The sequence below is a fragment of the Amblyraja radiata genome, chromosome 2, assembly GCF_010909765.2.
Source record: "Amblyraja radiata isolate CabotCenter1 chromosome 2, sAmbRad1.1.pri, whole genome shotgun sequence".
Classification (NCBI taxonomy): Eukaryota; Metazoa; Chordata; class Chondrichthyes; order Rajiformes; family Rajidae; genus Amblyraja; species Amblyraja radiata.
In genome coordinates, this window is record NC_045957.1 from 86727322 (window position 1) to 86967163 (window position 239842).

Consider the following 239842-nt stretch of genomic DNA (forward strand, 5'->3'; position numbering starts at 1 on the left):
TATGTCTTGTCCTTTTTTGCAGTCTATATTCTTTTTACTGGCTTATGGAATTTTACGTGTAATTTATGTAACATTTATGTTTTTGTGTATTTGGCTGAGTCTGTGCTGGTGTTGCTGCTATGGGCAATATTTGTATTGCTTCTGTATCACACCACACTATTGCATAGGGCAATTTGACTTGACGAATTGACTTGATTCTGTCTGGCAATTCTGATAATTTCATTTAAAACGAGTAAGTACTGGACTACTTCCTTTATGTACGTCACAAGAAGTAGGGCAGTGCTTGTCAAGGGCATCTAAAGCTAACAATTTCCCCGTGGTTTGGGCCCAGGTCTGGGCTGGTGGAGAGAGGAAGAGGAGACGAGGAGGGCTATGCAGTGCCCTTCCTGTCTGCATGCAAAAGACTCGTATGGATTGATCCAATAACACCAATGGCCACAAATTTAATAACCCATGTGTCCTCTCATGGTCTCTGAGCCATTCCACAATGTGCCACTCTGCGCATCCAGAACAGCTCATACTGTGAATGAAAGTGGCTGCAGAAAGTCTACATATATTGCTTCTTGAAACTTGTTTCTCATCAAAGGGTACTTACCCTGATTAATGCCTGCAGACCGATTCATTTGATAAGTTTCAGATAACCCAAAACAGGTTCAACTGCCTGTTCTTAATACCGCGTAACCCAATTAAACATGTTTGCAACCCTTATCCAAGTACCACACATACATTTTTGAAGAACTACTCTATGTTCCTGTCTGCCTATTTATGTCACATTATCTGGTGGATTTCGCAAATGAGTCTATATATCACAGGTAGACAAAAATGCTGGAGAAGCTCAGCGGGTGAGGCAGCATCTATGGAGTGAAGAAAATAGGCAACGTTTTGAATCGAAATCATTCTTCAGTCTATTTATCACTTTCCCCAAGGTGTTTCATTTCTGTTACTTGTTATTTTACATAATCTATAGTTCTCCACGCCAGACTCATAACTTGCAGAGTTTGCTAATCTGCCAGTTTCTAAATGATTCTGAGCAAAAAGCTAAGTGATGCAAATTCAGTTAATTGTATTGAGTGTGTTCAGAAGACTTTGCTTTAAGACGAGGTCGGTGTTGTGTGATCATGAATCTGCTCTGCCAAAGACAATAATCAAAATTACCTCCATTACTATGTTCTCAAAGCTTTGTTACCATAAATTAATTGATGATGCTCTACTATTGAAATTAGCCAAATTGTTCAGACTTGATCAGCCCCAAAAAGAAACACTGTTGGCTCTGCACCATGCATTTATAGAGTTATAGAGTCTTACAGTGTGGAAACTGGCTTCTCCGCCCAACTTGCCCACTCCAGCCAACATGTCCCATCGACACTAGTCCCACCTTCCTGCATTTGGCCCGTTGCATCTAAACCTGTCCTATCCATGTATTTGTCTAAATGTTTCTTGAACGTTGTGATAGTACCTGCCTCAAAAACCTCCTCCAGCAGCTTGTACCATACACCCACCACCCTTTGTGTGAAAACGTTACCCTATGTCACTATTAAATCTTCCCCCCCTCCCCCTCCCTCACCTTAAACCTATGTTCTCTGGTTCTCGATTCCCTTACTCTGGGCAAGAGATTATGTGCATCTAACCGATGTATTCCTCTCATGATTATTAACACATCTATAAGATCACCCCTCATCCTCCTGCACTTCAAGGAATAGAGTCCCAGCCTGCTCAACCTCTCCCTATAGCTCAGGCCCTAGAGTCATGGCAACATCCTTGTAAATCTTCTCTGCACCCTTTCTAGCTTGACAACATCTTTCCTATAAAACAAAACTGTGCCCAAAACGGAACACAATAACTCTAAATGCGGCCTCATCAACATCTCATACAAATGCAACATGTATGTCCCAATATCGACTGTATACTCAACAGATGGACACAAAAAGCTGGAGTAACTCAGCGGGCCAAGCAGCATCTCTGAAGAGAAGGAATTGGTGATGTTTCGGGTCGAGACCCTTCTCTATACTCAATACCCTGACAGATGAAGGCCAAGGTGCCAAAATACTTTTTGACCACCTTATCTGCCTGTGATGTCACTTTCAATAAACTATGTCCATGTACTCCTCGATCCCTCTGCTCTACAACACTCCCCAGAGTCCATCTGTTCACTGTATAGTTCCTGCCCATGTTAGACTTCCCAAAATGCAACACCTCACTTCTTTAATGGTAATCCATTTATATTTATAATGTTAATATTTACGTGTGTAAGAAAGAACTGCAGATGCTGGTTTAACCAAAGATAGACACAAAAATATGATGTTTATTATTATTAATATTTACATCAGTCAGACATCAAATAATGATGAGACTGAGTACAGGAAAGAGATTGAGAATCTCGTAAGTTGCTGCCAAAACAACAATCTCTCCCTCAATGTCAGCAAGACAAAGGAGATTGTGAACGACTTCAGGAAGCGAAACGGTTCACACACCGAAGAGTGCCGAAGTAGATATGGTTGAAAGCTTCAAGTTCTTAGGAATAAATATCGCCCGCAATTTGTCCTAGACTAGCCACTGATGTGGAATGGCCAAGAAAGCACACTAATGCCTCTACTTCCTTAGAAGGCCCAGGAAGTTCGGCATGTCCCCAACAATCCTCACCGACTTCAACAGGTGCGCTGTAGAAAGCATTTTATTGGGATGCATCCAGTAAATCTTGCTACAAATAAGTACATCAGATATTGCAAAAGAGAAAACAAACAGAGTGCAAAATACAGTGTTACAGTTACGGACCAAGAGTCTGATAACAGCCGGGAAGAATCGGGTGAATGTGCTCCCAAGCATTTGTATCTTCTGCTCGATGGGCAGAAGATATAAACGCTTGGGATAGGGCAGGGGACAAAACATTCTACATGATGATTCTCAGCCCCACAAGGCTCAGCCTCTCGCTACAATCCTGATACATTCTGCTCTAAATACTGTTCTAACACCATTTACAAATTTTCAGGCTACATCACAATAGTGAATTCCAAATCAAACAATGATGGGACGGAGTACAGGAACGAGATAGAGAGCTTAGTAGCATAATATCAATGCTAGCAAAGGAGCTGGTTATGAACTTCAGGAAACAGGGTGGAGAACACACCCCTGACCACATTAATGGCGTAGAAGTGGAGATGGTTGAGAGTATCAACTTCTGAGGTATAAATATCATCAACAATTTATCTGGATCCAATCATATTCATGCTGAGGCCAAGAAAGCACATCAGTGCCCCCACTTCTTCGGAAGGCAGAGGACATTTTTTGACTCCAATGATTCTTACCAATATCTACATATACACCATAGAAGATAATTTCCAGATGCATTGTATGGCAACTGCTCTGCCCAATACTGCAAGACAATTCAGAAAGTTGTGAACAGAACCCAGTCCATCACACTAACCAGCATTCCTCCATTGACTCCATCCACTTTTCATGCTGCTTCGGAAAACCAGCCAACATATTAAGGACCACCCTCTTCCATCGAGCAGATATACAAATGCTTGAGAGCACATACACCAGATTCAATAACAGCTTCTTCCCTGCTGTTATCGGGCTCTTGCTCTGTAGTAATAACACTACATTTTGTGCTCTGTTTTTTTTTTAACTCTTTTGCAGTGTCTGATGTACTTGTGTATGGTACGATTTAATGGATAGCATGCAAAGCAGGATTTCACTGTTTCTTGGTAGATGTTACAATAATAAACCAATAAACCAGTGCTATCCAATGGAATATCCATACATATATCCCGTAGACTATAGTCAGTAAGGATAAGTGACTAAACATCCTCCATGATAATTCGCAACACCGGGGCTTCATAAGGATGGGCACTCTGCTCCTTACTGTACTCCTTATTCACTCTTGACAGTGTGGCCAAAAATGCCCTAACTCCATTTAGAAGTTAGCAGATGACATCATCATAGTGCTCCAGAAGTTGAATAATGATGAGACGGAGTACAGGAAAGAGATAGACAGCTTAGTGACCTAGCGTCAAGGCTACAAGCTTTCCCTCAATATCAGCAAGATGAAGGACTTGATCACTGACTTCAGGAAACGGGGTGGTGTACAAGCCCTAGTCTGCATCTACGGTGCTGAAGTGGAGATGATCAAGAGCTTTAAGTTCCTGGGCGTAAATATAGCCAATAATTTGTCCTGGTCCAACAACTGATGCTACAGCCAAGAAAGCACACCAACACCTCTATTTCCTCAGAAGATTAAGGACATTTGGCAAGTCTCCAATTATTCTCAACAATGTTTCAGATGCACAACAAAAAACTTCCTATTGAAACGCATCAACGTTGGTTTGCCAACTGCTCTGCCCTTGACTGCAAGAAATTTCAGACTTGTGGATGCAGCCTAGTACATCACAAAATCCAGTCTCCCCCCCCCCCCCCCTCCGCTGACTCCATCTCCACTTCAAGATGTCCTCTGGAAAGCAGCCAACATAATTAAGGATATTTACACCTTGGTCATTCCCTTTTCTTCCCTCACCTCTCAGGCAGCAGATACAAAAGCTTCAGTAGATGCATCACCGCATTGGCATTAGTAATGCTAATTTCTCAACCTACCTCATTGCGGCCTCTGTACTCTCTCTGTAGTGGAAAACATGTAATGCTGTAACAATACATTGTGCATTCTGGTTATTTTTCGCTTTGCGCTACGTGTTGTACTTCTGTATGATTTGATTGTAATCTAGCCTAGTTTGATTTGACTGCTATTTTTTTCCACTATATCTCAATACAAGTAACAATCATAAACCAATATCAATACCAATCCATTATTTTAGGATCCAATTATTTCCACCTCACTACATTTCTCCAAAAGCACTATAGTATTCTCCATAGCCCCCTTGTCCTCATGCCTTATTCTATTTCCCAATCTTTCCTCTACCACCCTTAAATATTCCCTTTCATTTCCCGTATCCAGACCCCATTTCATTGCTTTCTTTCATGAAATTGCAGCACAAGGACAGATGCCTGTGTCCAAACATTCCCACTCCCCCTCCAATAGTCCTGCCGCAAACCAAGTAATCCTTTCCCCAAATCTCAAAGTCTATATCCTCTACTCTCCATTCTAATATACACTTCCACAATCCCAGGATTTTGATAATCTAGTTCAATGGTGCCAGAACAACAATCTTGTTCTCAACATTAGCAAATCATTGAGTGTTGACTTCAGGAAGGGAAAAGCCGAGGGCCCATGAACCTTTCGTCATTGGTCAGAGAGTGGTGGAGTGAGTCAAGTTTTCAGGTTTGTAGGTGTGCACACTCTGATGATCTGTCCTGGGCCCAGCACATTTTATATAATCCCAAAAAAAGCTCACCAACACATCTGCTTCCTCTGAAATTTGAGGAGATTCGGCATGACACTGAATATTCTATTGAAATTCCATGGAGAGAATAATGACTGATTGCATCAGAGCCTGGTTTGGTAATTCAAAGTCCCAATAATAAAGGAGGCTGCAGAAATTGGTGGACATTGGTGGACCAGGCGGTCCATAATTGGTATTAACCCCACCATCAAAAGGATCTGCATGAAGCATCGACTCCAAAAGGCAACTGATATCAAAAATCCACACCACCCTGATCACATTCTCATCTCACTGTTACCATCAGAAAGAAGGTGCAGGAACCTAAGAACCATTACCTTTATGACCAATTTCTTCCCATCAATGGCCAGGCTCTTGAAGAACATTGCACCACCCTTATCACAATTCTATCTCAGCATTGAACTACAGTGGATTTTGTATAAAGGGTGCACGACATAGTTCAATTTGCATTGTTAAGGTCTGGCTACCTGGTATAACTGATCGTCTTGTATTTTTGTTTATTATATATTTATCAGTTATGTTGTTGCATTAATGTGCCTGTAAAAACTACAGCAAGTAAGAATATAATTCTTCCATTCCTGGCGCTTATGGCAATTAAACTCTTGCTGTTCACCAACACTCATTATTCTGCGTGTCTCCCCTCTGTGCCTCCTTGTCAGTTCAGCCACTGATCTTCTTTATGAAAGTAAAACTAAATTTTAATTTTCAAAATTATATGGCTCATAAAGCACAGAAACCAGTGGAGTGGGAAAGCTAGTACTATTCATAATCCAACAGTTCCAACTGTCACTCTTCTGCAGCCTACATGTCACATGTGTCAATGTGGTTTGGAATTCTTCTTTCATGTGGCGTGCACAGCCTAAAGCTGTTGGACAACTTGTTCTATTTGATCTTCCGTTTGTGCACGTCGAGTTGATTGCATTAGTTGAAACAGGTTGAAACACGTGAAGGTTGCAATCTTCCACCCCTGGTTTGGAATAAAGTCAAGATTTAATCAATTGTGAATTCATGAACTGTGGATTGGCTTCATTATCCCATCTGCCATTGTAGCCCATACTATTGGTTAACCAATAGTCTGTCAAGGGGCTGTCCCACTGCGAGTTCTGATGAGTTTGCCCTCGACTCATACTCGCAGCATGGTCGATACGAGTTCCTAGGAGGTCTTTGTAACTCTACTTCATGCTCGAGAGTAGTCCCCGCGTACTCGTGGCCTCATCTAGGTCGAGGCGTATTTTTCAACATGCTGAAAAATGCCTGCGAGTAAAAAAAGGTCACCATGGAAAAAATGGATACTTTTTAAGGCAGGTACAGGATACTGAGTTGGATGAACAGCCATGATCATATTGAATGGCGGTGCAGGCTCGAAGGGCTGAATGGCCTACTCCTGCACCTATTTTTCTATGTTTCTATGTTTTACTCGTAGGTTTAGTCGAAGTAGGTTGCAGTAGGTCGGCATGTTATTCGTAGGTAATCGAGGGTAGTCGAAGGTAATCGAAGGTAGTCGTAGATAGTCTTCAACATAGTTGAAGGGAAGTCGAGGGAAGGTCGAAGGAGATCGAAGGAGGTCGTCTTCGCTCTCCACTATTAGGTGTCCAATTTTCCCGAAGCTAATCGAAGCTAGTCTTCAACATAGTCGAAGGAGGTCGAAGGAGGTCTTCAACATAGTCGAAGGAGGTCTTCAACATGACATTTTTTCAAACTCTCCTAAACTCTTCTAAACTTGCCAATTAGGTCGCCGCAGTGGGACAGCCCCTTTAGTAAACTCAACAATCTTCTCCTATTTGAAACTGCACACCAACTGAGTTTGAATGTTGGATAAATGTAGTTACATTGACCTTTTGTAGTTAGTTGCATAGCTTCTAGATGCTGCAGTAATGCATCTTGACTTTTTAATAAATCATTAACCTGTTTTGAATCTTCCTCCATACCAAACAATAAAATAATTATCTATCTATTTTCCTGTGACATTACCAGAACAATGATGCAATGAGAAAGTGGATATAACTATCATGGTGCATGACCAACCCACACCACTGCACCTTTATGCAGGAATTATTGTAAAATAGCAGCCATGACCAATGTAGCATATTATACTATATCTTTTATTGAGCAAGTTCTTATGTTTGTGCTGCCTGCTATTTTAATCACTTCTGCATGATGCCTCCAATACTTTATTGTAGGACTAACATTGCAAGTGCTTTGTACTTTCCTTTAAAGGAAGATATACTGTAGTAAGATGAACACTTACATATTTCCAAAACGGATTCAATGTTGAGATAACTTCAACGGGGATTCAACATGCAAGTGGGTATCAATCAGGCATTTCAGTGGTGCAGAAAGAGAAAAAAAAAAAAAAAAAACTACCTTCAGAGAGGTAATGAGAGGAATGATGGGAGTGCTACATGAATTCAATGTCAGAAGTCTAATGACATCCCACTGCTGGACAAAGTGAGTGACAATTTTCAAATAGCATGTTCTGCTAACTGCATCAATAGCTTCAATCTCAATTCACAGGTTCCATCACCCACCTGTAAAGAATCAAAACTAACATTCAGGCGTTTTACCTCAACCCCAACAGTTATAACTACTCTAGGATTTAAGTCCCACAATTTTCATCTCAGGGGCATGTTGAACCAGTAATGCTACATTACTAAAATATATTGAACATGATATGTGCACATGCTTCCCTCTTTGCTGCAGCAGACTGCAAAAAGGATTTGGGCAAGGACAAGCATGTCTGAGGGGTGGGAGATTGCAATCTTCACACGGTCCGCCCTGTTTCGACGAATGCAATCAACCTGGCATGCACAATCAAATAAGATCAAATAGAACAAGTTGTCCTACAACTTTAGGCTGTGCACGCCATACGCAAGAAGAAGCATGTCTGAGGGTGCCTTCTTAAGTTCATCCAATTTGCATGGGTTTAGCTCATATCCCTCTAAACCTTTCCTATCTGTGTACCTGTCCAAATGTCTTCCAAGCATTGTCTCTACCACTTCATCTGGTAATTTGTTTCATATACTGAGCAGTTTCTGTATAAAAAGCTTTCCCTCAGGACCACTTTAATCTTCCCCTCCACACCTCAATCCTATGCCCTCTAGTTTTGGACTCTCCTACTCTTGAAAAAAGACCATACATCGTATCTATCTATGCCCTTTCGATTTTATAAATCTATTTGAGTTCATTCCTCAGCCTCTTTTGCTGAGTGGAAACAGTCCCAGTCTATCCAACCTTTCCTTAAAACTCAAGATCTCCAGTCCTGGCAACAACCTGGTAAATCGTTTCTGTACACCCTCTCTAGCTTAAACTAATTTTCTGGCAAGCTGGCCAGAACTGCACACAATTCTCCAAGTGTAGTCTCACCAAAGTCGTTCAGCTGAAACATGACAGCCCAATTTTCTGTACTCATTGTCCTGACCGATTAAAGCTTCTTAGCCACCCTGTGCTACTAGTTTCAGGGACCTTTGTAGTTGTATCTCTAGGTTTCTCTGTGCTACAACACTCTCTGCCAGTTGATGTGTAAGACTGCTCCTGGTTTAACTTTCCAAACGAGGATGAAGACACTAAATATGAAAATACACAGTACATATCTGAGAAGAATGGATTTATGATATGTCCGCTATTACATTATAATTAACATAAAGTTAAACTGAAATCAACATTTTAACACAGGACATCAGAAAACATCAATCTGTCCAAATCTGCTGGTGAGTCCAGGGTGCTTTTTTTTAATCCCCTTTGGAGCCTGCCACAGTTTGCATGTTACAAGCAACCTTCTCAACACTACTTTAGTGCATCATTCTGTTCTGTCCATTGACAAGTATGCCTTCAATGGCACGGCCTTAATTTAAAACAAGTGGGTTGTGATGCCATGTGCATTGCCAATGTTCCCCATTTCTCTGAATGTAGCCTCTCCACATCCCAATCATTAATTTTGTTGAATAGAGCAGTCCTGGAATTGAAAGGCTAGGTCCACATGGTGAAAGGGTTCTAAATGATGCAATTGGATGATGCTAGGGGTGGGGAGGAGCTTGCAACCTCTTTAGCAGCCCGGAAGTAAGTTCTGTGAGGCTGATGCTCACTTTTCATGATTCAAAGAGATAAACCCATGCTTTCTGCAAAATGCTTCAGTCGGGGACTAGGTATTCAGTTGTAGCACAGAAGTCAAGGTGAAAGAGGTAGTAGTTCCCATTATTTGCTGGTCCCGAATTTGAGTATTTGTGCAATGTGCAGTATTCACTACTCCAGTAAATAAGGCTGCCCCATTATCTGATTCTAGAGTCCTCAGCCAGAAAAAACTTCCTCCTTTTATTCATCACATCAAGTCCTGAAATAATTTTGTATGTTTCAGTGAGATGGCCTCTGATTCTGCAGAATTATCGATATTTCAGACATAGCCCCAGTCTATTCAATTTCACCTCCGACAGAAAATCATACCTGGCAGCAGTCTGGTGAATCTTTGTTGTACTTCCCCTATGGCAAATATATCCTACTTTAGAAAAGGAGGCCAATATTGTACACAAAACTCATCAAGGCCTATACAATTGCAATAAGATATCTTTACAGCTATATTTAAATCTTCTTACAGTAAAAACAAATACACAATCAGCTTTCTCTTCTTGTAGCTTCACATGAGCATTCAGTTACTAAAGTACAATGTTAACTACTTCCCATTAAATATCAACAAATCCCATTTGGCTTTCTGGACTTCCTCTGAGAACTTTATTAATAGGCTCCTCAGATTCTAAATGCACCACATCCACATCCATAGTTCCCCCCTTTTCTATTTTATAAATCACATCCCTAAAGATTTCTAAAAGATTAGGCAAACACGATTTCATAAATCCACAATGAGTTTGGTCAATCCCATAATGCTTTTCTGAGTTCTATTGAGGCACACTTCATCATATATTATTATTAATGTTAGACAGACAGGTTGATTTTTTTTTTTTTCCCCTCTCCTCCTTCATAAATAGAAGGTCACATTTGCCACCCTCAAATCCACAGGAACGCTGTAACAACTTGAAAGGTGATAACTCATTTATTCAATAACTCTTTAACCACATCCTTCAAAACTCTGAGAAATACATCATGTTCAATTCATTATTCTATTTGTGTTTTTCAGTGTAAATTTAACTCAAAGGAATATGCATCTTGCCAAACATTTTGGAACTCCTCTATTCCCTTAATATCCAAAAATCTATTGATCTCTGTCTTGAATATATTCAGCCACTGAGTAGACAATCACAAAAGGTTACTATCCTCTGGATGAAGAAATGTCTTCCAATCTCAAATTTGAATAATCAGATCTTCATTTTGAGATTGTAACTGTGCAGCGGGGAAGGAGAAATATCAAGCTGCTTTGTCACTTGTCAAGCCACGTAAGAATTGTGTACATTTCCATGAGATTAGCTCCCATTAGCTTCTGGGCATGACACTTTCTTTGCCTTACCAGAAGCAAACACAACCACAAGTTTAAAAAGCATAAAACAAGCAGCTGTGCGATTTGTTTCACATAATGTAGGGATGGCTCAGATTTTAAATAAAAACAGAATATGCAGAAACCGTTCAACTTCTGTGGAAAGCAAAACAACCTCATAATTTCAGATCAGTACTATTGGAGACCAGATCTTAGTACGATACTCAGGTACAGTCTCAATAGGGCCTTGTATAATTGCTGTAAGACATTTTTATTCTTGTACTAAAATCCTCTTACAATAAAAACCTATGTACCATATGTCTTCCTAATTCCTTACTGTACCAGCATGATAATTTCCATTGAATTGTATATTGATAATTTTCCATTGATTTGTATACAAGGGTGTTCAGGTCCCTTTCAATACTAACCTCTTTCAATTTCTATTCATTTAAAAAACACTGCATTTTCTTTTATTTATTTCTGTGTGAATGATCTAAATTTTTCCATATTGTATTCCATATCCTCAAATATTCCACCAGACTTTCTATAACCCTAGAAGCCTTTCTAGATCCTCCTTACACCCTCATGCTACCCTGATTTGTATAATTAATAAATTAACCTCCATACATTTCTTCATTGCCGAGGTGTATTCCAGCACATATACCATTGCTGCCAATTCAGTACATACTACACTCAGAGACATTGTTCGCACTGTGTTGGAGAAAGAAAAGTAAACAATTTAGATCAGCTGGTTTGATTCACATTCTGGGAAATCTGAAATGATAATAAAAATGTTGGAAACATTCAACTGATCTTTGGAAAAAGAAATAGACTTAACATTCTCAGGTGTGAAGCCCTTCATCAGAACTGGAAAGAAGAGATAAAAAGGGTCATTTTAAGTTGCAGATGAAGTCGTAGGAGGGATGGAGAGGATAAAAGGAATATCAGTGAAAGGGTGAGAGGGGTCAAATGGGATGAACAGCAGCTTGATGGTGATTATAATAGTCGCCCGGATAGTAGGGTTTAAGTTGCAGCAGGAGTTAAAACTGGCATGTAACAAAGGTAATATCACTGTGGTGATGAGGGATTTCAATATGCAGGTAGACTGGGAAAATCAGGTTGGTTCAGGACCCCAAGAAAGAGAGTTTGTAGAATGCCTCCGAGATGGATTCTTAGAGCAGCTTGTAATGGAGCCGACCAGAGAAAAGGCAATTCTGGATTTAGTATTTTCCAATGAACCAGATTTGATAAGAGAACTCGAGGTAAAGGAACCACGTGGAGGTAGTGATCATAATGTGATTAGTTTTAATCTGCAATTTTTTTTTTTTTTAATATTCTATTTTATTAGAAGTAAGTACAATCATATGGCACCAAGTGCCTAATATATATTTTCATTATACATTTTATGTACTGCTTCTTATTTTGAAAAAAAAAGTAAGGAGATCATTGTTTATAATCTTGACCATCCCTCGTCCAGTCCTGAAACAGTTAGCTTTTACAATTGTGTTGCACCATATGATTCCAAAAAGACGACAAATGGTGACCAACTCGTTATGAATTGGTCTAATTTATCCATTAGGAGGAATCGCATTTCCTCAAGATGTGCGGTGTCCAACATGCTTGCAATCCACATTTTAAGTGTTGGTATTGATGTATTTTTCCAAAATTTAAGTATTAATTTTTTTGCTATTATTAAACCATAATTAAAAAATATATTTTGAGATGTGTTCAATTTAGTAGAGTATCTTCCATTACTCCAAATATAATCATTTCAGTATTAGGTTCCATTCTTATCTTGAATAGTTTTGTAAATATTTCAAAAATATCACTCCAAAATCTATAAAGTTTTATGCAGGAAACAAAGGAGTGTGTTATAGTTGCATTTTGGGATAAACATTTATCACAAATGGAGGATATATTTGGATAAAATTTGTTCAATCATGTTTTTGAATAATATAATCTATGTAAAATTTTTAATTAAATTAGATTATGTCTTACATTAATCGAACATTTGTGAATATATATCAAGTACTTTTTTCATGTAACCTTCGTAATTTTTATCATTAGTTCCCATTCCCACTCTTCTCTAAGTACCTCTGTCGATGGTAGGTCTATATTTAAAATACTATTATATAAATATGATATTAATTTTTGTGAGTCAGCTTTAATATTCATTGCTTCTTCCAATAATTCAGGAGTTATTTTTTTATATCCTTGTATATATTTTTTCATGAAATCGCAAATCTGAAGATATTTAAAATATTGGTTGTTTTTCAGTTTAAATTTAATTGTAATTGTTGGAATGATTTGGTTTCCCATTTTGTACATATCCCCGACCCTTCTAATTCTGAGACTTTCCCATTGGTTATATGTTTTATCAATAAGAGACGGTTTAAATAAAGGGTTATTCGCTATTGGCATTAACAATGATAAATTTCTTAATTTTAAAGATAATTTTATTTCCAAATTCTTATTGTATCATATATAATTGGGTTCTTCTTATATATTGTGGTGTTCAGTTTTTTCGGGGAGAAGAGGATCGTTCCTATATTACAAGGACGACAATCCTCTTTCTCCATTTTTATCCCTTCTGTCTGTTGGGTAGAACTATCCAGCCAATAAATTATATTCTTAATATGCACTGCCCAGTAATAATACATAAAATTTGGGAGTGTAAGTCCCCCGACCTCTTTTGGTTTACATAAGTGTTTTTTTGTAATTCTATGTGATCTATAGTCCCAAATAAAATTAGTAATATTAGAGTCTAATTTTTTTTTAAAGTATTTTGGTATATATACCGGTATAGACCGAAATAGGTATAGTAATTGTGGTAGGAAGATCATTTTTATTGCATTTATTCTACCTAATAATGATAAAGGAAGTGTTTTCCAAAATTTAATCAGCGTATTAAGTTTATTTAATAAAGGTATAAAATTAACGTTGAATAATGCTTTATATTTTCTAGTAACCCAAGTATTTAAATTTTTCTGTTGCTATTTTAAAGGGGAACTTCAGTAAGTGTGTAGGTTCTTGAGGTTTTAATGTCATGATTTCACTTTTATTCCAGTTTATTCTATATCCAGAAAAAGACCCGAATTCCTCTATTAAATTTAATAAATTTGGTATGCTCGTTTGTGACTTTGTAATATATAAAAGTATATCGTCTGCATATAATGACATTTTATTCTTTGAGTCCCTAGTATTATAGCCCTGAATATTCGGATGAATTCTTATACTTTCAGCCAGAGGTTCTATCATAAGGGCAAATAGCAGGGGTGATAACGCACATCCCTGCCTATTACCCCTTGATAATTGAAATTTTTGAGATAACATGTTGTTAGTTAAAATTCTTGCCATCGGTTTATCATACAATAATTTTACCCATGTTATAAAATTCTCTCCCATATTAAATTTTTGCAGTACTTTATATAAGTATTGCCACTCTACCTGATCAAATGCTTTCTCTGCGTCCAAAGAAATAATTGATATATCTTCTTCCTCTACTTTATGTGAGTACATTATATAGGTATGTTGCAAAGCCTACCTGAAGCGTCGCTGAAAATCTGTCGCTGCGGGTGTGCGCGATTTTGTCGCCGTTTAGGGAGGGGCGGGTTTAAAACGCGATTTTCTCTAGGCTGTTCAAATCGAAGATGTTCAGCCTAGTTAATTATTAACGAAAAATCGCTGAAAGACCCCATCGCAAAAGCTATTATTAGTTTTAAAGGCCTCGTATAATAGTTATAGTAGTTTAAAAATCAATCTCTAAACCCGCGACCACCAGCAACCGCAGGGTCTCATAAAGCAAACCACAGAAGGTAAGTTGTATATTTTTACATTAAAAAGGGCTTCTAAAGATCCCTTTATACCAAGTTTAATATTGCGAGTAGCTCATTTTGGCCCCATTATATCCCGCAGTATTTTTCTCGGCATTTGGGGCACAAATCTATCGCAATGTGAACGTTCTAAACCAGCGCCCACAGGGACCCACTGGAAAGCTGATTTAAATGGGCATTTATTTACAGCAATTGAACACTAAATTCCTTCCATTTGGCCTATAAATTAATGTAAATGAGATTTAAAAATCATGTTTTATTGTGAATTATTTGTGAATATTATTTGGACATTTAGGCTATTGAAAAATGTTAATCATTTATTAAGAAATGGATAGATGTTTAGATCTAGTAATTGAAGTCTGAAATTAGCTACAATTAGGTAACTAACTAATTATATGCTTTAATTTCAGGTCATCCAAGTAAGATTATTTTATATTTGTTTCAGAATGCTTCAATCTATGATAACTGAAAATTTCATTCAGTTCTCTTAATTTTTAAGAAAGTTATGGGCTTTTGACTGTTCACGATCACAGCTTTTTTGTTATGTCCATAGAAAATCAATAGGGAACAAGATGCTCATTTCCCAGTATGAAAATGGCTATAACTTTTTAAATACTTGAGATATGAAAGTGAATTAGGTGTCAAATTAAACTTATTTTTATGCTTTATCTGATGGGATAAATTGCAGACTTGATTTTTAAAATCTCAAAATTTTGTAACATTGCTACATTATATTAAACAGGCGTCTCAAATTATTAAATGAGTATCTTTTGGGTATAAACCCCGTTTGATCAGGGTTTATCAATTTACTAATATATTTGTTTAATCTTCTTGCTAAAGTCTTTGCTAAGATTTTCTGGTCTGTATTTAAAAGTGATATAGTTCTGTATGAGCCCGGATCTTCTAAATCTTTATCTTTTTTTTGGAATAAGCGTAATAGTTGATTCTGCTAGTGTTTCAGGTAGTTAGTTTTCTTTAAAAGCGTGGGAGTATAAATTAAATAAATAAGGGGTCGTTATCTCATGGAAATTTTTATAAAATTCATTACTAAAACCATCTGGTCCCGGTGTCTTACCATTTTTCAATGATTTTATTGTTTCACCTATTTCTTTGATTGTAATTTGAGCTTCAAGTTCCTCTTGTTCCATAAAGTCCAGTTTTGGAAGATTGCAGTTATCTAAAAAAAAATTAATTTTACTATCTTCTATTTTAGTTTTAGATGTGTATAAATTTTGGTAAAATTGAGCAAATCTATTATTAATATCTATAGGTAGTATTAGTAATTCACCTTTCTCTGATTTAATTTTAGTTATAGCATTTTCCTTTTCTTGTTTTATCAATTGGCGAACTAAAGGCTTCTGTGGTTTGTCACCAAACTCAAAATGTTCCTGTTTTGTAATTTGGAACAATCTTATTAATCTTGCCGATAAAATTCGATTAAGTTTAAATTTCAGTAAGATAGATAGATATATAGATATAGATATGCCATTTATTGTCACTATACATGTACAATGAGATTAAAAGCATCTCGTACTCAGTGCATACATATAATTTAGTACAAAAAACAAGAAACAGAAAACAAAACAAGGGGGGGGGGGGGATAGGTGCACAATTCTGCGGCGCTATATACATATCTATAAAGGCAAAATGGTGAAGGATGAATAGGTAGTATTCTTAGGCAGATTTTTAAAGTTATATTAAAATATTAAAAAATTATTTTAAAAATATTAAAAATTACAATTACAATACATATTACAGTTCCAAATTTCAGTACGTGGATGGAGTAGATGGAAGTCCGGGTATTGGGCCGTGAAGTCAGTGCATGTGTGAGTTAAGAGTAGTTATGACTTTCGGAAAACAACTGTTCCTGAGTCTATTTGTCCTAGTTTTGATGCACCTATAGCGCCTTCCAGAGGGCAGCAGGTCGAACAGTCCAAACGCAGGATGGGAGCTGTCCTTGATGATATTCTTTGCCCTGCTAAGGCAACGGGATGTATAAATATCCATCAGGGAGGGGAGAGGACAACCAATGATCTTCTGTGCTGTCCTAGTTACCCTCTGAAGCCTCTCCCTGTCTGCCATGGTGCAGCTGCCGTACCATGCTGTAATGCAGTATGTCAGCAGGCTCTCGATGGATGAGCGGTAGAAGGTCAGCAGCAGGTTAGAGTCCAGGTTGTGCTTCCTGAGGACCCTCAGCAAGTGCAGCCGCTGCTGAGCCTTCTTGATGACCGCTGTCGTGTTGTCTGTCCAGGAGATGTCAGCAGAGATAAGGACGCCGAGAAACCGGAAGGTGTAGACCCTCTCCATACACTCGCCGTTGATATGTAGGGGGACTAAGTCGGTGCTGTGCCTCCTGAAGTCGACAATGAGCTCTTTTGTTTTCCTGGTGTTCAGAGCCAGATTGTTTTCTGAGCACCAGGTTGTCAACTTCAGGACTTCCTCTCTGTAGGCTGCCTCGTCTCCCTTTGAAATAAGTCCGACTACTGTAGTGTCGTCAGCAAATTTGACGATGCGGTTGCTGTTGTGGGCCGGACTACAGTCGTAGGTGTAGAGACAGTATAGGAGGGGGCTCAGCACACAGCCCTGTGAGGAGCCGGTACTCAACCTGCGATTGGAGGAGAGGTGGGGGCCGAGTCTCACAGTCTGGGGCCGGTTGGTGAGGAAATCTTTTATCCAGGCACATGTGAGAGTGGGTTCGGAGCATAAATATTTATCATAGTTAGTGGGGTTGCGTAAATTTCTCCCAAAACTATAATATACCTTCCCTCTTTATCTGATATAGTATTCTTTAATTTAAAAGGTATACATTTTCGAATAAGAATAGCCGTACCTCTAGATTTAGAAATGAGGAGTAGTATGTTTGACCTATCCACTTCGCCTTTAATCTCATTTGTGTTTGTTGTTTCATGTGAGTTTCCTGCAAAAACATTATGTCGCTTTTCAAAAATTTTAGGTGAGCAAAAATGTTACCCATCTTAATTGGTTCATTGGCACCCCTTATATTCCAACTACAAAATGTAATTCCTCCATTCTTTATTTGTCTATCGTCTTGCATTGTAAATCAAGATAGTATTCCTGAATCATATGGTGCAACCAAATACCTCAGAATTCTGGGAGTTGGGTGGTCATCCCAAGTTTTTAGATTTATATTGCATCTCCTTCTTATATAGTGCCTTAAAAAAAGAAATTTGAGAAGGAGAAGGTTAAATCGGAAGTGTCAGTGATGCAGTTGAACAAGGAGGACTATGAAGGTATGAGAGAGGAGCTGGCCAAGGTAGACTGGAAAGGCATCGTAGCACGAATGATGGTGGAACAGCAATGGCAGGAATTTCTGGGCATAATCCAGGAGACGCAGGATCATTTCATTCCAAAAAGGAAGAAAGATTCTAAGGGGAGTAGGAGGCAACCGTGGCTGACAAGAGAAGTTAGGGATAGAATAAAACTAATAGAAAAGATGAATAACACAGCAAAGAGTAGCCAGAAGCCAGAGGATTGGGAAACTTTCATACAACAACAGAAGGGAACAAAACGGGCAATATGGGCTGAAAAGATGAAGTATGAGGGGAAGCTGGCCAGGAATGTAAAGAAGGACAGTAAAAGCTTCTTTAGATATGTTAAGGGAAAAATAATAGCAAAGTCAAATGTGGGTCCCTTGAAGGCAGACACGGGTGAAATTATTATGGGGAGCAAGAAAATGGCAGAAGAGTTGAATAGGTACTTCGGATCTGTCTTCACTAAGGTAGACACAAACAATCTCCCAGAAGTAATGGAGGACAGAGGATCTAAGGGGGTAAAGGAACTGAAAGACATTTTCATTAGGCGTGAAATAGTATTGGGTAGGCTAATGGGACTGAAGGATGATAAATCCCCTGGGCCTGATGGTCTGCATCCCAGGGGCCTCAGGGAGGTGGCTCTAGAAATAGTGGACGCATTGGTGATCATTTTCCAATGTTCAATAGATTCAGGATCAGTTCCTGTGGATTGGAGGATAGCTAATGTTATCCCACTTTTCAAGAAAGGAGCGAGAGAGAAAACGGGTAATTACAGACCAGTTAGCCTGACTTTGATGGTGGGAAAGATGCTGGAGTCAATTATTAAAGAGGAAATAATGGGGCATTTGGATAGAAGTAAAATGATTAGTTCAAGTCAACATGGATTTATGAAAGGAAAATCATGCTTGACTAATCTTCTGGAATTTTTTGAGGATGTGACAAGTAAAATGGATGAAGGGGAGCCAGAGGATGTAGTGTATCTAGACCTTCAAAAAGCCTTTGATAAGGTCCCGCACGGGAGACTGGTGACTAAAATTAGATCACATGGTATTGGGGGTAGGGTGTTGACATGGATAGAAAATTGGTTAGCAGACAGGAGGCAAAGAGTAGGAGTAAACGGATCCTTTTCAGAATGGCAGGCAGTGGCGAGTGGAGTGCCGCAAGGCTCGGTGTTGGGGCCGCAACTGTTTACTATATATATTAATGATTTGGAAGAGGGAATTAGGAGCAACACTAGCTGGGTGGCAGTGTGAACTGTGAAGAGGATGTCAGGAGGTTGCATGGTGACCTGGACAGGTTGAGTGAGTGGGCAGATGCGTGGCAGAGGCAGTACAATATAGATAAATGTGAGGTTATCCACTTTGGTGGTAAAGGCAAGGGGGCAGAGTATTATCTCAATGTGGTTAGGTTAGGTAAGGGGGAGGTACAGCGAGACCTGGGTGTCCTTGTACACCGGTCACTGAAAGTTGGCATGCAGGTACAGCAGGCAGTGAAGAAAGCTAATGGAATGTTGGCCTTCTTAACAAGAGGATTTCAGTATAGGAGTAGAGAGGTTCTTCTGCAGTTGTATAGGGCTCTGGTGAGACCACATCTGGAGTATTGTGTACAGTTTTGGTCTCCTAATTTGAGGAAGGATATCCTTGTGATTGAGGCAGTGCAGCATAGGTTCACGAGATTGATCCCTTGATGGCGGGACTGTCATATGAGGAAAGATTGAAAAGACTAGGCTTGTATTCACTGGAGTTTAGAAGGATGAGGGGGTATCTTATAAAAACATATAAAAGGACTGGACAAGCTAGATGCAGGAAAAATGTTCCCAATGTTGGGCGAGTCCAGAACCAGGGGCCACAGTCGTATAATAAAGGGGAAGCAATTTAAGACTGAGGTGAAAAAAAACGTTTTCACCCAGAGAGTTGTGAATTTGTGGAATTCCCTGCCACAGAGGGCAGTGGATGCCAAATCACTGGATGGATTTAAGAGAGAGATAGATAGAGCTCTAGGGGCTAGTGGAATCAAGGGATATGGGGAGAAGGCAGGCACGGATTATTGATTGGGGACGATCAGCCATGATCACAACGAATTGCGGTGCTGGCTCGAAGGGCCGAATGGCCTCCTCCTGCACCTATTTTCTATATTTCTATATTATGTTTGTATCATGTGTTCCTCATTACAGGACTGTTGGACATGCCCTGGCTGCCAGTCAATATTAATGGAGAAGGAAAAACGATGTATTATCACAGATGGATGATCTGCAGCAGAAATGGCTGATTCAAATATTTTTTCCATTCTCCATTAATCTAGACTGCGTATTAAAATTACCTTTTTTTAATCTCGCTTTCCCAGTTCTGACGAATGGTTTCTGATCTAAAATTATAAAGTTGTTTTGCTTTCCACAGAAGTGAACCGTTTCAGCATATTCTGTTTTTAGTTTAAATCTGAGCCCTCGCTATATTATTTGAAACAAATAGCCCAGCTGCTTGTTTTATGCTGTTTAAACTTGTGGGTTTTTTTGTTTCTGGTAGGACAAAGAAAGTGTCATGCCCTGCTTCCTATTTTTCCGTTCCTTATGCTACTGGAATGGGAAGCTACAAGTTTGCCGATAGCCATGCTCGGCAACATTTTGTCTTGACACTATACCTCAAACTTATTTTTCCTTTCAGTACTTTACTTCAGGACCTATGTGTAGCAGTTTTTTCCATATAGTTTAACACATCTCCAGACCTCACTACATTCTCTGAAGAGCTGTTATATACTGTGGATCACAAAACGGTTTACAGTGGTATGTGAGCAGTTACAGATGATAACCACAAGATGTTCCTTCATGTGACACAATTTAACGCATTCTCATCACTGAATAATAAGTACACTGCTATTAAAGATAAGATTTTCTGGGCCAACCAAACTCCATAAAAGATGACTCAGCACTCTACAATATGCTAAATATTGTGTGGCGGCATTGCATCATACATTTCCAAGAAGATTACATATCAGAAGTAAAAAAAAAACGTTTTCTGGATGATACAGCTCCAGAAAAAATAATTGCTGTTTTTTGTTGACTTAAATTAGGAACGATTTAGATTCAGGTTCAAAATAATATGGCATGCAACGAGCAATTTTTTGACAATATGATTTAACAATGGACATTCTTTATATTACAAAAGAAAGGAAATATTTAAATAAGATCACTTTCTAAATATTAATTATTTTCATGAAACAATCATAGAAACATAGAAACATAGAAAATAGGTGCAGGAGTAGGCCATTCGGCCCTTCGAGCCTGCACTGCCATTCAATATGATCTGCTGATCATCCAACTCAGTATCCCGTACCTGCCTTCTCTCCATACTCCCTGGTCTCTTTAGCCACAAGGGCCACATCTAACTCCCTCTTAAATATAGCCAATGAACTGGCCTCAACTACCTTCTGTGGCAGAGAATTCCAGAGATTCACCACTCTCTGTGTGAAAAATGTTTTTCTCATCTCGGTCCTAAACGATTTCCCCTTATCTTTAAACTGTGACCCCTTGTTCTGGACTTCCCCAACATCGGGAACAATCTTCCTGCATCTAGCCTGCCTAAGATCCCCCCTCAATCAAAATAATTGTGGCTTATTACATTTATAACATTTAAGGAACGCATGTAAATTAATAATTTTCAGGACATCATCAAATTCTCTTTTGATATAAATAAATTGTACTGGTAGTTTTATTTTAGTTTGAAATAAACTAGGTAATGAGATGACCAGACTGGCTTGGAAAATTGTTTGTAAAATGAAGGCTGAGATGGATAGTGTCAAGTCAAGAGTGTTTCATTGTCATATGTCCCAGATAGGACAATGAAATTCTTACTTGTGGCAGCCCAACAGAATATGTAAACATCGTACACTGTAAACAATACAATAAACGAGAAAAAAAGTTCAGTGTATGTATATATACACGCACACAAATAATCACATATACACAGATCATATATATATATATATATACAGTATATATATATATATACTAGACCAAGTGCAGACCCGTTGGGTCTGTTCCCCCAACGTGCGGTTGTGGGGGGGGGGAGGCGGCATGCAGCGTCATACACTAACTATCCCCCCCCCCCCCGCACTCACGCTTGATATTATATTTATATTATTAATTTGCTCCTTTTACCCTATAACCACCCTATCTACTGACGCATAGCCCCCAACTTGCAGTCACATCTAGAGGGGGGGAGGGGGAGGGGGGTTAGAGAGTGAGGGCAGAGAGAGAAGGGGTAGAGATAGAGAGAGACACAGAGACACAGAGAGAGGGGCAAGAGGGATAGGGGGTGGAGAGGAGGAGACGAGGGAGGGTGGGTGAGGGGGGGAAAGGTGGGGGAGGAGAGGGTGAGAGTGAGGGGGAGAGAGAGGGGGTGCTGAGAGGGGGGTGAGGTGGGGAGCAGGGAGGGGTGGAGGGAAGAGGGTAGGGGGTGTGGAGGGGAGGAGGAGAGAGAGGGGGGGGAGGGGGGGGCGGGGGGGGGGATAGGGGGGCAGAGGGGGGAGAGGGGGGAGAGGGGGGAGAGGGGGGAGAGAAGGTGTGCTGAGAGGGGGGTGAGGTGAGGGGAGGGGGAGAGGTGGGGAGCAGGGAGGGGGAGGGAGGGTGGAGGGAAGGGGGTAGGGGTGTGTGGAGGGCAGCGGGGTTTAGGGGAGGGACGGTGGGGGAGGGGATGGAGGGGAGGAGAGGGATAAAAAGAGGGGAGAGAGAGGAGAGAGAGAGAGAGCATGGGAGAGGAGGAGAGGAGAGGGGGGGAGAGGGGGGGAGGAGAGGGGGGGAGGAGAGGGGGGGGAGGAGAGGGGAGGAGAGGGGGGGAGGAGAGGGGGGAGAGGAGGGGGGGAGGAGGGAGAGGGGGGGAGGGAGAGGGGGGGGAGAGGGGGTGGAGAGGGGGGGGGAGAGAGAGAAAGGGAGAGAGACAGGGGGAGAGAGAGAGAGAAAGGGAGACAGGGGGGGGCGGAGAGAGGGGGATAGGGAGAAAGAGAGAGGGACAGGGAGAGGGAGAGAGAGAGAGGTGGGGAGAGAGAGGTTGCCATTTTACCCAAACCCCCCAAACAACCATTTGCAGGCAGTGCTTTTTTCCCCCTCAAACTAACCATATTTTCATTTTCAAACCACATTATGGATACTCACAGCTGTGGAGACATTTGTTCAGTGTTATTCAGAGCTCTGATTGAGGCACACCACTTGCAGACACTGATTGAGGCACACCACTTGCAGAGACTGATTGAGGCACACCACTTCCTGGTTTTATAGGCACTCCCCCTCTCTCCAGCAGGGGCAGCAGAGAGAATGGGGAATTTTGTAAAACCATTAATATCTCTGTCATATTTCATCGACGGGAAAAATCCTCAGCACACATGCGGCGGAGGTGGGCTCTGAGCGAGGTGGCCAAAAATGATGGCCGTAGGTGGCGGCGTTCTCTCGGAAATTGCAGCACAGATCGCCAAAACCGGTCAAGAACAGAGTTTTAGTAATATAGGTATAAAGTAAGTAAGTAAGTATGTACACTGGGGAGACTTTAAACTAGTATGGTTGGGGGGAGGGACTCAAATTGGGAAAGCTAGCAGTCAGTTTGTGAGGCAGGAGGCAGAGAATGATAGCACTCTGGCCCAAAATGTATGGGAGAGAGAAGAAAAAGACAATAAACAGAGAATAAGAGAGGGTGGGTTTCTTAAATGTGTATATTTTAATGCTAGGAGCATTGTAAGAAAGGTGGATGAACTTAGAGCCTGGATTGACACCTGGAAGTATGATGTTGTGGTGATCAGTGAAACATGGTTGCAGGAGGGCTGTGATAGGAAACTAAATATTCCAGGATTTCGTTGCTTCAGGTGTGATAGAATTGGAGGGGCAAGAGGTGGAGGTGTTGCATTGCTTATCAGGGAAGATATTACAGCAGTACTTTGGCAGGATAGATTAGAGGGCTCGTCTAGGGAGGCTATTTGGGTGGAACTGAGAAATGGGAAAGGTGTAGCAACACTTATAGGGGTGTATTATAGACCGCCAAATGGGGAGCGAGAATTGGAAGAGCAAATATGTAAGGAGATTGCAGATATTAGTGGTAAGCACAAGGTTGTGGTTGTGGGAGATTTCAATTTTCCACACATAGACTGGGAAACACATTCTGTAAATGGGCTGGATGGGTTGGAGTTTGTAAAATGTGTGCAGGATAGTTTTTAGCAGCAATACATAGAAGTACCTACTAGAGAAGGGGTGGTGCTGGACCTCCTGTTAGGAAATGAGACGGGTCAGGTGGCAGAGGTATGCGTTGGGGAACAGTTCGGGACCAGTGATCACAATACCATTAGTTTCAATATAATTATGGGGAGGGTCAGAACTGGACCTAGGGTTGAGATTTTTGATTGGAGAAAGGCTAACTTTGAGGAGATGCGAAAGGATTTAAAAGGAGTAAATTGGGACAGTTTGTTTTATGGGAAAGAGGTGGAAGAGAAATGGAGGACATTTAAAGGTGGAATTTTAAGAGTACAGAATCTTTATGTCCCTGTTCGGTTGAAAGGAAATAGTATAAATTGGAAAGAGCCATGGTTTTCAAGGGAAATTGGACACGGTTCGGAAAAAGAGAGAGATCTACAATAATTATAGGCAGCATGGAGTAAATGAGGTGCTTGAGGAGTATAAAGAATGTAAAAAGAATCTTAAGAAAGAAATTAGAAAAGCTAAAAGAAGATATGAGGTTGCTTTGGCAAGTAAGGTGAAAGTAAATCCAAAGGGTTTCTACAGCTATATTAATAGCAAAAGGATAACGAGGGATAAAATTGGTCCATTAGAGAGTCAGAGTAGACAGCTAGCTGCAGAGCCAAAAGAGATGGGGGAGATATTGAACAATTTCTTTTCTTCGGTATTCACCAAGGAGAAGGATATTGAATTATGTGAGGTAAGGGAAACAAGTAGAGTAGCTATGGAAACTATGAGATTCAAAGAAGAGGAAGTACTGACACTTTTGAGAAATATAAAAGTGGATAAGTCTCCAGGTCTGGACAGGATATTCCCTAGGACATTGAGGGAAGTTAGTGTAGAAATAGCTGGGGCTAGGACAGAAATATTTCAAATGTCATTAGAAACGGGAATAGTGCCGGAGGATTGGCGTACTGCGCATGTTGTTCCATTGTTTAAAGAGGGGTCTAAGAGTAAACCTAGCAATTATAGACCTGTTAGTTTGACGTCAGTGGTGGGAAAATTAATGGAAAGGATACTTAGAGATAATATATATAAGCATCTGGATAAACAGGGTCTGATTAGGAACAGTCAACATGGATTTGTGCCTGGAAGGTCATGTTTGACTAATCTTCTTGAATTTTTTGAAGAGGTTACTCGGGAAATTGATGAGGGTAAAGCAGTGGATGTTGTATATATGGACTTCAGTAAGGCCTTTGACAAGGTTCCTCACGGAAGGTTGGTTAAGAAGGTTCAATTGTTGGGTATTAATGGTGGAGTAGCAAGATGGATTCAACAGTGGCTGAATGGGAGATGCCAAAGAGTAATGGTGGATGGTTGTTTGTCAGGTTGGAGGCCAGTGACTAGTGGGGTGCCACAGGGATCTGTGTTGGGTCCACTGTTGTTTGTCATGTACATCAATGATCTGGATGAGGGTGTGGTAAATTGGATTAGTAAGTATGCAGATGATACTAAGGTAGGTGGGGTTGTGGATAATGAAGTAAATTTTCAAAGTCTACAGAGAGATTTATGCCAGTTGGAAGAGTGGGCTGAAAGATGGCAGATGGAGTTTAATGCTGATAAGTGGGAGGTGCTACATCTTGGCAGGACAAATCAAAATAGGACGTACATGGAAAATGGTAGGGAATTGAAGAATGCAGGTGATCAGAGGGATCTGGGAATAACTGTGCACAGTTCCCTGAAAGTGGAATCTCATGTAGATAGGGTGGTAAAGAAAGCTTTTGGTGTGCTGGCCTTTATAAATCAGAGCATTGAGTATAGAAGTTGGGATGTAATGTTAAAATTGTACAAGGCAGAACCATATAGATACAAATGGGAAAATGAAATAGGTCATCCTATCACGAAAGATATGTGGGACGAAAGTTTACAACAAATACATCAATGTTCATTAAATGCCAGACATACTTTAATACAATTCAAGGTCTTACATAGACTACACTTCTCTAAAATAAAACTAAATAGAATCTTCCCACAAATCTCTCCTATTTGTGATAAATGTCTACATTTAGAGGCTAATTTAACACATACGTTTGCAAACTGTATAAAACTTAAACATTTCTGGACTGATATTTTTGAAATAACTTCAGAAGTTATTAATACAAAACTGGACCCAGACACAAAATTAATAATACTTGGAATATCAGAACAAAGCTTAACACTCACAACAAACCAAAGAAACTTCCTCAATTACAGTATAATAACCGGAAAAAAATTAATATTAAAATTTTGGAAAGGCCCTACAACCCCCACAATTAAAATGTGGATTACGGAAATGTCGGAGACCCTATACTTAGAAAGAATTAGACTTGTCTTAATGGACAAACAAGATCTTTTCCATAAAATTTGGGCTCCATTCATTAACTATCTGAAGGGATAGATTGGCACAGCACGAGGACCCAGCTGAAACTTGAACTCAGGAATAGATGAAAAACTATACTTTATAACCTACGAACCTATCTCCATTGATGTATTACAGGTAACCCATTCCACCTCCCTTGTTTTTCTGTTGTGTTTTTTTTTTTGCTTTCTTTTTTATTTGTAACTTTCTACCCTCTCTTTTTCTCTCTTTCTATAAAAAATAAAAACACTAGAAGCAGAAGTAATTGATAATGGAAAATTTTAATAATATATGACTTTTTTTTACTATAATATGTAACTACATTTTATAATATGTCTACTTCTAATAAATAAATAAAAAATTTAAAAAAAATTTAAAATTGTACAAGGCATTGGTGAGGCCAATTCTGGAATATGGTGTACAATTTTGGTCGCCTAATTATAGGAAGGATGTCAACAAAATAGAGAGAGTACAGAGGAGATTTACTAGAATGTTGCCTGGGTTTCAGCAACTAAGTTACAGAGAAAGGTTGAACAAGTTGGGGATTTATTCTTTGGAGCGCAGAAGGTTAAGGGGAGACTTGATAGAGGTCTTTAAAATGATGAGAGGGATAGACAGAGTTGACGTGGATAAGCTTTTCCCACTGAGAGTAGGGAAGATTCAAACAAGGGGACATGACTTGAGAATTAAGGGCCAGAAGTTTAGGGGTAACATGAGGGGGAACTTCTTTACTCAGAGAGTGGTGGCTGTGTGGAATGAGCTTCCAGTGAAGGTGGTGGAGGCAGGTTAGTTTTTATCATTTAAAAATAAATTGGATAGTTATATGGACGGGAAAGGAATGGAGGGTTATGGTCTGAGCGCAGGTATATGGGACTAGGGGAGAATACGTGTTCGGCACGGACTAGAAGGGTCGAGATGGCCTGTTTCCGTGCAGTAATTGTTATATGGTTATATGGTTAAGTAAGTTTATTGGCCAAGTATTCACATACAAGGAATTTGCCTTGGTGCTCCACCCACAAGTAACAACATGACATACAATGACAGTTACGAATGACTCAGAAAACACTAAACATTAATAATAATAAAACATTAATGACAAAACACCATTGATCAAACATGTGAACCAACAAAATACCAGATCAAAGGGAGGCTACAGATTTTTGGCTGTTAAGTAGATAAAAACTGTTTTTATGTCTGGCTGTGGCAGCTTTGACAGTCCGGAGTCACCTTCCAGAGGGATGTGATTCAAAGAGATTGTAGCCACGGTGAGAGGAGTCAGAGATGATCTTGCCTGCTCGCTTCCTGGCCCTTGCAGTGTACAGTTCATCATTGGAGGGAAGGTTGCAGCCAATAACCTTCTCAGCTGATCGGACGATTTGCTGCAGCCTCCAGGTGTCGTGCTTGGTGGCTGAGCCAAACCAGACAATGATGGAGAAGGTGAGAACAGACTCTCACCTAGAATTGGACCATCATTGTCTGTGGCAGATTGTGCTTCCTCAGTTGCCGTAGGAAGTACATCCTCTGTTGTGCCTTTTTTACTGTGGAGTCGATGGTAGCCCCCCACTTAAGGTCCTTGGAGATGATGGTTCCCAGGAACTTAAAAGTTTCCACAGATGTGACTGTGGTGTTGTTGATGGCGAGTGGGGTGAGGGGAGGGGGAGCTCTCCTAAAGTCTACAATCATTTCAACTGTCTTAAGAGCATTGAGCTCTAGGTTGTTGCGATGGCACTAGGACGCCAGCTATTACTAAAACTCTCATTTTGACCACTTCCGTTTTTTTTTTTTTTAATTTGCGCAAAAATGGTACCCTTTATCGATAGGATTTTTTCACCACCTTACTCACCATTCTCCTCTACTCCAACCCACCGATCGGTGGAATTATACAAAAGTTCTGAAGGTTTAAAAAATTGTGAGATCAGCAGATTGGTCTTCTCGCCTGTCATTCACCATGAAGGTAACGCACCTTCCGGCACCCGCTGGAGAATAACTTCCCAGAGGCGGGGCTCAGTAAACAAGTGCTGATTGAGTCCGCAAGAGTGGAGTCGGGAAAGTTGATGTGTGGTGTCAGGAAATTTGCTGTGTGGTGTGGGGAAAGTCGCTGTGTGGTGTGGGGAAAGTCGCTGTGCAGTCCCTCCCCCCCCCAGAAACCCCCCCACAAAACCCCCCACACCCCTCATCCCCCCTCCCCCCTTCTCCCCTTCCCCCTCCCCCTCCTCCCCACACACCCCCTCTCCAAACATATCCACAACCCCCTTTTACCCCTCCATCGTTCCACCCCCTCAATGCCACCCCACCTGCCCTACGTCACCCCAACCCCCCAATGCCCACTTATCTACACATACATACACACAGACACACTCATACATACACATAAAAAACAATCAAACAATAATATTGCAATAGTAGTCAATGTAGTTCAGAGCTTATTTGAGGTTGTAGTGTTTAATAGTAAGATTAAACGAGAACTTACCAGTTTGAAGTTTGATCTGTATTTTATGAGGAGTTACGATGAGGGATTACGTGAAGAACCCCGCCATGATGCATGCGTGTCATTCTTCAAAGCAGCGGTGTGAAATCACAGATAACTGTAATGACTAAACATAGTAAGATTAGAGAAGAGATACCAGTTAAGTATATGATCAAGGGTGGGAGCGGAGGGCACGTAATCCCTCATCGTAACTCCTCATAAAATACAGATCAAACTTCAAACTGGTAAGTTCTCGTTTAATCTTACTATTTTACTTCGGAGTCACGTGAGTGACTACGTGAAGATTTTAAAGCTCTGTGATTTCATGCCGTGGAAACGAGTCCATGCATCACGTCTGCCTTGATGACTGTAGGAGGAATTGTGTTAACATAATTTGGACATGAATTCGACATTGAAATCATAAAATTTATTAACACAAATTTATAACCCCTTTTTATGGGCTTAAATTAATTTACAGAACTTAAATTTGTTTCTGCAAACGTTCCAGGTTTCATTACTGGTTTATTGTAAAATAATTGGAATGTTTTTTCCCCCAGACCATCCTGCTGCCTTGAGGATTTGGTCCATTGGTACATCCAACTGTATCGCTGCCGATGTAGCTGCAGCCCTGGTGGAATGAGATTTAAAAATATTAGTATCCACCCCAGCCTGTGTTAGCACCTGTTTCAGCCATCTTGAGATGGTCTGGGCCGTCACTCTTTTGTGTGGTTGCTAGTGGCTGACCAAAAAGTGCCTTCTCATTGCCTCTTAGGAATTTTGTTTTCTCCATGTATAACGACAGATGTCTTATTATACACAGACGGTCATCTGTTTGGGTATGACCTAAATAGTATATTGAGGCCTGCTGATCACTGTCTGTTCTGCTTACTAACTCATAGATATGAAAAGTAATATTTTCTGTTGAGGAAGTCATGTTGTCCAGTCTTAGTTTATGCAGTGACTGTACCCTCTGTGCCGTGACCAATGCCATTAGCATGACTGTTTTTAATGTCAGTCTGTGTAGGGACAGAGCTGTTGCTGGAGACCAATTCCTGAGCATCTTCAGGATAATACTTACATCCCATATTTGGGAGTACCTGGTTCTTGGGGGATTAGTATTAAAAATTCCCCTCATAAGTTTTGTTACCAGTGGGTGAGTCCCAACAGAGTAACGCTCTGTCCCCTGCCATAGGTAAGTCGATAGGGCACTTCTGGCGCAGTTGATGGCACTGTAACTGAGCCCCTCATCATAGTGGAGGCCTGCCAGATATTCCAGAACAGACGGGATGTTCATGTCTCTGTAGGTGATGTTGTTTTTATGGCAGTGCATCGCCCACTTCCTGATATAGACCAGATACTGTTTTTTGTTTGACTGTCTTGGGGCCGCCGAGATCATGTTCACTGTTCGATCCGTCAGTCCCAGTTGTAGTAGAGGTGTTTTTAAAACTCTACAAATTAATAAGTTCAAATGTTTATGGCATGGGTGGCTATCCCTTATTACGGGATGTAGCAATAAATCGGGTCCATGTGGGATGGTGATACATGGTTCTAATACCATGTTTAGTACCACTGAGAACCATGGTTGAGTCGGCCAATCGGGTACTACTAATACCAGACGCAGAGTCTTGTTGTATTTTCCTTAATACTCGACTGATGGGGCAGGAAGGAGGGAATGCATAAATAAACAATTTCACCCCCAATGCAGCGAAAATGCATCTGTCGCCGCTGCCCCGGGGTCTGGTTCCCATGAAACATAATTTGATAACTGGTGGTTAAGTCTGGATGCGAATAGATCGATATCTGGTGTTCCATATTTTGCTGTAATATCAGCAAATACTTTTTTATTCAACATCCATTCGGTGTTTTCATTAAATTTGCGTGACCTGGTGTCTGCCACTAAATTTAGTCTTCCTGGTAGGTAAGTGGCTGATATCCAAATATCTCTCTGGATACACCATTGCCAAATTGTATTAGCCAGATTGTCACATGATGTCGATTTGTTTCCACCCATGTGGTTAATGTATGCTACCACGGTGGTATTGTCTATCTGTAGTCTAACATGCTGGTGATATGACCCAGTACAATATGACTTTAGGCCATGGAATGCACCCAACATTTCCAGGTAGTTAATGCCCAGTGTGAGTAATAATGATGCCTCCTGAGCAGTCCATCTACCTCCACAGCTGGTGATGGTATTGGTGGCTCCCCACCCAAGGGCACTGGCTTCAGTTTGTAGTACCATGGAAAGGTTACTGACAATGATTGGAACAAAGCCAGATGTTATCTATCCACCATTTTATTCCATTTTAGCTTGATTGGTAGTTTCATAGGTCTGTCAAAGTGACCTGCATTAATTTAGAATGCTTGTATTTTTGCTCTCTGTAAGTTTTGGTAATGTAGAGGTCCAAATTGTGTGGCTGGAAAGGCAGCCACCATTTGCCAATTACTTTTGCTACCAATCTGATGGATGGTTTGCTGATGTCAATGAGGTTATGCAAGCCTCTATTAAATCTCTAGCCTTTCCCTTAGGCAGAGTCACCGACATGTGAACTGAGTCAATGGTGAAACCCCCAAATAGTCCATAGTAGTGGAAGGCGTTAGTTTAGATTTAACTGGATGGATAATAAATCCCAGTCACCTCGTATAGGCACTGAATAGTAAGCATCTTTTAAATCGATGCTGGCCATGAAGTAACCTTTGGAAATTAATTGTTTAGCAGTAACAAAGGTATCCATTTTGTCAGATCTATGGTGATGCCACAACCACCATCTTTTTTGTTTTTGATAAATATATTGGACACGAATTCTAATGGTTCGTGTTGAGTTTTCTCAATTACACCTTTTATGTAAAGCCGCTCCAGTTCAGCTTGCGCTTTTGATTTTTCTTTATCAGAAGGCACGAACATTCGGTTCGGTATATGTTGAATTGGAGGGCTGTACTTGTGTATAAACTCTATTGTATATCCCTGGATACTGCTTAAGATGTAAGTATCGGTTGTTAACATGCTCCATGCATTCAGAAAAGAGTGTAGTCTCCCCCCAACCTCCATGCTCCCTGTATTTTGTAGGGAACCAGACCCACCTACCTCCATAGTTACCAGTGGCAGGTTTACTTCTTTTTGTAGGTTCTTCGCTGCTGTTGTTGCGCTGGTGTCTGGATTTTCGGTTTGGTTGGCGTTGGAGGTCCCCGCATCTTACAAGAAGGCCGGCCTGGGCCATGGCCTAAAAAGACTCATGTTTTTAATACCGGGCCTTCGAGCTTTCACCAGTTCTGCTGGTGGGTGCGTAGGGGTGCTGTCTTTGGCTGTAGTGTTTGTTGGAGTCCATTTTATTAGTCCAGTCGGTTCTCTTGTTCCTGCACCCCTTGCACACTTGTCTATCCTTCTGCGGACCCCTCTTCCAGGTCAGCCCAGAACTGACCCGCAGTGCTCCCCTCTGATGAGGTAGAAGCACTGTGCAGCCCTTCAAGAGGTACTGCTGTGGGTTTATCATAGGGCCCACAGTGACCCGACTCCATCTCTCGGAGTCTGTCACATTGGAGCAAATGCTCCACACACCGCTCCATCCGGCTCCAGCGCTCTCGGTCGCTGGCCGCCCGCGGTTGTTCAAGGTCGGACTCCTCTGAGTCCACGACCTTGTTTGTTTTTGTGTCTAGCCTTTCCGCCCGGCTGCGTTGATCTGGCCGGTGTGGAGGCGACATCGGGCACAGCTGATCCCACTATCGGTGATCCGAGTGCCGCTGGCTGCTGCTGGCTGCCCGCTGCTCCGCGGTCCTCCCTCACCAGCTTTGTCCTTACTGCCGTGGTGTTGATCTGGCCGGTGTGGAGGCGACATCGGGCACAGCTGATCCCATCTAGCCCACCAGCTTTGTCGCAGCCCGTGGGTTTCTCCACCTGTAATTAGCATGGTAAATACACAAAAAGACCGCAGCTCTTCCCTGCAGGTCCAAGTTAAAATTGTCGCTACGGGGGAACGTCATTCCACCCCGTCTCCTGCCGTTTTCGACTTGTGCAAAAAGTCGACGGCCCCATTTGAATAGTCTCCCGCCCGGCCATGGTGTTCTGGCCGGCGCGGGACCAAAAGTCGGCACAGCTGATCCCTTACGGGGCTTGTGCCTTCAGCTGCTGCTGGCTCCCGCAACTTCGTGGTCCTCCCCAGCCAGCTTCACTCGCAGCACTTGTGGACACTATTTTGTCCAGCTTCCCCCCCTGTGTAAAAACAGCGCGGGGACAAAAACTACCGCAGAGTAAATCACTTACCTGCCCTTCAAAGTTACCGCTGCGGGGGACACTCCACCCCGGCTGACGTTTCGCAAGCGTGAAGCGATATGACACGCATGCGTCATGGCGGGGTTCTTCACGTAGTCACTCACGTGACTCTGAAGTAAAATAGCCTAATGGCTATAGGGAAGAAGCTGTTCCTGAACCTGAAAGTTACAGTTTTCACGGTTCCTGTACCTTCTTCCCGATGGCAGGGGTGAAATGAGTGTGTGGCCATGGTGGTGTGGGTCACCGATGATGCTGGCTCTTTTTTTGCGCTTGGGACTCCGGTAAATCCCTTTGATGGTGGGGAGGTCAGAACCCGTGATGGACTGGGCAGTGTTCACAACTTTTTGCAGTCTTCTTCGCTCCTGGGCATTCAAGTTGCCGAACCATACTGTGATAGTGTGAAGATTGACATAATGTGGAGGACAGCAGGTTCAAAAGCTTTTGGATGTTGTACTGGAGGGAGTGGAGATGTTCTGTATTCATGGAAGGTGAGGAGGCCAAAAGGCAAAAAAAAAAGAGGAAAAACTCTGTAACAGACAACAACAGGATTAAACCTGGAAGCAATGCTGCTAAAGGTTCACAGCGTTTACCGAGCAATTTAAAAAAAACTTAAGTATGTACCATTCAAAATAAGCAGGTCAAATTTGACCAAGTACCTCCTAATCAGTCTCTTCGCAATCTTCAGCTAAGCCATGGAAGATGTTATAGCAAAATGCTGTCAAGCAATAGGATCAGTAAATGCATCTTATCTCACCAGCGCACCAAATAGGGAGCAGCATCAGGCACAGCTAAGCTGAGGTGCCAACCTAGTGAAGTTGCAACGCAGTTGTAACATTCGTGCTAAGGACCAAATACTCCATGAAATAGACAGAGCTAATTGATCACATCAAATCCCTTGTAATCATACCACATCTGGTCATGAATACAGGTGCAATTATAAACATCTAAAGAGAGGAAAAGACTCCAAGAATATGTCTACCTTCAGAGATGGCGGGCTCCAGGTCATAACAAAGCTGAAGCATTTGGGACCAAGTGCCAAATGGATGATATGGCTCAACTTCCTCCTAAGATCCCCACCATCACAGAAACCAGTTGTCAGCTAATCAGTTCATTCCATAAAAATCCAGATGACTGCTGAGAGCACATGATAATATAAAGCAGGGTAATATTTCAACTGTAGTCCTGAATAAATGTGATCCAGAACCATGTACTTTTAGGCAAGTTACTCCAGAACATTAGCATCTACTCAGCAATATGGAAAAATATTCTGTCCACAGAAGCAGGACACATTCAATTTGAATATTTACAATACAATCATCAGCAAGGTAATTGAAGGTGTCTTTGAAAATATTCAGTGGCATTTAAGGGCCTGTCCCACTTGGGCGTCATTTACGCGTCATTTACGCAACAGGTCGGTAGTGACTGACGCGCGACAGTCGCGTGACTTTCGCGCAAAAATCGGCCAGCAGTACGACAGTCGTGCGCCAAGTGCTCTTGAGGACCCTGCTTCTTTTGAGAGCCATTTGCGATGTCGTTCGTACTTAGTCCGATCTCCGTGTCAAGGATTTTCCTGCTCAAATGACGCGCAAATGGCGCGCCGACGGCGTAAGGGCGGTGCATGGTTATGGACGTTGACACACGGTGACGCATAATAAATTAGCATAGGCAATGATCATGCATCACCGTGCGTAACCATGCGTCACCACGCGCTACACGTACACCGTCAGTACGTCAGCGTACGCCAACAGTACCAGTGTGCGCAAGGGATACGTCACGCAGGTGGCGCGTGAGGATTTTGAGCATTACAGAATCCTAGAGCATCGCGCATTACCGCGCGTCACTGCATATACGTCACCACGGCTCACGACGCGTCAACCAATTTTTAGGATGTCGCATAAATGACACGCAAATTACGCCAAAGTGGAACAGGCCCTTTAGTTTCCAATAACCTGCTCACCATGACCTTTGCCAGGATCATATAATTCTGGGTCTCATCATAGCCTCTGCACAAACAAGGACACAAACGGTAAAGTGAATGCCACTGACATCACGTGACTCAAGGATCACTGTTAAAAATATAGTCAATGAGCATTAATCAGAAAACAAGTTGCATTTACACTTCACACAACGGGAAACGGTTATCATTATTGGAAATCAATCACCAGCCTTGCATCGTCACTACAGGAGTTACTAGGGGTAGTGTCCTCAGTCCAATCATCTTTAACTGCTTCACCATTGACCTTAAGTACATATTTAGCAGCAATGATTTCCTCCACATTATGCTGAGATTGTGCAGGATGATCAAAAATCCTGACATTTGCTCTTGTGAGTAATGCAGGACCTTTCCAGAAGGATCCTGTAATCATGGTTCACTCTCTGTAGGGGATGAAAATGAAACATGATTAATTTTCTTAGTGACCTCCCTTATATCACAAAGGAAGGCCACTTTGACAAGCTGTGAGAAATTGTAGCTTCAGCCTGGAACAAGCTAGAAGCATCAGATTTTACTGTCAAGTTTAACTGAATACCAACTGATAGTGCAGACCTTGTTATGCTTCACGTCTGTTTTTGTGGTTGCAGCAGGAACATTTTATGAGGGCATCTTTGCTGAAACCTAGATGTCTCAAACACTTTTCCTTCCTGAATATCAGTCGTAGAATTGCTCACTGATCAAACCTGTGGATATGGCCTTTGCTTCTCGTCCATTTATTCTTCTCCCCTTTTAGTATCCTACCCTGCGTACATATTCTTCCATACATGTTGTATGCCATTGAAAGTAATTATTTATACAATTGTGACTGAGAGAAACTGGTGCAGAAGATTCAAAGTCAACAAAAAAAAGTCTTCATCACCTCCCACACCACTTCCTGTAGAATGTTGCAACTGAAACAATGATTAAAAAAACCCAACTAACTCCTTGCAGAATCATAGCAACAGCTAAAAGAAATCAACAAGTAACTAACCTTTGATAAACCTTTTAAGGAGAACTGGTATAGGCCCCTTTCTTCTGCTGAAAGCAGGTTCGGCAGGCAAGGAGAACAGAGAGTATTAGATGGATCAATGAGTTCATAAACACCAGACGTTGGCGCAGTTTGTAATACCAGTGGAGATCTGAATCTGCAAACTTCCTAAGTACATTCATGGTCTCAATGTTAACACCCTTCATGTACGGTGTGAGGCAATTTTTTCCAAGTATACATGAGTACCATAAAAAACTGTCTTTGAATTCAAAGAGCTGGTAAACAAGCTCTAATGATCTAGTTTCTCACCTCATCGTTCTCTCAGAGTAAAGACATTCAGAAAAGCACTAGTTCTTAATGTATGGGTGCTAAATATATATTTTTAATAATAAATGATTACCTAAATAAATAGCCATAAGTAAGAGTCACTAATTTAAGAACAACTTGTGTCTTGTTGGAAAGATAAATCAATGAGTATTTTTGAATTTCAAATAAGCAAGTGACAATATTTCGATGCTATCAGTCGTGGTTTACACACACTACAGAAAGAGAACAGTTTGAGAATGAGCATTGTCAACTATTAAAAATCAAACCGTAAAAAATGATCAATAAACAACATTGATAGTTATAAATTGCCATATGCTGAAAGAAGAAAAGGGCAACATACATTCTCTGTTAAAAATCAAAAGATATTATTTTCTACCAGTATCTCGGTCTTTACCTGTGACCGAGTGTTTGACTTCTTGAAGATTTTAATTTGTTGTGCCTAGAAATGGAGCAAAATACATTGTTGGAAAGATCATTAAAGACCCCTCCCACCCCAACCATGGACTGTTTGCCCTCCTCCCATCAGGGAGGCGGTACCGGAGCCTCAGGTCCCGTACCAGTAGGATGAGGAACAGCTTCTACAATTATACCATCACATTGCTGAACTCGGAGTCCCGCCGATAGATTTCTCCGGTCCCTCCGTCCCCATTGTTTAATTATTCTGTATTTTTGATTATTCTGTATCTTCTTTTGTTTTTAATTTCTATATGCACTACTACTACGGACTGACGCAAAACTGCATTTCGTTGTACCCATACTCAGTATTTGTGCAATGACATTAAAGTTGAATTGAATTGAATTGAATTGAATTGAATTGAGTTGCTGGAAATCATCATCACAATGCAGTTTTAGTTTGTCACAAATAACAAAGTAAATAATTACTAATCACAGTATGTATTAGGCATTCATAAGTGTTGTACTCACTCAACTTGAAATGTAATAGATATGAAGACTTGAATAATTAAAATATGTGTGCTCAATGTGATCCCTTCAAGACCTCAAAAATGTTTAAATAGAATTGTGGAAGAGATATCTTATCAATAGCTCTGAAGAACAGGGAAATATTTTTTTTAATTACTTAAATAATTTTGATCTACTGAAAGGAATGGAGAAATTAATACTGCTTAACTTTTCTATGCGCAATGGTAAAACATGATACTTTCTGAATAAATCTTTAATCATTTTGGAGAGATCATTCTTTTGGGAAGGCTTGAACCTATAACAAGAGTCTAACACTTACATTAAGGGCTTTCACAAATGTCAAACAACAGAGGTATCAAATCATAAAAATCTGCTTATTCTGAGGCAAGCCTTTATCAATGAGGAAAGTGAGGCTAGATCACGAGATGAGAAGATGAAATACTTCTCCAAGACAAATTGCAAGTTGTATATCAACTAGCTTAGGTTCAGAATCATGGAGAGGGGACGGCAACACAATTTAAATCAAATCTATACATACGTTTTACACGTTTACAATCATGCTACATTTTAACAGTTATAAAATGGTGAGACAAATAGGATTTAAGTTAAATTTATATTGTATTTGGAACAGACTGCATTGCACAGAAATCAGTTACCTTCTCATTATGGAGGAGGTATAGGCACTGCAGAAGATGCAAAAAACATTACAAGGATGATACCAGATTTGAAAGGACCAATTAAAAAGAGCTAAGAATTGATCTGTTAGAGGTCTTCGGAAATACGAAGGGGTCTAACAGGGAAAATGTAGAGAAGATATTTCTAATTGAGAAGGAATCCAAACCTGATGGCCATAGATCTAAAATGTCACCCATAAATCCAATATGAAGTTAGAGAGAAACGTCTTTATTCAGACTGATGAAAATGTGAAAGCTGTATCACATGAGGAACCTGAGTTGACAAGTATTGATGAATTAAAGATAGTTTATATGAATGAAGGAGGGTGAAGGGATTAGCAAGATTTGTTGATTGGTTGAAATTTAATGGAGGGTGGAGCTTCATGTGCTGCACAAAGACCAGCATAGATCAACTACTGATTTGCCTGACACATATTTTTCATTAAACTAGCATAAGCAAAAGGAGGACATATGATTCTTCATTCGATCAGAAACCTGGCACTTTATCCAATCATTGTTGTCCAGGGTCTCTCCAATGCCCATATCTTTGCTCTTCACCGCAAGTCTCGGTGCGGGCACCGCAGCTATTTACAATATACAGTAATGATTTAGATGAAAGGATTAAAAGTAACATTAACAAATTTGCAGATGACACTAAGCTGGATGGAAGTGTGAACTGTGAGGATGATGTAATGAGGATGCAGGGCGACTTGGACAGGTTGGATGAGTGGGCAAATGCATGGCAGATGCAGTTTAATGTGGATCAATATGAGGTCATCCACTTTGGTGGCAAAATAGGAAGGCAGATTATTATCTGAATGGTGTCAAGTTGGGAAAAGAGGAAGTACAACGTGACCTGGGGGTCCTTGTTCATCAGTGAATGAAAGTAAGCGTGCAGATACAGCAGGCAGTGAAGAAAGCTAATGGCATGTTGGCCTTCATAACAAGAGGAGTTGAGTATAGGAGCAAGGAGGTCCTTCTGCAGTTGTACAGGGCCCTAGTGAGACCACACTGGAGTATTGTGTGCTGTTTGGAAAGTTTGGAGTGTAGTAGCTCTGGCACAATGGTGTTGAATGCAGAGCTAAAATCAACAAACAGGATCCTCACATCTTATTGAAACATATAAGATTATTAAGGGATTGGACATGCTAGAGGCAGGAAACATGTTCCCAATGTTGGGGAAGTCCAGAACCAGAGGCCACAGTTTGTGAATAATGGGTAGGCCATTTAATGGTAATAATAATGCATTTTATTTATAGGCACCTTTCAGAACACTCAAGGACACCTTACAGGTTAAAACAAGCAAATTACAAATATATAAATAAAATGAAACAAAAACAACATATAGAGAGAGCAGCGGCAGCTAATCGCGCTAGCGTTCACTCGCACTTCTGGCAGCCATCTTAAAAGTAACAGATCACTCAAAAAAACATTTTAACGTGAACATCCACCACAGTGACCTACACATTCCTCACTGTGATGGAAGGCGAAATAAAGTTCAAGTCCATCCTTTTGTTCTTCCTCGGTCGTGGCCCACGAGCCCCCGTAGCCGGCGGCGTTCGGGCCATCCACGTCGAGGCGTTCAGCTCATGCATCGGGAATGTCAGCTCACCCACGCCGGTCGATCGAACCTCACGTCGGGGCTGGTCGAACCTTCCGCGGCGTTGGAGCTCCCGACTCGGCCTCTCCCGAGACTGTGAGCCCTTGATGGTAAGTCCACGGTGGTCACAGTGGAAGCGATCCCAGGCAAGGGATCCGCTCCGATGTTAAGTCTGCGCCCCGCAGTGGGGCTCATGACGGTCCAAGGAGGCCTCCAGCTCCAGCGATGGTAGGCCGCAGAGTCCAGAGAATGTGATCAGAAACTTGATCACATCTCCGGGAAGGTAAGAACTTGAAAAAAAAGTTTCCACAGATCCCCTCCCTCCTCCCCCACATAAAACAATCCGAAGAACATTAAAACCAACTTTTAACAAACTAAAAATAACAAAAAAGAAGGAAAAAACGAACAGACTGACGGAAAGGCTGCCATACTGAAAGAGTATGGAGAAGAGTATTTAGAACGGAGATGAGGAAAAACCTTTTATCTGCCTTCCTGTTTTTGCCACCAAAGTGGATAACCTTACATTTATCCACATTAAACTGCATTTGCCATGCATTCGCCCACTCACCCAACCTGTCCAAGTCACCCTGCATCCTCATAGCATCCTCCTCACAGTTCACAATGCCACCCAGCTTTGTGTCATCTGCAAATTTGCTAATGTTACTTTGAATCCCTTCATCTAAATCATTGCTGTATATTGTAAATAGCTGCGGCCCCAGCACCAAGCCTTGCAGTACCCTACAAATCACTGCCTGCCATTCTGAAAGGGACCCGTTAATCCCTACTCTTTCTTTCCTGTATGCCAACCAATTTTTTATCAATGTCAGTACCCTACCCCCAATACCACGTGCTCTAATCTTTCCCACTAATCTCCTATGTGGGGCCTTATCAAATGCTTTCTGAGACTCCAGGTACACTACATCCACTGGCTCTACCTTGTCCATTTTCTTGGTTGCATCCTCAGAAAATTCCATAAGATTAGACGAGCATAATTTTCCCTTCGTAAATTCATGCTGACTCGGACCGATGCTGTTACTGCTATCCAAATGTGCCATTATTTCATCTATTATAATTGCCTCCAGCATCTTCCCCACCATCGATGTCAGGCTAACTGGTCTATAATTCCCCGTTTTCTTTCTCCCGCCTTTCTTAAAAAGTGTTATAACATTAGCTACCCTCCAATCCACAGGAACTGATCCTGAATCAAGAGAACAGTGAAAAATGATCACCAATGCATCCACGATTTCTAGAGCCACTTCCTTAAGTACCCTGGGATGCAGACCATCAGGCCCTGGGGATTTATCAGCCTTCAGTCCCATCAGTCTACTCAACACCATTTCCTGCCTAATTTGAATTTCCTTCAGTTCCTCCGTCATCCTGTATCCTCTGGCCACTAGTACATCAGGAAGATTGTTTGTGTCTTCCTTAGTGAAGACGGATCCAAAGTATCTGTTCAACTCATCTGCCATTTCCTTGTTCCCCATAATAAATTCACCTGTTTCGTCTTCAAGGATCCAACTTTGGTCTTAACTAATTTTTTCCTCTTCACATACCGCAGGAAGCTTTTACTATCCTCCTTTATATTCTTGGATAGCTTACCTTCATACCCCATCTTTTCTCCCATTGCCTTTTTAGTTATCTTCTGCTGCTCTTTAAAAGTCTCCCAATCCTCTGGCTTCCCACTCATTTTTGCTACATTATACTTTATTTTTATACTGTCCTTGATTTCCTTTGTCAGCCACGGTCGCCCCTTACTCCCCCTGGAATTTTTCTTCCTCTTTGGAATGAACCGATCCTGCACCTTCTGTATTATTCCCAGAAATACCTGTCATTGTTATTCCACTGTCCTCCCTGCTAGGGTATCTTTCCAGTCAATTTTAGCCAGCTCCTCCCGCATGGCTCCATAGTCCCCTTTATTCAACTGTAATACTGACACTTTCGATTTTCCATTCTCGCTCTCAAATTGTAGATTAAAACATCATATTATGATCACTACCTCCTAATGGCCACTTTACCTCGAGTTACCTTATCAAATCTGGTCCATGACATAACACTAAATCCAGAATTGCCTTCTCCCAGGTAGGCTCCAGTACAAGCTGCTCTAAGAATCTGGCACTCCACAAACTCCCTTTCTTATGGTCCAGCACCAACCTGATTTTCCCAGTCTACCTGCATGTTGAAATTTTCCATGACAAACATTACCTTTGCGATATGCCAATTTTAACTCTTGATTCAACTTGCACCCTAAGGGTCTTTTTACCCTTACCATTCCTCATCTCTACTCATCTCTACTCATACTGACTCTATATCTCCTGATTCTACACCACTTGATCACGTTTAAACTAACAGGGCAGAGGGATAGGAACCAATGCAAGGAGACAGAGGGCCATAAAAGGACAGAAGCAGAAGATAGAAAGGAGATAAGAAAAAAACCCAGGAAGCTTTGTGCCTGAATGCGAGGAGCATTTATCCACATTGAACTACATTTGCCATGCATCTGCCCACTCACCCAACCTGACCAAGTCACCCTGCATCCTCATAGCAACCTCACAGTTCACACTGCCATTCAGACAGAAAGGAAGAGGAGGTGGAGTGGCATTGCTAGTTAAAGGGGAGATTAATGCACAGCAAGGAGAGACATTAGCTTGGATGCTGTAGAATCAGTATGGATAGAACTGTGAAATAGCCAAGGGCAGAAAACGCTTGTTGGAGTTGTATAGAGACCACCAAACAGCAGTAGGGAGGGTGGGATAGCATCAAGATGGAAATTAAGGATGTGTATAGCAAAGGTACTGCAGTTATCATGGGTGACTTTCATCTACATATATTGTAGATTGGGTCAATCAACTTGGTAGCAGCGCTGAGGAGGAGGATTTCCTGGTATGTATACGGGATTGTTTTTTCAACCAATATGTAGAAGAACCGACTAGAAGGTAGGTCATCCTAGAACGGGTATTGAGGAAGGATCAGTTAGCGATCTTGTTGTGCAGAGCCCCTTGGGCAACAGTGACCATAATATGGTTGAATTCTGCATTAGGTTGGAGAGTGACATGGTTAATTCAGAGGCTGGGGTACTGAACTTAAAGAAAGAAGACTCTGAAGGTATGAGACAGGAAATGGCTAGGATAGACGGGCAAATTATACTTAAAGGGTTGATCGTGGCAAAGATTTAAAGACCGCATGGATGAATTCCAAAAATTGGTCATCCCTGTCTGGCGAAAAAATAAAACGAAGAAGGCGGCTCAACCATGGCTAAGGAGGGAAATGAAGGATAATGTTAAATCCAAGGAAGAGGTATATAAATTGGCCAGAGGAAACAGCAAACCAGAGGACTGGGAGAAATTTAGAACTCAACAGAGGAGGACAAAGGGGTTAATTAAGAAGGGGAAAAGAGAGCATGAAAGCAAACTTGTGGGGAATATAAAAACTGTCTGCTTCTTCTGATGTATAAAAAGGAAACGATTAGTGAAGACAAATGTAGGTCCCTTACAATCAGATGAATTTATAATGGGAAACAAGGAAATGGCAGAACAGTTAAACAAGTACTTTGGTTCTGTTTTCACGAAGGAAGAAACAAACAATCTCCCAGAAATACAATGGGATCGAGGATCTAGTGGGAGGGAGGAACTGAAGGGAATCCACATTAGTCAGGAAATGGTGTTAGGTAAACTGTTGGGACTGGGCAGATAAATCCCCAGGACCTGATGGTCTGCATCCCATAGTACTCAAGGATGTGCCCCTAGAAATTGTGGATGCATTGGTGATCTTTTTCCAATGTTCTCTTGACTGGATCGGTTCCTGTGGACTGGAAGGTAACCAATGTAACTTCACTTTTTAAGAATGGAGGGAGAGAGTAAACGGGGAATTATAGACCAGTTAGCCTTACATAGAAACATAGAAACATAGAAAATAGGTGCAGGAGTAGGCTATTCGGCCCTTCGAGCCTGCACCGGCATTCAATATGATCATGGCTGATCATCCAACTCAGTATCCCGTACCTGCCTTCGCTCCATACCCCCTGATCCCTCTAGCCACCAGGGCCACATCTAACTCCTTCGTAAATATAGCCAATGAACTGGCCTCAACTACCTTCTGTGGCAGAGAGTTCCAGAGATTCACCACTCTCTGCATGAAAAATGTTTTTCTCATCTCGGTTCTAAAGGATTTCCCCTCTATCCTTAAGCTGTGACCCCTTGTACTGGACTTCCCCAACATCGGGAACAATCTTCCTGCATCTAGCCTGTCCAATCCCTTACATCGGTATTGAGGAAGATGCTGCAGTCGATTATTAAACATGTTATAGCAGCGCATTTGGAAAGCAGTGGCAGGATCGGTCAAAGTCAGCATGGATTTATGAAGGGGAAATCATGCTTGACTAATCAAGATTAGGATGTAACAAGTAGAATGGATACGGGAGAGCCAAAAGTGCAGGCTCCCAATTAACATGATTCTGGCCACTGTTTCAATTCCTAAATGGTAAATCCATGGTTTTAGATCTAGGGGGCCCGTGATCAAGTAGTCTTGAATTATCTACAATCCATATAACTGCACATTAGTAATCTTTCCTTGTTCTGTGTCTCCTTCACTGTTCAAACATGTGTCATCTAACAGAAATCTGCAAAGGTCCTATAATTTCACACAAATTATGTTCATTGAGTGCTATTTTATGGTGTTTTGTAATGCTGTTATGGTGTCCAAATATTTTCAGGATTGACAAAGAATACAGAAAGGTACAGCACAGGAACAGTTCCTTCGGCCCATAATGTCTGTGCCAAACATGATGTCCAGATAAACTAATCTCATCTGCCTGTTCATGAACCATAACATTAAATGCATATCTATGTGCCGATCTAAAATACCTTATATAATATTATTGAAAAGTTAATATTAAATCTGCTTCCACCATCATTGTCAAGTCATGTTGTCATTATCATTAATGAGTAGAGGAATTTCTCGGACTATAACTTTACTCAAAGACAAACAGTGACACAGAAAACAAAGTGGTAGGAAAGAGACATTGGGAAATATAGTTACAATGAAATGTAAATGACAACACTGGGGATTTCCTTTGGGGTTCTTCTGATTGCCCATCAAGTTTTATGGAAACCCCATTTAAACTCCTATCAGTTGCTTCCCAGTATGCCATGTAAGTCATGGTGCATGATAGGCAGAACCCCAGGGGAAACTTTGGGAAATGTTGTTTTTGATTCATTTACCATACCTGTCAATGATATGATTGATTTTCACTTCCAATATCAGTAAAAATGTTAGCCTAGTCTACTTCCTCAGAAGACTGAATGAGTTTGGCATGTTTCCAAGGACTCTTACCAACTTCTACAGATGCACCATAGAAAACACAATGCCTCACAGCTTAGCTTGGCAACAGCTCTGCCCAAGACTGCAGCAATTTCAGAGAGCTGTGGATGTAGTCCAGTCCCTCGCACAAACCAGCCTCCCCTGCATCGACTCCACCTACATTTCATGATACAAAAGCTTGAAAGCATGAACCACCAGATTCAGGACCAGCTTCTTCCCCACAGGTAGCAAACTACTGGATGGCCCTCCCATAACCTAGGATGTAGTTCCAATTTCAATTATCCAACCAACCTCTTAATGGACCTTGCACTTATTTTTGTCTGTACTTTCTTGGTAATTGTAATACTATAATGCTATAGCATTATATTCTGCACTCTGGTGTTTAGTATTTTAGCATGGATTCATTGTACACATGTATAGTATGATTTGACTGATGGTATGCAAAGAAAAGCTTTTCACTCAGTCTCAGTTCACAAGCGAATAATAAACCAATACCAATACTGAGTAGATATGGCATCATCATGAACATATACATATCTTTTCTGCATTTCACAACAATACAATTGGGCACAAATGTCTAGTAGAAGCATACTAACAGCAAAAATTGAACATCATAATCCTGATCAAATTCCCCAACCCACTGCACAGGGAGAAGATAGCGTCTTTGAAATGAGTACGTGGGACTTCAAAAGCAAGAGTTTATATTTCCATGTGAGATATTGCAATCATAAGATCATAAGATCTTAAGTGACAGGAGCGGAATTAGGCCATTCAGCCCATTCATACCCTGCCATTCAATCATGGCGGATTTATCTCTTCCAACTAACCCCATTCTCCTGCCTTATCCCCATAACATCTGACACCTGAACTAATCAAGAATCTATCTATCTCTGCCTTAAATATTACCACTGACTTTGCCTCCACAGCCCTTTGTGGCTATTAATTCCACAGATTCACCACCCTCTGACTAAAGAAATTCCTCCTCATCTCCTTCCTAAAAGAACGTCCTTTAATTCTGAGGCTATAACCTCTAGCCCTAGACTCTCCCACTAGTGGAAATGTCCTCTCCACATCCACTCTATCCAAGCCTTGAACTATACTGTATGTTCAAATGAGGTCCCCCCTCATTCTTCTAAACTCCAGCGAGCACAGGCCCAAAGTTATCAAACGCTCATCATATGTTAACCTATTAATTCCTGGGCTCATTCTTGTAAACCTCCTCCGGACCCTCTCCAGAGCCAGCACATCATTCCTTGGATTAGTAGGCCCCCCTTGCTCATGACTGACCATGGGTGATCCATCCTAGTTTGCAGGTGGTGTGTGGTTGGATGCAAGCCTGGGCAATGTCATATGGAGGACAATCTGTTGCCCATGCAGCACGTCCCCCCCTCTCCACATCGCTGATCGATCCAAAGGAACAGCAAGGCAGTTACAGTTTGGCACCAGCGCTACCGCAGGAGCTGCCAGAACGAGGTTGTAGACAACGAGTCCGACTCCGGATTTTTTTGATGTTTATGCCAGGAGCCTTTACCATGATTGGATATGGCCACAAAGCAGTGAAGATTTTAAGTCAGAGTTTTCCCTCTCCTAGCTGTCCCAGGCTGATGAGTCCCATCTGCCCGAGATATGGTGCCCCAGATTGCTCACAATATTCCAATTGCGGCCTGACCAGCCCCTTATAGACCATCAGCATTACATCCCTGTTTGTGTATACAAGCCCTCTCGAAATAAATGCTAGCTAGCATTGTGTTTGCTTTCTTTACTACCGATTCGACTTGCAGATGAACTTTTTGGGAATCCTGCACCAGCACTCACAAATCCCTTTGCATCTCCGATTTCTGGATTATCTCCGCATTTAGCAAATAATCTAACACTTTATTCCAATGGGTGTAATGCCTGTGCATTGTCACCAGTATACAGGAAGAATACAGGAATCTTTGAATCTCCTAGTTTAGCAACAAATGTTCTTTTTCATTGCATCATAAAGAACCCGTGGAGGATTCATAAGGCATATGAATCGACAAGTCCTACAGTAAGATTGTTACACCGAAGGTACTGGAAGAGAGAAGGTGGGTGACGGTGAGAAAGGGAGGGAAACATGGAATGCAAACGTCCCCGGGTGTTGTACCTCTTGTGAACAGGTTCACCAACTTAGAAGCTGTCGGGACAGAAGACGTTATCACACTGAGCGGCGGACTGGCTTGCGAAGCAAAAAGGGCTGTTGAGCCAACATCAGGCAACGCCATTGTAGTTGGAGACTCCATTGTGAGAGGTACGGACAGGGGTTTCTGCGGCAACAGACGGGATTCGAGGATGGTGTGCTGCCTTCCTGGTGCCAGGATCCAGGATATCACGGACAGAGTGCAGAAAATCCTCAAGGGCGAAGGTGAACAGCCGGAAGTGGTAGTGCATGTCGGCACAAACGATGTCGGAAAGAAGGGGATGAATATTCTGCAGCGTGACTTTAGAGAGCTCGGAAAAATGCTGAAAAGCAGGACCTCCAGGGTTGTTATCTCCGGTTTGCTTCCAGTTCCTTGTGCTGGCGAGAGCAGGAACAGGGAGATGTGGGACCTGAATGTGTGGCTGAGGAACTGGTGCAGGGGGCAGGGATTTAGATTCCTAGATCACTGGGATCTGTTTTGGAGTAAGGGGGAACTGTACAAAAGGGACGGATTGCATCTTAACAGGTGGGGGACCAGCAGTCTGGCAGGCAGGTTTGCCACTGCTACACGGGTGGTTTTAAACTGAATAAGGGGGGTGGGGTGTCAAATGGGATAGTCGAGGACGGAATTAAAGGCAAAGAGAGTAAAGAGATAGTTAATGACCCCAGAATTAACGGGAAAGGAAGCTCACAAAGGGATAGGAGAGTATGGCCAAGTGTAATAGGGATCGATGTGAAAGGTGAGATGCGTAAGGAATTAAAAGTATTGTATATGAATGCGCGAAGTATAAGAAGTAAAGTAGGTGAGCTTGAGGCTCAGTTAGAGGTTGGTAGATATGACATTGTGGGGATTACTGAGACGTGGCTGCAGGAGTATCGGGCATGGGAACTTAATATTCAGGGTTATACATCCTATAGAAAGGACAGGCAGGTGGGCAGAGGAGGGGGGGAAGCTCTGCTGGTGAGGGAGGGAATTCAGACCCTTGCGAGGGAAGACATAGGGACTGACGAGGTGGAGTCACTGTGATTGAGTTGAGGAATTGTAAAGGCAAGAAGACACTAATTGGTGTTCTCTACAGACCCCCAAATAGTAGCCCGGAGGTAGGGTGTAAGTTGCAGCAGGAGTTAAAACTGGCATGTAACAAAGGTAATGTCACTATGGTGATGGGGGATTTCAATATGCAGGTAGACTGGAAAATCAGGTTGGTTCAGGACCCCAAGAAAGAGAGTTTGTAGAGTGCCTCCGAGATGGATTCTTAGAGCAGCTTGTAATGGAGCCGACCAGAGAAAAGGCAATTCTGGATTTAGTGTTGTCCAATGAACCAGATATGATAAGAGAACTCGAGGTAAAGGAACCGCATGGAGGTAGTGATCATAATATCATTAGTTTTAATCTGTAATTTGAGAAGGAGAAGGTTAAATCGGAAGTGTCAGTGATGCAGTTGAACAAAGGGGACTATGAAGGCATGAGAGGGGAGCTGGCCAAGGTAGACTGAAAAGGGAGTGGACAGATGCGTGGCAGATGCAGTATAATAAAGATAAATGTGAGGTTATCCACTTTGGCGGCAAAAACAAGGGGGCAGATTATTATCTCAATGAGGTCAGGTTAGGTAAGGGGGAGGTGCAGCGAGACCTGGGCGTCCTTGTACACCGGTCACTGAAAGTTGGCTTACAGGTACAGCAGGCAGTGAAGAAAGCTAATGGAATGTTGACCTTCATAACAAGAGGATTTCAGTATAGGAGTAAAGAGGTTCTTCTGCAGTTGTATAGGGCTCTGGTGAGACCACATCTGGAGTATTGTGTACAGTTTTGGTCTCCTAATTTGAGGAAGGACATCCTTGTGATTGAGGCAGTGCAGCGTAGGTTCACGAGATTGATCCCTGGTATGGCGGGACTGTCATATGAGGAAAGATTGAAAAGACAAGGCTTGTATTCACTGGAGTTTAGAAGGATGAGGGGGTATCTTATAGAAACATATAAAATTATAAAAGGACTGGACAAGCTAGATGCAGGAAAAATGTTCCCAATGTGGGGCGAGTCCAGAACCAGGGGTCACAGTCTTAGAATAAAGGGGAGGTCATTTAAGACTGAGGTGAGCAAAAACGTTTTCACCCAGAGAGTTGTGAATTTATGGAATTCCGTGCCACAGAGGGCAGTGGAGGCCAAGTCACTGGATGGATTTAAGAGAGAGTTAGATAGAGCTCTAGGGGCTAGTGGAGTTAAGGGATATGGGTAGAAGGCAGGCACGGGTTATTGATAGGGGACGATCAGCCATGATCACATTGAATGGCGGTGCTGGCTCGAAGGGCCGAATGGCCTCCTCCTGCACCTATTTTCTATGTTTCTATGTTTCTATATAAAAACGAACTAAAAATGTATTTAAATATATGAAGGGAAAGAGGTTTAGTGCAAACAAATCCCTCTCCAGTCAGGAACAGGGGAAATTATAACTGGGAACAAAGGGCAATGGAAAACAATTAAACATACTGTGATTTTTGTCTTCACAAAAGAGGTCATAGTTACTTCCCAGAAACAGGGAGGCTATTTGTGTCCTCTTTTATGTGAGAGGGTGGGACTAAAGGAAATCACTATTAAGTGAAGAAATAGTGCTCAGAAAATTAATGGTGCTTAAAGGGCCTGTCCCACTTGGGAGACCTCCACCGCGGGTTCTGGCGTCCTTAACCGACTAAAAAATAATCAAGGTTGCGGTGACCTAGGACCTCCTACGACCTTCCTCCACTATGTGTACGACCTCCTACTACTATGTTGAAGACCTCCCTCGACTATGAAGAATACCTCCTTTGACCTCCTTCGACTATGTTGATGACTGGCTTCGACCATGTACGTTTTACTCGAGGATGGTCTCTGGCAAATTGGCCCGCGAATGAGCACGACCCCCTTCGACCTCAGAGGACCACACCGAAAACCAACAACGACCAGTGACGAGTGTCTACAGCTCAAATACAGATCACCTGATAAAATGATGTCATGTCTGCAAAATGCCTCCCAGGGTTTTTTAAAAAATCATTCTGAACCATGCAAGCAAGGAAGGAACTAGTTTGGAGGATGTTAGTAAAAATACAACTACTGCTGTTTGCAGTAGCCCTTTTGCTTCAGCAGCCTTTTAAGAAAGGCAGAAGGGGAAGAGCAAGGGTGAAGAAGAAGCACAAGAAGAGGTCTCAATGGGTGAATGGAGATGATGTGATGGACTGTCCCAGTACAGCAGATGAATGGAAGAGAGTGGCGCTGGGCTTTGACAAAAGATGGAACTTTAAGCACACATGTGGGGCAGTGGATGGCAAGCATGCCATTCTTATCCCTGTCCCTGTACCCCTCATTTTCCTTATCGTACAGGATGGCATTCTGCTGGAACCATTCCTCAAGGTCCCCCTCCTGCTGCCTGGTGAAGGTGCAGGGCATAACCTTCCTCCAGCCCTCCCTCACCACCAATGGGGCATCTGCCTCTGATGCTGTGTCAGACACAGGAGAAAGGGCTGCTTTGCTGCCTTCAAATGAGGCAGTGAAGGATGGGGTGGTGGTGGGGACATATACTACCACCCTGGTCTCCTCCTCCAGGGGTCCCTCATGCATGGCTACCTCCTCCTGCACTATCACCTCCTGTGGCATCACCTCATGCCACTCCTCCTCCTGGGTGGGCAACACCTACATGGCAGTTTTTTTTAGGGTTGTGCCTTCCCCCTGCGCTGCTGCCTTTTTGATGCCATCTCTAAAACACAAGTCTCCTCTCCAAAAAACTCTGCAGCTATGAATGAACAATGCCCTGGAGTGACAGAGGTCACGTGCTGCTTTTTAAATTACCTTTTTTTTCTACTGACCTTTTTTTCACCCCGGAGCTATTACCTTCGACTACCTTCGACCACCTTCATGTACCTACGACTAGCATCACGACCTACTATGTCCGACTTCGACTAGACCTATGACTAAAAAAGTATCGATTTTTCTCATGGCGACCTATTTTTAGTCGTGGCCAATTTTTAACATCTTGAAAAATACGCCGCAACCTAGCTGAAGCTTCGACTACGTGGAGACCACTCTCGACCATGAAGGAGAGTGACGAAGACCTCCTACGACCTCGTGGCGACCTTCCCGTGACTATGGGTCGCGGGCAAGGTCGCCAGAACTCGCGGTGGAGGTCGCCCAAGTGGGACAGGGGCTTAAGAGTGACTAAACTCTGAGGCCTGATAATCTACATTCCAGAGTACTGGAGGCAGTGGCAATTGTGAATGCACTGGTGGTCATCTTCCAAAATTCTTTAGACTCTAGAGGAGTTCCTACAGATTGGAGATCGGCAAACGTAACTCCACTTATTAAAGGAGGAAGAGTAAAAATAGGAAATTACAGACCAGTAAGCTGTCATCAGTAATGGAAAATGCTAGAACTTATTATAAAAGATCCATAGCATAGCCTCTGAAAAGAAATGGACAAAATCAGCATGGATTTAAAAATTAGAACTCATGCTTAACAAATCTTTTGGGGGGTTTTTGAGGATGTACCAACCAGAAAAGATAAGGGAGAACTAATGAATGTGGTATATTTGGATTTCCAAAAGGTTTTTAGTAAGGTCCCACATTAGAAGTTAATGTTCAAAATGAAAGCATGTGGAATTGTAATTCATATACTAGGATGGATTGAGAAATGTTTTTTAGTCTTGGAGCATACAGTACAATAAATGGGATATTCTGCTGATATCAAGAAGGAGGAGGTGTTAGGTCTCCTCAAGAACATTAAGATGGTTATTCCCACGGGCCTAATGGAATCTATTCCATGTTGTTGAGAAAGGCAAGAGAGAAGATTGCTGGGATCTTTGTATCGCCAATAGGCAAAGTCCCATGTTGTTCCTTTGCATAAGGGAAATAGGGACAAAACAGAAAGTTATAGACTGTTATCTCAGACAGGGAAATTATTAGAGAAGATTCTCTGGGATTGGATCTACTCACATCTGGAAAAGCATAGACTTATTATGGATATTCACCTTTGCTTTGTGCTGCGGAGGTCATATCTTACAAACATGACTGAGTTTTTGAGGAGGTGACAAATATGATTGATGATTTGGATGTTAGGATAGTGGATATTGTGCAAAATGGACTTTAATGCCCCTGTCCCACTTAGTAAATCTGAACGGAAACCTCAGGAGACTTTGCACCCCACCCAAGGTTTCTGTGCGGTTCCCGGAGGTTCCCAGAGGTTTTTGTCAGTCTCCCTACCTGCTTCCACTACCTGCAACCTCCGGGAACCGCACGGAAACCTTGGGTGGGGCGCAAAGTCTCCAGAGGTTTACGTTCAGGTTTCCTAAGTGGGACAGGGGCATAATAAAGCTTTTGGCAAGGTTCCTCATGGTAGGCTGATCCAGAAGATTAAAGCACATAGGATCCATGGGGACTTGGTAGAAAGGATTCAAAAGTGGCTTGGTCATACGAATATCAAGGGTAGTATTGGAGGGGTGTTATTCTGACTGGAATTCCGTGATTAGTAGTGTTCTGCAATGAGCAGTACAGGGATTTCTGATGTTAGTAGACACAAAATGCTGGAGTAACTCAGCGGGACAGGCAGCATCTCTGGAGAGAAGGAATGGGTGACGTTTCGGGTCGAGACCCTTCTTCAGATTTCTGATGTTGGTGATACACTTACATTATTTGAATGAAAATGTATGTGGCTGATGTAAGTTTACAGATAACACAAAAATTAGCAGAGTCATGGATAGTGAGGAAAGTTGTCAAAGGATTCAGTAGGTTATAGACCAGTTAGACATTTGGGCAGATAGGTGGCAGAGTTTAATCTAGACAAGTATGAAGCGGTCCACTTTGGGAGGTCAAATGTAAGAGGAAAGTGCACTGTGAATGATAGGACCTCAGGAGCATTGATGCACAATGATCTTGGGAAGCAAGTCCATAGTTCCCTGAAAGTGGAAACACACATGGGTAGAGTGGTAAAGAAGGCATATGGCACACTTGGCTTCGTCAATTGGGGCATTGATTATAACACATTATTGGAGACACAAGAATCTGCAGATGCTAAAATCATGAGCAACCAAAATTGCTGGAAGAACTCAACAGGTCAGGCAGTATCTGTGGAGAAAATTGACAATTTGATGAAGAGTCCCAATGCAAAACATCATCTGATCATTATCTGCACAGATGCTACCTGACCCATTGAGTTCCTCCAGCATTTCACTTTTTGTGTTGATTATAAAAGTTGGGAAGTCACGTTGCAGCTGTATGTACAGTAACTTTGCTTAGGTGGCATTTGGAATATTGTGTGCAATTCTGGTGGCCACATTAGAGGAAGGATGTGGAAGCTCGGGACAGGGTGCAGACGAGGTTTATCAAGATGTTGAGCAAAAAACAAACTGCTGGGGGAACTGGCATGTTGAAGGAATGGATAGGCAATATTTTGGGTTGGGACTCGGCTTCAGGGTGATGGAGTAAGGTGGAAAAGAAAAGTGTGGGTGAGTCAAGGCCAGCCAGTGATAGTAGAATACAGATGAAAAAGTGACAAAAGGGTGTCAGATAAGGAAAGGTGTGAATTGTAAAGCTAGAGCGAAGGATATGCGTAGAAAGGGACAGGGAAGGGGAAGGAAGTGGATTAAAAAAAAATTGGAGACTCAAGGATGGGAGTTGCTAACAAATTTAAATTCCCCTCCCCATTCCCACAACAAACGTTTTTGTCCTTGCATTCCTCTATTACCAGTGAGGCAATATGTAAACTAGAACAGCACCTCATATTCCACTTAGGTAGCCTAAAACCCAACGGTATGAACATTGAATTCTCCAATTTCAAGTTGCACTCTGTACATCCCCTCTCTTTCCCATGCAACACCATCCCTCCCCCTCCCCTAGTCCCGGTGTGCAGACAATTCTCCCACCAACTCCCAAGTCACTCTGTTCTTCTCCCTTCCTCCATATGGTCACCTCCCATCCCCAAGTCACATATTTTCTCTTCATCCTAACCCTTTCCCCTCACCCCACCCTCATTCTTCCTATAAACCTATTTTTCTCTGGAGCATTTGAAGCTAAGTTGGAACCCAATAGAAGTATGTAAAGTTATGAGATGATTGAAAGTGTAGGTAGTTAGTCTTTTCCCCCAGAAGGGAAATGTCAAATACTACTAGGGGGATGGAGATGCTATCTCCCCTGGCAGCATGTTCCAGGCACTTCCTATTCTTTGCAACATTTAAGAGGCATTTAGACAGACGCAAGAACAGGCAAGTAATAATGTGATATAGATCAAGAGCAGACAGGTGACCAGTTTAAATTAGTATCCTAGTCAGCACAGACTAGAACACCAATTCTGGCTGAAGGACCTGTTCCTGTGCTGAACTGTTCTGTGTCTTATATCTGTGGCACAATGTTTAAGTAACCAAATTATTAACTTAGAGGCTTGAGTTTAAATCCCACCATGGTAGCTATGGGATTTAAATTTAGTTATAATGTGGAACTGTAAGGTGAAGAGGTTTTAATAAATTTTATCATTTATAATGAGGATCTAAAAATTAATGTTGTAATAATCCTTCTAGTTCACTCATCTTTTAGAAGAAAATAAATGTAATCTTTAGCCTGTCTGGCCCATATATAACAACAAAACCACCAAAGCAGTTGACTCATAACTACTCTCTCAAATGCCCACAAAATTATTACTTTACTACTGTTGAAATCATCATGACAACGACTGCAGTAGTTCAAGAAAATAGCTCACACCATCTTCTCAAGCGCATTAATGGTCAGGCAATAATGCTAACTTTGAAAGCAATGCTGAGATCCTGAAAAATTAAGACTCTCATTTAAAAAAAAATCTGTATCCAAATTTGATATAATTGTGTGCACTGGAACTATCAGATACTATTTATGTGTGTACAATCACACAATCTTACATGACAAGAAACCATTCAGCTGGTTGCCAGACTGCTGGAACAACTCATATTGTCACATTATCCATAATGCAAATAGAAATCCTTCTCAAATATTTCATCACTTCCCTTTAAAAACTGTAATGGATTTAGTTGACAATATTCTTCCTGGCAGAATATTTCATGTCCCAATAACCCACTTCATTAAAAAAAATTAAAACTCTCCACTATTTAAACACCTCTTTATACTATTCCCTTCAACTTGTTTTTCCTGAATTTCTACCTCTGAATTTCTCTTAATATTAAGCATTTTTATCAAATTCCCTCTAGACATTTTTGTTCTAATAAAAAAGAAGCACTTTACTGCCTGATCAAAAGAGAACCACTGATCTCTGGTGACATATAGAACCAATGAATCTGTAAAATCCTTCTGTGCAATCTACAAAACTTTGACTGCATCAAAACAATACTCAATTTATTGGCTGGGGCCAATAATTACTCAGGTCAAGTCTTATCTTTTTGCTTTGACACCCTATATCTCTACGTATGGTCTACATAAACAGAATTTTATATCTTTATCAACTTCTCCTTACTCCTTTACCACTTCCTGTTCCTGTATTTCTAAAAACAATATTTTCCTTTATATGTATCTTCTCTTATAGTTCGTCTGAAATCATTTTTCATTAGACCACAGTAATATTTTTTTGGAAGTCTACAAAAATTGCAAAACAATTCAAAGGGTAGGGACTGGAAAAAAAATGTCATAGGTGTCATCGCTACTGAACATGGCTGAGCAAGAACATGGAAATGGAGCAATGTGTGAAGAAATGTGAAGTTGTCAACTCACTTGAATAGCGCCAGTAAAGGACCAAGGTATTGCACAATATTGAACCATGTACCGAGATATAGCTAAACACTTTTGGTTTACGTACAATCCAGGCAGATCATGTCATACATGAGTATGTTAGGTAGTGCAAAATAGAAAATAAACTGAGCATAGAATAATTATAGAGTTATACAGCATGGAAAGTTCCTTATCTATGCATCTCCCTCTCCCTTGACTTCAATCTGAAGAAGGATTGCGACCTGAAACGTCACGCACTCCTTCTCTCCAGAGATGCTGCCTTTCCTGCTGTTACTCCAGCATTTTGTTTCTATCTTTGGTTTAAACCAGCTTCTGCAGTTCCTTCCTACACTGAATATAATGTAACAGTTACAGAGAAACAGCAGGTTAAAAAAGTGCAAGGGCCACAATGAGCTAGATTGGAAGATTCATAATACATCTAGTCATAGAATTATACAGCATGGAAACAATCACTTTGGCCAACTTGCCCACACTGTCCAACACGTCCCGTCTAAACTAATCCTACCTAGCTGTGTTTTACCCATACCCCTCTAAAGCTATCATATCCATGTACCTGTCTATATGTTTCTTAAACATTGCGATAGTACATGCCTCAACTACCTCCTCCAGCAGCTCATTCCATACACCCACACCCTTTGTGTAGAAAAGTTACCCCTAGCTTCCTATGTAATCTTTTCCCCCTCACCTTAAACCTTTGTCCTCTGGTTCTCTATTCCCCTACTCTGGGCAAGAGACTTTGTGCATTTACCCAATCTATTCCGCTCATGATCTATAAGATCATGCCTCAGCCTTCTGCACTCCAAGGAATAGAGTCCTAGCCTGCTCAACCTTTACCACAGCTCAGGCCCTCGAGTCCTGGCAACATCCTCGTAAATCTTCTCTGCACCCTTTCCAGCTTGACAACATCTTTCCTATAACATGCTGCCCAAAACTGGACACAATATTAAATGTGGCCTCACCAACGTCTTATATAATTGCAACATGACCTCCCAATTTCTATACTCAATACTCTAACTGATGAAGGCCAATGTGCCAAAAGCCTTTTTGCCTACCCCATCTACCTGTGCGCCACCTACCTGGACTCCTAAATCTATCTGCTCTGAAATACTCCTCATAACCCTATCATTCACTGTGTGGGTCCTGCCAATGTTAGATTTTCCAAAATGCAACACCTCACATTTCTCTGTATCAATCTTCCATCAATTATTCCTCAGCCCACCTGCCCAACAGATCAAGGTCCTGCAGCGCGAAACCCTGAGGCACACCACTAGTCACAGAACTCCAGTCCGAGAAGCAACCTTCCATCATCACCCTCTGCTTCCTTCTATGAAGCCAATTTTTTGTCCATTCTGTTATCTCTCCAAGGATCCCATGCAATCTAACGTTCCAGAGCAGCCTACCATGTGGAACCTTGTTGAATGCCTTGCTGAAATCCATGTATACAACATCTATAGCTATGCCCTCATCAGCCTTTTTGGTGACATCCTCAAAAAACTAATTCTGATTTGTGAGACACAACCTGCGACGTACAAAACACTGCTGACTACCCCTAATCAGCCCTTGTCCATTTAAATGGCTTGCAACCTGTGGAATGGGAGCCAGAAAATTAGAAGTTGTTCATGGAGAGCATGCACGATGTCCAGGATGTAGGTAGGAAAGAGTTAGACAGGAAGGGACATGGTAATGAGGAGATATGAGGAAATAAGAAGGCAGAAATAACGGCCCTACTAAGGCAGTCCTGCCTATGAATCCTGGGTAGGAGATAGAAATGAGCAGTACATAGATACATAGACAATGGGGAACAGGAGTATTCCATTCGGCCCTTCTCCCCATATCCCTTGATTCCGCTCACCCTAAGAGTTTGATCTAACTCTCTTTTGAATACATCCAGTGAATCGGCCTCCACTGCCTTCTGAGACAGAGAATTCCGCAAATTCACAACTCTCTGTGTGAAAAGTTTTTCCTCATCTCAGTTCTAAATGGCCTACCCCTTATTCTTAAACTGTGGCCGCTGGTTCTGGACTCCCCCAACATTGAGAACATGTTTCCTGCATCTAGTGTGTCCAAACCCTTAATAATTTTATGTTTCTATAAGGTGTCCTCTCATCCTTCTAAATTCCAGTGAATACAATATGATGTTCATTCTTTCATCATATGACAGTCCTGCCATCCCAGCAATTAACCTCGTGAACCTACACTACACTCCCTCAATAGCAAGAATGTCCTTCCTCAAATTAGGAGACCAAAACTGCACACAATACTCCAGGTGTAGTCTCACCAGGCCCTGTACAACTGCCGAAGAACCTCTTTGCTCCTATACTCAACTTCTCTCATTATGAAGGCCAATTTGCCATTAGCTTTCTTCACTGCCTGCTGTACCTGCATGCTTACTTTCAGTGACTGATGTACAAGGACACCCAGGTCTCGTCGCACTTCTCCTTTTCCTAATCTGACACCATTCAGACAATGCTCTGCCTTCCTGTTCTTGCCACCAAAGTGGATAACCTCACATTTATCCATAATTTCAGATAAGTTGAGGAACCATCAGGTTGGAGGCTATAGAGGAGAAATCTCTTGAAGAGATGAGATGTGTTATGGTATGGAAGACTGTATCTTAATGATCGTTGATGTGAGTTATGGTCCAGGGGTAGGTATAAGGAAGTGTTCTAGAGCTGTTGCCCAACCTCGGCAAGGAAGAGGTCAGTCCACAACTGCCCTTGTCTGAGGTTGATGATGAGGTTGGGATTGGTGTAGAGTGAGCAGAGAGATGTGCATTCAGAGGGCTTGGGTGAAGAGAGTGGACAAATCAAGACAGTTGATGTTGTATCGACAGTTGGAAATGAAAAGATCACGGGTGGGTAAAAGGCCTGAAGTGGGTGTCTAATAGGAAGGGGAGTGTTGGAAACATTGACCCTTTCTCTCATCCCCAGCACTCTCAAGGAATCCTTGCCAAAGAAATAGGTGTGGGAATTGAGGTGAATGAAGAAGGGCTCAACATTATGATAGGCCTGGAACACATTGAGGTGCAGTCGCAAGGATACAAAGGTGGTAGATTTTGTAAACAGCAGTTCATTGAAAATGCATTGTGTAGGACACAAAAGATTGGCATTAGAGATCTAAATACTAGTTAATCTCACTGCAGAATATAAAATTCCTGAAGCACCAAATAATTTCTTGGAACAAATGTGTGATGATATGGATGACAGTAGCCTAATATTCATTGATATGTGTTACAGTCCAGAGGTAGGTATGAGGAAGTGTCCTAAACAATAAAAATACATGAAGCTATGCACTCCCTTTAATTATAAATCAGATCAAACCTTCACTGTTTTAACATTATTGCTGGTGGACTATTAAACAGCAAACAGGAACGAGATGCAATAATTATGTCTGCCTCTTCTATATAACCCTTCAGAACTGACCTCCAAAGATGTGTTACTTCTGGCTTAAATTCCATCTGCCACTTCCCCGCTCAACTTTTTAACTGCTACATTCTTAAACAACTTACTTTGTTATCTACAAGCTCACAAATTTAGCATAATTTGCAAACTTACCAATCACTCCCCCAACATTTTCATCCAAGTTATTTATATATATTACAAACAACAAATATCCCAGCACTGGTCACTGTGGTGCACCACCTGAAAACCTCATTTCCATTCTGAAACACTCGTTCATCAACCGGCCAATTTTGGATCCAGATTGTCATCCAACCTCAGATCCCTTATGCCTTGACTTTCTGGTCCAACCGAGGTGGGACCTTTGCAAAAGCCATATGAAAGTATATGTGAATCACATCTACTGTTTGCCCTCTTCAATTTTCCTAGTCACCTCCTCAAAAAATTCGATCACATTTCCACAAAATCATGCTAACTCCTAACTGGACTTTGTCTTTGCAAGTCAGAATAAATTCTGTTCCTCAGCATCTTTCCCAACAATTTCCCTACCACTGATGTAAGCTTGTATTTTCCAGGTTTATCCCTACTACCCTTTCTGAACAAGGAGACAACTATCTACAGGTACCTCACTAAGTACTAAGTGGTACTCACTAGCTACTCACAACTTATGAAGATGCAAAAATCTCTGTCAAAGCCCAGCAGCCTGCTCCTTGCTTCTATCAGCATTCCAGGATAGATCCTGTTAAACCCTGGCAATTTATCCACACTCATGTATGCCAATATATCTAGCACCTCCTCCTTCAAGAAACTGGATCTCCCTTTTGGAAATTATTTTAACCATATGCAAACTGGAGGACAAGTAACTAATTCTGTTTGGGTAGCATACAACCCAATGGTATAAACAATTAATTCTCCAATTTTAGGGAATCTCTAACTAATCCCTTCTAACCCTCCCTCCCTACCACTCTTCCTCTCCCCTTCCCTCCTCTGTGCCCCAATTGGATGCATAACGTTTTCTCCCCTCCAAACCACTCCCTCCTGCTACTTTCTTCCCACTGGCCTCACAATCCACAACTCTTCAAACCTGTCTCGCACCATCTGTTCTTATCTCTGTTCCAACCATCTGCCTATCATAAAACCCTCCTTCCCTTTGTCGACCTATTATCCGCCATGCTTTGTCCTGACTCTCCCCTTTTCCAGCTTTCTTCTCCCCCTTTACTGTGTCTGAAGAAGGGTCTCAACCTGAAATGTCACCTATCCACGTTCTCTAGGGATGCTGCCTGACCTGCTAAGCTACCCTGGCACTTTGTGACTTTTTGTGTTTTTTATCCAATTTACTTCTCTGACTCCAATGGGGATGAGAACCATTCACAGGAATTGACTGAAGAGCCAGAATTGATTTGTCATGTACTTTTTGGCCAGGGAGTCACATGAAGATTTACTGGGTTTTTTATATAGATGTTCCTAGTTTTGCAGCTGTATTAAAATAGCTTGGCGAGAATAATGACTGATTAGGATTCCATGACTTTAAGCTACTTCTTCACATGTTGGTATAATTGACATTCCTTTTTCCAGAGCCATTCCTTTTTACTGAGTTATTTTTCACTGCCTGATTCTTGCAGAGGACTGTATTTCCTTCTCATCAAAGTTGACATTTTCCGTCAAGTGCAAAGCAATTTGGTGAAGGCACAAATAAATTCCACATTTGTGCCATTTGCCATTTCTGGCAATGAACTAATTTCTCACTGTGTTTCACCTCAGACACGTGGTATTGATTTGCTGTCCTGAAGTTTAATAAAAGTCCTGCAGTTGGAATAAAAATGGTGATTTAACCAGAACTGGGCCATCCCTCAAGAACTCTTAAGAAATACATTAGAAGGACATCTTCAACAGAAAAATTAAATTAGAAAATACTCATTGGCTATCCAGTTTGCCCACAATATATATATAAAACAGGCATTTTTAAGAAGATGAATAGCCAAAAAAGCAACAATATCACATACACATCATATATTACAGTTGTTTTACTTCTTCTTCTTTTCATGTCCATCTTTACAAATGTTGACCTCGCTGTCATTGTCCATCCAGAAAAGGATGCAAGCTTCCGGCGACAATCAGTGGAAGCCACCACATGTCGCAATAGATGATGATGACAGCAGAATTAGCTCAGGATACTTCCAGTTTCCAGCCCCACACATGGATGCTTCTGCGATGGGGTCATTGTTTTACTACAACAGAGTAACAAATTTAAGTAAACCTTGATACGATCTATGCTTCACGCTCTGAGATTTTTTTTGAACTTCTTTCACAAAAGTATTACTTATTCAAGCAACAAGGTTACTTTCTTAATCCAAATTTCCCAATAACTATTTCTTAAAACTTGGCATCCAATTCCTTCAAAAAGCAAATATTTTTCCTCAATTAGGTTTATCCATTTATTTCTTTAATGTATATAAATTCCATCTTTAAAATTGCTGAGTAATAGATCATGCCTCAATACATTCTGTAATTATTTTTTTTCATCTCTGTACTATAGCATAGAGAAAATCTCACATTAATCTGATCAAGAAAAAACCATTAAAAGTTACATGTTATGAATAAGTGCACTTCCAAATCTAATTGTATATCAGCTGTTTAGGTGTGGCGATCAGTGGCCTCTCCTAAACCACCTAGTGTTCATTTAAATAATCCCCTCAAACATTCATAATCCAATCAGTTGCTTCACACTCCTTACAATTATGTACAAATGGCTGAGAAATGCCATTGGATCTAATGTCTCTGAAGTTACAGCTCACCCACCCACCAAAGCAGTGAAGAAAACAAATGGCATGTTGGCCTTCATAACAGTCCACACCTGGAGTATTATGTGCAGTTTTGGTCTCAAAATTTGAGGAAGGTCATTCTTGCTATTGATGGAGTGCAGCGTAGGTTCACAAGGTTAATTCCCGGGATGGCGGGACTGTCATATACTGAGCGAATGGAGCAGCTGGACTTAGTATACAGACTTGTATACTCTGGAATTTAGAAGGATGAGAGGATATCTTATTGAAACATATAAGATTAGTAAGGGTTTGGATATGATAGAGGCAGGAAACATGGTTCCCGATGTTGGGGGAGTCTAGAATCAGGGGCCACAGTTTAAGAATAAGGGGTAAGCCATTTAGAACGGAGATGAGGAAACACTTTTTCCCACAGAGAGTTGTGAGTCTGTGGAATTCTCTGCCTCAGAGGCCGGCGGTGGCCGGTTCTTTGGATACTTTCAAGAGAGAGCTAGATAGGACTCTTGAAGATAGCGGAGTCAGGGGATATGGGGAGAATGCAGGGACGGGGTACTGATTGTGGATGATCAGCCATGATCACATTGAATGGCGGTGCTGGCTTGAAGGGCCAAATGGCCTACTCATGCACCTATTGTCTATTGTCATCCTATCCCACCCAATTACTTCCAACCTCTTAGCCACTTGCAGATCTTGACATGGTAGAATGAAAATCATTGCCATGAACACGCAGATGTCTTACTGGATTGAATAGTCAGATCTGTTAATGTCACCACAATAAATGATATCACCTAGAGCCATCAACACTGAGTGCAGAATGGCTGGAAACTGCCGAGAAATCTCAGTGGGTTGGGCAGAGAAGCAAGCAGCTGTGCAGTATTAGGCAGGGGGGAGTCTGAAGAAGGGTTTCGGCCCGAAACGTCGCCTATTTCCTTCGCTCCATAGATGCTGCTGCACCCGCTGAGTTTCCCCAGCAATTGTGTGTACCTGTGCAGTATTAGGTCTTGCCTCCAAAGAAAGAAATGCTACTTCCAAATCTAATTGTATATCAGCTGTTTAGGTGTGGCGATCAGTGGCCTCTCCTAAACCACCTAGTGTTCATTTAAATAATCCCCTCAAACATTCATAATCCAATCAGTTGCTTCACACTCCTTACAATTATGTACAAATGGCTGAGAAATGCCATTGGATCTAATGTCTCTGAAGTTACAGCTCACCCACCCACCAAAGCAGTGAAGAAAACAAATGGCATGTTGGCCTTCATAACAGTCCACACCTGGAGTATTATGTGCAGTTTTGGTCTCAAAATTTGAGGAAGGTCATTCTTGCTATTAATGGAGTGCAGCGTAGGTTCACAAGGTTAATTCCCGGGATGGCGGGACTGTCATATACTGAGCGAATGGAGCAGCTGGACTTAGTATACAGACTTGTATACTCTGGAATTTAGAAGGATGAGAGGATATCTTATTGAAACATATAAGATTAGTAAGGGTTTGGATACGATAGAGGCAGGAAACATGGTTCCCGATGTTGGGGGAGTCTAGAATCAGGGGCCACAGTTTAAGAATAAGGGGTAAGCCATTTAGAACGGAGATGAGGAAACACTTTTTCCCACAGAGAGTTGTGAGTCTGTGGAATTCTCTGCCTCAGAGGCCGGCGGTGGCCGGTTCTTTGGATACTTTCAAGAGAGAGCTAGATAGGACTCTTGAAGATAGCGGAGTCGGGGGATATGGGGAGAAGGCAGGGACGGGGTACTGATTGTGGATGATCAGCCATGATCACATTGAATGGCGGTGCTGGCTTGAAGGGCCAAATGGCCTACTCATGCACCTATTGTCTATTGTCATCCTATCCCACCCAATTACTTCCAACCTCTTAGCCACTTGCAGATCTTGACATGGTAGAATGAAAATCATTGCCATGAACACGCAGATGTCTTACTGGATTGAATAGTCAGATCTGTTAATGTCACCACAATAAATGATATCACCTAGAGCCATCAACACTGAGTGCAGAATGGCTGGAAACTGCCGAGAAATCTCAGTGGGTTGGGCAGAGAAGCAAGCAGCTGTGCAGTATTAGGCAGGGGGGAGTCTGAAGAAGGGTTTCGGCCCGAAACGTCGCCTATTTCCTTCGCTCCATAGATGCTGCTGCACCCGCTGAGTTACCCCAGCAATTGTGTGTACCTGTGCAGTATTAGGTCTTGCCTCCAAAGAAAGAAATGCTACCAAACAGCGGATGCCATGATGGAGCAGGCTGAGGTTTTAGTCTTGACCACTTATCGCGCATCCCAAAAAACATATGGATTGAAGTTCCTGAACCCAACCTGACTCTTATCCCCCACCCCACCCTACTCCCCTCACTTGAATCAGCCTATTACGAGAGATGCTGAGTTTTTCTAGAACTTTGTATCTACTTTGACTTCGAACAAACTCTGCTTCTGCTCGAGGATCATCAGCTGGGCCAAGAGACAGAAGTTGCTAAATGGACACTTCAAGCATTTTTGTGCCAGCTGTCTAGGCCATTGTGATCAAATGGAGGGAATACCCCTACTTCTGTATGAAGTTTACAGCCTGGTAGACTGGATGCAATATTTGCCATCACTTGGCAAATGCCAATGACAACAACCTCTGGTAAGAAGTTGCTGCTTCTGTAGGGTGAAGTAGTCTGAGCATTCAACATGGTATGGAGCACTGCCTAAAATTGATCAAATTTGATGGGGAAATAATGTGTTATTCAACCCAGTGAAAAATGAAGGAACATTAATATTAGAGGAAAACAAACTCTACTTTAATTTGGGAAGGGATGAGGCCAAGAAAATATACTATAAAATCGTGGCTATTGCAGTTGATTGGTCTTATGTTTTGGTTCACGAGTGGGGAAAAAGTTGGCCACTTTTAATAAAGATGGAGATGCCTTAAGTAATTCGAAACTGAATATTTGCACATCCATAAGATTACATGGCTGACAGTTTAAGCTTCGACTTCTCTGATGTTCCTCATCCTTGGAATAACAGCGTGTGCTCCACACTTCCCCATTGCCCCTGGCAGGAGGTGAACGACTATGGCCGTGCTTGCACACTGCTGCGGCTCCGTTACCGCGATGAGCGATCAGCGCCCGGTGCCTCGTCCCAGCGCACGGCTGCAAGGACATCTGCCGCGACCGAGCCCTGGGCTCTTCCACCAATCCCAGCACGAGGGTGTGCGCGCGTGGCCGGCGCATTGGAAGGAGGAAGTCGAGCGGGGAGCGATGTACAGCTGCAGGGACTCCAAGTGCAGCCTGCACATGGAGCAGGAACTGCCGGGCTGTGTCTGCCGCCAGCAACCAGGGATCCAGGTAAGGGAAGAACAGCCACACAACTCGTCTAACTTTACCCGAAAGTTCGCCTCACACCGCGTAAAACTGGCACATACACACACACACGCAGGGAGCAAAATGCTGTGGGATTGTCAATAGCAACAAAAAACAATGCTGAAAGTCTGGTGGTGTTTTGCCAGTTTGTTGAGGCACCTGTTAGTGTTAGCCTGTTAAGCATTGCTGTCATCGCTGCCTCGAATCGCATGTGACCGAAATGATTTCGGAGGCCCATCATTCGCAATTTGAATATAGCTATCTTTCTATATATCTATACATGTAACTTTTGTTGGGATTGTTTTTCATAAAACTTTGCAGCGCATTACTGCGTATGTCAAAGCTGTATCGATGGAATAGTTTCCATTGAAGTTTATTGTCAGAGTTTGAATGCTGAATTATATGCATCTATTGGAATCATTTTTGCAGTGAGAAACTATTATGCGATGTTATCGTTTATTAATTCATAAGCTGACACACAGGGCAGTTCATGTTCCGACGCTGGTCGAGGAATTTGCATACCACAGTGGTACGCTTCTCTCTCCCCGGGATGTTTCACTTCTGAAAGTTTCGAATAAATGTAATTCTGGAGATTAATTGAAGACTTGTTTTCTCCCCCATTAGAATCGCTAACATGCACGGTCTAGAGAATGAGGAAGGTTAGTTGAACTATCTTGAGGAAGTTGGATAAAACAACTTCTGTTTTTCAGATGTGGTATAGAGAACTTTATTCGATCGCTAATTTCAACAAATTTGCGATTATATTTATTTGCGGCCACGTGTAATTGTTCCAGATTGTCAAATAAGTTGGGCGAACCTTCCCATACGAAAGAGGAGGCTCAATTTGCTCCATTCCTACGGAGAATTTGAAAAATAGTAATGTTGTGTAAATGTCACAACGTCGCCTATTTCCTTCGCTCCATAGATGCTGCCTCACCCGCTGAGTTTCTCCAGCATTTTTGTCTACCTTTGATTTTCCAGCATCTGCAGTTCCTTCTTAAACATGTTATGTAAATTAGTCATTTCAGAATTATATAGTATTGGGGTGTGCAGCAGGAGGAACTCATTTATTTTGAAGGCTTGCTATTAGCCAAATTAGTATTCAGGTATTTGCATAAACCTTTATTTATCTGGGGGGGTTGGGGGGGAGGTTGGTGAACATTAAAATGAACATTGGGCTTTGGAGGGACATTATATAATTTGGACATGTTGCATATAAGATTGTGAATTTTGGAGTTCAAATTTGTTATTTGATAATCCTGACAATGATTTGCATTACTGGTTTTGCAAGATTTCCTTTTGTAACTGTTGAATATGACATATCTGGGTGTCAATCATGGGAAATTGCAATCCTGAAAAAGAACTAAATTATTTCCACCCCACTGAACATCACCACCCTCCCCCCCCCCAGCCCGTTCGCCGTTGCTCAAAACCAGTGTTCATAAAGTGCCATTACAGAGGGTAACAGCTTCCCATCATTTGTTCCAAATCTGCGGAGCCATCTGTCAGTAAAACAGGAAGGCACGGGTTCCCTTTCTCTCCTTGGTTTGTTTCGCTATTTTAGGGAGATTCACTTCTCCCTATGCAGGAGCTAACTGACAAAATTGGTCACCGAGCCTTCCTGAAGTGAGGACAGTCTAAAGCTGCGTTTCTGCCCATCTGCCGCTGTATGAGGTGTATTCATTATTAATCAAGGCAGAACGGTGCTACTCAAATATGCAGTCCTGCTTGGGTAAATGAGACATTCTTCTGTAAATTGCTTCATTTTTGATTGCTGATTGTACAAGTGTCACAAAGCTGACTCAAGGTTCATCGATGCATGCTCAGTAAATTAGAGAGAACATAACTATAGATCAACCAGAGAATGAATTCTGTGCTTCTCTTCACATGCAATGACCTAGGGCCATTTAATTTTCTGCTTAATTTTGTTGCAGTCAGTTTGCATTTTTGGGTTATTATGGAGTGGGAAATTAACAATAAATAACAAATTTTGTCAACCTCTGCCTATAATGAAATTTCTATAAATCTTTATAATCTGCGAAAGAACAGGATCTCCTTGTCAGATAGTAATGTACAAATTTTTTTCAAGATTATTTGAAACTGAAGGGAGAAGGGAATATCTTTCCATATCCATTAGAGAGTTAGAATAGTAAGCATTTTCATTATCATCTATCCAGTAACGCGCCACATCATTCCTTTCCTCACCACAGAGTGCCAGCAGAATATGGAAACTGAAGAGGCACAGGACATTTCCCAGCTGTCAGGTGAGACAGGTAAATGGCACTTATGTATTTGCTCCAAACTCTTATACCGTTATCTCTCAGACATTAACACGTGTTTGCTCCAGAAATTCTCAATGTTTTGTGCTGTATTATGGGAAGTTAACTGCACAAGTTTTATGCTATAGCACACAAGACAGTTGAACTTTCATGAACTGTTGCAGTCAGGGTGGAGAAAACACACCCGCAGACAACTTCTTCGATAAGGCCGATATTGGGCTTGCAAAATTTAATAATCCATATTCAGAGTACGTATCTATGATTAAGGTATATTATAAAAAAGGGAATTGTATCAGTAGCATAAACAGAAACAGTACACAATGGATAGAGGAACTTAAAGGAATGACTCTTGGGATTGATTGCACAATATAGAACAAAACACAATTATTTCTTTGTTTGAATGTAATTCTTGTGTTATTTGTATTTTATAATCCAGCCATGTTGTGTTTTTCCTAATAATATATAAACAAAGGAAGCATTTTGAAAAATAGTTATGTTGAGAGCAAGAAATCGCCTTAATTTAATTTTCATATTTCCCTTGATAGCTATGTAGCTTAAAATATATTTTCCTCTTTAACTTTATACATATTGAATGAATAAAGTTTATTCAGTTATTTGCTTTTTAAATATTACCTGTTTAGTTCTTTCTGGTTGAGGCTTGCTTCTCAGCACCCGGAGTAGACTTTTCCCACATATGTGGTACAAATATGAAACATTAAATGCAATGACTCGTGTCACACATCCACCCCCACAACTAGACCACATTATCTGCAATAACGTTCCACATTAGCCTGTGATGTTCTTGAGTACCAAATCCTCACATTCACAAACGTGAAACATGCCTGTCCTCAACGATATCAGACATTCCATTTGCTGAACTGTTACTATTTCATTTTTTTCGTGACAAATATAGAAAAATGAAATAAAATTACTAAATAACATATTTTTGGGGGAAAAAACGAATTGATTATCTTTAAAGAGAGGCCACTTAACCTGAATGGAAGTGTATGATGTGTGTTGCTGTAATTGCAATTCAGGACATTTCCAATGTGGCAGTTATTCCCCTCAGTCCAGGTTCCTCCCAACAGCTGCTTATCATCTCATCCTGTACTTAATGACAGCTGTTCAGCTTTCTGTCCAAGTTTTTAAAAACAGCCACTTATTTCCTGGTTCAGGTCTTTTTTAGGACCAGCATCTACTCCAAAGATCTATAGCTTGCAGGTAGATCCCTCTGCAATCTACTTCCACAGTTGTAAATTGTGATAAAACGCCCCTCGGTAGGTTTTTAATATGATTCTGGTTTGTTTACATCCTGGGATGGATGTCTGTCAGGGATACAAAAATTATAACATTTAAAATTATAATTTAGTCAAATATTGGAACAAGCAGAACACCTGTCTATACTCATGGAGCACCAACATGTTAAATATAACAGGTAACATTGGAGGTCAGGCTGCTCTTGTGGAAAATCTTCAGAAACTTGATTTCTTTCTCCACAGGTGGTGCTTGACTTGCTGAGTATATCACTATTTTCTGTTTTATTTTTGAGTTCCATGAACTAGAGTCATTTGCATTTAGTTAGTTATCCAAAGGGGAAAATAACCCGAGTATTTTTCCCAAACACATATTAGCACATATCTTTGCACAAATATATTCTCCATTGCCTTTACCTATAATCACTTTTATTCCCTTCTGGCCTACAAAAGACCATCTTTCATGACCTCAGGATTGATTTATTTGTCATTTATTATCTTTTAAAATTAATGTTCTCTATTGAAAAATGAAAGAAAACAAATGGTATCAGAAAAGACACAGGGTTATATTTCACTTGAGCAGCAAATAAGCATATTGTTAGATTTCCATGAGGATGAGAATTTTCATTGGTTTGTCTTTTGCAAACCTGTGCCCTCTGCAGCCAACCAGACTGATGAAAAATAAGCAAGGCAGATTCTGAACTAGGAAGTGTTAATTAGAATAATGAATTCAATGTCAAATCAGGTGCAGGAAGTAAAATAAAAAAGACATTATTAACTGAGAGAGAAGGGGAAAACAAGCATGAATGGTGCCTTAAAGATCTTTAAACAAAACCTCAGAAGCTGAAGGAAGTAGACATCATATTTTTAACGGATACGAGACCAAGTGCGGACCCGTTGGACCCTCTTCCCCAATGCTATATTCCACCAAACTGCGCATGCGCGGCTGCCACGTTCAAAGTTGTGCCGTTATCGACTGAAATGAAGTAAAAGTAAATAAAATGAATAGTGGACCCTTGGAGGGGTTTGTAAAGTAGAAGGAAACTTACCCATGGAGCTTTGGGTCCCGTTGTGAGGCCAGGCAATGACACACGGGGGGGGGAAATGGCAATTAAAAAAAAAAAGAAATTTGGGATCCCATTGTGAAGTAATTGTGACATCAAATGCAGCTGACGGGCAGGGCAAGTGGAAAAGTGATTTTTGTAAAGTTTAAAATGTGTATAACTTGTAAAATATACCATCAATCTGAACAAAACATTTCATTTACATCACAGGACAATGGTGAGTAAGGTGGGCCAAAAATTGTAGCGCTATCGTGTACCGTTTTGGCAGGGTTTTGGGAAGGCACGCACGCGCACACACACACACACACACACACACACACACACACACACACACATATTATATACAAACAAACAAACAAACAAGATGAGAGTTTTAGTAATATATAGATATTTCAATTCCTGAGAAACAATTAAAACAATACTTCATTAAAAGAGTACCCTGACAGGAATGCTGGTAAAAATTAGTATAAGATGCCACTTTTAATAATTCATTCAACACCAGAGACCAAGGTGTTATTTTTGCACTGTTAATAAAGAAACAAAATATCTCCGATGGCTTATGTTAACAGTAATATTTTTGAATAAAGGAACTAGCTCTAGAAGGTGGAATTAGGTTAGGGACATTTGTTTGGCCTTCACAGGCGCAATGAACCAAATAGTTTCAATCCATGCCATAGATTTTATATGTTTTTATTATTGCTATGATTGCAGACAGTGTGAAAGTCTCCATTGGACAATATTCCATCTTTTCTTTCAACAATCTTTCAGTAAGGCTGCAGCATTTCCAATTCAATACAGCTAAAGTAAATATGCCAACCATGTCTATATATTTGTCAGAATTTGCTGTCTGATTTGCACATAAATATCAAAGTGTTGTGATCAACATAACTTCCATCATAGCAAATTCCAGACTATGCTTACTTTAACTGCATTGCATTGGAAATACTGTTCGCCTCACTAAAAAAATGTTGTAAGGAAAGATGGAATACCTTCCAATGCAGATTTTCATACTGACTGCAATCATTGCACTAAAAACATATAAACAACATATTTGAATTGTTTATTATCCACCACATTAACCCTTCACTAATTCCAGCATCAGCAGACCATGAACGGTTATGTCGCCTCAACAATCCAATCTACGAACTTGCCTTGGTTTCCTTAACAAAGCCTCCCAAGTTGGCAATTCCCACCACTGAGGGTAATAGCAATAGGCACACAGCTGCAACTCCATTTCCAAGTAATATACAATTCTATATTGGTTCCATTTCTACCATTCTTCATTGGCCGCAGGTCAAAATCTTGGAATTATTTTCCTTCCTGCACCCTGGTATAACCTCACCATGTAGAGTGCAACATTTGTGAAGGCAACTCATCACCAGTTTCTCATGGGTAATCTTCTCAAGCAATGTCTAAATTTCATGAATAAATAACATTTCAAATACATTGTTGAAAGAATAATTATATATACAGTGTCTATAAATTATATAGTGAGTAATTTAATGTGACCAAGCATAATTTGCAACAAATTCCAAACCGTGCACAATAGCAACTAATTTGATGTTTCTCACATAGTTAATATTTCACAAATGAAATAATAAAATGTTGAATGTGGAACAGGTATCAACATTTGTGCAGGTACAGGATTAAATTTGTTGAAGGAATTCTGTGTTTTCTGAACTGCACTAACAGAAACATTCTATTTTGTCTTTTGCGGCAAGTTTTCCTGTTATGTGGTGTGAAATTATGTACATTACATAGACGTGTGAAGGACAACTTTTGTCGTCTCATTAAATGAAACTTTCTACAATTATTTTCAAAGTCTTACCTAAATTTATTTCACAAATACTTACACAGAGAAGCAAAAGCATTGGAAGACTTGAAGATGCAGTGTACACTTTTTCACTTGTAGTAAAGCAATGGGAAAAGGCCGTTTTGAAATGCTATACTTGTTTATATCAACAGTTACTATTGCTTCATGTTTAGATTTTTTAGATTTAGTAAAGTAAATGGGAAAAAATTAGTTGAAGGTAAACCAGTGTCAGAGCTGGCAATTATACTTCCTTGAGTGAGATCTACTATTCAGTGAGACCATGGCTAATCCAATTAAAACCTCAAATCTACATTCCCACCTACACCTTGTAACCTTTCACCCATGGCTACTTGCCACTGCCTTAAAACATATTCAAAGTCATCACAGTGGTGTAATTAATAGTTTGTGGATCAATCCTAATCTCCGGAGTTCTTTATGTGGAGTTTGCACGTCCTCTCTGTGGCTGAATGGGTTTTCTTCAGGGTGCTGTGGTTACCATCACAATACCAAAGATGTGAGGGTTGGTAGATTTATAGACCACTATTAATTGCTCCTGGTTTATAGTTAAGTTAATATAGGGAGAATAAAACAGGATTAGTGTAGGACTAGTAAATGGGTAATTGATGATTGGCATGGACAAGGGCCATAAAGCCTTTATGTCTAAATGGCTATAACTGCTTGAGCAAAAGCATTTGAGGACTGAATTTCCAAATATTGACTACCTTCTGATAGAACAAATTTCTCTCCTGTGTGCTTAAATATATATATTTTTAGTTTAAACATTGACCTGGATTCTCCAACAGAAGGAAACATCCTCTCCACATTGAGCTCTCAGGACACACTTGGATTGGGTATGTTTCTGGGAGAAAAGATAGACATTCAGGAGGAGATATAAGGGTTCACACACAATAAAGGAAAGTAAAACACAAAATCTAGACCTCAGTGGATGTCATGGAACACATGGTGCAAGATAGGGTAAAAAAAGACAGGAAGATTGTTACAAACCTGAGAGTTTAACACTGCAGCATAACTAAAGGACGCAGTGTTGAAACTATAAAGGAAGTTCAGAGTACAAAGAGTGTGCATGCGGAAATATTTGCAGGTAAATTCATGGAAAAGCAAAGGGAAAGACTAACCCAAGAGTAGTTACTAGCAGAGACCAAAGCAGTTAGTTAGGGGCACAGGGTTTAGTTTAGTTTAGAGATACAGCTTGGAAACAGGCCCTTCGACCCAGCAAGTCCACAGCGACCAGCGATCCCCGAAAACTAACAATATCCAGCACACTAGGGACAATTTACATTTTTTGCCGAAGCCAATTAACCTACAAACCTGTACGTCTTTGAAGTGTGGGAGGAAACCAGAGCACCTGGCGAAAACCCACACAGGTCATGGCATGAACGTACAAACTCTGTACAGACAGCACCCGTACTCAGGATCGATCCCAGGTACAAATGCTTTTAAATTACTATGTTGCCTCTGGCTTCAAGGCAAAGGTGGATGATTATGGGCGTTGACGTTAATAAAAAGAATGCAAAGTAGCATAAGTATCAGACCCTTTACTCAGTGCTTTGTTGAGGCACCTTTGGCAGCAATTACAGCCTCAAGTCTTCTTGGGTATGACACTACAAGCTTGGCACACCTGTATTTGGGTCATTTCTCCCAATCTTCTCTGCAGATTTTCTCAAGCTCTGTCAGATTGGATGGGGAGCGCCAATGCACAGCTATTTTCAGGTCCCTCCAGAGATGTTCGATCGGGTTCAAGTCCGGGCTCTGGCTGGGCCACTCAAGGACATTCACAGACTTGTCACGAAGCCACTCCTGCGTTGTCTTGGCTGTGTGCTTAGGGTCGTTGTCCTGTTGGACGGTGAACCTCCGTCCCAGTCTGAGGTCCAGAATGCTCTGGAGCAGGTTTTCAGCAAGGATCTCTCTGTACTTTGCTCCGTTCATCTTTCCCTCGATCCTGATTAGTCCCCTAGTTCCTGCCGCTATAAAAACATCCCCACAGCATGATGCTGCCACCACCATGCTTCACCGTAGGTATGGTATTGGCCAGGTGATGAGCGGTGCCTGGTTTCCTCCAGACCTGACGCTTGGCATTCATGCCAAAGAGTTTAATTCCAAAGCGTTCATGGTCTGGGAGTCCTTTAGGTGCCTTTTGGAAAACTCCAAGCGGGCTGTCATGTGCCTTTTACTGAGGAGTGGCATCCGTCTGGCCACTCTACCATAAAGGCCTGATTGGTGGAGTGCTGCAGATATAGTTGTCCTTCTGGAAGGTTCTCCCATCTCCACAGAAGAACTCTGAACTCTGAATTCTGTCAGAGAACCATCGGGTCCTTGGTCACCTCCCTGACCGAGGCCCTTTTCCCCCGATTGCTCAGTTTGGCCGGGCAACCAGCTCTCTGAAAGGTCCTGGTGGTTCCAAAGTTCTTCCATTTAAGAATGACGGAGGCCACTGTACTCTTCGGGACCTGCAATGCTGCAGACATTGTTTTATACCCTTCCCCAGATCTGTGTCTCGACACAATCCTGGCTCGGAGGTCTATGGGCAATTCCATCGCCTTCATGGCTTGGATTTTGCTCTGACATGCACTGTCAACTGTGGGACCTTATCTAGACAGGTGTGTGCCTTTCCGAATCATGGCCAATCGATTTAATTCACCACTGGTGGACCAATCAAGTTGTCGAAACAATGGAAACAGGATGAACCTAAGCTCAATTTTGAGTGTCATAGCAAAGTGTCTGAATACTTATGTAAATGTGATATTTTAGTTATTTCTTTTTAATTTGCAAACATTTCTAAACACCTGTTTTCACTTTTTTTAATTATGGGGTAATGTGTGTAGATTAATGATTTAAAAAAAAAAGAATTTAATACATTTTAGAATAAGGCGCTAATGTAACAAAATGTGGAAAAAGTGAAGGGGTCTGAATGCACTGTAGATAGAAAGGACATTCAAGGGTTTTAATGCCTAAAAATGTTTCCAGGCCCATATAAAATATATGTCAGTTTCCAAAAGAAAGCCACTGAAGGAATAACAAAGGCACCAATGATAATTTTCCAGTTCTGGCTAACTGCAGCCATCATGCAGAGAACCCAAAGACTGATAAGATGGAGCCATTATTTAAAAGGAAAGAAATTCAGAGGATCAAATAGACGAAGAAATTCAAAGGATCAGCCTAGATCAGCATTGAGACAGCCAGGGTTAAATCAAGACAGTCAGCATGATTTAATTAAGAGGGCGTCATGTGTGACCAACTTAGTTGAATTTTAGAGGTGGTAATAATGAGAGTTACATACTACATGCTGGAAAGACGTACTCCACCATATGTGCAATTATTACCCAAGTTGAAAAAGTTCATGTTTCAATTTCAATGTTAGATCAAGCATCGAGCAGAATAATATGAGATTAGCTTTATTAACATTCGGCGAATTCATTTCCAGGTTTAGTATTAACCAGGTATAGACTTGTTTTTCGCCTGTATCATTCTCTTCTCAACCTATATTCCAATATATCATGGAGTTTGGCTTACCCAAGATGATTGATGTTATCTCAAATCTGGCATGAGCATGGGTTCTCTTGTTTTTACATCTTTGCTCTTCTACTTTGAAAAATGTGGTCTTAATGGATGAAGGGGAGCCAGTGGATGTAGTGTATCTAGACTTTCAGAAAGCCTTTGATAAGGTCCCGCACAGGAGACTGGTGACTAAATTTAGAGCGCATGGTATTGGGGGTAGGGTGTTGACGTGGATAGAAAATTGGTTGGCAGACAGGAAGTAAAGAGTAGGAGTGAACGGGTCCTTTTCAGAATGACAGGCAGTGGCAAGTGGAGTGCCGCAAGGCTCGGTGTTGGGGCTGCAACTGTTTACTATATATATTAATGATTTGGAAGAGGGAATTAGGAGCAACACTAGCAAGTTTGCGGATGACACAAAACTGGGAGGCAGTGTGAACTGTGAAGAGGATGTTAGGAGGTTGCAGAGTGACCTGGACAGGTTGAGTGAGTGGGCAGATGCAGTATAAAATAAATAAATGTGAGGCTATCCACTTTGGTGGCAAAAACAAGGCGGCAGATTATTATCTCAATGGGGTTAGGTTAGGTAAGGGGGAGGTACAGCGAGACCTGGGTGTCCTTGTACACCAGTCACTGAAAGTTGGCGTGCAGGTACAGCAGGCAGTGAAGAAAGCTAATGGAATGTTGGCCTTCATAACAAGAGGATTTCAGTATAGGAGTATAGAGGTTCTTCTGCAGTTGTATAGGGCTCTGGTAAGACCACATCTGGAGTATTGCGTACAGTTTTGGTCTCTTAATTTGAGGAAGGGCATCCTTGTGATTGAGGCAGTGCAGCGTAGGTTCACGAGATTGATCCCTGGGATGGCATATGTTCACGAGATTGATCCCTGGGATGGCGGGACTGTCTTATGAGGAAAGATTGAAAAGACTAGGCTTGTATTCACTGAAGTTTAGAAGGATGAGGGGTTATCTTATAGAAACTTATAAAAGGACAGGACAAGCTAGATGCAGGAAAAATGTTCCCAATGTTGGGCGAGTCCAGAACCAGGGGCCACAGTCTTAGAATAAAGGGGAGGCCATTTAAGACTGAGGTGAGAAATATACTTTTTCACCCAGAGAGTTGTGAATTTGTGGAATTCCCTGCCACAGCGGGCAGTGGAGGCCAAATCACTGGATGGATTTAAGAGAGAGTTAGATAGAGCTATAGGGGCTAATGGAATCAAGGGATATGGGGAGAAGGCAGGCACGGGTTATTGATTGGGGACGATCAGCCATGATCGCAATGAATGGCGGTGATGGCTCAAAGGGCCGAATGGCCTCCTCCTGCACCTATTTTCTATGTTTCTATGTAACATGTACTCATTAAATTAGAGTTGCTCAAGTCAAACATATATTGAGAGACAATAAAAAAAATCAAACTCATAGCTTTATATGGCAGAAAAGAGGGTATAAACTTTTTTATCAGATTCAAAGAAATCACAAAATAAATGTATTTCCTTATATAACATTAATTTTAAGTATGGAAAAAACAAATGATGGATTGGATGATTTAGGAAATCATTATATTCAGACCAAAAGATCAAACCTGCTTCATGCAGAAACAAGGAAATGCAGGTAATGGTTTACATAAAAGGACGCAAAGTGCTGGAGTAACTCAGCGGGTCCGGCAGCATCTCTGGAGAACATGGATAGGTAACATTTTGGTCAGGACCTTCTTCAGCCGAAACGTAATCTATCATGTCCTCCAGAAATACTGCCTGACCTTCTGAGATACTCCAGCACTTTGTGTCCTGCTTCATGCAGGATGGTTTTAGCTTTTTACAATCCACTGCTGATTTTGACATCAGAGGCCAGATTGTACCATCCTCCATTGTTCAGTGTGTCTATGATTTCCCTGTCTGCCCACTGCAACAAGAAGCACAGGACATGGTCAAAGTTAAAAGTTGGATATTATTTATCCAACCTCGCTCTTTGAGTCTTTGAGGAGTGGTGTTCAATCACACAAGGTTAAAGGAGCAGATACATTTTGTATCTGGTCTCTAAACGTTATGCTGGTTTACCTGATACAGTCCCACTCATTTAAGAGGGTTCACCAACCAGGACAATTAAGGTAGGTGACACAAAGTGCTGGAGTAACTCAGGAGGTCAGGCAGCATTCACCAAAGATGTTGCCTGACCTGCTGAGTTATTGCAGCACTTTGTGTTTTTGTTTTGTAAACTAGCATCTACAATTCCTTGTTCCTACATTTTTACTTTATTAAATGAATATTAATGTATATATATATATTTTTGTAAATCAACTATGTTTTATAGAAACACATGTTCTATGTTTTAAATACATTCATTGTTAATAATATTATTTTTAAACATTGTAATTTTTGAATGTTTATAAATCTATTTCAACAGTTGTATGGATGTTTGACATGGGTGTAGTTAGGATGGGTTTTGAGGTTCCACTCGCTCTACATGGAATGCTTCATTTCAAGGAAGAGCTGCACAAGTTAAACCACTCGCTTAATCAGATATGTGGGACCAGGAGAGGTTAATTAAGCTGGTGGAATAATGTCTGAATTGTAGGGTGGGGCGGGGGGTTCATGCCTACAATAGCAATCTGTTTTCCATATATGTATTCCAGGGAGAGCTAGATAAAGCTTTGGGCTAATGGAATATGGGGAGAAAGCAGGAACGGGGTACTGATTCTGGATGATCAGCTATGATTATATTGAATGGCGGTGCTGGCTCGAAGGGCCGAATGGCCTACTCCTGCACCTATTTTCTATGTTTCTATATTTACCTTAATGCATTATCATTTTATGTTAAGGTAGACACAGTTTGCTGAAGGGACGGTTTCCATACTGTATGAATTTGACTCGGTCACCTTTATTCCTTTTCTATCCCTTTCTAGTCCATCCTTTTTATACTTTCTACTTTTGTATAATTTTACTTATCTCCTTTTACACTATAATTAAAACCCAAGTATGATTTGAATAACAGAATAATTTTAGGTTGGATTTGAATGATTGCACGATACCTTTGCATCATCTCAAGTATATACCCTGTTAATCAGTTTAAACATTTTGATGGCTGGAACACTTTGCTCATGAATAGGCTATAATTTAAATTAATTCTTGAAATGTGTGTAAAAAAAGTCATTGTTTTTCTTTCATTTAAACAGATTAGATGGGAAATTATTGAAATTATTTGTATATAAATAAGTTAAAAAAATAATTTTGTATATAATATTTAACTTAGAACTCGAGGAGTTGGACAATTATATTGATATAGGCTAAAAAGGAATAGAAAGAGAAATGAAACTGACTGACTCAAAGTCATACAGCATGGAAACAGTCCCTTCAGCCAATTGTGTTTACATTAATTGAAAATAATAATGCATAAATGTACTGAAAATATATGGAAAACAGATTGCTATTGTAAGCATTGATGGTAGAGGATTAGTAAAAAGACAGAAAATAGAGTATTGGAATAAATAAGCCGTTTGCAACCTGGTCAGCCTCTACATACTGAGAGGCCACAAGGCTCAGTAGGAGGTCCTCAGCTATTTACATGGGGCTGTGCATGCCTCCCAGAATTAGCCCACTCCTCTATCGCTATCAAAACATGGGCAGGACCGGGGGGGGATACAATTTCTTGGCGGACGCGCGCGCATGCGCACACTCACACACACACACACGAGGCTTCGGAGGCTTCAGCCATGGGCCCTGTGGACGGTAATTAGTGACGGGTGCCGGCAATCGCCGAAAAAATCGCGTAAGTGGGACAGGCCCTTTAATTTCCCATTGAGTTTTCAACTCCCACTAGTCGAGATGCAGGTGCTTTGTGATAAAAGCATTGAAGATTTTTCCTAAGGTGGATTTCCTTCTGAAATGTAACAAACTGTATTGACCGTAATTGATGGCAAGTATTATAAATGGCACATATAAAAGAAAGCTAACAAACCAATGAAGGAACCATCATTGTTGGTATAATTTTCAGTAGCACTCATAACCTGTTTGTCCTCTGGTTTAGTTGTGAACAGGTGTGTTGTCTTGTGGATCGCTGAAAGAAATGACCTGTTAAATTGAATTTGATTACTAACAATCAAGAACAGCTTTTATAAAGCATGAATTGCTACATTATTATCTGCATACCATTCAGTTTCTGCAAAGTTAGTTTGCCACCAGTGTCGTGGAATCATATGGAGAAAAATCATGGTTGACGTTTCTTTTCGGGACCCTTCTTCAGGCTTCAACCACAAGAGCTGCTGCCTCAAAGCGCCAGAGACCCGGGTTCAATCCTGACTTCGAGTGCCATCTGTGTGGAGTTTGCCCATTCTCCCTCTGACCGTGTAGGTTTCCTCCTGTTCGAACAAGGGTCCCGACCTGAAACGTCACCCATCCTTTAACTCCAGAGAAGCTGCCTGACCATCTGAGTTACTGCAGCACTTTGTGTCAATCTTAATATTTGGAGTTTTAAATAATCCTAACGTCAGACGGGAGCGGTGCCCCCAGGCCCACAGCCAGCGCAGAGAAGCAGCGTTAAATCCAGCTCAACTCTGCCTGTTAACCTACCAGCCCTGCCTGGACTTACGGGAACGATGGCCCAGGTTTACAGCCAGCGCGGAGAAGCAGCGCTAAATCCAGCTCAACTCTGCCTGACTCGCCGGGTTAACCTACAGCCCTGCCTGTACTGATGGGACACCAGTCCGGAACCGTGGAGCTAGCGCTGCTTCTCTTCCCAGGTGTACATCCCCGACCATCGGGGATGGTCCAGTGGTGGTTCGGCAGCGATAGCAGCGCCGGAGACCTGGGATCGATCCTGGCTGTGGATGAGGCACAGGTCTGTGTCCAGGGCTGCCGAGAGTGTTTTTCTCTTGTGACCCTATGACCTGGGCATGCAATTCAAGCTCTTCTTTGCTCCAACAGGACGTCTCTCTCTTCCAATCACCTCGCTCTATCCTGTCCCACCGCCCCTACTGCCTCTGACTGACACCTCCCTCCTCCAATCATCGCTGAATCATCATGTCCCGCCCCCATTGCCTGATGACTGACGTCTCTCTCGTCCAATCAGCGCCCTCGATCAGCAGTCCCACCCCCCACTCTCACGGAAAGCGGAAATTTCACCGAGTTTTAAAATCCGGATTACAAAAAATGGGGGGAATCGTCCCGCACCTCTCAAAACGGGGGGGGGGGGAGATGTGTCTCCCCTGCCCTCCCGGGATTTCCCCCCTGCCTCAAGGTCCTCATACGTCTGCACTTAACTCACTTGCTCTGTACATCTTCAAGCTCGATACTGTGATCTGAATGCTCAATAGACATCTGCAGGCAGGAGGGTGCACGGTTCCTTCCTCTGGAGCACCCCTGAAAACTGACAGGACACGAAGCTGGAGATGGACCGCTGCTTTCTGTTAATGCTGTCATTTTAACCACTCATTAATCTCCCCAACATTCAGAAATTTAACAATTAAATTACTATTTACATTTAGAACAATGAAGTTGTGAAAAAAAGATGTGCCTTCTTACTTGTCTTTAAATCTGCAGGGTTAGAATTGGGAGGGGGGGGGGGGGGAGGGTCAGAGTCCATGCCAGGCATGATGGGAGCAGGATTGGAGAGGCAATTTCCCTGTGCATTACTGAGAAATCCCTGGCATGGGGATTAAGAGGTGTCCAGAAATAAAGCAGTGTGACATTTTCAGACTCTTAAATCTGTCACTCGGTCCTGGAATTAAATCTGTGTACTCAAGTCTGGGATTGAAGTTGTGTTGACTCATATCCTGTGGTCCCCTTAAGAATTGTGAGTAACAGATAATAGTTGGCAATAGACAACAATTGGCCTAAGGTGTCTTAATAACAAAGGAAAATAGACTAATGTATCAACATTTGCTGATAAAACTAAATAAAGTGAAAGGTGATATTTTGGAAACAGAATGCAAAGAGCCACGAATGGACTGGTTAATTAATTGGCAGATTATAATGTGAGAAAAACTTGAGGATATCCACTTTAGTAAAAGCATAGAAATTGCCTGGAAATTGCATTGCATTATATTGAAAACTGGTTTAAGATGGGCAGAGAAATGGCAGCTGAAATTTATCCAGATAAGTATGAGATGATGCATTTTAGGAGGACTAATAAAACTAGGGTATACACAATGAAAGGTACAGTATGTAGGAGCGGAAAGATCTTAGTGCATATGGCCCAGGATTTCTGAAGAAGGCAGCTCAGGTGGGTAAGGCATAAGGAAGGCATACAACATACCTACCTGGGACAGGGGTGCTTATTACCAAGGCATAGAATATAAGGGCAGGATGGTTATAGGATAACTGTATATTGGTTACACATCTGCCGGAGCACTGTATATGGTTCTGCTTGACACTGGATAGGAAGGATGTGATTCCACTGGAATGGATATAGAAGATATTGCCTGGGATGGAGAGTTTGCAGTAATGTGGAGAGGCATGAGTGGCTGGGTTTGTTTTCCATGGAGTGGTGATGGTTGACGGAAAACTTGATTAAGGTACTATAATTGATCAGGTAGATAGTGAAAATATTTCCTCATGGCCGAGATGCCTATAACCATATGGCATAAATTTAACAAATCCCAATATGCCGGAATAACTCAGTGGATAAAGCAGCATCTGTGGACGGGATAAGGCATAGGTTTAAGATTGATTAATTTATTATTGTCACGTGTACCAAGATATCATGGAACATTTTGTTGTGAGTATTATCCACGCAAATCATGCAATATATATGAAAAAATTGCAGAATATAACAATATATCAACAGAATAAAAGGAATATAGCAACAGAGAACGTGCAGCGGTTCGCCATTTCAGTGTGAGATAAGGAAATGTTTCTTTTCGTTCTCAGAGAGTGCCAGATACTTAGTCATTGACATATTATCAAGATAGACATGAATATAATTTTTATATTGGGAATAAAATAAAAGAGGGTTGGATGGGAACAGACTTAAGGCACAGAATCAGTCATGCTCTCTTGAATGGAAGGACAGTCTTTACTGTCTGTATGTACTTCTTATGCTATATTCCAAGAATTCATAGACTGATAATTAAAGAAAAGTTCCAGTTAATACATAGGCAGATAAAAATGCTGGAGAAACTCAGGAGGTGAGGCAGCATCTATGGAGCGAAGGAATATGTGACATTTCGGGTCGAGACCTTCCTTCAGACTCAGGACCCTTCTTAATACATGGGTACACTTTCCCTCCAAAAGTACACATATTTGACATTATTCTGATATAGATGCTGCCTGACCTGCTATGTATTTTTGTTTCAGATTTGCATTTTTTATGATGATTGTTTTTTTATTTATATATTGCAACCAATTTATTTTTATTAAGGGAGTAAAGAAGCTCTTTCCATAATTGACCAACCAGAACAACTTGAGCAGATGCCCGTCCCCGAAGATTTATCAACCAGTGCTGGGGGCAAAATCAACCTGCAGGGTGACAAGGTCATTGGTAAGTGTGAAATGTTTGGAATACTTACTTAGACTGTAAAGCACATTAAAAAAAAAAAAAAAGATTTCTCTCCTAGAGTTAATGCTCCACAAGGACCTCTTAGCTAATTCTGCAATCCTCAACTTCTTCTAATTCTTTCTCTCTCATGTATTTATTTAGCTTCCCCTTAAATATATTTTAATTTAGATATACATAATGTGCTATCAAAATGTGTTGCTCGGAATTCATCCCTTGTCAGTATCGTTAAACATCCGATATGGAGGTGGTGGCATAAGTTATTCTGCAAAAATCGATTTTGGAGGCCAATTACTTTGAACTATCATTACTGTACATTGCGTTTAGAATTAGCAGCTGGGACTAAATTAATGTGCATGTGGCTTTTCAAAATAACATAAAGTCAATTTGACTATCTCCAATATATTTGCTCTGACTAGAAAATAAATTTGGATTCCGTAAGTCTACTAAATAACACAGGCTTTATTGTGTATAAATTCATATTAAAATTTGCCATACAAAATAGCAAATTAGTTTCAGTTTAGTTTATTGTCACGTGTACCAAGGTACAGTGAAAAGCTTTTGTTGCATGTTAACCAGTCGGCAGAAAGACAATACAGGATTACAATCGATCCATTTATAGTGTATAGATTCATGATAAGGGAATGACATTTAGTGCAAGGTAAAGCCAGCAAAGTCCGATAAAGGATAGTCCGAGGGTCTCCAAAGAGGTAAATCATAATACAGGACTGCTCTCTGGTTGTGGTAGGATGATTCAGTTAAAATCATTTTTTAAATGTTAAAAAATGCTCCAGATATTTCCAGTCTGGCCTTGCATGATAGATTGGGCCAGGAATATTTCCATTACCTCATGAGGAAATAATTTAGAAAGAATCCTGACTAGCCTGATGAATTATTTATGATCCAACAATGTACCTATAATAACCTACCATCATAAGACAAGTTGATTTTAAAGAATGAAATAAAAGCTGAAGAACATGAGCAACAGGTTTTCTCATGTCTAATCCTTGGCCTGTCTTGGAATAAGCAGATCTCGTACGTAGAGACCAAGTGTGACAAGATAGTTTTGAATGTGGTTTGTGGCGCGCCTATTAATTTAAACTTAGGTTGTGTTTGGGCCAGAAAGGGAAGGTCAAGCAGGTTTTCTGAGAAGTGGTAATTCCTCCTTCAGAGAATGTGAGTAAGTATGAATAGGCTTGCGATTTTTTAAGTTGAAAAGCCTGCTTGCACTTGTTCATTTCGCTTCTTTAGAACCCATTGCTCCAATGGGTTCTAAAGTTGATAAATGACAACCCACCCAAACCCAAACAGGTAACATTGGCTGAACTTCTATTTCAGGTCTCCATCATGGATGACTGGAAAACCATATGATCCTGTCATCAGAATATGTAGCCCTACAAAATTGGTCCTTTATCTTCTTGCTTCTTCATAACTATCCTATCAAGTATCTATTATTTTGAGCACCTCAATCTGATCATACCGGAAAATGAAAGAGAACACAGGTCAAGTCAGTGCAAATGCTTTAACGTTTGGAAATATTTTGAAGGACTGGGAGAAAAGAGCAGGAGAGTCGCTTTTGTTGGATAATTCTTATAATGGTGGAAATAAAGTATGAAAGGCCAAATGGCCTTCATACTATTTCATTCTCTGATAAACCTCGGCACATTGTCAATGTTCTCCGTATTTTTTCTAAAAAGGCCCAGGGGTATGAACGCCTAACATGTGGACACTCCTATGTACAAATACCCTCCCACAATATTATTAAATTCTGACATATACATATGTGCATTCCTAACTTAAACTTTGTTTCTTTTCTTCTCCACTTTTCATAGTTGTTTTTACTTAGTTCGCAAAAACATATTTTTCTCTGGGAAAGAAACTGCTGGCTAAGTAAATATGTCCATTCTGCTTTGGAACTTCTTACCCCGATCTATTTTGATGTCATCTGTAAATTTGTATTTACAGTTTACAACCCAGCATCTAAGTTGTAATTAAATAAGAGTTTAAATTGTAATTACATTTCTTAGGGAATGCCATTTTTTACATTCTGCCATTCAATTTCCCGCAATTATTATTTGTAGATATGTAATGTGTCCCTGTTCAGTAGCAAATTGCAATTACCTATCGCCAAAACATTGTCGTCCAATACTGTGCTTTACCTTAGAAAGGATTGGACTGTGAGAGGCTAACTATTCAAAACAAATTAAAAGACATATATTTATGAAGCAGTACCAAAACATTGTGCAAGCATCTGTTGTTTCTATTACTGTTTAACACTACAACCAAAAATGAGCATGCTTTCAAATACTCAGAGAAACAATATTATTCATTTGCTAAATATCACCTTATTTTATTTACATTTGTTTATGGGATATATACATTGGTATTACTATTGATTTTTTATTGTCTTGTGTACCAAATACAGTAGAAAACTGTGTTTGCATGCTATCCAGTAAAACAAACCGGTAGTACAAAGAGAAAAATACCAGAGTATAGAATATAGAGTTACAACATTATAGAATTACAGTTCATAAGAACATATGATAGGAGGGGAATTAGGCTATTCAGCCCATCAAGTCTACCCCGCTATTCAATCATGGCTGATCTATCTCTCCCTCCTAACCCCATTCTCCTGCCTTCTCCCCATAACCTCTGACACCCATAGTAATCAAGAATCTATCTGTCTCTGCCTTAAATATATCCACTGACTTGGCCTCCACAGCCTTCTGTGGCAAAGAATTCCACAGATTCACCACCCTTGGTGGTTACCCTTGGTACAGAGAAATTGGATATAAAAAATATGTCAGGTCAACAATGAGATATCTTTGAGATCGGGACTTCACCCTAGATTATGAGGACTATTCAGTAGTCCTATAACATCTTTAATAATGTTGTAGGTAGACAAAAAAGCTGGAGAAACTCAGCGGGTGAGGCAGCATCTTATGGATCGAAGGAATAGGCAATGTTTCAGGTCGAGACCCTTCTTCAGAATGTTGTGTTTCATTATTTTCTACCCGACAGTAAAGGGGAGAATACGGAACAACCAAGGTGAAATGGTGCTTGATTATTTTCATTATTTTCCGAAGGAAACATGAAGTATAGATGGAGTTGATGGGGGTTAGTTTGTGGTGGTTTGTGTGATGAACTGGGCTTCACAACTCTCTGCAAATTGTTGTGGTCTCGGGCAGAGCTTTTGCCAAACCAAGCTGTGATGCATCCCAATAAGATGCATATTTCAGATTTCTACCTTCTCAGTTATTTATGTTTTAAAAGGAATCCCCGCAGTGAACTTCTGCAAAATATTTTGAAAACCCATTATTTCTCCGCTGCACCTTCACCCATCCCTAGACCCAACTTCATACAGAAATTAACCTCTCAGTAATATAGTCCAGACCATCACACAGACCAAGCTCCCCGCCATCGACTCCTTTACACCACGTTGCCTCAGGGAAGCAGCCAACATAATAATTGATCTTTTGCAGCTCAGTCATTCCCTCTTCTTCCTTAATTGGGAAAGGCAAGTAACTGAAGTGTGAGTGAGCAAGCCTTTTGGGATCACAATTCTATTAGCTTCAAAGTATTTATGATTAAAGACAGGGTAGGCCCATAAGTTAAGATTCTAAATTGGCCAACTTTGATGGTATTAGACCTGAACCTACTAAAGTTGATTGGAGTAGTTTATTTGTGACCAATGGGACGTCTGGAAAATGGGATGCTTTTAAAAGACGAGAGTTCAGGGCATTAGTGAAGGACAAGGCAGGTGGAGTAATGAAGATTTGATAATGAGAGAAATTAAGGCTCTAATCAGGGAAAAGAAAGAGGCATGGGCCAAGTATAGGCAGCTGGGATCAATTGTATTCCTAGAGCAGATTTGGGGACTAGGAGCATGCATAAGAAGGAAATGAGGGTAAAAGGGGGCAGGAGATAGCTCTGTGACATAATATTAAGGAGAATCCAATGTATGTACATTAAGAGAAAGAGGGTAACTAGAGAAAGAAAAGGGTCCTTCAGAAACCAAAGCAGTCATTTCTGTGTGGAGCCGCAGGAGTTGGACTGAGGGAAAAGATAGATGCATTTGGATAGATAAAGGCGGAATAGAGATAGTCAGCATGGTTACATATGTGGGAGCTTGTGTCTTATGAATTTGATTACATTTTTTGAAGAAGTAACCAAAAAGGTTAATGAGGATAAAGTCATAGACCTTCTCTATATGGACTTCGGCAAGGCCTTTGATAATGTTCCGCTTAGTAGGTTGCTCTATAAGTTTAAATTGCATGAGATCCAGGGAGAGCTAGCCAACTGGATAAAGAATTTACTACATGGAAGGAAGCGGAAGTTGATGGTAGAAGGTTATTTATGAACTGGAGGCCTGTGACAATTATCGCAGCCCCAGACCCTACTACACGAGCTCCTCAGGGCAGGGTCATATTTTCTTCTGCTTCATCAATGATCTTCCTTCCATAATAGGGTCAGAAGTCGAGATGTTTGCTAATAATTACACAATATTCAACCGATTCACAGCTCTTCAGCAAACGTGGCAAGGAATATTTGTGCCACAAAAGTGCCAGCAAGGACAATTTCCAACAAGAGAGAATGTATGACACTTGCTCTTGTTCAGATATTATCATCACTGACAGCCCATCATCGATGTCCAGGGGATTAACAATGACCAGACACTCAACGACCAGTCATGTTTCTAATATAAACGTAATTATTTAAACATAATACGACAATTCCGATGCAATAATCTGGAGCAAAATCTAAAGGCTGGAAGAACTCAGTGGGTTAAGCAGCAACAGTAGAGGCAAACTATCGAGTCTCTGGGTCAGGTCTAAGAGTGTAAAGTGAAGACAGACAATATATGGAAGTGAGAGGGATGGATGAGACAAGAGGTTGATAACCGATAGGGAAAATCAGGTATGTGGTAGAAATGGTGGGCAGATGTAGCCTGGTGGGGAAGGTGAGCGGTGGGTAGAGACAGAGGCTGGTAGGTGATAGGTGGAACCAGATAAGAGAGAGATGATAAGCAAGTGAAACAAGGTGGGGGATAGGAAAGGTGAACCAAGGAAGAAGACAGCCAGATGAGGAAGTATGTGGGAGATAGGCAGATGATGCCAGGTAAGGAGCGTAATGAGTATTGGTATTGAGGGGAGGAGAAAACCTGGCTGGACTGTTGGGAGTAGGAAAGGAACCATAGGGATGTGATTAACTTGAAATTGGAAAATGCAGTGTTTATACCAGTGGGTTGTGGGAGAGTTGTGTTTGTGTGAGTTATTTTCCATTCCAATCAGTAAAGGAAAAACATTTTGCATTAATAATACAATAATATTACAAAACTGTAATTCTGTCTTACCAATAATTACTGAATGTTGTCAATTCAAGTCTCATGCTCTCTATGGTTTTTTAATCTGAAATAACTACATAGAAAAATCTGGACATATCACCAAATTGCTGTTTTGGTATTGGCAGAAGTTTCCTGCTGGGAATGCAATTTCACAACATTTCTTAAATTATTTTTATTAATTCATAACATTTTTAGGTTTTGAGCTTTTGTTAGCTGATACCAGATATTTAATGTATAAATTGTTCCCAATATACCCTTGTAATATACGTGGCAAGCTTCAGTAGACAGGAACGTGGCTCACAAAAAATTCAGGTGCCAGATAAGTAAAGCGTGCAAAAATAGCAAATAGCCAAACAGGCAGAACAAGTTCCACAATGGAGCCCTGCCCTCAATAGACACCAAACATTTTTAAACCTGTCCTACAACAGCTTGCATCGACATTGTATAGTGATTTTGAACAGAAAATCATGTAGTCCTTCTGATGCACATTTTGGTATTTGAAATCAAGCACATATGAAATCAAGCACTGAAGTCAACAAGCTATGTTATTTTCTATCCATTAAAGTAGGGGCACATATATCCTCACCCATTCCTGTGTGCATTAAATTGTAGTCCTTATACAATGGATATCTTCAAAGTACTTTGAAACCATTGCTATCTGGTGTACTTGTATAGCAAGGAGGTGAGTTTTTGTATGGGTTATCCCAATGCTCTGTGTTACTAATGCTGAATTAGAGCCACCAGGAAATTCTGCCTTTTAATTATTTGCAGCTTTATTTCTATGATGAATGAATGAATGAATATGTTTATTGGCCAAGTATATTCACATACAAGGAATTTGTCTTGGTGCTCCACCCGCAAGTGACAACATGACATACAGTGACAGTTAGGAATGACACATAAAACATTAAACATTAATAATATAACATTATCCATTAAATATGTGAATTAAATAAAATACTAGCGCAAACGGAGGCTACAGATTTTTGGTTATTGAGTAGAGCTACTACTCTTGGAAAATAGCTGTTTTTGTGATTGGAAACTAAATATTCCAGGATTTCGTTGCTTCAGGTGTGATAGAATTGGAGGGGCAAGAGGTGGAGGTGTTGCATTGCTAGTCAAGGAAGATATTACAGCAGTGCTTTGGCAGGATAGATTGGAGGGCTCATCTAGGGAGGCTATTTGGGTGGAACTGAGAAGTGGGAAAGGTGTAGCAACACTTATAGGGGTGTATTATAGACCGCCAAATGGGGAACGAGAATTGGAAGAGCAAATATGTAAGGAGATAGCAGATATTAGTAGCAAGCACAAGGTAGTGATTGTGGGCGATTTCAACTTTCCACACATAGACAGGGAAACACATTCTGTAAATGGGCTGGATGGTTTGGAGTTTGTAAAATGTGTGCAGGATAGTTTTTTGCAGCAATACATAGAGGTACCTACTAGAGGAGGGGCAGTGCTGGACCTCCTGTTAGGAAATGAGACGGGACAGGTGGTGGAGGTATGCGTTGGGGAGCACTTCGGGTCCAGTGATCACAATACCATTAGTTTCAATATAATTATGGAGAAGGTCAGAACTGGACCTAGGGTTGAGATTTTTGATTGGAGAAAGGCTAACTTTGATGAGATGCGAGATGATTTAAAAGGAGTGGACTGGGACATTTTGTTTTATGGGAAAGATGTAGAAGAGAAATGGTGGACATTTAAAGGGAAATTTTAAGAGTACAGAATCTTTATGTTCCTGTTCGGTTGAAAGGAAACAGTAAAAATTGGAAAGAGCCCTGGTTTTCAAGGGAAATTGGACATCTTGTTCGGAAAAAGAGGGAGATCTACAATCATTATAGGCAGCATGAAGTAAATGAGGTGCTTGTGGAGTATAAGGAATGTAAAAAGAATCTTAAGAAAGAAATTAGAAAAGCTAAAAGAAGATATGAGGTTGCTTTGGCAAGTAAGGTGAAAGTAAATCCAAAGGGTTTCTACAGCTATATTAATAGCAAAAGGATAACGAGGGATAAAATTGGTCCATTGGAGAAACAGAGTGGGCAGCTATCTGCAGAGCCAAAAGAGATGGGGGAGATATTGAACAATTTCTTTTCTTCGGTATTCACCAAGGAGAAGGATATTGAATTATGTGAGGTAAGGGAAACGAGTAGAGTAGTTATGGATACTATGAGTTTCAAAGTAAAAGAAGTACTGACACTTTTGAAAAATATAAAAGTGGATAAGTCTCCAGGTCCTGACAGGATATTCCCTAGGACATTGAGGGAAGTTAGTGTAGAAATAGCCGGGGCTATGACAGAAATATTTCAAATGTCATTAGAAACGGGAATAGTCCCCGAGGATTGGCGTACTGCGCATGTTGTTCCATTGTTTAAAAAGGGTTCTAAGAGTAAACCTAGCAATTATAGATCTGTTAGTTTGACTTCAGTGGTGGGCAAATTAATGGAAAAGATACTTAGAGATAATATATATAAGCATCTGGATAAACAGGATCTGATTAGGAACAGTCAACATGGATTTGTGCCTGGAAGGTCATGTTTGACTAATCTTCTTGAATTTTTTGAAGAGGTTACTAGGGAAATTGACGAGGGTAACGCAGTGGATGTTGTCTATATGGACTTTAGTAAGGCCTTTGACAAGGTTCCTCATGGAAGGTTGGTTAAGAAGGTTAAACTGTTGGGTATAAATGCAGGAATAGCAAGATGGATTCAGCAGTGGCTGAATGGGAGAAGCCAGAGGGTAATGGTGGATGGCTGTTTGTCGGGTTGGAGGCAGGTGACTAGTGGGGTGCCTCAGGGATCTGTGTTGGGTCCTTTGTTGTTTGTCATGTACATCAGCGATCTGGATGAAGGGGTGGTAAATTGGATTAGTAAGTATGCAGATGATACCAAGATAGGGGGTGTTGTGGATAATGAAGAGGATTTCCAAAGTCTACAGAGTGATTTAGGCCATTTGGAAAAATGGGCTGAAAGATGGCAGATGGAGTTTAATGCTGATAAATGTGAGGTGTTACACCTTGGCAGGACAAATCAAAATAGGATGTACATGATAAATGGTAGGGAATTGAAGAATACAGTTGAGCAGAGGGATCTGGGAATAACCGTGCATAGTTCCTTGAAGGTGGAATCTCATATAGATAGGGTGGTAAAGAAAGCTTTTGGTATGCTAGCCTTTATAAATCAGAGCATTGAGTATAGAAGCTGGGATGTAATGTTAAAATTGTACAAGGCATTGGTGAGACCAAATCTGGAGTATGGTGTACAATTTTGGTCGCCCAATTATAGGAAGGATGTCAACAAAATAGAGAGAGTACAGAGGAGATTTACTAGAATGTTGCCTGGGTTTCAACAACTAGGTTACAGAGATAGGTTGAATAAGTTAGGTCTTTATTCTCTGGAGCGCAGAAGGTTAAGGGGGGACTTGATAGAGATCTTTAAAATGATGAGAGGGATAGACAGAGTTGATGTGATCAAGCTTTTCCCTTTGAGAATAGGGAAGATTCAAACAAGAGGACATGACTTCAGAATTAAGGGACAGAAGTTTAGGGGTAACATGAGGGGGAACTTCTTTACTCAGAGAGTGGTAGCGGTGTGGAATGAGCTTCCAGTGGAAGTGGTGGCGGCAGGTTCGTTGGTATCATTTAAAAATAAATTGGATAGGCATATGGATGAGAAGGGAATGGAGGGTTATGGTATGAGTGCAGGCAGGTGGGACTAAGGGGAAAAAGTTGTTCGGCACGGGCTTGTAGGGCCGAGATGGCCTGTTTCCGTGCTGTAATTGTTATATGGTTATGTCTGGCTGTGGCAGCTTTGACAGTCTGGAGTCGCCCTCCAGAGGGAAGTGATTCAAAGAGTTTGTGGCCAGGGTCAGAGATGATCTTACCCGCTCGCTTCCTGGCCCCCGCAGTGTACAGTTCGTCAATGGAGTGAAGGTTGCAGCCAATAACTTTCCCAGCTGATCGGACGATTCGCTGCAGCCTCCGGATGTCGTGCTTGGTGGCTGAGCCAAACCAGACCATGATGGAGAAGGTGAGGACAGACTCTACGATGGCCGTATAGAATTGGACCATCATTGCCTGTGGCAGATTGTGCTTCCTCAGATGCCACAGGAAGTACATCCTCTGTTGTGCCTTTTTGACTGTGGAGTCGATGGTGGCCCCCCATTTAATGTCCTTGGAGATAATGGTTCCCATATGTGACTGTGATGTTGTTGATGGTAAGTGGGGTAAGGGGAGCGGGAGCTCTCCTAAAGTCTACAATCAATTCCACTGTCTTAAAAGCATTGAGCTCCAGGTTGTTGCGATGGCATCAGGACGCCAGCTGTGTCACTTCCTGTCTGTAGGCAGATTCCTCCCCATCCTGGAACAGTCCAATCAAGGTTGTGTCGTCTACTAACTTGAGAAGCTTGACAAAGGAGTCAGTGGAGGTTCAGTCATTGGTGTAGAGAGAGTAGAGGAGAGGGGAGAGTGTGCAGCCTTGCGGTGCTCCAATGCTGAGGGTTAGCAAATCCGAGATGTGCTTTTCCAGCCTCACATGCTGCTTCCTGTCCGTCAGGAAGCTGGTGATCCACCGGCAGAGGGGTTCAGGCACAGCCAACTCGGAGAGTGCTGCGGAATATTGACAATAATAATACAGCGGGTTCTGCTTGTAATTAAAATCTATCATCTCTGTAAAGAAAAGTAATTGATGTACAATTTTATGATACAGAGAGAATCTGATAAAATTGTACCTTTTCCCTGCTTGATGACCATGCAGTAAAGATGGCAAGTTGCACCATAGAGTCAACATTTTCACTGCACAAATAAATAATTTTAAATAGTTTCATTATCTTAACATAATGCCGTAATGTGTAACCCATGCATTTATTTTTGTAATTGTAATCAATATTACAGAATATACAGCAGAATGTTTGGCCCATCATGGCTTCAATAATAAGGAGATAAACAAAGTTAACATTGCAGGTTCTTGACCTTTTATAGGAACATTCTGAAGAAACATTATCAACTGAAATATGATTTTTTTTTGTTTCTCCATAGATGCTACCTGACCTGCTGTGTAGTATTCTCATTTGATATAATTTCATTTTTCCACCATGTACATATTTTTTGTTTTTCAATGCATTTATGTCAGTTCCACATTAGTTTACTCCACTTCTACCCTATTTCATTTTTCAACTTATTCCAAAAGAAGGTGAGAATAAATAGAAAAACTATTTGCCTGCTCACAAGATATTCAGGAAAGAAAGAGAAGGGAAAATGAAATAAATGTTTTGTGTAGTATTGATTGACAAAGATCTTTTAGCAACAGAAATGATTCATGCAGTTGAGAGTAATTAAATACAGAATTAATTTGGTTGATATTAAGGTAGTTTGTGGGCTGTATATTGTAGGCCATTAAATAGGAACAGGAGATTAAGGGAAAAAAAATGCAAATAAATTGCAAGAACCTGCAGAAAGCTTCAAGTATATTACCATTATCCAAATCTACACCTATTTAGGGGTAGTACATAGCACAGATCAGGGACGGGATTATTGAAATCTTTACAAGAGATTTTTTGATCATTTATTTTCTAATTCAAAAATTTAAGAAAGCATTGCCGGATTGAGTTAAACATCTTTAAATCAGATAACTAGCATGTTTCATTGGGATTGCATTTTTTGAGTAGTGATCCTAATGTTAGGAATTTTTAAATATAAAAGGACAAGAATGACCAAGCTTAAAAACTATACCTAGAAACATAGAAAATAGGTGCAGGAGGAGGCCATTTGGCCCTTCGAGCCAGCATCGCCATTCATTGTGATCATGGCTGATCATCCACAATCCGTAACCCGTGCCCGCCTTCTCCCCATATCCCTTGATTCCGCTAGCCCCTAGAGCTCTATCTAAATTTTTTTAATTCATCTAGTGAATTGGCCTCTACTGCCTTATGTGGCAGAGAATTCCACAAATTCACGACTCTCTGGGTGAAAAGGTTTTTTTCTCACCTCAGTTTAAAATGTCCTCCCCTTTATTCTTAGACTGTGGCCCCTGGTTCTGGACTCCCCAAACATTGGGAACATTTTTCCTGCATCTAGCTTGTCCAGTCCTTTTATAATTTAACACGTTTCTATAAGATTACCTCTCATCCTTCTAAATTCCAGTGAATGCAAGCCCAGTCTTTCCAATCATTCCTCATATGACTGTCCCGCCATCCCGGGGATTAACCTCGTGAACCTACGCTGCACTGCCTCAATGGCAAGGATGTCCTTCCTCAAATTATGAAACCAAAACGGCACACAATACTCCAGATGTGGTCTCACCAGGGACCTATACAACTGCAGAAGGACCTCTTTACTCCTATACTCAAATCCTCTCGTTATGAAGGCCAACATGCCATTAGCTTTCTTCACTGCCCGCTGTGCCTGCATGTTTACTTTCAGTGACTGGTGTACAAGGACACCCAGGTCTTGTTGCACTTCCCTTTTTCCTAATCTGACACCATTGAGAAAATAATCTGCCTCCTTGTTCTTGTCCTCTTCACAGTTCACACTGCCACCCAGCTTTGTGTCATCTGCAAATTTGCTAGTGTTACTTTTAATTCCATCATATAAATCATTAATATATATTGTAAATAGTTGTGGCCCAGCACCTAGCCTTGCCGCAGTCCACTCGCCACTGCCTGCCATTCTGACAGAGACCCCCGTTTATTCCTACTCTTTGTTTCCTCTCTGCCAACCAATTCTCTATCCATGTCAATACCCTACCTCCAATACCATGTGCTCTAATTTTGTACACTATTATCCTGTGTGGGACCTTATCAAAGGCTTTCTGATAGTCCAGATACACTACATTCACTGGCTCTCCTTCATCCATTTTACTTGTCACATCCTCAAAAAATTCGAGAAGATTAGTCAAGCATGATTTCCCCTTCATAAATCCATGCTGACTAGGACCAATCCTTTTACTGCTATCCAAATGCGTCGTTATTACTTCTTTCATAATTGACTCCATGGATGAGTTGTACTTTTAGCAAGTTAAATAATGATCTAGAAATTCTTAGCAGTTCAGCCAGTTTAAAAAATCAGAGATAACATTTCATGGAAATGATATTTCAGATGTGGTACAAGTTATTCATGTTATGCATTGTGGTGCAGAAAGTGAACATTTAAAGTGATATTATGCAAAACAATCAAATGAGCTGCGTCGGCCCTGTTTTTTTAGATGCTTGCTTTTAAAGCACCAGTAATAGTTCATGGAGGTAGTGGATTTTTGTTCTTGGTAATTTTAATTGATAGGCAAATCTATGGTATTAACTTTGTACTTATCAACCTAAATCACTGTAATAACATGAAATATGTAAGCAGGGTGTCCAGCCCTAAATATCTGGTCCACCATTCAATAATATCAAGGCTGATCTTTTACCCAAGCACCACTTTCTCCTTATTTTGCGACTTTGATTCAAAGAGAAATGTCTGCATACGCCACATTGCCCTAAAATACCTTGTACATTTCTGTAAAAAGATCACAAATTATATTTGTTATTATATACTTCCAAATAGTGACTGAATTGGTGCACAAGTTAAAATCAATAGATATAAACTACTTTTTCCAGCAGCTTAAATAACAATTTAACAACGCTTTGATACATGGAAGAACAGTTCTCATGTACATAATTGTTTACAAATCATCATTATTTTTGCTAAATCTGACGTAATGGAGATTCCCAGATTTCCCCCAAAAATTATTCCCTCTCACCTAGTTCCCATTTTTGAATCCTTTTATACATCCAAGTGAGGTTGTAAGATTGTGGTGATGCCTCTGTAATTTCCATCCTTACTTTCGTCAGCAACCTCAAAATCTTGCCAACCAATCAAGTAAACCAAATAAAGAAAGGATTACCAAAAGGTTGACAGGATTCTGAGATTACAGAGGAACGTATTGGTAGAAACTGCAGAGGCATTATCACAATCTTCCAAATCCCTTGGATAATTGAGGACCTAGAAGACGAACTAGAGATGGAGCAATATTTGGTGAAAATCTAGTCATATCCATGATGCAAGAGTTAGAAGGAAGGTGAGTTTTATGCATTTCATACATATTTGTTATATGTGTCAAATGGGGGGGGGGGGGGGGTGTCAAATGGGATAGTCAAGGACAGAATTAAGGGGAAAGGGAGTAAAGGGATAGTTATGACCTCAGAATGAATGGGAAAGAAAGCTCACAAAGGGATAGGAGAGTATGGCCAAGTGTAATAGGGATCGATGTGAAAGGTGAGATGCGTAAGAAATTAAAAATATTGTATATGAATGCGCGAAGTATCAGAAGTAAAGTAGATGAGCTTGAAGCTCAGTTAGAGGTTGGTAGATATGACATTGTGGGGATTACTGAGACGTGGCTGCAGGAGGATCGGGCATGGGAACTTAATATTCAGGGTTATACATCCTATAGAAAGGACAGGCAGGTGGGCAGAGGAGGGGGGGAAGCTCTGTTGGTGAGGAATGGAATTCAGACCCTTGCGAGGGAAGACAGAGGGACTGACGAGCTAGAGTCACTGTGGATTGAGTTGAGGAATTGCAAAGGCAAGAAGACACTGATTGGTGTTATCTACAGACCCCCAAATAGTAGCCCGGATGTAGGGTGTAAGTTGCAGCAGGAGTTAAAACTGGCATGTAACAAAGGTAATGCCACTGTAGTTATGGGGGATATCAATATGCAGGTAGACTGAGAAAATCAGGTTGGTTCAGGACCCCAAGAAAGAGAGTTTGCAGAGTGCCTCCAAGATGGATTCTTAGAGCAGCTTGTAATGGAGCCGACCAGAGAAAAGGCAATTCTGGATTTAGTGTTGTCCAATGAACCAGATTTGATAAGAGAACTAGAGGTAAAGGAACCGCTTGGAGATAGTGATCATAATATGATTAGTTTTAATCTGCAATTTGAGAAGGAGAAGGTTAAATCGGAAGTGGCAGTGATGCAGTTGAACAAAGGGGGCTATAAAAGCCTGAGGGAGGAGCTGGCCAAGGTAGACTGGAAAGGGATTTTGGCAGGAATGACAGTGGAACAGCAATGGCAGAAATTTCTGGGTATAATCCGGAAGACGCAGGATCATTTCATTCCAAAAAGGAAGAAAGATTCTAAGGGGAGTAGATGGCAACTGTGGCTGACAAGAGAAGTTAGGGATAAAAAAAATCTAAAAGAAAAGATATATAACACAGCAAAGAGTAGCCGGAAGCCAGAGGATTGGGAAACTTTCATAGGACAACAGAAGGAAACAAAACGAGCAAGACGGGCTGAAAAGATGAAGTACGAGGGGAAGCTGGCCAGGAATATAAAGAAGGACAGTAAAAGCTTCTTTAGATATGTTAAGGGAAAAAGAATAGCAAAGTCAAATGTGGGTCCCTTGAAGGCAGACACGGGTGAAATTATTATGGGGAACATGGAAATGGCAGAAGAGTTGAACAGGTACTTCGGATCTGTCTTCACTAAGGAAGACACAAACAATCTCCCAGAAGTACTGGAGGACAGAGGATCTAAGGGGGTAGAGGAACTGAAAGACATTTTCATTAGACGAGAAATAGTATTGGGTAAGCTAATGGGACTGAAGGATGATAAATCCCCGGGGTCTGATGGACTGCATCCTAGGGTCCTCAGGGAGGTTGCTCTAGAAATAGTGGACGTATTGGTGATCATTTTCCAATGTTCAATAGATTCAGGATCAGCTCCTGTGGATTAGAGGATAGCTAATGTTATCCCACTTTTCAAGAAAGGAGCGAGAGAGAAAATGTGGAATTACAGACCAATTAGCCTGACCGGTGGAGGGAAAGATGCTGGAGTCAATTATTAAAGAGGTAATAATGGGGTATTTGGATAGCAGTAAAAAAATTAGTCCAAGTCAGCATGGATTTATGAAAGGAAAATCATGCTTGATTAATCTTTTGGAATTTTTTGAGGATGTGACAAGTAAAATGGTTGAAGGGGTGCCAGAGGATGTAGTGTATCTAGACCTTCAGAAAGCCTTTGATAAGGTCCCGCACGAGAGACTGGTGACTAAAATTAGAGCACATGGTATTGGGGGTAGGGTGTTGACGTGGATAGAATTTCTTTTGGCAGACAGGAAGCAAAGAATAGGAGTGAACGGGTCCTTTTCAGAATGTATCTTACAGAAACATATGCAATTATAAAAGGACTGGACAAGCTAGATGCAGGAAAAATGTTCCCAATGTTGGACGAGTCCAGAACCAGGGGCCACAGTCTTAGAATAAAGGGGAGGCCATTTAAGACTGAGGTGAGAAAGCACTTGTGCCCCTGGTTCTGGACTCGCCCCACATTGGGAACATTTTTCCTGCATCTAGCTTGTCCAGTCCTTTTATAATTTTATATGTTTCTATAAGATATCCCCTCATCCTTCTAAACTCCAGTGAATACAAGCCAAGTCTTTTCAATCTTTCCTCATATGACAGTCCCGCCATCCCAGGGATCAATCTCATGAACCTACGCTGCACTGCCTCAATCACAAGGATGTCCTTCCTCAAATTAGGAGACCAAAACTGTACACAATACTCCAGATGTGGTCTCACCAGAGCCCTATACAACTGCAGAAGAACCTCTTTACTCCTATACTGAAATCCTCTTGTTATGAAGGCCAACATTCCATTAGCTTTCTTCACTGCCTGCTGTACCTGCACGCCAACTTTCAGTGACCGGTGTACCTCACCCTTACCTAACCTAACCCCATTGAGACAATAATCTGCCCCCTTGTTTTTGTCACCAAAGTGAATAACCTCACATTTATCTATATTATACTGCATCTGGCACGCATCTGCCCCCTCACTCAACCTGTCCAGGTCACCCTGCAACCTCCTAACATCCTCTTCACAGTTCACACTGCCACCCAGCTTTGTGTCATCCGCAAACTTGCTAGTGTTGCTCCTAATTCCCTCTTCCAAATCATTAATATATATGGTAAACAGTTGCGACCCCAACACCGAGCCTTACGGCACTCCACTCGCCACTGCCTGCCATTCTGAAAGGGACCCGTTCACTCCTACTCTTTGCTTCCTGTCTGCCAACCAATTTTCTATCCATGTCAACACCCTACCCCCAATACCATGTGCTCTAATTTTAGTCACCAGTCTCCCGTGCGGGACTTTATCAAAGGCTTTCTGAAAGTCTAGATACACTACATCCACTGGCACCCCTTCATCCATTTTACTTGTCACATCCTTAAAAAATTCCAAAAGATTAGTCAAGCATGATTTTCCTTTCATAAATCCATGCCGACTTGGACTAATCTTTTTACTGCTATCCAAATACCCCATTATTACCTCTTTAATAATTGACTCCAGCATCTTTCCCTCCACCGAAGTCAGGCTAATTGGTCTGTAATTCCACGTTTTCTCTCTCGCTCCTTTCTTGAAAAGTGGGATAACATTAGCTATCCTCCAATCCACAGGAACTGATCCTGAATCTATTGAACATTGGAAAATGATCACCAATGCGTCCACTATTTCTAGAGCCACCTCCCTGAGGACCCTGTGATGCAGGCCATCAGGCCCAGGGGATTTATCATCCTTCAGTCCCATTAGCCTACCCAATACTATTCCAACAGGACAACGACCCTCAGCACACAGCCAAGACAATGCGGGAGTGACTTTGTTACAAGTCTGTGAATGTCCTTGAGTGGCCCAGCCAGAGCCCGGACTTGAACCCAATTGAACCTCAGGAGGGACCTGAAAATAGCTGTGCGTTGCCATTCTCCATCCAATCTGACAGAGCTTGAGGATCTGGAGAGAAGAAATTACCCAAATACAGGTGTGCCAAGCTTGTAGTGTCATACCCAAGAAGACTTCAGGCTGTAATCGCTGCCAAAGGTGCCTCAACAAAGTACTGAGTAAAGGATCTGAATACTTATGTAAATGTGATATTTCAGTTATTTCTTTTCAATTACTTTGAAAAAATTTCAGAACACTTGTTTTCACTTTTTTATTATGGGGTATTTCGTGTAGATACTTTTTTCTTAATGAATTATTAACAATTTTAAGGAGTTTAGGTTGGAACCTTAACGACTGAGAACAACTTTAAAAAAATGTTCTACATGTTAGTGTCTAGAAATCAAATTGAGCAACACCATATTTTTGTGCACTATGTTACTGAAGATAAAACACAATTGAAAGTTTGTGAATTGTACATGGCCTGTGATTTTCATTCCAGAGCACCCGTGCATCTGATGTGCTAATGCACAGATGCAGCTGACAATCATAGTAATGTCCATTGGCATGCAATGCACACCTGAAAATCAATTCCATATTTTTATTTTGCATGATCATTGTTTGCATGTGCCACAGGCCTCTGATACAGAAAAGGATTTTAACAGTCTCTGTCACCAATGTGTACCAAGTTGAACCTCCTTCTGTTCCCACCTGACCACTGACCCATCCTATGACCTCCAATTGCACACCCACAGTTACTGATCCCTCCCCATTACTATCAACTTAACTACCAATCCTGCCCCATTACTGTCAACATCAATGTTCAATTAACAATCCTATCCCACAACTCCAGCCACAGTCATAATTACACAGACAATTATGAACAACACTCTTTTGATTACCAGTTTAGATTAGAGATACATGGACAGAGGCCGTTTGGCCCACTAAATCCACGCCGACCATCAATTAACCGTTCACACTAGTTTCATGTCATCCTGCGTTCTCATCAACTCCCTACACACTAAGGAAAGTTTACAGAGGCCAATTAACTTACAAACCTGCACATCTTTGGGGTGTGGGAGATAACCAGAGCACCCAGAGGAAAACCATGCAGTTAAAGGGAAAAAGTGCAAACTCCACACTGACAGCACCCAAAGTCAGGATTGAACAAAGGGCTCTGACACTGTGAGGCAGCAGTTGTAACAGCCGCGCCACTGTTTTACATAATTTTATCTCACAATAACTAATTTTACCCAGAGTGATTCTATTCTCTCTATCCCACGTACCCCCGGCCACTCTAACCATTGTGAGCTTCCAGCCACACTTCCAAATATCATATTCTCCCCATTTCAGACCTTTCTCCCAGGCATACTCCTCTGGACCCAGCCAAGATTTAGACTCATCTAATTATTTTTTCCATGCCCTGCAATGCCTGTGCAAGGTAAAGATCTAGAATGTTTCAAGGTCTAATCAGTTGTACATAACACTAAATAGATCTTGTATTTTACTGAATTTCTGAGTCACTTAATTGCATTACACACTTTTGCAAGCTCAATTTCTAGGCATAACTATTTAGGTGGTTATTGAAATGTATTCTGATTTTTTACAAATAGAACTAGCAACATTGATTGGTGCAGTTGTGAATTAGAGAAAGGTAGAAATTGGAAGAACTTACTTACATAGAAACATAGAAACATAGAAATTAGGTGCAGGAGTAGGCCATTCGGCCCTTCGAGCCTGCACCGCCATTCAATATGATCATGGCTGATCATCCAACTCAGTATCCCGTATTACGTTGATACACAGAACTCTTGAAATAAGTCACAAAGTTGCAATCTTGATAAATTTTGAAAACTGCATTTCTGTTCTATGCTGCATAAGATCCTGAAGATTTAAATGAGATTAGTATTACCTTAATATAAATATGAAGCAGAAACCTAATTTAGTTGATTGGTGTTATGTGACATGCCAAGTCTGACAATGTTCTTTTTTTCAGAGCAGTACTATTTACAGAACTAATGTTGTTTTAATGAGTATACATTGGTTACTGAAGCGTTACCAATAGCAGTGCAGGTGTCAGCTGTTAAATGTCAGTGGTGAGCAGAAAAGGTACAGGCTTGTGTTATTTATGACAGAATGATTAAGGCCACAAGAGCTGATAAACTCAGTCTGCCTGAGAGAAGAAGCTCTTTGCTGTGTGGCTTCAGCTCAGACACTGTGCTTTGTGATCTAATCTGCAGCAAGAGGAAGTTGTTTTTATCGGAGAAAAATATATCTTTTCAGATCAACCTCATCTCTCTGGAGAGCTAAATTATCTTGCAGAATCTAACGGTGACTGCAACAGAGCTCAGGCATGCAATGAACAGGGGATAATCTTTAAGTGTGCAAGAAAGAACCTGCGGCAGCAGGTTGCTAACCTCCGGGGGTTTTTTTTTTAACTTAAAACCGTGATATGTTAACAACAGGAAAATGTTTTAAGTTTTCTGTATTCATTCTTTCTGGTGTAGAGATGCTCGGTTTCAACAAAGGATTTCATTCTACAATTTTGCAGTATCTTCATGGTTCAATTTGCGCAGGTTACATTAGGCTATATTATAGAGTCAGGATGAGAAACATATAATTTCAGTAATAAAACAGGTGTGTTAGGAGTTACAAAAGACGATTAAACATTGAAGAAAAAATATAATATTTTATCTCTAAGATTGACTGATCTCCCAAAAAGTTTTGTAATTGACAGGTTTAAGTTTTTGTTGGTGATAAAATAAATTCAAAATAATCCTTGAAATATATATTAATGTCAAATTACTGCAATATTAAATTCTTTTAATTCAGAGATTAGGAATCGTCTTATGTGATTATCATGTTCCAAGTCAGTTTTAAAAACATTTTTATAATTTCATTTCTCCATTGAAGTAGAAAAACAAAGGAACTTAGTATGAGCATTCTGAACATTTTGTGCTGCTCTTCAAATCTAGCATTTTTAGAGGGAGCCATACGTAAATGTTTGTGGTAATTTACATTTGCTTAAAATTTGTATTGCACCTTTTTTGATTACGCAAAGTATATTGGAAAGCATTTGACATTAAAACCAATCAGGCCCTGCATCAAAAATCATTACATTAGCCAAAGTTCAATGAGGAACATCTTCAGGGTTGTTTCCACACTGAAAGAAAATGGGACCCACGCCATTCAATTCAGCGCAACTCCCAACACTCAACTGCGCAACAATCAGCGATGGGCATCAGTTCTCAAAACAACACTCGTATGACAAACACACTTTTTGGCTGCCATGGAGAAGATAGAGACTGCTGGGAAGTGGGAAGGAATTCTCACGTTCCTTTGCAAGGACTTGCATGACCGGATTAGCAAGCTATATACTAGGATACAGATCCTCTGCGCCACTGGGGCAAGAAAATTTACATTGTCACAAAATATGTCAAGGTGATCTGAACACCACTGTTTACGTTTGCAGAGTAGAGATCCTCACTCAGAAGTGTACTTTATGTAACTGGAGCAGGATTTTGTTCATTCATTCATGTGTTATAATTAGTGCAGGTGGACCTGCAGAGCTGGTTGTTCAGGATTTTTATGTGTCATCTGGGTTTCCCCACCCTAACACTCTACGACTCTATCCAATTGTCAGTGGATTCTGTTCATGGATAACAATTGGAATGTGGAGGGGTCATTTGGTTTGATTTGGGGACTATAAGTTTACAAGTTTCTACCAGGGTGTGTCTCTCTCTCAGGGCATCCATTAGACCCATGCAGAGAATTCAACCTTTCTGCAATCACTTGGGAAATTGAATGCTGAGCAGGGAATCCTCCTGGCACCTGCCTTCCTCCTCCTGCTCCTCTGTGTCTGCTGCTCTGCAGGCTTGGTCTCATGGTCTCAGGTTCCAAGTCTCCCTCCTCTTTGTTTGGCACTAGGTGTTACCTTTGGATTGCAAGATTATACGATATTCTTAGCACACACTGCAGTGCACCCCAGATGAATAAGGACAATAAAATCTCATCCTGAGAAAAATAAGAATACGATTGTGGTACTTATGAGGCACTTGTTGATTCTGTGTTCAGCTGTTTTCTTTTGAGAATATGCTTGCATGAGCAACTATGGATGGCTCTGTCCTCTATGATCCATTCCTCTGGGTACACGCCACTGAAAATGTCCATCAGTGTGGACACTCTCAAGATGAAGGAGTTGTGTGTATTTCCCAGAAACATAATTTCATTAAGGGAATGTTTTTGTAATCTACATCAAGTTGCATGTAGAGGGAATGGGAACTTTCCCAGCTGATGAAAGGATCTGGGACTTTCGTTGATACATGGCTGCCTGCACTTGTGGGAAGCCAGAAATGCTGGCAAATTTTAGTCACATTGCACCAGCTATTGCTTCCCCAAGTCTAAGAAACCATTTCTTTACAAATGCTGTGACCACAATGCTGTGCAACAGTGAGCAGCAATTTGTGAGACACGGCAGAGAGGTGAAGATATGCTGTGGCCACATGGAATGATTCAGTGGTGAGGATGTTGCCCATGATCTCCAAATAGAGTGTGGTTTGGACACTCCTGCACCTATTGTCTATATAGGCCTGGCTGAAGTTCTTTCTATAGAATGCTGCTTTGGAAAACTGAGCTTGTGAAAGCTGTCTTCATTAGAGAGCTTCAAGTGGGTAATGGTGGCAAATAAGAATTTCATTGTCCTATCTGGGACACATGACAATAAAGTCTCTTGACTTGACTCTCTTGACTTGACTTGATTTGGAGGAACTTTCTGGTCTAATGTCCCAGACCCATCCTGTCATAAAATGTCACAATTTTGTGGCCATCTATGTTACACACCCTTACAATAACGGAGTGCAACCTGCAGTGGCCCTATTGACTAACCCAGGGAATGTATATCTGCAGCTAAAACCTAGAGAATGTTACTCCCTATTAGTCTTTGCCCATTCTATACACTTTAAAATGTGTCTAAACAATCTGCATATACTTCTGATACCAAGCATTCAGATATCCCAGTGTCAGAGGCTTGTCCCTTTAAAAGTTATAAATTAGCAGAGTGTGCTTCCTCATTCTTGTAATACTGCTCCACAATGGCTGAAGTGTGGAGATTTACACTCCTTTTTATGTTGTTGTAGTTGGGAAGAAGTGGTGTGTGACTCAACATCATCTGGAAAATGTTGGAAATGATCCAATTTTGCGATTGGCTCAATTTCAACTGGAGATAGTAACATAGAAATTACGAGGAGGCCAAAAAAGGAGGAGGCCATTCGGCCCTTCGAGCCAGCACCACCATTCATTGTGGGCATGGCTGATCATCCACAATGACTGATCATCTTATAGATCCCCCTCATGGCTGATCATCCACAATCAGTAACCCGTGCCTGCTTTCTCCCCATATCCCTTGATTCTGCTAGCACCAAGAGCTCTATCTAACTCTCTTTTAAATTGATCCAGTGAATTGGCCTCCACTGCCTTCTGTGGGAGAGAATTCCACAAATTCACTAATCCCAGTTTTAAATGGCCTCCCCTTTATTCTTAGATTATGGCCCCTGGCTCTGGACTCCCCCAACATTGGGAACATTTTTCCTGCATCTAGCTTGTCCAGTCCTTTTATAATTTTATATGTTTCTATGATTCCCTGTCATCCTTCCAAATTCCAGTGAATACAAGTCCAGTCTTTCCAATCTTTCCACATATGACAGTCTCGCCATCCCAGGGATTAACCTCGTGAACCTACGCTGCACTCCCTCAATAGTAAGGATGTCCTTCCTCAAATTGGGAGGCCAAAACTGCATACAGTACTCCAGTCTGAAGAAGGGTTTCGGCCCGAAACGTCGCCTATTTCCTTCGCTCCATAGATGCTGCTGCACCCGCTGAGTTTCCCCAGCAATTTTGTGTACCTACAGTACTCCAGTTGTGGTCTCACCAGGGCCCTGTACAACTGCAGAAGGACCTCTTTACTCCTATACTCAAATCCTCTTGTTATGAAGGCCAACATGCCATTAGCTTTCTTCACTGCCTACTGTACCTGCATGTTTACTTTCAGTGACTGGTGTGCAAGGACACCCAGCTTTTGTTGCACTTCCCTTTTTCCTAATCTAACACCATTGAGATAATGTCCAAGTCACCCTGCAACTTCCTAGCATCCTCTTCGCAGTTCACACTGCCACCCAGCTTTGCGTTATCTGCAAGATGATGGAATTACACTGAATAAAATTTAAATTTTGGGATTTGTATCTAAAAATGAGGGCTATGCAGTTGAATTACCAGACAGTATTGCCATAAATATGGAGAAGCTAAGATTTATCTATAGCCATGCAACAGTTCAGTTGGGCACCAAAGTGACTATGTACAATATGGATTGTTCTTTGGCATACCTCAGCTCGACCAATAGTAAAATTCTAAAATGCTATCTTTGAACCATTTCAACATTTTTTAAATGATTCCAAGGTTTCTGTATGAATAACCACCCCAAATATATTATCAGATACTTGTGAGCTTGGTGTGGCCTGTCACGTCAAATTATTTGGTGTGAACTAAGCTACATAAGTTCTAAACAAGCCTTCTGACGTGTCTCCATGTCTTACTTTATTTATTGACTTTGAAGATCTGTCTTTCATTAATGTTTACTAAAGTATTTTCAATTCTTATCTTTTCTTCGTTCCCTTTAATTAACATTTGAGTGGTCTGTACCTTAAATGGTACTGGTTGCAATTTGTACTGTTTACAAAAACCAACTGAAGGTATATTTTCCCCCAAACTTGGAACTCTGAGCCTTCTTTCTAAAAAGAATACATACAAACAAGTGCTTTTATACAGTCAGTAATGTATTATTTCCAACACAATTGTGACATTTTTGGACATTCCACAGGATGTAATGAAGATTGCTCAAACTTTGGAAGTTTCACAGGATGTAACACATATTGCTCAATATGTATAGTGACTTTGAATTCTGATAATTCTGTTGAAGAGGAAGCCTGAGGCATATTCCTGAGATGTCAAAAAACGTGCACTTCCATATAGGACATACACAGCACTTTCATCTCTTTAGTTTAAAAACATACTGGGAAATTGTGGCTGCAAAATTCAGCTCTGTGGGGCCACAGTTTAAGAATAAGGGTTAAGCCATTTAGAACGGAGATGCGGAAACACTTTTTCTCACAGAGAGTTGTGAGTGTGTGGAATTCTCTGCCTCAGAGGGTGGTGGAGACAGGTTCTCTGGATGCTTTCAAGAGAGAGCTGGATAGGGCTCTTAAAGATAGCGGAGTCAGGAGATATGGGGAAAAGGCAGGAACAGGGTACTGATTGGGGATGATCAGCCATGATCACATTGAATGGCGGTGCTGGCTTGAAAGACCGAATGGCCTACTCCTGCACCTATTATCTATTGTCTATTGTTTTGGACAAGTCAACTTGCTCCTAGATTAGCAAATGATCCCTGCAAACCTTTAATGTGATTTTTGTGCTGGACATAATACTGTTGAAGATGCTAACTAGGCAAATATCTGCCAGAAATATGCAGAGATGGTGGATCATGATATCTGTTAATTTGCACTGATGAGTTAGTCACACAGAGCTGAACATTCGCACGGCAACAGGAAGCAACCCCTACCACCTCTCTATACCACCAGCACTAACTTTAAAGTGATCTACAAATACATGCAATCGGTGTTGCTGTTATGCCACAAGAGCGTGGTACTTCCTGTGGTCATTTAACGTTGCTAAAGTCCATAGAGAAAGAGGCCTTTGTCTTGACTTCAAGCTTTTGTACATGTCAATTGATTGCAGATACAGTGCATCAATGAACACTCCTTTTGAAATGTAGCATGATTTGGAGAATGATCAAACAGCATGTTGAAGAGGAAGAAAGAATGGGAGGAGAATAAGAGCATTCAACAGTGGTACGGACCTAAATGTGATTCAAGGAAAAGTTCTCCAACTTGAACCGTAAGGCAGTGTTTAAGTCATCTGGGCTTCAGTAAAAGCACCTCATTACAATAAATCAACTGTTGAAACCAGGTCTCCAACTTGGCAATAAAGGCTGAGTATGGTTTTACCAGAAACTGTGGATGTTATGATAGCTGTGAACCATTATCCATTCAGATTATCCCTTCCAGGCTAGAAAAGGACACATTTGCATCATCTTGCATATTGATGTCCATGAACGCATTAGGCATTCTAATGTTGAAAATGTATCTTTTTTATAGTGCAGGGAATTATTGACTTATAAGCATGGCATTTTGCAGGCATTATATGTCATTTAAGTGGTGTTCTGAAGGGTTCAATCCCCTCTATCCTGCCAGTAAATGATCTAATGCAGGTAAATATTTTGGTTTCTGGCAGTGTTAATTGTGCATCAGCTATTGAAATAAACCATGCGTTGTTCCTGAGCAAAAGGGCTCCCGTGCTCGAATTGCTCAGGAGGTTGACTTGGTGAACAAGATATATGATATTGCACAACTCATGATAGTGATGATTTTACATTTACCACCAGTCATATAGCAAGCAGCTCCAGATGCATATGAGGAACATAAGGATAGGGTGAGTGCATTCGGTGGTGCAAACTAAGCAGCACTTTTCTGCATTGATGTGTTACAATAGACATGCCACTTCATCATTTATTAACAATTCTACTTCCTATGTCGACTCTGGCAATGATCATCCTAGTGTTTACCTGCTGCTATGGCAAAATAAAAGCCAAAAAGGAAATGTTTCAAACAATCAATGATGCCTGATTGCTCAAAAATGTGAACAAAATACTCATTTCCAGCCCATCAATGCATATCTCCAGCATAACTCTGCCTGACTGGGTGCTCCCCTGCAGAGCTACCCCAGCAGTTGCCACTTGCCACTTGGCTCAACTAAAACCACTTATTTTCACTGGAAGAGACTGCAGGTAGCCATGGAAACAACCTCAAGCATCTTTGGGCTGAAGAGCCCAACACAGCTTCTAAATGAAGCTTCACAACATGAGCAGTCGTAGTCTGATAGTTGATCAGCTGGCTGAAAGGCAACAGCAGGGTTACTGGCAATATAGCAGCAGCAAATAAGCATTGCTATTCCCCTCAACAGCACCTAGAAATCTTCATAATGCGGTGGAGGGCAGGATCTATAACATCTGGTATTTGCAGCCTCAATTGCACTGATATAAGTATTAATGGCAGTAAATCCAAACTGCAAAACAAGATGTGTGAACTTCGATGGCAGCACCTCAACACTGGTTGGCTTCTATTTGTGTCGGGATGGAGATGAGATAGTTGTAGTGCCTGTGTTCTCAGAGTGTCATACATGGCATCCACGAAGATAAAAACAAGACAACAAACTCTACACAAAGTTCTGTACAGAAATGTTGCTGGAGTTCTCTGTGGTTTCATGACATTGTGTGCAGGCTTGCTGGAAGAACTGCCAATGCATATGTATATTCATCAACATTCTTCCATTAGCTGTCCATTCAAAATACACGCTTGAAGCCTGTGTAGAAAAACTAGTCCATGATTTAACTTTAAATTTTGCTGCGTCATTATCTGAGCTTGTGACTGGTAAGTGTTCATCACTGGTAAGTGATGAAATGCCTTTATCTTTTCTCTCTGTGTTCATTTCTCAACCCAAAGACAGTGCTTGCTGTCTAAAAGGAACAAGGCACTAGGCTAGTGAGGGGGCATGAGTGAGGGCAATTTTACATCATATTCCTATTGTTAATGAGAACAAGTTGTGAGAAGGAAAATGTGGTGCAAAATTCTCACCATCTTCTATGACTTTTGTCCAGGGCCTCTTTATGGCCATATCAGGCTTCAGCTGAATACTTTAGATGGCCTGCTAACAGAAGAAAATTGATGGATGTGCATTGACAGGTCTTCCAACAAGTCAACATTTATAGTATTCATTGTCAATTCCCCCCAGTTGTGTTCCCACTTTTGTTGCAACTTGCACTAAGTATCTGATAACTTTTTTGTAGAACATAGTACAGCACAAGAACAAGCCTTTCAGCCCACATTATCTATGCTGAACAGGATGCACAGACCATCTCTTATCTACCTGTGCATAATCTATATCTCTCCATTCCCTTGCATATCCATACGCCTATCCAAAAGCCTCTTAAATGTCACTATCATATCTGCCTCAATCACCAACTCTGGCACTACGTTCCCAGCACTCACCACCCTCTGTGTAAAAATGTTGTTCCACACATCTCCTTAAAACTCTGCCCCTCTTACCTTAAAGTTATGCCTCTAGTTTTTGATTTATCTTCCTTGGAAAAAGGTTCTGACTGTCTACCCTATGTCTCTCATAATTCTATAAACTTCTATCAGCTCTCCCTGCAACCTCTGGTGTTCCAGAGAAAACAATCCAAGTCTGTCGAACTACTCCCTGAAGCGAATACCCTCTAATCCAGGCAACTTTCCCGTAAACCTACTCTGCACCCTTTCCAAGTATTCCAAATATGGCCTGACCAAAGTCCTATAAAGCTGCATCATGATATCCTTATACTCAATGTCCTATCCTATGAAGATAGGCATGGCATAGGCTTTCTTTACAACTTTGAGGGAGCTATGAAGTTGGACCCCAAGATCCATCTGTACATGAATGGCATTTGCTCAGATTAAACTCCATCTGCCATTTCTCTGCCCATTTTTGTAGCTGATCTATATCCCACTATGTACCTGGACAGCCTTCCTCACAGTCCACGACCCCAGCAATTTTGGTGTCATCTGCAAACTTCCTAACCACCCCATCTATGTTTACATCCAAGTCATTTATATACATATCACAAACAGCAACAGTCCCAGCATAGATCCCTGCAGAATTCCACTGGTCACAGACCTCCAGCCTGAATATTGTCCTTCCACCACAACCCTCTTGCTTCTGTCAATAAGCCAGTTGCAAATCTATATGAACAAGTCACTATTAATCACGTGCATCTTAATTTTATGGATCAGCCCATTATTGGGAACTTTATCGAATGCCTTACTGAAATCCACATAGTCAGCATCAACCACCCTACCCCCATCGATCACCTTTGTCACCTTCTCAAAAAATGCAAAGAACATCAAAGTACAAAAAAGTGATGCAACTTTCACACCTGATTAACTGGCAGTTTGTGGAAGCTGTGAGATACAGATCTGATGTTCAAGAAGGAACAGCAGATGCTGGAAAATCGAAGGTAGACAAAAGTGCTGGAGAAACTCAGCGGGTGCGGCAGCATCTATGGAGCGAAGGAAATGGGCAACGTTTTGGGCCAAAATCCTTCCTCAGACTGTATAGATACAGATCTATACGTTTGCTATTGTCTGTTACTATTGTAAAGCGACTTTGAGTCTTAGAAAAGCGCTATAAAAATTAAATGTATTATTATTATTATAGATCTGAGGCTTGCAGTTATGCTAACTATGAGAGAATTCAATTAAATATACTTTATTGAGATTGCTAGAAAGTTAGTAATAAGGCTACAGAATATTGACCAAATCTGTGAGGTTGATAATATTGGTAGGATAAGGCATTCACTGATCTTGACTAAGTTATTGTACTTTTAATGGCATTACATCCAATCCATGGAAGTTGTACCTTGGCATTGATCATCGCCATAATCTCCTCAGACTACCTTTTTTGTGTTGCTGGAGCATATCCAGGCTCTTTGCAAAAATGACACATATTTCCACTGCTCTCTCATGCATTGAGGCATCTCTGTACCATTGACAAACTATGGAGCCCACGCTCTCCCATAAAACATCATTGTGAAATGTTTCCCAGTGCAGCACCAATACCTGCTGAGACGCAATGTATCAGTTTTGAAGTGCTGCCTGCATTTGATGGAGGGAGTATATATTACATGTGCATCAGTAACTGTTTATAGATCTAATCCAATGTTCTTCCCTAAAATGGAGGTGATGAAGTTGTTTTTATGTGAAATAAGGAAATTGTGAAACGTCTTAGGACAAGTTTCTAAGGGAGTCATAATTCTTGCCATGGAAAGTTTCAGAGGCTGAAAAATAGATTTTGTATATCACCCACTGTTTCTCAAAAACATTACTAACTTCTGATTGTAAGTTTGCTTATTGGAACATAGCACAGGAACAGGCCCTTCAACCCATAATATCTGCACTGTACTCTGATGCCAAGACTAACTTTAATCTGCCTGCACATAAACCATATCCCTCCATTCCCTGCATATCCGTATGCCTATCCAAAGGTCAAATGCAATTATCGTATCTGCCTCCACCATCATTCCTGTCAGCGCATTCCAAGCGCTCACTACCGTTTGTGTTAAAAATGTTGCCCCTCTCACCTTAAAGCTATGCCCTTTAGTATTTGATTTTTCCATTCTTGGAAAATGATTCTGTCTACCTCATGTATACAATAGACAATAGGAGCCTGGAATTACCTCTCATAATTTTATATACTTCTATCGGGTCTCCATTCAACCTCCGGCATTCCAGAGAAAACAATCTAATTATGTCCAAAATATCCTTGTACACCCTAATCCAGGCACCATTCTGGTAAACCTCCACTGCAGCCTTTCCACATTCACCCTGTATTGACGCAACCTGAACTGCAAGCAATGCTCCAAAAGCGACCTAACCAAAGTCCCATAAAGCTGCATCATTACTACCTGACTATTACACTCAATGCCTTGCAATAGAAAGCATACCATACATTTTCTATTCTGAAAACAAAGGAGAGGGCACATTTTAGGGCACATCGGGGAGTCACAAGTGGTGTTAAAAAATCACAACAATTTTAAAACTGAGGTCACAGTTCATAACTTTTTTTGCATAATGACTTTAGGGTGAATTTTTTCTTTAGGTCTATTTTATTTATAAATTACATTTTAGCTATCAAACTAAATTCTAATATGGCAATGAATAAACAAATTTGATGGTCAAGGAAAGTTATTTGATCTGTGGATAAATCTTCCAACTCCATAGCTCCTATAAACAAATTTGATGTTGTCAAGAAAAGTTATTTGATCTGTGAATGGAGGGTTTTGTTCACATGCAGGCAGAGAAGATTAATTTAACTTGGCATTATGTTCAGCATGGATATTGTAGGACAATGGGCCTGTTCCTATGTTGCACTGCTCTTTGTTCTTTGGATAAACCTTCCGTCCAGAGCTCTCTAAAATAAGTAAATATAGTGGTAAATAAGACATATGGTATGCTTGCCTTCATCGGTCAGGGCATTGAGCATAAGTCAGAAAGTCTTGTTGCAGCTTTATAGGACTTTGGTTAAGCTGCATTTGGAGAATTGTGTGCAGTACTGGTCGCACATTACAAAAAGGATGTAGAAGCTTTGTTGAGGGTGCTGAAGAGGTTTACCAGAATGCTTCCAGGATTATACATTTTTAGCTATAAGGAGAGATAGGCCAAAAAGTATTATTTTTGCTGGAACATATTAGGCTGGGGGGGGGGGGGGGGGGGTAGGGGGAGCCTCATAGAAGTATATAAAATGATAAGAAGCATAAACAGAAATGTTTCCAAGCATGGAAATATAAAGTCTAGAAAGCGTAACCTTAAGGTGAGAGGGGCAAAGTTTAAATGAGATATGTAGGATAGTTTTTTTCTGTAGAGAGTGATGGGTACCTGGAATAAACTGCCAGGGGTGGTGGCAAAGACAGATGCCATAGAGGCATTGAAGAAGCTTTTGAATAAGCACATGGGTATGCAGCGAATTGAGGGATGTGGATGTAGTTCAACTTGTTGTCAGGTTCGGCATGGACATTTTAGGCTGATGGGCTGGTTCCTGTACTGTACTGTTTTATGTTCTATTTTGACAAATTCAAGTATAAAAGCTAAATCCAAAGGGCTAGCTTATCCCAGACCTAGCATGATGCTCAGAGCACTCCTGTGCACATCTTTTCCAGATGCAGGGTGAGCTGTTGAAGCTAGTGTTAGCATTTGTAGGTTCGCCCGAACTTGTGTAAAGCTGAGGATCAAATATAAAATGAAAAAACACAAAGTGCTGGAACACCTCAGCAGGGCTGTGGAGGGGAATAGACAGACAATGTTTTGGGTTGATGGAAGAGAGTGAAGAAAAGCAGAAAAGAGAGGTTGGGTGGTTCAAATTGAGCACTACCCACTCCAGCACTTCCAAAATGAGTTTATACACAGCTACATGGTCTTGACTCATTCAGTGTGAGTTTTTCAATACTAAACAGTTCCTACCAAACTATTAATTTCAACAGCTATTAAATACCAGGTCAGTATTTCTATATGGCAAAGATGAGTTGTGAGGATCTAACTACATCTTGCATTGTTTTAAACAGATATCATTCCAGATAAAAACCTGCATAAAATTGTACAATTAATATTGTAACATGAGAATGCTGAAGTATCTAAGTGAGCTTTGCTGATCAGGTATTCTACCACCAAAGCCTATTTATACAGCATATGAGATTCAGTCATGAGTTCACCTCACAGTTTTGGAAGCAAATACGCTGGATGTGTTGCTTGTAATTATCATCTATATCTTTAAAACGTGCTCCGGTGATAATTGTTGCAGAGTGTTGCAATTGTTCATTACATTGAAGTATTTATGTAAATAATACAAAAAAAAAATTCAGATTTGGATGCTGCCATTTTGATCACAATTAGAATGCCTTTCTTTTCTGGAATGAGTTCCTAAAATGCTAGCCAACATTCTTTGATCACAGTCATTCTTGGATTGTGATATTCCATAAAACCTTCGTATAAACTCTCAGGAAAAATGTTGTGTTGATGTTTTCACTGAAATTCCTGAAAGCTATTTCAGGATTAATTAATTTTACACCATATCTTGGACAGGCAAGGAAAGTCCTAGGTGTTTTGCGATTTAATTGATCAAGCGCTCCATGCTTCTGGATAATAAGGCAACAAACCCACTCTATTTACATTCCAAAATGATTTTAACATCTGCTAGGTAAAAAATATGTCATAATCTGCCCCCTCCAAGCTAGCCAGTCGTTAACAGGGAAGGATGGTGCTTTAGTAAGACTTATTTTAAGAAGTATCACGAAGCACGGTATGTTATTGATTAGATTTGGGCCTGGACAAGTTACTGTAATTCTTGGATTGTTGTAAGACTCCAACAGATTCTCGAAGGAAATTTAACATGCTTACCAATTGCTGCATATATATTACCCTTCCTCACCATGATTGACTTTTGCTTGCCCTGAGATGTGCCATAACAAGCCACTTGGTTGCTCACACCACTTGTGGGTGGATAATAAATACCAGCCTTGTCAGCAAAACCCACATCCTGAAAATAAAACAAAGCCAGAGGAAGTCTTTTTTTTAACGAATGATTGATTTTAATATAACTGCATGCATTCCTGCAAATGTGGTTCATGAGCTTTGCAAATATAGTTTTTTGGAAAAAAGCATCAAACATACTTTAGCTTAACTCCCTTAACTTCCCCAAGGCCTGGGGAATTTTTATTTACAAAAAATGTATTCAGCACTTTATGCGCTGTGCATTCGGGAACAGAAGTTTTCTATTGCCCAGCCAGGCAACTTCCATGTTTATTTTGATTTATACTATTGGTTTATAATTTGACAAATTGACATTTTTTAGAAATGAGAATGGACACTTGCCTTTTTTACTTCTGGTGCGCTAAAATGCTGAGAACTATATTCTGCATTAATTAACCTAAACCTAAGCCTTCTGTTGCATGTTTGCTGATGACGTTGAGAATTCTCCTGAAAAGTGACAATCCAACATTGGGTGAAACACCACAAAAATCACATTTCAGGACTTTCTGATTTTTTTTTACTGAATTGTACTGAATTGGCTGAATTCTGATTCCAGAGGAAATCACTTAGTTTCCCATCATGCAAAATATAGGCAAATATCCAGATACAGTGTGTGGGAAGGAACTGTGCAGATGCTGGTTTAAACCAAACATAGACACAAAATGCTGGAGTAACTCTCGAGAAAAGGAATAGGTGACTTTTCGGGTTTTGACTTCTTCAGACTGAGAGTCAGGGGAGAGGGAAAGTAGAGGTATGAAAAGGTACCTTGAGTATATTTTGCAATGAAGCGGACAAATGTGTAGGAAGGAACTGCAGATGCTGGTTTACACTGAAGAAAGACACAAAATACAGGTCAGGCAGCATCTCTGGAGAAAAGGAATAGGTGATATTTCCAGTCGAGGCATTGTCCTGGGATGTTGTTTGTAACTGACTCTGTTAATTAGAGAAATTGCAAATTCACTGATACAGAATTGGCTTCATGGAAGGATGTTTTTGGTAGTGGAAGGTTGTTTTTCAGACTGGAGGCCTGTGACATGGTGTACCTCAGATATTAGCGCTGGATCCATTGTTGTTTGTGGTTTATATCAATGAGTTGGCTGAGAAAGTACAAGCCCTAATTAATAAGTTTGTAGATTATACTAAATTAAGTTCCAAAGTAGGCAGTATTGTAGACAGTGAAGATGGTCAAAAATCTAAAATATAATCATAAATTACAGCAGGATCCTAATCAGCTGGGCAAGTGGGCTGAGGTATGGCTAATGGAGTTTAATGCAGACAGGTACAAAAAGTTAAACCAGAGCAGGACCTTCAGAATGAATGATAGGCCCCTCGGGAGTGTTGTTGAGCAGAAAAAGAGGGATCTAGGAGTAAAAGTACACATAGTTCCCTGAAAGTGGGGTCACAGATAGATAGGATGGTAAAGAAGGCTTTTGGTACATTGGCCTTCATCATTTGGGATATTGAATGTGGAAGTTGAGATGTAATGTTACAATTATACAAGACATTGATGAGTCCACATTTGGAGTATTGTGTTCAGTTTTGGTAACCCTACTATAGGAAAGACGTTGTTAAGCTGGAAAGAGTGTAGAGAAGATTTACAAGGATGTTAGATAGAAAACAGATAGAACAATCTGGCATAAGAACAGGCTCCAGCCCACAATATCTGTGCCAAACATAATGCAAAAACCAACTCTTATCCTCTTCACATAATCCATATTCTTCCATTCTCTGAATATCCATATGCCCATCTAAAAATCTTTCAAATGTCACTGTCGTATTGCCTCAATCACCACCCCTAGCAGTCCATTCTGGACATGCACTGAATTCTGTGTAAACAAAACTTGCCCTGCACATCTCCTATAAACTTTGCTCCTCTCCACTTCACGCTATTCCCACCGGTATTTGATTTTTCTATGCCTCTCATAATTTTCGATACTTCCATTGGGTCTTCCCTCAACTGCCTGCATTCCAGAGAAAACCATTCAATTCTGTCCAACCTCTCCCTGTAGCAAATACCCCCTAATCCAAGCATCATGCTAGTAAATCTCCTCTGCACCCTTTCCAAAGCCTCCACTTCCTTCCCATGGTGGGGCAATCAGAACAGCACACAACACTAAAAATATTTGCCATGACTTGACGGCCTGAGCTACAGTGAAAGGTTGGGCATGTTGGACAGGCTAGGACATCATTCCTTGGAGTGCAAGAGGCCGAGGCATGATCTTATAGAGATGGATAAACTAATGAGGGGAATAGATAGATTAGGTACACAGAGTATTTTACAAAGGGTAGGGGAATTAAGAACCAGAGGACATATGTTTAACAGGAAACAGAGGGGAGGGAGATACATAGATAAGGAAGTGTGAAGGTGTGAAAACAGGGCAAACGGAATAAGAATCAAGGAAAATGTAGAATAGATCATTGTTAGCTGGGAGAAGGTAACAACAAAGCAAACAGAGATAAAATGTAGTTGGAGACAGCAAGACTGATCAGAGAAGGGGGAGGGATGGAGAGAGAGGGAAAGCAAGGGTTACTTGAAGTTAGTTAAGTCAATGTTCATACTGCTGGTGTGTAAGTTGCCCAAGCGAAATATGAGGTGCTGTTCCTCCAATTTGTGCTGGGCCTCACTCTGACAATGGAGGAGGCCCAGGACAGAAAAGTCAGCGTGGGAATGGGAGGGGGAGTTGAAGTGTTTAGCAACCGGTTTTATCTCTGGTTGCTTTGATGTTACCTTCTCCCAGCTAACAATGATATATTCTACATTTTCCTTTATCTCCATTCCCTTTGCCCTGTTTTCACACCTTCACTTTTCCTTATCTATGTATCTCCCTCTCCCCTGACATCAGTCAGAAGAAGGGTCTCGACCCAAAACGTCACCCATTCCTTCTCTCCAGAGATGCTGCCTGTCCAGCTGACTACTCCAGCATTTTGTGTCTACGCTCTAGCGGTTTGTTTTTCACTCCAGATTGCAGCATATTCAGTCTCTTTAGTCTCCTAATTTGCACGCATTGCTCTCCACGGCTTCCTCATTCTGAAATAATCACACAAAAACATACAGGCCAGTTCCTTTGCTTCTTTGGACAGGCAGACCACAAAATCTCTTTGTACATATTTTTAAAAAGATAATCAGTCATAAACAAAAACACAGATGCAGAAAACTGAAATAAAAACCAAAGAGAGGTGGAACAACTCAGCAGGTCAGGCAGCATTTGTGAGAGAGATTCAGAATTAATCTTTCGGGTTAATTATCTTTCATCAGTATTCAGTCATTTCAGTTTCACTCCACAGACGCTGTCTGACCAGCTGGAATTTCCAGCATTATCTGGATCTATTTTTATAAAAGGACTCCAATCGTTTTTTTTTTGTTAGTGATACTTTATAATTATGTTCCGAACAATTCCAGATTTTTCAATGTACAAGCAGTAGAAATAAACAATAATAAATTTGAATACATAAAATAGGAAATCAGTGGGCAGAATTGTTTCAGTTTAGTTTATTGTCATGCGTTGTCACGTGTACTGAGGTAAAGTGAAAAGCTTTTGTTGTGTGCTAAACAGTCAGTAGAAAGACAATACATGATTACCATCGAGCCATTTACAGTGTATACATACATGGTAAGGGAATAACATTTAGTTTGCATGCTAGCGTGATTTTTTTAATTGTGCATTATTTGCATATAGGGAAAAGAAAGTAGAAAACTTATATTGAGATCTTTTTTATACTGTGTAAAAGATGACAACAAAGACCCTGAATTTTTATCCCAACTATGGGGTAGGTGAAGATGATCAGTGGAACAGGAATTTGAAAAGCCGTAGGATTCAAATCCACCACAATTCTACACCTCTGACCACTTAACAGAAGCTAAGGAAGGATGTTGGAACTTCCTCCATCTTATGCATTTTCTCTCCATCTACCACCCTCATATTGACGCAAAGTCCACAGGCTGCCCATGGAATTTTCCCCTGTTATTCCAACAATAGAATCTCTGTTTTGATTCCAAACTTAAAAACCTAAATTCATTATTCACCCTTTTCCTACCAAAGCACCTTTAACTATATTTACTTTTTGTGTCATTTTCACCCTTCGCTTTAATTGAGCTTAAGTAAGGAGGTGTTTGCTATTCCCTTCACCTATACCTCCTCCACCCTTCGTCTGGCAACAATGCACCTGCCCTTCTGCTTACATCCAACTCTACTGACACTGTTGTTCTTAGATTAAATAATTTGTTCTGCAAATTAGCTGGAAGATAATTTTAATCATTAAAGTTGTCACATTTGTTAAGTGCTTAGCTAATGCACCCATATTCAAAATTTCAAGTTACTTAAATTTAAATTTATTTCTCATTTATCCTCTGGTAATTAAATCTCTAATATATCTTAAACTATGTAGTATAGTTTTTTATGTCTGCCTAAATGTGAAGCAATGCAGAAAATTATCTGTAAAATCCACCATTCACATTGTATAAATTACAAAGTCAGATATCAGAGATATTTCTATGCCAAACTACTGGCATTTTACAGCATGAGTGCAACGAGTTCAGGATTCCCACATAATTGGGGAATGTGTTAACAACTGGCCATTCGCTATTGTCAGTTGTCTGGTCATACTTTGATGTTGAAATCCTGCTGGAGTCCAGTAGCAGAGCACAAATATGCTCAATTTTCCAACAGCATCCATGAAATACTGCTCACTGATTGTGTGCCTGGTTAAACCTGGTACAGGGCCAATGAGTCTATCTATTTGAACGGAGACAGGATCTATGGGAGACTTAGAAAAGTTTTAGGTGATTTCTATTTGAAAACTGTAGGATCCAAGATGGCACCCATGCCAGACAACTTTTTGTGTGATAGTCACAGAAGTGGATCCGCAATCACACATTACAATCATTCCGCTCTTTTACATCTCTACTCCGACAGCAACATTTCTTATTTTAACTATGTATGCTCTTCTGAATCTCCGCTAAGGTATTTTGCACTAAACGTTATTCCCTGTATCATGTATCTGTATGTTGTGGACGGCACGATTGTAATCATGTATTGTATTTCTGCTGACTGCTGTACCTCGGTACAGGTAACAATAAACTAAACCAAACATAACTAACTATTTTAATTGTTTAAAAGAGTTTAGATTTTTATAATTTTTGATTTTTGATTGCTTTTGATTTAATTTTAATTGGTTTTATATGTTTCCGAATGCCAGGAAAATTCAGAACCATTCAGAATACTTGACATTCAGAACAGATGCCTTAGGCTGGTGCATTGGTATCACCAACAGCAAATAATCTTTTCTGCTATTCCATAGGGGGTGCGGCTTGTTATGGCATTTATGGCAGTTGTGGATAAATGTGAGGTTATCCATTTTGGTGGCAAAAACAGGAAAGCAGAGTATTATCTAAATGGTGGCCGACTAGGAAAAGGGGAGATGCAGCGAGACCTGGGTGTCATGGTACACCAGTCATTGAAAGTGGGCATGCAGGTGCAGCAGGCAGTGAAGAAAGCGAATGGTATGTTAGCTTTCATAGCAAAAGGATTTGAGTATAGGAGCAGGGAGGTTCTACTGCAGTTGTACAGGGTCTTGGTGAGACCACACCTGGAGTATTGCGTACAGTTTTGGTCTCCAAATCTGAGGAAGGACATTATTGCCATAGAGGGAGTGCAGAGAAGGTTCACCAGACTGATTCCTGGGATGTCAGGACTGTCTTATGAAGAAAGACTGGATAGACTTGGTTTATACTCTCTAGAATTTAGGAGATTGAGAGGGGATCTTATAGAAACTTACAAAATTCTTAAGGGGTTGGACAGGCTAGATGCAGGAAGATTGCTCCCGATGTTGGGGAAGTCCAGGACAAGGGGTCACAGCTTAAGGATAAGGGGGAAATCCTTTAAAACCGAGATGAGAAGAACTTTTTTCACACAGAGAGTGGTGAATCTCTGGAACTCTCTGCCACAGAGGGTAGTCGATCCAGTTCATTGGCTATATTTAAGAGGGAGTTAGATGTGGCCCTTGTGGCTAAGGGGATCAGAGGGTATGGAGAGAAGGCAGGTACGGGATACTGAGTTGGATGATCAGCCATGATCATATTGAATGGCGGTGCAGGCTCGAAGGGCCGAATGGCCTACTCCTGCACCTAATTTCTATGTTTCTATGTTTAAGGTTATGTTTATGTTTAGATATACAGCATGAAACAGGTCCTTTGGCCCGCCGAGTCCACGTCAACCATCAAGAACTCATTCACACTGGTTCTACATGATCCGACTTTCACATCTATTTCAAATACCCAGCAGCAATTTACTGAGGCCAATTAACTTATAAACCTGCACATCTTTGCATGTGGGAGGGTATCGAAGCACCCAAAAGAAATCAATGCGTTCACAGGGAGAATGTGCAAACTCCACAAAGATAGCATCCAAGGTCAGATCGAACCCAGGATCAGGGGCAGCAGCTCTACCTGCTGTTATACTGTGGTACCCCAACCTTACCCTTCACAGGACAGAAAAGTTAGAGTGGGAGTGAGAGAGACAGGCAGCTGGAAGCCCTGGGGCACAGATTGAACAGAGGTTTTTCACTATGTTTTTTGCCCAATGTGTGATGGTTTCCCAATGTTGACAAAACATGCAATAAGCAGTGAAAGCTGCATGCTAAATTGGGGTGGTCTAGTGACAGGGCAGGCAATGATTCTGACTCACAGCTCCAGGGACCTGGGTTTGTATCTGACCTCCAGTGCTAACAGTGGATTTTGCATGTTCGTCCTGTAACCGCATGAGTTTGCTCCACATTCCCAAATGGATAAATGGCAACTATAAATTATCCCTTAAAGTATGTGACCATGGGAAGAATTGGGAAGCAATGTCAATGGGCATATATGAGAGAATGCAAGGAAATAGGTGGGGAAATGAGATTCATGGATTGCTCTAAATGCTGACATAGACTTAATGGGCTGATAGGCCTCCTTTTCATTTGAGAGGAAGTATGAAAAATACGAACTAAGTACGTAAATTGCTGCTTCACTTGCAAGAGTGTTTGTACATTGGATGGATGAAAGAGAGGAGGTAAAGGGGTAGGTGTGGCACCTCCTGTAAGGGCAAGGAGAAAGGAAGTGGTTATAGGTGGAGATGGAAAAGTGAACCATAGATTTCTGAAGTGAGTTTATTATTCGCTCTTAAGTGTTCTATTGCCAAATTTATGATCATAAATCACTCAATGTCGTTTTGAATATTTATCCTCCTCATTTAAACTGGAAACTTGTTGAAATTCACTATAAATTCTGCAACAAGGCAGTGAATTGGTATGATTTAGTAAATAAACTTTTTATTTGAGAGGTAGTATGAAAAATGAAGTTGTTACTATATTTTAAGGTGAAAATCAGTTGATTTAGATTCTAGAGTATATTACACTTCAATGATGATTATAACTTAAGAAGTGAAGAGTCTGTTTATTTAAATATAAAGTATTCAAACTGATTAAATTTTGTGACATTGGACTGGACGTAATTAATTAATATAGCTACAATTAAAATCAGGTGTACAATAAAACCTAAATCAACTGCAGATAGTTAGTAACGCACAGCATTTTTCCTTAAACAAATCTAAATTGAAACCCCATTTTAAAAATCTGTTGTAAATGTACAATAGATTAGTCAGTATGTAAAGGAGAAAGGTTAATATTTTAGTTGGGATATAATGTAATTGAGATTTTAATTTATTTGATTTGATATGCAAATTGAGGACTGTCACTTTGATGATAATATTTGAATGGATAGCAGAACCTGGAAAGGTTATTATGCAAAACCATAAGAATGGCCAAATTTAATAACCTCAGGCATAAAAATGTTGTTCTACCTTCCAAATTATGTGCTTCCACTGATAACTACAAACGTGGCACTCAAAACCATGGTTTGAATGGCTTATTAACTGACTTCCAATTGTAAAATGTACAAAGTGCTCCATAATATAGCATAAGTTATGAAATTGAACTGACGAATGAATTATGGAAAAAAAAATCTTTAAATATACTGAATGCAGCTACCCGGAAAAGACCCCTTTTTTCTTTCTCGAGTATTATTTTTTTCATCAGAGCTCTGAACTTGATGTAATCCAGTTTCAAAATGTAATCATAACTGGAGTATTTTCAATTATTTTTGATAATAAAATTTTAATTATTAATTCATTTTATTATTATCTATGGCATCAACCTGAAACAAGATTGTGCAGTCATTTTGAAATATATGCTAAGAGGAATTGCAGATAAAACTAGCTAAATTCAGCTCTTTTCATGTTGGATATGCAACTGCAGACTGCTCGGAACGGAACACTACAAAATTAGAAACACTGCAGTTTTAAAGGCGTCGTTGATGCAATTTATGGAAGAAATCATTTGTAGCTATTCCTATCTTCCTGGAAACATTCAGTTATTTGACACCACCCTTTTTGTGAAAGGGATTATGTATCCTTAGTGCTATTAATTAGCCAGCAAGTCAAATAAGATTGCTCGATTTGGTCTTGCCAAGTTTCGGAGAAAAAAAACCTTTGAGCAAATTTTCTGCTTGTGCTTTGAAGGAATACTACATAAACTGCCATTGGTGTCAGAAAAACATTTGATTATTTTATGAAATGTTACAATATAATTAAAGTAGTATATTCTGCACTTAGGGCATACAAATAAATCTTCCCTGACGTTTTTTCTGAAGCTTGTAATGATACAGAAAGTGGCCATTTGATCGATCAGGTCCACGCTAGTTCCCTTGGAGCAATCCCATTAATCCCATTCCCTTTTTATTTCCCTGTACTTGTACAATTTATTCTCTCTCGCATAGGCCCGTAAACTTTATTTTTATTTTTTTGCATCGAGGCACAAGATGCGGTTGCATACAGTAGCCAATTAATCCAGCAGGATATCTTTGAGATGCATTATATGTTATACTTTTATTTTTATTGTTCTTGTCCTTTGCTTTTATTGTAGAATATGGCCTATAAAAAAATACACATTATCTCTTCTTCCTCTTCTCATATGTAGTTGAGTTTAGTTGAGTTTGAGTTGACTTTAGTTTATTGTCACATGTGAAAAGCTTATGCTGCATGCTAACCAGTCAGCTGAAAGACAATACGTGATTACAATTGGGCCATCCACAGTGTATAGTTGTTTGTTTAGTTTAGAGATACAGCGCAGAAACAGGTCCTTCGGCCCACCGGATCCGCGCCAACCAGTGATCCCTGCACATTAGCACTATCTACACACACTAGGGACAATTTTTACATTTACCAATTCAATTAACCTACATACCTATACGTCTTTGGAGTGTGGGAGGAAACCGAAGATTTCGGAGAAAACCTACGCAGGTCACGGGGAGAACGTACAACTCCATACAGACAGCACCCGTAGTCCAGATGGAACCCAGGTCTCCGGCGTTACATTCGCTCTGCCACCGTGTCGATACATGATAAAGGGAATAACATGAATAACATTAAGTGCAAGGTAAAATCCAATAAAGTCAGATCAAAAATAGTCCAAGAGTCTCCAATGAGGTAGATAGAAGCTCAGGACAGCTCACTAGTTGTTGGTAGGATGTTTCAGTTGCCTGATAACAACTGGGAATAAACTGTTGCTGAAATTGGAGCTGTGTGTTTTCATAGTTCTATACCTTTTGCCCAATGGAAGAGGGTTGAAAAGGGAGTGGCCAGGGTGTGACATCCTTGATTATGCTGGTGGCCTTGCCAAGCAGCATGAGGTGTCAATGGAATGGAGGTTGGTTTTTGTGATGGTCTGGGCTGTGTCAACAATTCTCCGCAATTTCTTGTGGTCTTGGATGGAGCTGTTCCCAAACTATGCTGTGGTGCATCCTGATAAAATGCTTAAAATGTAAGTTATTATAGTGTCACAATTTCACTGGGCATGAGGTCTCCATTGTTTATATGTTGTCTTTTATTTCTTCCAGCAAATTCCATTAAAGTAGAAACTCCAAGTGATGAAGAGAATGGAAGAGCCTGTGACACAAATGGTGAAGATTGTGCTGAAGACTTGCGCATGATAGATACTTCTGGGACTAAATTGAATGGACCACACAATGGCCAAGGCAACAAAGCATTTTCTGGAGTTGGTGGCATTCGACTTCCAAATGGCAAGCTGAAGTGTGATATCTGTGGAATAATTTGCATTGGCCCAAATGTCCTCATGGTGCACAAACGTAGCCACACTGGTAAAAACAGGCACCGCTTTTTACTGTTTTTTACCTTCATCACTTTCATTTGGATTTTACTATGCTGCATTTTTGCATGTCATTTCCCAAAAAGTTATCATAACCAAAATAGTAAAATGCTTCACATTTATAATAAGAATGTGATGCAGAGATTAAAGTCAGAGCCTAAAATGCATTTTTAATAAGTTTCCTTTTTTTCTTACTCATTGGCATTTTTTTTAAGAACCATTGGAAAAGACATATTAAAAACAACATACCACAACATTCAGAAATCAAATCTGTTTATTCAGAAACTGCTGATCAGGAAGAGCAACTCTTAACACACAATGATGCAGACACTCCATATAAATGAGTTTGAATCTTCATTGTGATGTGCCATTTTGATTAAAAAAAAAAGATTTTTCAGATCAAATTGACCCAGCCACTGAAGCGTTGAGAAACTGGCAGGTTTAGTCTGAATGCCTCATGCTATTTCAAGTGTGCATCTGGCAGAAATTAGAGAACACATCAAAGACACATCTTTATCTGAAATTCCACACATACGATATTTAGGGGTTTTATTTTGCTAATAAATATACTCTGTCTTGCAGGGGAACGCCCCTTCCAATGCAGTCAATGTGGTGCATCTTTTACTCAAAAAGGCAATCTACTTCGTCACATTAAGTTGCACTCTGGTGAGAAACCATTCAAGTGCCATCTTTGTAACTATGCCTGTCGTCGTCGAGATGCACTTTCAGGTCATCTGCGGACTCATTCTGGTGGGTATAATTATCACCAGTGTATGCAGTGGGTTATCTGCCTGTTGGTCAAAAAGCAGATAACCTCATGAAAACAAACATAGAAACATGTTGATGATAATGCAGATAAATGCTTACCATGTGCACATATTGCTCCTTTCTCCATTCTTTTAATAATGACGTTTACTTCCATTAAAATAATGAGAAGATGACTGAAATATTAACCGACTATGTGAAATTTGAACAACAGCAGCTTCCAGATTTCTTGTATTCATTGATTGTGAATCTTATCTACAGTTAGTCTTCTCTTGGTTCCTCTCAATTTCCTGGATCACTTTACTGACATCAGTTAAAGTTTATGTATGGATGGCCCATCAGATAAGATAACTTGCTTATAAAGCTTTGTTTCACACACCAATGAAGCCATTAGCAAAACTGTGCCATGTTAAATACTAATTAACAATTTTGTCTTTGTGCTAACAAAGCATGTGGAATTATAAACTTGATCATACTCTGTACTGTATGTCAAGAAGTAAGAATTTGTGGTGCACTGTGGCACTCTTGTTTCTGAGTCAATTGAGATGTTGCTGAATTGGGAGATAATATAGGTCAGTTAACATGGGATTGACAGATCAATAGGACTTGTTGCAAGCCAGGATATCAGCTGCAGAGCCTTGGATGAAATGAGGAAGGATATTCATGATGGTTTTCATTCCTGCATAAACAAGTGGAAGTGAGGATCACGTGTAGGTAGACCTCGGGTGAAGTAGATTTACACAACAAAGAGTATAGTTGGACTGAGATAAGTTGCAGTTCTGAATTGTGCAGAGTTGATTTTGGGAGAAAAGGTTAGTTAAGTTAAGGGCCTCACTCTTGTCTCCACCCTTGCTCCCCCTCCCCCTCGTCGCAACAGAGACAGAGTCCCCCTGGTCCTTACCTTCCGCTTCATCAGCCGAAGCATTCAACACATAATCCTCCGAAATTTTGACCACCTCCAACGGGATCCCGCCACTAGCCACATTTTCCCATCTCCACCCCTTTTGGCCTTCCGCAGATATCATTCCCACTGCAACTGCCTGGTTAACTCATCTCTTCCCACCCAAACTACCCCCTCCCCAGGCACCTTCCCCTGCAACCACAGAAGATGCAACACCTGTCCCTATAACCCCTCCCTCGACTCTGTCCAGGGACCCCAACAGTCCTTTCAGGTTAGGCAGAGGTTCACGCACCTTCTCCAACCTCATCTACTGTATCTGTTGTTCAAAATGTGGACTCTTAAGGGCCTGTCCCACTTTCACGACCTAATTCACGACCTCTGCCGAGTTTACCCTTGACTCATACTCGCAGCATGGTCGCCACAGGGTCGTAGGAGGTTGTACGTAGGTTGTAGCAGGCCGTGATGCAAGTCGTAGGTACTCGTGGCATTGAGTAGGTTGGGGCATTTTTTCTAGCATGATGAAAAATGCCCACGAGTAAAAAAGGTTGTGAAATAGGTCATGAAAGTGGGACAGGCCCTTTATACTCGGTGAGACCAAACATAGACTGGGCGATCATTTCACTGAACAACTTCGCTCAGCCTGCCTGAACCTACCTGATCTCCCGGTTGCTGGACACTTTAATTCTCTTTATATTCCCATACAGACCTTTCTGTCCTAGCTCCACTGTCAGAGTGAGGCTAAACGCAAATTGGAGGAACAGCATCTTATATTTCGTTTGGGCAGCTTACAGCCTAGTGGTATGACTATCGATTTCTCTCACTTCAGGTAGCCCCAGCATTTCCTCTCTCTCTATCCATGAAGCAGGGTGGGAAGAAGTGTAGTCCAGATAGCCATGGGAGTCAGTGGGTTTATGGTGGATGTCGGTCAGAAGTCTATCGCCTGCGATGGAGATAGTGAGGTCAAGAAATGGTAGGGAAGTGTCGGAAATGGTCCAAGTGTATTTGAGTGCCGGATGGAAGTTAGTGGTGAAATGGATGAAGTCAGTGAGTTGTGTGTGGGTGCAGGAGGTAGCACCAATGCAGTCATCGATGTAACAGAGGTAGAGGTCGGGGATGGGGCCCTGGTACATCTCGAACAAGGATTGTTCGACGTACCCAGGCATAGCTAGGGCCCATGCGCGTGCCCATAGCTATGCCTTGTATTTGGAGGAAATGGGAGGAGTCAAACGAAAAGTTATTAAGGGTAAGGACCAGCTCCGCTAGGCGGAGGAGAGTATCTGTAGACGGGGATTGGTTGGTTCTCCGGTCGAGGAAGAAACGGAGGGCTTTGAAACCCTACTGGTGGGGGATGGAGGTGTAGAGTGACTGGGAGTCCATGGTGAAGACGAGGGGATGGGGACCTAGAGAACCCAATTTCTGGAGACGACGGAGGTGTCTTGAACATAGGTAGGGAGGGATTTAACCAGGGGGGATAGGATGGAGTTGAGGTATGTGGAAGAGTATGTGAGGTATGAGAATCGGTGGCTCAGCACTTCAATTCCCCCTCCCATTCCAAATCCTCCTCTTCCTTTCTTCTCCCCCCCCCCCCCCCACCCTCACATCAGTCTGAAGAAGGGTCTCGGCCAGAAACGTTGCCCATTTCCTTCGCTCCATAGATGCTGCTGCACCCGCTGAGTTTCTGTAGCATTTTTGTCTACCAGCAATATTTATGGGTTTGTTTAGTTCAGCTATTAAAAGAGGAGCATTGGACTCCATTTATATTGTAGATTTGAATTCCTGTACGTTACCCAATCGTCCGTTCTAATTTTAGAACAAGAGTTTAAAAAAGCAGTGGAGTTTGAAATCAGATGAATTTAGTACATTTGATCATGAATTCAAATTTCAAATTATTTTCTTATGTTCCAGAGTTTTTATTTAGACTTTAGAGATACAGCATGGAAACAGGCCCTTCGGCCCACCGGGTCCATGTCGACCAGCGATCACCCCACACTCTAGCACTATCCTATTAGGAACAACTTACAATTTCACCAAAACCAATGAACCTACAAACCTATATGTCTTTGGAGTATGGGAGGAACCTGGAGCACCCGGGAAAACCCATGCTGTCACAGACCTTTTGACCCATCGAGTCCGCACCAACCACCGATCGCCCGAACACTAATTCCATCCTACACACCAGGGACAATCTACAGAAACCAATTAACCTACAAACCTGCAGGTCTTTGAAATGTGGAAGGAAACTGGAGCTACTGGAGTAAACCCACTCAGTTACATGGAGAATGTACAAACTCCGTACGGACAGCACCTATAGTTAGGATCGAAGCTGAGTCACTGGTGCAGTAAGGCAGCATCTCTACCGCAGCGCCACTGTGCCACCCCTATTTCCAGAGTAGAAACTTGGAGAATAGCTCGCATTTACTTTGCAAGGTTACAAAGGGGAGCCTGCCCAAACTTAATAAAGGCAATTACAATACTGTGAAGACAGATTAGGAAAATAGAGTAAAGGGATATTTCATAAATCTCAGCAGAAGTGTATTCCAGGCACAGATAAAGCTATATGAGAAGGTGCACCATTCGTGGCTCACTAATAACCATATAACCATATAACAATTACAGCACGGAAACAGGCCATCTCGACCCCTCTAGTCCGTGCCGAACACATAATCTCCCCTAGTCCCATATACCTGCGCTCAGACCATAACCCTCCATTCCTTTCCCATCCATATAACTATCCAATTTATTTTTAAATGATAAAAACATCCCAAAGAAATGTGGGTGGCAAGGTCAATTGGCCACTGTAAATTGCCTCTAGTGTGCAGTTGTGTGATAAAAATGGGAAGGAATTGATGGGAATATGGGAGAATAGGTTACAGAGAATATTGATGGGAGAATGGGAATACGCTGTGTGCCAGCGTGGACTCAATGAGATAAGATGATCTTTATTTTTGTAATGCGAAAATATGGGAATTAAAATGCTGATATACAAGGAAAGGTTGAAGAGGTTGAACATAAACACATTGGAATTTAGAAGAATGAAAGGCAATCATCTTGATACATAAAAACATTCCGTGAGGACATAACATGGTGGATGCTGAGAGAGTTTCTTCTAGTAGAGGTATTTAGAACTCGATAGGGCATAATTTCAGAATAAGGTGTCACCCATTTAAGACGGGGATAAGAGGTCATGAGTCTTTGGAAGTCCTGTGAAGGTGGAATCATTGAATATATTCAAGATTGAAATTGACGGACACTTGAACTGCAAAGAATGTTGGGAAAATGGCAGGAGAATGATTTTAAGGCCTGAATTGAATCAATTATTATTTTATTGAATCACAAGCAGACTTGTGCAGACTTCTTTTTTTAATGACATATGAAGGAAATGTTATTGTTGTTGTGCCCTCTGTCCAATGAAATGTTAATCTAGGGCCAATGCTTTAATTCTACTTAGTTACTGTTCATTCGTCTCATTTGCTATTCATGAGGCCTTCCCTTGTGCGAATTCATTGTCATATTTACCTATTTAACAACTTTGCTTCAAGAAGTATTCGTTGGCTGTGAAGATATTCTTTATCTTTACAGTGAAGCAGTGTATTGCTTGAGTCATCTTGCATATCTGAATCATTTTCCGCTGCCTTGCAATGTGTGTCACAATCCTCTTAACTCTTCAGTTACTGAAAATTATCTTGCAATCAGTACCAGTGATCAGTGCTTACTATACTGTGCCATTCTGTAATGAACAGTATTACAAGTGACCTGCATAATTGTAATAACTGCTCTTCCCTCCAGCCTATGATGTGGGCAATACGTTATAATATTGGAATATTGAAATCAGGTATCACTAATGGGCCTATCCCACATAGGCAATTTTTTAGGCAACTACAGGCGACTCATTTGTCGCCACATGTTCGCTGATGGTCGCCGGGAGTAGTCTCCTCAGTCGCGCAAAAAGTCGTAGCGTCTTTCTGGTCCTCGCTAAATTTTCAACATGTAGAAACATTTTCAGCGACAGTGGGTTTGACGCCAATGAGCGGAGCTTGCCTTCTCCTGACGTATGTGCTGTCATAGGTTGTCGCCAGGATGACGTAGATTATCGCCGGTTTTTCGGCGACCTGCTACGACTATGGCAGTCGCCCGCAGTTACCTAAAAAATCATCAAGTGGGACAGGCCCATTAAGAACCTCATTAACCACTTTTGTAGATTTTAATTTTAGTTGATGTTTAGTTTACGTTTTTTAATTTTATACTTGTGTATAAAGTGTTGTTATTACAGAGATTTCACAACGTGTTATATTCTTTAGAATTGGACCCTCCATAGGTGCTCTATTTCCTGCCATGAAGCTCGCAATAAATACGAGGTTATGCATTGTGCAAGGCAGAGTGCCGAGAGCAACAAACAGGGCAGTCAGTGAGCTGTCAAAAGGCTCTTTCCACTTTGATGATCAGAAACATTGAGAAACAGCAAAAATGCATTAAAATAATTAAAATATTGAAAACATTTTAAATAACAACTTTAGTTTAAGGCATGTTCTATTTAAATTTGAAATTAATTGAAAATATATAAATTAAGATCAAGTTGAAAAGAACACTTACCTGCAGTTACTTTCTAATGAAGGCTAGTGGCCATGTTAAAATGAATGGATCCATGCTAGATGCTTGGGCAAAAAAAGGTTAAAGCAGAGGAACCAACTCCCGAGTGTATTATGAACCCTCGGCTGAGTGGGATCAGGAACTACCCCTGGATTAGGTCATGAGTGCAGAGGTGCTGAACATGCTGGCTTGCACTGCAGCAAATCAGTGGTTCCCTCCAGAAACATTGGACAGCTGTCAGCATTTTGCATCCCTTTGTGAGGCAAGTTATTTACTTTTCTACTATCTTTACAAAGCTCTTTAATGATCATAAAGCCTTTAGTGGTAGATCAGGGTTAAAAAGAAAATAGTAAAGCATTAGTAAATAGTTAACTCTTCTTACAGTGTGGGGATATAGGCTTTATGATCATTAAAGAGCTTTGCTACTGATTGTGGGGGTGGGACGAAAGCTGTAAAATGTCTAGAAACCTTCTTAAGAGATGTTAGATGTCTAAAACTAGATGGTATAGTTTTAGGATAAGGAGTAAAAGGCTTAGAGTGGACCTCAACATAGAAAATAGGTGCAGGAGTAGGTCATTTGGCACTTCGAGCCATTCAATATGATCATGGCTGATCATACAAAATCAGTACCCCATTCCTGCTTTATCCCCATATCCCTTGATTCTGTTAGCCCTAAGAGCTATCAGGAAGTATCTTTTCACCCAGACTTGGTAGAATCTAGTATGTGTTGGGTGGTGGAAGCAGATGATTTCATAATATTTAAGAAATAACTAGATGAGCACTTTTCACCAAGGTATAAAGAGCTATAGACCTAAAGTGTGTACCTGATAGTGACCATGGACATGATGAACCAAATAATCTGCTTCTATGCTGTATGACTATGACAATGTGACTTTGCATTTATATATTAGTTAAGCAGTCTGGTTCAATTTCATAACTGCTTCCTGAACACGCTAACTGTTTGACCACACATGAGACTAGGTTTAATGAAATATTTAATTTAATCAAGCAGATCATGAGGCTTAATAAAAATGGAATTATTACAAAAGATGCAGTTTGGGCCCAGGTTAATGTCTGATAACTGAACAATTAACTTATAGCTAATGATATAAAACATATGAAGTCTATACTGTATAATCCTCTCAATGGCTTTCTGTTTATGTTCAGTTGGAAAGCCTCATAAATGTAGCTATTGTGGGCGAAGCTACAAGCAGCGCAGTTCACTGGAGGAACATAAAGAACGCTGCCATAATTACTTGCAGACCATGGGATTGCACGGTGGTATATATTCAGGTAAAAGAAAATCCTTTTCATGAAAACAAATGCTTTAGTTAATGTCATCAAACATCATAATTGTACCATAAAGGTGGGAAACAAACAAGGAAAATACCTCAGCCTAGAAACTAAATTGTGTAGGCTTCATTTCAGTATGGCTTGTTAATAAGAAGGCAAGAGAAACAGCAGATGATGAAATCTAGAATAAAAAACAGAACGCTGAAAGAAGCAGGGGATCTTGACCTGAAACAACTTACACCATCACCTTATACTTTTTGCCTCCACAGATGCTCTTTGATCCATTGAGTTCTTCCAGAATTTGTTTTTGTTGATAAATAAGCATTGGGCTGGGTGAAATGTGATAATGCCCCTCACCCAGCCACCATTCTCCGTCCAAATTAACAGAGGCCCAAGGCCGACAGATTAACTCACAGGAGACCTCGATCTCCCTTGTGTAAACATGTTCATCAACTGCCCCAACAACACAATACCATACTGCCCTTCACTGCCACCCTTGGATGGTTGCACCCTGAGCCCCACCCAAAATTCTCATTTACCCCCCACCCCCAACAGATCCTAATCACCAACACAATCCAAGGGTGAGAAGGGTGGAACAAACACACAAAATATGTCTAACTCCCTCCCTTGTGTGACCTCCATGGCAGCTTTTGCCCTGGCAGCCATGATTGTGTACTTCAAAGCCAAGGTATTCTTCCCGGGAACCATAATAATGGCTACAATAAAACAACTGCAATGTTTGAAAGCAGTTGCAATTAGAATCACACTATTTTAATCTACCAAATTGTAAGATGAACTTGATAATGAACTTTTTTTTAAATAATATTCCCCAATTCCATGTTTTTTGGGGGTCCCCTGATTGGACATTAATGGTAAATACAAATTTTGTTTACTGCACCATATAAGGATGAAATCCAATTTCTAGGTTAAGATCTTAAGTGCTAGGTTAAGTGCTGCAGCATAATAGCCCTGTCCCACGGTACGAGTTCATTCCAAGAGCTCTCCCGAGTTTGCCCTGATTCGAACTCGGAGATTTACGGTAATGACCGCTCGTCGGTACTCGGGGCTCTCGTGGACATTTTTCAACATGTTGAAAAATCTTCACAAGTCTTTCCGTGCTTACCTGCCGTTAGCGAGTCTTCCCGAGTGCCTGCCATTAGCGTTACGAGCCGCTAAGTGACGTCCCCGAGCTCCGATGTACCTGCTACGTTCATTCTCCGTGCTTACCACGAGTTTGATCTTTTTTTAAACTCGGGAGAGCTCTTGGAATGAACTCGTACCGTGAGACAGGGCTTTTAGACTGTGTATAAATTCAAGTGTATGGCATTCATATGAAATGGGTCTCAAGAGCAGCAGTTGGTCATTGCAACAAAGCTAATGAACAAAGAGAGAGCAGCTGCAGTGTATGGCGGATGCATGTTAGTTCACTGCTTGTGTATTCCACCAGAAATCTGATCCAGGTTTGTTACTACTGTTTGTGCTTCACAGAATTGTTTTAATCATTATAAAACAAGAAGAAAGACACAAAAAGCTGGAGTAACTCAGTGAGACAGGCAGCATCTCTGGAGAGAATAAATGGGTGAGGTTTCGGGTCGAGAATCTTCTCCAGTCTGAAGAAAGGTCTCGACCCGAAATGTTACCCATTCCTTCTCTCCAGAGATGCTGCCTGTACCGCTGAATTACTCCAGCTTTTTGTGTCTTTCTTCAGTTTAAACCAGCATCTGCAGTTCCTTTCTACATATTATAAAACAAGAGATGTCCTAGTGCTTCCACTTCTCTATTTCTGGATGGAATCCACACAAGGGTGGGGTGACATGTGTTCCACAAACAACTGGCTTACTTGCCTTCTTCATTAGGACATAGAGTATAAAGGTTGAGAAGGCATTTTGCAGCTGTATAAAACTATGTTAGAAAGATAGAAAATAGGTGCAGGAGTAGGCCATTCGGCCCTTCGAGCCTGCACCGCCATTCAATATGATCATGGCTGATCATCCAACTCAGTATCCCGTACCTGCCTTCTCTTCATACCCCATGATCCCTTTAGCCACAAGGGCCACATCTAACTCCCTCTTAAATATAGCCAATGAACCTGCCTCAACTACCTTCTGTGGCAGAGAATTCCACAGATTCACCACTCTCTGTGTAAAAAATGATTTTCTCATCTCGGTCTTAAAAGATTTCCCCTTTATCCTTAAACTGTGACCCCTTGTTCTGGACTTCCCCAACATCGGGAATAATCTTCCTGCATCTAGCCTGTCCAACCCCTTAAGAATTTTGTACGTTTCTATAAGATCCCCCCTGAATCTTCTAAATTCTAGCGAGTACAAGCTGAGTCTATCCAGTCTTTCTTCATATGAAAGTCCTGCCATTCCAGGAATCAGTCTGGTGAACCTTCTCTGTACTCTCTCTATGGCAAGAATGTCTTTCCTCAGATTAGGAGACCAAAACTGTACGCAATACTCCAGGTGTGGTCTCACCAAGACCCTGTACAACTGCAGTAGAACCTCCCTGTTCTTATACTCAAATCCTTTTGCTATGAATGTTAACATACCATTCGCTTTCTTCACTGCCTGCTGCACCTGCATGCCTACTTTCAATGACTGGTGTACCATGACACCCAGGTCTCGTTGCATCTCCCCTTTTCCTAATCGGCCACCATTCAGATAATGTATTGGCCTCATTTGGAATATCCTGTGCATTTCTGGATGCCACGCTACAAGAAAGGCATGCAGGCTTTGAACAGGGTGTAGAAGGGGTTCACCAGAATATTATGATCCAGTTACCTCATATTAATTACCTCACATTGATTATTTATTCATTATTTTCTATATGTTGTGTGTTACGTCAATGTGCCTGTGTAGCTGCAGCAAGTAAGAATTTCATAGTTTTGTTCCTCGTGCGTATGATAATCAAACTCTTGACTCTTAAATAAAGAGTATTAGTATTATATGCAGAGGTTGGACTAACGTCAGTGTTTTTGTTGGAGTATAGAGGCTGAGGGGTGGCTGAGGTGATAGAAGTATATATAATTATGAGAGACATAGCTAGAGTAGGTCAGTTTTTTCCCCCCCGGGAAACAAATGTAAAAACACTAGAGGGCATCGGTTTAAGGTGAGAAGAGGAAAGTGAAAAAGAGATTTACAATAAAAGTTTTTTTTACTCAGATGATAGGTGTCTGGAAGGGCCAAGGGAAGTGTTAGAAGCAGATACTGTACATTACCAATGTTTAAAAAAACATTTAAACAGAAACGTGAACAGGCAGGGAACTTGTGCAGGAAAATTGGATTAATTTAGATTGGCAGCATGGTCACAGAAACACAGGTGGTATGGGGCTGTTTCTGTGCTAAACTGTTCTGTGTTCTTTAAGGGCCTGTCCCACTAAAGGTGCGAGTTTGCGCTCGCCACAAACTCGCAGCATGGTTGACACGTGGTCCAAGGAGGTCACTGGTACTCTCCTTCATGCTCGTCCGCATACTCGCTGCCTCACTTTGGTCAAGGAAAAATTTTCAATATGCTGAAGATTTTTCCGTGAGTAAAAATTGGTCGGCATGGTTCTTTTGAACTCATAGTGCAGTGGTAGTGGGGTCACCATGTAGCTATAGGTAGTAGAGGTAGCCATAGGCAATCTCCTTTGCTGACCCAGCATTTTAATTGGCTCATTGGAGAAAAACACGTAAGCACGAGTTTTCAGAACCAAGGAAAACCGACCAGCAATGGTAAATGCCCGCTAAACTTTATTAAAAGTTGTCTGGCTTCTTAAAAGTGTCTCCACTCCTTCTCTCCCCTTCTCTCCCCTTCTCCCTCTTTCTCTCCCCTTCTTTCCCCATTCTCTCCCCGCCACCTCCCCGCTCCTTTAAAGGACTTACCCGTACATTGTGCCAGCCGTCTTTTGCCTTCCTGTTCATCGCGGGTATCACCTTGGCTTTGCACCGTGTGAATTTCAGACGGCGCTCCCCCGCTTTTCCTGGCATCAGACGGCGCTCCCCCGCCCTTGCGTTGTGTGTCCGTGTGTGTGTGTGTGTGTGTGTGTGTGTGTGTGTGTGTGTGTGTGTGTGTGTGTGTGTGTGTGTGTGTGTGTGCTGACTGTCGATCCAGCTTGCGATTTTTCAGGCAAGTGCCCCCGAGCTTGAAGGTCGAAGGCAGTTGCTGAAAAGTCGCGTAAGTGGGACAGGCCCTTTAAGTGCTTGGATAAAAGTATATTTGTAGTTCCTTATTTCTGAAATGCAAGTCCTCCATGCTATTTTACTCTGCATTCTTAGGACTATATATTGAGGAAGCTGGATTTGTGCAACATCTGAAGTTTGTCACCAGCACATACTGTTCTTCATTGAGTTGCACAATATTCCTTAACGGAGTTTTTCCATTTTTTTTCCTTCATTGCCTTTTCCAAATTCAAGAAGAAATGTCCCCAAGTTAAAGCAAAGGCAAAAGCATGGAAGAAACATGCATAAATAACTTCATGGACTTTGTTTGGTAGTACTGTACTTGAGTTATTTTTTACTATCTATTGATTCCCATAATTTATCCTGTAATAATACTCTAGTAAAAGATTATTAAATACACTAATAATCCACCATATTTATTAAAGAGAAGCTTTGGAGTGATGAAGTTTTAAAAGCTGAAAGAGCCAAAAAACCAATTAACAGACGACTAATTGGCATCGTGACCACTTTATCTCTATTTAAAAATGGATTTGCATTTTTCTTTTTCTTTGTTTTGTAGTGAAAGAAGAAAGCAAATCACATGAACTAGCTGAAGGAGCGAGCAAGATTGGATCAGAAAGAGCTATGGTACTGGATAGACTTGCAAGTAATGTTGCAAAACGTAAAAGTTCAATGCCACAGAAGTTTGTTGGTAAGCAAAAGAGAATTAAATACAATACTTCTATTTGTCACATACAAACTGTACACCGATGTACATTGGTTTACTGTTTGTTATTGCCGGAACATATAAATAAGTTCTATTTTTATAATCTGCCCTGGCTGAATTTGAACTAGCTTTCTACAATTTCCCCATTTCATTCAAGACCTAAAATGCCCCTGAATTAAAATATTGACACATAGCTTCCATTTTTTAATCTCTATTGAATAGACCTAAAGTGAAATAGAGTATAAATTAGGGTGGAGAAGGGGGATATTGGGAAATAAGTAAAGAGAAGTGCAGTACTTTTAAAGCAGGATTATTACCATCATGAACATTTTTTAAATAACCATATATTAAAAAATATTTACTTTTAGATTTTTGTCCGTCAATTTCACATACTATTTTCCATTTTGTTAACATGAAACAATAACATCATGAGGATATTTCATTTCTATCCATTCAGAGTTGCTAAGTTTGAAAGGATAATGGCTTAATTAAGAAGGGCCTGATAGTTTAATATTTAATAGCAATTATTTAAATATTCTTGAAGAATCATTCAGAGTAAGGGGAAATGTCACCAATTGTAATAAAGACTTTAAAAGAATGAAGTAATTCTAGTTAAGAAACAAAAAATGAAATATTTTGGTTAAAAAAACTATTTAAAAAAATGAATTAATCACACACACAGAGCCTGAAACAATATCTGGATTTCAAGGTTAGTTTAGTTTAGTTTATTTATTGTCACGTGCACCGAGGTGCAGTGAAAAGCTTTTGTTGCCTGCTAACCTGTCAGCAGCAGGACAATGCATGATTACAATGGAGCCATTCACAGTGTACAGGTACATGATAAAGGGATTACCATGAATAACGTTTAGTGCAAGATAAAGCCAGTAAAGTCCGATCAAATATAATCCGAGGGTCTCTAATGAGGTAGATAGTAGTTCAGGACTACTCTCTAGTTGTGGTAGGATGGTACAGTTACTGATAATAGCTGAGAAGAAACTGTCCCTGAATCTGGAGGTGTGCATTTTCACACTTCTATACCTTTTGCTCGATGGGAGAGGGGAGAAGAGCAACTCTTAATCAGCTGCATTGAACATCCTAACCTTACAGAGTTTAAATAATATTCAGTTCTAAAAACCACATTCTATCATTTGCTCATTGGCTTACATTGGTTCATGTCCATTTTGAATGAAATTGGTATCACAATACATTTTCCAGTTAGAATAGACAAGTAACAGTGATGTAAATAGAATATATCAGGTGCAATCAACATAGTACTTTGATAATTGAGGGAATGGCCATCCATATAGAGTAAGGAAAAATTATCAGGTGTTTTATAGTTACTATGGTATCAGAACAGTTCAAGGTATTGTTAGAGTTTATTAGACATTAGCATCAGTCACTTTTGCTCCATGGCATGAAACTCGACCAATCAATTTAATGTTAGGTAGCTATGTTTTCAATTAAAGCCCAGATTCATTTATAGCAGTTTTTTTGTGTTATTATGATTTTGCAGAACTGCATATAAATTGAATGCACTGCACATAGTATGGTGATTGAGGACTTGATGGTGCTTAAAAAAAGGAATTGGATAAAACAAATTACAGAGTGATGCGGAAAGAACAGGGGAAGGAGAATGCTGGGCTACTCTGTAAATAACTGACAATGACTCACCTGATGGGAAGGGTGCTCTACAATCCAATAATTCGGTGAATCTGTCAGGAAAATATGATTATTCATCTGGAAGAAATTGTTAAGATACTTTTTTTAATGCAAAATCTAACCCATAAATTAGCTTTTAAAATGATTATTCATTAAACGGTGTCTAGCGATAACTCAATTATACCTTGCTTAGCTTAAATGAGGAGTTTAAACAAAGGCGATCTTGGAAATGGCATGAAAAGAGATCCAAAACTCAGTTACGGGTCAAATGAGATCAAGGTTGCTAATAATCTTGTTCAAAGTCAAACTACTGCAGGGAGAAGAAGCAAAGGAATGATGATGACAGAAGGTGGTAATTTTATTCTTCTAAGTACTGAATTGGTAGAAGTTTTTCCCTTATCACAACCAGACTGAAAATATAGACAATATATCCAGCTCAAAGAATACTTTGCACTTCGTATCGGAAGTGCGACCAAAAGAGACAGGGAAAAGTCATTTCGGAAGACCGTTTTCCGGAAGCAAAAGAAGCCAAGAGTTAATTTTGCAATCTAGGGTGACTCTGGAAAAGTTAGGCATATGATAGAAGAGCCCAGGGGGGAGGGAGTGAAGAGCAGGAGGCGAGTAAAGACCAGGACCAATCGGGGCAGGCAACAATTGACCTCGTCAGGGTGGTGCCCTGGTAGGCCCATTGTTGGCTAGGGCAAGTGTGATCTCGAGGGATACAATGTGGTGAACTGTGGAACTGGTTAATGGCCGAGGGTGGGCAGTTGAGTGAGAATAAAGGTTTCAAATGAGAGGCATGGCGGTGGGACATAATGAGAAGTTTCAAGAAAGAGGAAGTACTAGATTAGAGAGCAGATAATGTTTCAATTTGTTGCTGAGAGTCAGATCACAACCAAGATGGTTTTAAAAATGCACTGGGTGGACTGGTGTGGGGACATACATTCAGGAAGTATTTTTCATCACCGACAATTGAGATTTCCATCGATTGAGGTGTTTAAAACATAAAATACCCCATTAGCAAAATATGAATAAAATTAAACTGAAACAGTAAAATTTGTTATAAATGTGTGCAATTTGAACTGAATTATATTTTAGAACAAGAATCAATGGATTAAAATTCATAGTTTTATGTTCCTTGTGCAAAGGTTCATGAAGCAAACACACATTGGGAATTTGGATACATAATATTCCACACTCCATTTATACCCTCACATCTCTCTGCACATTAGAAGTCCTGTGTCAAGAGTACTAATTTTACATTTATATGCATAATGCTGCAAGTGAAGTTTGATGCTAATTTTAACTGCAGAATCTTAAGAAAGTTTGTCACCACAATGGAACCAAGGAAAAGTGTTACCTAAAATGGGAATATTAATAGAAGGCAGTAAGAGTATTGGAAATCAGACATAAAGGACAATTCAACTGATTGTTTCCATTGTCATTTTCAGCACTTCAACTAGAAATTTGCTGAGCACTGTTATAGTGTGGGAAAGGTGGCAATTAATTTAAACTGCAGCTCCAATGCAATAATGCGAGGCAATCACATGTTTTTATGCTGTTGGTTGAGGACTTCACAAAGACTTGGACTCTGAGGATGACTTTACTCCACTTTCCAAACATAGTGCCGTGGGCTCTCTTACCTCTATCAAAGAGAGTAGACAGCCTTGGGTTAATTTTTCATCCAGAAGACAAGACCACAAGATCATTTTGAAAAGTAAAAAAAAAATAGAAAGCTAGAAGGAGACGACGCTAGTGACAAAAATATGATTTTAATGCGCGTTTTCTGAAAAAATGCAGTGTGACAGTCTCCATAAATGCTTCATATGTACAATCCAGGATATCCGCAAAGTGTAAATCTATCTTCATGATCTCTGAAAAAATCGCTGTCGATAATAACCGATTGACTATGGCTCATCAAAATAGCTCATTACTTTTCAAAATGACAAATGAACACCAGAACCTATGTTGGACTGTACCCTTTATGGTGCACTAAATGAATGCTATGTTTAACACTAAAGACCAATTGAGGAAGTGGGGGTTACTTTAAAAAAATGAGAAATTTGGATATCCTGGCTTTAATAATTCATTACTACACTTCTTTTGCTTGGTCCCTACTGGGAATCAAATCATAATTTAAATTAACTTTCCTTGAAGATGAAACATAGAAACATAGAAAATAGGTGCAGGAGGAGGCCATTCGGCCCTTTGAGCCAGCACCACCATTCATGGTGATCATGGCTGATCGTCCCCAATCAATAACCTGTGCCTGCCTTCTCCCCATATCCCTTGATTCCACTAGCCCCTAGAGCTCTATCTAACTCTTTCTAAAATCCATCCAGTGATTTGGCCTCCACTGCTCTCTGTGGCAGCGAATTTCACAAATTCACAACTCTCTGGGTGAAAACGTTTTTTCTCACTTCAGTCTTAAATGGCCTCTCCTTTATTCTAAGACTGTGGCCCCTGGTTCTGGACTCGACCAATATTGGGAACATTTTTCCTGCATCTAGCTTGTCCAGTCCTTTTATAATTTTATATGTTTCTATAAGATCCCCCCTCATCCATCTAAACACCAGTGAATACACGCCTAGTCTTTTCAATCTTTCCTCATATGACAGTCCCGCCATCCCAGGGATCAATCTCGTAAACCTACGCTGCACTGCCTCAATCACAAGGATGTCCTTACTCAAATTAGGAGACCAAAACTGTACACAATACTCTAGATGTGGTCTCACCAGAGCCCTATACAACTACAGAACCTCTTTACTCCTATATCGAAATCCTCTTGTTATGAAGGCCAACATTCCATTAGCTTTCTTCACTGCCTGCTGTACCTGCAAGCCAACTTTCAGTGACTTGTGCATAAGGACACCCAGGTCTCACTGTACCTCACCTTACCTAACCTAACCCCATTGAGATAATAATCTGCCCCCTTGTTTTGCCGCCAAAGTGTATAACCTCACATTTATCTATATTATACTGCATCTGCCACGCATCTGCCCACTCACTCAACCTGTCCAGGTCACCCTGCAACCTCCTAACATCCTCTTCACAGTTCACACTGCCATCCAGCTTTGTGTCATCCGCAAACTTGCTAGTTGCCCCTAATTCCCTCTTCCAAATCATTAATATATATGGTGAATAGTTGCGGCCCCAACACCGAGCCTTGTGGCACTCCACTCACCACTGCCTGCCATTCTGAAAAGGACCCGTTCACTCCTACTCTTTGCTTCCTATCTGCCAACCAGTTTTCTATCCATGTCAACACCCTACCCCAATACCATGTGCTCTAATTTTAGTCACCAGTCTCCCGTGCGGGACCTTATCAAAGGCTTTCTGAAAGTCTAGATACACTACATCTACTGGCTCCCCGTCATCCATTTTACTTGTCACATCCTCAAAAAATTCCAGAAGATTAGTCAAGCATGATTTTTCTTTCATAAATCCATGCTGACTTGGACTAATCCTTTTACTGCTATCCAAATGCCCCATTATTACCTCTTTAATAATTGACTCCAGCATCTTTCCCACCACCGAAGTCAGGCTAACTGGTCTGTAATTCCCCATTTTCACTCTCGCTCCTTTCTTGATAAGTGGGATAACATTAGCTATCCTCCAATCCACAGGAACTGATCCTGAATCTATTGAACATTGGAAAATGATCACCAATGCGTCCACTATTTCTAAAGCCACCTCCCTGAGGACCCTGGGATGCAGACCATCCGTCCCAGGGGATTTATCATCCGTCAGTCCCATTAGCCTACCCAAGAAGTGGGTCCCAATTAGCCTACCCAAGAAACAGAAGTGAAAGGGTTGTCAAAATTGATTAGGAACGGGGTAGAAAGGCCCTGAACTCTCTCCCAAGTCACCGGGATTAATGGGACCATTCCTGTCGGGTTCCTTCCAGTTGCATGTGGTTCCTGACTGTGCATGATTTGCTGCTTGTTTCACTGTGAGTGAAAAACAAAGGTCACAATGTTTTGGTCCATTTTCTGATGGAAAGGATGTAGTGAGACCGATGCACAAAGGGACTGCAGTAGAGTGAACTGTAACCAGAAGTGGCTGGTCCAGTTTCTCAATGAAAAGGACATCAACAGAGAACATTGCAGAGCCCACGATCCCCACCCCCAAACTGCAAATGGCAGCTCTCACCACATCTATCCCTATAATGTTGATTTAGTCTACCGTGACCCTACACAGCACCTGACTTAAGCTTAAAATCTTTCCTCTTATTATATTTATGATTATCCCACATCACAGCTATATTTATTCTGTGATCATATTAGAAGCAATTTGGTTTATCTGTATTCACATTTAGTAGTATGAGAAGTATGCAGGTAAATATAGAAACATAGAAAAGAGGTGCAGGGGTAGGCCATTCGGCCCTTCGAGCCTGCACCGCCATTCAATATGATCATGGCTGATCATTCAACTCAGTATCCTGTACCTGCCTTCTCTCCATACCCCCTGATCCCTTTAGCCACAAGGGCCACATCTAACTCCCTCTTAAATATAGCCAATGAACTGGCCTCAACTACCTTCTGCGGCAGAGAATTCCAGAGATTCACCACTCTCTGTGTGAAAAAAGTTTTCCTCATCTCGGTCCTAAAAGATTTCCCCCTTATCCTTAAACTGTGACCCCTTGTTCTGGACTTCCCCAACATCGGGAACAATCTTCCTGCATCTAGCCTGTCCAACCCCTTAAGAATTTTGTAAGTTTCTATAAGATCCCCCCTCAATCTTCTAAATGTATCATATGTATCATTAACTGGTTTGCTATTTCTCCCACTTACATATATTTTATTCAGTATATACACTTGTATCATTTGTTCTCTAGAACACATCATGAATGCCACTTCCCAATCAACAATTCGTGGTGACTTTTTCTTTTCAGGCTAAGCAGTGATCTTTATGATTTATGAACGTTTTACTGCTGCAGGATCTGACTGTTTAGCTAGAAGTCTTATTTCTCTCATCTGTGTAAAATAATACCATATTGGTTGTTCATATGCTAATTATACAGGTGAAAAGAAGGTGCAGCTTGGTATTTCAGAGCTTCAGTGTGACGCTAATTCAAATTATGAAAAGGAAAGTCAGATGATGCAGACTCATGTTTTGGATCAAGCAATTAACAATGCTATCAATTATCTAGGGGCTGAATCCTTGCGTCCACTTGTGCAAACTCCTGCTGGAAGCTCTGAAGTGATACCGGTGTTAAGCAACATGTACCCCATGCAAATGACACATTCAGATACTCACGGTCATCCTAACTGTGCCACAACCCAAAATGGTGCAGTTGAAAATCTAATGCTTATTTCAAAAGCGAAGTCGCAAACATCGGAAAGAGAACCATCTCCAAGCAACAGTTGCCCAGACTCGACAGATACCGAGAGCAATAATGAAGAACGGAACAACCTTATATACCTAACCAATCATGTAGCTCCACAGGCAAGAAATGGATTGCCATTGATAAAAGAAGACCAGAGATCTTATGACCTCATGAGATCGGGTATGGAACCTAATCAAGAAATCATCAAAGTGGTTAGTGCTGATGGAGAACATATGAAAGTTTACAAATGTGAGCACTGCAGGGTACTTTTTCTGGACCATGTGATGTTTACAATACACATGGGATGCCATGGATTCCGTGACCCTTTTGAATGCAACATGTGTGGGTACAGAAGCCAGGATAGATATGAATTCTCGTCACATATAACAAGAGGAGAACATTGTTTTCACATGAACTAGTGAATCATTTCAGACTCATATTTTGACTTTATTTTTAATTTTGTGCGATTAATTTTAATGTGCACAAAAAAACAACAGGATAAAGAACTCTTGGTTACGTTACCTTTTGAACTTCATTTATTTGTCTGATCTAAAATGCGAAGAATTTAATACACTGGACAGTTTCATGTTTCTCCACATCTGAAAGAGAATTCTCAAAATTGTATTTATCATAAAATGGCATTTAAATTATTACTTGATTTCTATGATAAATTGAACTGTATATGTGAACAGTTCAGCAGAAACCTCAAATACATGAACAGAAAAATGCTTCAATTTTTATTAGTTTGTGAGGTGTAATTGCTAGAATCTTTCAACAATTTGGAGCTTTCCAGTTTAGCATTCTTTATATATGGATAATGTGTGAGTAATTTAGTGTTGTAAATTGTAGAATGAAGCACACATATAGTCTTATTTCTTGGACCATGGGCTTTTTTGTATACACTTATCAGTTAAACTGAGTATCTTAGTACATTAATTACATGTTAAAATTCAATATTACCTATAGTATCTTGAGGTTCATCGCGTATGCAGAAGTCACACCAATTCACATTGGCTACATTATTGAAAGTGGTTCCTTAACAAAAAATGTCACCTTACATTTGGTGTTTTAAATGTATGTGTTTATTAATGTAAATCTATATTTCGGTGCCGATAGTGTATGGTTTATTTATTAAGAAATGTGTTAAGTTTTAAACTGGATTGATCAAAATGAAATATTGATTGGATAGATGACACATTAAAATGTATCAACTTTCAGACTCATCTAATAGAAGTGTCACAGTATGTTGTGCCTAAATCCCCCTTAATCTTTATCCTTTTGAATATTTACTCTCTTTTACTGCAGATTTGAATCCTGCATTAATTTTAGTTTTTAAAGATATTATACCAAAATAACTGCATAAATATACATCTCAAATATTCCTAACTTGCTTATTAAGTTTTGATGATGATGTTGCAGCTGCACTAATTGTTACCAAATCATTGACTATTGGAAATGGTTGTTTAATTTTATCTCCACAAAATCTCTAAAAGGTTTTGAATATCTTTAATGAAAATATTTCTTAATCACTTTGCTGTTCAAAAGAACCAGAACGTTTCTAAAGCCTCATATCACTGGTAGAATAGAGTAATTGGCATTGTGCTGTATATCCAGCTATTAGAGGCCCACAAAGGGTTAATAATCAATAATGATTGAAGGGATTGGATATAATTTGTGACACAAATAGAACATATTGGCAGACCCGAAACCGACAGTCAGAAAGATGGGACAATTTCAAGTTGTCAGACTGCCTAACCCGAATGCTCTATTTCAACCTGTTTAATCACAGAGAATCTCTTATTTACAGTAACCTCTCCCTATACTTCAGACCCTTCTATGTGCAAAATAATGAAAACTGAATAGAGTGTAAGAAATAATTTATATTAGATCTTTCCCATATGCTCATATGTTCATAACATCAAAATCCCTATATGCCATCTTTTTTACTTTTTCACTTTGTCACCCCATTTTAAAAGATGTGTATGTCTAAACCTCAAACTCTTTTCTCTACCCATTTTAAGTTTTATTATTTTGTAGAGATGTTGGCTCATTCAGCCTTCCAAATTTTCTTTCAACTAAATTACATTGCATTGTTTGATTTGTTACTAAAGACAATATTATGAATGCTGAAAATCAGAATTATTCAAGATGTGGACACTTATACATTGGCGAGACCATACATAGACTGGGCGATCGTTTCGCGGAACACCTTCACTCAGCCCACCTGAACCTACCTGATGTCCCGGTTGCTGGACTCTTTAATTCTCCTTCCCATTCTTACACAGACCCTTATGTCCCAGGTCTCCTCCATTGTCACTGAGGCTAAACTCAAATTAGAGGAACAGCATCTCATATTTTGCTTGGGCAGCTTACAGCCCAGTGGTATGACTATTTATTTCTCTCACTACAGGTAGCCCTGGCATTCCCTCTCTATCCCTCCCCCACCCAAGTTGTACTACCTTCTAATTTTCATCCTACAAACAGCTAACAATGGCCTGTTTCCTTTATCATCTTTACTTATTTGCATATCTTTCATTCATTGTTCTTTATCTCACCACATCACCGTCTATATCTGTTGTTTCCCTTATATCCCTAAACAGTCTGAAGTAGGGTCTCGATCCGAAACGTCACCCATTCCTTCTCTCCAGAAATGCTGCCTGAGCCGCTGAGTTACCCCAGCTTTTTGTGCCTATGTACTAATTACTTTTTTGTACCTCCAATTCACTGCTAAATAAAAACTAGCCTTTAAATGCATTATGTCTTTCCCATTTTTCCTTACCTTTTATACTACAATGTATGTTCATTTTGTACTATACAATGCACATTCATTGTCCAACTATGGAAAGATATACCTAGATGATACTATTCCCTAACTTTGATATATTTCCAAATTGTAATCCACTCCTGCTAAACACCAGAAAAATGTTACAACATGTAATTGGAATAAAAAAGTACTTACATTATATATCATTTTGACATTATCAAAAATTTTAAGATTGTGGTTTCTTGTTTAAATCAATCCTAAAGTGTTTATACTACACAATTACAAATCAGCCATGCTCTAATTGAATGACACCTCAGACTTCAGGGGCTTCTGTTTCTATGTTCCACTTCAAATGTAATGCAGAAAAAAATTATAATGTGAAGTTTTCCATGTTGTTACGCGTGTGCTAAATTTTGTAGCATTTTATAATGCTTTATATTGTACTCAATATGATCAATAATTCTCCAATGAAGCTCTGAAAAAATACAAAAATATTTGAATCATTATCCATGTGCTCTTTGAATAAAGACAATTTGTTCAAAATCCAGGTTCTTTTTGATACAAAGGGCACACCAAACATTTACATTTTAAAACATATTAGCTTCAGTTTACTAATCACTTTTAAGAAATAAGGTTGATAGAAATGTAATGTTTCATTTTTCAATTTTGTTTAGAAATTGTATTATAGTGGTCATTTTTATCTATGGAAAAGTAGACTATGCTTGTCTAAAGGAATATAATTAAATATTTAAAAATCTTCAAAATGTCTATCATTTGTTGTTAAATATTAGGACGTCCTAAGAAAAATTGTATTCATGTTTATACAGCAAAACACAATTTAGGTTTCTGTGGATAGATTCACAAGATTGAGAAATTACCAGTATCATCTTTAGCATGATAAAATTGTTAAAGGCAATCATACACATTTGTCTGGAATTGCCAGAATAAGGGGTAGATCTGTGCTCAATGAGATAGATTCGGAGGTGAGTTAATTTTAATCTGTTTTGGTTGATGTGACATTCTCTTTCTAACTATACTGAAGTACAGAAAAAATGTACAACAAAATTATCATCTTAATGGTTAGCATTCACTTGGCCAATACTAGGTTCTGAAACATGAATTTCCTACAAACATCAGGGCATAATCTAGCATAAATTTTAATTCTAAGTGAATGCCGGTTTATCGTTGGTGTGATTGCATGTTTATGGTGAAGGCATGCATTATATACTCCTGCCTGCCTTGTCCCTCACTCCAACAGGAACATACATATCTTGAACTCTCACTATCACACTTTTAAAAGCATTCCCAATTTCCCAATATTCCTTTGCCCGCAAACAATATGCACCAATCAACATATGCAAGTTCCTGTTGAATGCCTTAAAAAGTTGGTTAGAAAAAGTTAATAGAATTGTGGTTGCAGGTCCCACCCACTGACACTTTAGTCACTTGCCTTGCCCAATTTCCTAAGAGTTTGTCAGGATTTGCCATCTGCCTGTATGGCTCTCTACATTTTGCCTGCGGAAACATTCCTGAACATTCTTGACAACTCCCACCCTATTTAAGTCCCAGTCTAGCAAGAAAGTTAAAATCCCCAAACATGACAACCTTATCAGTCTTGCAGCTGTCTGCAATATCCCAGCATGTTTGTTCTTCTAATTCCCATTGACTATTTGGGAGTCTGCGGTATACTCCCAACAAAGTGATCATCCCCTTATTATTTCCCAGCTGCACCTTCATGGCCTCACAAGCCGATCCTTCAGTAATGTCATCTTAGACTACTGCCGTGATGTTCTCTTTAATCAGTAAAGCAACTGCCCTGCTCTTTTACTCCCAACCCTGTCCTGCCTGGAGCACCTGTCAGTCCTGTCACACGCTTAACCATTAAGCTGACAGTCCTGTCCCACCCTTAGCCAGATTTTTTTTATTGGCTTTAACGTCCCAGTCGCACATATCTATACACACCCTGAATTCATCTATCAGGACTCTGGCATTGAAATAAATACAATCTGTCCAACCTTCTTTCTACACTCCCTGCCATGCCCCTGTCTATCCTGTCCACTATCATTGACTTCTGTACTGATTTCCAATCTCCCACCTCCCTCACTATTGCATTGGATCCCATCCCACACCCAATCTAGTATAAACTCTCCCGGATAGAACTAGCAAATCTACCCGCCAGGTTATTGGTCCCCCTCCAGTTCAGGTACAATCCATCCCTCTCTTATAACTTACCTCTGCCCCAGGAGAGCACTCAGTGATCCAAAAATCTGAATTCCTGCTCCCTGCACCAACTTCTCGGGCACATGTCCTATCTTCCTATTCCTACCCTCATTAGCACATGGCACTGGGAGTAATCTGAAGATCATTACTCTTGAATATCTGCTTTTTAACCTTTTGCCAAGCTCTCAATAATCTCTGCAGGATCTCATCTGTTTTCCTACATATTTCATTTGTGCCAATGTGCACGATGACTTCTGACTGCTCACTTTCCTCACTTTATGTTCTGCAGTTGCTCAGATATATCCTTGAGCCTGGTAAATGGAGGCAACTTGCCATCCTGAGTCCCATTTGCTGCCACAGAATCTCTTGCCTATTCCCCCAAACAGGGTGTCCCCTATTACTATAGCCTACCCCGCTGTGCCTCAGAGCGAAATCTGGTGCCAGAGATTTGACTGCTGTTGCTGCTCTTCTCTCAATGGTCATCATCCTAAATGGATGCAAAAGGGTCTACTTGTTTTGGCAGGGAGAGGGGTGTTCCTGCACTCTCTTCCCACTCCCTTTCCTAATGGTCACCATCTCCTTTCCACTTGTTGCTTAGGTGTGACCACCTTACTGTAACTCATATACATCTCAGATGTCCTAGTGGAAAGCCTCATCCTGAGGGCAGGTGGTACGGAGATGGAAAAACTGAAAGAAAGGGGTGGTTTCATTGCAATAGGCAGGGTGGAAGTGTAATTCCAGTCCTAATCTTACCCCTTTAGTCTGGTTCAGTAAAACACTGAAACAGGCACTGGATCAACTAACTTTATTTTCCAAACACAATCACACTACCTATACGATACTTAATCCAACACCGTAGGTCCAATCCTTGTCTCTACTCGTTCAAGCCCTTCAGCCTTGTGCAAATAGAACACCTCCAGAAGGTCAGCATGGTCCCAAGTGCTACCCCAGAAGATCGGCACACTCCCATGTGCTCTCCCCTCTTTTATACCGTCACAGACCCTTGGCGCGAAATACAGGGGGGGGGGGGGGGGGGGGGGGGAGGAAACCCGTACAAGCCAATCATCAATAAAGATTATAAAATACATTAATTGACAGTTCCCTAACCCAATCACAAAATATCACATAACATTGTTTCTACAGAAAGCACTTAATGGGAAACAGTTCCATTAAGCTAAGAAACATTTTACCAGGTAATGTAAACAATTTGGGCAAGGCCCCTCTCCTTGACCAATCACGAATAACGGCGCGAACACCATGCAACATAGTTATCAACATTATTATAACCCCACCATCTCCCAACCAATCCTGAGCATGCATTTGCAGCAGGACCTAGCTCCCTCTGCGAAACCCTCGTACATATTATCAATTAAAGGACACCTGGACATCAACCTGTACTCAACCTCTCCTCAGGACCCAGACACTCTGGAGCCATGATCCTCGTGGTCTTTGCAACCTTTGCAAAAGATGTCAAGCAGGTTTTGCAAAACCAGAAATCCTCCATTTTGTCAGGCACCTAAAATGCCCAATATTATCCGAAGGAGGTACAGTCAAGATAGCTGTGGGGATCAGTACACTTGATGTCGATATCTGTTACCTGAATGGAAATAAGGAAATCATGAAAAGGCAGAGGGGTGTTAGAGATGCTGAATTTGAAGGCAGGAAAGTTAGTGGTAAAATTGATGAAATCAACAAGTTCTGCACAGGTGCGAGAGGCAGCCCCGATGCAGTCGTGATGCAACGAGAAGGTGTTGGGGAATGGTGCGAGTGTGTTTGGAATATAGAGCAACCAATAAAGAGGCAGGCATAGCTGGGGCCCATGCGAATGTCCATGGCTGCACTTTTGAGATAAAGTGGTCAATTTTAAAGTCAATAAATCTCTCATGTTTCTGTAAATCCACAGCTCCACCATGACCTTAAATCCATCCTGCACATCCCCTGCCTATGGATTTCTGCATGTTCCCCTGGTTTTACCAACTGCTGATGGCTGAGAACTGTAATATACTAATGCAAATCAATGAAATAACATAAATGGCTATTTGGTCATTTATGCCAGCCCTCCATGGTTTCTGCACATCTCCACTTGAGCTCATGGGAAGATTAGGAGCACGGCATTGACTATTTTCTTTAGTTCTTTCCCCAGCTGCCTGCATTCAACTTTATGGTTAGCCAGCCTTAAATGGGGTTTTTTTAAGAAGCAATGTGGAAACAGGTCCTTCAGCCCACTGAGTCCACACCCATCATCGACCACACTTTCATAGAAACATAGAAACTAGGTGCAGGAGTAGGCCATTCAGCCCTTCGAGCCTGCACCGCCATTCAATATGATCATGGCTGATCATCCAACTCAGTATCCTGTACCTGCTTTCTCTCCATACCCCCTGATCCCTTTAGCCATAAGGGCCACATCTAACTCCCTCTTAAATATAACCAATGAACTGGCCTCAACTACCTTCTGTGGCAGAGAGTTCCAGAGATTCACCACTCTCTGTGTGAAAAATGTTTTTCTCATCTCGGTCCTAAAGGATTTCCCCCTTATCCTTAAACTGTGACCCCTTGTCCTGGACAGTTCTACAGTATGTAATCCCATTTTCTCATCCACCCCATGCACATTGGGGGCAATTTTACAAAGGCCAATTAACCTACAACCCTGCATGTTTTCTTCATTTTTAAAACCTCCATCAAATCCGTTTCGTCATTTCTCTCCTTATTGTGTTGATTGCCATGCAATTTATTTGCTTAGTTTCATCACTGAAACCATGAATACCCTGAGATCTAGGGATGAAACTGAATGGGTAGATAGAATTTGTCACCTGTAAACACGGACTGCACTTGCTGGAATTTTGCTTGCAACACAAAGTAACTCATTGGATCAGCCAGCATCTTTGGATAACATGGGTAGACAGAATCTGAAAAAGAATCTCTACCCTAAATCTCACCCATCAATGTCCTCCAGAGATACTGTCTGACCCATTGAGTTGCTCTAGAATTTGCTACTAATTATCCTATTTGGGTTTCACTTATCATTTCCCTTGTTACTTGGAGTTATTGATTTTTTTTTTCAATCACATTTTACAATTACAAGATGTAATTACTGATCACAAACATACATTTTATGAAAATACAAAATGGAAACAAGGTAGCTAGATTTTGAAATTATTTTACAAATGGGTAGAATTGCAGAGGAAATGAGGCAAGCAAATTTGGAACAAAAAGGAGAAGCAAAGGAAATATTCTTTCTTTTTTCCCCAGAGGAAAAAACCATGATCCAGCAGAAGGACAAGAATAGGTGTTACATCTCCTTCCCCATTTCTGGAAATGACAGTCTGCCTTGTTGGTTCATTTTTTGCAGTCTTACTTTAGTAAACGTAGTTTTAAACTGAAACCAGTTCGAAAATCCTGATGAATTGATTAAAAAGTATACTCCCTTGGCCGGGTATTCTGCTTCATGTACGCAGACCCGTGAAAGCAACGTATAAAAACTGACGAATGGGCAGAAGTTTTTGACATAAGAAGTGAAAGCAGCTAATTTTGCTTAAATCCATGGTGAATATGAAAGGGACAATTTGTGTACAAGATTATCTCTTATGCAAATATTCTCACTGACTGTGTTGTTTCCAGTTATGCACTGAAAGAAGCCATGATGCATCTGCTTCCCGTTTTCTCAAGTGAAAAAACTGACCATCTGCTTGGCCTCATCCCGACTGATCTATTTGGTTCAGCTCAACTACCTCACACTGCCACCTTAGTTTCTACTGCCTACTGCAACTACTTTTTTGAAAACTTTTTTTGCTCACAAAGCAGAACCTACTAACCCGCCCCAAGGGACAGGAAGGTGCTGCTATGTGCGACTTCCAGTCAATGATAGCAGAACTATAGATCTTAATCATACGTGCCATGTATGGTGCGAGTTGATAAAGCTGGAAAATGTTCCATTCCTTTATGCACCACAACAAAAGATAATTATGTTTCTCAGTTGAAACTATGTAAAGTGCATTAAAAAAAAACAGAAAATCAAACAATTAGATTTTAACAACGGGTGATCTGACCATATATAGGGATTGGAGACTGTGTCTGTAAGTCCTTTACACAGGATTTAGCTCAGCAATCAGACAAATATATACTTTGGAAGCCTTGTCCCATACTTTATGTTGAGAGCAGTACTGCATATTTTAAACTGTCACTGCACTCAAATTATGTGCTGAATCAGAATCTAATATCATCAAAGGTACACACAATTGCTGGGGAAACTCAGCGGGTGCAGCAGCATCTATGGAGCGAAGGAAATAGGCGACGTTTCGGGCCGAAACCCTTCATCAAGTTGGGCCACTAAGGCAATAAAAACAACTGTTTGTTGAGAATTACCACACTTTAAATTAGCCCAGATATTTACTATTTCAACAAGAGACCATCAAATGAAAGCATTAATTCTGCTCCTTAATCCACTGATTTGCTAAGAATTTTAGCCACACAGCAACATGAGCAGCAGAAGCATGGGGTGCATGCATTCTGAGAGAGAAACCAAAATGCTCCAAATCGCTCCAGTCTAATCACAAAAGTATACTGGTGGAATAAGTGGGTTTCCTTGAAGCATTACACTGGGTGTAGGCCCACACCCCAAGATTAACCACTACTAAATAAATACTGTTACTCAAATTTGCATTTCATTGGGCTGAGATAAATTCATATTATGTGGACACTTGTTTATGTTTAATGTAAACACAAAGTCACAATGTTGGGAGTAAGAGATAAGAAACTGAAAAGTATATAGCATATCTGTTGTATTTGAAGTGAAATTGCAAGTAAATTCAGTTTGGATCAATCTACACAGACACAGTCTGGAAAAACATGAAGGCATGGGTCAGGATTAGGTAGCTGGTTCAAGTGTATCCCTGGAGGATTTAAAAGGGTTTGAGGTGCATACTTATTGAAGTCAGGAGGGCAACAAGGAGGCATAAGATAGCTCTGGCAGATAAGAATAAGGAGATTTCAAAGAGATTTTATGCATATTAAGGAGAAATAACAACTAGAAAGAGAAAAGGGCCCCTCAGAAACCAAAGCTGCCGTGGTCATCTGTGATGTGTGTGGAGCCGGAGTGGACAGCCAAGTGGATATATTTTTGATTTAAATCTTTTTATTTGAATTTCACAGCAATTTGCATACATACAATGATAACAGACAGTGACAGTCAAGGCATAATTGTGCAACAGTATGTAAGCGACCCTCAAAGCCCTTACCCTTACCCACCCTCAACCCACCCGAATCAGGTCGGAACCAAACGGGGACAAACAACACTCACATACATACACATCCACACAAATATGGTAAGATAAACTAAACAAAAAGTACTAAAAAAAAAAAGAAGAAAAAAGGGGGTCACTAATAACAGTAAATAAGTAAGTAATTAAATAAATAAGTGTGGGGAGGGGGGGGGGGTGGTTAAGGGGAGAGCAGCTGCAGTAGAGCAGTACAATGGTGGAGAGCACTCAGTCCTCTTCCAACTCCGGGGACAAGTTGAGAGAGTTAACAAGTTCCAAGAAAGGGTTCCATGTATCTAGGAATGTCTTGGTAGAGCCTTTGAGAGAGAACCTAAGTTTTTCAAGCTTTAAATTGTAAAGCACCTCCTTAATCCAGCGGGCGTGTGTCGGGGGACAGGTGAGCCTCCAGTTAAGCAAGATCAGTCTCCGGGCTAACAAGGTTGTAAAAGCTAGGACCCGTTTCACCGCAACAGAGAGGTTGGTGTTGGGAGGGGTACCGAAAATGGCTGACAGTGGGTTTGGAGGAATAGTCTGGCCGTAGGCTCTGCTTATCAAGTCGAAAGCACTCCTCCAAAAGGCTGCTAGCTTAGGGCAAGACCAAAACATATGGCTATGGTTGGCAGGAGATTGATTACATCTGTTGCAGGTGTCCCTAACAGCGGGGTAAATTCTAGATAATCTTGCATTTGTGTAGTGGACTTTGTGAAGGACTTTGCATTGGATTAGGCCATGACGGGCACATATGGAGGAAGAATGGATCAAATCCAAGGCAGAGTCCCATTGCTGTTAGTTTCGTATTCAGCTCACCCTCCCACGCAGCTTTTAATGAGGTATGAGGTTTCAATATAACCGACCCTAACAAGTTATACAAAACAGAGATGCATTTCTTCTGGTTGGGATCTAGAGCTAAGATGGTATCGGTCAGGGTTTCAGGGGAGCGATTTGGGAAATGGGGGAATGTCTTCTTCACAAAATCCCTAATCTGGAAAAAACGAAAAAGGTGGGAGTTTGGGAGGCTATAGTTGGACGAGAGCTCCGCAAAAGACGAAAAGATGCCATCCTTGTATAGGTTTTTGATACTACTGATACCGTTGCTATGCCAGGTTTTGAATGCGTGGTCTGTACTTGAAGGTTTAAAGATGTGGATATATTTTTAGGACAGTCTATATTACTGTCAAGAAGATGGTGGACATCCCAAGGCATATGAAGGTAGATAAATCTCCCTTCTACTCTAACGGTCTGAAGAAGAGTCCTGGCCCAAAATGTTGTCTATTCGTTCCCCTCTACAAATGCTCCTGACCTGCTGAGCTCCTCCAGCAATTTGTTTTAACCATATTAATGCCCTGTGGGATGGCATTCCCCATTCTATACTATATTAACCAGTTCTTGCACAACTTTGCACTCTGTGACCCACACCACAGCACGCCCTGCTCATCCATCATTCCCCTCCCTGCTGGTCAATTTCAGCAATACTATTACCAGTGAACAAAGTGAAAGGAAGCAGTGAATTGATTGTTGCCAAATGATTGTCTCACAGATAATCCTCTTCATTAACGAAAGTTAGCAAAACAATGACCAAAATTAAAATCCAACATAACTGGAAATAAAAGCTTTCTAACATATTAACTTTAGTTGACAGCTAGAAAATTGGAGCCTATTTGTCAACTATGATACTTCATCCTACTTAAATAGATGGTAGTTTATGCAGATTTGCTTGAGGCAATATTGAAAGCAGTTTAATTCTTATAATGTAGTTTAACAGGGTTCCTAAGCTTGCCAGCCTTGCCCTTCACCCTAACAGGAACGAGCTGGCAGAGAAGGTGTTTGAGACTGGGATTATCCCAAAGTTTAAGAAACAGTTAGACAGGTACATGGATAGAACAGGTTTGGAGGGATATGAACCAAACGCAGGCAGGTGGGACTAGTGTAGCTGTCACTCTATGACTATGACCTCGCTCCCTCTCTCACCCCCTGTCTCCCTCTCCCTCTCTCTCTCTCTCTCTCTCTCTATGTATATATATATATATATATATATATATATATATATATATGTGTGTGTGTGTGTATGTGTGCGCGCGAGTTGGTGTGTATGTATGCACACACTGAACCTTTTATTTCTCGTTTATCATTTACAGTGTACTATGTCTACATTTTCTGTTGTGCTGCTGAAAGTGAGAATTTCATTATTCTATCTGGGACATATGGCGAAGCTCACCGGCAGTCCTGTTTGTTTTGTGTTTTTTGTGTTGTTTATTTCGTTTTGGTTAGTCTAGTTTTGGTTTTTAGTTTGTGTTTGGGGGGGGGGGGGGGTTGAAACGGGGCTTGCTGTCTCTCCCTGCGGGGGAATGCGACTTTTTTGTCGTATTCCCCTTCTCTGCCTCCGTCTGCGCTGAGGCCTAATGGCGGAGCTGGCGACCTCGAGGCTCAGGAGGCAGAGCCCGCCAGGACTCGCCCTGAGCTCGCTCCCATGAGGGCGGCCCGGCTCGGGGCTGGAACAGTGCTTCCGTGAGGGGCTGTGACGCTCCCGGGAGGGCGGCCTGGCCCGAGGAAGGAACGGTGCTTCCGTCGGAGTGGCCGAGCTCGGGGAGGTACGGCGTTCCCAGCCCGAGGGAGGAGCGGCGCCCATGTCGGGGCGGCCCAGCCCGAGTGAGGTACGGCGCCCATGTCGGGGCGGCCTGGCCCGAGTGAGGTACGGCGCCCATGTCGGGACAGCCCAGCCCGAGGGAGGTATGGCACCCATGTCGGGGCGGCCCAGCCCGAGGGAGGTATGGCACCCATGTCGGGGCAGCCCAGCCCGAGGGAGATATGGCACCCATGTCGGGGCGGCCCAGCCCGAGTGAGGTACGGCACCCATGTCGGGGCGGCCCAGCCCGAGTGAAGTACGGCGCCCATGTCGGGGCGGCCCAGCCCGAGGGAGGTACGGCGCCCATGTCAGGGCGGCCTGGCGCGGGGCTGAGACGGTAACGGTACTCACGTGGGGGCGATCCGGCTCGGGGCTGGAACGGTGCTCCGGTGGCTGGGACGGTGTTCTGGCGGTGGTGGCCTGAGTCCGGGGTTCGGCCGCGGGCCAGCGGCTGCGTCAGCAGGACTGGTGGGCGGCAGCTTCGACCACCCCGGGGCGCGGTGATTGAGCCGCGGGACAGTTTTTAACATCGCCCGGTGGGGTATCGCCTCAGCGCAGAGGAAGAAGAAGAGGGAAGAGACTGCAGCCCTAAGACTTTTGCCTCCATCACAGTGAGGAGATGCTGGGTGGACTCACTGTGGTGGATGTTAATATGTGTTTATTGTTGTTTTTTATTGTAATGTATTGTATGTTTGACTGCTGCAATTTCGTTCAGACTTCGGTCTGAATGACAATAAAGGCTATCTAATCTAATCTAATCTAATCTAATCTAATCTAATCTAATGGCAATAAAATATTCTTGACTCTTGACATGGTATGAAGCAATAATAAATCTTCAACAAAAATGTAAATACATTTTGAGATAATATTTCAAGTTACTATTCATAACCTGGATTAAACAACAGTGGAGAAAGTCAATAGCTTCAAATTCCTGGGCATACACATCTCTCATAATCTGCCCTGAGTCCAGCACATTGATGCAATTACAAAAAGCTTATCAATTCCTCTATTTCCTCAGAAGTTTGAAATTTGACAAATGGCCGAATATTCTGACGCACATCTGCAGGGGAGACTACTGACTGGTTGCATCATGGCCTGGTTCAGTAATTCAAATGCTCAAGAACAAAGGGAGCTGCAGAAAGCGGTGGACATTGCCCCTGCATCACTTGCATTGATCTCCCAGCCATCAACGGGATTTACAAGAAGCACTCCCTCAAGAAGGCCGCTAATATCATTGAACTTCCACACCATTCTGGCCATGCTCTCATCTTGCTTCTACCATTAGGAAGAAGTACAGGAGTACCCAGATTCAAGAACAGCTTCTTCCCATTAACCATCAGGCTGTTAAGCCACCCAACACAAACCTTAGCACCAAACTATGGACTTTGCTCTACTAAGGTTGCTCTATGTTCTAAAGCTTGCATATTACAGATAATAATTGATAAGTTATTGTATATATATTTGCGTGTTGTTGCATCTAATGTGCCTGTAAAACCACAGTAAGAATATCATAGTTCTGGTTCCAGTGCTTATGGCATTTAAAAACTCCAGACTCTTGATATGTTGTTTTCATTTCTGACAATCTTTGAGATTTTTACTAAATTTGACTTTTTTGTTTAAAATATCTAAAATACTGTGATAACTTATGCACTGCATAGATAAAATTATGATGAAGAAATACTTGGTGGCTTTGATAAAATAAGCTCAGCTTTTGCATTTATTCACTGTTTTATTTCATCAATGTCATTGCATTCAACAGATAGGTCAATTCAATTTCAACAGTAAATCTGCATTGCTTAACTAACATTTGGGTGCCTGAATTTTATAACTGGATGATAATATAATACGCCGTAAGTGAATAAAGTGCTTCAAGATGTGGCTATTTAAATATTGTAGTTCCTGGATTTGCTGAAATTATAGGTACACTATTTGTTCCCTAGTGATCAGCCCCACCTTGTGGTAAATTGTCGCCATGCTACTACATTCTGCATCTTACCTTAGTCTGACTGTACTTGCAATATATATGATTTTTACCTTTGTGAAAAGACTTCAAATGGTGCCTAAGCATTTAAGGTAACATGAGCAGCACAATGGCACAGCGGTAGTTACAGCTGCCTTACAGCTCCAGAGATCCGGGATCGATCCTGACTATCGAACCAATAAGCGAGTTCGGTATTCCGAAAAACGCAAGGAATCATGGGATTTGTCAAAGGTCACTCGCTATAAAGAAAAAGCGAACAAAATGCTGGCTGTACAAACTGTATAAATTCTTATCTTTATTCATGAATTATATGTAAAAATATATTTAATCTGTGGGTCAGGGGTGCCAGGCAGCGGGGTGTAACAACGAGAGAGAGAGGGGGCAGATGCGAGTGGGAGACAGGGAAGGGCAAGCGCACAGTCCCGTGCCTCACTCGCAGCCAGGATCAGACCCGGGTCTCCGGCGCAGCAAGCGCTGCCGAACTGCCACTGGTCCGTCCCGTCTCCCACTCGCATCAGCCCCCTCCCTCTCTCTGTTACACCCCGCTCTCCCGCTACCTGGCTCCGGCTAGGCTCTACCTGTTCCACCGGGTCCAGTCTCCCCCCCATCTCCCACTCGCATCTGCCCCCTCCCTCTCGCTGTTACACCCCGCTCTCCCGCTACCTGGCTCCGGCTAGGCTCTACCTGTTCCACCGGGTTGTCCGGCAGCCCTGGACTGGTGGTGGCAGCCTCGGACTTGCAGCAGGGCCACCCCGGACACCTCTGGACAGGGACAGGCTGCCGGGGAGGGGACGTGGATGGCACAGCAGCAACTCAACAGTGCCCTTAGCACCACAGACCCAGGCCCGACACTGACCACGGACGAAACGCAAGCCTGCACGCAACACAAAACCACAGTTGCCGAGAATGTTTATAGCGAGTGACCTATGACCTGGGCATACCGAACTCGCTTATACAGATCAGGCAGCATCTGTTTACCAGAATGTTGCCTGGATTAGACAATGGACAATAGACAATAGGTGCAGGAGCAGCCCATTTGGCCCTTCGAGCCAGCATCGCCATTCAATGTGATCATGTCAATGGCTGATCATCCGCAATCAGTACCCCGTTCCTGGCTTCTCCCCATATCCCCTGACTCCGCTACCTTTAAGAGCACTATCTAGCTTCTCTTGAAAATATCCAGAGAACCGGCCTCCTGAGGCAAAGAATTCCACAAACTCACAACTCTCTGTGTGAAAAAAGTGTTTCCTCATAATTCTAAATGGCTTACCCCTTATTCTTAAACTGTGGCTCCTGGTTCTGGACTCCCCCAAAGTCAGGAATATGTTTCCTGCCTCTAGCGTATCCAAACCCTTCATAATCTTATATATTTCAATAAGATCCCCTCTCATCCTAAATTCAAGAGTATACAAGCCCAGCCGCTCCATTCTCTCAGCATATGGCAGTCCCGCCATCCCGGGAATTAACCTTGTGAACCTACGCTGCACTCCCTCAATAGCAAGAATGTCCTTCCTCAAATCTGGAGACCAAAACTGCATACAATACTCCAGGTGTGGTCTCACTAGGGCCATGTACAACTGCAGAAGGACCTCTTTGCTCCTATACTCAACTCCTCTTGTTATAAAGGCCAACATGCCATTCGCTTTCTTCACTGCCTGCTGTACCTGCATGCTTACTTTCATAGACTGATGAACAAGGACCCCCAGATCCCGTTGTACTTCCCCTTTTCCCAACAACACCATTTAGATAATAATCTGCCTTCCTGTTGTTGCTACCGAAGTGGATAACCTCACATTTATCCACATTAAACTGCATCTCCCATGCATCTGCCCACTCACCCAACCTGTCCAAGTCACCCTGCATTCTCATAGCATCCTCCTCACAGTTCACACTGCCACCCAGCTTGGTGTCATCTGCAAATTTGCTAATGTTATTTGTAGTCCCTTCATCTAAATCATTAATATATATTGTAAATAGCTGCGGTCCCAGCACAGAGCCTTGCGGTACCCCACTAGTCACTGCCATTCTGAAAGGGACCCGTTAATCCCTACTCTTTGTTTCCTGTCTGCCAACCAATTTTCTATCCATGTCAGCACTCTACCCCCAATACCATGTGCCATAATTTTGCCCACTAATCTCCTATGTGGGACCTTATTAAACGCTTTCTGAAAGTCCAGGTACACTACATCCACTGGCTCTCCCTTGTCCATTTTACTAGTTACATCCTCAAAAAATTCCAGAAGAATAGTGAAGCATGATTTCCCCTTTGTAAATCCATGCTGACTCGAACCGATCCTGTTACTGCTATCCAAATGTGCCGCTATTTCATCTTTTATGATTGACTCCAGCATCTTCCCCACCACCGATGTCGGTCTAACTAATAATTTAGTCCATAATTCCCTGTTTTATTTCTCCTGCCTTTCTTAAAAAGTGGGCTACCCTCCAATTCACAGGAACTGATCCTGAATCTATAGAACATTGGAAAATGATCACCAATACGTCCACGATTTCTAGAGCCACTTCCTTAAGTACCCTGGGATGCAGACCATCAGGCCCTGGGGATTTATCAGCCTTCAATCCCATCAGTCTACCCAACACCATTTCCTGCCTAATGTGGATCTCCTTCAGTTCCTCCGTCACCCCAGATCCTCTGGCCACTAGTACATCAGGAAGATTGTTTGTGTCCTCCTTAGTGAAGATGGATACAAAGTACCTGTTCAACTCATCTGCCATTTCCTTGTTCCCCATAATAAATTCACTTTTTTCAGTCTTCAACAGTCCAATTTTGGTCTTAACTTTTCTTCTTCACATACCTAAAGAAGCTTTTACTATCCTCCTTTATATTCTTGGCTAGCTTACCTTCGTATCTCATCTTTTCTCCCCGTATTGCCTTTTTAGTTATCTTTAGTTGCTCTTTAAACGTTACCTAATCCTCTAGCTTCCTGCTTTTCTTTGCTATGTTGTACTTTTCTCTTTTATTTTAATGGGCCTTAGCTACAAGGAGAGGTTAGGCAGACTCGGAATGGTTTATCACGTTTGAACCCTGGTTTGCCAGCACCCTGTGCTACTTTTTGGTCTGTAATATATAATCTGAATTCCATAGAGAAGAAACGCTGCAATTTATTTTCCCCCTTGTGCTGTACACTTTGATGAATTTTTTCACAAGCATCCTTATGCAGAAGAATAAATAAAGCATGTAGTGTTGAATGGCCATGTTTTCATACATTTGAAGGCATAATATTAATGCAGAATTGTATTTTCTTATCTTGGAAAAGTCAGTGACGTTGACTAGGGCTGGGAAAAAGAAATGCCAGTGAATGTACAGACTTTTACTTTCATATCTGGGGTGACTATATTCCTAGTCAATATTTCATTTGTACAAAAGATTGCCGCAGTTTGTTTTGTTTTTTTCTCAGCGAAGCCAAACTTAGTTTTGTGTCTGTTTTTTGTCATTCAACAGTTTCAATAAATCCTTTTTTATATACAAAAGAAATTGAAAGAACAAAAATAGTTTGTATTGACTGTTTAGTATTGACTATGTTTTTTTGTTTGAAGGGGGAGTCCACCTCCTAGATTGAGCAAGTCTACGAAACCAGGCGGAGAGTAAGTTCAGGATAGAAACGTGTAGCCCAGGATAGAGACCTGTAGCCCAGGATAGAGCCCTATAGCCGTAGATACACCCCTGCGTAGCCATGGGTAATAATAATAATAATGGATGGGATTTATATAGCGCCTTTCTAATACTCAAGGCGCTTTAAAGGTAGACCCCTGTGTAGCCCCTTGTGTAGCCGTAGATAGACCCCTGTGTAGCCTTGGATAGCCAGTCTCCCAGAGGTGAGAAACCTGGACAGAGGAGCCAGTCTCCCAGAAGCCAGAAATAGTCTCCCAGAAGGGGCAAGTCCCCCAGACAACACGATGCGCCGAGATGCAGCGAGAGGCAGGAGCCAGTCTCCCAGTCGCAGCAAAAGGCAACGAGACAGGCCCTTTGTTAGAGTTTCTAGAGTTTGAGGTTAAAGTAAAAAACAGCAGCACTATTCATTGAGTCTAGTGTAAATCCTTATGTGGATATTAGGGGGAGATGTGATGTAATTAAAGTGAAGAGGGAGATGTGATGTAATTAAAGTGAAGGGGGAGATGTGATGTAATTAAAGTGAAGGGGGAGATGTGATGTATATGTAATGTACTATCATTGAATGTATTAGAATGGAATTTGTGATGTATATGTAATGTAATATCTAATGTAAATGCCAGTGTCCCTTGAGGCCAAAAGCAGAAGCTGGCAAATGTACCTGTGCCTCGTGACTGAGGTCAAGTGACCTTCTGGAAGTTTCAGTCATTGCAGATTTAACTTATCTTACACAAAGGCGGACGTGTATTCATTGTGCTAGTCACAACAGGGCCTTACAGAGAACATTACAATGGTGTAGCCTAGATGGTTCCGCTGACTTCCACTGGTCTCTCCATCTCGTCTTGACCCAGGCGGCCTTGGAAGCGTCAGCCGGTGTTGTGCAGAGCAGCTCTTGGGCTTGCATGGCAAAGGGGCGCTTATGCCGTCATTTGCGCCTCATTTACGCGTCATATGTAAAATAGGTTGACGTGTCATTATGCGCGACATCGCGCGCAAATCACGCGTCATCGTGCCATCTGGTGCGAGTGACGTCATAAAATACCCTGCGGCGCGCGGCGACGCATCGTTACGCAGTGACGTAACCATGCGTCACCACGCGATACGTCGGGACGCAGCGTGCTACGCCAATGCATCAGCGTGCGTACCTAATGCGTCAGGGTGCGTACGCGATACATTACGCAGGTGGCGCGCGAGGATTTCATACAGGACAAAATCCTAGAGCGCCACGCGATACCGCGCGCAACTCGTCATCCACGGCTCTCCATGCGCCCGTCCCACGCTACCTGTGCGTCACAACGTGTCAACCTATTTTACATATGACACGTAAATGAGGCGCAAATGACGGCCAAGTGGGACAGGCCCTTAACTTAGTGAGAGCTTGGAACAGGTACTGCATGGTTGACTGTGTTTGCTTGTGTCAGTATAAAGCTGAGTTTGCACTGAGATACGACTTGTGTCCCTTTGATTGTCTGATAGCACCAGGGAGTGGTGACATTTGACGTGAAGCTCCACTTGAAACATGTAAAAATCTTTCATTTCTTCTTATTACCTCCGTTCCAGTGCTGAGATAGTAATTAGATTCAGTGCTTAAAGTCTCCTGTCAATCATCACGATTTTAAAGGAACTCTCAGAAGTACCGATCTTTGACACCACACCGTTGGCACAACTGTTAATTCAAATAAATCAAGCAACCTGGGCAGAGGGGGTAAGGGTGGCTCCAGATGCGCTGAAACGACGGGGGTATCCACCCTCTCCCCTTCCCCAGCGTACTTCTAGCTACCGTTCAATCACTCCAGAACAAGTTTAAAGAGCTTATAGCAAGGTTGTTCTGTCAAAGATCACAGGCTGCTGTATTCTTTGTTTCACTAAAACCCTCTGGCCCTGCTATACAGCCTGAGAGTTTCTCCATTTATTTCATGGACCATACAGAATCCGCAGGCAAGGGCAAAGGTGGTAGCGTCTTGTTTTTTTGGTCAATGCTTCATGGTGCACTTATGTGACTGCCTTAAATCAATTCTGCTTCCCTGACCTGGAATACCTGTTTATCTGATGCCATCCTTTTTATCTTCTTTTGGTATCTTTCCAAATACCTGAGGCATGTCTCCTGACTTTATTTACTTTTATCACAAAACATTATAAGAATGAATTAGCTGCATAAATAAACTGTAAGCCCCAAATAGTCAATTAGTTATAGCAAATATTCATAATTCAAACATTTATAAATCAAGGATACATGCAACTTTCAGCTGCTCCAATTGTATCCCTTGAACATTTTAGTCGATCCTAGTATCTCTGGCTGACGTGCTAGGAATTTATTACATCTATAGAAGTATTTTACTTAGGCTTACCTATGATTAAGTACATTTTTTGACCCAAAAGTAAAAATGGTTTCCATTTATCTCGGCTTTAAATGTTTGTGGATATTACTAATTATTCTATTCTATCATGTAGAGATTCCAGCATCTGCAACTCCTTGTCTTCAGAGATATCAATATATTTATTTCAACATTTTTGTGAATTCTGCTCACTTGATATACAAAACAAGCATTACTCTGTCAAAAGCTTTCAAATGGGTGACGACATTGAATTAAAATGCCATGATCATTTGTACAATTGCAATGGAACGTTTGATCAAAATGACAAACTACTTGGAGTAGAACTGGGCCTGCAGTTGAAATGTTTAATCTATGCCAACACCTCAGTACTTTCACTGTGGAATGAAGGACACAAGTATCCTTTGTCTGTGGATAATAAAAGATTCTAGTCTGAATTACAGTACACCATTCCTTTGGAACATAACAAGTTTAAGCTGATTTGAATATAATTTGTACCTTACGCAAAGTGTTTAAATTGTAAAAGTCAATTTTAATGGATATGCAAAGGAAAACAAATATCAATATAAGCATTTCTCAAAAATGAACTTTGAAGTGCTCCTACAATCTAAAACGGTTTTGCCATGGTCATCGTCCACAACCAAACGTTTTGTTCCATTCTTCATACAGTTCCAGATCTTTTGGAGAGACACTTGGCTTAACATTTGCAAAAGCATTTTTAAAGTCTATGAAGGCAATAGGCCGAACTTGATCTGGTGTGATGGTGGAGATGTCTGCTATCTGAATGCTGCGAATTGGCCCCAAGGCTGCCTCCCGACACAGCTGAGTCATGTCAGCCCCTGAAAATCCCTCCGACTGTTCAATGATTACCTCTAATTCCTCCTGACTCAGAGAACAGTTTTCACAGGACATCAGGTTCACTACTATATGCTTCCTTGCTGATCCTTCAGGCAAAGGTATGTACAGTCTTTTGACCAGACGCCTACGAGCTGCTTCATCTATTTCCTGGGGGCGGTTTGTGGCTCCTACTACTAAAATTCGATCTTCTGCAGACGTAGCAGCACCGTCCAACTGTACCAAAAACTCAGTTTTTATTCTACGAGAAGAATCGTGCTCTCCATCGACTCGTTGAGATAAGAGAGAGTCAATCTCATCAATGAAGATGACTGCAGGTTGGTGGCAGTGTGCTACAGCAAACATTGCACGTACCATTTTTTCACCCTCACCAACCCACTTAGACGTCAGTGAGGAAGCACTGATGCTGAAGAAAGTAGCTCCGGATTGACATGCAATGCATTTACCAATTAGAGTTTTACCTGTTCCAGGGGGACCAAATAAAAGGATTCCCTTGGGTGGTCCACGGAGCCCTGTAAAGATATCTGGTCTAAGCATTGGCCAAACAACTATTTCCTTAATGGTTGCTTTAGCAAATTCCAGTCCAGCTATATCATCCCAGTTCACTGGGGGACCATGGTCCATGATCTCACTCATAATTAACTGAATCATCTTTGGATCAAGATTCTTCAAACTGTCATCCACAGGTTGGGACGGATCAAAAGAACTGTTTCCATGAGGCAAAGACATCCCACCATTTTCATCGCCATTATCCTGTTTTGAGACTGGAGAAACAAATTTTCCAAATAAACTTCGAGACCTGGCCGTTCCTAGTGATTTCTTTGAAGTGTTGTATGCCATTGCTGTTGACACTGTCGCTGGTGGTCGCTGCGGTAGATTACCACATTTTTTCAGTTGTTCCATTTGTAATTGGTCCTTAGCAGTTTTAAAACTAACCATACAACTGTCATCAATGACACATCCATCACTTTTCATACTTTTTGTCATGCTGTCAAAACCTTTTTGATTGGTATTAGTCCAACTTTGGTTTTGAAAGTGTCCATAAGACATGTAATTATATGAATCGCTGCGTCCATCTTCAAATAAGGAGGAAGATTTCCTTTTTGATGTATTACTCGAGGGAACAAGGAGTGATTTGCTATCAAGGGCCAAGCACTGTCCAGAAACAGTGCCTCTCTGATTTGCCTGAGGTCCAGAATAACTTGCCGCTTTGCTTAATTTCAGCAGGGGGCCATCATGAATATTTTTATAAGGTCCCAATGCAGATGAATTTGAAGAACCCAGACCATGCATCTCATCATTCTCTGGATTAGCAATCAATGGATTTTGCACCATTTTCACACCTGTAACGGCTGTAACTGTGGATGAAATGTCTGAAAAATTGTTTCCGACAATATTTTGGGGAGGAATTTCAAAGGACGAAATAAAATGTTGAGATGCTGAACATTCTGCATCACTGGAAGATCTAGTTCCCATTTTCATATGGTCCGAATTTGCTTTGTGATTAGGTTTCCCGACCACTGTTGCAACGTCAGCTGCTGAAACGAGCAGGTCTCTTGTTTTTTTGCTGGACTTAAACATCTCCTGCACACATTTTAATTTGCAAACATTGTCTATCGTCAAAGACGACTGCCACCGACTGCAGTCATTTTTCTGACATCTTGATAAACTCAGTGCACTGTCAGCATAATTATTCAACCCAATTTCTGCATTGTCTGAGTCAATAACAGCTGCATATTTTTCAGTACATCTTCTAAATAAGCTGGCAGCACATTGCTCCGAGATGTCATCATTTGCCCATGCATACTGTAACTGCAACAGATGCCCGCGATAAGCATCTGCTTTCACTCCAGGGGTGCAGTGACTGGATATTATATTGAAATAATGCTTCTGCCATTCACTGAGGTGCAGCGCATCATGAGGTTGCATGTTGCTAAACCTATGCAGAAGAAAGCAGAGATTGATATTTCCATAATTACAACAATCTTAACTTTGGTTGGTAAGATCATGCACAGGATTTTTACCCCGCATAAAACCAGGTTAGTCTAAATCAACAGAAGGCTGCGTTACACATTTGCTCTGAGGATCACTTTGTTTGACCCAGCTGACACCTTTAAATCATAAGCAGTGCATTGGTGCCCTGGGTTCTTAATGTCTGAGTGTCTGAAGGGTCTTGACCTGAAACGTCACCCATTCCTTCTCTCCAGAGATGCTATCTGTCCCGCTGAGTTACTCCAGCATTTTGTGATTACCGTTAGTTCAAGGTTGGGTACTGAGATGGCATTGCCATTAAAAAAAGACCCTGTCATTTTTAGCAACGAGTAGGCAGCAATGCAAATGCTAACAGTCTACACACTGCAACACTACATACTGCCCTGCAGCTCCATTCCCCATCAAGAGCCAGCAACACATTATTTTCCTCGTTTTTTCCAACTCCATCCACTCCCCCAAAACTGTCTCCCCTCCCCCCCCCGGGCCCTTCTCTTGCTCCATTCCTAATCACTCTTAGACTTAAGCCCCCTCCTCCTCTCTCTGCTCCCCTTCATTACCCCTCACTCCCTCCAACCACCTTCCCAGCTCATTTACATGACCACCATCACCGCTCTCACCAACTCCTCCCTCGTCTCCCCATCCATCCCACCTCCTCTTTCTGTCTTCCCGTTTATTCCCACTTCACCCGCCCCCACCTCGCGCTCGCGCCGCCAACTCCCGCTCTCCGGTGCAAAGATCCTGCAGCTGGTGGGTCTCGGCTCCGGCTCCGGCTGCGCCAACGATTATGGACCGAGCGGCAAGATGGTTGTTGGAGGCGCGGCCTCACACACCGGCAGCGACGCCTCTAGCGGCCGAACACAGCGACGACGCCTCTAGCGGCCGGACACAGCGACGCCTCTAGCGGCCTCACACACCGGCGGCGACGCCCCCTCTAGCGGCCGGACACGGCGACGACGCCTCTAGCGGCCGGACACAGCGACGACGCCTCTAGCGGCCGAACACAGCGACGCCCCCTCTAGCGGCCGAACACACACCAGCAGCGGCGCCCCCTCTAGCGGCCGGACACAGCGACGACGCCTCTAGCGGCCGAACACAGCGACGCCCCCTCTAGCGGCCGAACACACACCAGCAGCGGCGCCCCCTCTAGCGGCCGGACACAGCGACGACGCCTCTAGCGGCCGGACACAGCGACGACGCCTCTAGCGGCCGAACACAGCGACGCCCCCTCTAGCGGCCGAACACAGCGACGACGCCTCTAGCGGCCGAACACAGCGGCGCCCCCTCTAGCGGCCGAACACACACCAGCAGCGGCGCCGCCTCTAGCGGCCGAACACAGCGGCGCCCCCTCTAGCGGCCGAACACAGCGGCGCCCCCTCTAGCGGCCGGACACAGCGACGCCCCCTCTAGCGGCCGGACACAGCGACGCCCCCTCTAGCGGCCGGACACACACCAGCAGCGGCGCTCCTTGTCAAGTTATTCTTATAATAAGGCTCGTACAACGACGTAATCGGAGTCTGTCTTTATTTAGCAACTCTGTACAGCAGCAACAGGCTCGTGCAAAGATCATAGAGGAGCAAGATAGACCACTCCTCCGAAATCCAATGGACTGACGTGTAGTACGTGACGGAACGTCACGGCCGCCATTTCTTTAAGCGACACGCGACTTCCGGTATGCCACCCGCTGTGATCTAAAGCAAAGATTATAGAGCTCCTCCATAATCTTTGATCCAAAGCAAAGATCCTCGAGTATCTTGTAGCAGGAACAGCCCCCTCCTTTGTGTAGTTTCCCTTGCATTGTATTGTGCAGTTTCCCTTTAACACACACTGCACAAAATTAAATTTAACGTATATATATTTTATATATTTATATGAATGTGTCTGTGTGTGAGAGGCAAGTTAGAGATAATAAAGTTTATTCTCATGGATCAGAAGCAACTTTGATTTAAATAATCACTATTAATTCATTTGTCTTGTAAGATGATGTGCATAAACCATAAAGGCAATTATATATATAATTATATAGTAATAATAAATATATGCATATATATATATTTATACACATACATATATATACACACATACATACATACACACGTATACACATACATATGGATACATTTATATGCATACATACACACATATATAAACATATATATACATACATATATACATACATATACATATACATGCATATATACACATACATGCATATATACAAATACATATATATTTATACACATGATCATTTTCCAACGATCAATAGATTTACGATCAGTTCCTGTGGATTGGAGGATAGCTAATGCTATCCCACTTTTCAAGAAAGGAGCGTGAGAGAAAACGGGGAATTACAGACCAGTTAGCCCGACTTTGGTGGTGTGAAAGATGCTGGAGTCAATTATTAAAGATGTAATAATGGGGCATTTGGATAGCAGTAAAATAATGAGTCCAAGTCAACATGGATTTATGAAAGGGAAATCATGTTTGACTAATCTTCTGGATTTTTTTGCCGCAAGGCTTGGTGTTGGGGCCGCAACTGTTTACCATATATATTAATGATTTGGAAAAGGGAATTAGGAGCAAAACTAATGCATACATACCTACATATTTAAATTCATCTGATAAGTTGGTCAAATAACATGGGCACCTTCTTGCTTTATTTGAGACATGGATTTTTTAAATGTGAATGTCTCATAGCAACACATTTGTGGGTCAGCAGTATTTTGTACCAACCCCCACAATTTCAAATAATTGTAAATTGAACTTCTTAAACAAGGAAAACAATTTTTATTTACATCATTTTGTGTGGCTGTCAAGGTGGCTGTGTTGACTGTAATTATGAGACTGCCGGGCAGTATCACTGTGAATGGCGGTGGCTGTGTGTTTTAATGCAAGTGTGAAAAGGAGAGTAAATTTAAAGAGACAATGTGAGAACCATCAGGGTTTCATCCAAGAACCAATTTAAAGGCAAGGTTCCATCAATTACAGTATTTTAATTGAAAATCTTATTCTTAATATTCTTCCTAATTAGGCTTTTTGTGTTCCCTCTTGAACCTTGTGTCTCCCAGAGCCTCTGGGGAGGTTCTGGAGATACAATAATCCAATCTTGAGGCAAATAACCATCTTTAAAACTGGCATTGCCTGCCTTTAATTCTGCATTCTCCGAGGATGCTGGATGCCACGACAATCTCTTGCAACAAGTACAGAAAGGCAGGCAACTGCAAAAAGATCAGAGAGGAAAGAGTATGGAAGGGAAAGGCTTTTCAGAATCATAATCAGATTTTATTTGCCATGTTTTGCAACATACGAGGAATTTCATTGGCCAGGTCAGTCATACAATTAAAAGCAACAGCACTCAAAAACACATTTTAATACGGACATTCACCACAGTGACTCCTACACATTCCTCACTGTGATGGAAGGCGAAATAAAGTTCAAGTCCCTTCCTTTTGTTCTTCCTCGGTCGGGGGCCTCAAGCCCCCCGTTAAAACTCCGTTCAATGGTGAACTCCTCTTGGTCTCCAGGCCTATAGTGCTGCACAAATCACTGCACCACATGCATCTATTTATTCCCTTTTCACATGGTTCATGCAGCTGGATATTAACTTGCCGACATGGAAAGAGATGCAGTGAGCATTCAATAGTTCAGACTTCTCGGTGAATTAAGGGGCTGCTTGATGGGCTGAGGGTTATCGAGATTGTCTGATTGTCATTCTTTTGGAAGAACTGATGGAAGTTCTTATGGAAAAGCTGATGAATTGACTACGGGATGAGCTGGTGGGCTCGAGGATTGCTGGATGAGTGTTCTAGAAACATAGAAAATAGGTGCAGGAGGAGGCCATTTGGCCCTTCGAGCCAGCACCGCCATTCATTGTGATCATGGCTGATCAGCTCCAATCGATAACCCGTGCATGCCTTCTCCCCATATCCCTTGATTCCACTAGCCCCTAGAGATCTATCTAACTCTCTCTTAAATCCACCCAGTGATTTGGCCTCCACTGCTCGCTGTGGCAGGGAATTCCACAAATTCACAACTCTCTGGGTGAAAAAGTTTTTCTCTCACCTCAGTCTTAAATGGCCTCCCCTTTGTTCTAAGACTGTGGCCCCTGGTTCTGGACTCGCCCAACATTGGGAACATCAGATTATGGCGCCGGTGAGACGGCAGCCTGTCGCGAGCAGCTGTGTGTAGTGTTTATTTATTTAGTATTATATAGGATTATTAGTGTGTATGCTTAGTTAGTATTTTAGTAGACTACTTATAAGTGTTATAGCTACAACTATTGCGTGTTGTTGAGTTCGTATTCAAGACTTAACCATACTTTCTGGGGAACGGGAGTGGAGTGGAAATATGTGCCCGATATCGACCAGACGGGCGGAGCAAACTGCCGTGATATATACCCGTCAGGAACTGCTAAGCCTGGTACATGGCTCAATATTCGGGACTCGACATGACATATCGAGGGAACTCTTACGGAGGAGACATCAGGGAACGCGTGCGGGAGTGAAGAGAAACAAGAGGAGGTTGACGAGAACATGGAGAGAGACTTTTAAACCAGCCCTTCCATCTATCACCATGGGAAATGTTCGCTGTCTAACGAACAAATTAGACGAATTAGAAACCCTGGTCAGGTACCAGAAAGTGTACCGGGAGAGCAGCATTGTTAGCCTGACAGAGACGTGGCTGACGGAACACACGCCCGATTCTTTGATCAGTTTCACCGGCTTCAGGTCGATACGTGCGGACAGGGACACCGGAGCGAGCAGTAAGCAGAAAGGTGGGGGGCTTTTACTGCTCGTCAACAACAAGTGGTGTAACCCTAATCACGCTACTATCAAAGAACGGATATGCAACAAGGACATTGAACTCTTAGCGGTTAGTTTAAGACCTTATTACCTACCCAGGGAGTTCACTGTGGTGGTAGCCATTGTTGTTTATATTCCTCCATCTGCCAAGGCGGAAGTCGCGTGTGACGTGCTGCACACCACTATAGCGGGACTCCAGTCCAAGTACCCAGAGGCGTTCATTGTTGTGTCTGGAGATTATAACCATGTCTGTCTCTCTAAGACTTTGCCCACTTTTAAACAGTATATTGACTGTACAACCAGAGGTGACAAAACGCTGGATCTCTTGTATGCAAATGTCAAAAATGCATACAAATGTACTGCACTGCCCCCTCTTGGTCGATCAGACCACGACATGCTACATCTCTCTCCCTCCTACACACCAGCTGCCAAGAGGTTGCCTGTCACCATCAGAACATCAAGAGACTGGTATCCTGAGGCAGATGAAGCCCTGAGGTATTGTTTTGAGACAACAGATTGGGATGCGTTCTGTGAGGAGTATGGGGAAGACATTGACGGTCTAACAGAATGCATTACCCATTACATCAATTTCTGTTATGATGACATCATGCCACCCAGGGTAATTCGTTGCTACCCTAATAACAAACCCTGGATTACCAGCAGCCTGAAGGCCTTACTAAATGAGAAGAAAAAGGCTTTCAGGGAGGGCGACAGGAATAAAATCAAAGAACTTCAAAAGGAACTGAAGGTGAGGATTAGGGAGGGGAAAGAAGCCTATAGGTTCAAATTGGAACGACAGCTGCAGCAAGATGGTGTGAAGCAGGTATGGGCTGGAATGCGAAAGATCACGGGCATGAAGCAGAACGGTGGTACACTGCCTGATGGTGAACAGAGTCTGGCTGATGATCTGAACAGATTCTTCAACAGATTCGACGGCTCCACATCACCCCAGCCTCCCCCACCTGGTCTGCTGACCATTGCTGCTTCCTCTCCACCTCCCATCCCTCTCTCCATCACTCCTGAGATGTCACCTGTACGGAGTCCCCTCTTTCCACCTCCCACTCCACCGGCAGCCCCACCCATGACTCTTCATACTGCTCAGGTCAAGGTGATGCTGGACAGACTGAAGCCAGGGAAGGCAGTGGGGCCTGATGACACCAGCCCAAGGCTACTGAAGACTTGCTCTTCAGAGCTGTGTGGTATTCTAACACACCTGTTCAACCTGAGCTTGCGTCTACAGAGGGTTCCAAGGCTGTGGAAAACATCTTGCCTTGTACCTGTTCCAAAGAAGACCCATCCCACTCTCTACAATGACTACAGACCAGTAGCGCTCACTTCTCACATAATGAAGACATTTGAGAGACTTGTCCTTTCCTACATCAGGACTAGTGTGTCAAATCACATGGATCCTTTACAGTTTGCATATCAGCCTAACATCAGTGTCGATGATGCCCTCATTTACATGCTGCAGAGGGTGTACACACATTTGGACACTACTGATGCATCTGTAAGGATTACTTTTTTTGACTTTTCAAGCGCCTTCAACACTATTCAGCCCCGACTGCTAGGGGAGAAGATGGAGAAGATGAAAGTGGATCCATCACTGGTACTGTGGTGTTTGGATTACCTTTCCCTCAGACCACAGTACGTGCGCCTACAGAACAGTGTCTCGGGCACCATCTTGAGCAGCACAGGGGCTCCACAAGGAACTGTGCTGGCTCCGTTCCTGTTTACCATCTACACAGCGGATCTCCAATGGAACACCAACAGCTGCTTTTTGCAGAAGTTTTCGGATGATACGGCTGTTGTCGGCCTCATTAAAGGGGGCAATGAGGAGGAATACAGAGACATTATAAGTAACTTTGTGGAGTGGAGCGCACACAATAACCTCCATCTTAACACCAAAAAAACAAAGGAGATAGTGGTGGACTTCAGGAGGGGGAGGAGGAGGACTCAAGCAACGCCGATCACCATTAAGGGCACTGAGGTGGAGGTGGTCGCTAATCACAGGTACCTTGGGGTGCAGCTTGACAGTGAGCTGAACTGGAAGTGTCATATGGAGGCGGTGTACAGGAAGGGACAAAGCCGACTGTATTTTTTAAGGAGGCTGAGGTCATTTAATATCTGCCAACCCCTACTGTGCAGTGTCTACCATTCAGTGGTGGCCAGTGCTCTGTTTTTTGCTGTGGCCTGTTGGGGAGATGGCGCCCGTATAGCGGATAAAAACAGACTGGACAAACTAATCAGGAAGGCCGGCTCAGTGGTCGGGGCTGAGCAACGAACGGTCCAGCAGGTGGCAGAGGCCAGAACTCTAAATAAACTAGGTTCTATAATGACAAACCCCACTCACCCACTCCATGCCCTGAAGGTGATCAAGAGCAGCATCTTCAGTCAGAGGCTGATTGCACCAATGTGCAAAACGGAGAGATACAGGAAGTCCTGTTTACCAGCTGCTATAAGACTTTATAATGAGCATAAATAACTGCACTTTTTTTAAATTAATTGTATTTTAACTTGTATTTTAACGTATTTTAACTTGTTATGTATGAAAGCGTGGTGTTATGTTTGTCTTGAAGCTGTCGTGGCACTGTAATTTCCTGAAAAGGATTATTAAAGGAATAATCTAATCTAATCTAATCTAATCTAATTTTTCCTGTATCTAGCTTGTTCAGTCCTTTTATTCATTTATATGTTTCTATAAGATCCCCTTGCATCTAACAAGAGTGTTTTATTGTCATGTAGAACAATTTCATGCATCTAGCTTGTCCCAGATAGAACAATTAAATTCTTACTTTCAGCAGCACAACAGAATCTGTAAACATAGTACACTGTAGACAATATGATAAGATATCCCCTCATCCTTCTAAACTCCAGTGAATACAAGCCTAGTCTTTTAAATCTTTCCTCATATGACAGTTCTGTTAGGTTATTTGATGGTTAGGACAGGTTTAGAGGGGTATGGGCCAAATGCAGGCATGTGGGACTAGTGTAGATGGGACATGTTGGCCAGCGTGGGCAAGTTGAGCTGAAGGGCCTGCTTCTAAGCTGTGAGACTCTATGACTAGGTGATCTGTTGAGGCTGGTGGTATGCCATGAGGAACAATGGGCATGGACCTTTGTAAACCACCACCTGGTTGAGTCTCCTTGAGTCACCATCGGCATTGATAACATCAGTCAGGGGTTGATGATCTGCAAAAAACAAGTTGGTCTCATTCTTGTTCTCTCATGCGATACAGGCAGCAGATCTGAACTGCCTGTGTTTGCCCTCTTGGCTGTCTTGTCAAATTACACTGGAGATTAGAGTCACCCCTGAAACAAACAGTGCCTTGTGATCCACAGGGGAAAAAATAAAATCTAAATGCAGAACAATGGATGGTTTAAATCAAAGAAAATGATACAAAGAGGCCATTAGAGCAATACCGATCTAGGAAACTGACAGCAGATTTTACAATGCATTTAAACCTCTCCCATTTTTATGAGATGCATTCCTGGAATATGTAGGAAGTTTATTGTAACCTAGTGCCCTAGTGGATTAAGGGCGGCATGGTGGTGCTGCGGTAAAGTTGCTGCCTTACAGTGGGTGCTGTCTGTACGGAGTTCGTAGGTTCTCTCCATGACTGAATGGGTGTTCTCCGAGATCTTCGGTTTCCTCCCACACTCCAAAGACATACAGGTTTGTAGGCTTGGTATAAGTGTAAATTGTCCCTAGTGTGTGTAGGATGGTGTTAGTGTGCGGGGATCGCTGGTCAAAGCGGACGCGGTGGGCCAAAGGGCCTGTTTCCGCGCTGTATCTCTGTAAGAAATAAAAGCAAGGATAAGCCATCTAAGTTCATTATCTAAGATAATTGTTGATCCTGCACCTCAACACCTTATTCCCACATTCTCTCCATTATCCTTCATCCTTTTCGTATTTGAAAAAAAATATCTCTCCTTTCAAGGACTCGACTTCCACCATCTCACGCGATCAAGAATTCCAAGATTCCCAGCCCTTGAGTGAAGAAACTGCTCCTTGTCTCATTACTAAATATCATTACCCATATTCTGAGACTTTGGCCCTCGTTCTAGATCACCAGACCAGCCGCAATCTCCACCCACGAGTCCAATCTAAACAGAGATAGACACAAAATGCTGGAGTAACTCAATGGGTCAGGCAGCATCTCTGGAGAAAAGGAATAGGTGACGTTGCAGGTCGGAAGCCTTCTTCAGACTGCGTTCTGACACTTCTTCTTCTTCTTCTTGCGTATGGTGTGCACAGCCTAAAGTTGTAGGACAACTTGTTCTATTTGATCTTATTTGACTGTGCACACCGGGTTAATTGCATTTGTCGAAACAGGGCGGACCACGTGAAGGTTGCAATCTGACACCAAAGAGCAAAATGTCCAACATAGATACAATAATAAATATATCGCCATTTGCATTAGTTTTGTGCAGTTAACAAATCACACAATGTACATAAGACGGCAGTTATTTGACAAATACTCTGCAGTTCGGTGCAGGAGATCTTGTCGACGAGTATTCTGGACCCACTGTTGACATCTGAAATTACAGGAGATATCATTTAGGATTAACTAATAAGAAAAAAGATGATCATAACTACATGCCTGAACAATGGATGATATATCACTTAAATGCAATTGTTTTCAGTTGTGTGGAGAGACCTGTATATTGAAGATGTTTTTTGCCTCTAATATGTCAATTTACCTTAAATGTAGAAGAGCTTATTAAAATCTTCTTACAAAGACCATTAAGTATTTTCTTTCTATCCTCTTTTGGACCCAAGGCATAGCAGAGCTGCCAACTCTCACGAAGAGGTAAGGGAGGGAGAGAGGGAAGGGAGGGAGAGAGGGAAGGGAGGGAGAGAGGGAAGGGAGGGAGATCGACAGAAGAGAGGGAGAGAGAGAGAGATCGAGAGAAGAGAGGGAGAGAGAGATCGAGAGAAGAGAGGGGAGAGAGAGATCGAGAGAAGAGAGGGAGAAGGGGGGAGAGGGAGAAGGGGGGAGAGGGAGAAGGGGAAAAGGGGGGAGAGGGAGAAGGGGGGAGAGGGAGAAGGGGGGAGAGGGAGAAGGGGGGAGAGGGAGAAGGGGAAAATGGGGGAGAGGGAGAAGGGGGGAGAGGGAGAAGGGGGGAGAGGGAGTAGGGGGGAGAGGGAGAAGGGGGGAGAGGAAGAAGGGGGGAGAGGGAGAAGGGGGAGAGGGAGAAGGGGGGAGAGGGAGAAGGGGGAGAGGGAGAAGGGGGAGAGGGAGTAGGGGGAGAGGGAGAAGGGGGAGAGCGCGAAGCGGGAGAGAGAGTGGAACGATAGCACATTATAACGTGCAGCCGTCCCATTCCGACCAAAGATTATAGAGCGGAGCTCCTCTCGTACCTTTGATTGCGGCCGCCACCGCCGAACCCCCCGGCCCACCATTGCACCCAAAGATGCTAGAGCAGAGTTGTATAATATTTGATTGCACCCTTCTTCACGGCGGGCTTGTGATCTTTGCTTGTGATGTCTCGACAATTCGAGGAATATAACGGGTAACAGCCGTCGCGTTCTCGGACTTGAACCTGAGCTCGAAAAATCCCGTGGTCACTGGGCCCAATGTGTCCCGCGGGCCATATTTTGGAGACCAATCCCTTACAAGAACAAAACCAAAAACGTACAGAAGTGTTAAAATTGTCTTTATTATAGTGGTAAGTAAAGATCTATTAAAAATAAGTCTACTAACTTTCTAATGTACCGACAAACCTAGTTTCCCAATGGCCATTGATGGGAGAACAGTAAATAACATTTTCACCACAGAATATCGACAAAAAATAATAATAATATTTTCTTACCTTTCTTTTTTATCGGGGAACCTAAAGAATGACAGGTCTGGTCGTTTAGATTTACGATTAGAACAATTGATAGCGGAGCAGTGAGATGAAGATTTACATGAGGACGCCATGACAGTGTGGGGGAAGCCCAAAAAAATGCTCAATAAAATGGCGTCGACAATCACACACGTGATACTACGCGTTTTTCGAGGAGTGGTCTATCTTGCTCCTCTATGATCTTTGGGCTCGTGTGCAGGCCCGGGCATTCCCTCACACCCCCCCGGTATCTACGTCACATCCGGTTACGCCCACAGCGCCAACTTCAGGCCGGATGCCGTCACTGCACTCCTTACACTATTATTCCATAATACCACATCTCCCTTTCTTTGAGAACAAAGGGTGGACTACCTTTGTCTCTGCAGGTCTTAAGGGGTTTATTCAGCCCTTTTGCTGGAAGACCTGTCCCTGATGTCCCTGTTTCAAGCATGCAAAATAGAAATAAAATAACTTACGCGTTACCATACTGTGAACTATTACTTTAGCAGGCTGCAGAGGACACAGCGGCAGCGCTCCCTCTAGCGGCCGGACTCACACCAGCAGCGACGCCTCTAGAGGCCGGACACACACAGCGGCGCTCCTTGGCAGCAGAGGACACAGCGGCGGCGCCCGCCCTCTGGCGGCCGGGAGGAGAGGCAGCGCACGCTGGCGGCCTGACTCAGCGGCGCTCCCTGGCGGCAGGGAGGAGAGGCGTCCCCAGGCGGCGGCTGCATGGAGTAGCAATGTTACAAAATTTTGAGATTTTAAAAATCAAGTCTGTAATTTATCCCATCAGATAAAGCATAAAAATAAGTTTAATTTGACACCTAATTCACTTTCATATCTCAAGTATTTAAAAAGTTATGGCCATTTTCATACTCGGAAATGAGCATCTTGTTCCCTATTGATTTTCTATGGACATAACAAAAAAGCTGTGATCGTGAACAGTCAAAAGCCCATAACTTTCTTAAAAATTAAGAGAACTGAATGAAATTTTCAGTTATCATAGAGTGAAGCATTCTGAAACAAATATAAAATAATCTTACTTGGATGACCTGAAATTAAAGCATATAATTAGTTAGTTACCTAATTGTAGCTAATTTCAGACTTCAATTACTAGATCTAAACATCTATCCATTTCTTAATAATTGATTAACATTTTTAAATAGCCTAAATGTCCAAATAATATTCACAAATAATTCACAATAAAACATGATTTTTAAATCTCATTTACATTAATTTATAGACCAAATGGAAGGAATTTAGTGCTCAATTGCTGTAAATAAATGCCCATTTAAATCAGCTTTCCAGTGGGTCCCTGTGGAACGCGCTGGTTTAGAACGTTCACATTGCGGTAGATTTGTGCCCCAAATGCCCAGAAAAATACTGCGGGATATAATGGGCCCAAAATGAGCTACTCGCAATATTAAACTTTGTATAAAGGGATCTTTAGAAGCCCTTTTTAATGTAAAAATAAGCTACATACCTTCTGTGGTTTGCTCTATGGGACCCTGCGGTTGCTGGCGGTCGCGGGTTTAGAGATTGATTTTTAAACTACTATAACTATTATACGAGGCCTTTAAAACTAATAATAGCTTTTGCGACGGGGTCTTCCAGCAATTTTTCGTTAATAATTAACTAGGCTGAACATCTTCGATTTGAACAGCCTAGAGAAAATCGCGTTTTAAACCCGCCCCCCTCTAAACGGCGCCAAAATCGCGCACACCCGCAGCGACAGATTTTCAACGACGCTTCAGGTAGGCTTTGCAACATACCTACATGGCGTTAAAGGGCCTGTCCCACTTTCCCGAGTTATTCACGAATTCTCCTGAGTTATCCACGAATTCTCCCAAGTTTTCAAATGTTCGTAACGAGTCCGTACTCGGGGCATCAGGTAAGTCGGGACGTTTTTTCCAACCTGATGGAAAATGTCCACGAGTAAAAAAATAGCTCCGAGTACCTACGGTGGCATAACGAGCCGCTACGATATATCCAGGGACTCCTACGGATTTGTTACGAACATTCTGCGAGTTTGAAAACTCAGGAGAATTTGTGAATAACTCAGGAGAATTCGTGAATAACTCGGGAAAGTGGGACAGGCCCTTTAACAGGCGACCTTTTTCCAGCCTCGAAGCTTCCCATGAGGAGGAGATGTACAGGCGACATCACAGCATGTCAGAGAGAACATTAAAATAAAAATAAAACATAAGATAAATGGTGATTTTGATGAGATGTTAAAAGGCAGGTATAATGATAATACATTGGTGGTTGTAATATTTACACTAATGTCTCATTGAACTGCAGATACAGTAGATAATGCCCAGTACCTGCATTCTAATTCAGGATTTATTCACCAATATGGCAAAAGTATAATGAAGAACCTTCCGGCTATTAGATGTTCAAATGATGAACAATGGTGAACTGAAGGGACCTGAACGTAAATGTGGCGCACATGGGGATAGTTTGTTCTTTACTGCAGTGAGTCCAGCACCGATCCCTGAAGCACTAATTTCTAGAATTATGATACAGAGAAAGCTGACTAGGTCCATTTTCCAAAACAAACACACCCACCACATATTTAGATTGCACGCATCCAGGGAGAGCTAGTGAACTGGATATGTGATAAGAAATGGGCTGGTGGTGCTAGGTTGCTTTTCTGATTGGAGACCTGTGACGAGTGGTGTGCATCTCAAGGGGCTGTCCCACTGCGGCGACCTAATTGACAAGTTTAGAAGAGTTTAGGAGAATTTGAAAAAGTGTCATGTTGAAGACCTCCTTCGACCGCCTTCAACTATGTTGAAGACTAGTTTTGACTAGCTTTGGGAAAATTGGACACCACAGTGGGACAGCCCCTTCAGGGATCGGTGCTGGGCTCATTGGAGTTTGTCATCTATATCAATGATTTACATGAGAATATACAAGGCATGATCAGTATTTTTAATATGACACAAAAATACGTGGTATCATAGACAGTGAAGATTGTTATCAAGAATTACAGCCGGCAAGTAAGCCAAGGAATGACTTATGGAGTTTAATTGAGGTTTTAGTTTAGTGTAGTTTATTGTCACATATACTGAGATACAGTGATGCAGTTGTCTTTCAGCTAACCAGTTTCACCCACCCTTTGCACATCCCCAATCCGTTTCACTCTTCACTTTAATTTCATGTATCTTGTGTTTTATGACTGTTGGCAGACCAATTTCTCTCCTGGGATAATTAAAGTTCTATCATATCGTACTGTTACATGTACCGAAGTACGGTGAAATTCTTTTTTTTTCTAAATGGTTCAGTAATGTATTACTATTCATAAACACAATCTTAGATTAAGCACAACGTGTATAGAAATATTCCACTGAGACAATATTTCCAGAGTCATCAGGTTTTGGCACCATTTCGAAGTCCAAGTTACTTTAAGTGCAGCTGAACAGGAAAGCTGGAAAGAGTGCAGAGAAGATTTACATGGCAGTTTACCTATTAGTTGTCTGGTGGCACTCCCAAAGCTAACAATAACACATATAGCCAAAGGGCATTTAAAAATATTGCAAATGCTTCCCAATTTTGTTAAACAAAATTTGACATTGTCGCATTACCTATTATGGTGGATAACAAAATACTTATTCAAAGGATTATCTGAATGGAGAAAAGAGAAGTAGAAAGATTTATCAGGGTAGCTCCAGAACCTTGGCCCATGCCAGCTGAAACCATAACTGTCAATAATTACACTGCAAATATCTTAGGATAAAAGAGAAAACTGAGGAAAGTTGAGGCCATGGTGGGATTTGAAATCAACAATGGGAAGTTTTAAAATCAGAGCAGCTGGGAGGGAACAAAGGACAAGGAGGACAGAGATGAAGGTTAAATGAGTGATGCAAATTTGGGCACAACAGGACTTTTGAATTACCTCAAATACACAGGGGATAAAATGAAGAACTAAACCAAGAATGCATTGGTATATTGAGGTTGAGAGTTAACAAAAGCATGGATAACGTTTTCAGTAGCTGATGAGCTGAGAATGGGGAGGGTAGATGTATTTTTAATGCTGAAGCGATTTGATATCTAATATTTTCATATTGTTCTTCGATAATCAATTTTCAGTAAAAGTAAAGAAATGCTTATGATATGTAGAAACGAACTGCAGATGCTGGTTTAAATCGAAGGTAGGTAGACACAAAATGCTGGAGTAACTCTGCGGGACAGGCAGCATCTCTGGAGAGAAGGAATGGGTGACGTTTCGGGTCAAGACCCTTCTTCGATAGAATGTAATCAGAGACAGTAAGACTGGTGGGAGAACTGGGAAGGGGGAGGGGATGGAGAAAGAGGGAATGAGGTTGCTGTTTGTTTGCAGTTGACCAGTGACAAAACATTTCCCTGAAAGTTATGGTCATGGAGTCATACATTATCCATGCCAACCAGGTGCCCATCTAAGCTATTCCCATTTCCTTGCGCTTGACCCATATCCCTGTGAACCTATCTTATCCAAATACCAGTTTAAACATTGTTATAGTACCTGCTACGCAGCATTTTCAATACAGGTATCCCCCTCTATGTGAAAAAGATGCCCCTCAGGTTTGTCTTAAATCTTTGACTGTGTGCATTCGCCATGTTGCTGATTGCAAAGCAGTAACATACTCTTACTCTAAACTTATCCTCTATGTTTTAATAAAAGCATAATATGCTGTAATGCTGGATCGATCTGCATTGACTTTACCCCTTCTGTTTTAGCCATTTTTGATGAATCCTTCTTAATTGTATCCAATTAGTGGGTACAAGATATTATTTTTCATCCATGTACTTAATTAAGCAGAGGGAAAAAGCAAAGTGAAAAAAAGTGCATGATTTTTTAAAAGTACAATATTAATCATATTAATTTGCTAAATTCACATTATTCTTGTAATGAGGGCATGAGCCCACTGGGCTACTTATATTGCAAGTCATTGCTGGCTTGATAGTATAAAGGCCACTCAAGTGTTTAATGTTGAGAGAAACTGTATTTGTGTCAAGGCAATCAATGATCTAACGTGACTGATTATCCCTTCACAAGGTGCCATCTTCTGAACATAGAGTTATGGAACAATAGGGTCATACAGCACAAAAGCAGGCACTCTGGCCTGACTTGTTCATGCTGACCAAGACGTCTATCTAAGCTAATCGCATATTCATGCAATTGACCCAAATCATTCTATCCTTTGCTATCCACGTACCTGCCTCAAATTTATCGTCCACATGTGGAGCCATGAGAGATGAGCGGGGTCTTAAATGAACATTTATTGGATGCTTTTAAAAGTGTGCTGACAAAAACTCAGGATATGTACATCCCTGTTAGAGTGAAGGGCAAAGCAGACAAACGTAAGGAAGCGTGGCTGACAAGGGAAATTGAGGCATTGGTCAAAAACAAGAAGGATGCATGGAACAGGTACAGGCAGCTGGAATCAAGTGCATCCCTGGAGGAATTTCTGGAACTAAGGAGTAAACTGAAAAAGAAAATCAAAAGGGCAAAAAGGGGCCAGGAGATAGCTCTAGCAGGTAGCAAGCATAAGGACAACCCCAAAAGATTTTATTAATACACTAGACTAAGTGGGACCTTTTGGGTCCCATGTTCATACGGGAGAGCTGGTCCCCCAACGCAATATTCCACCTCTCCACCAATTCCAATATCAGTGGCCAGTGGTGGAGGGGGGGGGGGGGGGGGCTTTCTGGAGCACTAGTATGGGTGTTGTGGGCCAAAGGGACTGGTTTCCAGAGGGCTAATATGGACATTGTGGGCCAAATGGATTCTTGGGTTGGCAGAGTCAATCAGGCCTGGTGGGCTGGCAGCTGAGTCACTCAGGCCTGGCGGGCTGGCAGCTCAGTTACTCAGGCCTGGTGGGCTGGCAGCTCAGTCACTCAGGACTGGTGGACTGGCAGCTCAGTCACTCAGGCCTGGTGGGCTGGCAGCTCTGGGCTAGCTCTGGGAAGCTGAACACACTTGGACTGTTTTCTCTGGAATGACGGAGGTTGCTCGGAGACCTGAAATTATGGAAGGCATAGATAGGGTGAGCAGAATCCCAGGATGGAAAAATCAAATACTTGATGGCATAGCTTTTAGGTGGGAGGGGCAAAGTTTACAGGGAGATGTGCGGGGCAGGTTTTTTACATAGAGGGTGGCGAGCTATTGTACTCCGGTGATTATTGAATTGTTGAGAAGCTGGCTCGTTTTGATGGACACAATCAATGATCTGGCATGATGGGTGACTAAATGTCCGCTCACAAAATCCCCATATCTCATCCTTATCCACCAACAGAATGCAGCAATATATCTGCATGACACCATCTTATATTAAATGAACAGCAGGAAGATCTGCACCGCACTCCCATGCTCTTTTGTTAGGGTTCATTTGCCTATGTCCTCTTTCTCCGAGTTCATCGCGTGATCATGCAGGATTTCCCTAACGGGAACAATCCCCTCCCATGCACTCTCTGCTGTTGAGCACGCCTCCCCCCCCCCACCCTCCTTAACAGTTCTGACAGATGGTCTTGGAGCTAAAACGTGACTCTGTTTCTCATCCCATGGATGCGATCTGACCTGCTAAGGAGTATTTCCAGCATTTTCTCTTGTTACGCGGAACGGTGTTGCAGTCAAATGTACGTAAGTACAGTTTATTCTACGCTATTTCAACAACAGAATGACCAACGTTTGATAACCACACAGTTTGCACCCAGCAAGATCACGATCTGCAACTCTGCTTAAAGCGGTGGAAAGTGTTTGGTGAAAAGTTTATGTGTAAGGGCAAGGAAAATACTGTCAATTACAGAGATTTTTTTTTTTTAAAATAAATGCATATATTAGTTTACTTTAAATCTCACCATAGTTCCTTGGCCCGAAACTCTAATTTTATTTCTCTACACGTATGCTTCTTGTCTTACTGACCATTTCCTATGTTTGTATTTTCGTTCGATGCTGGTTGGTTAATACTAGTAATATGAAATATACTTAACCTGCATTATAATTGGGCTGATGAACGATATCAATGTGCATCGATTTATATATACAACTGTTCTAAGCAACCGAATTGGACTGGACACAGAAACAGTTCTTCACGAATGAGATGAGATGTAGTTGTGATTAGTTTAACTTGGCATCATATTCACATTGTGGGCTGAAGAGCCTGTTATTGTGCTGTAAATTTCTGTTCTATGTTTGGAGAGATAAAAACAGAAAACGGAAACACACTCAGCAGGCCAGGTAGCTCCTGTCCAAAGTGAAGCAGTTAACGTTTAAGGTCAAAGCCCTTTCTCTCCAGGATCTCTCTACCATTGCTGCTTGACCTGCTCAGCACTCTCAATAATTTCTTTTTCTTTAATTCGTAATTACATTATCAACTATTTCTTCACCCAAAAGGTTGCCTATTTCCTTCGAGTCTGAAGAAGGGTTTCGGCCCGAAACGTTGCCTATTTCCTTTGAGTCTGAAAAAGGGTTTCGGCTCGAAACGTTGCCTATTTCCTTCGCTCAATAGATGCTGCTGCACCCGCTGAGTTTCTCCAGCATTTTTGTGTACCTACTATGTTTTCATATTCTGTTTTGCTGCTGCAAGTAAGAATGTCATTGTTCTATCTGGGACATTTGACAGTAAAACACTCTTGACTCTTAGATTTCCCATTAGCTTCAGAGGCAGAGGCTTTGTTCTATGTTTTGGACATTGCCACATTTCCCTACCATTTACTAATATGTTGAAACTTCTGATGTTACTTTCAGTCGGAATTTGAACTAAAGCGCATTGGACAGCGAGGAGTTCCGTGCAAGGGGTAAAGAGATGGTGGACTTCATCGCAGATTACCTGCAATCTATTGAACAACGTCCAGTCTACCCGGCGGTGCAGCCCGGGTACTTGCGGCCTCTCATTCCGGAGAGCGCTCCCCAGGGCCCTGACAGTTATGAGGAGCTGATGAAGGATATCGAGAGAGTCATCATGCCGGGGGTAAGCAAATGCAACAACCAATTCATTCCCTGGCTTTAGAGAGCGCCCAGGCTCTTCCCCATAAGAAATACTGCTATTGCTATTTTAACACAACTCCTTGCCATGGATGTGAGAATTGACTGCATGAGGACGAAAGCTCTTGGCCACAAGTTTATATAAAAAAAATAGAAAAAGGATCTGTGAATTGATTTGTAACAATAACATTGGCAAAGTTATATGTTGTTCGCAAAAAAAAACTGCTAGAGGATATCAGCGAGTCAAGTGGCATCTGTGGAGCAAAGGGATGGTCGATATTTTGTATCAATACTTTCCTCAGATACTCTGAGTTCCTCCAGCAGATTGTTTGTTTTTGCTCCAGATTACAGAAACTGCAGTATCGTATGTCTCCGTTTTCTATCGTTTGTTCGGATTTTATTCATGTTTTTCTTTGTTTATTTATTTTTTCTCCCAGATCACCCACTGGCAAAGTCCTCATTTCCACGCTTATTTTCCCAGTGCTCAGTCCTTTCCAAGTCATCTGGGGGATATGCTGTCTGGAGCCATTGGCTGCATTGGCTTTTCCTGGGTATGAACTCTCCCTGTGTTACTTCTGTTTTAACATTTAGGATGGATAGTTTGTTAACTTTATGTAGTGGCAAGCATTTAAACTAGTCAAATCATCTCAGCACGGAAATGTATGTAGATAAAGCTCCTTTCCTTAGTTCAGTGAACTGCCTGTATACCTCTTCAGTCTTCTTCTTCAGTCTGAAGATGGGTCTCGACCTGAAACGTCACACATTCCTTCTCTCCAGGGATGCTGCCTGTCCCGCTGTTACTCCAGCATTTTGTGTCTGCCTGTATACCGAGTTATTTTTCTCCTAATTTATTTTGAATATTCAAATTGAATCAGAAATCTAGAAGTTCTTTTTATTTTGGCGGCAAATAAATAGTTTTGATACCTAGTTCTGGGTTAATGTAGCTCCCAGACTCAAGGAAGCAATCAATCTAATTGTCACTCCATATATCAGGAAAAGACTGAGAATATACAGATTGTCATTAAATTGAATGAGAGCTATAATTTGCAGATATATCAAAGTTTTGAGCGCTTGATACATTTTAATTGGCTCAGAACTTATTTAATTTTAATTGACAATACATGATTACAAACGATCTATTTACAGTGTACAGATACATGATAAGGGAATAACGTTTAGTGCAAGGTAAAGTCAGCAAAATTCGATCAAGGATAGTCCAAGGACTATCAAAGAAGTAGATAGTAGTTCAGCACTGCTCTCAGGCTGTGGTAGGATGATTCAGTTATCCCCCAAATTGGAATCATGATTACTGTATAAATTCAGCAGAAACCTCAGTTACGTTTTGCAAAGCAGGAGACATCTTTAGGCATTTCATTCCATGTACCAACAGTGTTTTTTTTAATGGACTAACTAGTAATTTATTCAATGATAATCTTTAAACAAAATATTTGACTTTGAATAACATTACAAAGTCCACGGTGGTGACTGAGTAAAGGTGAGGTGTAAGTGATTGCTTGTTTCATGCTTTAGGCTGCAAGCCCTGCACACACCGAGTTGGAGATGGTGATGCTAGACTGGCTGGGAAAGATGCTAAAACTTCCTGAAGAGTTTATATTTGGGTCTGGAGGGACAGGTGGTGGAGTGATACAGGTAAGAACAAACGAGGTTTAAGTTTATTATTGTCACATGTACCAAGGTACAGTGAAACGCTTTGCTTTGCATGCTATCCAAAGAGATCAAATTTACCATACATAAATACAATCAAGTAAACCATGCATAGATACAATCAAGTCAAACACAAGTACAATAGATAAAGGGGAAGATACAGAATGCAGAATATAGTTCTCAGCATTGTAGAGTATTGTGGTGCATCAGTTCCATAGACAAAGTCCAATGTCCTCAATAGGGGAGAGGTGAATCGGATAGTACTCTAGCTTATGGCAGAACCATTCATAAGGCTGATAACAAAGGGGAAGAACCTGTTCCTGAGTCTGGCAATCCGCATTAAATACTTAAAAAAATTCTGTCATATCTTAGTTTTTCAAAACTGCTTGAAAAATAATGGGGAATTCTAAGTGCATTTCGTTGTCTCTGTACTGTACACTGACAATGACAATTAAAATTGAATCTGAATTGAATCTGAAGTACCAGATATTATGAGTATGCCAAAAACAACAATCTCGATGATAAGTAAAATTTCAAATTACCACCATTTGCACAGCTACATCATCACATTTGCAAAGAAATGCATTTATCAACAACCTTGTTATTTGCTTCAAGAAGTATGAATACATTTCTCTGAATGCTGTTACTCGTGTATTTTAGAATGAAATTGATTGCCAAGATAGTAGTGGAATTGTTGTTAAAGATAGAGGGTCAGACAAACATTTTCGTTTTCAGGAGTCAACATGGATCTGAAAATGATAAGATGAACCTAGCATTTTTTAAAAGAAGAAATTACTAGAATAGTGTAAGGGAATGTTCATCAACATTCATTTCATGCCATCCGGAAACAATTAGATAAGACCCCTCTTAAGAAAATTGGCTAATTTAGTCCTGGCATTCGATTTCATTCTAAAAGCTCAATTAATAAGTTGCTGCTTAATTGTACACAGTAAAGCACTCTTCATGTTTATATAATGTTATTAACCTAAGAATGAAATCTTCTATAATTTTGAAAAATGACAGGTTGGCAAGGAGTGATTTTTACATTTATTTAGGGCTCAGCCAGTGAAAGTACACTGGTGGCACTTCTTTCTGCAAGAAGGAAAATTGTCACACAAATTCAGACAAAAGATCCTGCTGCTGAAGAAAGAATGATCATGTCTAAACTGGTGGCCTACACATCAGATCAGGTGAGCACCACTGTCATCCCTCTGCGACTCTTTGTTGAACTGATCCAATCAAAGATGAAATTATGATATTATCTGTAAATAGCCAAAGTACACAATCTGAAGTTCAATATCATCTTTAATCAGTATCCATATTATAACGGCACAGCAGGTCGTTAGTCGTTAGTACATCATGACCGCTTCCAAGACTAACTAATGTAGGAAGTGGGTGTTAGTATGAATCATACAGTAGGGTGGGGTTAGTGATGCTATTCTACTATGATTGGCTTTCATGCATAAACCAAACTACATTATCTGTTAGGTATTTGATATTTCATTAGAAAACCTCTGAACAGTGACATACAGCTAACAGGGTACTCAAATATATACTGTATATATTATAAGAATATATATTTTTTTATATGGTATTCAGAAAAAAGGGACTTCTGAAGAAAGGCAAAGTGGTTTTGTGATTAACTGGATTTGTGATTAACTGTGATTAACTGGATTTAACTGTTGTAACATGTATAGTTGTAAAAAATTAGTAAATTTACTAGGATTTAAATTATTTTGCACAAAGGTTTTGCCACAAACATGTTAGAATTCTCATGCATGAATTCATGACAGATTATGGCGGAAACCTAATCAGTTAGGTTTCTGCCCTTGTTATCAACATCTTAAATTATCAACTTGGCGAGGAGGGGCTGGTTGTGGAGGAGATGGGGATGGAGGGAGGGAGGGTGATGAGCTGGCAAAACTTCCTATCCCATGTGGCGTGGAAGCATGCCTAAAATATTCCTGATCCCCAGAGAATTCTTTAGGTTGGGCCTTTTATAGACCATATGCTATATGTGCAGAGAAAAGGCATAGCTTTGGTTATACATGTTTTCAGTACATATCTCAAAGTTAAAAAAAATAACCGATAGCATCAGCTCCACCTACATCAACCAACTCCAACTGGTCCAGAACGCAGCCGCCCGACTCATCACCCATACCAAATCCTGGCATCACATCACTCCAGTCCTCAAACAACTTCACTGGCTTCCCATCTCCCACCGGTTCACCTACAAAATCCTGATCCTCACCTACAAAGCCCTCCGCCATCTGGCCCCCCCATATCTCATTGACCTCCTCTCCCCCTACCAACCCTCACGGTCCCTCAGATCCACATCAGCCGGTCTCCTCTCCATCCACAAGTCCAACCTCCGCAGTTTTGGGGACAGAGCCTTCTCCAGGGCAGCTCCCAGGCTCTGGAACTCCCTCCCCCAACTGATCCGCAATTCCGTGTCCCTCACCATCTTCCAGTCCCGCCTCAAGACCCATCTCTTCACCTCTGCCTATCCTTAGCCCCACGTCCCCGTCCCTTTTCATCTGTGCATTAATTGCCTCATACTGTGTTTTGTATTGAATTCTGTCTTTACTTTGTGTACTAGTCATGTCTCTACTATTTATTTCATTCCCCTTACATGTTTTTCCTCTACATGGTCAATTTTTGTAAGGTGTCCTTGAGACTCTTGAAAGGCGCCCATAAATAAAATTTATTATTATTATTATTACACTTGCTTTAATCCTTTTACTTCACCTTAATATATTAAACATAATTAACCTAATGGAATATGTACTGTATTCAGACATTGTAGGACATAATTAAACATTTAATTATTATTATTACTATCAAGGAAATTGTTTTGAAAATGCATGGGAGAATTTGCGAAATAGTTGAATTTCTGTAAATCAAATCATTCATTACCCAGGGAGCTACCGTCCAGGAAGGCTCCAGGGAACTAAAACGTCATTCTGTCAGCAATTCTTGGGGGGAAGTGGGGCAGACTAATTTTTAGTGAGTTTGATTGCTTCTTAATCATGGTTTTGTATGGCTATCAGTTTTGGGGAGAGATAATGGAGTTACTAATTATCTTTGTTAATAAACCAAAATTACTTTTATATCTCCTCCAGTCTCATTATTCTGTTGAGCGAGCAGGATTGATTGGTGGCATCAAAATGAGAAAATTATCCACTGATAAGAAATTCAATCTTCGTGGAGAGACACTAAAACAAGCCCTGGATGAAGATAAAGCTTTGGGTCTCATCCCTTTCTTTGTAAGTGAATGTCTCCTTTTTTTCTGGTCAGTATGTCCTGGTTCCCCACCGACATACAATTGTTACCTATTTGACATTGAATAAACAAAAACAAGTGCTTTCTCTGATTGCTAATTTGCTTTCTATTTTTCTTCTTGTTATCTCCAGCTTTGCGCAACACTTGGCACTACTGCCTCCTGTGCATTTGACAACATAATGGAGCTGGGACCCCTCTGTAAGATATATATATATATAGATTGAACATTTAAATATCCCATTTAAAGCATTAAAGTTCATATCTGGCCTTAGATTTAGTTTAGATTTTCAGACCTGTATTAAAACATTTTGATGACACTATTTTGGTTGTCGTACAGTTGGTCATCATTGATCTTCACTATGAACCTGGTACACCCTTACAGAGAGATATATCAATTTATCATGATCATATTATTATTGAAATGAGCATGTCCTTGTATTTACATAACATTGTTAACTGTATTCTTCCTAAAAATGGTTTTGAAAAAGAGATGCATCTTTAAAATTGGAAGAGAAGGTATGTGGTATCTATCTATTCCTCTACCCATCCCATAGTGATAGATATTCACTGTGGAGTGTCTGCCTCCACACTCCAGGCAGTAGAGTTGCTGCCTCCACACTCCAGGCAGTAGAGTTGCTGCCTCCACACTCCAGGCAGTAGAGTTGCTGCCTCACGGCACCAGGGATCAATAGTGAGCTTGGATATTGTCTGTGTAGAGTTTATATGTTCTCCCTGTGACTGTGTGGGTATCCTCCAATGTTTAGATTAGTTTAGAGATACAGTACGGAAACCGGCCCTTCGGCACACCGAGTCTGCTCCAACCAGCGATCCCCACATATTAACACTATCCTACACACACATGGTCCGTCCTCGTCCGTTGGTCGGTGCCCACATCAACTGTCACACCGATCTCTCCACTATCGCCGCCGGGTCCCCCCTTGACACCTCCCTGGCGCCAACCCAGGCCACCAGCTGCGTGCTCCGTCGACCGAGGCTACATCTGCCGTGGGGTTCCGACCCCAACCTGTGAGGCTGCAGCCCTGGCTTCTCCGCGGCCTCTTGGAACGCGTCTGCGTCATCTCCACGAGGCTCCACCGCCACCTAGGTTCCACCGCCGCTGCCGAGGCTCCACCGCTGCTGAGGCTCCATCGCCGCCAAGGCCACCGCTACCGCTAAGGCTCCACAGCCACAAGGATCACCATCACCGAGGCTCTACCAACCCAGGCAGGCTTCACCGCCCGGCTTCTCCGTAGCCTCCTGGGAGGGGTCTGCTGCTGGCGGCCTCCTGGGAGACGTGGCCCTTATCAAATGCCATCGTAAAATCCATGTAGACAATAGCCACTGTCCTACCATCAGTGAGGTGAGGAGGGAGTGTGGGGGGATTAAGGGAGAGGAAGGGGGTAGGGAGGGAGAGGGGGAAAGTGGGGGAGGAGGGGGAATAGAGGGAGAGGAGGGAGGGAGTGGGGGAGGTAGGGAGTGGGGAATAGAGGGAGAGGAAGGCAGTGGTGGAGGTCAGGAGGGATAGTGGGGGAGATAGGGGGATGTGAGGAGTGGGGGATAGAGGGATGGAGAGGGGTAGGGAGGGGAGAGGAGTTATGGAGGGAGTGACTGAGGGTAGGAGAAATGAGAGGGAGGGAGAGGTGAGGGAGGGACCAGCTCCGCACAACTCCATACGACTCCGGCGATTGAAGTGGGACCAGCCCCGCCAGGCCGTACGGCTCAAGCAACCACGTTATGTAGCGCTTGCCGCATGGAGTCGCTTAGGTCGTGCTTGCCGCATGGAGTCGCATGCTCGTGGGACAGGCCCTTTAATCTCCATAAAGAGACTTGAGGACAAAAGTTTTGATGTCAAATAGTGTTGCACTGTTGGAGGTGCAGCCTCCAAATTTGATATTAAATTGAAACTATATTTATTTTCTCAAGTCTGCAAAAAAAATGTATTACAATGAAAAAGGGTTCAGGTGCCTTTAGCCATGCCTGTCACACAACACAGCACACAAAAATCGAGTTTTTACATCATTGGTGCTCGGAAGCTTCACTGGTTAAAATACCTGTTGTTTTTTAAAGTAATAACACATTACGTTAAGTTGCACAAGCATTTCATTAGCTATGGAATTCTTTGTAATCTTATACTGTATAAGGTTTTCAATAAAGGATTTTCTCTCTAACTTTCATGCTGTTGATGCATGTGACAGATGTAACACCACATGTTATTAAACATTCCTCTTCCATTCCATGCATTTGTACTTCACTGCGTAGAATATAAAAATTCTATTGCGACACTGATTAACATTGTAACATTGTATAATATTTCAGGTAATTCTGAAAATATCTGGATGCATGTTGATGCAGCTTACGCAGGAAGTGCTTTCATTTGTCCAGAGTTCAGACCTCTTTTAAATGGAGTGGAGGTAAGGGCTTCAACCTTTGATGCACTATTCTGATTTATTTGTTTGAACCGTATCAACCAATACATATGTTGAGTAATTGAGCTGCCACCACACAGCCTACCGAGTGTTGTTGTTACAAAGAAGACATATCACATAAGTCTACTGGTAAACCGAATTATAGTATGCATCCACAGCAAGATACACACACGGGTACTGAATGTGTCGTTTGGCAGAATTCCCGCGGACATCTTGTACTGGAAGAACAATATGTTTGAGACAGATCATTGGTTATCTTTCACTGTGTTGATGATCTTCCTGGCTGGGGGTGAAAGATTCAATTGTCAGCTCCTTATGCCAGTATACCACCTAAACAAAAATCAGATTCATTTCTGGTTTCTGGAGGGAGAGACAGATTGCATTTTGCAATGATCTTTGGCAATGATTCTAGTGCATCATAGTAACTAGTAATATGTGAGCACACTGGAATAAATTTGGAACACTTACATAAGCCGATGATTCTGGTAATGATGCTGCATAACTAGGTCTAGTCATTGCATATATGTCTTACCATTTCTATTTGTTGATCAGTTTTCAGATTCTTTCAGCTTTGACCCTCATAAATGGCTTTTGATCAACTTTGATTGTTCAGCTATGTGGTAAGTTATCCATATTTTGTTTGTAACACATTTTCATCTTCACAAGATATTTCCACTTCAGATGCTTCTTGCCTAGGAACTCAACCTCCGCTTATTAAACATACTTTACAGCAGCAGGAGCAAGTTCTACTGTGCCCCCAAAATTCAATCACATTGATTTCAATAAAATTGAATTTTAGAAAAAGAATAGACAGTGCTGGCAATATGTACAGTAACATGTCTAGCATTTTCAACTGAATCACAATGTTTAGGCCAATTTGGGGGTATTTTCATTATTTCTGCTTTTATTTCAGATTTTGGGGGATCTTAAGTATTTTCCTTTTCTATTATTGTTTAGCTTAGTTTAGTTTAGATATACAGTGCAGAAACGGGCCCTTCTGACGACTGAGCAACCCCCGCACATTAACACTATCCGACACACCCCAAAACTAGGATAATTTACAAGCCAACTAACCTACAAACCTGTACATCTTTGGGGTGTGGGAGGAAACAAAACATCTCAGAGAAAACCCACGTGGTCACAGGGAGAACGTACAAATTCCGTACCGACAGCACCCTTTGTTGTGATCGAACCTGAGGTCTCTGGCGCTGTAAGCACTGCAAGGCAGCAACACAATGGGCAATCTCCATACTTTACCGCCTCCCCTGGGATCCTAACTCTGGAACCTTTCAGTCCATCTGTCATCTCTACCCTAGCCCTGCTGCTGCCAGTTCTGAGAGCCTGAAGCCATTACCTTCTCATGCGATCATTCTCATCTCTCTCGAAGGGGGAGGGAGAGGTAGGGGGAGAGGGGGGAGAGTGGGGAAGGAGGGGGAGAGGGGTAGGGAGATGGGTGGGGGGAGAGAGGGGGAAGAGTGGGAGGGGTAGGGAGAGGGAGGGGGAGAGGCAGGGGGAGAGTGGGTGGAGAGAGAGGGGTAAGGGGCAGGAGATGAGGGGGGTGTGGGGGAGAGGAGGGGGAGGAGGGGGGGAGGAAGGGGGAGTGGGGGTGAAGGGAGGGAGGAAGGGGGGGACAAAGGGGGGGTGAGGGGAGGAGGATGGGGCGAGGATGGGGGAGAGATAGGGAGAGTGCGGACTTGAACTCGGCGAGCGGGCGGCTCGGACGGGGCCGACTGCGAGGGAGAGGCTGTGAGCTAGCGACTGTGAGCGATGCCTCGAGCGAGTGGCTGTGAGGGACCGAGCGGCTGTGACCTCCGGATCTGCAGAATTTTCTTGATCTTTCTGCGCTTCTTGGCTCACAACCGCTCACTCACAGCCGGAGGCCACCGGCTTGCTTCTGAATCCTCCCCGTCTCCTCCGTCCGATTGTAGAACATTACTCCCTCTTTGAAGCCCGCTATAGGATCTTTGGTCCGCAGCACAACGGGAGGCAAAAAAAATGACCGAGTGGGAGGGCCTGCACTTTGCTTGAAATTGTATGAAATTGCATTTGAATTTGGTGGCCTGCACTCTGCTTGAAATGGTATGAAATTGCATTTGAATTTGATGGCCTGCACTGCTTGAAATTGTATGAAATTGCATTTGAATTTGGTGGCCTGTACTGCTTGAAATTGTATGAAATTGCATTTGAATTTGGTGGCCTGCACTCTGCTTGAAATGGAATTTCAAGGAATAGCCGTGAGTGAACTGCCAGCCCACCAGCCGTGTGTCAATCAACTGCCAGCCCAACAGCCTTGAGTCAGTCAACTGCCAGCCCACCAGCCCTGAGTGACTGAACTGCCAGCCCACCATCCCTGAGTGACTGAGCTGCCAGCCCACCAAGCGTGAGTGACTGAGCTGCCAGCCTACCAGGCCTGAGTGACTGAGATGCCAGCCCAAGAATCCATTTGGTCCACAATGTCCATACTAGCCCTCTGGAAACCAGTCCCTTCAGCCCACAACACCCAAATTAAAGTTTACGAACCTGGGGCGCAGCTCATGTAGAGGGCAAAGAAGCGCTACATACATATTTATAGTGCCAGATTCTTGATTAGTAAGGGTGTCAGGAGTTATGGGGAGACGGCAGGAGTATGGGGATGAGAGAGAAAAATAGATCAGTCAAGATTGAATGGCAGAGTAGGCCTAATTCTGCTCCTATAACATGAACTTATGAATTTACTATCCAATTGAAACTGGAGATAAGCAGAAAAACTGTTCCTGAATGCATTTCCTCCAAGAGTTTCTTCCCTTTTTTTTCATTGTGGTATAACTAATAAAGATGGATATGCATTAAATGTGATTTCATGTGTTACTTTAGGGTGAAGAAAAGATCCGACATCATTGGAGCCTTTAAATTGAAACCTCTTTACCTAAGACATGATCATGAGGACAATGGTAATTGTTTTATATTACCATTTCTCACAGTATTTTGGGATATAGACTTAAGAGTGCCAAAAGGGCCAAGAAATGTATTTCACAAGTAAGATTAAAGAAAACATATTAAATACAAGAGGGTAATTAATAAGAGAGTAGGACTTCTCAAGGATAAAGGTGGGAATTTAGTCTTGGAGGCAGAGTTTGTAGTAAAGGCACTAAACAACTACTCTGCATCAGTATTCACCAAAGAGAAGGATGTGGAGGATATTGAGATCAGTGTTGGATGTAGTAATAGATGAGGCCATGTTGAGATCCAGAAGGATGTTATATTGGGGCTCTTAAATGATTAAGGTCTATCCCATATTATTGAGAGAACCAAGAGAGAAGATTGCTGGGGCTTTGATGAAGATCTTTGCATCCTCTCAAACCATGAGTGAGATCTCAGCAGCCTGGAGAGATGTGTTTCCATTGTATGAGAAGGGAAATAGTAATGATCCAGGAAATTATAGACCCGTGCGCCTCTGATCAATGGAAAGGAAGCCGTTGGAGAGGATCCTTAGAGATAGAACTGACCTGCATTGAAAGAGAATGGGCAAATTATGGACAGTCAGCATGGCTTTGTCCAGGGCAGGTCATGTCTTACAAAAGTTGGTTGAGTATTTTGAAGAGGTGATGAAGGTGATTGATGAGGGTAGGGCGATGGATGTTTTCAAATGGCAGTGACTAAGGCCCTCATGATGAGGGAAGTGAACAAGATCTCTCATGAGAGGATGCATGAAATCTAAAGTGGCTTGTTAGTTTGGGTTCTGAACAGGCTTATCCATTGAACACAGAGGGTAATGGTGGAAGGGTGTTATTCAGACTGTAGCTCTGTGTCCAGTGGTGTTCTGCAGGGATCAGTGCTGGAAACTGTTGGTTGTGATATATATAAATGACTTGGATGGAATGGTTTGGTTAGTAAGTTTGCAGATGACTCCACAATTGGCTGAGTTGCAGGCAATGAAGAAGGAAATAGAAGCATAGTCCATAGCTCTCTGAAAGTACCAACACAAATAGATATGATGCTAAAGAAGGCATATGGAATGTTTGCCTTTGTCAGTCAAGCCATTGAGTATAACTATCAAGATATCTGGTTGAAGCCTCATAAAACTTTGGTTAGACCACATTTTGGACTATTGTGTGCATTTCAAGTCGTCCCATTACAGGAAGGATGAGGAGGCTTCAAAAATGTGCAGAAGTGGTTTATTTTTCTACTTTAGAGGCAATCAGCTATAAGGAGAGGTTGAACAAACTTGGATTCTCTTCTCTGGAGCATTAGAGGCAGATGAGAGACCTGAACTAAGTTGGTATTATTATGAGAAGCATGGATAGGGTAAATGGTCACAACATTTTTCCAGGGTGGAAATGTCAAGGAATAGAGGGCATATCTTTAAGTTGAGAGGGAATAGGTTTAAAGGAAAATTTTTATTTACAAAGAGAGGGATAGGTGGAGCAGATACGATAGTGGCATTTGAGAAGCTTTTCAATAGGAACCTGATTGTGCAGGGAATGGAGGGATATGGATCACATGTAGGCAGAAGGGATTAGTTTAATTTGACATCGTCGACAGAAGGGCATGTTCCTGTGCCCTTGTTCTATGTTCTATGTTTCTGGTTTATTTTGGCAGAATGCATCTCATCTTACAAAACTAAAGCTAGTTTCATGCCTGTATATATGTCCAGTTCAAGGATCACCTTGAGCTGAGGAGCTGGACGTACAAAACATCGGTTGGGCCATACTTGGAATATTGTGTGCAGTTCTAATCGCCATGTTCCAGGAAACATGTGAGTAAGCTAGAGGGTGTGCAGAAAAGATTCACAGGAATATGGCTTTGGCTGGTGGGCTTGCGTTATAATTGGATAGATTGTTTCTGTTTTCACTGGATCAAAGGGGGCTGAGAGAGGAAACATTAGTATATAACATGATGAGAGACGAAGATAGAGCAGAAAGCCAGAGTCCCTTTGTAGGAGTGTCTAAAAATTGAGGGTATAAGTTTAATGCGAGAGGGTGGAGGTTTAAAGGGATTATGAGGGGTACATTTTTCACACAATGAGTATTAGGTATCTAGAATGAGCTATCAGGGGTGTTGGTGGAGGCAGGAAAAGTAGCAACATGTAAGAGGCATCTTGACAGGTATTTTAATTCGCAAAGCATAGAGAGTTATTGAATTAATGCTAGGAGGTGGGATTAGTATAGAAGGTGTGATTGCCAGTATAGGTGCGGAAGACTGAAGGGTGGCTGCAGAACTCTGACTGCATGAGAATGGAATCTGAGCAGATCAAAACAAAATTTATATCAATATTTAGTTACAAGATATTCATGCTTAGGCAAAATGTTCAATTGGCTTTGAGACATTTTCATCTGGAAAAAGCTTCATGACTTTTTTTGGCATTAAAAAAAGCATTGACAGCCACTTTAATGCTGATTCTGAAAATCACATCAAAAGCATGATTTCATTTGTAATGAACAGCATCGTTAAACTAGCGGGACAGGCAACTTCTCTGGAGAGAAGGAATGGTATTCCTTCTCTCCAGAGATGCTGCCTGTCCCTCTGAGTTATTCCAGCATTTTGTGTCTACCTTCGATTTAAACCAGCATCTGCAGTTCTTTCGTATACAGCATTGTTAAATTACTCCGTGTTACCCTGCTAAATCTTAACTTCAGTGCTGTGTTCCCTATAGATACATTGCAAGTTCTTGCAGTTTTTAACGTAATCCATTGGGTGCTATCTATGCAATCAACTCCACAGTGACAGAACACTTTACAGGCAAAACCCATGTCGTTATAGGGGAATGTTACTATTGAATAAATGGAAGCTACAATTAAGGGCATTCTTCTGCAGAGGTCATAGAAGAGACTAGCCGTGCCCACATCCCCCCTCTGTATTTTCTTCAGCTGCATGGAAGTATTTTATGCTGCTGTACAGTGACTTCACAATGAGACTTCTTTATGACTGAGACATGCTTCCCATGAAACCAAGTGGGAAAAATGGAGGAGCTCTGTAGCAGCTGCCTTTCAGAACACAGCATTCAGGATGAAAACAAATGATTTCTTCAGAGCTAAAGTTTCCCACTAGTGATTTTTCTGATCTGGATTGGGTCATAAAGTCACAGAGCATGGTAGCAGGCCCTTCAACCTATTAACCCACACTGACCATTGACACACATTTCCATCTATTCATCCCAGATTCTACCACTCACCTATACACTAGCAGCAGTTTATACCAGTAGCCAATTAATCTTCCAACCCACATGACTTTACGTTGTGGGAAGCAATTGGAGTACCCGGAGGAAACCCATACTCCACACAGACAGCACCAGTGGTCAGGGTTAAAACTGTTGCCAGAGCTGTGAGACAGCAGCTTCACTATGCTGTCCCAGAGCACACATTCAGCTGAGCAAATACGGATGTGTCCAATTTCTCAGCAGGTGAGTTGCCATCTCTCTTGAACACCCAACCCACAGTTGCTCTGTAAATGCACAAAATCTAAATGATCCTGAGCGTTGAAACAAGGGAACACGAGAGGAAGCCATACTGGCTCCAATATAATGTAAACACATCACTCACACATTGAGTATTAAATCGAAACAATATATTTACTTTCTTGTACAATTGCTCCTGTGCATTGTGGGAGAACCATTGATACTAATCACCTTTATGTCCATCTAACAATTTGCAGCTTTAATGTTTTTTAAATAAAAAATTATTACAGGTTATGGTAACACCTCTTTTTATTCTGTATTTTCAGAACTCATTACTGATTACAGAGTAAGCAAATTTACAATATTATTACAGGTGCACAACCTTTTATCCGAAGATCCAAATAACGAAAACCTCCGAATAGCAGCCATTTTTTCGGTCCTTGAAGAAAGGTCCTTGAAAACGTTCACCGAGGGCGGCCCGCAGAGGTGACAGCGGAACCTCCGGTCGGTCCTCGAAGAAAGGGGAACTAAATCCCCATTCATAAAAGAGAAGATGAGGGTATATTGCGCGGGAGGGTTAATAATTGACAATATGCTGCTGCCTGCCCGCTGAGTTAAAAAGTTCCCACGGTAGACTCACGATATACAGTGTTTCGTGAGTCTTGCGTGGGAACTTTTTAACTCAGCGGGGCAGGCAGCAGCAGATTGTCGCTCGCTTCAGTATCACCCCACCTACACCACTCTGCTTCCCTCCCCTCTCCAGCTCCCCGCCCATTGCACCGGCGCGGGGGCTTTGCACTGTCTTCATATCGGCGATTGCAGCAGGACCGTGCCAGGACCAATTGAACACCGACCACCAGGCCCACCGCAAGCACGGAGATCCCAGAGACCCACAGCCAACAGCAGCCCAGCCCAGCCCCACTCCAACTACAGAGGAACCTGGGTTGCGGATGACGGGGCGCAGCTCGGGGCGTCGTAGGGGCCCATCGGGGAGCGGCCACTCAAAGCCACGCCGGGAGATGTAGGGCCCTGCCCCGGTCTTGATGTTGGAGCCCCCGGCGGGCGCTAGCAAGTCCGCGGCAATTGACAGCCGCGCCGGGCGTTGTAAGGCCCCCCTCCAGGTCACTCTCAACCTCTATGATGTTTGCTCTCAACCCCGTAATTCGGGCGGGAGAAGTCGCCGCTGCCGGTGCCCCGCAAAGCAGTCTCCCACCGGAGACCCGCGAGCTCCCGGTGTCACCATCCACCGGAGTCGGGTCGCAGCAGCTCGCCCCCGCAACTCTCCACGCTCCGAAGCTGGCTAGCTCCACGGAGGTAGGTCCGTAGGTCCACAGCTCCCACCGCCGCCCACCGACCCCCAGGCCCACTGCAAGCACGGAGATCCCAGAGACCCACAGCCAGCAGCAACTCCAGCCCAGCCCCGCTCCAACTCCAGAGGAACACGTAGGGGCAGAAGCTGATGGTGTGCAAGGTACGTCTTGTTCTTGGGGTGGCGGATGAGGGGGCGCAGCTCGGGCTGTGGGCGAACTGCCACTTGTCGCTGTAGCGGCCAAAGATCATAGAGGAGCTTCTCTATGATCTTTGGTAGCGGCCCATCGGGGAGCGGATTCCTCTGGAGTTGGAGGGGGAGGGGGGTATTGTGCTGTTTGATCGCCCCCTGCTATCCCAGGGACAGGGAGACACTGCGGCTTTTTAGACTGGTGGGCAATCACTTCCAAAGTTCTGCCCACACAGTCAGTACACTTCTCCTACACTGTATTTTATACAAACATTTATTCTGCAAGAAAAAACGACATTGAAGACTCAAACTCGCGATCGAGTAACTGCCAGGATCAAGGCGCAAACTCGCGACCTTGCGGATATGAGCCGAGCACTCTACCACTGAGCCAGCCATTAAAATCTACGCTAAAAAATTTCCATTCCGAAGACCGACAAATTCTGAATTACGAAAAGTGTCTGGTCCCAAGGCTTTCGGATAAAAGGTTGTGCACCTGTATAGATAATGACAGTGTTTCATTGCAATTCTGGTCAGATTTTGCATCCTAACTGATGGTTAAACATGTTAATGGTTATTTCTATCTCAACTTTGTATTTCACCCGTGTGTGTGTGTGTGTGTGTGTGTGTGTGTGTGTGTGTGTGTGTGTGTGTGTGTGTGTGTGTGTGTGTGTGTGTGTGTGTGTGTGCACGTAATATACATACATTATAATACTATAATGTATATGAATGTATGTTATATATATATAAAATACACACATTATAAGTATATAGTATAATAATAATAATAATAATATCTTTTATTGTCATTGCACGTCAGTGCAACGAGATTTAGTATGCAGCTTCCAACCGATGTAAAAGAAAAGTAAAATAAATAAATAAGCTGTGTGACGTGACCATCCGAGGGAGACAGTCCAGGGGGGCTGGGGGGCATTCAGCAGGGCCGGTTCAGAGCCGCTATAGCTCTGGGAATAAAGCTGTTTCTGAGTGTGGAGGTTCGGGCGTAGAAGGCCTTGTAACGTCTACCGGAGGGAAGTAGTTCAAACAGCCCGTTACAAGGGTGTGAGGAGTCTTTATGGATGCTGATGGCCTTCCTGAGGCACCGTGTGTGGTAGATGCCCTCCAAGGCTGGTAGCTGTGTCCCAATGATCCTCTGCGCTCTGTGGACGACGCGCTGAAGAGCTCTCCTCTCCGCCTCCGTGCAGCTGAGATACCACACAGAGATGCCATACGTTAATATGCTCTCTGTGGTGCAGCGGTAGAACGTTGTCAGCAGCTGTTGGGGCAGACCAGTCTTTTTTAATGTCCTCAGGAAGAACAGTCGTTGCTGTGCCTTCCTGACCAGCGCAGCGGTGTTGGTGGACCATGTGAGGTCCTCAGAAATGTGAGTGCCCAGAAACTTAAAGCTGGACACTCTCTCCACACTTTCCCCGTAAATGGAGATTGGGGCGTATTCTCCATTATGGGACCTCCTGAAGTCAATAATCAGCTCCTTGGTCTTGGAGGTGTTTAGTGACAAGTTGTTACGTGCGCACCAGTCCGCCAGGTTCCGCACCTCCACTCTGTATTTTGTTTCATTACCGTTGGTGATCAGCCCAATCACTGTTGTGTCGTCTGCAAACTTCACGATGGTGTTGGTGTCGAATGCAGGAACACAGTCGTGAGTGAAGAGGGAGTAGAGCATGGGGCTTAGTACACAGCCCTGTGGTGTGCCGGTGCTCAGGGTGATAGTGGAGGACAGGTGCGGGCCCAGTCTCACTGCCTGCGGTCGCTCCGTCAGAAAATTCAGGATCCAATCGCATATCGGCGAGCTGAGGCCTAGCTGGTGTAGTTTGGTGGTGAGCTTGGTGGGGATGACCGTATTGAATGCAGAGCTATAGTCAACGAAGAGCATCCTCACGTACGTGCCCTGTCTGTCCAGGTGAGTCAGGACAGTGTGAAGAGCCAGAGAGATGGCATCCTCTGTTGATCTATTTGCCCTGTATGCAAATTGATGAGAGTCCAGTGAGGCAGGGATGCTGGATTTGATGTGGGAGAGGACCAGCCTTTCGAAGCACTTCATTGGGATTGGAGTTAGGGCAACCGGGCGGTAGTCGTTCAGGTTGGTGACTTTAGACTTTTTCGGCACCAGCACTATGGTGGCTGTTTTCAAGCACTTGGGGACCGTTGCCAGAGATAGAGACAGATTAAAGATTCTCGTGAATACCTCCGCCAGCTGTACAGCACAGTCCTTTAGTACCCTTTCCTGGACTCCATCCGGGCCTGCAGCCTTGCGTGGATTGATCCTATGCAGAGCGCACTGTACCTCCTGAATGCTCAGTGTTAAGGCCTGTCCCTCCGCCATGGCCGGGGTTATTCCACACCTGGTGGTGTTGCCAGTTTCGAAGCGGGCAAAGAAGGTGTTTAGTTCGTTGGCCAGTGTGATATCACTGTGGGGGCAGGCGGGGCTGCTCTTGTAGTCAGTGATGTCCCTGACACCCTGCCACATGCTTCTGGTGTCCGCGGTATTGAAGTGGTCTTCCACCCTTTGCCTGTGGATGTCTTAGGCCTTTTTTATGCCTTTGTTCAGGTTCGACCTGGCCGCACTGTAGGCAAAAGTGTCCCTGGATTTAAAGGCATTGTTGCGTGCCCTTAGCAGATCCTGAACCTCCTTGTTCATCCAGGTTTTCCGGTTTGGGAAGATCTTTATTTGCTTGTCCACTGTGACAGTCTCCACACAGCAGTTGATGTAGGAGAGCACAGCGGATGTGTACTCCTCCAAGTCTACCTCTGTACCACTGGTAGCCTGTTGTGCAAACAGGTCCCAGTCGGTGCGATCAAAGCAGTCCTGGAGTTGTAGGGTGGCGTCCTCGGGCCATATTTTGACCGTCCTTATTGCAGGTTTGGTCTTGCGGATGAGGGGTTTGTATGCAGGCAGTAGAAACAGTGAGAGGTGATCGGATTGTCCCAGGGATGGGCAGGGGAGAGCTCTGTAAGCATCCTTGATGTTGGTGTACACTTTATCCAGCATGTTTGAGCCCCTGGTAGGGCACTGCACATGCTGGTGGAATTTGCGGAGTGCGGCTCGTAGGTCGACCTGGTTAAAGTCCCCTGCAACAATGAAGGCACCGTCGGGGTGAGCATCCTGCTGCTTACTGATGGCCGAGTGCAGCTGTGCTAGTGCTAGGTTAGCATTAGCCTGTGGTGGGATGTATATGGCCATGATGATAGCCACAGTAAACTCCCGAGGCAGGTAAAACGGCCTACATTTAAGCAGTAGGTATTCCAGGTCTGGGGAACAGTAGCTCTCTACTGCAGTGTTGTTGGTGCACCAGTCATTGTTGATGTAGATACAGAGAACGCCACCCTTGCTCTTACCGGAGTCCTTTGTTCTATCAGCACGATGCAGTGACCGGTTGGTTAGGTCCACAGCCCCATCGGGAACCAGCGCGCTGAGCCAGGTCTCTGTGAAGATCAGCACACAGCAGTCTTTCAGGGATCGCTGGGTGTTGATCCAGAGCCTTACCTCATCCAGCTTGTTGGTGAGTGACCGGACATTCGCGAGAAAGACGCTTGGGAGCGATGGGCTTTGTGGAGCACTCCGTAGCCTGTCCTGCACCCCCGCTCGCTTTCCACGTTTCTGCTTTCACTCCCGGCGCTTGCTCCGTCTCCTACCCTCCGGAGTGGTGATCCAGGGGGCTGTTCTGCCCAGCTCCATCGGGATTTTGGTGAGGGTACTGTAGTACTCACACGCCAGTTTCTCGCAGCCACGTCCGATATTGAGCAGTTCCGTGTGGCTCCATGTGCGACCCGTCGGGATTGCGATGCGGGTCCTGGATTTCCTCGTCCTGGAGGTGAGTTTCTTCCTATGGTTTCTGGGGTTATTGGGGTTTCTAGGGGTTCTAGGGGTTCTAGGGGTTCTGAGGTTTTTAAATACCTTACTTTCACAGCCGCATTCAGTACCAGGCTGCTCCGAGTTAACTCGGACTTGGGAGCGCAAAGCCGCTGCGTCTGAACGCGCCGCCATCTTCTCCCTCATTTTAACATATATATTATATAATGCATATTAATATATATATTATATAATACATATTTATATATATCTGTGTGTGTGTGTTTATTTATATATATATACACATATATAAAATTTATATATATATATATATAATTTTTTAAATATATACAATGTATGCATGTTTTAATATATATATTTGGTTTTCTTACTGTGTTATTTTCTGTGACAGTGTTACGTTGTTAATGGCTATTATTCCCTTATACCCTGTCAATCCTTTTGTGTACCAAGACCAGCAACGTTGTCAGTATATTTGAGAATTTGGAACTTTACAAACAAACCCAATCATTTTGCATGCCCACATGTCTATAATGTTCAAAGTTCAAACTCCTGACTGCTTTCGCTCCTTCCTTACTGACGGATGGCTGAAGCCATTTTTGATCCTTTACTGCCATCTGGTGGAGATCAATTATGTTGCACAAAAAGAAATTCCACCGGGGAAGTCATGTTCAAATTTGTTCTAGTGTTAGTTTAGTTTAATTTAGTTTTAGAGATACAACGTGGAAACAGGTCCTTCGTCACCCAGTTTTTCCTGCTCATTTTTGCTCATTGCAATAAATATGTCAGTCATATGCCTTGGCATTTTGGAACTTCTCAATCCTTCCCCGAAACTCCAAACTTGTCCGAAACATTGTCGATCCATTCCCTCCACAGATGCTGCCTGACCTGTCAAGTCACTCCAGCACTTTGTACTTATTTTGATTAAACCAGCACTGTTATGGCAGTAGGCAGAGTGAGAAGAGCTGTAGTTCACTTAAATCAATTATTTTGTTTTATGATCGTCTATCTTATCTTCCTAAAAGAGGGAACAGCGGGCATATTTATTGTTGGCTGTAAAAAAGTGACTATTGCATTAAGGCTGTTACCTTATCATGTAATTAACTGCTCTTTGATTTGTAACAATTATCTGTAAAGGTGGCTGCACAGGTTTAGAGAGCACCTAGCATTAAGTCCACAAAGTTACAACAAGTACCTAGAATTCACAAGACTGTTGAAATTGTGGGCTGTTGTAGATAGAGGAATATTATCTTGAACTGATTCTCTCATTGAAAGAGGCGGTGCATTGAGTCTAAGTTATTTTCATTTCCTTCGTGCAACATAAAAGAAAAAAAATCAAAAAATTTTATGCTTTGAAACATTATGATTCACAGCATTTTATTACAGAGGCTATGATAAGCATTTGTTTCACTGCCTTATGAAGTTAATGTTTTGACTGATGTTGTTTAATTCAGCACTGGCAGATTCCCATGGGGAGTAGATTCCGCTCACTGAAAATGTGGTTTGTGTTCCGATTATATGGGGTAAAGGGACTTCAAGAGCATATTCGCAGGGTAAGTTACACATATTATTGTGGAAGGTACCCACAGAGCATGTACTAAATGTGTTCCTAGAATACTTTGAATAAAACTATATTAATCCATTTCATTTGCCTACAAATGGTATTTGCATGCTTACAAAACGGATTCAATAGATTTTTTTTAATCATTTTTGGCATCACTGCCAAGGCCAGTATTTACTGCCCATTCCTAAATTACTCTTCATAAAGTGGTGGTGCTCTACCTTTTTGAACTGCTCCAGTCCTGCTGGTGCATTCAGTTATGCAGGGGGTTCCAGGATTTTAACCCACTGACGGTGTTATTTCTAAGTCTGGGTAGCATATGAGGTGGAGGAGGAGATGCAGATGGCAATGATCCGTTCACCAGCAGCCCCTGTCCTTCTTGGTGACAGAGATTGTGGGTTTGAGAGGTGCAATTGAAGCGGCCTAATGATGGTGAATGTGTAACCAATCAGACAGATTGCTGTGTCTGATGGCATTGAGCTTCTTTAGTCAGAATGTGATCCCAAATTGAAGTAATGCGATTCTATGACTTTGCTACTCTTGTCCTTCTCGTGGGCCTTTTGTGTTAATAAATTAAATTCATTGAGTTTCAACAGTGCGTCCTGCACTGACATTGTTCCACTTGGAAGGAATAGATGCTTGTTCCTGCAGCAGATTTGGCAGTCAAATGGATTGCTTTGTTCTGAATGATGCAAAACATCTAAAATAGTAAGATTAAACGAGAACTTACCAGTTTGAAGCTTGATCTGTATTTTATGAGGAGTTACGATGAGGGATTACGTGAAGAGCCCGCTCAGCACGCATGCGCGGCATACTTCAAAGCAGCGGTGTGGAATCACAGATAGACACAGTTATTGAAATAAACATAGTAAAGAAAAGGAGACATCAGTTATCAGTTTGACCCATATTATTGAGGGTGGGAGCAGAGGGCACGTAATCCCTCATCGTAACTCCTCATAAAATACAGATCAAACTTCAAACTGGTAAGTCCTCGTTTAATCTTACTATTTTACTTCGGAGTCACGTGAGTGACTACGTGAAGATTTTAAAGCTCTGTGATTTCAAACCGTGTAACAGTTATTACTTCACTCACTGCCGAAGTCCTTGAGGGAGGAAGTGTGTTATCATAATCAACCAATGAATCTGTTTGTAGAAAAACACAACGGTATTTACTAACAATAACAACAAAGAAATTAAATTGCTCCCCTGGGCTTAAATTACATATTTGCAGTCTGTAAAATGTTTTCTGCAAATAAAGCAGGTTTTGCCAACGGCTTATTATAAAAAGTTCGGAACGTTCTTTCCCCCGACCATCCTGCTGTAGCCAGGATGTGGTCTATAGGCATGTCCATTCTTTTGGCCGTCGACGTGGATGCTGCCCTGGTGGAGTGAGATTTGTACATGTTAGTGTTTATCCCAGCAGCTTTTAGCAGCTGCTTGAGCCATCTCGAAATGGTTTGGCTCGTCACCCGACCATAAGGTTTTTTATGACTGACCCATAAGGCTTTTTCACTCCCTCGAATATTTTTGGTTGTGTCTATGTAGGACAGTAGGTGGGTCATGGCACATAACCGTGGTTCTGGCGGGTAAGCCCGGAATTCCATGACTGGGTTAGGTGTTCCTGGTCTGCTCTGTTTGATCAGTCCCTGGATAATGAAAGAGATCTGGTCTGGAGCTGTGTTCATGTTGTCCAGTCGCAATAGGTGTAGTGACTGGACCCTCTGTGCAGATACAAGTGCCATCAACATGAGTGTTTTGAGCATAGATTGTTCCAGGTTGAGGGGTCTGGCTGGTGGCCATCCCCTGAGGTATGTCAGGACCACACTGACATCCCATATATGGGTGTACCTTGGTCTAGGGGGGTTAGAGTTGTAAATACCCTTCATTAGTTTGACCACCAGCGGGTGGGACCCCATGGCCTGTTGGCCTGGAGCTTGTTTTAAATAGACAGACAGGGCACTTCTAGCTGTGTTGATGGCACTGTAGCTGAGTCCTTCATCGTGGTGAAGGTTCGCCAGGAATTCCAGTACGTTGGTAATTGTAGCGGTTGAGTAGGTGGTCCCTGTATCCAAGCAGTACTTCTCCCACTTTTTGATGCTGGACAAGTACTGTTTTCTTGTGGATGTTTGGAGGGATGCTGACATGGTGTTGACGGTTTTTTCTGACAATCCAAGTCCCAGTAACGGTCTTTTCAAAATCCGCAACCCAGGAGTTTGATTTTTTTCATGGCACGGGTGGCTTATGCCAGACACTGGGTGTGTTAATAATTCTGGGTTACTGGAAAATATCATCGGGGTTTCAACAACCATGTCGTGGAGTAATGGGAACCATGGCTGTGTAGGCCAGTCGGGTACTATCAAAATACCTGAAGCAGAGTCCATTTGTATTTTGCGTAGTACCCGGCTGATGAGGCAGAAGGGAGGAAATGCATAGAGAAGACATTTCCCCAATCCAGCGCGAATGCATCTACCGCTGCTGCCTCAGGGTCTGGTTCCTAAGCGACATACATAGGTACCTGGTGATTTAGCCTTGATGCAAATAGGTCGATATCTGGCGTGCCATATTGCTTAATAAATTTTGCAAACACTTTGGGGTTTAACATCCATTCGGTGTTGTCATTAAATTTGCGTGACCTGGTGTCTGCCACTGTATTTAGCTTACCTGGCAGGTAAGTTGCTGATAGCCAAATATGTCTTTCGACACAACATTGCCAAATTGTGTTGACCAATTTGTTGCATGATATCAATTTTATGCCGCCCATATGGTTAATGTAGGCCACCACCGTAGTATTGTCTATTTGTAACCGAACATGCAAGTGATGCATATTGGATGCATATGCTTTTAAACCATAAAAGGCACCCAACATCTCTAGATAGTTAATGCCCAGTGTAAGTAGTAATGATGACTCTAGGTTAGTCCATCTACCACCTGTGCTGGATATGGAGTTAGTCGCTCCCCAGCCTTGAGCACTGGCATCTGTTTGGATAACTAAAGATGTTTGGATAACTAAAGAACTAATGATGATGATAGGGCTGAAACTATGCCAAACGTTTTCTGACCACCACTGTAGTTCTGATATTGCTTCAGTGGGTAATTTCATGATACGATCATAATGACCTGCATGTCGTTTTAGTGCCTGTACCTTTGCTCTTTGTAAGTTTTGATAGTGCAAAGGTCCAAATTGTGTAGCCGGAAATGCTGCTACCATTTTCCCAATTACTCTTGCTACTTGTCGAATAGTTGGTCGCTCGTTGACCATTAAATTGTTGCATGATTGTGCCAATTCAGTTGTTTTGTCTTTTGGCAAAGTTACAGACATGTGGGCTGAGTTAATTGTGAAGCCCAAGTAGTCCATGGTTGTAGATGGCTTCAACTTAGATTTATCTGGATGTAAGACAAATCCCAAGGTTTCGAACAACTGTTTGGTAGCTGACACAGCTGGTATAGCCAATTCCATGGTCTTGCCTACTATGAAGATATCATCAAGATATGCCATGACAATATGTTTTTGTCTTTTTAATATTGCCAGGGCTGGTTTTAGTATCTTGGTGAATAATCTTGGGGCTGATGTTAACCCATTGGGTAATGCTTTAAACTGCCATAGCTGGCCCATCCAGGTAAATTTCAGGTATCTGCGATGATCCTTGTGAATGGGTACTGAATAGTAAGCATCTTTGAGGTCAATGCTTGCCATGAAGTATCCTTTGGAAATCAGTTGTTTGGCAGTAGCAAACGTTTCCATTTTGAAATGTACATACTTAACAAACATATTTAGTGAAGTTAAGTCAATGATGATGTGACACCCACCATCTTTTTTAGTTTTAGTGAATATATTTGACACAAATTCCAAGGGTTCATGTTTTGTTTTTTCAATTATACCCTTAGTGATTAGTCTCACCAGTTCAGCTTGTCCCTCTCGTTTCTCTTTAACTGAGAGGGAAAAGACCCTCTGGGGTGAATGTTGAACTGGTGGCAATTTTTCTAGTATAAATTGTATTTTGTATCCACTAATGCTATTGAGTATATACTTGTCACTCGTGATAGACTCCCATGCTTCCTTAAACAGGTGTAATCTCCCCCCTGTTAGTATTGCGCCCCTACTTTCTATATGCTGGTAGGAACCAGACCCACCTATCTCCATGGTTATGGGTGTTTCTTCTGTCTCTTCCCAGACCAGCGAGTCTTGCCGCGCATGCGTGCTGAGCGGGCTCTTCACGTAGTCACTCACGTGACTCTGAAGTAAAATAGTGTTACTGTTGCAAGCAACAGTGAACCAGTGGTAGAGTTGCTGCCTTACAGCTCCATAGACAGGGTTCGATCCTGACTACGGGATCTCAGCAAACATCCCCAGTTCAAACATTAGTTGGGAATACCCAAGTGAGCTACTCCTACTGTGTCCAAAATGAACGGTAGCCTATGATGTGCTAAGTCAGCAGGAATTAGATCCTGTGGAGACTATGGAAGAAATGTCATGAGAGTTTGACTAAGAAGTGATACTTTGAAGTGGACTCATCACCTTTCCTCTGAAAAGATCAAACAGATTTGGCGTCAGTGACGCAGCAGTAGAGTTGCTGCCACAGCATCAGAGACCTGGGTTCAATCCTGACCATGGGTGCTGTCTGTACGGAATTAGTACGTTCTCCCTGTGCGTTTTCTCAGGGTGCTCCGGTTTCCTCCCACATTCCAAAGACATGCTCGTTTGTAAGTCAATTGGCTTCTGTAAATTGTCCTTAGTGTGTAGGATAGAAATAGCGAACAGGTAATTGCTGGTCGGCGCAGACTCCATGGCCCAAAGCCACTGTTTCCATGCTGTATCTCTAAACTAAACTAAACTAAACTAAACTAAACTAAACTAAACTAAACTAAACGAACATCAACCAGATATATCTTGAATGTGTTCTCTTCATAGGTCGTTTCTGCTTCAGTTCTGTGTGTTCTGAGATATTTACGTTGGAGGCAATTCACTCTTTCTCTCCCTCATTGACTCATTAATTCCATTTGCACTTCACATTGCCTCAAGAAAGCAGCCAACATAATCACGAATCACTCACATCCCTCCCACAAATCACTCACGTAATCAAAAATCCCTCACACCTCCCCATTGGACAGGCGATACAAGAACAGCTACCTGCCCATTGTTATCAGATTCTTGAACAGACCTCCCATAAGATAACGATGTAATCAAAATCTCGTCATCTACCTCGTTGCAGCTCTTGCACTTTTTTATATGCACCTTCCCTGTCGCTGTAAGTCTGTAACTTGCACTTAGTTTCATTTTTCATGTTGGACAGGTGTGGTTGATTTTACTCATGTACGGCTGATTTTTCTCATTAACATGCAAAACAAAACTTATACCAATACCTAGTATTGCCTCACCTGCAATTGAATACCATAAGAAATGTGTGTTTTTGGAAGATTAAACCAGAGTATTGTGATGGGAAGGTATATTGAAGGGAAGAGGAAAGCATGTTTGAGTGAAGAGAATCTGATTGAAGATGGTGAAAACTCATTAATTCAATGTAGGTGCAAGAGGTGTGGTGGGTAAAGAGAAGAAAATAAAGAAGACGATTATTGCTTTGGTTAAGAGAAAAGATGAGAGCTGATGTGTGGGAGATGGGGCAGATGTATTGAGCACTATATCAACTATGGGAAAAGCCAAGTTTAAGGAGAATTAAAGTAAGTATATTGTGTGAGTGGCATACTGTAACTCATGGACAAGACACAATGGGCAGTAGTCATTCTATAACAGGGCTAGAGCTTACTAAGTACAAACTGTTGAATTCATCAATCTCCTTATTCTTTAGTTCAGTTCAGCCCCAGCAATACTGAATGCCAAGGTACATGAAGAGGGTTTGTTTACAAAAACAGGGATGTAATGGTGAGGCTCTGTAAGGCGCTGGTAAGGCCGCATTTGGAATATTGTGAGCAATTCTGGGCGCCATATCTGAGGAAGGATGTGCTGGCTCTAGATGGGGACCTGGGGAGGTTTACAAGAATGATCCCAGGAATGAGTAGGTTAACCTATGATGACCATTTGTCGGCACTGGGCCTGTATTCGCTGGAGTTTAGAAGAATGAGGGGGGACCTCATTGAAACGTACAAAATAGTGAAAGGCTTGGATAGAGTGGATGCGGAGAGGATGTTTCCACTAGTGGGAGAGTTTAGGACTAGAGGTCATAGCCTCAGAATTAAAGGACGTTCTTTTAGGAAGAAGATGAGGAGAAATTTCATTAGTCAGGGGGTGGCAAATTTGTGGAATTCATTGCCACAGAAAGCTGTGGAGGCCAAGGCACTGGATATTTTTAAAGCAGATAGATTCTTGATTAGTACAGGTGTCAGATGTTATGGGGAGAAGGCAAGAGAATGGGGTTAGGTGGGAGAGCCATCCATCAGCCATCCATTTATTTAAAAAATGTTGACAGAAAAATGCAAAAACTATAAAGAAAGGTTCTCCTTTTGTGCAACAAATTATTTACTTAATTGTATATTTATTTCAACGTCTACCCATTTTGCTTTTATTATAGCATGTGGCTCTAGCACATGAGTTTGCGATTTTGGTACGTCAAGATGAACAGTTTGAGATTATTGGTGATGTGGTATTTGGTCTGGTGTGCTTCAGAATTAAGGTTCGTAAAAATATTCTTAATATTACATGTGCTATATTTTCAAGTTTAGCATGGAGGCGTCATCCGGTGCAATATATCGAACCACAGACCATGTATTTTACATGAGTTTATTTTATCACAATCCGCAATCAATTTGTACACTGTGTGACTAATTGTACAAATTTGCAATATCACCATTAAAATTATGAAAATTATGTAAATACATAATAGGTATCCAAAGGCAAATATAATTATCTTTCTTGTATGTTGACTAAGTAAATCCTATCTTATGAGAGCATATTATGACATTTGAGTGAATCAAGGTTAGATGTAAATTATTTTCAAAAATCATTTGTTGTCTATTTATGAAGCTAAATGTTGGAAATGCAGTTCAAAAGCTTTACATGAAACATACCAGCCTTGAGAAATGTTTACTATTGAGCAGCTCCTAGTTCCCATAGTTCTTACTAAAAATAGTCCCTGTTCATACAAATTCTCTCACAATAAATATGTGGCATTATTTTTCTCTGCCATTAAGGATGAGGCTCCAAAATGTGATTCCGGTACATCAATCATGTTGTAGATAAATCCATGAACCAGCAGTTTAGTTAAATTTATCCATTTGTTGTTGAAATTCTTTCTGTTAAAATCTATTATACTTGAATTTGAATGGCACCATCCATCCAAAGAACCTATTTCTCCTCAGCAACTCTATTTTCAAGAAGATGTCAAGGAACTTCTTCTTCTTTCATGTGGCGTGCACAGCCTAAAGTTGTAGGACAACTTGTTCTATTTGATCTCACGTTTGTGCACGTTGAGTTGATTGCATTAGTTGAAACAGGCGGACCACGTGAAGGTTGCAATCTTCCACCCCGTCAAGGAACTGCCAGGGTATGTCAAATTGACAAGGTGCATCAACTTAAGATTGTCCTTCCACAGTAGCTTGGGGGCACGCATGCCTCATCAAGATGCGAGGGCACTCATGTATTTCAATTAATAAATCTGTATTTAGTATTGATATTGAGAGCACCCACAATCACCACCATTTCTTCACCACCTTCCACTCTTCCACAACCTCCGGTGGGTTTGTCATCCTGTTGAAATTTTCTAGCGATTACGTTAGGAAAATCTGGATCTTTAGATGCAAGACATTGCGCCTCGGTCATTCCGTCTACCTGTCCTCGTCAGGCAAAAATACAGAAGCTTGATAGTGCGTATCACCAGACTCAAGAACAGCCTCTTCTCCTGTCTTATCAGGCTTTCGAATGATCTTTCCATTAGCTATGGCACTAATTCACCTCTGCCCCATTATGGACATTGGACTTGGGCTATGGAGCTGGTACACTATACTGCCAAGAGCTATATTCTGTATAGTCCCCTTTGTTTGACTAAGGTGGTGACTATATTACTTGAGTTTAGCTTGATTGTATTTACGTATAGTTATGCACTTTGGTACTTGTAATAGTCTAGTCAAATCAAGTCAAGTTTATTCGTCACATACACATACGAGATGTGCAGTGAAATGAAAAGTGGAAATGCTCGCGGACTTTGTGCAAAAAACAAACAAACAAACAACAAACTACAAACAGAATGGAACAGAATCACCTATTCTTTTACATATTACATATTGTGGGAGGAAGGAAAAAGGAAAAAAACAGCAATTTAAAAAAACACAGTAGAATGGTACAGTAAAGGTTAGTCCCTGGTGAGGTAGGAGTTTACAGTCCTAATGGCCTCTGGGAAGAAACTCCTTCTCAACCTCTCCGTTCTCACAGCATGGCAACGGAGGCGTTTGCCTGACCGTAGCAGCTGGAACAGTCCATTGCAGGGGTGGAAGGGTCTCCCATGATCTTATTGGCTCTGGAGTTACACCTTCTGATGTATAAATCCTGCAGAGGGGCGAGTGAAGTTCCCATAGTGCGTTCGGCCGAACGCACTACTCTCTGCAGAGCCTTCTTGTCCTGGGCAGAGCAGTTCCCAAACCAAATCGTGATATTTCCGTCAAGATGCTTTCCACAGCCGCTGAGTAGAAGCACTGGAGGATCCTCAGAGACACTCTGAATTTCCTCAATTGCCTGAGGTGGTAAAGGCGCTGTCTTGCCTTACTCACGAGTGCTGAGGCGTGTGCTGTCCATGTCATAACAGAAATGTGGACTCCCAGGTATTTAAAACAGCTCACCCTATCCACAGTATCCCCATTTATCCTCAATGGTGTGTACGTCCTCAGATGATGTGCCCTCCTAAAGTCCACGATAATAAACCTAAACCTAAACTATAAAGTTATGCTTTTATGAGCACAACTATGTTAGGCTGTTCATTGATAAACCTGTTACTCTCTCATTTTAGACACATCCCCAGATATATGTGAGAAGGAATCTGATAGATTATCGGGGGTGAGAATAGCTTTGCCACCTCTGTGCTGTGTACAATTAGATTATAATGTAGAGCGTTTACAGTGAATTCACTTATTCATGAATGAATGAATAATTTATTGTCACATGTAACAAGTCACAGTGAAATTCTTTGCTTGTAAACCTTGCCAAGGTATGCAATAGTTGCCCATGAAGGGCGCTTACAAAGTTACAAATTCCCCCCAACGCCAGTTCCCCCTTTGCTCTTCCCCCCTCCCCCTCCCTCACGGTGGTCACCCCACACCGGGTCCCCGTTGTCCATTGTTCTTCCCAGCGGTGCCCCCCACACCGGATCCTCCTTCGTTCCTTCCCTCGGCACCAGCGTCCTCATTACCACGTATCCGTCATCGTCAATCGGTTGGCGCCGCTATCGACCGTTGCACCGACCTCACCACAACACTGCCGGGTCCTCTCCTGAGGCCTCCGCGGCACCGACCCAGGCCCCAGGTGCGGGCTCCGTCGACCACTCCGCCAACCCGAGCTCCCTTCGGACCCGGGCTCCGACCGGATTGTAATAATGCATATCTAACAAATAATTAATCGTTGGTGTATTTCATATTTTAGGGCTCCAATAATCTAAATGAAAGACTCATTAAAGAAATAACCAACATGAGGAGGATTCACATTGTGCCTTGCCAACTTCGAGAGAAGTTTGTGCTCCGTTTTGTTGTATGTGCTGAAACCGTCAAAAGTAAACATATCCAATATGCCTGGCAAAATATAAAGGAGGCTGCCGCTAAAGTGGGTCAAATGTCAGAAAATATAAGAAAATAAAGTGCAAGAAATATGTCTAATGTAAGGCAGCACATTTTGAATTGTAAAGTATATTTGTACTATACAAATATATTTTAAGTTCATGTAATATCTGATGTGTGGAGTATATTTTGCTGAGCAGAGAATGCTGAAAACAAATAACTGCAATGTAATATAATCATTAAATAACTTGTGATTATGTAATTGGCAGTGTAAATCTTATTTTCATGGATTGATGGTGTGTATCGTAATTACAATTTTGTAAAATATATTTTGATTAAAATGATTGCTAATCATATTTGTCACTTTTGTCATGCCTTACATATTTTAACTTGTGCATCTGATTGCTGTTATACTTGAGGCCCACTTTCCTTGCTTCTTCAAGGATGTTAACAGTCCTTTAGTTGTTTAAGAGCTGACACAGAATGATTAATTAGTTCACACAATAAACTCAGCCAAGATGTTGAGTTATATAGCATGGAAACAAGCCCTTTGGCCCAACTCAACCAAGACCTCTTCCTGAGCTAGTCCCATTTGTCTGTATTTGGCACATATCACTTGAAAGCTTTTACATATATGTATCAGTCCATATGTCTTTTATATGTTGTAATTTTACCCACCTCTTCCATTTCCACTTCCGCTGCCTGCTTGTTCCACACAGCTGTGTGAAAAACCTGCTCTTCTCGTCACATTTAAATGTTATCCCTCTCAACTTAAACCTGTGCCTTCTAGTTTTAAACTCCTCTATCCTGGAAAATGACTGTCGCTTCCACCTTATCTGTGTCCCTCATGATTAAATAAACCTCTACAAGATCACGCCTCAGCCTCTTTTGCTCCAGGAGAAACTGTCCCAGGGTATCCAGACTCTCCTTCGAGCCCTCCAGTCCAGTCAACATTTGTGTGAATTTTTATTGTACCCTCTTTAGCTTAATCATGTCCTTCCTAAACTATGGCAATTGGAACTGTACACAATATTTCAGTTGCAATTTTACCAACATCTTGTAACATGATGTCCCACCTTTTGTAATCATGTATTGTCTTTCCACTAACTGGTTAGCGCACAACCAAACCTCTTCACTGTACCTCAGAACACGTGACAATAAACTAAAACTGAACTGAAACTAAAACTGAACTTTTGTACTCAGTGTCACGTCCGATGAACACCAGCCTGTCTACTTGTGTCACCATTTTCATGGAACTGTAACAGTAACAGTAGATTATTTTAATTTCCTTGATATTGACAGACTGCTATAGTCCTAAAATGGGGCAGAATTTGTTGGGTCATTGGGATGGTGCAGTAGCACCAGAGATCATCATTCTATTAGTTGCAGGATAGTCATGGAGAAAAATTGCCCTGATCCTCAAAGTTAAAAGTCCCAAATTGAGGGAAAGCTAATATTGATGGGATCAGGCAAGAACTTGCAAAAATGTATTGGGAGAGGTTGCTTGCAAGTAAAGTTGGAGGCATCTAAAGGTGATATACGGCAGATTTAAAACTGACATGTTCCTGATAGAGTGAGGTGCAAAGCTCGAAAGATTAGATGATGCAATGACACAGGCATGTGATATTGAGGATCTGGTCATGAAAAAGGAGGTATAAGCAAGGTTCAGTAAAATGGGATCAAGCAAGTCCCTTGAGGAATATAAAGGATGTACGAGGGTAAAAAGAGGACATGAGATATCACAGACAAATAAGATTAAGGAGAATCCTAAAAGATTCTATGCGGATAATAAGTAAAAGAGCCGCTAGGGAGTATGTTCCCTTGAGGATCGGTGCAGTAATCTACGTGTGGAGCCTTGGGAAATAGGAGATGATTTAAATGTCTGTATTTACCATGGAGAAGGAAAAATAGGATCAGGTAGGAGTTTTGGGATAAAGTTAATTTTATTGGCCTGTGATTTAATAAAACTGAATGAAAAACAACCACCTGAGGTAAAGAAACAAAGAACTACAGATGCTGGTTTACAAAAAAAAACAAAAATGGAGGTCAGGCAGCATCTCTGGAGAATATGGATAGGTAATGGCGTGATCAGTGATCAACTGGTGTGAACGCCTATCTCGAGCGCCTGACCCTTTTTTAGTGGTCATTGCAGTGATTTTTATTCAGAGACACCGGTAGAAGTACAGTATCAATAGGTGATAGGTGATGGTTCGGTCCGGACCTTTCTTCAGACCATGTTCTCCAGAGATGGTGCCTGATACATTGAGTTACTGCAATAAGCGAGTTTGGTATTCTGATAAACGCAAGGAATTATGGGATTTGACAAAGGTAATTCAGGCAAAAAAAAACGAACGCAGCGCTGTATAAACTGTGTATAAATTGTTAACTATTCTATCAATTAATTAATGTAGAATTCTGTCAACGCAATAGCTTCCTTTCTTGTTCTACTGTTCACACATGACTTACACAGTCCCAGTTCTAGTTCAGTTCATTATTCTGCAATTATGAGATATTCAATGTTAAAGAATTTATTATTTTCATTTAATCCTTAATGTGTTTGACGGTGGACTAAGAAAATATAACTTGTGTTTGAAACACATGAGCTGATGCTTTACCTACAGGTGGTGTGAATGTATCGTTAAGGGAGGGGTCGGCAACCTACGGCCCACGGCCCAGATCCGGCCAGTAACCCGAAATCATCCAGCCCACATGCGTATTTTTGTTGTGACTAGAATGGTGTTCTTGCCTTCAGTGGGACCTTGCACAGAGTTGTCCCAGTGCTCGGGCAAGGCAGCTCTCCGGGACGGTTTTGACTGGGATGGTTTTACATTGTGAAGTTCACTGTGCCTGAGTTAAGGGCCTGTCCCACTTGGGCGACCTAATCCGCGAGTTTTGGCGAGTTTGCCCCCGTCTCATACTCGCCACATGGTCGACACGAGGTCGTAGGAGGTCTTCGAAACTCTCCTTCATGCCCGAGAGTGGTCTCCGCATGCTCGAGGCCTCAGCTAGGTCGCGGCGTTTTTTTCAATATGTTAAAAAATGCCCGCGAGTAAAAAAAGGTCGCCACGGACAAAATCGATACTTTTTTTACTTGTAGGTTTAGTCATAGTAGGTCGTAGTAGGTCGGCATGTTAGTCGTAGGTAATCAAGGGTAGCCGAAGGTAGTCAAAGGTATTCGTAGATAGTCTTCATCATAGTCAAAGGGAGGTCGAAGGGGATCGAAGGAGGTCGTCTTCACTCTCTACTCTTCGGTGTCCAATTTTCCAGGTTAGTCATAGCTAGTCGTAGCTAGTCGAAGCTGGTCTTCAACATAGTCGAAGGAGGTGGAAGGAGGTCTTCTACATAGTCGAAGGAGTTCTTCAACATGTCATTTCTTCAAACTCTTCTAAACTCGCCTTCTCATCATTGTCTGAGATCAGGCCCACCACCACAGTGTCATCAGCAAACTTAATTATTGAGTTGGAGCTGAACCTAGCCACACAATCATGTGTGTACAGGGAGTACAATAGGGGGCTGAAGAACCAACCCTGGGGCGATCCTGTGCTCAGGGTGAGGGACTTCGGAGTGAATCAGAGTGAATACCCGCTCCTGTCGACACGTTTCACTGTGGACTGTCACAGATGGATTCCACCACCTGTTGGTCAATAATTGGATCGATCTTCATAAAGAACACACGACCTGCTGTGTTTCCAGCATTCTTATTTCCGATTTTCAGTATCTGCAGTTCTTTGATTTTTGTGAGAACAACCCTGATTAGACTAACTTTGAATTTCTTCCTGTGGGAATTGGAAATATTATGGTTAAAGTTGTTGCTTGGGTAAATCTGATGTAACATCATTTCACCATGTTGACAACCTAAAGTTTTCCCAACAGAATCCTCTGTGTGATAATGGTCAAACATCAAACTGTGCGAGGGGACAATGTTGCCGACACAGGCGTAAGCAAATAGCCACTTTACCCACTTACAACAGACAAGACAAGCAATGGCGCAGTCAACATTTGCTGGGGGAGGAGCAACTCTGCATCAATTAATTATCATGGGAAGGTTATTGTATTATGAAAAAGGTGCATTTAAATCTTGCAACCTTCAAGAGAACTCAGGAACATCTGTACATTGGAGCCTATCTTGCATGTTTAAACACTGGCGTGATCAGTGCTCATATGGTGTGAACGCCTATCTCGAGAGCCTGACCCTTTTAGTGGTCATTGGAGTGATTTTTATTCAGATTCACTGGTAGAAGTACAATTGAGGGTAAATTATGGTTATAATTAAATGTTAAAGATGCATAATGTTAAGATTATATTAGTGTGCAATAGTTTGCAGTGCTTTGCATCAAACAATTTTTGATAGCGCCATATAACATATTTATATTGCTTGTATTTATACCACATTATTTACAGTGTTTATTCAGTCCCAATAAACTCTTTAACCATTCAGGCTGGTGCTGTTCTGTGAACACACAAGCATGTGAAGCAGGAGCAGGAGTAGATCACCCAACCCCTCAAACCCTCTCTGCCATTTCATTTCATAGTTGTAAGCTCACTTTCGCATTTCCCATCAACCCACGGTAGTTTTTCAACCAGTTGCATGCATAAATCTATCAATCTTTGCTTTACAAATTATTAAGTATTTCTGGTTATTTTTCCCCTTTGAGAGATTTTTAAAAATCGCCTCATCTCTGTCTTAAATGGGAAATCCATATTTTTAACGTGACCCCTCATTTTAGAGTAAACGGATGTTGCTTCACCAATGCCTCTATCACTGAAGCATAACCTCCCTGCTTTTGCATTCACTTTCACAAGCAATAAACAATATCATTCCATAAGCTTTCTTAACTATTTGCTGAGAGTCCATACTCACCTTTTTAAGTCATGCAACATGAGAATCAGAAGTATTTAATTGTCCGACAACAGAACAATGAAATTCTTACTTGTCATCGCTTCAAAGGCCGAGCAAAACAATAACATAAAGATAAGATCTTGTAATCAAAAATACAATAAATTAAATATTGTAATGCTCAGTAACCATAGTAATGCAGAAATCGGTCCGTAGTCTAATCGAGATCCATAGAAGATCATAGTTTCTGAGGTTAGTGTTGTGTGGTGTTCAAGAGCTTGATGGTTGCTTGGAAAAAAACGAATCTTGAACCTGGAGGTCACGGATTTCAGGCTACTATACTTTTCCTGATGGCAATATTAAAATGAAAGCATGGCCAGAGTGGTGTTAGCATCTCCTATAGATCTCTTTGATGGTTAGGAGATCAGTACCTGTGATGGACAAGGCTGTGTCTACCACTCTCTGTTGTCTCCTTTGCAGTGTTGTCGTGCTAATCTTTTAGGTGCTGGAGCTGTCAAACAGGGGCGTAATTTCAAGTTTTGTTTGGGGGAGGGGGGTCAAGCTAGTCTCCCAAGAGGGTCACACAAGATTATACCCTAGCACTACATCCCAGTGTATAACTAGTACAATAAAACATATAATACTTAATTTAATAATATGACAAAATATTGCACGGTTGCCCTCACTAATTGCATGAAATATAATTATCAAGCAAGTAAAGAAAAATATGACAATCATGTATTTTACAGAGGTGTGGCCCTACACCACCCTGACTCTCCCGCAGCTCTGGGCCTTCACACTCACTCACTCACCCACTCACCCACCCACTCACCCACTCACCCACCCACTCACTCACTCACTCATTCACTCACTCACTCACTGACTCTCACCCGTTCACACTCATTCACTCACCCACCCACTCACCCACCCACTCACCCACCCACTCACCCACTCACTCACCCACTCACCCACTCACCCACTCACCCACTCACCCACTCACCCACTCACTCACCCACTCACCCACCCACCCACTCACTCACTGACTCTCATCCGTTCACTCTCACTCACTCACTCATTCACTCACTCATTCACTCACCCACTCACCCACCCACTCACCCACCCACTCACCCACTCACCCACCCACTCACCCACCCACTCACCCACTCACTCACCCACCCACCCACTCACTCACCCACTCACCCACCCACCCACTCACCCACCCACTCACCCACCCACTCACCCACCCACTCACCCACCCACTCACTCACCCACTCACTCACCCACTCACTCACCCACTCTCCCACTCACCGCCGCTGCCGTTGAACTTCACTATCTCCCAGGGGCCACCGATTCTGCTGCCGCCGACCCGTATCTCTACTCCAGCCCCCCACAGGCCTCCACCAGCGACTCCGCCGACCCTCGCCTCTCCACCGGTCACCAGGGGAAGGGGGTGCATGTGGGTGAGTTGTAGGGGAGGGGGTTGAATGACCGGAAGGGGGGTGTGTGTGGGAGAGGGGTGTGTGTGTGGGCAGGGGGGGGTGGGGGGGGGTGGGTGTGTGGTCGGAGGGGTGTGGGGGGAGGGGGATGTGTAGGATGGGGTGGTTGTAGGTGGGTGTGTAGGTCACTGAAGCAGGGAATGCCCATCAAGAAGGCAGAATAGAGCAGAGTATAAGAAGAACAAACAAGAAGTAATAAAGAAACTAAGAAGGGAAAGAATAACTGTTAGTGATGTGAGAGAACGAAGTGGGAAATCAAAATGTTGGCACTAGTTGAAGGAAAGGAGGGAGCTGCAGAATACACTGAGGTACCAGTAAGATTAAAGAAAATTATCCGACAAGTGCAAGAGACCCAGGAGCAATGGTGGAAAGGACGATTCATGGCAGACCCGAACAATTATAAAGCAAAATGTATCTAACCAAAATGTTGTTGAGTTCTATTAGGCCTCCAGGACAGTTGTTACCTACCTACGCATCATCTGGGAAATGAGGTATACGATTATGTGGACCCTCAACTATGGGCAGAAGACACAGCTCAGGTAGGATGCGTGAACATCAATCCCATCCAAGTAGCTCCCCAGAAAGAGGTAACACTTTTCCTTTAATATCCAAGAAGACCACAGGCTATCAACAGCATTGACAGATTGATTTGGGGAATGCCAGAATAAGAAATACTGCCAGTCAATCTGTAAGAACTGTAGAGGTTGCTCCGCACAGTAACACCTCTACTCTTGCAGTTCCGAAACCGGAAGATAGAAGGTCAATATGGACTGGTACAAGACCTAAAAGCAAGTCGCAAGTATGGAGCAGTTGTAAAACTGCTCCATACATACACTAGTGCCAAACCTTGCTAACATCTTAACTCAGAGAAATTAAGGAGTTAACACTTCCAGCGAAGAAGATTAATCGAGTCTCAGTGAATTAAGAAGGTACAAGAAGCCTCCAATGATTAAAATAGATCACTGAGGCAGGCTCCAACTTTGTATAACAGTCCCTTCTAGCTCTACTGCATTGTTTTGTCTGAATGGGCAACCTCAAGTCTGATACATGGGAATAGACATAGCTCTATAGCCAGGGGACACCCACTCTGCACCCAAATTCTAACTACCATATATAATTGTTTACAGTCTGCTGCAAATTTGACGTTCCAACAAGAAATTGTAGTGTATAGCTCACATTCGGTAGCAGCATTGTTGGGACAATTACAGATGCAGCACCTAACAATGGCTCGCCAGAATAAATACAAAATTTACCTATTAAATAATCCAAAACTTCAATTTAGACATTGTACATTAATTGACCCAGCCTCTTTTCTTGTCTCACCCCCAGAAGAGCAGTCAGGAGCGGGACATGACTGTTTGTTTGTCATCGAGGAGGAAACATCTGTAAGAGAGGACTTGAGAGACGCACCCATAGAGGACCCTGACATGACTTTGTATGTAGATGAAAGTTCATCTATTTAACCGTGAGCAGAGACATTGTCTGAGTTAATGATTTGGACGAGGGAATTGAATGCAACGTCTCCAAGTTTGCGGATGACACTAAGCTGGGAGGCAGTGTTAGCTGTGAGGAGGATGCTAGGAGGCTGCAAGGTGACTTGGATAGGCTGGGTGAGTGGGCAAATGTATGGCAGATGCAGTATAATGTGGATAAATGTGAGGTTATCCACTTTGGTGGCAAAAACAGGAAAGCAGACTATTATCTAAATGGTGGCCGATTAGGAAAAGGGGAGATGCAACAAGACCTGGGTGTCATGTTACACCAGTCATTGAAAGTAGGCATGCAGGTGCAGCAGGCAGTGAAGAAAGCGAATGGTATGTTAGCATTCATAGCAAAAGGATTTGAGTATAGGAGCAGGGAGGTTCTACTGCAGTTGTACAGGGTCTTGGTGAGACCACACCTGGAGTATTGCGTACAGTTTTGGTCTCCAAATCTGAGGAAGGACATTATTGCCATAGAGGGAGTACAGAGAAGGTTCACCAGACTGATTCCTGGGATGGCAGGACTTTCATATGAAGAAAGACTGGATAGACTCGGATTGTACTCGCTAGAATTTAGAAGATTGAGGGGGGCTCTTATAGAAACATACAAAATTCTTAAGGGGTTGGACAGGCTAGATGCAGGAAGATTGTTTCCGATGTTGGGGAAGTCCAGGACAAGGTGTCACAGTTTAAGGATAAAGGGGAAATCCTTTAAGACCGAGATGAGAAAAACATTTTTCACACAGAGAGTGGTGAATCTCTGGAACTCTCTGCCACAGAAAGTAGTCGAGGGCAGTTCATTGGCTATATTTAAGAGGGAGTTAGATGTGGACCTTGTGGCTAAAGGGATCAGGGGGTATGGAGAGAAGGCAAGTACAGGATACTGAGTTGGATGATCAGCCATGATCATATTGAATGGCGGTGCAGGCTTGAAGGGCCGAATGGCCTACTCCTGCACCTATTTTCTATGTGTCTATGTTTCTATGAGTATGCAATTATTCATTAGGATGGGAAAAATGTAGAAGCAGTTGCCTTTAAGTCACCTTATTCAGCACAACAGGCTGAATTATTTGCTTTAATTTGGGATTACATTATTGGAAAATTTGAAGATAAATGTTTACACAGATTCTCGATACACATTTCGAGTTGTGCATGATTTTAGACAATTATATGAAAATAGGAGATTCCTGGCTTCAGCAGGGACTCAAATTTCAAATAGATAATTGGTGACAGATTTATTAAAGGCCTTAATGCTACCCAGACAAATTTCCATCATAAAATGTAGTGCACACATTAGAGGACGGACCTTAGTAGATATTGGAAATCGTAATGCTGATGGCAGCAAAATAAATATCCCGGGAACGTAAGACGGTAGTGCCAAGAATGATGAGGCAGACTAAAAGTTTAGATAACAAGTCCCCCTCTGAGAAGTTGATGCCAACCATCCAAGAGATTGTTCAGTTTCAGGAGGAGGCTACTGAAAGGGATAAGGAAAGATGGAAGCAACTTGGGTGTACATTGGATTGTGTGACAGGGCATTGGACCACACCAGCAGGGCAGACTTGCATGACAGATTCACTAGCAGCATGGGTTATCGAGTGCATGCACTATGCAACTCATTGCGGTGCAAGAGCAGTAGGAGACACTCTTTTGGCTACTTGGTGGCATCCAAGATTACAAACTTTAGCTCAAAAAGTGAGTAGCAGTTGCCTAATCTGTCAGAAGTACAATCCAGGAAAAGGAGTAGGATGTGAAGAGGGAAAAACACCATTGCCCATGGGTCCATTTGATATTTTGCTGATGGATTATATCGAATTGGAACGGTGCCAGGGTTATAGATATGTACTTGTCAAAGTCGATGCATTCAGCCGGTGGATCGAAGCCTATCCAACCCTTGATAATAAAGCGGCTACTGTTGTCAAGATATTAATGAAATAAATTGTCCCTATATTTGGAATCCCTATTCGACTTAGTTCAGATAACGGTCAACATTTTATTAAGCAGATTAATAAAGAATTTTGTGAACAGTTGGGCATCCAGCAGCAATTGCACTGTGTTTATCGACCACAGGCTGCTGGACAAGTAGAAAGGTCAAATCAGACCCTTAAAACTAAATTGGCTAAATTGAAGGCGGAGACTGCAATTAGTTGTAGGCTGTGGGTCAAGGAGCATTTTACGTTCAGGTTCATGACCCAACTCACGGAACTACCTGAATTTTTAACATTGTGTAAAATTATTATATAAATCATACCTGAAACTCGTCAAGACTAAAACTTGCACATTTTTAAGAAATATGAGAAATTACCTCAAATTATCTGAGTAGTAATTGCCCAATCAATGCACCTTTGACATTGAGGTCGGACGCAAATTGACCAATCCCGAGCTTTGTTTTATGGTCGCTAGGCAGTGAGGACCCTGGGATCATGACTGCCTCCTCATTACATCACTAGCAATAACAAGGTTTCCAAGGAATAAAGGTAATGCTAACCTTGCTGATCATTTTGTTTTTCAATTGATTTATCTTTATAAAGTTATGATGTGAACTGTTAAATAAAAATGATAAATAACAAATGTAGAGCTAGGGTTAGGATTAGGGCGGTCAGTCGGTCAATCGGTCAATCAGTCAGTCAGGTTTGTCGGTAGGCCGATGGATGCTGTGCAGGATCGGTCGAGCTGTTGGGCCACCGGTGGGTGGTGCGAGTTTGGCCGGGCCTCCAGTGGGTGGTGAGAGCGGTCGGTCGGGCCGGGCCGCCGGTGGGTGGTGAGAGCGGTCATTCCGGCCGGACCTCCGGTGGGTGATGAGAGTTGGGCCGGGCCTCCAGTGGCTGCTGCGAAGGGTCGGCATTGTCAGCTGTCCTGTGTTGCAGCAAGCGTGTGGGCAGTCTGACGGAGCCGACGCTATGGTGGTGCTGAAGGCGGCCCGGGTGGTGTGCAGGGCGGTGCTGCTCCCCACCATCATCACCACTAGAAGGGCATGCTGGCCGAGGTGGACTCGCTGTGGGGCCACACATACGCGGCTCCAGCTCCAGCCGTGGACAGCTCTGGAAGGGGGGAGAGTTAGGGTTAGGCATTGTCCTGTCAGTGGAAGATCAATCAATCAATCAACCTTTATTGTCATCTTGCAAGCAACAGTGTACAGTGCAAAATGAAAAGACGTTTCCCAGGGAATAGCGGAGCATCGCACATGAAATTTAAAACATTTCACCCATAATAACACTAAAAGCAATCCAGTCCCTGATGGAACAGTATAAATAGTTAAAAGCAGGTAAAACACAATGTTAAAATACAATAACCCAATCATAAAAATGTCCGGGGCAGCTGATTTGAGTGGCCAGTGCCAGTTATTAAAGTGTCCGTGCCAGCCGCAGAATCAAGTGACTGTGAGTACAGAGTGACTGTTTAGCAGCCTCACAGCCTGTGGTAGGAAACTGTTTAGCAGTCTTGTGGTCCATGGCTTTGATGCTTCGATATCTCTTGCCTGATGGCAGGAGATCCAGGTGTATGTGGAGGGGGTGCAGTTTGTCCTTAGCAATTCTCTGAGCTTTTTTCAGACAGCGGCTCTGATGCCTTAGCCTTCCCCCAGTCTGGCACTGCCCCAGTCACACTATGGCTGTGGCCCCCACTCTGCACACTGGCAGTCAGTGGGGTTCAGTAATTGGGGAAACCACAGGAACTGCCCTCACCCATTAATTAGGCTGGTTCAGGAGCCGGACCTCTGCGGCAGTCTCATTAAAAAAAAACTCACAATTATACTCATTATATTATTTTTATATAATATAATTATACATAATTATGTATGATTACAGTCATATTCACAAATCATATATATGTATACCATAATATGTGGTTTAAATAGACTGCAACACGGAAATAGGTTCCCCATGGTGTAATATGGGCATTGGACACTAGATGGCGCTTACTTTTTCGAACTGATTTTCTAATTAGTTTAATTAATTAATGTGCAACTTTTGGCACTGATGAGTTATGACTTCCTTCTCAATTATATTTTATCTAAATCTGTGCAAAATTTAATGTAGTTCCAAGACATAGGTCACGAAGAGTTGATTTCTAGACACATTTGTGATGCTCGGCCCACAGCCTATTGGATTGAATAACTTGCCATAGCTTTATTTCAGATGCAAGTCATGCCTGCAGTGAATTCTAGACTGAGCCAAGCTGAAATTGTTTATGGTAGACCCCTAAGAACACCTTGGAACATTGAAAGAATCCCATTGTAGAGTAAGAGCAGCATATACCGAAGTGCCTTTGTTGACAGCTTCGACTAAAGTGGACCTGGCGACTATGTCCTTGTAAAGAACTGGGTAAGGAAAGGGTTGGAGATTCGCTGGGAAGGACCTTATCAGGTTCTCCTAACAACCCCAACAGCAGTGAAAGTAGGAGGAAGGAACTCATGGGTACATCTCCACCACTGCAAGAGTATCAGTGGAAGTATAGGCTGCTAACTTACTTTATTCCAGATTCTCTGAGAAACTTCATACTCTGCGACGGGTCAAAAACAGGTGCTTATCAAGATGGATGGAGGGAATTTACGCCCATGAAAACTTGGGAGAAGAAGACTCCTCAGACAGAAATCATGAAACTGCGCCCATGCAAACTAGGGAAGCTTGGTGAAATTCTGGGAAAATACATCAGCATCTTCTTGTTAGGATATCTGTTATAGTAAAGTAGTAATTATTGTGTTTTGGTTATCATTAATGATGAGGGTGATCATAATGATAAAATGGAGGAATATTAATATTGGCTAAATTAAAGAGGTCACAAGATGGAGGATCTTGGTATTTGCAGGGCCTGCTTGGCCCATGTCCGTGAAAGTTGCAAGATGGAGTCACGGCTCCAAGGGGTCTGGACCCCAGATGGAAGTTGATGACAAGGAGAGGTCCAGATGTCCTTACTTTGTTAAAATGTATGAGGGTTTGCAGAAAGAGATAAGAAGGTCTGCAAATGCATAGTGCGGATTGGTTATAAAAGGGGGTGTAAAAAGGTATTGTAAATAATGTTGCAGAGTGTTTGTGCTGCTGTTTGATGATTGGCTGAAGTGTGAAGCCTTGTTTGACTTGTTTATACAACCTGGAAAAATGTTTCATTACTTTAGTTAACTGACTTCCTTCCGGAAGCTTCTGTAGAAACATTGTAACGGGGTACTTTGTAATTTGGTTCGGGAACTGTCAATAACTGTATAATGTGATTGATATGTGTGATTGGCTTGTAGGGGTTGCCTCCCCCAAGTAATGTTTGGAAGGGCATAAGAGGGTGGGTAATTCTTTGGGGTGTGTCGGTTGATTGTGAGTTCTGTTCTGTTTGCGCAAGATATTGTTGTCTTGCGTGAGTGGATCGGCAACTGGCCGGTTTTGGAACCAGAGTTTGACTTAGTGTTTGACTAAACCAGACTAAGGGGGTAAGTCTAGAACCTGAATTAACACGATGAGTGAGCTGGCGAAAATCGTATCGCTATCACGTACCGTTTTTGCACAAATAGAAAAACCGTGCAAACCGGAAGATAACAAGATCAGAGTTTTAGTTATGTATATATAGAAGATGTTCCAGATAATAATAATAATAATAATAAATTTTATATTTAATGGGCGCCTTTCATACAAAATCTCAAGGACACCTTACATAGTAAACATATAATCGGAATATAACAATAAGGACATCACAGAGACACAAATCAAAACAGGATTCAATCCAAAAACAGAAAATCAAAAACACAGTGTGAAGAGGGAGCAGCGGCAACCAATTCGTGCCAGCGTCCACTCTCCCTTCACGTCAGCCATCTTGGACACAGACCTACAAGACTACAGTTAGACAAAAAAAAATCATCCCCCCACAGTGGATAGCACTGTGGAGGAAGGCACAATGTCCAGTCCCCACCCCATGTTCACCCCAAAGTCAGGCCTATTGGGGCCACCGCAATTGCCTCTACGGAGGCCCGATGTCCCTGGCCTATACTCTGACTCATCATTACCCATTATTCATCTAACAACTGTAGGCTAATTAAACAAAGGTGTGGCGAGCTGTGCCAGGCTACAGTCGTGGTCATAGACTAGAGCAAGTAACTGAGCACTCACCCTTGCGGTTCTTCTGTGATGATGGTTAGTGAGGAGGAAGGTTTGTTGCTAATTTGTACTAATTGTGGTCTGCCACTGAAGAAATCGAGGATCCAATTATATAGGGATGAGGAGAGCCTTGTTCTTTATGATTAGTTTGGAAGGGATTATGGTGTTGAATGCTGAGCTGTATTCGATGAACAACAGTCTGAAATATGTGCTCTTAGTGTTGAAAAGGTCTAATACAGAGCCAGTAAGATTACATCCTCTATCCTTCCTAAGGCAGGAGTTGATATGCGTCATAACCAAACCCTCAAAATACATGAGCCATTCGCTCAGTAGTCACTGAGTCATGTCTCATTACTTTTCTTGGTCACCTGGGTATTATTGATGTCACCAGCTCACGTTGATGCCTTGGTATTTTATAGCTCTGTAATAACTCACCATTTAGCTAATGTGCTTTTTTAAAAAGTTTCTGCCAAAATGAGTATTATACTTTTTCTCACATTATACTCCATTTTCCCATTTACTAGTAATGACACAGAAGGAGCATACTGGGACATAGCAGAGCAATCCTACTTATTTCCCTGCAACTTACTGTCCTTTACACAGTAGACAAAAAATGCTGGAGAAACTAGCGGGTGAGGCAGCATCTATGGAAAAAAGGAGTAAGCGACGTTACGGGTCGAGACCCTTCTTCCTTTACACAGGGTTACCAATTCCCCTTTGATTCTTTTTCCTACTAACCCACACTTAAAGGCAATTTACTGTGAAGAACTAAACAACCTGCACATCTTCGGAACATTTGAGAAAATCAGAGCATCCAGAGAAAAAACAGGTGTTCAGAGAGAGAACGTGCAAACTCTGCAAAGTAACACTAAATAGGTTTAAACCCAGATCTCTACTTAGGTGAGCTTACAGCACTAAAGCGGCCTTTTCACGGGGCGAGTTGACGCAAGATGTCACCAGAGTGAAGAGGTCGTGGTCCAGCACGAGTCTCGCACGATATAACGGCAGTAGATAAAGAGTTCCCACGGTACTCAGCATTTCTGCTATTTCTGCGAGTGACTTGTCCGTTTCCCGAGCATTCCCGTTAAATCTTGAATGAACATCGTGAACTACACGTGACACAAATGATGTAACTTTTTTTTTCACACACTATATATATCCTCCCTTGGTTGAATTGGCTCATTTGGAGACATATTTTACTGTGTATGTGGGAGACACAGATGGACTGAGCACAGTACCTCGGTCTTACTGTGTGTGGGAGAGGGGGAGAAAGAGACGTACACTCACAGAGGCAGAGTCTCTCAGCCTGTGTAAGAGGGAGGGAGAGAGAGAGAGAGGCACACACAAGGTGGATGTGAAATCTCACCTGCCTGTTTCAGTGACAGACACCCGCCGCCAGTAAATGAAGACACCCCCATCTGTCTCCCCCTCCTCTCCCTCGACTCCCCCACCTTTCTCTCCCAACTCCAGTCCCGTCCCGACCCCCTGGGAAACTGAATAGAGCAACAGTCAACTGCTGCCTGTGCGCTGATATGACAATAAAGGCTACTTTACTTTACTGAGTTAAAGAGTTCCCACGGTAGACTGTAAAACTGGGACCCTGGTTCTGGACTCCCCCAACACCGGAACCCTTCTTCAGACAGCCTAATCGGAATTGAGTCTGAAGATGTGTCTCGTCCCGAAACATCAGCTTTTCTTCTCCAGAGATGCTGCTTGACTCGCTGAGTTACTCCAGCTTTTTGTGTCTGTCTTCGGTTTAAACCAGCATGTACAGTTCACTCCTTACACGGGTCTCTGTACAACATTGATTGGTAGCGTTCCGGACCCCTGGACCCGAGGACTCCGACCTGTATCTCTCAAAAAAGTACATGTGAAAAATTTCTCACGGACCATAAAAATGCGTAACCTTTCAGTAAAGTCCCTTTTAAAGTCCCTTTTAAAGATTATAGTTATTTTCTTGAATCTCATTAACATAACTCATGAATAAGTTGATGTCCATATGCGGATGCAAATCTTTATTTTAATTTATTTTTTAAATTCAATCCCACATAAGACAATTTTTACTCACCTTCTGTTCCCTCTGTCCAGCTTCCGGGTTCACCGTTCGCAGGAGTTCCCACGGTACCCGCAAGAGTTATTACGGATATCGCACTGGCCACTACGTTCATATAATGTTGCAATACTCAACCACAAGTGTACAAGTCAATCTTGGAGAAATTCAAACTTTCTTGAATTTTCTCCCGAGTGACCAAGTTACACGATGACCTGCCGTTAGCGCTACGGTGGTCCACGGTGGTCCACGAATGCCGCACTGTTATCGCACGAGGTTCCCACGATGTTAAACTCCGGTTAACTCTTGCGTCAAGTCGCCCCGTGAAAAGGCCGCTTAACTTTCTTAGGCCTCCACACTGTTCACTTAACATCTCGATATCCCTTGTGTTCTCTTCATAACTAATTTACCTATCTCTGTGTCATCAGCAAACTTAACAGCGATACCTTCAGGGCCTTAAAGCCATGAATAAAAATTATGGAAAGTTGAGACCCCATCATTGATCCTAATCCCAAACAGACAAAGACTCACATCCATCCAGAATTGCATCATACACCATGGGCTTTATTTTCTGCAATAACCCTTGATGTGGCAACTTATGAAAAGCCTTCTAGAAATCGATTGTGTATCTGTTGGTTCCCTTTACCCACAGAACATGGTTTTTTTTTTTAATAGTTATCCAATAAATTGGTAAAATGTGACTTCCCTCCACAAAATCATATTGTATTTCCCTGAATGTCATGATTTATTTTCTGTGCCCTGCTATAACATTTTATATGATAACCTCTGACATTCCCACCATGACAGATATTCAGATATTCAGCCAACTAGCCTGCTTCCAGTCTCCCATGTTTGTTGAATAAAAGAGTTACATTTGCTTTTTTCTAATCTAATGCAAACTTTCCCTAGTCATATGAGGAAAGATTGAAAAGATTAGGCGTATTCACTGGAGTTTAGAAGGATGAGGGGGTCTTATAGAAACATATAAAAGGACTGGACAAGCTAGATGCAGGAAAAATGTTCCCAATGTTGGGCGAGTCCAGAACCAGGGGCCAGAGTCTTAGAATAAAAGACTGAGGTGAGAAAAAACTTTTTCACCCAGAGAGTTGTGAATTTATGGAATTCCCTGCCGCAGAGGGCAGTGGAGGCCAAATCACTGGATGGATTTAAGAGAGAGTTAGATAGAGCTCTAGGGGCTGGTGGAGTCAAGGGATATGGGGAGAAGGCAGGCACGGGTTATTGATAGGGGATGATCAGCGATGATCACAATGAATGGCGGTGCTGGCTCGAAGGGCCGAATGTCCTCCTTCTGCACCTATTTTCTATGTTTCTATGTTTCTATGATGAACATTTGATGGGATTGGATTGATACTCGCTGGAGTTCACAAGGATAAGGAGGGGCCTCATTGAGTCAGAGGGTGGTGAATCTGTGGAATTCATTGCCATAGAAGGCTATGGAGCCAAGTGAACAGATATTTTTAAGGCAGTGATAGACACTTATATTCTTGATTAGTACGGGTCCCAGAGGTTATGAAGAGAAGGCAGGAGAATGGGGTTGATGGGGAGTTAGGTCAGCCATAATTGAATGGCAGAGTAGACTTGATGGGCTGAATGGCCAAATTCTGCTATCACATGAATTTATGAAGTATCTCACAAACCTTTCCCTAAAAGACCTAGAATTAAAGGTTGTTCAGCGTTAACACAGAACATAGAACAGTCCAGCACAAGAACAGGCTCTTCAGCCCACAAGATAGACACAAAAGGCTGGACTAGCTCAGCGGGTCAGACAGCTTCTCTCGAGAAAGGAATGGGTGACATTTCGGGTCAAGATCGATCTTTTATTCCTTTTCTCCAGAGATGCTGTCTGACCCGCTGATTTATTCCAGCTTTTTGTGTCGATCTTCGAGTGCAGGCTCGAAGGGCCAAATGGCCTCCCCCTGCACCTATTTTTCTATGGAAATGATTATTTGGGATAAAATATACTCCCATTTGGAAGAGAATAAGTAAATTAAATACCATCAGTGTGGCTTTGTAAGTGGCAAGTCATGTCTTACTAAAGGCAGTGGGGGCAGGAGGAATTGTTGACAGTTCAGGTCGAGACCCTACATCAATTTTGGTTTCAAATCCAGTGTATACTTTCTTGAATATGCTGCATCAAAAATTCTCTATATTAGGTTTAGATTTATTATTGTCAGGTGCCAAAGTACAGTGAAAAACTTGGTTTGAACGCTATCTAATCAAATCTGATAATATAGGTAAATACAATCAAGCCAAACTCAAGTAACATAGATGGAGCAAAGGTAAAGATACAGAATGTAGAATATAGTTCTCAGCATTGTAGCACATCAGTTCCAGATATAAAGCCCACTGTCCATAATGTCTCACCAACTTCTACAGATATGCCAGAGAAAGCATTGCCTCACAGCTTAGTTTGGGACCAGCTCCATCCAGGACCGCAAGAAAGTGGAGCGAATTGTGGGCGCAGCCCACGCCATCATAGAAACATAGAAAAATAGGTGCAGGAATAGGCCATTCGGCCCCGAGCCAGCACTGGCATTCAATGTGATCATGGCTGATCATCTAAAATCAGTACCTCATTCCTGCTTTTTCCCTATAACCCTTGATTCCTTTAGTTCTAAGAGCTAAATGAATGAATGAATTAATACATTTATTGGCCAAATATTCATATACAAGGAATTTGCCTTGGTGCTCCACCCACAAGTGACAACATGACATACAGTGACAGTTAGGAATGACACATAAAACATTAAACAGTAATAATAAAGCATTATTATTGACAGAGAAGGACCGCAAAGGACCGCTCTTTAATTATTATTAAAGAGAAGGACCGCAAAGGTAACAATCTCGGGATTACTGCCTGTGCCACGCGACAGTGAGAGTAGGAATGGAGCGAGGTGGAGGATAAATGCGTGGCTGAAGGACTTGTGCAGAGGGCAGAGATTCAAGTTTCTGGATCATTGGGACCTCTTTTGTGGAAGGTGCGACCTGTACAAAAAGGATGGGTTGCACTTGAACCCGAGGGGGACCAATATCCTGGCGGGGAGATTAGCAAAGGCTACTGGGGAGACTTTAAACTAGAATGATTGGGGGGAGGGACTCAAATAGAGAAAGCTAGTAGACAGTGTGTGAGGCAGGAGGCAGAGAAGGGAAGCACTCAGACCCAACATGTAGGGGGGAAAGAAGAAAACAATAATAAACAGAGAATAAGAGGTTGTGGGGTTTTTAAATGTGTGAGCAGAGAGACAGAGGGGTGTAAAATTGGGGTAGAAGCAAGAGGTAGCAAGGTGAAAAGTAAAAGTGGCAGGCAGACAAATCCAGGGCAAAAATCAAAAAGGGCCACTTTTCAACATAATTGTATAAGGGGTAAGAGCGTTGTAAAAACAAGCCTGAAGGCTTTGTGTCTCAATGCAAGGAGCATTCGTAACAAGGTGGACGAGTAGAATGTGCAGATAGCTATTAATGATTATGATATAGTTGGGATCACGGAGACATGGCTCCAGGGTGACCAAGGCTGGGAGCTGAACATCCAGGGATATTCAATATTCAGGAGGGATAGACAGAAAGGAAAAGGAGGTGAGGTAGCATTGCTGGTTAGAGAGGAGATTAATGCAATGGAAAGGAAGGACATTAGCTTGGAGGATGTGGAATCGATATGGGTAGAGCTGCGAAACACTAAGGGGCAGAAAACGCTAGTGGGTGTTGTGTACAGGCCACCTAACAGTAGTAGTGAAGTTGGGGATGGCATCAAACAGGAAATTAGAAATGTGTGCAACAAAGGTAAAACAGTTATAATGGGTGACTTCAATCTACATATAGATTTGGTGAATCAAATTGGCAGGAGTGCTGAGGAAGAGGATTTCTTTGAATGTATGCGGGATAGTTTTCTAAAACAACATGTAGAGGAACCAACGAGAGAGCAGGCTATTCTAGACTGGGTATTGAGTAATGAGGAAGGGTTAGTTAGCAGTCTTGTTGTGCGTGCCCCCTTGGGCAAGAGTGACCATAATATGGTTGAATTCTTCATTAGGATGGAGAGTGACATTGTTAATTCAGAAACAAGGGTTCTGAACTTAAAGAAAGGTAACTTTGAGGGTATGAGATGACCAAGATTGAGGGTGAAATGGCCAAGATTGACTGGCAATTAATTCTTAAAGTGTTGATGGTGGATATGCAATGGAAGGCATTTAAAGACTGCATGGATGAACTACAACAATTGTTCATCCAAGTTTGGCAAAAGAATAAATCAGGGAAGGTAGTGCATCCGTGGATAACAAGGGAAATCAGGGATAGTATCAAAGCAAAAGATGAACCGTATAAATTAGCCAGAAAAAGCAGCCTACCAGAGGACTGGGAGAAATTCAGAGACCAACAGAGGAGGACAAAGGGCTTAATTAGAAAAGGGAAAATAGATTATGAAAGAAATCTGGCAGGGAACATAAAAACTGACTGCAAAAGTTTTTATAGATATGTGAAGCGAAAGAGATTAGTTAAAACAAATGTAGGTCCCTTGCAGTTAGAAACAGGTGAATTGGTCATGGGGAACAAGGATATGGCAGACCAATTGAATAACTACTTTGGTTCCGTCTTCACTAAGGAAGACATAAATAATCTGCCGGAAATAGCAGGGGACCGCGGGTCAAAGGAGGAAGGAACTGAGTGAAATCCAGGTTAGTCGGGAAGTGGTGTTGGGTAAATTGAATGGGTTAAAGGCCGATAAATCCCCAGGGCCAGATAGGCTGCATCCCAGAGTACTTAAGGAAGTAGCTCCAGAAATAGTGGATGCATTAGTGATAATTTTTCAAAACTCTTTAGATTCTGGAGTAGTTCCTGAGGATTGGAGGGTAGCTAATGTAACCCCACTTTTTAAAAAGGGAGGGAGAGAGAAAACGGGAAATTACAGACCAGTTAGTCTAACATCGGTAGTGGGTAAACTGCCAGAGTCAGTTATTAAAGATGGAATAGCAGCACATTTGGAAAGTGGTGAAATCATTGATCAAAGTCAGCATGGATTAACGAAAGGTAAATCATGTCTGACGAATCTTATAGAATTTTTTGAGGATGTAACTAGTAGAGTGGATAGGGGAGAACCAGTGGATGTGTTATATCTGGACTTTCAGAAGGCTTTCGACAAGGTCCCACATCAGAGATTAGTATACAAACTTAAAGCACACGGTATTGGGGGTTCAGTATTGATGTGGATAGAGAACTGGCTGGCAAACAGGAAGCAAAGAGTAGGAGTATACGGGTCCTTTTCACAATGGCAGGCAGTGACTCGTGGGGTACCGCAAGGCTCAGTGCTGGGACCCCAGCCATTTACAATATATATTAATGATTTGGACGAGGGAATTGAATGCAACATCTCCAAGTTTGCGGAGGACACTAAGCTGGGGGGCAGTGTTAGCTGTGAGGAGGATGCTAGGAGGCTGCAAGGTGACTTGGATAGACTGGGTGAGTGGGCAAATGTATGGCAGATGCAGTATAATGTGGATAAATGTGAGGTTATCCACTTTGGTGGCAAAAACAGGAAAGCAGACTATTATCTAAATGGTGGCTGATTACGAAAAGGGGAGATGCAACGAGACCTGGGTGTCATGGTACACCAGTTATTGAAAGTAGGCATGCAGGTGCAGCAGGCAGTGAAGAAAGCGAATGGTATGTTAGCATTCACAGCAAAAGGATTTGAGTATAGGAGCAGGGAGGTTCTACTACAGTTGTACAGGGTCTTGGTAAGACCACACCTGGAGTATTGCGTACATTTTTGGTCAAATCTGAGGAAGGACATTATTGCCATAGAGGGAGTGCAGAGAAGGTTCACCAGTCTGATTACTGGGATGTCAGGACTTTCATATGAAGAAAGACTGGATAGACTCGGCTTGTACTCGCTAGAATTTAGGAGATTGAGGGGGGGATCTTATAGAAACTTACAAAATTCTTAAGGGGTTGGACAGGCTAGATGCAGGAAGATTGTTCCCGATGTTGGGGAAGTCCAGGACAAGGGGTCACAGCTTAAGGATAGAGGGAAAATCCTTTAAGACCGAGATGAGAAAAACATTTTTCACACAGAGAGTGGTGAATCTCTGGAACTCTCTGCCACATAAGTTAGTTGAGGCTAGTTCATTGGCTATATTTGAGGGAGTTAGATGTGGCCCTTGTAGCTAAAGTGATCAGGGGGTATGGAGAGAAGGCAGGTACGGGATACTGAGTTGGATGATCAGCCATTATCATATTGAATGGCGGTGCATGCTCAAAGGGCCGAATGGCCTACTCCTGCACCTATTTTCTATGTATCTATTATTGATTAATTATGTGAATTAAATAAAATACCAGAGCAAAACGAGGCTACAGATTTTTGGTTATTGAGTAGAGCTACTACTCGTGGAAAGAAAAGCTGTTTTTATGAATGGCTGTGGCAGCTTTGACAGTCCGGAGTCGCCTTCCAGAGGGAAGTGATTCAAAGAGTTTGTGGCCAGGGTAAGAGGGGTCAAAGATGATCTTACCCCCCCCCCCCGGCCCCGGCCCCGGCCCCGGCCCCGGCCCTTGCAGTGTGCAGTTCGTCAATGGAATGAAGGTTGCGGCCAATAACCTTCTCAGCTGACTGTCATCTTACAAACCAACCTCCCTTCTATTGACTCTATTTATACCTCACGTTGCCTC

The 239842-nt window shown here is 41.9% G+C and overlaps 3 protein-coding genes and 1 long non-coding RNA gene across 13 annotated transcripts; 2 read left to right on the forward strand and 2 right to left on the reverse strand.

Annotated features, from left to right (window-relative positions):
- Positions 1-65170: 65170 nt before the first annotated feature.
- ikzf1 (IKAROS family zinc finger 1) lies at positions 65171-146775 on the forward strand. 7 transcript variants are annotated; one of them, XM_033049830.1, is made up of 9 exons: positions 65171-65354; positions 65994-66028; positions 67580-67642; positions 82648-82767; positions 124962-125222; positions 125813-125980; positions 132651-132776; positions 137499-137630; positions 144328-146775. In XM_033049830.1, exons 2-9 carry the CDS (start codon positions 66004-66006, stop codon positions 145050-145052), a joined length of 1620 nt encoding a protein of 539 aa, XP_032905721.1. In that variant the 5' UTR covers positions 65171-65354; positions 65994-66003; the 3' UTR covers positions 145053-146775. The 7 variants fall into 7 exon arrangements, with proteins under 7 accessions (XP_032905721.1, XP_032905749.1, XP_032905730.1 ...); XM_033049858.1 differs by having other exon boundaries at positions 124962-125144; XM_033049839.1 differs by having other exon boundaries at positions 67580-67633.
- A 3811-nt stretch (positions 146776-150586) lies between these two features.
- LOC116984524 lies at positions 150587-162872 on the reverse strand. Its single transcript, XR_004415054.1, has 3 exons — positions 162763-162872; positions 161985-161989; positions 150587-150597 (listed from the first exon to the last, which is right to left on the reverse strand). It is a non-coding gene; the product is annotated as an uncharacterized LOC116984524 (long non-coding RNA).
- A 3079-nt stretch (positions 162873-165951) lies between these two features.
- fignl1 (fidgetin like 1) lies at positions 165952-169125 on the reverse strand. Of its 4 annotated transcripts, XM_033049891.1 has the most exons (3): positions 169054-169125; positions 168983-169015; positions 165952-168234 (listed from the first exon to the last, which is right to left on the reverse strand). In XM_033049891.1, exon 3 carries the CDS (start codon positions 168222-168224, stop codon positions 166068-166070), a length of 2157 nt encoding a protein of 718 aa, XP_032905782.1. In that variant the 5' UTR covers positions 168225-168234; positions 168983-169015; positions 169054-169125; the 3' UTR covers positions 165952-166067. The 4 variants fall into 4 exon arrangements, with proteins under 4 accessions (XP_032905782.1, XP_032905772.1, XP_032905799.1 ...); XM_033049881.1 differs by lacking the exons at positions 168983-169015; positions 169054-169125 and adding an exon at positions 168905-168932; XM_033049908.1 differs by lacking the exons at positions 168983-169015; positions 169054-169125 and adding an exon at positions 168896-168913.
- A 3731-nt stretch (positions 169126-172856) lies between these two features.
- Positions 172857-217444, forward strand: LOC116985162 (aromatic-L-amino-acid decarboxylase-like). Its single transcript, XM_033039712.1, has 14 exons — positions 172857-173290; positions 186666-186870; positions 187322-187435; positions 188415-188534; positions 189605-189739; positions 191672-191815; positions 191963-192029; positions 194148-194242; positions 194810-194877; positions 197111-197187; positions 200957-200976; positions 207409-207507; positions 214040-214141; positions 217096-217444. The coding sequence occupies exons 1-14, from the start codon at positions 172857-172859 to the stop codon at positions 217303-217305; spliced, it is 1890 nt and encodes a 629-aa protein (XP_032895603.1). The 3' UTR covers positions 217306-217444.
- Positions 217445-239842: the final 22398 nt, after the last annotated feature.

Coding starts and splice junctions, on each gene's coding strand:
- ikzf1 (XM_033049830.1), top strand. CDS start 66,004: ATGCACGGTCTAGAGAATGAGGAAG. Junction 67,643..82,647: donor CCAGCTGTCAGGTGAGACAG/GTAAATGGCACT, acceptor ATTTTTATTAAG/GGAGTAAAGAAGCTCTTTCC. Junction 125,981..132,650: donor TCATCTGCGGACTCATTCTG/GTGGGTATAATT, acceptor GTTTATGTTCAG/TTGGAAAGCCTCATAAATGT.
- fignl1 (XM_033049881.1), bottom strand. CDS start 168,927: ATGGGGAGACGAGGGAGGAGTTG. Junction 168,235..168,904: donor GGGAGACGAGGGAGGAGTTG/GTGAGAGCGGTG, acceptor TCTTCTGCATAG/GTTTAGCAACATGCAACCTC.
- LOC116985162 (XM_033039712.1), top strand. CDS start 172,857: ATGGGAAATGTTCGCTGTCTAACGAACAAATTAGACGAATTAGAAACC. Junction 188,535..189,604: donor CAGGTGGTGGAGTGATACAG/GTAAGAACAAAC, acceptor ACATTTATTTAG/GGCTCAGCCAGTGAAAGTAC. Junction 192,030..194,147: donor AATGGAGCTGGGACCCCTCT/GTAAGATATATA, acceptor ATAATATTTCAG/GTAATTCTGAAAATATCTGG.